Source organism: Chelonia mydas, chromosome 10, assembly GCF_015237465.2.
Source record: "Chelonia mydas isolate rCheMyd1 chromosome 10, rCheMyd1.pri.v2, whole genome shotgun sequence".
Lineage (NCBI taxonomy): Eukaryota > Metazoa > Chordata > Testudines > Cheloniidae > Chelonia > Chelonia mydas.
In genome coordinates this window covers 25,073,850-25,362,207 of record NC_051250.2, presented here as the reverse complement: position 1 = coordinate 25,362,207, position 288,358 = coordinate 25,073,850, and the positions used below count along the sequence as shown (strand labels likewise).

The 288,358-nt window shown below is 42.9% G+C and overlaps 2 protein-coding genes and 1 long non-coding RNA gene across 9 annotated transcripts; 2 read left to right on the top strand and 1 right to left on the bottom strand.

Moving 5' to 3' along the window:
- Positions 1-57,375: 57,375 nt before the first annotated feature.
- USP7 (ubiquitin specific peptidase 7) lies at positions 57,376-250,960 on the bottom strand. 3 transcript variants are annotated; one of them, XM_043524404.1, is made up of 34 exons: positions 250,819-250,960; positions 250,253-250,312; positions 189,300-189,497; positions 182,234-182,338; positions 117,806-117,910; positions 115,087-115,285; positions 112,975-113,113; positions 112,017-112,105; positions 110,701-110,809; positions 101,657-101,787; positions 98,316-98,370; positions 97,016-97,096; positions 96,840-96,930; positions 91,065-91,147; positions 89,662-89,771; positions 88,413-88,569; positions 86,560-86,704; positions 85,756-85,886; positions 79,291-79,425; positions 74,625-74,726; positions 73,700-73,805; positions 73,164-73,256; positions 71,852-71,919; positions 69,548-69,648; positions 68,037-68,190; positions 67,073-67,140; positions 66,543-66,651; positions 66,380-66,457; positions 65,866-65,966; positions 65,202-65,301; positions 63,905-64,024; positions 62,340-62,411; positions 61,896-61,986; positions 57,376-59,305 (listed from the first exon to the last, which is right to left on the bottom strand). In XM_043524404.1, the coding sequence occupies exons 4-34, from the start codon at positions 182,304-182,306 to the stop codon at positions 59,199-59,201; spliced, it is 3,303 nt and encodes a 1,100-aa protein (XP_043380339.1). In that variant the 5' UTR covers positions 182,307-182,338; positions 189,300-189,497; positions 250,253-250,312; positions 250,819-250,960; the 3' UTR covers positions 57,376-59,198. The 3 variants fall into 3 exon arrangements, with proteins under 3 accessions (XP_043380339.1, XP_043380340.1, XP_037766338.1); XM_043524405.1 differs by lacking the exon at positions 189,300-189,497; XM_037910410.2 differs by lacking the exons at positions 182,234-182,338; positions 189,300-189,497; positions 250,253-250,312; positions 250,819-250,960 and adding an exon at positions 157,241-157,368.
- On the top strand, positions 157,980-187,415 carry LOC114020730. Of its 3 annotated transcripts, none has more exons than XR_003565497.3 (4): positions 157,980-158,111; positions 181,889-182,007; positions 182,326-182,435; positions 183,869-187,415. It is a non-coding gene; the product is annotated as an uncharacterized LOC114020730 (long non-coding RNA). The 3 variants fall into 3 exon arrangements; XR_006284494.1 differs by having other exon boundaries at positions 182,314-182,435; XR_006284493.1 differs by having other exon boundaries at positions 182,260-182,435.
- A 195-nt stretch (positions 250,961-251,155) lies between the features above and the next one.
- C10H16orf72 (chromosome 10 C16orf72 homolog) lies at positions 251,156-277,245 on the top strand. 3 transcript variants are annotated; one of them, XM_037910412.2, is made up of 5 exons: positions 251,162-251,654; positions 252,657-252,737; positions 258,266-258,541; positions 274,002-274,063; positions 276,731-277,245. In XM_037910412.2, the coding sequence occupies exons 1-5, from the start codon at positions 251,429-251,431 to the stop codon at positions 276,764-276,766; spliced, it is 681 nt and encodes a 226-aa protein (XP_037766340.1). In that variant the 5' UTR covers positions 251,162-251,428; the 3' UTR covers positions 276,767-277,245. The 3 variants fall into 3 exon arrangements, 2 of the variants coding, with proteins under 2 accessions (XP_037766339.1, XP_037766340.1); XR_005227010.2 differs by having other exon boundaries at positions 251,163-251,654; positions 274,002-274,388; XM_037910411.2 differs by having other exon boundaries at positions 251,156-251,654; positions 274,002-277,245.
- The last annotated feature ends 11,113 nt before the right edge of the window (positions 277,246-288,358 follow it).

Sequence of the window (288,358 nt, the reverse complement as noted above, 5' to 3'; positions counted from 1 at the left end):
TATTTGTTGGGTGCTTTGAGTTATCTACACTGCAGTGTCTCCCCCTAGCACCCATGTTTGAATATGATTGTGAACAAGTCTAGTTCAACAAGTTCCAACAACAAATCATCCTACCAGCACCCAGCATCCAGCTCAGGTAACACATTGATTCTACCTCTTCGCAGCAGGGGTTAAATCAGTTACCTGACCCAGTACTGAACTGAGACTGTTGTGGTCTTAGTGACCGTTAAATTGTGGTCAGCATTGTGTCAGCTCACTCAGTTGTTTGCAACAGTGTTGAAATACCGTGAGGTTTTGTAGCATAGACAAGCCCTTGGAGCGGAGGCAACTAAACTCTGCCCTCACAGGAGGCTGTGTCAGGAGCCAAGGGAGCAGTGTGAGCTCTCAGATCAAAAGCCAAAAGGGTTGTGATGTACTCCCCACAGGAGGAATGTGGCAGAGGCCTGCGCCGCTCTCCTCCCCACAGAGGACTGGCAGAGTGGAACATTGCAACTGCCCCTTGAGAAAAGCCTTCACTGTGCACCCGTACCGAGGACTGACTTTCCCTCCGGGGTTACAGAAGGCCTTACCTCATGACAGCTCAGTGTGGTGGGGTGGGGGTGGGGAGGTGTTGTAGAACACCTCTGCATTAACCGCTGCACCTCCGTGCTCCCACCATCACCTCCTCTTCCTTACAGAGCTCAGTCTGTACCGGCTTCCTGACAGCACCTTTTGGAGAGTTTCCTCACCTTTGACCAAAGGCCTAGGCCATTACCTCTCTCTGTGACCCTCAGGAAGGCAGACAGACATCAGGTTCCATTCCTTGGGACTGATCAGCCATCTTGCATAGATCTTAAACAAAGCCACATTTATTTGGCGTGGGATTGAGATGAAAGAAGGAAAGCACCTAGTATGTACTGAGCCGAACAACACTCACAACTGAGGCAACACTATGGTAAGCAGAGCTAGCTAAGGCCTGACCTCACAGTTACAATCTATATTTCGTTTTCCCCCTAGCAGCAGTATGCCATGGGTGTCTTTGGCTGCAGTCCCAAATAAGACAAGGGTTCTTCCCTGGCTTGCATCTGTGTCTAACATCAGTAGCACCCTGTGTCACTGGAGGGCCACTCCTGTTTGTAGTTCTCTAAGGCAGTGGTCTCCAAAGTGAGGTGCGCATGAGGATCCCAAGGGGTGCGTGGCAGGAGGACCGCCGGATGGCACTCCGCTGTTTTTTTCCTTCAGCGGCAGCTCCACACACCTGCGGCAGGTCTTCCCTCCTTCTTTCCTCGGCGGCATGCCTGTGGTAAGTTTTCCCCTCTCCTTTCTTTGGCGGCACCGTGAGGGTGCGCGATACAAAAACTTTGGAGACCACTGCTCTAAGGTTGTATCAATCCAAAGTATTCAGTCTTCACTGGCATATTGGACATTACCCCTTTTTCAGTGCAAACGTCGATACATAATTACAGCTAAGTGACAAAGAACCTAATGTTTCCAACAGGTTTTTCAATGCACTATGCCAAGAGATACTTTGCATGTTCAAAGCACTGATGTTAACTAACAAACTCTCCCAATAGCACTAAAATAATAAAGTAGGTAAGTTATGCCGGTATTGTTAAAGTGTCACCTGCCCCTAAATGGATGCAGTTATATTGATATAAGAGTGCTCATACCACTACAGCTTATTCTGTAAGTGGAATAAGCTATAATGGTATAAGTCACTTCTATACCAGCATAACTGTGTTGACATGAGGGGCTTGGCTACACTTGTGAGTTACAGCGCACTAAAGGAGCCCTGGGCGCCCTAGCTCACTACCCATCCACACTGGCAAGGCACGTAGAGCGCTCTGACTCCACAGCTAGAGCGCTCCTGGTACTCCACCTCGGCCAGTGGAATAACATTTTGTGCGCCCCGGCTGGAGCGCCATGGCTCCAATGTGGATGCCCTGGTCTGTGAGTGCGCTCTGATCGGCCTCAAGAAGTGTCCCACAATGCCTGTTCTAGCCACTCTGGTCATCACTTTGATCTCTACTGCCCTGCCCTCAGGTGACCAACCAGCAGACCTGCCCTTTAAATTCTCTGGGAATTTGAAAATCCCCTTTCTGTTTGCTCAGCCAGGTGTGGAGGGTTCTCAGCAAATCTTTCCAGGTGACCATGCCTCCACGCGCCAGGCGATCCCCAGTATGGAGCAATGGCGAGGTGCTGGACCTCATCAGTGTTTGGGGGGAGGAAGCTCTCCAGTCCCAGCTGCGCTCCAGCCATACGAATTACGATACCTTCAGGCAGATATCAAGGGACGCACTGCAGTGTAGGGTTAAAGTGAAAGAGCTGAGGAATGCCTACCACAAAGCCAGCGACCTGCCATTTCTACAAAGAGCTGGATGCGATACTTGGGGGCGACCCCACCTCCACTCTGAGTACCGCCATGGACACTTCAGAGCCCAGTTCAACAAGGCAGGAGGAGGAGGAGCAGCAGCAAAGCAGGAGCGACGGTGCTCAGGTGGAGGAAGACACCCCGGACTCCCTAGATGCATGCAGCCAGGAGCTGTTCTCAAGCCAGGAGGAAGGTAGCCAGTCGCAGCAGCTGGTGCTTGGGGAAGGACAAACACTAGAGGAGGTTCCTGGTAAGCAGCTTTTATTTTGGGAAGGAAGTTATTCGGTGCAGGCTCTTGGGGCGAGGAGGGTTAGGGCTTCATGCATGCCTAGATGCGGAATAGGGCATTGATGTGCTCTCTCACATCACAGTAATTGGCCTCAGTGATCTCTTCAAAGGTCTCATCCAGAACTCGGGCAATGTGCTTGCACAGGTTTCTCGGGAGAGCCACTGTGGGGTTGTTCCAGTCAGGCTAACTTGTCTGTGCCACTGTGCCCTGGGGGGCGGGGGGACCATTGCTGCACAAAGGCAAGCTGCATATGGGCCAGGGCGGAAGCCGCATTGCAGTAGAAGACCCTCCCTTGCTTCCCAGGTCACCCTCAGCAGCGAGATACCTTCCAGGATGAACTCCTGTGGAAAATGTGGGGACAGTGTTCAGTATAGGGACCCCCTGCCGCTGTTGGCTCTTCCCAAGGCACAGAAACCCAGAGAACAGTACAGCCGTGAAACAATCAGTCACGCTTGACCCTGTGCTTACTCACCATTTTGGGGCTCCTGTGGGTTATGTGCGCTCGCTTTGGGACGGGCAAATTATGCTATTGTGTAGACTGTGCTGGCCCTTAAGTATGGGGGAATCATTGCTCTGTCTGGTGTGAACAATGCTGCCTCTGTTCAGTGTTGCATTTTGCCTTTACAGATACAACCTTGAGATCTCAGCCATCCATGTTATCACCGGCTGAAAGACTCCAAAGAATCAGGAAGAGGCCATGTAAAAGCAAGGAAGACATGTTGCATGAAGTAATGCAGCATTCAAGTAATGAAAATCGAAAAGTGCGGGAGTGGCGGGATAGGGAAAGGAGGATCCGCCAGCAGAATGAGGAGCGCCGGCACAAAAGCGCGGTGCTCCAGCAGCAAAGCACGGATCGGCTGATCAGCATAATGGAGCACCAAGCGGACTCTATCCAGGCACTCGTAGCCATGCAGGTGAAGCACTACCGTGCCCACCCCCTACCCCCCGTGCAACCCTTGCCCCAAAACTCTTTCCCTTGTGCCCCCATGTCACCTCCAACCCACTTTCCCCAACATCCGGGTTCTTACGGCCACCAGCTGCCTCCAACACCTGTAGCTTCACCACCCAGCCCTGAAAACTACGACCCTTACCCACTGCTCTCAACCCCCATCATCGTGCAGTTTCGCCATCCTGAAGTGTAGCACTCATTGCACAGCACTCCAGACAGGAAGGCTGAGTATGATAACAGGACATACGCGAATCTGTGATTGTACCGTTCCCCACTCCACCCCCTTGCCCTTTCTGTTTCCCAAGCAGTTGTGTCTCTTTTCAATAAATGGATTTTTTGGCTTTGAAAACATTCCTTATTATTGCATAAAGAAAAAGATACCTTAGCCCAGGAAAGAAACAGGCACTGCAAGTCAGCGTAGCAAACACAGATTCCTACTAACATTGGAACCACTGTACTTCACTCCCGTGCAGGGCACCAGACATTACTGGTGGCTTTCAGCCGCAAATTGCTCCCTCAGGGCATCCCTAATCCTTGCAGCCCCGCGCTGGGCCCCTCTAATAGCCCTGCTCTCTGGCTGTTCAAATTCAGGCTCCAGGTGTTGAACCTCCGAGCTCCATGCCTGAGTGAATCGTTCACTCTTCCCTTCACAAATGTTATGGAGGGTACAGCACGCAGATATAACCATGGGGATGCTGTCATCGGCCAGGTCCAGCTTCCCATACAGAGAGTGCTATCGGCCCTTTAAACGGCCAAAAGTACGCTCCACAGTCATTTTGCTCCGGCTCAGCCTGTTATTGAACTGTTCCTTGCTGCTGTCAAGGCTCCCTGGGTAGGGTTTCATGAGCCATGGCATTAAAGGGTAAGCGGGGTCTCCAAGGAGCACAATGGGCATTTTGACTTCCCCTACTGTGATCTTCTGGTCTGGGAAAAAAGTCCTGGCTTGCAGCTCCCTGAACAGGCCAGTGTTCCGAAAGATGCGTGCACCGTGCCCCTTTCCAGGCCAGCCTGCATTAATGTCAATGAAACGCCCACAGTGATCCACAAGCGCCTGGAGAACCATAGAGAAATACCCCTTCTGATTAACATACTCGGAAGCTAGGTGGGCTGGTGCCAGAATTGGAATATGCGTGCCATCTATCGCCCCTCCGCAGTTAGTGAAACCCATTTGTGCAAAGCCATCCACAATGTCATGCACGTTACCCAGAGTCATGGTTCTTCTGAGCAGGATGCGATTAATGGCCCTGCAAACTTGCATCAACACGATTCCAACTGTCGACTTTCCCACTCCAAACTGGTTAGCGACTGATCGGTAGCTGTCTGGAGTTGTCAGCTTCCAGACTGCAATAGCCACCCGCATCTCCACTGTCAGGGCAGCTCTCAATCTCGTGTCCTTGCACCACAGGGTGGGGGTGAGCTCCTCACACAGTCCCATGAAAGTGGCTTTTCTCATCTGAAAGTTCTGCAGCCACTGCTCGTCTCCCCAGACTTGCATGACGATGTGATCCCACCACTCAGTGCTTGTTTCCCGAGCCCAAAAGCAGCATTCCACGGTGGTGAGCATGTCAGTGAAAGCCACAAGCGAACTCATGTCATATGCGTTACTTGAGTCGATATCATTGTTGGAGCCCTTGCTGTCACTTTGGATCATAAGGAGTAACTCGACTGCCAAATGTGACGTGCTGGCAAGACTCGTCAGCATACTCCTCAGCAGTTCGGGCTCCATTCCCGCAGACCGAAAGGGAAAACAGCACGCGCAGTAGAAAAAACGTTGAAAGATGGCGCCAAATGTGGACGGAAACGCAGGGATTGCTGGGATGCGAACCGATGCATCACGGGGCGTTGAGACAGGACCCAGAATGCCCTGCCCCCCCTCCCACCTCCCACAAGCCACAGCGCCAGAATGGGAAGAGGTGCTCTGTGGGATAGCTGCCCATAATGCACCACTCCCAACGCCGCTGCAAGTGCCGCAAATGTGGCCACGCCAGTGCGATGTCAGCTGTCAGTGTGGACAGACTGCAGCGCTTTCCCACCTGCGCTCTCCGAAGGCGGGTTTAACGCACAGCGCTCTACATCTGCACGTGTAGCCATGCCCTAAGCCTTTTACTGGTATAACCACACTGGTTTGCAAAAACAATAATAAAAATAAATACATCACACTCCAAGCTGACATAATTATATCGTTTATTAATTTGTCAGGGACTGAAGACTGGCATGAAGACGATGGTCAACAGCTTTGCTCCTCTGGCACAATGGGGCTTTCTACTAAAAGGGAAAAGTTCATTTGTGCAGAAGACAGAACTTTCTCCAGGGCCAGCCCAAGAGGGGAAGGAACTCCCCCAGGAACCACGGACCATCACAAACCTCACCACCTTCTGCTCCAAGTGCAAGGGGCACTTCTTTGACCTACCTGCTCTCTCAAACTCCTAGAACTGTGTGTACATTTTATTTCTATACAATGAAAAAATCCCAAACAAGACACTCCACTCTGCAAAGTCTCCCCCTCAGGAGAGGCTGAGAGAACACGGCAGGCGTTATAAGTGATCTGGCTTTCCATCATCACTCAGCCGAACCTCCCATTTATTTAGGGTGACCAGATGTCCTGATTTTATAGGGACAGTCCCGGTATTTGGGGCTTTTTCTTATATAGGCTCCTATTAGCCCCCACCCCATCCCGATTTTTCACATTTGCTGTCTGGTCACCCTACATTTATTCCTGAACAAGGCTCTCAACCCCCCCATTTACTCCAGTGCTTATTTTGCCTGCATAATAAATACAGGATATCCCAGCCACACGGACGGATAGATTCAATTCAGTCCATGACCTCTACGTGGCACTATTATATGACTATTCCCACACAGCCTTATAACCCACAGATTCAACCTCAGGGAAGAAGGAGGCAGCTGCACACTTGGAGAACCCACGCTCTGGCTCTGCGTACTAATGACGTCACTGATGGTGACTGATGGAGGAAGGGAGGGGCAGATTCATCCTCCACAGGCTCAGGATTGGCTTGCACTGGTAAATAAGGCACCATGTTTAAAGGTAGGATCCGCCCCCTGGGAGAAAGCATCAGGCCAGGTTTCCACTCTCCTTAATATTGCTGAGTGCATTAAAAGCCAGGTCACAGCTTTGAACTGAAACTCAGGGCACCAGATCTTTGCACAGGAGCAGAAGTTATTTGGTTTGTTTAAACCAAACACAAGGCTTTGCCTCCCTGCCCCTCCCAATGTGGCCACTTTTATAATTATCAAGTAAAAGAACGGAAGCAGTTTCAGACGTTATATGCACATTTATTGCTCTGATTTTGGTTTGGAAAGACCTTGTAATTGGCCATATCATGTAGGTGTCTGGCCATGCACTTATTCTTTCTTCCATCAAAAATGGCTTCTGGGTGCAGTGCACTTCGGCTTTAATGATCAAGTACTTCTAGCACCTCATGCTGCACAATAGAAATGTTGCCATCCACCACAAGGGGAGCAGAATCAGGCCCACAGTAATCATTCTGCTCTTCGTATTTCAAGTTACTTTTCCAAGAGGCTGTTTGTACTGATGGCCTTTCCCTTTAGGACCCAATCCTGCTAGCATTGAAGTCAATGGGCATTTCACTATTAATTTCATTAGGAGAGGACCATGACCCTCATGCTGATCCATGAGACATTTTTGGCATATGGATGTAGTGGAAGAAATTCCTTTGTTTTTAAAGGTAGGAAGGCACAGTCCTGTAGCCTACATGACTTCAGGTCAAGAATGTCACAACTCGTGGAAGTGCCCATGATAGCCCATTGCCTGTGTAACTGACTGGGCCACCATGGCATTCCAATGTCTAGCTTTGTCCCTTCTAGCTGGAGATTTTTTTACTCATAGATATTAAGGTCAGAAGGGAGCATTGTGATCAGCTATTCTGATCATCTAGTCTAGACTCCCATACTCTCCTGTGATTTGGGAAGTCCATTGCTTTGTGGTTGTGGATATAGAAATCCTTTAGATATAATGATCAAAACATGAGATGTAAATTGATAGGACCTATCTGTCTTAGGGTTTATACTGTCTCCCATCAGCATAGTCTCTGGGTGCCTTCTGTATAAAAGTAGTAACAGTAGCAAAGTCCCTAGTGGACTGCATGAAGTCTCTGGAGGGTTTTCCATTTGCCAGTCAGAACTCTGATGAGGGTAGGATTTTTGTTGGTGCTGGTGGTGGTGGTTGGTAGGGAGCTGGGGGTGTCAGTGTTGTGAGTGTCAGGACCTCACTGTGTTTTCAGCATGACATTTTCCCCCTCAGGATTGTTAACAACAGAGCTGGTTGAAAAAGGAAAATCATGAAAAAAATGAGAAATTTAAAAATAATTTCTGTTTCACTCTTTGAAATCTTCTCAGCCAAATTTCTCCATTTACTGTTTTCGAAATCTGATTTTTTAAAATCAATTTCGTCTCATGGGGTAGGACTTTTCCCCCAAAAAATATTCAAAATCAAAAAAATGTTAACAGAAGTCAAGGTAAAAAAAGGGCATTTTTCAAAAAAATTGTTGTTAAAAAAATTTCTACTCGCTCTAACTTTTATTTTATTTTCTTATAGTTTTATTTTTTAAATGATAATGAATAAAATAAAAAAATCTCAATATCATAGACAAGCTGAACCCACAAAATATTCACAGGAAGAGAAGTTCCATGACAAATACACAACTAATGACTAACTTGATGTTCCAGAATTGACTGAACAAGATAATGGTACATACGGCACAAGAGCTAGTTGCTATTCACCTCTAACCATGACACCCAAATCTATCTACTTTAAGTTCTTCTGAAGGACCTATTAATGCGGTATTGAAGAAGCAAGCAACCCACTTATTTAGCTTCCAGCATCTCCTTTCTGTTTCTCCAGAATTCTGATATATTGTTATAGGACTGATCCAATCCTCAGTGAAGTCAGTGGAAAGACTGATTAACTTTATGTCAAGCCCTTAATCTTTTTAAGACACTGCATCTATGACTACATCAATGAATAAGCCTGTGTGGGTGTCACAGGCATGACTACAGTGACAAAACACATGGCTTTCAGGGTCTTTCCATTCAATAGAACAAAGAAATCATGATCTGTGTCACTTTGGTCAGCCTGCTGCTAAGCAAGATTCAATTACTTGCAGTTTTGCCTCCATAGAGGCCTAGTATAGCAGAGTGTGGGGTTTCAAACTATTACATGTTTTTTGTTGTAAAACAGAGTATTTGATTTCTCATAAATTCCTACATGTCTCAATGGCCATTTTTGCTCTCTACAGCTTATTCTGCTATGTACAGATTAATAAAATAGGCTTCTATATCATTTTACCTATTGCTGAATCTCTTTTGTTCATTTATTTTTGCACTGTATGTGAGCCATCTCCAACTAGGTGCATGCACTATTTAAATATTCACTTCTCACATCAAAACGATTGCATACCATATGCGAATTATCTCTAGATCTTCTCTGAAAATAAGTGTGTATCATATCTGAATTATTCCCATTACTTGTTTGGAAGCAGTTGCAGAATTTGTGTTTCAGCAAAATGTTGTGTTACAAGGTACATCTCCTGGATTCCCAGCAGATAGGTAAACAATGTACAGATGCTATTATTCATTGGGACATATGATCAGCAATAGTAACCCTGCATAGTTGTTGTATATGGAGATCTATGCATCTATGTTACGTTTATGAGAGACTGTACAGCAACACATTGGTATTAAAAATCTAGATTCAGTCACAGAATACTTTCAACTCCACTCACCATAGAGCTAAAGCAGCTGACCTGCTGGTGCAGACAGATGCCTTCCTCGGGAGTTCTATGTGCAGAGAGTATAAAGGAATGGGCACCAGGTCTTAAAGAAGTTTTAGGTCACTGGAATTACTGCTCAGAATTATTTTGTAACATATGGACAGCTGCTTTATGAAGCATGGGATTTTTAATTATTAGTATTCCAGTGGCACCCAGGGGCCATGTCACAGGGTGAGCTGTCCCTTAAAGGAGAATTGGGCTCGGCCTCACCTGTGTCATGCCTCCACTGATATCAAGGTCCCACTGGGCTAGCTGCTGTGTCTAAACAATAAGACAGGCAGTCCCTGCCCCAAAGAGCTTGCAGTCTAAGTAGATGAGAGAGAGAGAAAGGAAGTAGTGTTGTTACCACTCCCTAGGCTTCAGAGCCCAGCTTGCAGCCTGCGATCTTTTTAGCACGGTAACCCAAGCCCGAGTCCGTTGACCCAGGCCTGGAGGCTTGCTGCCACTGGCAATGTAGACATAACTTAAACAACTCATGTCCTCTGTGGTCCAGGCACAGAAGGGGAACCGTTGCACACTCAGCAATGAGTTACACTTGCATGCATGGGCTAGCGGGCAAGAAGGGCCAAAGGGAGCTGGGTGCAATGGGGCAGAACACAATGGCAGCCCTGGTGCCAGTCTCATGCTATGGGGTTAGGTTCTCCAAAGGGGATGGGGAGAAGATGGAAAGGGGCAGGGCACCATGGCAGAGTGGGGCAGGTGTTGCATTCTTCAGATGGGTGTTACAGTAGTTGCTCTTGTCCAGAAACATCCTCGAGGTGCACTGGTCCTGAGCCAGGCCCCAAAACACCCAGAGATTTCACTGTGGTTAGTGCCGCGCTATACTGCCCTTGCCATTGGCTTGTGCTTTAAAGACAAAGGATTGGTTGCCTTTCTAAAAGATACATGCTAGTGTAATATCAACAGACCCTGGTCGTCAATGGGCAGGATTGAACCTGAAACCTCTGAAACTTAGTGCATGAGTCTCTACTGCAGGGGTAGGCAAACTTTTTGGCTTGAGGGCTACTTTGGGGTTCCAAAACTGTAGGAGGGCCAGGTAGGGAAGCCTGTGCCTCCCCAAACAGCCTGGCTTCCACCCCCTATCCTCCCACTTCCCTCCCCCTGGCTGCCCCCTTCAGAATCCTCCCCCACTCCTTGTCCCCTGACTGCCCCCTCTCAGGACCCCCTGCCCCTAACTGCCCCCCTCGGGACTCCACCCCCTATCCAACCCCACCTGCTCCTTGTCCCCTGACTGCCCCGACACCTATTCACACTCCTTCCTCCTGACAGGCCCCCCGGGACTCCCACACCTATCCAACTCCCCCTGTTCCCTGTCCCCTGACCGCCCTGCCCCCCAGAACCTCCGCCCCATTCAACCACCCCCTGCTCCCTTTCCCCTGACTGCCCCCGGGACCTCCTGCCCCTTATCCAACCCCCTCGCTCCCCGCCCCCTTACCATGCCACTCAGAGCAGCAGGACTGGCAGCCACGCCACCCAGCCAGAGCCAGCCACACCTGGCAGACAGACAGAAGCGGCGGGCCAGAGCACTGGCTGCACGGCGAGCTGAGGCTGCGGGGGAGGGGGGACAGCAGGGGAGGGGCCGGGGGCTAGCATCCCCAGCCGGGAGCTCGAGGGCCGGGCAGGACAGTCCTGCAGGCCAGATGTGGCCCGCGGGCCTTAGTTTGCCCACCTCTGCTCTACGGCATGAGCTAAAAGCCAGGGTTCTTAGGTAGGCTGTAGCAGACTCATTAATCTCTAGATGGTCTAGGTGTAACTAGAGGGGAACAGAGCACCACAACAAGCAGGCCTGAGTTACACTAGCTCAACCAGAAGCTATGAGCTTGATGCAGGAATCAACGGATGGAATTCTATGGTCTGTGTCATCAGGAGGTCAGATGAGATCATAATGGTCCCTTCTGGCCTTAAAATCTGCAAAGACCTGCTCCCCCAAATCGGACAGAGACTCCTTGGTGGTTCACTACTCTATGTCAGCAACTCTTGCCAGGCCTGATATACTTACTACACCTCACACGCTGTGGTCATGATACGTGCCCAAAAGGTGGCACGTAATACATTACTGGAAAACTAATACCTCACTGATCATTAATATCTGTGCCTGATGTATGTACGAGGGGTGTACAAAGAGTTACACATATTTGCTAAAATTATGTTCTTAACATGTGTTGGGCAAGTAATGCATAAACCCAGTCTGCCCTAGATAAAGGAATGTTTATTTGCTGGTCGTCAGGCAGAGACAATGAAGGTATATTTACATAAAAGATAAACAAAGCTGTCAACCTGACATGGTGGGGGAGATATCATGCAAGGTTAAGACCCATGCAAGAGGGAAAGTAATTGAATCAATTGATTGTATACAGTATGAATGCACTATAAAAGTTTATGAAAACTAATGACACTGGTGATGAGTATCATTGTGAAATGTGTGCATTAGCACTATCTGAGGAATTATGGTTACTCAAGGATATTAAACTTTACAAGGGTGTTTGACCCAGGCAGGTCAGGGAGAACTGTTAAACAGATTTTCTCCCAGACAGACAGGAAGGCAGCTATCTACCTGTCTCCAGTGAAATTAAGTAAGGTGTGACCAAAGACAATGGAATCCCTATTTACATATGATCAGTAGAGGATAAGAAGTTCACAGGAAGGGAAGAACATCTGAGGTCATCCTGAGCTTGGGGACAAAACAGTGAGTTTTGGAAGATATAAGGAGAGAGAAGAAGCCATCTTGGCATCCATCACTCAGCAGACACAAGGGACCAGAGCTCTTGCTAGCTAAGAAAGATGGGTCCTTCAGCCAAGGGGGTTAACATCTCTGGGAACTGAATAGAAGTGGAAAACCTGCTTAGGGCAAAGATCTTTCACCTAGGAAGACAAGGGAAACCAGTACTTTGTACTTCTGTGGAAAGAAGAAACATTGGTAATTAATCTACCGTGAATCAAGGCTGTAGCTTGTTGAGTGAAGTCTACGCCACCAGAAAGTTTGTCTTACTTTAACTTGCTTGTAACCATTTCTACCTGTATCCCTTTTACTTGGTATCACTTAATACATGTTCTTCTGTTAATCAACATGTTTTGTCTCATTAAAGGAGCAGTGAACCTAACTTTTCTCTGTGAGGGTCCAATGAGAGGGACAGGAGGACAATTTTGGGGTGAATTTGGGGCTGCAAAGGTGCTAAGTTCAGCCTGCAAGGAGGATCCAAGTTGGGCAAAGCCAGGGTGAAGTTTGAGGGCTGCTGGCAGGCTGCTGGGGTCAGAGCTCTGGATCAAAGCTGCATAGCCACAGGACACCAAGGGTAGCAGGCAGACAGTGACTGAAATTTTATTGGCCTGGGGGAACCCCAAAACGTGACCAAGTGTGATCAGACGTCTGCAGAAAAACAAGACGTTGTAACTGACTGTTCTATTCCCCGGAACCTCTTGGCAGAATGCTGGAGTAGCCACACAGTGACTGTATATATCATCCTTTCTGGAGACGAGGAAAACAATGGATTCTCTGCTACTCTGACTCCCTTTATTATTATTATTTATTGTTTGTTTCCGGTAGTGCCCAGACTGCCATGCGCCCTGGATGTGGTACAATATCCTATCTCTCTTCCAAGTGCATTATACTGTTTGCCTGATAACACAAACTGCAATTAAGGTTGCAAAAGAATTTCATTGATAGCCCCCTGATTTCACATGCACATAATACAATTTAAATCAATCATTTTGGGGGCTCAAGCTGTGCTCAAAAAGTACCTGCATGGAGCAGTCTTTCTACTGGAGTTGTGGTTGACACCTACCGGGGGTACGGGGTGGGGGGGGGGGGAGAGGGGATGGGCATGGGAGCAGGAGACAAGAGTCTCTGCATACCAGTTCAATGGCCAGCTACAATCTAGCTCTCAAGATGGGTCTAGTGCATAAGAAGTGTGGGCGCTTCCCAGTGCATCTCAGTAAACAGCAGTTGGCCTTAAGAACTTAAACAGGTTTAAGTTCTTTCATAAGCATAAACCTGTCAGTGTGTTATTAAGTGCTTAAGCTGTCCTAAATATTTAGATACTTAAGTCGCTCTATGTCATTGTGGGACCTTACAGTGCCGAAAGCACTTCTGCTACTCTAATGGCTTTTTCTTCCTCCTTTCACATGCTTACCCCTCTCTCCCCCTTCTATAAAAAACTTTTAGGAAATCAAAAGCAGAAAAAAAAAATGTTATCACATCCTTCAGTGAAGCACAGTTAAGGACCCAAAAAGCAGAAAGTGAGAGTTAGGCTGCCAGCAACACTGAATGAGAAATGTAAAAAAACCAAAACCCAAAGCCTTTAAAAAATACATAAATTGGTGAATGTATTCTTGTTTATGCCATAGAACATACAGGATGGGAACTGCAGCTGAGGTCATTTTATTTAGACTTTTAGCACCCATTCAATGCTCTGGGTGCTTTTCAGACAAACAATATTTCATACAAGAAGTTTAAACCTACAATGTTCCTAATGGACAGCCCATATAAACAGTAAAATTGGTCAATAACAATAACTGCAACAACTTATCCCCAAATCTGCTATATACCTATCCCACCTGCCTCTTCCTCAAATGCCCATGGTGGGACCGGGGGGGGAATGGATTTTGCAGAGTGCCCAAGCTGTTAACAACTCAGGGTTCTGAGAGAAGTAGGAGGGAGCCAGGGAGGAATTCAAGGCAGAGGGCCACTTAGATAATACACCCTGCTAGTATCTCCATCTCTTAGACCAGGGGCAGGCAAACTTTTTGGCAGGTTTCCAGAATTGTATGGCGGGCCGGTTAGGGGAGGCTGTGCCTCCCCAAACAGCCAGGCGTAGCCCGGCCCCTGCCTCCTATCCAACCCTCCCGCTTCTCGCCTCCTGATGGCTCCCCCAGGTCTCCTGCCCCATCCAACCCCCCTGTTCCCTGTCCCCTAATGGTCCCCCTGGGACTCCTGCCCCATCCACCACCCCCTGCTCCCTGTCCCCTGACCACCCCAGGACCCTCCACCCCTGACTATCCCCTGCCACCACATCCAACCCCCCCATTACCCCTGCCCCATCGACCCCCTGTTCCCCACCCTCTGACTCCCCCGACACCTATCCGCACCCCCTGACCGCTGACCACACCCCCAAACTCCCCTGCCCTCTATCCAAAGCCCCTGCTCCCTGCCCCCTTACCACACTGCCTGGAGCACGGATGGCTGGTGGCGCTACAGCCGCGCCGTGCAGCACAGAGCACCGGGTCAGGCTGCGGCTCTGCAACTGCGCTGCCCGGCCGCCCAGAGCATTGCGCCAGTGGTGTGGCACGCTGAGGCTGCAGGGGAGGGGGAACAGCAGGGGAGGAGCCAGGACTAGCCTCCTGGGCCAGGAGCTCAGGGGCTGGGCAGGAGGGTCCCGCGGGCCGTAGTTTGCCCACCTCTGGACTAGACCATAGTTATTTCAATATCAACAGGAACAGCCCTCTCCCTCAGCACCATAGAAATTCCAGTTGCTTCCTTTTCTCAGACACTGGAAATAGCCTCAGTTTTAGCTGGCAGCCAGCAAATCCTTCCTATTTTTAGTCATATCCATTTGGCTCAATGCTTTTAGTTCTGGTTACACTGATGTATATCCAGCATAATTCCACTGACCCCAATGGATTATTCTGCATTCATGCCAGTGAAAGATCTACATGTTGAAAAAAATATAGATATTTACTAAATATATATTTTATTTTACATAGTTAAGATATAAGCCATATGTTAGAGAATGGTAGATCTGAGTTACCCAGTCAAAGGCTACAGTGTAATTTTTTTTTTTAAAAAAAAGAAGCTTCCAATTAGCTTCAGCTGGCTTTCATGTAACAAAACAAACATATGGACCTGTAAAAATTATCCAGGGAGCAACCCCAGAGCAAACTTGTAGCACTGCATTCTTTCAAAGGATACTTACAGAAGCATATGTGTTAGTAGTAGGTTGGAGCCCTGGGCTAATTTGGGTAATTAAATGTTAGCTGGCAACATTCCCTCCCTGAAACTTCACAGAGATGAGTTATTCTTCGCTTCCTAGGCTCCATGGTGGTTGTGTCACTAGTCAGTTGTGTGCTGCTTTCCTTCCCAGAGACAGCTGCATTTCGAAAAGGTGAATGAAGTGATCGCCTGTGAAGGAGTTTGCTGTCCCAATCTGCCAGCGTTACCTAAAGGTAAGAAGTTCTGTATGGAATGGGTGTGCTATTTAGGAAACCCAGAAAAGCAGCTGGGATGGGTAAACAGGACAGAAAGCCTGCAGGATGCAACAACTGCTGACTGTTTATGATTCAGTGATCTCCCTATTATGGCTCCTTCTCAGCCTGTGAGCTCTCTCTCATCATACTAACTACCTACTGCTAAGATCTGAAAATAAAGGGATATTTTAACTCCAGTGGATCAGGTAAGGGGAAATGTCAAAACTTTCTGATCTCATGACAATGGGGCAGCAAAGAGATGGGAAAAGGCCATAAGCCAATGCATATGCAAAGTGAATCATGCTCAGGCAAGTACAGTGTAGACTTTTGTTTCACTAGCAAGGGAATGGCTAGTCACAACCATCTGTGAAAATGTCACATATATGTATTAATGCTGTGTGAGACATTACCTACAGCTTTGTCACTTTCAAAGCACAAGACAAATTGAATTATGGGCTTTATTTATATAGCTGCATAAATGTATCTGCTTTTTCCTGTAACTAATCCCTGGAGTTGTTGTCTAGTAATAAAGCTTAAGTAGAACACTCACAAATAGAACTAGGGGGATTTGGGGGGGTGGGGGGGCGCAAATAGTTTATTTGCCAAAAATGCAGTTTTGGTCAACGCAAAACAATTCATAAATCTGCTCAATAGCTTCTGCCAAAAACATAGGGGGCTAGATTCACAAACCAGCCAGCAGCGATGGCGTCACCCACCATATCATTTATCCAGTGGTTAGGACTCTCCCTAGGGATGCGGGAGAGCTAGGTTTGAATTCCCAATCTGCACTGGGGATTGAACACTGAGATCACCCCTCTCTAGGTGAGTGCCCTAACCAATAGGGTAAGGATTAACCTGAGGCAGGGTTCTCCGTCACTCCCTCTAGCTGTTCCGCTGTGTATAACTAATTAAAGAGTCCTTTGGGGCTGGGGGGAGACAAAAGCAAGCAAACACCTGAATGACTCTATAGCCAGGTGATTCAGGCACTCATTCACCCACCTACGCACCTCAAGTTCAAGGCCCTGCTCCAGAGAGGGGCTTCAAACCTGGATCTCCCCCATTCCTGAAAAGCAGCCTGCCCAGTGGGCTAAAAATGATAAATTGGGCTCCTCCCCCTGTTTTGTGAATCTAGCCCTTGACAGAAAACAAAACATTTTGGGACCAACATGTTTCATTCAACCCCAAACAGACTTGTTTTGATTCTTCTGAATTTTGGGGGCATTTTCAGATTTGGTTTGACCTGACTGGATTTCCCCCCCCCGCTTCCTGTGTGACTGTCAGTGACCCCCACCCACCCCCCAATAAATAAAAAAGACATGCCCAGCCCTCCTCGCAGATGAAGGAGCACAAATATTAAGGTGGTGATGAAAGGACAGGAGCCACTGTGTAAGGCTGGCTGACTCATGCTGCTGTGGGGGTGTGGGGGGACACAGCTATCTGAGATGAGGAGGGAAGCTCAGCCTGTACTTGGCATTTCCTACCTTTCCTCGGTTTGTTAAAACCTTAAGATCAGGTCAAAAGCCTCAGGCTATGTCCTCGTTCATCCACTTGATCTTAGCCATGAGACCGAGGTAGGTTTGATGCATTGCACCAGGTTGCTGCTATGGCTCATTTGAACCATTCAGGGTTGTGGGACAGAGCCAGTCACATAAGCTTGGAAATGTGTTATCTGGAGTCAGCTGAACGTCTGTGTGACATGGCGGTGCCAGTGCAACACAGCAAAACTCCCCCCAGCCTTCAGTCAAATTCCACTCAGCTAAAGACATGCTTTCATAGACATAGAGGTGCTTTGGTACCAGGGTTAGTCTGATGGTTAAGGTTAACATATGGCCTAATCCTACTAGGAACAGAACCTACTGCAGCACCCCCTGCGAGGTGTCCAGCACCTCACAGGATCAGGCCCTATTTTGTGAGCTTCCCTGGGCAGAAGCTAGTCAAAAAAATTGTTTGCTTTTTTGTTTTGTTTTACAGTTTATTCAAAGGTTTTTTGATTGTTAAAATTGTATGTATGTGTGTGTATGTATTGATTGACTGGGTCTGGCATTGGTCTAAAACAGTGGTTCTCAACCAGGGGTATGTGTACCCCTGGGGGTACGCAGAAGTCTTCCAGAGGTTACATCAGCAGATCAGCTCATCTAGATATTTACCTAGTTTTACAACAGGCTACATAAAAAGCACTAGCAAAGTCAGTACAAATTAAAATTTCATGCAGACAATGACTTGTTTATGCTGCTCTATATATTATACACTGAAATGTAAGTACACTATTTATATTCCAACTGGTTTTATAATTATATAGTAAAAACAAGAAAGTAAGCAATTTTTCAATAATATTGTGCTGTGACACTTTTGTATTTTTATGGCTGATTTTGTAGGCAAGTAGCTTTTAAGTGAGGTGAAACTTGGGGGTACACAAGACAAATTAGACTCCTGAAAGGGGCACAGTAATCTGGAAAGGCTGAGAGCCACTTATCTAAAAAAAACCCTGAAATCTTCCCACCCTCAAAATTATAAACAAACAAACTAACTAATTCAAGTTTGCTATGAAAAATTCATCAGAAACTTGAAATTCAGGAAATTTTCACCAACTCTCTCTCTCACACACACACCCACCCACCCCTAAATATCCTGGAGGCTCTTCCATCCTACCAAGTTACTCTGGTTTCAACACTTACATTTTAAGATTTTTTCCAAATAAGCATCTAATGTGCATAACCAGCCCTCTGGATTTCTCAACAAAGAAAGTAGCCCGATTACTTCAGAATGCTTGTCCACTTGTATTAATGAAATCCCGTTGCAAAAACGGATAGGCATTAATTGCTAAAGTAAAGCTGGTTATAAAGTTACTTCTCCAGCACCTATCTGAACAGGATATTTGCCAGTTGAATTTTATTCAAATAAGTCCTTTTACATTGTAAGAAAGTTGGAGCCCAAAAAGCGAGTAAGAATGGTGTGGAGACTCTTTCAGAGAAGAAACTAAGGGAAAAGTACAGGAATTGCCAGAAAATGCTAGACATTAATTCATAGAATCACAGAACCACAGAGTTAGAGGGGACCACCAGGGTCATCTAGGTCCAACCTGCTGCCACGATACAGGATTTGTTGTGTCTAAACCAGCCAAGGCAGATAGCGATCCAGCCTCTTTTTGAAAACCTCTAGTGAAGGAGTTTGCATGACTTCCCTACACAGTTTGTTCCATTGTCCTTCTGTTCTTACAGTTCGGGAGTTTTTCCTGAGATTTAATCTAAATCTGCTATGCTGTAGTTTGAACCCATTGCCTCTTGTCCTGCCCTCTGTCACAAGAGAGAACAATTTTTCTCCATCTTTTTTATGTATTTGAAGACTGCTATCTTGTTCCCCCTTAATCTCCTCTTTTCCAAACTAAACATACCCAGTTCCTTCAGCCTTTGCTTATGGTTGGCATTTCATCCCTTTGATCATCTTTCTAACTCACCTCTGGATCCTTTCCAGTTTCTCTACATCTTTTCCTATACATTTTCCTATACAAAATTGGACACAGCTCTCCAGCTGAGGCCTAACCAGCACTAAGTAGAACAGGAGTATCTCCTCCTGTAATTTGCATGCTAGGCCTCTGTTAATGCAACCCAAAACTGCATTTGCTTTTTTTGCAACAGCATCACATTGGTGATTCATGTTGAGATTGTGGTCCACCACAACTCCCAGGTCCTTCTTAGCAGTGCTGCTGCCAGGCCAGTTACCGACCCATTCTGTATTTGTGCATTTGCTTTTTCTTCCCTAAGTGCAGCACCTTACATGTGCCTTAGCTGAATTTCATTTTGGTGTCTAAAGCCCAGTTCTCCAATTTATCAAGATCCCTCTGAATTTTAGCTCTATCCTTCAGAGTGTTGACAACCCACCCCCCAGCTTTGTGTCATCAGCAAATTTGATCAGTCTGCTCTATATTGCTATATCCAGGTCATTAATGAAAATGTTAAACAACACTGGACCCAGAACAGATCCCTGTGGAACCGCACTTGAGACCTCCTTCCAATCTGACATCATTCCATTAATAGTTACTTGTTGTTTTGCAGTTGTTTAGCCAATTATGTATCCAGTCCACTTAATGGCAGTTCTACTGAGCCCACATTTCTCCAACTTACTTATGAGAATACCATGTAAGACTATATCAAAAGACTTGCTAAAGTCCAGGTCTATGATGTCCACCACATTTCCCCCATCCACCAAGCGAGTTACCCTGTCAGAGAAGGAAATCAAAATGGCTTGGCATGACTTATTCTTAGTAAATCCATGCTGGCTGCTAGTGATTACCTCTTCATCCCCCAAGTATTTGCAAATGGAATGTTTTATACATTGCTGTAGTAGCTTCAGGTATCGAGGTCAGGCTGACTGGTCTGTACTTCCCCAGCTCCTCCTTTCCCCTCTTTTTAAAGATGGGCACTATATGTTAGCCCTTCTGGGACCTCTCCTGTCATCCATAATAAATTCTTTGATAAAAGAAAAGATCTGTTATTACAGAATCCTAGAAAATGAAGAGCCTTAATTTTCAGGAAGCAGGAAGATATCTGAGGGCAAGGGGGACCTCTTGGTCACTAGTCTGAATGGCAAGCAGTACCTACATGTGAAATGGTCTCATCTGGTAGTCTTATGTCAGAGGATAGGCATCCATAGCACAAACATGGATGGTCCCCAGTAGCTCATGGATTGGCAATTTCAGGATGAGAGAGGTGAATAGCTGTGTTTAGCACTGGTGTCTAATTAATGCAAGATCAGATGGTCAGTTCTTCAGATTGTTTCTTAATGTTTAAGAAAAGAATAAGTGGAACTTGCTTGGGTCTCTCTGCCTCTCCTCCTGAACCCAGATTCTTTCTGTCTTCAGGCCAGATTCACTGAAGCTGTAGTGCATAGAGGTATAAATTATGCCTCTTTATTCACTATACAGGCCCTCTACACCTCAGCAGGATGAGGCCCAGAGAGAACAGACAGTGGTACCCCCAAGTTGAGCTAGTCAAAGATTTTTCAGATGAAACTTAATTTCATCAGAAAATGCTGATTTGCTCAAGCAAAAATGTTTCACTGAATTGAGTACAGATGTAACAAAAGGTTGGTTGAAACTCAGGCAGGTTTCCATTCCCTGGTCCCCAGCTCTGTGGCATAGAGCCTGGCAGCCAAGGTAATTGAGGAGAGTCTATAACAAAGCTCTCATGAAGACAGCAGGTGAGAACTGGGTCATACGAATTGATAGGCTAGTGCTACTGTAATGAAATGACAGCACCTCCCTCGCTTCTCAGAAATGGCGATGGGGACTATCCCAAGAGTTGCTGTGTGGTTTTTAAACCACTGAGAAGGGATTTTAACCCTTAATTTCCCTTCGCTGACGTTGCAAACATGAAAAAACCCCCACCTGATTGAAAATGAAGGGGGGCTTTTGCTGCGTTAGCAAACGGTGGAGCCAAGGTATCCCAGCTGAGGCAGCAGCACAGAGACCTCAGGGCTGCACTGGCTGCTGGTATGTGTATGGGGATGGGAAGTTTGGCCTTCATTTTAAGGAATTGTTTTATACTGTGTAGCCCCGGTGCCAGGTGATGGCCTGGGAACAGAACAGCGAAGTGCTTTCCCCCCAGCTCAGTAGGTCCAGCATTGGCAAAGGAAATGCCTGCTTCTCTTGCACTGCCGCCCCCAAGGGTCTCAGTGCTGTCCTGCCATCACTACCACCCCGAGGACTTTTAGTCTCCACCAGAGCCTTGCGAATGGAATGCACAGAAGGGATAATTCAGCCTCTGTCCGCGTGGTCTCACGTCCATGGGAGCAGAAAGGCTGCTCAGGAGGAGACAGCAGTGACTGTAAGAGCCGTCACTTCCCATCGATCAGGGAGGGCTAGAGCGTGTCAGTGCAGCTCGGGCTGAGGGTGGTGCTGGCCACACAAAGGGCATGACCAGGCTACCTGGGGAGGAAATGCTGATTGAACTCATCCCTCAGGATGCTCCTACTGGAGGTTGCTAGGATTCTCCTGCTGTAGCCTAAAGCTGCTTCTCCTCCCCTGGAGGATCTTGGAGGTATCACTGCTCTCCCCATGGCTCCTCCCTGCTGGGGCATGGCCTGGCAGAGAGGCACGATTTACATCTTGCTGCACTCTCATGTCAGTGAAAGAGGCTGGACTGAGCAGAGGCAGAAAGAACCAATCTCACTCAGCTCTTCAGTATGAAGAAACAACCTGAAGACTAAGCGGCCTTGTCTTGGCATCTGCCAGAGCCAGGCACTCAGCACGGCACAGCCAGTCATGGATTTACCTTTTTAAAAGGCAGGTTTTAAAAGCCCACGTGGAATGAAGACTGCGACGGCCTGCACCACATTCACCAGGACACTTTCCTGTGCTGCTCCAGCGGCTCAAAGCAGCTGGAAACTTGGCTCAAGTGGCCACTTGAGGGCTCCCCCAGCACAAGGAAAACCTCAGATGGCACAGAGCTGTCGTAATAGTTCTTATTCCAACTCATCCTGGCCTCACAGTGTCGGAAGAGGCCAGGCTGGGTCATCCCTATGCCTGGCTAATCCTTAGATGCTGTAAAAGCCCCATTGGGACTGTGAGCAGCCAGTGCCAGACAAAAAATCTTCAACTTGCTTGTAATTAAAACTGGTATAGGCTCAGGATCAGGAGAACATTAATGTGGCTTTAAGCCACCTTCGCTCTGCCCTAGTGTTGCCAACTTTCTAATTGCACAAAACCGTACACCCTTGCCCCGCCTCCTGTCCCCCCCCTTCTCCGAGGCCCTGCTCCTATTCACTCCATCCCCCCACCCTCACTCACTTTCACCGGGCTAGAGCAGAGGGTCAGGTGCCGGGGGGAGGGGTATGGGCTCTGGGCTGGGGCCATAAATGAAGGGTTCAGGGTGCAGGAGAGGGCTCCAGAGTGTGCGTGGGGGGGCTCCAGGGATGAGGGGTTTGGGGTGAAGAAGGGGGTTCCAGGCTGAGGTATGAGGGGGTGCGGGCTCCGGCTGGGGGTGCGGTCTCTGGGGTGGGGCCGTGGGGTGCAGAAGGGGGCTCAGGGCTGGGGCAGGAGGTTGGGGTGTTGTGGGGGTGCAGGAGGAGACTGGGGCAGGGGGTTGGAGTGTGGGAGGGGGTTAGGGGTGCAGGGTCCCTGTGGTACTTACTATGGCTCCCAGGTCCTTGCAGCCCCTAAGCACATGGGCAGGCAGGGAGGCTGTGCACACTGCCCTCGGGGCCTCAAGTGCCACCCCCGCAGCTCCCATTGGTTGTGGTTCCCGGCCAATGGGAGCTGTGGAGCCAGCACTAGGGGCGGGGGCAATGTGCAGAGCCTCCCTGGGCACCCATGAGCCTAGGGGCCGCCAGGACCTGACAGCCACTTCATTCAGCCTTGCAGAGCTAGGGCAGGCAGGGAGGCTGCCTTAGCCCCAGGGCCCCGCTGCCCTACTGACCGGACATTTAACGGCCCGGCCAGCTGTGCCGACTGGAGCCGCCAGGGTCTCTGTTTGACCAGGCATTCCAGTCGAAAACTGGACACCTGGAAACCCTATCTGCCCCCTCCACCCAGTCTTGTGCTGACCGGAGACCCTAGTCTTCTCTTTTTAGAATGACAATTGGGGAGGGGGTCTGTCCCGCTTCATATCTAGGGCCCAGTTCTGCAAACCCTTAGAATAAGTCCTTGAATGGGACTCCTTGCATGGGTAAAGTTACTTCCATGAATGCATGTTTGCAGGATCAGGCTCCCTAGTTCACATATAGAAGTACGGCAGTTGCGTGCACAAGCCTGATAACCAGGCAATCAATCAGTCAGGTGGGCGCACAATCCTGGTAATTGCACATTTGAAAAAAAACTGTGGGTTTTTGCCAATATTTAAAATGTTATGGAGGCGGCAGAGATGACCTGTGCCTGCTGATAGTGGCAGGGCAGAGTGAGGGCAGCTGGCTTCAGCAGTGTTACTGAGCATGCTCAGTCCATGTGAGCATGCTTAGTACAAGCAAAGCAGCAAATCTGCCGGGGCACATGATCCTGCATGCACCTCCCATGAATCACCTCCGGGAGGAGGTAACCATCTCTCCAAAAGCAAAAAAGGATTTTGAGCTCACGTGAGACAAAATTCACCACCACTTGAATCTTCAGTGCATGTTCCCTCCCGTTACTCTGGTCAGGGTGTCGCACAAATTTTTAATGGTCCAGTCCAACCTCGCATTGAAGCCAATGGGACTCATTGTTGATGTGGATCATCCAATACAGGGTGAGGGAAAGCACCAATGGAACCCCCTGGTGGCATGGCAGGAGCTCAACAGCTCTTGGATAGACTGTCCAGATGAAGGCATGTTGGGCCCAGTCCTGCTCCCAGATCAATAGGAAAATTTCTCCATTGACTGCAATGGGAGAATAATGGATTCCTTTGTTGGCAAAGCAGCTGCTGGTCAGCACTGAGTGCTTGAACCAGTAACCTTATTATTGGCCAGTGTTGCAATGGTTTGTTGCTAAAATAATGTTAGATGCTAACATGGACAACTTTATTGAATTATCAGCCTGGTCCCATTTCCCTGCACCGTTCAGACAGGGAAGCTGCTGACCAGCCACTTGAGATGGGTTTGAATATCAGGGCTGCTTCAGGATTGGCCTTCATTTTGAAGTTAGGATTCAGGAGGTAGAAATGGAGTATTTCTGTGCGTTTTCCAGTAGGATCCTGTATGTGAAGCGTGACTGCCCTGAGCTCATCCACAGAGCCTCAAAAGGTAGTTAGACACCTAAATATCGTAGAGGGTCTGGGTCTAGGATTCTACCCACATCATGTTTAAGTTACTTTTAAAGTCCCACTGCTGCCCTGCTGCCTGCCGTGACCCTGGTTGACTTGTCTGGTTTTTTTAATTCCCTATTTGTTGCTCACTTTCCTCTTTGTCTGCCCTCAGTGCAGGGACCATCCCTTCCTCAATGTTTGGAAAGCCGCCAGCACATGGCAGATGCTACCATAAAACACACACAAACAGCCAGTTATCGACAGAGTTACTGACCTGGGGCTAGTAAACATGTTCCACCTCTCACTCAACAGCTAGGAGGTCTGTGCCGCTTCCGTACAAACCAACAGATGCACCCAACGTTCCTTGGGCCACAAAGGTTCCCGCATGGTGGCAGTATGGTGGGGCATTCTTTAAAGCCTGCAGAGTTACAAGGTATCTGATCAGTGAGCTGTAGCTCACGAGAGCTCATGCTCAAATAAATTGGTTAGTCTCTAAGGTGCCACAAGTCCTCCTTTTCTTTTTGCGAATACAGACTAACACGGCTGTTACTCTGAAAGGTATCTGATGTATGCAACCGGGAGTGATAAAAGCTAGAGGAGGGACAGTGAGTTTGCAGTGGCAGGAGAGCAAGGACCAACTACCAGGAGTTGGTAGTGTTCACCCCCCACCCAGCAGGGTGATGTTCTCGGGACAGAGCTGCAAGAAGGCTTCTTTGGATTTCTGCATGTGTGTGTGAGTGACACAGAGCCCAGGCTGTGATTTCGGTGTGAGAGCTGCTACACTCAAACACGCTCTGCGAGCTCAGCCTTCCAAGATACCAGGGTCGCTGCACTCGCTCTCCCTCAAACAGCTGCACCAGGTTTTCTCCACGTTCACCTATTAGCTCGTTTACAGCCTGATCCACTCTCACGGAAGTCAATGGGAAAGCTCACAGGGCTCAGTGAGAGTTGGATCAGGGCGTGAAAGCTTAATCCAGGGCTCCCCAAGGCTCCCTCTGTCGCTCTGTCTGGCCCACTCTGCTATAGCCTGATTCTCCCCCCCTTTACCAGGTGACATAACACAGCCCCAGGACTACAGACAAGCTGGGATACGGATGAAAGAGAACTACCCCTTGTCAGTAAGTTCGTTCACACACTCACTCTCACACACACATTCTCTTTTATAGGTGTTGATTTTTATTTTTCCCAGTAGGTGCTCCACCTTGGCTCCGCCCCAAGGCCCCGCCCCTTCCTCCAAAGCCCCACCCTTGCTCTGCCTCTTTCTGTCCCTGCTCTGCCCCCTCCCCCAAATCCCACCCACTGTTCCCACACTTCTCTCAGCCCCCTCTCCCAAGGGCCCCCCAACCCGCCACTGACTCCTCTCTGCCCTTCCCCAGCACCTCCCACTAGCTGCCAAACAGCTGATCGGCAGCCAGCCCTAGGGTCCCACCCAACAGCTGGGTGCTGAGCACCCCCTGCTTTTTTCCATGGGTGCTTGAACCCCAAAGCACCCACCAAGTCAGCGCCTATGCTCTCTCTCAAGCCCCTGCTGTAGTCTATACTTCCTCCTCCACATACATGCACAGAGTTGGGTTTTTGCTAACAGGAAGCAATTCCCACAAACACACATGATTACCATGATTCCTGGGAGCAGTCCCACTGAGCTCCACTGGAAATCCTCCCCAAAGCCTGTCATCTTACACCAAGAAGAAGCCCAAACAGTTAAAGATAAGAAAGTAGTCTGCACATTTTAACTCTCTCAGTCCCAAAGCAATGTTACCAGAAATACACATCAGCAGCTCCAGGTATGTTAATCTACTTCTTCGGAAAAGCAGCCACAAAACCAAAATAAAACTGAGCCAGAAGAAACATTATCCGGACATCAGTAAATACAGTTGGAATTTATTGCATCTCCCCCTCTTCTTTCCAAGTACCAGTTGACATGGGGAACACATTACCGAGAGCAGATGGCTCTTTAATCTAGCAGTTAAAACATAATGAGATTCCATGGCTGGAAGCTGAAGTTAGACAAATTCAGAGTGGATATAAGACCAAATTTCTAACAATGAGGGTAATGAGCCATCGGAACAATTCACCAGTAGTTGGAGTCGCTAAAGACTGAAAACGGGGATCATGGCGCTTACATGCCTGTGTGTGGGGAAACTGACACAGCTCCTACATAAAAAGAAAAGGAGGACTTGTGACACCTGAGAGACTAACAAATTTATTTGAGCATAAGCTTTCGTGAGCTACAGCTCAATAGCAGCTCCTCTTTGTGCTCCTGGACAACAGCTATTTAACACTCAGGCAGACCAGGGCAAAAAGCGGGCAGTGAGGGTTTGGCCGGGAGTTTGCTGACGCAGCAGCTCCTTGCACCAGATGGCTTGGAAACAGTTCCCCAGAAGATAAAAGCTGCTCCCTGGCACAATGGAGAAAGAATGAACCATTCCCCACAATCTGCTCTCCCTTCCAGGCGCTTGGGGGCTTGTAATTCACACCTCTCCTGTGCCAAGATTTCTGAATCAGCCTCTCGGGACTTGTGCCTCAGGGTCATTTTGTTTTTAGATCTTGTAGAAGGAAGTTTGAAGATCATTTTTCCAAGTGAAAATAGCAAATTGGGAAAACTTCCCAGTCCCTTAAGAATTGTGCTGCCAAGACAATCTGCTCCCAGGTAGAAGAGATGAGCGTTTGCTCTGGGGGCTCCGGGAGGACAGATTCTGTGAAGGGAATAGCTTGCAGAACCCAAGGCCAGCTCTAGGTTTTTTGCCGCCCCAAGCAAAAAAAAATTTGTGCCCCCCACCCCCTTTTTTTTTGGCTTTTACACGTTTGCACTTCGCAATGTTTTTTGTTTTGTTTTGTTTTTTTGACTGTTTAAAATAAAAAAAAATGAAAACAGAGAATTTGTAGTTAGTAAAATAAAACAAATTTCCTACTGGTGTACTCATTTAATTTTAACAAAATCACAATTACAAACAATTTGGTTTCAACTATACACTGTCATGAAAAATGTTAGTGTCTTCCAGTGCGCCCAGTTTCTGATGAATTAAAAGAATTTATATGAACTGAATTTTTCTGGGTTTTGTACTTGCGTAGTCTTTTAATAATTCAGTGAAATCTAAATTTTTTGCAATGGTCCTTTCAATTGCAATGAATGCGAGTCCTGACAAACGATTTTGAGACATGGTGCACCTCAAATGATTTTTTAGTAATTTTAGTTTTGAGAAACTGTGCTCACCAGAAGCCACTGATACTGGTCATGTTAAAAGACTGCGTAATGCTATAGCAGTGTTTGGAGTGAGGTGCTCGGGGCTGTACATCCCGCCTGTGGGCCCCCAGCCCAATCTCAGACCCGGCCCCAACCCTGCAGAGGGGACAGTAACCAACAGAGCAGCTGGGGTGCGGAGGGAGCGGACCAGGGGCGCCCTCCCAGCGCCGAACTGCCTGGGGCAGCTGGTTCCTTACAGGCCGCGGGTCCAGCCCTGATCCTGGGCTCCGCTCAGCTCGGTTCCGGCTCCTCCGCTGCTTGTGAAACGTGCAGCAGGGGTGGGCGGGGGGGGGGAGGAGCCGCATCACCCCGCTCCCCCGGCAGCGGGGGGCCAGGGCAGGGACCATCCCCGGGCCAGGACCCCCGCGCTGAGCCGACCACCCCGCCCCACACAGGGGCTCATTGGTTGACTGAACGGGGCCGGGGGGAAAAAAAGGATGGCCGGAATGCCGCCCCTGGAAATGTGCCGCCCCACGCACGCCCTTGGTTTGCTGGTGCCTAGAGCCGGTCCTGGCAGAACCCCAGAGGAGCCACATCTGGGCACTGCCAACAAACCGAGGTCCGAATCCTGACAGTTGTCCCATATGGGGGGCTCCCCGCCCCTGCACACAGTTCTGTGGACTCCAAATGGATTCTCGGCAGGGGGTTGCCAGAATTGGACCCAAATTGGCAGAGATTTTGCTAGAGCAGCTACACCCATGAGATTTCCATCCTCTCTCCCAAGCCTCATCAACACCCCAGGCCCAGAGCCCCCACAGACCACAATGGTTTTTTGGGAGGGAGCCCACAGGATTCCTCTCCACTCCTGCTCTCTTTAGGGGGCTGCCATATGGCACTTCCACTTTTACTTTCTCCTGAGGAGGGCACCAGCTCAGTCTGCTGCTCATCCTAATCCAGTGCTGACCCCACACCTTCCTCCCCACTGATTAGCAGGAAGTTGGACAGTTCCCCTGGGGCAGGTGGAGCTGGTGAAAAGGCCACATTTTGACCTCCTATAAGTGATGCTTAGCCTTGTCTGTGGTTTGGATTCTGACAGAGCACGCAGGACTGAGCCTAGCCGTGCGAAGGCATTACAGCTGGTGAGCCCTATAGGTATGGCACCATATTACATAGGGACAGAAATAAGTGGGGTTGTTTAACTAGACAGAGCCTGGAGGCTGCCTGTCTGCACAAGACTCCTGCTAACACTTTTTAACTCCCAAAGCAATGCCACAAAGCTGACCAGGGAATATCTCCCTCCCCCCCCGCACAGTTATCCCACCCCAGTTGGGCCCAATCACATCCCTTATAAATAGAGCTGGTCAGGAATTTTTCAACAAAGTGCTTTTTTGTTGAAAAATCAAGATCTCTCAAAACCAAAATTTTTTGTGAGGAAGAGTCAGCTCTGACAAATTCCTCAACTGGAAAAATTTTGAAAAAGGGTTTGAAGTGATCAAAATGTCTTGTTGTGACATTTTTCAAGAAAAAAAAAGTTGGTTTCCTGTAACTGTTTCTCCCCCCTCCTCCCCCCCAATTTTAGCTAATTATAGCAGTGATCTCAACTAAGGGTATGCAGGTCTTCCGGGGGCACATCTAGTTTTACAGCAGGCTGCATACAAAGCATTAGTGAAGTTAGTGCAAACTAAAATTTCAGAAAGACAATGACTTGTTTATACACCTCTATATACTACACAGTGAAAAATAAGTACAATATTTATATTCCAGTTGATTTATTTTATAATTATATGGTACAAATGAGAAAGTGAGCAATTTTTCAGTAACAGTGAGCATGACACTTTTGTATTTTTATGTCTGATTTTGTAAGCAAGTAATTTTTAAGTGAGGTGAAACTTGGGGTACACAAGACAAATCAGACTTGTGAAAGGGATAAAGTAGTCTGGAAAGGTTGAGAGCCACTGAATTATAGCACAACTATTAAATAATGATCAAAATCAACATAAAACATTTTAACTGACCTGAACCAAAAATTGGTTCAGATGAGGAATATTTTCAAAATTTTGACTTTTCAGCCCATTCAGGATGGGGAAAAAATTCCAAAATCTAAAAAAATTGTTTATGGAATGGGAAAGCCATTTTCCACCTATCTCTGCTTATAAGCCAGGGCCCAGCTGTCCTTCCAGTTCTCCTGGCTCATTTCTTCTTAGATGGCTCCTCACAACATGGCCAGACTGTTGCACCAACTATTGTTAACCGCTATCCAACAGCATAACAGCAATGACACACTGCAAGCGGCATCAATTCAGGGCCACTATCGCACTTGGGCAGCTGAAATTGTCTAGCCTTCAGCTTTTGTACCTAATGACTCTAGTGGATTGAGTATCGGATTGGAATCCAAGGGAACCTGAGTTCTTGGCTTGGCTCTTCCACTGACTCACAGGATAAGTCACTTACCTGCTCTCTGCCTCAGTTTCCACATGCACATAATTGGGACAATTATACCTGCCTACCTGACAGGGTGGGGTGAGGATTAGTCAGTATTTGTTTGCATAGAAACCTGAACACACAGTGCTCTCGCTATATACTAAGCATTGTGATTAGTTATTACTACGCCCTCTGTGTGATCATCGCCCATAAAATTGGGCTGAGCACAATAGGAGTGTCACACCTTGAGATTATGCACCAATGGGCATTCATTGCAGCCATACAGGAAAAGAGGTGACTGTAACTCTTAGGAAAACCTTTCTAGAACACAAAGTAGCAATAGGTAGTCTCTAGCCATAACCATCCTGTCTGGAATGCACCTCAACAATCATGGGTGAAGCGTGTTGGCTAATGATGTCCACACATGCTACAGGCAGAGATACTAACATCTAATTTCCTAAGTGCAGGTAAATTCCAGGCTGACTTTTGTCCCCTCCTAACACCCCACCCCTGATTGTGCCACTTTCCTTCAGCGTAAGCTCTTGGGGGCAGCTCCTGCTTCCATTTAAATCAATGGCAAGACTCCCAGACTAGATACTGCCACACTTGCTGTAGTTAAAGTCTCCGTTTTATTGCAGATGGCATACACTTAGGCTCCTGAGCTCCATACACATCAAAGGTGTCTTGGGTAGGCCAAGGCATTGGGGCAACCTATTACTAGATCCATTGCACACCCAGGAGGGTTCTTGCTATTGCTGACCTAGCTTTGTTGTTTTGGCAAGAAAGGATAGTCTAGTCTAGTTATTAAAGCATTGAGCTGGGGCCCTGGAGAACTAGGGTCAGTTCATCTCTGCCACAGACTCCCTGTGTGACCCTTGGCAAGTCACTTAATCACAGTATCATCAGCTTCCGATTTGTGTACGGGGATAGTAGTATTTCCCTACCTGACAGGGATGTTAAAGTAAAATAGTTATCTGAGAGCTGCTCAGACTATGACAATAGGGGCCAGATCCATAAATAGATTTTTGTGTGTGCTGAAGAAAACTACTTTTTTCCAACAGCAAATTTCAAAAGCCTGCAAGAAGTGCTCATCACTTGGTCCAATGGAAAACATTACATTGATTAATGTAATAATGCAGCATGTTGGGTGTAACTGCTCACTGCAAAAAAGAACTGAAAACGTGCACAGAGATAGGGGACTGTTCTAAAGCCAGAAGAGTCTATTATGATCACCTCTGAGTCCGACCTCCTGCACAGAACTGGCCAGGGATTTCACCCAGTGATTGCTGCCGTCAACCCAACAATGTGTGGTTTGACTACAGCATCCTTCAAACAAAACAAGACAGACATCCAACCATGAGTTAAAGAATCCAAGTGATGGAGAATTAACCACATCCCTTGGTAATTTGTTCCAGTGAATAATTACACTCACAGTTAAAAATGTGCACCTTAAATTAACCCTCTTGAAAGGGCTGATAGTTCAACACAACATTTGCTGAGAAGGGAAACTTTTTGTTCCGGTGACACATTAGATTTTCTTCTAGGTTTTGACAAGCAACAGCTCAGTGGATTTTTGAAAGTAACACACTATGGGGAGGTTTTATTTTAGTTATCACAAAAAATATCAGTTATTTCTCTCTCACTTTCATCCTGTCATCAAAATGACATTAGAAGTGATTTCAGAGAGAATTCTCTCGCTTATCAAATGAGCAGCTCTAATGACACAGCTTTGCTCCATGAAGTTTCCTATAAGGACTCTGTAACTAACACTTGCTGTAATCCATTTGGATTCTAAAGAAATCCAATATTGAACAGGAACACAGTGTATTTCTTTCTTAGAATTTAGAAGTTGGAATGTACATACTTGGTCATGACTCGTTTGATGAATCAGGCTCAGTTTCATTACAGAGTTAATGAAAACAAACAGTTCTTTATTATAAATTATAATAATGATGAGATTTGCCCCTCCTAGAATGCTTTACAAACATTCACTGATTAGTTCTGACAACATCCCTCTGAGGTATTGTTCTTATTTTACAGATGGGGAAACAGAGGCAGAGAGATTAGGTGGCTGGGCCCATGCTACAGGGTTATTAGTGTCAGTATGGGAATTAGGACTCAGACATTCCTAGCACCCAGTCCTGTGCTCTGAATGTACAACCTCGCCTGTTTTGTCACTACATAAGCTCCAAAATTCCCTTAAAATTAAGAGTGTATTGTCTCCATCATCATCAAATATAATGGGAGTTTAGCAGAGTTTCTCATACAAAGAAGCTATCATCTTAAGGACACTAGTTTTTATCTTAATGCAGGTTCAAAGAGCCAGGACTGTGAATTCTGGGAGCAGGCTTACCATGGAAAGTCCTTAACTGAGCACTGTGGGCTGACTGTTACTTGTGGTTGAATTTTCCTTTGTGCTACCATTTCTAGGCAAACTGGAGAGATGCCTTGCGAGAAGAGAGAGATAATGATTCCTATGACCGTGCTTGAAATGAACCCAGTGCCCTGTGCACCAAAAGGTAGGTGGGCTTGGTTGTGCAAGTTTCAGAAAGTGTTCTTGATGGCTAATGCTGTAAGTGCTAATGGACGGCTCCCAATGTAGAATGAACCTAGCTCACAAAAGGCCTAATTCTGGGATGTCCTGGGTGTTAGGAGGTGCCCATGCCCATTATATCAAATCCAGTGTCTTCTCTGGATGTAACATGATGTGCCACTCGACTGAGCTTTTCTCGACATCTCCTGCTGCCCAGAGTTCCCTGTCTTAGATTAGCAGTTTTGCTGCTGGATTTTATACCTGGGAATAATACACCCTCAGTGCTGCCTCAGAGAGAAAGCATTCACCCTTGAAGTGCTGGCTTTTCAACGCAATGGTTGTCAGGAGAGGTCAGTAGCAAAGGGAATGAGGATTAACTGGAGACCCCCCCAGGGGCTTCAGTACTGTGTCCTGGTGTGGCATCTTCCCAACAAACTGGGCACCTATTATAAGAACATAGACGTATGGGATGTTCTGTATCCCACAGGCCTTTGCACACTGGAGCATAATACATAGGGTCCTGAGTTGGGGCAGGAGCAGAGAAGGCTGGAAGGCCACAAAATAACTGGCCAGACAGGGACGTTAATAACAGACATTACTGTGCAGCAAGCTAGTGCACTGTAGATTCACACCCTGTCTTCCTGCACAGTAAGGTCCTGTGCAGGCAAGCCCTAAGTCTCCTGCTCAGCTGTCGGTGTACATAGAGGGAGTGGTGAGGGAGATGGATAGATCAGGTTTGGTTTTATTCAGAAGACAGTTTACTGAAGCTCCCTTCTACTTTTCTGTCCCCTCCGTAGCTGGAGTGTGCTTCATGCTTTCCTCCAGCACATTGTGCTTACCAATGAACCCAAAAACCCTTTAGATCACATCCTTATTTTCCTGGTCTAGTCACTGTTATGGCGCGATCGGCATAGGCACAGCTCACTACAGAACTGATAGCCCCTGTAAGTTCTTCCCCACAGCTCAATGCCATTCTGCCAATCAGCGACTTGAACTCCCCTCCCACATGAGGATATGGAGGATTCTGGCAGTAGGTTCAGAGACATTTCCTAGCATCATTCCTATCATCAAAGCGTGGGCTGTCGAGTGGCTGATTCAGCGCCGGGTGGCCACAGGATGGGTGCAGGACACTTACAGGAAAATTGAATCACTACCTTAGACTGGTCAGGCTTTGCCCCAAATTCTATGCTGCAGCTGCTTTATGCCACCCCATAAACAGAGAGTGGCCCTAGAGCTGGCATATCTGGCTTCAGTAGGATAATCTCAGTGTGGAGGAATCTTCCGGTGGCATAGAACAAACACGGTGGCTCCTGTCCCGACCACTGGGGAGCAGCCAAGCACACAGCTGGCCCGGGACCAGGGAAATGTGAAGGTAAGCTTTGAACACCTTTGCATTCCCCATCCTGAACTGTGCTGTCTGCTTCTCAGCCGCAGCCCAGGCGTGGCCATGTGTCCTTGTGCTAGATGGTGTTTGCAAACACTGTGCTCTTTCTACCCCTCCTTCCCTCCCTCTCCCCAGTACTGCTGTTTGGTATTGTGGCAGGCTAGTTCCTGGAAGGCTAATGCTTGTTGTCCAGAGTAGGATCTTGCTCCTTGAGCAGGACCAGTGCAGTCAATGGGCCGGCTAGGAATCAGAGAGCCACAAGGTATAGACAGACTATGCCTGTGGACCTACATACCTTACCTGTGGGAAGTGTTGGAAACAAGAAGTAACACCGGGACAGTAGCCGTCCCTTGTTGTACTAGTCGTAGGAAGGCTAGCCAGTATCTGGTCCAAAAAATCATCAGTTAAACTGGGCCAGCAAACCTACAGACGGAGAGTCCAATTGCTTTGTGCTCTCGTATGGTTTTGAATGCTAGGTCTGCTGAGGCCGAGTTCTCCTCAAACAGGCCATGATCTGATCATAACCTATAAGTACTTACCTGCAGGAGAGATTTCTAATCGTAGGCGGCTCTTTAATGCAGCAGCAAAAGGCACAACAAGGTCCAATGGTTGAAAGCTGAAGCGAGCCAAATTCCGACTAGGAATGAGACACACACTTTTGAAGCAGGACAGGTGATTAACCCCTGGAACAACTTAGCTCGGGGTATGGTGGGTTTTTCATCACTTGAAGTCTTTAAATCACGACTGGATGCCTTTCTAAAAGCTAGGCTATAGCTCAAACAGAAGCGATAGTGAAATCACTGGGGGAGGTTCTCTGGCTTATGCTTTGCTGCCAGAGGTCAGATTAGATACAATGGTCCCTTCTGGCCTTACAATCTATTCATCAAACCGGCCCCGGGTGGCTTCACTCAGGGTGTAACTGGTTCCATATCTTGCATTACATTCTAGCCATGATAGGACTCTTGTGAGCCACAGAAGGGCCACACCTCTCCAAGCAGCTACTGTTCAAGATTCCTCTTAAACACCCATTTGTATGGTTTTATTCAATTTTTCTTATTACAGAGGATGGTTGTTGCCCTTCTGCCCCGCCGTGTTCATGCCACGAATCAGCAAACCCTGCTGGTAAGTACCGGGAATGCTTGTTCCTGAAGGTGCCTAGAGCTCCGATATACAAACCCAAGCCTTCAGAACAAGTACTGTAGATTTTACAATGGGAGAGGGGGACTTTGATCCAGATGGGTCTAGGAGGATACGAACTTGTCTCCTAAAAGTTACGGGGAAACCCTACATGACTCTGTCCCTGTCACTTCTTTTCCACACGAGCCACTCTCCTGAGCAAACCCCACTCTCCTCAGGTAGACAGTTATGGTCATGCCCCTACTAGAAAGGAATCTGAGACGCTGCCAGTGCACTGACTTCCAAACCTTCTCACATGGGGTTGCCATTGGCCTCTCATTAGGGAAATCAGGTGAATCAATTAACAACTCTAATAAGACTGTAGTAATATTCAGTGTCCCTGTAGGTCATTCTAGGACATTGCCTTAATTAAAGAGAACATGAACAGTAATATTAGGAAAGATATTTTAAAATCCAGGATGTAAACCCTCATGCTTCAAAGCACAAGGCAATCACCCATTGTTACGTGAAAGGAAGAAACACTTTCTTTGGGGAATTTATTTCATGAACATCCGCAGTAGGTCACCTTGCACCCTTCCCAGTTTGACACTTAGCACTGCCCAGTACGAGATCGCTTACTGGACTAGATTGATCACCCATCTGATTTCAAAGAGTATGGCTTAAAGCAGCCAATATTTGTAAAGTCTAAACCACTCATGTTAGAAACATACCATGTGACCCACTCCCATACCAACTGAGTGTAACTTCTAGATGTAGATTTCTAGTGCAAATACTTCTGATTACCAATCCAGCGTGCTTTTCATTAATATTCTGCAGCAATTTCAGACAATCCCCTTTGCAGACATAGTTGCCAGCAAATTTCTTCACTAGAATATTTACAGAAAAACACAAACAGGGACAGACACAGGCCAAAGGAATTCATCTGGAAATTTGAATTCATATTTGCAAACATTTTTTCCACTATTCTGCCAGCCCAACTAGAAAGACACTTATCAAGTCAAGCCTAAGTTTGCAATGCTGCTTCAATACACAAGAAAGCATAGGGGGCAGCGGCATAGCTATTCAGAACTTGGTGGTTTCACTGCAAAGTGCAATGATTATTTTGTTTCCATTATGACAGGTTTCAGAGTAACAGCCGTGTTAGTCTGTATTCGCAAAAAGAAAAGGAGTACTTGTGGCACCTTAGAGACTAACCAATTTATTTGAGCATAAGCTTTCGTGAGCTACAGGTACCAGTACTCCTTTTCTTTTTGTTTCCATTCACATGGATCCACCCCTCTCCATGTGTCACTCTGAGCAAGAAGATGCCAAGCAAACTTCCGTTGGTTTGGAGTCAACCAAGGTTAAACTTTTGAGTTTAACAGATTTTGAATAAAACAGGCAGATGAGGTTGGTCTTATTCATATGCAACTATAGAAATGAATGGGGGGAAGTGGCAAGGGAAGACATCAGTGAAGCATAATGGTGTGGTTCTGATTCTCATTTTACTTCTCATTTCTTCCTCGAAACAGCCTGTGTAGCGTCTCAGCCTCCAATCATTGTAGCAGGAATCTTTACAAGCAAGCCAGCAGGAACAATATGTCCATGCTGTCACCAACCCATTACCACAAAGGTTGTCTACAGAATGGGTAGACTGGCTTTCCTCCTAAGCGCTGTCATGTGCTGTATTGGGTGAGCATTGAGTTTATTTTGGAGATTCTTTACAGCACAATTGTTTAATAGGTTATTTCCACCCCCAATATATAGTTATAGCAGGAGCTAAGCCGCTAATGGCTGCATAGCTAAGTCCCTCTCTTCCTAGATTGGTACGGACTCCCCGGTGACCAAACAGTGTCAGTGCAGTCCCATATACACTGTATGATCTTAAGGATGTACTCAGTGTGGTTGTGTGGCATGCAAGTCATAGCTGAATTTAAATTATGTCATTACCTCCTCCTTAGTCAGTCAAACAAACAGAATTCATACAGCCCTGTCCACCTTCCTGCCAACATTTCTGAACCACATAATATCTCAGCATGTTCTCATGCAGCTCCCAGAATAGTGGGCAATCTCTCCAAGCTTGCTTGAGGTCACATGATAACTCCTGTAGGCATTTAAGCAAGGGCCATGTAACTTCTACTGCAACAGTAAACACTGCACCCACTTGAAGCCTCTTTCATGTTGAGCTGTTCCCATTATCACAGGCCAGGCCAGCCTGCATCATGCCAACTAGATTATTTCCTGGTGGAATGCTTCTAAACCACATTCTCCCGGGTGTGTTCCTCAAACTGCAGAGAGAATATTCTCTCTGCAAAGTGTTTTACATCCATACCTCTGGGACAAAAATGCTTTTTGAACTGATTGAAGAGCCAGAATAGAAGTGCACGATGAAGTTATCAAAACTGAAACGCTCATGCTGAAAGTAGAGAGTGACCTGAAGTCATCAGCAAGATGAGAAATAAGCCCTAACATGTTGGTTAACACCTTTATGTACATTTCTTATATTCCATTCTGCTCTAGGTGCAATATAGGATGCTGCTTCATCCCTTTCTTCATAAAAAGGTTCAAGGACGTAGACCATTATTGCCCACGCTGCCACTTTCATATCTACAGATACAATAGGCTATAGAAAGCCAAACCAAGCCACAGAGACTTTCAAGGTCAATTCACTTTGTTTTGCTATTGATGTAAGAACTCATAGATGAAGCTTTTTCTGTGAAATATGCAAAGGTAGGCCCCAATCCTGCAACGAAGTCCTCAGATATCTCAGCATCAGGACATTAAATTGTTGCACTGAGTTTTGAAAACACCTTTAGAAATAGTTTCATGTCAATGTGCCGCACAAGCGTTATTTCTTCTTTTGGATATTGTTGCCTTAAGCTTTGATCTGACCGGTGCATAATTATTTTGGTGCTATTGTACCTATTTTTAAATCCCCAGATGGAACATGAGTGGGATGTAACTTCTCCCATCCTCTCTCGTGCTTCTAAACCCTCAACTTATTAGAAAGTTTAGAAATACACGTTTTAGATCAGAGTTTAATCTCTGACCCATCAAGACCTATTGGCCTCTGCTTTGTTAGGCTTAAAGCTTGGGTCAACCTAGCGACATCACTCACGGCTGTGAAAAACTTCCCGTGCTGCATGACGTAGTTAAGTTTACCCACTGTATATGCAGCTAGGTCCAAAGAAGAGGTGGATTAACTAATCAACAGAAAACCGCCTTCCACTGCTGCAGGAAACATCTACACTACAGCAGCTCAGCTGCAGCACCGTAGCCACTGTTGTGCAGACAGTCTTGTTCTCAGCTCTTTGGGGCAAGAAATGTCTTGTTTGTACAACACCCAGCACTAGGATGCCCCAGTCTGGGCTGGGGATTCTGGGTTGTACTGTACTGTAACTGTGTATTATTCACTTGGGCAATTATGAATTATGAAACTGAGGTTTCAGACCATATTATTTATGGGGCAGAAATAAACCTTCTATTTGTTTAACAATTCCCTTTTCTTTCTTGGTTCTGTGATCTACATTGTGTCCTGGGCAGACCGACACTCCATCTGCCACCTCGTTTACACTACAGCATCACCCCAAAACCAGTAACACCAAACCACTGGGGGGGGGGGGGGGAATCACATGTATAGGTAACAAACAGACAAAAAGTATTAACCGTCCCTTTAGACACTTCCTCTCAACACCTTACGCTTCCCATTCCAAGCCACCTCCCAACGAAGATTGACCCCCCCCTCACCCCCGCCCCTGGTAACTATTTATTACGCCTCCTTTGCTCACTAGAGGTTTGTAACATAAAGAAAGGGCCAGTTTACCATCCCACCATGCTCCCAATTCAATGTGGTGAAGAAATGTTAAAGGCAGCAGATTTAAAGCCAATACAAAGGAAATATACCACATACTCAGAACTGAGCTTGAGCCTGTGTCCCCTTTCCACACAACAGCTCCTTCAAGGCCCCTGAATTTAACCTTAGTGTATTGATGACACTGATGATTGTCAGTGATTGCTGAAAGCTATCCGCGGTGTCGTAGCTATCACATTGCCTGGTTTTTCCTTGTGTGTAATTAACCTTGTATCAGATTTGTTTCAGACTCTAGTTATATTAACATTTACCCTGCAGCCCCCATCAATGCTTTGTAAATTCAAACACTGAGGATGCTTATGGTACAACTACTTGCACTAACTGCATAAAGGGACCACACAGCCTCTGCTATCCAGCAGAAGCAGCAAATCTTTATTCTTATCCAAAGAGGTAAACTTTGAGGAGATTTTATTTTTCAGACCTTTAACATTAAACTGTTTCTATGCTACTGTAACAGGGTCAGCTGCCTCTGAAGTGCCCCCTTGTGGCCTGGCGTGGCTCTGTGGCCCCCTGCCTCATCTTTCTCTTCACTCAGGCCCATCAGTAACTCCACAAAGGCTTGCATCTAATAGCAATGCCCCCGATAACGTCTGGTTTATTAACATAAAATAACTCAAAATACAGTCTCCTCTGCCCCAGTCTCACAGTGGGCACAGCCCCTCCTCCCTCTCTCTTCAAGTTCCCAAGGTGAGCACAGCTTTTCAGTGCTTCCCAGGCTCTGTGCAGTCTCTGCCCTCAGCACACCCTGGGCTCCTTTAAACACTCCCGTCTCTCTTCTGAGCAGCCACTCTCAGGCCTGCGTACCTGGAGTCATACCCTGCACTTTCTCTCTGCAGAAACTCCTAGGTATTTCTACCTGCAGTTTTTCCACATACTCACAGGCCCCAGCCCCTCCCTTTGGCCAAGGATCTCCTGCAGGAACCTCCTGCACTCTGCAGCCTTTGCCACAGCTTCCTCTGTCTGTTTGCCCTCTTTTCATAGTGACCAGCTGTCCTCTATCAGGCCCCACTGGGAGGGTGTTAATGAGGCACAGGTGGGCTGGACCAGTTTCCTCCTAAAAATGCCAGTCCATCCTGTGACAGCTACAGAATCATTACAATTGGTAGACATGTGGAGAATGGGTACCTCCAATGGCCCTTTGCTTGTCGTCTCCACAACAGAGGGGGTCAAGCCCTGTCAGTTACAGTCTCTTAGAGTCTCCTTCTTGCATGCAGTTTGGGCTGGCTGCTCTAAAAGAATCCCTTCAGCTACTCAGCATGTGTTTCAGAACTTTCAGTACATCCTACTTAGCTAGTTCAGTCGGTTTGACTGAGTAGCTAAAACAATGTACCTTTTGTTAAGCGCCTAAGCAGTATATTACATCCGATTGCATAAACAAGGCTAATATGATTTCATAAATGTTTTGGTTGTTCTTAAATCCTCAAGATCTATAAACTTCCCAGATTTGCTTTAGCAGAAATGTACAAACTCTATCTAATAATTATTAGAATTACAGTGGTGGCCAGAAGCTTCAACAGCGATGAGGGCTGCATTGTGCAAGGTGCTGTATAAACACACACTAGAACCGTCCTCCCCTCAAAAACCATCTTTGCTAAACAGACAAGAGAGGCAAAGGAAGGATTATCCCCATTGCACTGAGGAGGAACTGAGGCAGAGAAAGACTAAGTGACTTCTCCAAGGTCACACAGGGAGCCAGTCCTAAAGCCAGGAATAGAATCCACATGTCAAGTTCCAGTCTAGTAAACTGCATAAAATGTCACTAGATTAAAGTAAACAGAACACCAGCCAAGGGGCCACCTTAACAGTTTGCCTGCCAGAGCCAAAAAATAGAGCTGTGACTGACATTGAGCAGGCAGCTCTGAGTGATGTTTGCAGGTTTAATGTAGCACAGCCCTCTTGCTGCATTCGATTCCTCCCAGGCTGGCAGAGCTGCCCATTCAGTTGCCTGCAGGCAGATAGTGGGTGCCAAGTGAAGTCATAACGAGCACTTAGCATTTGTTCAGCACTTTGAACGTGTAAGTAAATGTCAACATCCTTTGGAAGTAGGCAGGCAGATTTAGCCACATTACTAATGGGGAAACTAGCACTGGTGAGTTAATCTATCCATGCGTGGGCAGGTATTAGGAATGGAGATGGGCCAAGAAGCTCATTTCAGAACAAGAACTTCAGGGTTTTGATCTGGGGTTTTGGTTCTGGCTCAGTTCTAGCCGATACCCCGATTTGGGAAGTGCTAGAAGGCCTCTCAACCATTTAAAGTTCCTTTTGGATTAAGTACCTGCCTACAATTCACTTCTGGTATAGAATGAGACTCCAGGCTGAGAGCTACGTGCTAGAGAGTCTGTGTGGGTAGAGCACTGGACTAGGACTCAGAAGAGCTGGTGTCTAGTCTTGGCTCTGCCACTGATCTGCTGTGTGAGCCCAGGCAAGAAACTTCCCCTCTCTGTGCCTCAGTTTACCCATCTGTAAAATGGGGATAATGACACTGACCTCCTTTGTAAAGGACTTTGAGATCTACTGATGCAAAAGTGCTATGTAAGAGCTGGGTATTATTACAGCCTGGGGGCAGAGAGAGGAAAGGAACTAGCTTCCTGAAGGACCTGGCACATAGAGTAACTTTCCTCCCTGTACTCTTCTGCACATCTCTCTGCCTCAGAAATACTTGAGGAACACAAGATCGGCCATAGTTGGTCAGACCAAAAGTCCATCTAGCCCAGTATCCTGTCTTCCGACAGTGGCCAATACCAGGTGGCCCAGATGGAATGTACAGAACAGGTAATCATCAAGTGATCCATCCCCTGTTGCCCATTCCCAGCTTCTGGCAAACAGAGGCTAGGGACACCATCCCTGCCCATCCTGGCTAATAACCATTGATGGATCTATCCTCCATGAACATATCTAGTTCTTTTTTGAACCCTGTTATAGACTTGGCCTTAACAACATCCTCTGGCAAAGAGTTCCACAGGTTGACTGTGCATTGTTTGAAGAAATACTTTCTTTTGTTTGTTTTAAACCTACTGCCTATTAATTTCCTTTGATGACCCCTAGTTCTTGTGTTACGACCCCTAAACACAAAGAACTAGGGGTCACTAAATGAAATTAATAGTGTTTTTCTAACCTGAATTTCATTCCCTGTCGAAGCTTTCACTACCATACATAAACACTCGAGAACCACCAGCTGCTCTCCCCCTCAGCTAGCTGGATTTCATGAACGCTCTCTGAGAATTATAGGAAGATGTAATTCTGAGTGTAATTTTTAAATTGCTTCTAAATGTGTTTTTAACTGTAAACTCCAACTCCTTACTCAAGCATCTTTCCCCACACCTGACTTCTAATGATTTTACATTGGAGTGTGCTAAAAACATTTGCCCAACAGGCTTGCAGGCAAGGCAATGAAAATGTCCCCTAGAACTTGTGCTCTTTCCACCCCATAAGCTAAAATGGAAGTTTGAAAAGATTTCAAGCCATGTTTGAGGTCAGGGGCTCTTTATCCCGGTAGGAGACAACATAGCAAGGGGATGTGGCAGTAAGGGGTCTATATGGGAAGGGGCAAAGATCAATTGATGCCCTGTGTCAGTGCTCCCCACACTGGAGAGGGCAGGTTTTGTGACCAGCCAGTTCAGGAAGTGGGCTAATAAAGCCCCAGACCCTTGAGAAACAAAGAAAGAGCCTCCCAAAGAAATGTGTAGCAAGCCTCAGTCAAACCCACACTATCAGGGTTACTCATTCCAGCAACATTTCCTATGGTTAATCCTTTCAAAGACACACATGGCTTATTTGCACCACTTCCTGGCTCCCTATCATACGGAAATACATGGCTCACCTCTGCCAACTCCAAGAAATAAAACAAAGTAACAGCAATTGCTCCTACCAGCTGTCCTGTTTTCAGGCCCGGAGTCCTGTAGTGTTTGCCTTCTCTTCGCACTGCTCCTTTTCTTTCCTCTTTCCCCACATCTGCTTGATCAGCCAGAGTATAGAGAAGGGAGCCAGACCTTTGATCCCCTACAGCTGTTTCTACTCTCTCCTGAATTTGTCTACAGTGAACACAGACAGCTGTGGCTCTTCTAAGGGAAAGGGAGTTAACTATTTCCCTGCCAGTCCGGCAATGGGGTCTGTACACCTCATCATAGAGGTGTTTACAGTTTCTCATTACATATACGGTTTCTTGCTTGCTCTGTCATAAAAGTATGGTAAGGCATTAGATGGGCATGTGGGAAAGACAAGGTCAGTTCCAGGTTCTTGGTCCCCAGTTCAGCATCAAAACCATCTGAGGTGTCCTCATCCTGTCCTTCAGCAGACAGGAGGCTGGGGCTCAGGAGACGTGGAGTCAATTCCCCGCTTTGCCACAGACTTCCTGTGTGACCTTGGGATAGTCACCTAGTATTGCTGGCTCAGAACCTCAAAGGTAATTAGGCACCTACTTCCATTCATTTCAATGGGAGTTAGGCACATAAATACCTTTGAGGCCTTAGTTCCCCATCTGTAAAATGGGCACAATAAGGGTGTTGTAAAAATAACTACATTGAAGACTGACGTGTTCACAGGTACCGTGAGTAGGACAAGGGGTATAACATTAATGACATGATGACCCTGGCCCTTGAACCCTAAGGCCCCACCCACCTGTCATCATAAGACCCCACCCCCTGGGGTATTTGTTCCAGGGCCAAGATGGACACACAACTGGAAGCCCGGGGTGGTATGTGACTTCTTTGAGAACTCCTCCCACCACCCTCTATCAGTTAGAGCCAGTTTCAGCCCGATAGGACTGCCCCAAGAGGGGATTTAACTCAACAGGGCAAGTGCCAGGGCAGAGTGACCTGGCCATGAGAGGGTTGTGTGACCCCTCGAAGAATTCCCCTCACAGCCCTTTACCAATCGGCAAAGGTTTCACCCCCTTAGGCCATCCCAGAAGGGAAATGTGTACCAATCAGAATAGGTATAGCAGAAGGGTCTAGACCAGAACCCCACGATCTCTGGAGCTCAACAGCTGGCCAGCCAGCAGCACTGCCCTGGAAGTCCCAACGCTGCATGGAAGAGTCCATCTCATTTCAAGAACACACTTTTCAGAAATAATGAAAACACAGAGGAAACATGGACTCCTTCACCACCACCACGAGAACTTCAGGGGAGGTCAACCTGGCACGAGCCCTGTTTGGTCAAATCCTCTCCTGGGGCAGTCCTACGGGGCTGAAACCTTCGCCGATTGGTAGAGGGTGGTGGGAGGAGTTCTCAGATGGGTCACCCTGCCTCAGAACTTCCTGTTTAGCTGAATCCGCCCTTGGGATCATGTCACATGCCATCCCTTGCAGCCAATCACGTGTCCATCTTGGCCCTAGAAGTAATACTCCAGGGAGGCGGGTCCTTAAGGGTCAAGGGACAGCATCATCATGTGATTGACGTTGTACCCCTTATATTACTACGTGGTGATAGGGACCATGTGAGCATCTACAATCAAAGGATGGCAGTCTCTTTTTGTGTCCCTCCAACAACTCTGCAACCCCAGAAATACTCTGTTATTTGATATTCTTTTCCCAAGTTCTAGCACAGCCTTTCTGTTGGGTCCCAGGGTGCTACTGCTAAATTTCACATCCAAGTTTAAGGAAGGGTTCCGCAGGGAGTAAATACACCTGATGAATAATTGGCAAATGCAGAAGGGACCTGGATCTGTTATTGTCATGAAATGCTAAATGAGTTCTTCCAGACATGTCCACTGGGCAGAAACCATGACAACCGCTTCCTACTGGAAAGATGCCAACCAGGTAAGGAGAGACTGCCAACATCATGGCAATATTTCCTTGCTATCTGTGTGTTTTAAAGGTCACTGTTAAGATGTTGATCAAATCTACTGCAATATTTTCCTGACTTAAATAGGAGGTTGAGAATGCAACAAGTGGCTAATCTCAGCATTTTACTGACATCTAGTGACAAGTATCCACACCTCCTTTCTGCAGAGGAGATTTAAAAAAAAAAAAAAAAAAAAAAAGCGCTTTCTCATACTTAACAGTCAACATTACCTGCTCTCACAATGCACATCCCTTTGGATAAAGAGCCTGACTAAACACCCTCAAATGTTAACAATGTGTGACATAAGGAGTCTCCTCCAGCTGGAAGCTGGAGAGTGAATAAGGATACTGGGGAGAGGAAAGGAACAAAGATACACCTTTAGGATGTGGTGGGGTTCCCCGAGGAATGTAATAAGGGTGCGACACATAGGACTTCTGACAATAGACATCTTTTATTCCCTGGCTGCAGTCACAGATCATGAGTCAAAGTTAGAATAATTCATTTCTAGTAGGATTAGGAAGGACTTTCAAAGAGAGAGAGAGAGAGAGAGAGACTTTCCCATAGCCCACAGTGGCTTTCCATGTGAGTGGGCCCCTACATAACCCACTGCAGCCCGCGGACACCATTCTCTCAACTTATCTGCAACACAGTTCTGCAGGTACAACCCATCCTTCTGCGGCTGCTCAATTCCTAGGCCAAGAACTAGGAGAAGGATTAGGAGGCAGAAGTATCTGCTCTCGGGACTGCAGTGGACCCAGCACACGTATCTTGTAGTGCTGTGCAAAGATCTCTTCTGCTCCAGCCTAGATCATTTCAAATCTATGATTTTCCAGTGGGCCAAAAGGATCTTTTCATTTCCAGACCAACCCTGTGAGGTACTAAAGTTGTGATATCTGTGGGCCCTCAGAAATACCTAGGTAGCTCTATACTAATGGCTTGTACTTTCAAAGCTACTATTGACCAGAAGATGTCAAGTTGCTCTGTAAAGCTGCATTACGCAAGCCTCACAACAACTCTCTGATGTAAAGGAGGACTCATGTCTCTATTTTGCCAGAGGATAAAGTGAAAATGATGATACACAATATTTGGCCCTTATGGCATCTTGCAGCCAAGGATCTTGGTTACAAACATTGTTAGCTTTGCTCCATATCTGTTGCATGAGGACGAAACAGGCAGAGAACTGGTCATAACACAAACCAGTAGCAAAACTGGGGCTGTGTGTACACTAAATTGATGCAAGTTACGCTGGCATAATGCCATCACAGGTATTATATCACTGGTACATGTGAACACTTGGTTGCTGGCATCAGCAATTTGCATATGCACCAGGAGTACTTGTGTTGATGCAAAGTGTGGCACACCATCGGTAGGTATCCCAGCATGTCATGCACCACTCTCTGGGGCAATACCTTTTGGAGGATTTTTGCAATGTGTATGGAGTAGAATTGAGTCATGCCAGGAGCTCTGGGAGGTAGGGGTCAATTTCCCATCATTTTCTTCACCCGATAATGTCATCCGTAGCCCATAATTTTTTCCCTTTGAACCACCTCCCCCCGGCACTTGTCAGTGTCAGCCATCTCTGACCGAGGAATGGAACCCACACAGCTCTGCGCTACTGTCATGAAAGCTGCAGAGGATGAGCACTCCTCTGGTATTTGCAAAGCCTCAGGAAGTACCGCAACACTGGGCACATGATTTCTTTCAGGACAGACTGCGAAGGGACACTGTGAAAACCAATTCAAGGCTGTTGGGGGCATTCATGGAGCAGCTCCAGGCGGTGGAGTGCCACCTCTGGGCCTGAGAAGCAAGCCCTGACTGGTGGGATTGCATCACAAAGCAGGTTTGGGACGATGATCAGTGGCTGCACAACTTCCAGATGCAAAAAGCAACATTCCTGGATCTGTGCGCTCAGCCCAGCCCTTCAGCACATGGACACCAGAATGAGAGCTGCTTTGAGAGCTGAGAAGCGAGTGGCAATTGCACTGTGGAAGCTTGCAATGCTGAGCTGCTATTGGTCAGTGGGGAATCATTTTGGAGTTGGAAAATCCAGTGGAGGCTGTAGTCATGCAAGTGAGTAGGGCCATTAATCGTACCCAGCTACACAGAAGTGTGACTCTTAGCAACATGCAGGACATAGTGGATGGATTTTCAGCTATGGGGTTCCCAAACTGCAGTGGGGTGACAGACAGCATGCACATCCTTATTTTGGCCCCAGCCCACCTTGCCACAGATGACACCCACAGAAAGGGCTATGTTTTGATGCTTATGCAAGCACTGATGGGTCACTGCTGACGGTGGGCTGGTCAGAGGTGCATGATGCTCAGACACAGGCGTGTTCAGGAAGTTTCAAGCCAGGACATTCCCCCCCAACTGGCAGATTGCCATTGGTGATGTTGAAATGCCAATAGTGATGCTTGGAGAACCAGCTTACCTCTTGCTGCCCTGGCTCACGAAGCCACACACTGGCCAGCTCTACAGCTCCAAGATAAAATTCAGCTACCAGCTCCGAAGGTACAGAATGACAATTAAATGTGCTTTTGGTACATTGAAGGGATGGTGGTGGCATTTACCCACTAGATCAGATCTCGGTGAGAAAAATCTCAGTGGTAATAGCTCCTTGTTGGGTCCTGCACCATATTTCTGAGACAAAGTGGGAAAAGCTGCTGCTGGGGTGGTCGCGCGGAGCGGGAGCGGCTGTCTGCTGACTTTGAACAGCCAGACACAACAGCCATTAGAATTGCTCATTGTGAAGCTATGCAGCAGAGGGAGGCCTCGAAAGAGCTCTTTTAACAGACAGTCATGGTAATGCGCTGTGCTGGACAGCATGGTACCTGGCCCTGAAGTTTTGTGCCGCGCTTGGTGTACATTTGTGACTATCACAGAATCTTTCAATGAACCTGTGAATTATGCAGTGCTTACTGTACATTTATAAATATTACATGTTTTGCACTCAACCTACGAGTTCTGTGGTCCTGTTCAATTACAACTCCTGTGCGCTTTAGATAGTGCTCGGCATTCATTCATGTATGTCATGAAGTAATAAAGATGAATTTATCACAAAAAAATTATTGCGTAACAAAAAAGTGCAAAGAATGTGCAGGAAAAATAAAACAGTGAAAAACAAAACAGAATATAAAATTAGAATGCTAGAAAAACGTGTCCACTTCAGCCAAACATACACCACGCGTGGCTATCACAGCTCAGCATATGTGAAGCTGTGGTGGTCCTCACGGTCCCCCACAGTGAAGTGGTAGGATAGGAATGCAACCCGTGATGCCACCTGGAATGTGGGAGGGAGGGATGCAGGGGACTGCTGAAATGTGATTCTCCATTGACTGCAAAGGGAGGCACGCATGTGACTGCTGGACCGGTAGGTCAACGAGAGCCTGGAGCATTTATGTTTGCAGCCTGACAAGCCCCATTATGCCACTCTACCAATCTTTTACCTGCTGGAAAACCTGGATCTCTCTCCTATCCACTCTTCCCTTCTCCAGGCTGTCTGCTATATTCACCCTCCAGGCTCTCCATTCAAGGTCCGATGAAGCACTGGTTTGCAGGATCTCATTGAACAGGTCCTCCCTAATCCACTTCTTTCTCCTCCACTGCCTCAAGGTCAGGTGTTCCCTGGATGTGGTGCAGGCACCCCTCAAGGCCACAACGGTGGCAGCTATAGATAAAACAGACAGATGCGTCATTGAATTTATAGTGGAAAGCAAAAGATAAATTTCAGTACTCCGATCCCTTATTCCCATAAGAGTTTTAAGTAAGACAAGCTTATTGACACTTCAGCTTCTTCAGCCTCTGCACACCACCATTGTCCAGCTACAGCCATGATGAGTACAGCCTGCTGGGGTGGGGGGGAGGGGGGAGGGAATTGTTTGGGTGAAAAACAAAAAAAAGTTGGCCCCTATTTCCTTGGGCATGAGTACAGGGCCAGGGCACCAAGTAATGGCACTACTTTCCAAAGGCCCTGGTGATTTTAGTGGATCTCTCACTTCTGAGGGTAACAAAGGCACAGAGAGCACAGCTGCTGCTGGCACCCCGAAGCGGCCGAGGCCCAGAAGCTACTATCCCATTTACTGCAGTGGTGTCTGCCAAAGTCACAGGGGAGTGGGATGGGAAAGCGTCCTGCCGCAGACACAGGAATTAAGGCAGCAAGCTGTAGAAACCTTAGGGAGAGGATTGCAGAGTATTTCCATGAAAGTTTCATTGAGATCTCTCAAGAGGATACAAGGGATATCCCTGAGTACATAAGCAAACTGCTTCACATGGCTCTCCACTAACCCTATGGGGAAAGAAAAGCAGACACCTATCCCTAAGTTAGTTGTACCTCTACCTCTTCTTGTTTGATTGAGTAAAACAATGAAAAGCAGATACCTATGTCCTGCCAACTTGGGGTTGGGCTGGGAGCCATCTTCACATTTATCGGAGGATGCATGCACACACTTATCCGAAGTTCCTTCCCCTGGATCAGGCTTTTCTGTACTCAGCTGGCGGGACTGGCTAGACTGTGGTTCACAGCTCAGTGGGACCCCTCCACTGCATGGCCTTCCTCCTGCTCCTCCTCGTTGTTCACAGCAAGGGTCTCTATCTTAGGGTCCATCAAGGCATCCATGGCAGTCTGTGGGATGCTGGTGACTCCACCACATATAGCATTCAGCTCTGTGTAAAAGCAGCAGGTCTGCAGCTTGGCACCAGATCGACTATTGAACTCCCTGGCCTTGCGGTATGTCTGCCACATTTCCTTCACTTTCATAGGGTACTGCTCCTGATCCCTGTCGCACCCCTTCACCTGTATCCTCTGTGAAGTCTCTGTAATTGTCCACACTTCTATGACTAATCTGTAGCGGTACCTGCACAGTTTTTTCTCCCCAGAGGCTTGGGAGGTCCAATACTCCATGTAATCCAGGAAGGACCTCATCTGGCCAGCATGGCTGGTGGGGCAGTTGCACACTACAATGCTTGCCAAGCTGAGCAATTAGCAAAAGGCGTCTCAAAAATATTCCCTTAAATTCTTCCATTTCACCTAGCTGAAATTCATTACTCAGACAGCACTGACAGTATTGGAGCCCCTCATTTCTGAAGTCTGACCATTATTACCAATACTTTTATATAAGACCATCAATTGACACAAAAGGGAAATACCCCCGTTTAAATGGAATGGAGATTACACTTGCAGGATAAGCTTCAGTATTTATCTAATCATTCAATATTATTTTGAGGAAAAAAAAAGGGGGGAAGATTCAAACAATGGTGCTATGATTTCTTCTCTCTTCTAAACTACTCCAGACCCAGAAATTTTACATTCCAGGTGGGTAACAAAGTAAATTCTGACTCTGAAGAGACTTAAAAAAAAAAAAAAGCAGCTTCCGAAGGACTCCCTATTTTGTCTGGCAGTTGCACCACCTTCCCGTGGTGTAGTTTACAGCTAGGAGGATATTTATCTCTAACCAGAAACCCTGCAAACTCAACCTGAAAATTGAACAGATTTCTGTTCTTCTCATGCCTAGTCACTAGCAAATGACCTCGGTCCATTTATTTATTTATATTTTTACAAACAATGATAAAGCATGTCCATCCAGTGCAATGGCCGCTATGAGAAATACACTAATTATGTCCTCCATACCCTCGATGGCACTACCACTGTCCCCGAGCTGTGCCTTCAGTTGTACCTGTGGAAGCTAACCAAAGACTAATAGGTTAGCACAGATTTTATTGAGGACATGTTTCCCTATAGGATACATTTAATCTCATTAATAAATATCCGTTCACACTCAAACCTGAATGGTGTTCTTGGTCTTTCAGCTGGATAGACTTTTATAATTCAGGGTGCAATCTTGAGAAAATGACCGTGCATGGAGGTTTAATTGTACTGCTTTCGGGAACATGCTACAAGTAGGATAGGGAAGTTCCATCAGTGAAGTTCCTGACAGCTTGTAATTTTTTTGATGACTTAGAGCTGATCTATTTTACATCAGATTAACTAATGGTGTGTTTTAAAACTGTTTCAGTAAAATGGGTGTAGGTTTGCGCATACACGTAAGAACAGCTATAAGATCAAAAGGTCCATCTAGCCGACAGTGGTAAATACCAGATGCCCCTGAGGGAATGAACAGAACAGGTAATCATCAAGTGATCCATTCCCTGTCACTCATTCCCAGCTTCTGCCAAACAGAGGCTAGGGACCCCATCCTGGCTATTAACCATTGATGGACCTATCCTCCATGAATTTATCTAGTTCTTTTTTGAACCATTATAGGTTTGATTTGTTTAGCTTACTACTTAAAAAATCCCCAATACTCTATTCTTCCACCAAAAGAAGATTGTCTATATACAAACTTACACCAGTTTAACTAAAATCTTAAAAAATGTACCTTCAGTTAAACCTGTGCCAGTCTGTAGGTATAAAAGGCTTATTTATATTATAGCAGTCCTAGGGACCCAAACTGAGATCAGGTGCTGTACAAACTGAGTAAAACAATTCGGTATCCCCAAGATGCTACAATGTTTAAGGTCTTAAAGCCAATCCCCTCCTGAATAAAATTAAATAAAAATAAAAATAAAATAAATAAAATAAAATAAAATGAGCAGACAGGTGACAGAATTCTATTCTTTTGCCGCAAGGTAGAGGAAAAATCTAAGTTTCTATCATTTTTAGCACAGTAGAAATGACTTCAGAGGAAGCGCCATGAGATTCTAGTTCATCTGTCATTGTGCAGGCCTTTGAGTTTTGAGATCCTAGGTCTAAAGGTGAAAGGGGATCTTCAAGACCAGATTAGCTAAGTTAAAAGCATGAGACACTCTACTAAAGTTCCTGAATCATGATTTATGGGACCACTCTGGCAATACGAGCAGGCAGGGTAGCCTCATTCCCACTGGACCTTCCTCAGGACTTCAAGGAATGAGAGGAAATGTGACAAAAAGGCCTGGTTAGTTAGCCCCTTGTGCTATAAAACTTAACTGCTTGAACAGAGGAATCTTTTTTAGCATGATCAACATCAAAGGTAGTGGTAGTATTAAAGCACCTGGAAACAAAATACCCACTCTACCTGGCTGAACTATCTTCATATCCTATATTTCTCTCTGCTCATGCAGATAAACTATAATCAAATACTGAAAAAAGTCTGTTCTTATTAGAACTAAATTATTATTGTGATTTGAGAACTAAAGGAGCCCTGAGCAGTTCAGGCTAGTTATGCACCTCTCTTACCCTCATCCTAGATCATCTGTCATGATCCAAGTGAATATTCTAGCATGTCAGGGAAGTGTCTCATGATAAAACTTCTCTCTCCTCCCCCTTTCTTTTGTAGACTTAACGGGAGATAATTTTGACTGATTCTGGTATTTTAAGTTCTTCAGAGCAAGACTGTTTGCTTCAAACTTCTTGAGCTGCTGAGCATGACATCAGGGAATGCAAGTGAACACAAGCTCATTTAACTAGGTGGTTCTATGTAAATAGAACTTAAGGACTCTTACCACATCTAACTTGTGCCAAAGCACAGGATTTAGGAGATGGGCAAAAACTCGGTAGGGCAATTTCCAAGCGATAGATGACTTGAATACCAGGCACTGAATCCTCATGGAAGATCTGAAATGGTTCCTCTTAACAGGTGAGAGTAGCTCTTTCTCCCAACTTATATGTGGAAATAATCATGCTGAGAATGGCAACAGCAGCCAGGGATGGACAGGACCTGAGGGGGACCATGAGGTAGAGCTTTGATTTGAGGAGAGCTATATCCAAATATGTTTGATAGGTGGAGGGTCCCCCCCACCCCAATTCCACTTTCCTGCAAACTGCTGAGTTTAAAAACTTTTCTATGAAGGGTGCTAGCTGACAACCCAAAATTCAGCTGTGCTTGAAGAGCTCTGAGATCTAAGGGATTGGGGATGTTGTGGGTGAAAAGTTTCTGTCCACAGCAGTAAGTTGCCTATATGTTACTAGAGGCTGGAAGAGACTAGATTGCTACAGGGCATTAAGGGTATGCCTACACTGCAGCTGGGAGAAGCCTCCCAGCCTGGGCAGACAGACATGTTATCTCAGCTTGTGCTAACGTGCTAAAATTCCTGTGGGGATGTTGCGAAACTGGCAGAGGCTAAGGCTAGTCACCAAAGCTCAAGTCCACCTGACACACTGGGTCCAAGCTCTCTCCATCAGTTGTGCAACATTCACACAGTTGTTTTTAGCATGCTAGCTTGAGCCTCTCTAGCACAACTCTCTACCCAGGCTGGGAGGCTTGCTTCCAGATGCAGTGTAGACATACCTTAAGGGCTTAATTACTAATTAATTAGATAGCCCCATAGCCACTAGAGCCTGTGGCTCAGACTCTATCCAGGCTGCTAGAGAAAGATCTAGACTGGATTGGAGAAGGGATTCAGAAGGGCAATTTGTGGTATGGGAAGAAGAGTGGAGTACCAACTTTTCTGAGAGTCCCGGGAAGAGATGGAATGGGTGTGTGTGCATGGAATATATTTTTCAGGGTCCCTGCTCATCCTCTGGAAAAGAAGCTCTACAGAGAGAAAAACGTGGGTTGAAGTGAAAAGTCCCAAGAGCACCTTGTAAGCACAAGCAATCCTTCTTGCTACAGAACTGCAAGGCAGATTTTTGTGAATAGATATGCATCAGCTTGTATATAAGACAAAAAAGCGAGCTGCAGGAGAAATACAATTAACTGCTTTTTTCTTCCTCCTTGAATTTCTGGGCCAAAGTCACCTTTTCAGTCATAATTGCTTTGGAAGCATAAGATGAGTTTCTAGAATCAGGAGGAGTTCTCATAACACCTGAGACTTGTACCCATCTTCCTGTGACTACGCTGTTTCGATCACAAAATGTTTCAGGGGAAAGGAAATTGCTGAGGCCAGGAACTGCTGAGGCCAGTTTTAGGTAAAGATACCCAGTCTAAAAAGCTTGATTTAAGCCAACTACATCTTATGACCATCTTTAGGTGCATCTCTGCTAGAATGTGCTCATTTTCCAGCAGTTGCACTTGTGCCAGCAATGGAACAACTGTTAATGCAGACAGGGCTCAGTGGCTTTTACCACCATGTCATGCAAGGATGCTCAGAGCAGCTGCTAAAAATGCTTAAGCCCTGTCTACACTAGTGTTTATGCCATTGATAGAATGTAGGTACAGCATTTTCTATTGCAGACAAAGCCTTTAAAAATGCAGTGTATTTAAGTTTGGGATGCTCAGATGCTAGGTCATGGTCAGAATACTCTTATGGGCTGGGGACTGTTTTTCTTATCTCCCCGTCCATTGGAAGAATGATCTAGGTGGAACAGGGTGGTACCCAGACCTTCAAATTTTGCCCATAGGAAATAAAATACCAACAAGAGTCTATTTTTAGAAATGGATGCATCTGATTGAAACAGGTGCACTTACCCCTCTGCAGAGATGAGTGAGAGGGAGGTGTATAGCTATCCAGCCTCAGAAGATCCAGTGTACAGAGAATTTGGCCCCAAGGGAAATAGTCACCACAGTGTTGATTATATCACCATGGAACTGCAGGATGGATGATTGTTCTTCCCTTTCTCTTGTTTCTACGGTATCATTTTGCCTGAAAATCACCTTAAATCCTGAATTGAAAAATTTGCTTTGCAGAAGAAAAACACAGACCCTCCCTTTGCTTAAGAGGTAAGCTAGAATGTAAGAGGTAAGCTTCTAAACAGCCCAATTTGTTTACTTGTGACACAGCAAGTGGCAGAGCAGTCCAGCTGCCTGAATTGAAGTCATGGGTTGTACAGAAATACTTTTATGACTAGGTAACATTAAAAGGCACTTATTGAATATGATCTTATGAGCTCAACAGGAATTGAAGTGTACTGAAAAACTTGCAGCTGTGAGCTCATTTTCTGCAGATGGACTATCCTAAAATTTTACTTCTGGGCTGAGAACAAAGCATGAGAAATTTCAGATCCAAAGGCGGTGGTGATGCTTTCCATCTTTTGGGGGGGCAAAAGTGTAGGCACTGGAAAATAGCAGGCAAGTGTTCACAACCTCAATTTAGATAAAACATTGAAAATGGCATTTAAAACATTTTTACTCCTATTCATTGAGCTGGCACTGCTTAATCTTTGTCTCTGTTGCATGGGTTCTTCAGTATTACACAGATCACACTGTAGCCAGAGCAGTTTCTTATGGAACCAGCAGTCAAATGAATGGGAAGTTAAGACATGCCAGCTGTTTTCAGCAGCACTGCACAAGCTTTGTGCAATATATTCTATGTAAGTCACCTGGTAGGTCATACACATTTAGAGTGCGGCACTCATTCTGTTTTCATTTTGAGACCATCTTTGAAGTCTCACTCATGAAAAGGATTTTACAGTATCTTTCACTAAGACATTTAAAATAGGATTCTTAATTGGTCTCCTTTACAAAATCCTGTTGTGAAATAGGAAACAGTTTTTGCTTTCAAAAGGTTATAGTTCAGTTTCGAAGTTACTCTCTTTCCTAGCAGGAAGCTCTGTAAAATGGGAAGAAAAACAAGAAGTTTCTCACATCTGATTTTAGACTCATAACAGCCATTTTCCAGAGCTGGTTGGAACATTGCACCAAAGTGAAACTTGGCTGAAATACGATGATGCAAAGCAGACGCATTTCATGGAGATTTATCTATTTAGACAAACTTTTTATTGGGAAGTTTTTTTGAGAAAGAGATTCACGCTATAGCCTGATGGTTAGGGCACTGGGATGTGGGAGATGCAAGTTCAAGTCCCTTGCATCAGGCAAAGAAAGGATCTGGGACTCCAATGCCAGGCCAGTGCTCTGACCTCCAGAACAGACATACACACCCCTCCTTCCAAATCACAGAGCTAGTTTCGACCCAAAATATGAATGTTGACAAGTCCATGTTTGAGAACGTTTGAAAGGCTTTGGTTTTGTTCCCATGTGGAATAAAAATATATTTCAAAACCTCAAAAGTTGCTGTGAAAAGGAATTGTCTGTCCTCTGGCCAGCACTACCTTTTTTATCATGAAGACCATTTTTGATAGAAAAACACTTCAAGAAATGCTTAGACTTTCCAAGGGATTGTGGTGCATTCTGAAAAATTCAAGTCTACAATCAAGACCAAGTTGTCATGACTTCTGAGCAGTTCAGCAGCTTTTGATTCAAGGTCATTAAATTTCTAATAGAAAAGCAAATGAGTGGACACAGACACAGGTTCAGTGTTATCCTAGTTATTTTATTTACAATATGTACAGTTCCTACAGAATATGGTTTCTATCAGGATACTAGATAGCAAAAACACAGCACAGCTTAGATCTACATACTGACAACCACAGCCAGCACGAAACCCAGAGGACACACTGACTAGTCCAAGCCTCAGGTCTGAGATACTTAAAGACTCTCTGGAACTACAGGTTCACAGCCCAGTAGCATCAACTCAGAAGGGTGAAGGGCTGAGGTAGATATAGCATACTGAGTTCCATGTAGTTTACTATGCATGTGTGTCAACACAAACCCTGCCTGATTTGTACCAGTAGGGGTTTGGCTGGTGGGGCCGGCCAAACCCCTCCTCACCACTGTTAAGTGTGCTCACTGCTTGCCACACCAAACTCCAGATGTGATGCTATCAGTGGTGCTGTATGTATAGAACTGGTAAAGCACTTTGGGATCCTTTGGAATGAAAAGCACTATATAAATATCAGTAATATTTTTTTCTATTTTTATAGAAGGAATTTAGGTTGCCCATTGTAATAAATATGTGATCCTGCGTAACAGTGCTTGACTTATCTTCTTGTTTTACCACTGTAATTTAATGCAGTCTGTGTCTACTACTCATCTATGATCCAAAATACAAACTCAAAATTGAAATCATCCTTATTTTGAAGATTAAAGAATTGTAAATTCTTAAAAAGAATTAAACAAGGAGAATGCATCTGAGATAATACCCTACCATACTCTGCTCTTCATAGTGTTAGGTACTTCAAACATTCACACCTTCAACAAAGTCTCTAAACCTTTCCCTCCTCAAATAGCAAGTTACTGTGCTCCAAATCTTCTCAGAAAACCTCAATGACAGAAAAAGTTGGAAGGAACAAAATGCTTTACATATGTGGGGCCCTTTCAAAACTGGTGCACTAGTGCTATCAATAAGTACATGATAGTGAAGCAAGTAAAACTACAGATCTGACATTAAAAGGCACCCAAGAACTTACTACTACAAAAGTGAAATGGATGTTCTCTTCTGAAGTATAAAAAGCAGTTATGATTACTTGAGATATCTTCTAAAACAGGCCACAGTCCGTGTTACTACTTTGTGTGACTTTGAAGGCTCAATGATTTTCAAGAGCAAGGTGGATTCTATACTAGGCTATCCTAACATTTACATCCAAGAAATGTAGAGCGTGTCCATTACTTCTGGATGGCACAACTAAAGAACATCTAAAGTACAATCTGAGCTTTCTGTAAGCACCAGTTGCCCTGGATTACAGCACAACCCTCACCAGTTAACACAAACATGAAGCAAAGGAAATCTTTACTTACTCAAGGCATGCTATTTAAACCACTTTTATCCACCTGAAATGGATAAAATGGAGGACAAAACTAATATAAACTTGGATTTACCTTGATTGGAAATAAACATAATTAAAAGCAACACAACATACAATTACAAAAACAAACAAAAAAATCTCCCACTACACGGATAGTTAAAACCAGAAGCAGTAAATTAAATTCATTTTAAAACTGAAATGGGGGGGGGGGGGCACTATAGATTTAGTTAAAAAACAAACACTCCTGCTGTTTTTGACAACAACCATATTCAATTTCAGAAAAAATTATAAAGGCCATCACGTATATAACCCCTATTAAATGTTTATTGACAGGTCTAATGAAAGTAAGCTTCTAAGAATGTTTTTGATTATGAATACAAGGAACACATTACAGCAATAATCTATAAATCTATTGAGAGCTTACCTTTAGAGACTCCAGATTTTACTTTACACCGTTTATAATATTAGATTTGAGATTCTGGACAACAAAAAGTTTTGTACAAGGCAGGCAGAGTCAAGTCTACTACAAAGACTCTACTACAGCTTTACAAACAAACTAGTAAAATAATTTTTCATTCATCTTATTTGTACATGGTTCCCTCCTGGAAAACCTTTTATTTCCTAAGCTCGAATGTGACTAGTTAGAGGCAAAACACCAACAAAAGAAACAGAATCAAAAAAATTCACAAAACAAAACAATCCCTCCCAGACCGCTCCCAAACCCAAAAACCAACCAAATCCAGGGATATACATTGGCAATACTAGAAAAAAAAATACATCTCAGTAAAACCTTATTATAAATGAAAACTGTACTTCCAGGGAGAGTAGAAATCTTCTTCAACCTCCACGTCATCACTCATCGAAGTAAAATTTTATAGAAAATTTTATTCAACATACAACATTTTCCAGCAAAAAAGGCAATATACAGGAAGAGTTGTTGTACACTGCGGCTACAGAAACAAAATAAAGTACTGGAAAAGAATGTAAAATTAAAAGTGTGAATTACTGATTCTATTTGTACTGCACTCAAAACTAGACACTCAGCTGGCATTAGCTCCAAAATAAAAGGAAGCAGTCTGGGGACTGAAATAAAACTACACACAATGAATATCAACATCAGTGAAATTCACTTGCAGACTCACCCAACAAAATTAACCTCCAAGTGTTAAATTGTACATGTTCATTAAATATACAATTTCTTTTTGTTTTTTGTTTTTTTTGTTTTGTTTTTTGTTTTTATTTATTTTTTTACAAAGTCAACAGCTTACTAAAACACTAGTGAGCATGCCCTCTGTGCTGAAAGGCTATTTCTTGTGTTTTTTTCCCATCTCTTCCCATGTTAACTAAATTAATTATATTTATAATCCTGCTTTTGCCAACTTTGAGTGTCATTCTATTTGTCAAAAGGCAGCATAGTAATCCGCAATGGTATTTGTCAATGTTTTTCAATTGAATAAAAACGCCCTAATATCTTTTAGGACCCAGAGCATCCACTTGGCAAAATGGGATGCAAGTAGCGACTGAACAACATAGGAACTAGTTTATTAAAAAAGGATCCTATGAAGCTGGAGGAGACAAAAATCCCAAATAAGTGCCAACAATGTACACAATGAAGTAGAGATTGCTATTTATTGATGATGTGAGGTTTTCTGCATTTACAAATGCACAAAAATGTCATTTAAAGTATAACTGAAGGAAATAAATCTGATGTGAGTCTAAACATAAGACTTACTAGCTGCAGTGATGGGGAATACCACACCAGGAAGGGCAGCCAGACAGCTTATGCCATCTATAAACGTACTACAGACAAATATTTTGCCAATGTCAACTGTTCTACTAACTCTTCCCTCATTATGCTGACAATTGCCTTGCATTACGTTTACCATAAAATAACTCTCATTGGCATCCAAGCTTTATAAAAACACCTTCATTTTGCTCAAAAAGGGCAGTCAATAGATACAGAGAAGCCAAACTGAACAGCCTCAACAAAATAAAATTAACATCAGCAGCAAATCCTCTTGCTGAAGACTTCAGATATAGTGCACGTGTACCAAAGTTCTACTGTTGTTAAAAAGGTGCACACACACACTGACATTTGTCCCTTGCCTTGAACAAACTGGTTGGGTAAGTCAGTTATGGATTTTAATAGCTTTTTCAAGGTAAGTGTAGCGACTTCTCTTTGGGGCTTTATTGAAATGGTCAAGCCCTAGCCATGGCCTTGGATGAGACATGTTGCCTAGAAGAGGAAAAAAAAACCAAATAAGCTTTTAAGACACAGTAGCAACCTTACATTTGCACAAAATATTTGCATGCCTTACACGGAACAGCCTGACTCTTACAGTACTGAAGCACTCCAGAAGTCTGTAGAATGTTTTCATAGCAACCACTGCATTTCCACTAATACCCTAAACTGTGTCCTTGGATCTACTGGATACATACACACTACCTAGCTGTTGCTACCACAATTTTACAGACAATATGCTAAAAGTGAATAATTGCTGTACTACTTTATGCCCAAAGACATGAGTCTGAATGCATCAGCTTTCATAGTTCTCTGAATAAAAGAAAAGTTGGGCCTGTTCTGAAGAGGAAAATACCATTTAGAAATACCAAGTATCGGAGGCTGTACTTTATTACTACCATATTTTAGGTTACTCTTGCCATGTGATTTACTTGGGGCTTGTCTACATGACTGCTAACTTATGTTGCTCAGGGATATGAAAAAGCCACCTGCCAAGTAACGCAAGTTACATCGACTTAGAGCGGTGTTCGTACCGTGCTATATAAGCAAGGAAACGCTCTCCCGTCGATGTAGCGCATCTTTACCAGACACGCTGCAGTGGTGCTGATGTAGCACAGTAGTGAAGACAAGCCCTTAGACTTAACAGCATTAAAGTACACTCATGTTAATTAACTCTAGTTGGAGTTTTTGAAGAAATCATGCAATTGAGCCCCTGATTTTAGTCATCCAAAAAAGTTTACAAACATTTTGAAAGCATTAAAAATACAGGAATTTTGTCAGCTGTCCAATTCAATACTTTGTGTTGCCAATAGTTAGTTTTCATTATGCACTGTAATATCTTTAGAATGCTGTCTGTCTATTTCTTACAAATGGAAGAGAGCTCCCTTTAAGGCGTCCAAAATGCATCAAATGTTCTTTGGAGTGAAATGAAGAAGACAGTAGCTTAAAAACCCTATAGCAACAAGGATCTGACACTGGATTCAGATCAGTCAACTGTGATGACTGAAGTGTGAAATACTTGACCTTTTTCCTCTAGAAGGTTTGTGTGCGCGCACTTCGGATACATTTTCCCCATTGAAAAAGTAAATTCTTTTTCATCTTGGCATAATGGACAGTGCATTATAAAAACATATGTAAACAATGCCTTTTAAAGAGATACCATCGCACACCATAACACTGCTCACCACTGATTAATGACAGGAAACTAGTATTCTTTTTTAGGTCTTGTCTAGAGTAGGATTTAAAGGCGTGGTATAAGAATGCTAGCTAACATGTTTTAAAAGCCTACTTAATTGCTGTGCTTGTCTACACATGTGCAAAACTGGTCCAATTAAAGTCTAGGACACAGGTTTAACATGACCTGTTTAGCATGTGTAAAAGTCTACACACTGGCTACATCTTAGGCCAGATCTACACTATAAACTTACACTGGTTTAACTACATCGATCAGGGGTATTAAAAATTCACATCCTTCAGTAATGCAAGTACACTGATCTAACCCTGGTGTAGACAGCGCTATGTCAATGGGAGGGCTTCTCCCGTCATCATAGCTGCCACCTCTTGTGGCAGTGGATTAACTATGCCAACAGGAGAAGCTCTCTCGTTGTGCAGTAGCATCTTCACTGAGAGAGAAGAGAGGGTCCATAAAAATGGGTAGCAAGGCCAGGGAACACATTCATTGATTCACCACAACTTACACTGGAGCTTCAATTGTAAATTCAAAGCTACCCTTTCCTAGTAGGACCCCTAAGAGAAGGCTGTGGTACAAACACTGCTTGCTTTCCCCTGGGTAAAAAGCCCACAGAGTGTATTGGCTCTGCTTCTCTCTGCAAACATGGTGAATGGAGCTCTAAGCATTAGTCAAGTAAAGAACATGGCGAACAGGGTACACAGACAAATACAGATTAGGTTACATTTCAGCACAGTACTCATCTCTTAAAGTATATCTATACAACATCCCTAGTTAACGTTCTGTTCCTGTTTGATTCCACCTTCACTGAACCTTATTATGGTCTCTCTTTACAACAAGTGGGTGAGAAGAATCTGAGTTCAACCACCTTTGGGGGAGTCTTAAAATTAAGAAGCTGATAAGAATGGAGCTTTGTACTATATAGCAATACTACATATGTATGTTATTCCAATAAAAATGAGGAAATCAAATATTTATATGAACTAGAGTAAGAGGAGCAATATAGCAAAGCTTTTAGCTTACATTGCAGCTTTCTTCTCTTGTACAATATGTTGTGCGTGTGCGTGTGTGTGTTCAACAGTACTCAGCCACTTAGGCGCACATGCTTTATTTGACTCATGGGGGAACAACAAGTGGTTCTGTAAGTGTGAGAGTATACATATTTGCATTCTTAATGTATATTCTCCCATGCTAACTAATCTGCACACAACACAGTGTACATATACATTTTATATTTATATACAGATACATGAGTGAACTACATAAAAGCATATTCAGTGTGTGGACACTAATGTACCTTTTTATTTCCTGAGTCAGGGATGACTGCATAACTAACAAATGGCAGAGGAACTGCTGCAATTTAAAACAATAGTGTCAAATTAACCAGCTACTCACCAGGTTGGGGCTCAAAATCTTTCAAGTTCACTTCATACTCATCTTCATTTAGGTATTGGTGTCGACCCATCATTACAATGGCAAACTTAAACTTCAAAAGGAACAAACTGTTAAGAGTCTGGATGGAAATAAAACGCTACAGTCTTTTCAGCTACCTATATTTGGTATAGTAATGCAGAAAGAGTATTAATCTGAAGTGGCACATATTGCAAACAAAGGAAGGGGAAACCCTATAAAATATTATTTCCAACATTCTCACATGGCACCTTCTTCCCATCCCATATCCCATAATCTGATGAAAACGCAATAGTATTTGATCTAAACTGAGTCTCTTATGGTAAAACAGCTGCTCTATAATCCTTAAGTACACTATATTAGAGCTTTTTTTATTTTGAACTCAGGATCAATAAATTGAAATATGAACTCTCCCCAACATGATGTTACCTTTTCAAATTCTTTTTCTTGGATGTCCAGCATTGTTTGAATCCGCTTCATCACCTCTCTGAAGTGTTCACCCTAATAATTTTTTAACAGTAGATATCAAAAAATATAATTTAAATCATCATTATAAAGAGAAATTGGTTTAGTGACTGTTGTGATTTTCCTGCCAAATCCTGCACTGCAGTACAATTACATAAATTATCCAGTTATTTTCAGAAACTATTACAGAAATTTCAGTACCACCTACTATGACATGGTAGTAAGTGAAATCTACATTTTCAATTCACACTGGGTCATCATTGCCTTGTATGCAAATTGTTCCTAATTTGATTGATGTGTTTGCACAACTAAGGCCAAGATACAAAGTAAGAAGTATTGCAACCAGAAGAAAAACAGTGTTATAAAAAAATAGAAATATCTTCTCTAGCACCTTGTCATTTTAAATTCCTATAATCTGTGAATTTTTTCCCTCAGCTAGCATTATCTTTGAAATTAAGTAACTCTGCCTTGTATTATTTTATAAACCCACAAAAGATGACGTACTGGAAAACACAAAAAAGAAAAGGATCAATCAAAAGTCAGCCATCAAGAACAGGAAAAAACAAAACAAACAGCCTCCCTTATAAATAGTACTAAAGGTTTATTTGGCACTGATCACAAATATGAATACACACAACTAGTCTCTCTGAATTCTGTGACAATACACACATTTCTGGGTCCAAAAATCTTACAGAATTAGATAATATTTATATGAACTGGCAGATGAGAAGAACAATAGAAAAAGATGCTAACTTTCAAAATTCTAACCCAATTGTTTTCAATCTTGCAGGGTTCATTGTCCTTGAAGATAAAGTGTATGCTAAGTGTTAAAAACAAGCCCTTTGACGTAAGAGCTATGAAGGTATGTTGGAACGAGGCTTGTAGCAAGTTAAAAGTATTCATTTTTCACAGCCATCACTAAAAAAAGAGAGCCAATTTTCTTCATATTAGCCACAAAATTAACCTTTTGGCAAACACTAATCGTGAGAAATTTCAAGCCACAAGGAATATTTTAATTACAATTGTGCCTCGAAGTCCCAACTGATATCAGGGTCTCATTATGTTTGGCACTGTACACACACACAGGAATACAGTCACCACCTCAGAGATACTGCAATCTAAACAGCGGTGTGGCAATGTTATAAATATTGTATATTAAATTTAAATATACGATATTAAAATAACCACAGGCAAGAGAGGAAGTTTCTCAATTTTTACAAATGGGGAACTGAGGCACATAGATATTAAATGACCTGACCAGGGTTACACAGGGAGTCTGTGGAAAACGCAGGAACTGCTGAATCCCAGTTCGTTGACTTAGTCACAAGATCACCATTCTGCTTGAATTTTCTTCCGTAAGTCAGAACGGATGGAAAACAAATGTCAGAATAGAATAGTTCTGAGAAGCATTTCTATAGAGGTGATGCTCTAATACCTATATTGACACCTATCACACATTTGTTTGTATAGGAAGTTAAAGAAATGTTATCTAAATACCACCACAGGGGAACAACAGAAATATGCTGTACCTGGTGTATCCTCAGCAAGAATGGAATTCCAAATGTCCCAAAAACCTCTTTGTGGAAATGTGCTACTGTGATTAGCATCTCATTTTCCTTATCTATATCTACCTGGTCCAGAGGGATTTCCTATATTAAGACATAAAAATGGTGATCATTTTTAGTTAAAGTTAAAACTGCCACAATAAACATTAACTTGAAATATCAGAAAGCAAAACTGACTAATGGTCTTTACATAAGTAACAATTTGACCAACAACATACTTAAAAAGCTAAATGGAGTTTCCCATTTGACAAAACATCATTTAGAAAAGTCTTCTCTGTCGGGGTGTGGAGGGTGAGGGGAGAACTTCCCCCCCAGAGAGGCTTTCCATACCCCATACAATTCCTTCTATGGCTTGTCTGGCAGGGACCTAGAATCGTAGGGCCTCTGTAGCAAGATACTTCACATTTAGCTTGAAGTTCTGTAAGAGGTCAAATGTTGTCTCTTCTTTTTACCATTCCTTCTGAAAATAGCTTTTGTTTGACATGATATGGAAGTGGCCCTATTTCTAATGGACTTCTGTTATTTGCCATTTTTCTTTAACTGACAGCAGAAGCCGGGAGTCCTCAGGAGCATTGATTTGCTCATGAACTGCTCATGATTTGCTGCCAGAGTAATAACACAATACTCTCTTTCCTGCTTCCTTGCAATACAAATTTGCATTGACAGCTTAATTTCATTTTCTACTTAGGAGTTCTGATGTAAGTGAAGTTCTGAATGCTTAAATTATTTAAAGTAACAAAAAAAAAAAAAAGGATTAGCGGCATTTAATGCAAATCTTGAGAAAAATCACACCCAACCTATCTAATTTGACTTAAAAATCTAACCTTAATTAAGAAGGAAAGGAATAAAGTATGCAGGCACAAACAGGCTTATAACTTGGGAAATAGGGCCTAAGCATAAAAATATACAGTATGAGTCCCCATGTCAATCTTAGAATTACTGATGACGAGACAATTTTCTCACGGATAGCTCCTTGCAAAGCTTTCATTTCCTGTTAACATTTTATGCTCAAATGTTATTGTAAGAATGGAATTGTTACAAGATCAAGAACTTCAAGGTATTCTGAAGTGAAGGAGAAACTAGGTTCTACCATTTTTTGAGGGGTTCTCTTGAAGAAAAAAAAAATCATGTCAATTAGCTAGTTCATTCAAATGGCCACAATACCTGAATATCAGAATCTAAGGATGGATAATGTAGCCCTCTCAAAAACAAGTGCCTCGTATTTCTTTAATGAACAAAAAACAAACGATAAAACATTTACCTCTATTCGAAACGTTCGACTTGTTGCTGGTGATAAACACTCTAACAGCTCATCTTCCTGATGGACACCAATTATTTTGTAGCTTACAATTTCTAGAAGCCTTAAAACCAAAATGAATAGGAAAAGAATTAAAAAACAATGCAACATGTATCTACTAAATCTTTAGCATATTACTATATCCAGAATTAAATGTTAATACAGGTTATTTTAAAAATGTATTCCTACTTTGGAATAATTAAGCAGTAAACTCAGTCCTGAAGAGTGAGTGTATCTGCAGCACAAGCCAACAGATGTTTATTTAAATTATCTTCTGAAGTCTCTCCAGTTATATGACTGTCTTTATTTTGGAAAATTAATAGCATGAAAATGCAGTAAATCGTTGTAATTTGTTTGAATTTGCAGTTGAAATCTATGAATGCTAAGTGTCGCTAGGATTTAATTCTAGGAAGTGGCATAATAATTTTTTTAAATGAATTTAGCTCATATTAAGAGCTCTAAAGCCCTTTACAGTTTTTAAGCCCACAGTGACAGACTATGTTAACTTGCATTTGATTTTTCACTGTATTTTGAAGCACAACATTGTTCATTTAGGTGAAATCCACAGTGTCATATCCATTGATCTATATTTTAAAATAACTGTTTTTTAGCTACCTTTTTTACTTACCTTAGTTTTCCTGAACCTTTCTCACAGAGTTCTACTGCTTTTTTACATTCTTCTAACAGGTCCCGTACACACCCATGTTTATCTGGATATAGTGTTATTTCCTTTACAACACAATAATTAAAATGAGACAATCAATGACTAGAGAAACTGAAATCAAAGCACAGAAAACACTGAAATCTGACTTATTGCTAGACCTTGCTCAACAGATAATGATCACTAATGTGTACACAAAACCCACGTTTTTTTAAATTCTTTTTCCTAGAAACAGTATTATGGAAGCCACATAACATTTTCAGGGCACTACTCAGAAAGCAATGGATGGATGCAACTCTTCTTCTTAATGAAAATTTCAAAGAGGAACAATTACTAAATACATAACAAATCTTATGTTTTTGGTGTAGTCCTTAAAAGTCAATATTATATAAGATGCCACATGGTTATCACAAAACTATCCAAAGGCTTATGAGAAAAGAAATTACAATGACTCCAGGGTGGTAGCTAAAATTGTACTAACCTCTTCCCTAAACTGGCTATTTAGCCATATGCACTTAAAACTTCTCCTGTTTTCAAAGTCAGTAATTTTCATTTTAAGCTAGAAAAAAATGAGATACACTTCAGACATACTTGTAAAGGCAACAAAAGCACAAAAGCACAGTGGTATAAATAAGGACTCATACCTGCTGATAATAAAGTTTTTTAGGTTGTCTAGGTTTGAAGAACTGCAGGAGATCTCTTAAAGTACCTTCATAATTATGTCTAAGAGGATTACCTGGGCCATCCCTATAACTATACAAGAAAACAACATATAAATATCACTTCATAATCCATTGCCATGAAGTAAAATCTGTTGAGAATGCAAAATAAATTTAACTTCCAGTACGCAAATTTACAAAATTTCACTTTGGTATGAAACTCGCATGCCCAACCTATGCAGCACTATAGTCATAGTGATTTAAGGGGAGATTTTCAAACACACATAAGAGATTGAGAAAGTTCTTGGAAAGAAATATTTGGTGATGTTAGCTGAAATAAAATTTAACTAGGCAAAGAATTAATTTTGTGGCAATGTGGAAAAAGTTATTAAATGATTAAATGACAACCTAATTCTAATTTGTTAGTTTTAAATTATTTAAAATTAGTTTAAAGATATTTTGCAAATGATGACAAAGCTAAACTAGAAAGTTATGTTTATAGGAACTCATCTTACCCTTGGGACTTGAAAAACTGTAGTAGCATTGGGTCTGTATTAAGTCTTTGTGCAACAGTCTTCGCAACCTGTGGAAATAAAAGTTTTTTAAAACTTCTAAATGACAAACCATTTATGACACTGCTTTGTCTAGGGTTATGCATAATACTACCTTCATATTAGGTTCCAATAATCCAGTCACAGACATATAATACACACTACCTACATGAATGGTGACAGAGTCCAAGAGCAGATGTATTTGGTATATTAAGTGGGTGGCCACCACCAGTTCTTGAAGATTCTAGGCCCATTAACACCTTGTAGGAAAATTAGGTTGCATAGGTATACATGAGGGCATAATTTGGCTGAATCTCTATTTCTGGTGATGATACAAAAGAATCAGAACACACAGCAGACTTTCAGATCCCAAGGTTGATGGGCAAAACAGTCTAAAAACAAAACATCTTTTTACTTGTAAGTGAGCAAATTTTATTTGCAAGTCATTCTCAGAATGTAAGCAATCCTACTATGTCATTTTTAGAAAGTCACTTTTCAAAGCAGAATAGCATTTTAAAGAAGAAAGTTCTTGGTTTTATACAACCAGCCGCTATTAGTAATAAAAAAGAAAACACTCTGGAAGGGAAACAACTGAAATCGTGTTAACATAGGCAGAATTTATCTAAACATATTTAAGATTTTCTGTGAGCAGTAAGTGGCTCTTTAAGGAAAACTTTAAAAAGGCAAGGTAGAAAGTATGAAAAGGGGACTGGAATTATTTATTTCTAATAGAACACACAATGTGCTAGGTGAAAAAACAGAAGTGAAAGCACAGCCCAGGCCCTGAAGAACTTCATCTAAGAATATTTCTTCCAAAGAGTGGTGTCTTGACCTACTAATTAATCTGAACCTGATTATGTAACACCCCCCACATGGCTGTGAATGGGAAAACAGAAGGAGAGGAAACAAAGTAGAGTGGAATACATACCTGAAAGTAATTCATTCTATTGGATAAAGTAACAACAAATCCGGGATCATTGGGGATAGTCTTATCACAGAAAATGACATCAACACGGTGGTAAAGGTCTCTGAAGTATTCTTTTGCTGTTGGCAATTCACTGTTATCATTTTCTGGGTCGTCCCTACAAAAGCAGACAAATTGTACCATCTACATTATACAAGTAGTTAGGGAGTGTTAAATATGTTCTACAGTGAATCAGAAATATTACTGAGAAATACAGAAATGAAGTTAGGAAACCGTTAAAGAGCCACCCTTTGTATACACCAGGACTGTAATTGTCAGCCGTGATTCATACCTTTTGAATATATACGTGCTGTGCAAGAACTTCTAACACATTTGCACGCCATGCGTACTTATTCGGCAGCATGCTGACTCCATTTGTTTCAGAGACATATTCTAATGGCACTCGTTCCCCCTTCCCTCCCCTGGTATGCTACCACATACCTTTACTACATTGCTGAAAACATCTTACATTCTCATGAAAGGCTTTTCTTAGTCACTTTGCACAATGGCTGGATGTACAGTAGCATCCCTTGAACCACAGGTGTGAAATGTGTATAGACATTAGTATGGGTCACTACTGACTGGTACCCCTATCTTCAATAGCACCAGTGTACAAGCTGTGCACTTACCCAGAAGTCAGCAGCCAGCCAAAGGTGCATAACACCAACTGGGTCAACAGGGAATGCGAGTTCCAAGGCATGACATGAGAAATACATTCATCTCACATAATCTGGGGTAAGAGTGCTGAAGATAGACTAGCTGGCTTCCACCCACTGTCAGCCCATGGAGAGAAACAGAGCAACACAGTTGGGTGTGACCATCAGGAGTAAGAGCACAGAAATGCTGATTTATAGTCCTGACAAACTTAAGTAAGATCCCTTTAATGGATATAAGCTGCAGGAGTTCTCCCTTTGCCTTGGAGAAACCTCCAATAAGCACCATCATCCCTATTATTTGAACATGTGCTCAGTTAAGTCAGAAGCATGTCATCACTGTAGGCCAATGTGTGACTAGTGAGGAAGCACGAGTAAGAGGAAGGCAGCTTAGTTCTCGGCGGAAGTTATAGTAGTTATAACACAGAGACTTAGATTAGAATTACAGCTAGGCTCTGTTGTATAGTATTTCAGTTACGGTGGCTCCAAGGGCAAAGCTGCAGAATTCAGACTGCCTGCTGAACACAGATCTTAACATTATCTGTGAAGAACTATGTCAGTATTTATTGGTCTTCTAATTCAAGGTGAGGAGTTTTTTTTTTAAATCTTACAAGTGACAGTTTAATATTCTGAATAATTTAATTCCCCCGCCCCTCCAAACCAGTAAGTTGATACTGCTGACTATGTCTGTCAGTAAGCAACTATGCTTTTGAATATTTGAAAATCATTGTTAAAACTGCTAAATAGAAAATCTTTCTCCACTTAAATTTAAGGAACCAGGTGATGTAACCATAACTATAATCATCCCTTCAAAACACATACTTCTGAAACACTATGATGTCACCATCCATGAGTTCATCAAGAGCCTTATCAAGAGATACATCATGGTCTTGAATTCTCTCTGTTAAATTCGGTTTAACTTCCTGCAGTAAAAACAAAAGGGAAAACAATCAGAAGAAATAAATGACAAAATAGGAAACTCTCACCGCTGAAAAAATATCGCAATGGAAGATGACTCATTTTCTTTTTCAATCAAAATTTAAATGAATGGGGGGGGGGGGGGTGAATTTTGATGATTTTTTAATTCACATTATATTTCATTTACAAACTTCACTGCTCACAGTAGAGTTCGCTATTTCTACTTTACCCATGAAATTTGCACTAGATTCTCTTTTAGTTAAATTGAATCCATTTTAAAATGTTTTACACCGTCCATCACATCTTCTCAATAGCCAGCCCCAATTCAAAATTCTCCAGTGCTCGAAGACTTATTTTTCAAATCACGCAACTTTCAGAATAGTAGTAGAACCCATTAATACTAGTTTGTTTTTGGCAAGGTGCAACGGATTCACTATAACAGGCTGTCTCTCCTTTTTTAAAAGGAGTGGAAAGCCCCTAGAGTATTAAATACACACTATTTTAATAACTATAATACACATATATTGTGAGTTGTTTACTGGAACATAAATATCTTTGTTTAAAGGAACAGGTGGCAGAAACTTTTGTGGTCCTCATCCATACTATTTGAAAGAAGGCGCTTTTATAAGTTTAATGTAAATTTGGAAGTGACTGTATATATGGAAGTTCCCTGGTAGCAGTTCTGCCTGTTAGTACAGAACTCTGTAATGCCCCAGGAAAGACCAGTGAGAGCAGTTGGCTGCTGGCAAAGCAGGCACCTAGTGGCATTAAGAGCTCCTAGTCCTACTGTAGCAAGGGCCTCACTGCAGATTCAAATCCCACTAGAGCAATTTAAAGTGGTTATAAACATGTATTACTCCTACACTTTGGTGAAAGGGTGTGGGAGCTCTCACTTGTTGCCTGCTGCCTCACACAGTGTGGTGGAGGCAGGAGAGGATGCAGCATTCCCTCCCCACAGCTGGAAACAGGTCACTGCAGATTCACGTGCAGAGGGTCAGGCACTGAGAGCACGCAGGCCAGCCCTGCTAGCAGCAGCAGCTGTGCTATCATGGTGACTCGGGGAACATGCATGGATTTAGTGCTAACAGCACATAGTGTGGCTCACACAGGACTTCCATGCAGATAAATGTATCTTTTAGAGTTTAAAAGTTTCCCTTACCTCAGACTGTGCAAGCAGAAGTTTTAAAGGGTAAGACTTTTTAGTCACAAATTACTAGTGGTGTTTTTGATTGCTGATTTCAAAGTTAGGATTCCAACGATATTCTCTTGTGCCCAAGTATTCAAAAACTTCAGAGCCATAGCTTTTGGGGTACAGCAGATTAACCAAACATTGCTGTGCACAACATCTTTAACAGTGAAAGCTCTGTTTGTTAACTGTAGGATGCACAAGCTGTAAAGTTTGTTACTTTAAAATATGTGCTAGAATATGTAGCCAAATCATAACTAACAGCCAGTTCTGGAGGAAAAGGAATGCTAACAACCTTGAGAGAGTTTAACAGAGTTTTGTGGCTAAATTATTAGTCACGCTGATGCAAAAAACAACAAAATCTTATAAAGGATTCTGGCTTTTAATGTTTCAGAGCAAGTGTTCAGAATTTAAGTTTCTGTGAATTCAGCCCCAGATTAAAGGAAACGGTAATAATTTTTTGAATAGCACAGAGAGCTACATAAGTATTTATTAAAATAAATATGCATAATCAGATGCATTTTATAAATTAATTTTCAATAGTTCAGGAACACTGATCACTCTGAGTATTTCCATTCAGTGAATGGCACCATTTTATCTCAGTGAAACTTGTCTCTTGGTGACACAGCATTGTACCTAATCAACAAGAGGAGGCTAACATCATGTGGCTGAGTAGACTTCACTGTTAAACCATCACTGTTTGTTATCAAAGCTAGCTATTAATTTTTTTTTTTAGTTATAAAATTAACCTTACAAGCACTTTGAAACTGACTGATTTTCAGAGTTTCCAATGGGACCGAAGCCTCAGTTGGCTTTATGTGTGGTTATGGTTTCTTATGTTTCTAAATGTAATATCTAAAACTATTTTATTTCTCACTTAAAATGTTATTTTAGTGACATGTTCTTTGTATTTATATGTAGTAGTTAAAATCTTTATAAACATTACAGTTTTTCCTTAGAGGAAAACTTGCTAATGGACACACAAATCTAGATTTATTGTAGGAATAATAATCAATCCAAACCTCATAGAGGATAAGGTTAGTTTCTTGGGGAAATCCTGCTCTCTCACACATAACTGGAAGCAAGTCACCTATTGGAAAAGAAAAGAAGCGTGAAGTATGTTATAGCTTTCACTAGTAGCGAAAGCTATGATTAAAGTTGCAAAATGGTTCCATTATAACCCCCCAAATTTTCAGATGTCCAACTTTATGACAAATTTCTCCTTTAAATTGAAACTTCCCATCCTTAGGTTTAGCCCAAAAGGGGATTTGTTATTTTAATTTGAGGAAATTTTGCACAGCCATCTGAATTCTGCTAGCATAAAATAATGCCATAGTTTTAACCACACACACAAAATAAACAGAGCTAGAGCAAAACCAAAAAGTTTTATGCATAACATTTTGAATGTAAGTTACTGTTAAGGTAGAGCAACATTTGCTTTGCCTATGGGCAGAGACGTTATTAACAATAAGAAATCCGAGTATCACTTCTGAACAGGTTCAGTGCACATCCGCTAAGGTTTTTCAGTGGAGCTTAATGAAGCTCCACCCTCTTTATGATGTCACATAGGAGTGAGGCACATTAGAACTTTACACACACAGTCTAACCAGACATGCATAGGGGCTGCAGCTGCTGGTGGGACAATTTTCCTGAAGTCATTTTACAAAATGTTGCAGCAGAACACTTGTCAAGAACACTATAAAACTGCAACATTCAGGAATAAGAACATTTGCTGTAGTCACCAACACACTGTAAAACCTAAATTTTTAAATAAAATTAGAAAGATACAGCCAGCTCAATACAAAAATCCATAGACTGCTGCCCCATTAACCCAGTGTTGCAGATAACTGTCTGCAGCTAAATCTCAGCAGCAAAGATGGAACTCACAATTCCCCCACCCCATTCATTTCAATGACATGTGAACTTCAAAGCCTTGCTGGGGACATTTAAATTCTACAGTTATTGAGTAAAAACAATTTTCTCTCTTAAAAAAAAAAGGGGGGGGGCACTATTAAGCTATATTAATGAACCATTAAGACTTCCCAGTTAAATTTAAGTTAGGAAATAGAAATGTTAAGGTTCCTGCAGACATGTTGCAAACCTTGCATATTTCATGCCATACTTCTAACAATATACCAAATTATATGTTTATCACATAAACACAGGAATAGAAAATATTAGGCACGTCTAACAGACGGGTTAATGCTGCTGTAGAAGCCTTCATTTTTGTATTTCCTGAATTTTGCTTTCAACAGTATAACATTAAATGAAAAATGTTATATTTATATAATTGATCATATTATATTACAACTCAACAAGAGTTTAAAGACTTACGTATTTTACAGGATATAGGTGTATAGATATGTCCACAGTAATTCAAACTCCGAGTCTTTGGATCATACATCTTCAGAAACAACATTACATCATCTACAAGTTAAGAAATAAAAAATAATCTGAAATAAAGCCATAATTTGAGCACATCTGAAGATCACCTAACCGTAAATTCCATTTTCATGCTCAAGGCCACAGTAGTCACAAAACAATGTCTTTAATTAATGAGCAAACATGTAACCTGGTAACAAGATAATTTCCTTAAAATACTTTTTAAGTACTGAACCCAAATAACACACACACAGCTGATTAAATTAATTTCATTCATTCTAGAACATCTGAAACCCCAGTCTCTCTCCACCTTGGAAGAGGACAACACAAAACGAGGTCAGGTGATCAAAGTGCATTGAGAGCCACAGTCTGACAGACATCTTGTACATCAGGCAGACTGAGCGCCAAAGAAGGAGCACTCAGTCATTTTCAGGCACATATAGAATGAGAGATTTTGTATTTTCTGAAATTTTAGCATATATACTTACGATCTTTATCAAACTTGGGTAATGTTGCTCCAGTAGCTGCCATCTCTGGATCTACTGTTTCCAAGAATATTGTCCATGGATTTTCATTGTCACTGAGCTCAATCATCTGTTTGTTTAGGGAGCAGAACACACAACATGAGCAAAAAATGACTTTAGATGAGTTTCATATAGGCAGAAAACTTAGTGGAGTGGTCAAACTGCATAATTTAAATTAAAACAAAACAAGAAATTAAAAGGAATCTTACACTGTTGGGAAAAGTCCCTCATTTTTAGCTATGTGGGTGAGAGTTAAAGATTATATGCAATCCTTCACCATCTTGCTAAAGTAAGCAAAACAATATCAAATATTGCTTTGGTGTGTGTTTTTTAAAAAGTTACACAAGTTTTAAACTGCACAGAATTTTACTTAAAGTGGGCTCTCTTGTATGTTTAAAAATATTTTATTTCCATCCATGTCAATTATAGTAGCAAGAACAAAAATTAAGGATAAACTTAACACAGGGGTTAGTACAACTTTTTGTATCCCTAATTGTATTAATATTTATATGCAACACTTGCTATTTTATGAAGTTTCTAAAGCATTCATGGAACTCATATTTGCCCTTACATTTGATATTACGAGTAGTAAAATTTAAACAAGTTAGTGTCAGTGACAGATGACTAATGATTGTGTCTCCTTTCATTACAGTAAAAAGATCTAGATCTGCCAAATCTCAAAATCAATCCACCAAATCTCAAACCTACTCTAAATCAAGAGCTACCGTACACTGGTTCTAGATTTCACAAGTTTTCCTATGTCCCCTGTAACACCATAGGTTAGTTTGTAGCACTTAAGATTTTGATGTCCTGAGGCCACAACTTTACTGTTGGAACTGTAAATGAGACAGACTTAGAATTAACTTTTCCCCTATTAGTAAATATTTACAGTTTTATTGCCATCTGCTTCATTATCTAACATCGCTGGTCGTTTAGTTCCATTACTTCTTGCTTGCATCGGCCACAACCGTATTTGATCCTGTGGAAATCCCTAAGTTAAAAGAAAGTTAAAATTATAAGAAAATACAAATAGATTAAAATACTTTAATAAAACCAGTCAAAACTAGTCAGTGTACAAACACTCAAACTACGACAGAAAGAAGTTACTCACCTTGTGCAGTAACTGTGTGTGTCACTATGGGTGCTGCACTGCTGATCGGAGAACTTCAGTAACGGTGTCCATTAGACCCGCACATGTGCTCTCTCTCCTCATGCTGCACCACAAGGCTAGTCAGTGACGCGGGCTAACCCCCCTCAGTTCCTTCTCTACCGCAGGGTCATTCACAAGAACTCCGAAGTAGAGGGGAGGAGGGTGGGTTGTTGGACACGCACAGGGACACATCTCAAAAAACCATTGTTACTGTACAAGGTGAGTACTACTACTTCGTGTCGTGTCCCTATGGGTGCTCCACTGCAGGTGATTCCTGAGCAGCATCCCTTCTGGGGGGCTGAGACTTCTTTAACTGACCCAACTCCAATGACAGCACAGTGGAGCCGAAGATGGCATCAGTGGCGGAGTCCCCAGTGATCCCATAACGTTCCACAAAAGTGTGGACTGACACCCATCTTGCCACTCTACAGATCTCTGATAGGGACATTCTTGAATAAGGTAATGGATGAGGAGATCGACCATGTAGAGTGTGTACAAATAGTATGTGGAAGGGTTATCCTGAGAACCTGGTAACACTGTCTGATGCAGTTCAAGAGACACTTGGAGAGCCTCCGATACTCCTGAACCCTTGGATCTTTCCGCAATAGAGAGGAAAAGCCTGGGGGACTTTCTGAAAGTCTTTGTCCTGTGCAGGCAAAAGGCAGATTATCTCCTGATACAGATTATCTCCTGACATCTAGAATGTGCAATATAGCTTCTCTCTCGCCTCTGTGAGGCTTGGGACAGAAGGCTGGAAGATTAATCAATTAGTTCATGTGAAACAGGGACGGTTACCTTGGGAATGAATTTTGGATGTGGCCTAAGCATAACTTTGCCCTGAAAGAATACTGGTGGGGAGGGGAGGGAGGGAAGGTGCCATGAGAGCTACTATTTCTTCTGTTCTCCTGGCTGAAGTAATCGCTATCAGGAAAGCTGTTTTCATTGAGAAACAGGTGGCTATGGGTTTGAAGGGAGGCTTAGTCAGTTCTTTCAGCACCAGGTTTAAGTCCCACGTGGGAGGAGGAAGTTGAGGTTGTGGGAAGAGGCTTACTATACTCCTGAGGAGCCTTTTGGTGACTGAGTGTGACTGCACTGAGTACACCTCTACTGGAGGTGGAAGGCTGTTATAGCCGATAGGTGGACTCAGAGAGCTTACAGACAGATCCAATCTTTTTAGGGCCAGAGCAAAGTCTAAGATGTTGAAGAGTCACGGATGTCAAGGAGATCTGTTGGGAAATGCACCAAATCCGAAACCTGGACCATTTTTGCACGTAAGTATGCTGCGTTGAGGACTTTCTACTGTATAATAATGCCTCTTGCATGTCTTTTGAACAGGAGCTTTCTAGTTGTTTGAACCAAGAAGGAGCCATTCTCTGAGGCAGAGAACCCCCAGGTTGGGATGCAGATTGTCCTGGGACAGCAGGTAGGGAGTGACTGGGAGAGGGATTGGCGGGCATATTGCAAGCTGTGACAGATAAAGGAACCAGGTCTATCTCGGTCAAATAGGAGCGATCAGAATGATGTGCGCTCAGTCTATTTTTAAATTTTCAGCAGGACCTTCAGTAGTAGGGGAAAAGGAGAAAAGGCGTAAAGAAGGTCCCCATCCCACGGGAGGATGGCATCACCTAGGGAGCACTGTCTTATCCGTGCTCTGGAGCAGTAGCGGGGACATTTCTTGTTCAAGTAAGTAGCAAAAAAATCTGTGGTTGGTGTCCCCTATTGCCTGAATAGATCGTAAAGTACTACTGGGTCCAGCTCTTGCTTGTGGTCATGTGGGAATTAGTGACTGAGACTATCCGCTATCAAGTTGTGTGCCTCAGGGAGGTAGTCTGCTGACAGTGTGACATTGTGGGAGACACACGAGTTCCATAATCTCATTACCTCTATGCAGATGGAAGGTGATTGGGCTCTCCCTTGTTGATTTATGTAGTACACGCAGGCTATGCTGTCTGTTAGGACTCTTGTGTGTGATCCTTTGATCAGCGGGAGGAAGTGGGTGCAGGCATTCCTGACTGCCCTTAGGTTGAGGAGGTTGATGTGAAGGGATATCTTTGTGGGTGACCATTTGCCTTGGGTATTATGGCCATTTAGATGTGCACCCCACCCTATGAGCGATGTGTCAGTGATTAGAAGCAATGGTTGGGGGGATCTGCAAGAAGGGGATCCCTTTGAAAATGCTGGTTGGGTCTTTCCACCAATCTAAGGAGATTTTGACCTTGGTGGGTAGCGAAAGGGGTTTATCTTGTCTGTCCCTGTTTGGGCTGTAAACAACATCTGGAGGCACCACATGTGAAGCTTTGGCATGTAGTATTACCGTTGTGCCCGCTGCTATGTGCCCCAAGTTGTAGGCAGTGTCTGGCTGATATTTGTAGGCTGTTTTGAATGGTCTATATGAGTGTGGCTAAACAGAAGAATCTGTTTGAGCAAGGGGAGTTCTGGTCTGTAGAGTCGAAGCCAGCGCCTATGAATTCCAGGTGCTGCACTGGAGTGAGGGTTGATTTCTAGGCGTTGATCTGCAGACCCACTTCTGTAAACAAGTGTATTGCAGCTTTGGTGACTCAGTGAGCCTCTTGTAGAGATTGGGCTCTGAGGAGGCAATCGTCCAGATACAGGTAAATCATGATCCCTTAGGCGTGTAAGTGGGCGGCCACTACAGAGAGAACCTTGGAAAATACTCTTGGGCCAATGAGCACCCTGTACTGGTAGTGGTCTTTATCCTAGAGAGGATCTGAGAAATTGTCTGTGAGTCGGTAAGACTGAGATATGAAAGTAGGCGAGGGCTGAAAACCAGTCTCCCTGTTCCAGCGCTGGAATGACTATTGCTAAAGTGACCATCTTGACTTTTAAGCCTTGACAAACTTGTTCAGAGCTTTGAGGTCTAGTATGGTCTCCAACCTCCCTTCCTTTTGGGTATTAAGAAATAACAGGAGTAGAACCCTTTGCCTTGTAAATGTTGAGGTACTGGTTCTATGGCTCCTAACTGGAGGAGATGATCGACCTCTTGTCCCAGTATGGCCACTGGGGTGGTGGCATAGAGATTGTTGTTGGTGCCCATGCCAAGATGGTGGTGGTGGGACCATCTGAGGATATCCTTGAGGCTCTGCTGATACTGGGCACCGTAAGGAGCCTTTGAGGAGTACTGAGATGCCACCTCCTCAGGTTCACTGTCCGAGCCCTCACTGGAGAGCAGGGGAGCATGGTAGAGCAGTGGGGAAGACTCCCGTGCCAAGTGAAGACTTGGTGCAGAGGTCCCAGCACTGAGAAGAGGAGACCCCGATGCATGGAGTGCAGGAATTCCAGTGGTGCTGTCCGACTCAGTGCTGTTGGCAGTACTGTGGGGGATGGGGATCTCGCCCATACCGCTTGCTCTGGTGCCAAATGAGGTGTCGAGGATGGTACTGATAAGGAATCACGTACTAATGTTTTCTTAGGAGGAGTGCTTACTTTGTCCCTAGGTACTGTTGACTCAGTGCCTGTGCCCATTGGCTGTAGGTCTGTCAACAGTATCTGCCACTGAGGACTTCCATGAGCCACACCGGATTGAGAAGGTCTCTGTGCTGGTGGTACCGAGGATATCGAGTGTGCCAGAGAACGTTTACGGCTATGTTGGGGCTCAATGTGGGGACTTCTGCTCTTTTATTGATGATTTGTGAGAGGGGTCAGCACCTTGTTTCTTTAACTCACAACTTTTGGATGTTATGGACTATGGGGAAGACTCACGTCTGAAAGGTGACTCATGGCATAGGTCTGGAGATGGTCGAAGAGCTGCCTCCATGAAGATAATCTTCTGCCTGAGTTCTCTACCTCTAGGAGACCGGGGCCTGAGCTGTTTGCAAAGACCACACTTTTGTTGAATGTGGCCTTCCCTGAGGCAGCAAATACACTGAGAGTGCTTGTCTACAATAGGGATCGCCTCTTTGCAAGAGAGGCACTTCTTGAAGCAAGGGAGCTGGGCATACCCCATTGGGGGAAGGTCCCCAACGAGGAGAGAAGTGGGAAAAGAAAGTACTTTTTTTTTTAAAGGGGAAAAATAAGGAGAAAGAAAAAAATGACAACTAGAACTACTACTAAGAACTAGGAGGCTAACTAACTATAGAAAAGCAAATAGCTCCGTTTCTAGCTGGGGTGGCCGAGAAGGAACTGAGGGGGGTTAGCCTGAGTGCGCCGACTAGCCTCATGGAGCAGCACGAGGAGAGAGGGTGCACGTGCAGGCCTAACAGATACTGCTACCAAAGTTCTAAAATCAGCAGCACAGGGATGCACGCACACCTACAGTGGAAAACCCACAGGGACACTACACAAAGAAGCAGTCACATATACCAAGAGAATGCTAAGATTATAAAGTGAACAAAATATAATAACAAAAACATGTATAGTTAGATACTGTGCTACAGAAAAAGCTTACCATTGTTTGAGAGAGGTTTTGAACAAATTCTGCAAGTGTGGAGTTTTTTAATACTTTGAACACAGTATATTTCACTTTTTCTTCATCATACATATCATTGCCTTGGTGGCCACAAAACTGGTCCTCTGTCACTATCTGAAATATTTTATAAACATTACTTATACATAGTTTACAGCTGAAGAATCAAAAACACTGTTGATGTAAGCTTTGCCTCTGAATTTAACTGTTTATTGGTGTCAGTGTTCACATTTAAATCATTTTGTGTTAATAAGTTTTCAAACATATAAGCTATCACTGAAACAAGACAAACTATGCTACTCAAAACCATGTTTAAAAATTCACAAATATTCTGACAAAACACAGCACAAAGCCATTAACATTTAGGCCCAAATCTTGCAAACACTTACGCACAATAATAATTTTAGCATTAGAGAAGTGCCCCTGCATTCAAAAGGAATATTCACCAACGTGTTTCCCGGAATGGGGCCTAAAACATTATGGACCAGTTTCTGATCAGTATACCAATTCTACTGGGTGTGTTGTTCCTGTACTCCCCTGCAGATATTGCCACTGTGGAAAAGCCCTGGTTTAAGAGGAATTTCATTCTGGTGTAGGGCCAGCACTGCCTCTATTAGCAGTACATAATGGGGTAGACGGAGGGAGGGAGTAGGTGCTCTGCCTATTTGGTGCTGCTGGGTGGCTCCATAGGAAGCCATAGCAGTACAGTGTATCGAACAGCAGCCCCAGGGCTTGGGGACTTCTCTGGACCCTGGCCATCTAAAAATGTGAGAGATGCAAAGGTAACAGTTCTCCTCCACTCCTACATGGTGAACTCGGCACAGCTGCAGTCCAGAATTGGGCGCTATAGCTAGCTATATTCCAATTTCAGAAAGTTATTTATGGGAGATATCCTGAGTTACCCTAACACTGCACTGTAAGAGTTCAGTCCTTTTCCTCTAATACAATAATTTAACACTCTCTAAAAAGCCATGAAAAGTTATATTCTTGTATAAGTACAACAACCAGTGGACCAACAGAAATGCCCATGAATATACTGTTATTTCCCCCTGAGTACTATTAATTTCATCAGGATTCAAGGTGACATTTGCAGGTATAAGAAATGATAACTTTCTGTAACTGCGGTTCTTTGAGATGACACAAAGACGTGTATTCCACTTAGATGTGTGTGCACCCAACTCACTGGAGCTGGAGAATTTTCCCTATCAGTACCTGTAGAGAGATGGCACTCACACCTGCTGGCCATACCGCCTCCCAGGACTACATGAGGCAACACCGCCACGACCCTTCTCATTTTCTTTGCACCGAACGCCCAGACGCTAGACTCTGATGCAGAGGGGACAGAAGCTGGGTCATGGAATACACTTCTGCATCATATCTTGAAAACCACAATCACAGTAAGTCACCGTTTCTTCTTTGTCAAGTAGATGCAGCTGAGTATTCCACTTAGGTGACTCTCAAGCAGTACCCATCCCAGGACACAGGGCTTGGAGTCCACCTAAACAAGGATTTCAGGGCCACCTTACAAAAACTTGCATCCACCCTTGAAGATGCAATAATGGTGTAATGGTTCGTAAACATATATATATGGACAACCACAGAGCAGCGCTGCGAATAGGCAATATTGAGACATCACTGATGAATGCCTTTAACTATGGCTGTGCTCTCGCAGAATGAGCTCTCACCTGCTAAGGAGGCGTAGCTGAACCTATTTCATATGCAGTCTGTGTTTTACATTTAGAGGTAGTTTGTGAAGAGACTGCTTGATCTTTCATGCAATCAGCATATGAGACAGGTGAGGTGAAGCACAGAATGGTTTAGCCCTATCCAGATAGAAGGATAGAAATCATCTGACATCTAATGCATGGAGAAGCTGCTCCTCAGGAGATGAATGCAGCTTAGGAAAGAACACAGGTAAATATATCACCTGGTTCAAATGAAACAGAGACCACTTTAGACAACAATTTTGGGTGTGGTCTAAGTCACTTGGTTCTTATCAGAATTGTGTATAAGGAGGTTCTGCCATCAGAACCTGCAGCTCTCAGACTCTTCTTGTGGACGTTATTGCTACCAGGAATGCAGTTTTCTGACACAAAAGCGGAAAAGAACAAGATGCCAGAGGCTCAAATGGGGGTCCCATTAAAACTGCTAAGACAGTATTAAGGTCCCACAGAGAAGCCAGCTCTCAGGCCAGATGAAGAAGCCCTTTTAAGAATCTTGCTACCATAGTATTGGAGAAAACTGATCTTCCCTGAAAGGGGGGATGAAATGCTGATATTGCTGCCAGATGCACTTCCAATGAGCTACACTCAAGTCCTGACAACTGAAGGTACAGCAGGCACTCCAAGATGCCCTGGATAGAAACCAGCATCAGCTGAATTCCAAGAGCCAGGGATCACAACGAAAACTGCTTCCACTTAGCTGACTAGGCCATTCTGAGGGAAGGCTTTCTACAGTTGAGTAGAACCTGTTGAACAGCTGCTGAAAACTGTTCTTTCTCCTCATTTAGCCACAAAACATCCATGCTGTGAGATGCTGGGAGCTGAGCATGGGATGCTATGTGTGACTGATTCTCTGTAAGTAGGTCAGAATTGAGAGGAAGGAGTATGGGAAACTGAACTGACAGCATGAGGTCAGAGACCCAGCACTGCCTCGGCCATGCTGGGACAATGAGAATGAGTTTGGCATGATCCAATTTCAGCTTAAGGATGATATGTGGGATGATCAGGATCTGGGGAAATATGTACAGGAGAGCTGATCGCTAGCTGACATGGAAAGTGTTGGAAAGGGAGCCTGGACTGAGGCCCCCTTGAGAGAAGAAAGCTGACATTTCCCGTTGTCCCTTGTAGTAAGCAGGTCAATCGTCACAATGCTCCAAGCTGTGAAGATGACCTGGACAACACTTGTCTTCAGAGTCCACTCATGACTCAGTGAAAAATTCCTGCTGAGATGGTCCGCAAGATGAAACTGGACCCCAGGCAAGTTGTCGACTCTCCTTGATGAAGAACTGCCATAAACTGATTGCCTCTTGGCAAAGTGTCATGGAATGTGGTCCCCCTTGTTTGTTCAAATAATACATCATGGTAGCGTTTTCAGTAAGTATGTGAATCACTGAGCCCCTGACAGTCCAGAAAAGCATGACCTGCATTGCACATGGCCGATAGCTCCAGCAAGTTGATATGCTGTGAGGACTCCTGCTCCGACCACATATCTTGAACTTTCAGTGACCCAGGTGTGCTCTCAAACTCATCAAAGAGATGTCAGTGACAATAGCCCTGGCTGGCAAGGGCTGGACAAAGGAAACACCTTAGCATATGTTCTCTGGACACATCTACTACTGCAAGGAGTCCAAGACCTGTTGAGGAAGACCAAACAATCTATAGGAGTTAAGAGTTGGATAGTAAACCACCCTGAGCCAAATGCAGAGGTAGCGAAGGTGCAACTTTGAGAAGTGGGCCACCTGCGTGCAAGTGGGTGGATATGTAGCCCAAGAGCCTCAGGCACATCTGAACTGTCATGGAAGTCTGAGACAGCAGACTGAGGCAAAAGGTAGTAAATCACCTTAAAACGGTTGGTCGGCAGAAAAGCTCTCAAACTTTTAGAGTCTACTAGGGCCCCACTTAACTTTTTTTTCAAAGTGGGAACCAAAGCTGACTTCCCAGTGTTTAGGATGAGACCCAGATGATCGAGTAAGCACAGCATAATGTCAACGTGAGCAAGTATTTTCTTTCTGAATCTGCCCCTCAATAACCAGCCATCCAGATACTGGAAGATGTGGATTCCTTTCTTCCTGAGATATGTCGTCACGACAACCACACATTTAGTAAAAACACAAGGGGCAGAATAGAAGCCGAATGGAAGCACCATATACTGAACATGGTGCTCTGCTATGACAAATCAAAGGAATTTCCTGTGACCAGGCAAAATCACCACATAAAAGTAGGCATCAAGAAGGTCCAGATCAGCAAACCAGTCTTTCTGAGACAATGTGGGGAGGATAGCTGACAGAGTGACCTTTTGGAACCTCATGTATCTGATATATTTGTTGACGCCACAAAGGTAGAAAATGGATCTTATCCCTCTCTTGGATTTGGGCACCAGAAAGTACCAGGAACAGAAGTCGAGACCTCAGTGTTCCGGAATAATAATCTCCTCTGCTGCTCCCCTACCCAGTAGAGAGCAAACCTGCTCGCGGAGCAGCATCTTGTGGTCCCTGAAGAAGAGAGGTCCCTGAAGAAGGATGGGGATGGAGAGGAAATGTATGAAATAGCCTGATCTGAGAGTGTCCCAGATGTCAGTGGTGATCAAGCCCCAAGCATCATGAAAGCAGGCCACCCGGCCCTCAAACGGTGGGGATAAGGACAAAAGGAGCAAAAACTAGAACACTGCTCTGCACCAAGGAGTCAAAATGGGTGCTTGGAGGGTGACACGGAAGGGCATCTGAACTGACCAAACTCCGGACCCAAATGCCTCCTCCTCATGTATGGGGATCACTCCCCTACATGACAGACAATGTTTAAGCCCTGGTGAGGGTATCACCCAGGAAATACTTAAACTCAGTGGGGTCAGGGGCCACCTTATATAATCGGGGAGGGGCTATGGCCACAAGCGCCACCTCTCTACGGGTTACTGGTACAGTATCTCCTCACTTAAAGTTGTCCCGGTTAGCGTTACATTGCTGATCAACTAGGGAACATGCTCGTTTAGTCGCACAAAGCTCCCTTATAACATCCTTTGGCAACCGCCTGCTTTGTCCAGTGCTTGCAGGAAGAGCAGCCCGTTGCAGCTAGCTGATGGGAGCTTGGCATCAGGGCAGACCGGCAGCCCTCCATCAGCTCCCCTAAGTTCCCCATGCGGCAGCCTCCCAGCAGGCTATTAACTGCCAGCAGTTCAGCTGTCCCTCCCACTATTGCCATGTGTGCTCCTGCCCTCTGCCTTGGAGCTGCTCCCGGGAGCCTCCTGCTTGCTGTGTGCGGGGGGGAGAGAGAAAAGAGGGGCGCTAATGTCAGGGTGTCCCCCTCCCCCCGCTCCTGCCCCCCACTTACCCCTTCTCCATATAGAGCAGGGTGGGGACACAACAGGGCTCAGGACGGAGGGAGCTTGCTGGCCGCAGCTGCTGTCTCAACTTCCCGATCTACTTAAAAAGGCAATGTACTTAGAGTGGTGTCAGCGTACTTAAAGCCGCAATGTGCATCTCTCTCTCTCTAACACAGGGTGTGTCTGTCTGTCTGCCATGCTGTCTCCCCTCCCTCCATTCGTGCTGCCTTGAAGAGCGTGAGGCTACATTAATAACGTGTTAACTCTTGAGGGCTCAGCCGAATGCTAGTTCATCATTTAGCAGTAAGGCATTCCCTGGGAAATATCCCACCCTCTAACTCAGGGGCGGGCAAACTTTTTGGCCTGAGGGCCGCATTGGGTTTCGGAAATTGTATGGAGGGCTGGTTAGGGGAGGCTGTACCTCCCCAAACAGCCAGGCGTGGCCCGGCCCCCAACCCCATCCCTCCCCTGAGACTCCTGCCCCATCCAACCCCCACTGTTCCCTGATGGCCCCCCCGGGAACCCAGCCCCATCCACCTCCACCCCGCTCCCTGTCTGCCCCCGGAACCCTCACCCCTGACTGCCCCATCCAACCCCTCATCTCATTCCTGACTGCCCCTGCCGCCCCATCCAACCCCCCGTTTCCTGACTGCCGCCCCCATTCCTCGCCCTCTGACCACCCTGACCCCTATCCACACCCCCGCCCCCTGACCACCACCCCCTGAACTCCCCTGCCCTCTACCCAACCCCCCACTCCCTGCCCCCTTACCGCGCTGCCTGGAGCACCGGTGGCTGGTGGCGCTACATCCGCGCTGCTTGGCTAGAGCCAGCCATGCCACTGCGCAGCACAGAGCACCGGGTCAGGCCAGGCTCTGCAGCTGCGCTGCCCCAGGAGCTTGCAGCCCTGCCGCCCAGAGCATTGCGCCGGCGGTGCAGTGAGCTGAGGCTGCGGGGGAGGGGCCGGGGGCTATACATATAAAAAATAGTTTTTTGTCTGGTGAAAAAAAATTTCCTGGAATCTTACCCCCCATTTACATTAATTCTTATGGGGACATTGAATTTGCTTAACATCGTTTTGCTTAAAGTCGCATTTTTCAGGAACATAACTACAACAAAATTCTCTGGCTCCAGTGTGCTGGGCATGCACATGCGTAAGTGGAATACATAGCCGCATCTACTCGAAGAACTGTTTGTTGGATGAAGCCCTAAGCTGGTGGTTCACACCAAACAATAAGTAACAAACAACTAGAGAACCCAGATTTTGATTTGGGTGGTTTAACATTAGAAATATTGAATTAAAGAAGATGGACATGTCTGTTTTCTAGAATTCTGACTACTATTAAGCCAATATTACTATCTTCAAATTTCAAAGCAGAAGTTCGTTTTAAGTGACTCTGTTTGAAAGCTGACCTGCACTTGCATGTAGAGGTGAGCTTCCTGCCTCTCCTTCCTCTTCTGAGCCTCTATTCTCTTTTCTTCTTGTAGCCGTTCTACTAATTGTTGAGGAATATCATGGTCTGTGACAGGCTGCAAAACTTCACCTAAAAAGAAAGTGTGTTTGTGATGTTATATTACAATAATTTATATCTAACAGGGCTTTCATACACACTCATGACTATTCCTGGGGCAATGGGGACACAACTATTTCTGATAATAAGCTAAGGAAAGCTTTTACACACCTTTAAAACCACTGTTTATCTGATATAGCATCGTTACATTTTGGAACAGGATGAACTTTCTACTCTAGGCCAGACTATGCCATTTTCATGATTTATATCTTATCCTTACGAAGAATTCAATTAAATGTCAGATTTTTAGGATTATAAATCTTTACTGACACTCAAATGTACATATATCAAGCCAGATCTAGTTCTCGTCACTAAGGTTCAGTTACATTAAAATAATGGTACTCCATTTCTGCTGTTCAAAATACAAACAAGGCTGTTACACAATTACTGTGAAGAGAAAGTGAAGTACTGTAGTGTACACTTATGACACCACTATGTCAGCTAAAGACATTTTTGATTTTGAAGCTGCAATAAAGACTGGTCAAATACTAACATTTTCCAAGGTTAACTGCAGCTTTCTGAAGCTTCACCATATGGTGAAAGATGACAATAACTTAGGATTCAAAGATAACCACAAACCTCTGCATTTAAATATCTGGGTTTAATCAACATTCACTCACAAAAAGACACACAAATATATACATACTTAATTTTGATTCCCTGATGTAAACCAACATGTAAGCATTAGTACAGTGCCGAACGGATAAGTCATCATCATGACCTCCATAATTGTGTTCAATTGCTTCTTCCTTTGTACATCTCGATACAACATCATCATCAAATTTACACCACTGGGGAAAAAAGTGAATTATTTAAAGATACAAAAAAATTATTCTTGACTCAAATTAACTCACACCTTAACTGACTGAAATTACATGCAAGAAATGGGAAGTCGGGTTTTTTTGCTCTTTGAAGTGACTGAAATATAAAATGCTTTTCCTCCAAGCAACAGAATAATTTTTTAACAATATCCCACTGACTCAACATAAGTTGTGCAACCTTCTGTTCTTACAAAAAGTAAAGAGGGTCTTACATTTCTGATGTTTTATTAATTAAATATTTGAGCCTGCTTTATGTAAAACAGCAATCTTTAGCCAAACTATTCAAATTATTATTTACCTTAACAGAATCTGATCTGTTATCCAAATCTATTTCATTACTACCATGAAGTTCAGATAGCTGATGCTGATTTATTGTAGAATGAAATATAAAGCAAGTGGTGCACAAAAGTATCCAACTACTACTTGTAAATTTTAAACATACTGTGGCAAATATGAAATAAAACATCCCAAAACTTCATCCTTATCTGTAAAATATCTGTTGTGAAAATTAAAGGGGAAATATGAAAAACAGTAAATTTACATTGAATCTTTCTCCTCTTAAATATAAACAATTTAATTGCCCAAAAACATTTTATGGGGCACATAATGCAAATATCTCAAAGAAAGATGTACCTGACCTATAAACTTCCAGTTATATCAAGTCATCAGAGTGTTGAATCAGAAATGTTAGAAACATTTCCCTAACTTTTTCCTGGATTTAAATATACGTATTACAGACAGTAAAGACAGAAGACAGGCTGGGCAGTCTCCTGCTGCACACACTGATGTGTGTGACTGGAAGGATTCCCCTAGCTCAGGGGTGGCCAACCTGTGCTTGAGAAGGAGCCAGAATTTACCAATGTACATTGCCAAAGAGCCATAGTAATACGTCAGCAGCCCGCATTAGCTCTGCACTTCACCTGCTGGCAGACCCACTGATCAGCACCTCCCCCTCCCTCCCCGTGCTTCCCACAGTGTGCAGGAGGTTGTGAGGGGGAGTGGGAGGAGCAAGGGTGTGGCAGGCTCAGGGGAGGGAAGGGACAGGGCCTTGGAGGAAGGGGTGAAGCGGGGGCAGGACCTGTGGCAGAGCCAGGGGTTGAGCAGTGAGCACCCACCCCTGGCACACTGGAAAGTTGGTGCCTGTAGCTCCAGCCCCGGAGTCGGTGCCTATACAAGGAGTTGCATATTAACTTCTGAAGAGTCACATGCAGCTCCGGATGCACAGGTTGGCCATCCCTGCCCTTGCTAAATTTTTTGGCCACAAGTCAACCAACAGCAGGCAAGCATGAGGCTGCTCCTCCCTAAGTGGGCGAAAGGCCCCGAATGCCTCAAACTGTCAGTACCTTCACTAAAACAGAAAAAGATAAAGATTTTTTGTACAAATTAAGTTTCCTTAAGTCTGTGGGACTAGAAGCTGAGTGAGATAGAAACAGTTTAATAAACTCTTCCAAGAACAAGCATTGTATGGGAGAAAATGAACTTAGTTTCAAAGACAAGTATTCTAGTAGTCCCCACTCCTGGAAACCAAAAGGTTCCTAGGGTGACACTAAACAGCAATGGGAATCTTAATTGCAGGTTTCTGAGTTACTCCACGACAGAAGCTTCAACTGCCTCAAAAGACAGAATAAGACACCTCTACAAACAAACAAAATAGTTTGGTTGCTTTTTCAATACTTACTTTGCCATCCCCTTTAGGATTTAAGTAAACAACATAATGTCCGCCATGGTTATCTCCACTATGTACTAGTACTGCATGAAGGATGTAATTTGCAGCATCTTTGGGGTCTGTTTTTTGTAAAAATTCATCAAGTGGCAACTGCTCAGGAAATTCAAACCTAATTTTAAAAAAGTGAGGTATTTTTACTTGTAGTTAAAAGAATAACACTCTTATGCTGAAATGTATTTACACTTATAAACTTCACTAAAGAAAGTTACAGTACATAATTGAACAAGTCAAATTACAACATCATTTTTATCTGAGATTAACTGCAATGACTGGGTAAAGCAGCATATTTTACATTGTTAATATGGGATATAAATAACCTTTGTTTCCACAAGGGATTAGATTCTGCTCTCAGTTACAAAGCAGTGTAAGTTCAGAATAACTCAGCTGAAGTCAAGAAGTTACTCTGGATTTACCACAAATGTAAATGAGAACAGAATCTAGCTCAACAACCCATTCCTTGCAGGTGCTGCAAGAGTGCAACTGCTAAATTAGGTACCTTTTGACTGGAACGTTATTGTTATTTTGCACCAGACCATACTACATAACATTCTCCAATTATTGGTACGTATGGATTTCCTCAATTTCTTTTTTTGCTGGAAAATAGTAAATTAATTTGCAAACAATTTTGCAAGTGTCCAGAACTCATTTCATAGAGGTGTATCGGGCTGGTACAAAATCCACATAATAGAAATTACAGGTTTTTTCAAACAGTACATCTACTTGTGTTAAGAACATCTCTAACTAGAGCGCGTGTGGTGGAGGCAAAAGAAAAAGGTGACATGAGTGGGGAAGCCCCAGTAATTCTGTTTATCCTTGCAGCAGGAATTTGGTATGTATTAAAAACAGTGGCATACTACACTATTGCAACTTCTCTTACTTTTTTGATACCCATATGTAAACAAGGTTCTATATAAAACTGCATCATTTAAAAAAAAACTAAACAACTTGTTACTTATTTCACATCCCAGTAAATGGTTAACAATATTTAATAAACAGCTGAATCTGTCAATCAGAACACTAAACATTCGTAAGTCAACAATGCACGTAATCAGAACTATTTCTTGGGAGCTTTCTTCAGCATATGTCTTCATGTACCTCTCCCTGCTGGTGTCAACTGAAAACCCAAAAGCCAGACTTTGGGCAAAATAGTTTCCATTTCGTATTTCAACAAGTTCAAACTTTATCATGGCAAAAGAGTTACCTATCATTTATCTTGATGTTTTGGTCAGTTTGAGGGTCATACATAAATCTCATGAGCTGAAGATGTAACACCGGTGGCAATGTTAGGAACTTCACACCTTTCTCTGCCTCCTGTATGTTTGAAAAAGAATGCAAGGTTCAGACTCTAAGTTTGTCTTCTTAAGCTACTCAAGCAAAATAATTTTTACCCATAAAATTGCATTTCTCAGATTAGTTTGTACGATATGGGCTTTCATCTACACCACACAATAGACAGATGGGGCAACAAGGATATTTCATAACTTTTTGGTACTTTCGTACCCTCTTGAGCTTCCCAGGTGCTACTGCAGTAGCACTTAGAACAAAATAATTAATTATGTAAAAGAAGAGCAACAAGTAAGGCAAATGCATTGTAACATCGCAATGAACTACTAAGAATCAATTAACAAAAGTTGTCTATGAATAAAAAAATGTATATAGATGCAATATAGCACCAGTGAAACTTCTAAGTTCAAGAAGGTTGATCCAGCTAGTGCTGGAAGATTGCTGAGTGAAAGGTCCTCCCATTATAGCTAGCTTTTCTTTTTACTTCTTGCTACTGCAGTCTTGGGAGAACTCAGGTAAAACTTGTGACTTCAGAGAGGCCTTACTACACAGGGAAGACAGAAGAGTCAAGATGTAGATCATACAGTGGATTGCCAAAGACACTGTTTTCGGACATAACGTAACAAGCATAAGAAGAGGGCAGTGAACAAGTCAGACATTGTTAGGCTGCAACATCTTACCACAAGAAGAGCATTTACATATTTTTTGTTTTTCCAATTTATTTTTAACTATTATTGACAAGAGTTATGCTTGTTGTTAAAAAAAAAAAAAAAAAAAAATCAGCTTAACCAAACCAGTTTTAGACAAGGACTTCTGCTTTTCATCCTGTGGTAGGCAAAGTGAAACTGAAAAGCCAGAGAGAGATGGACTGGTGTAAAGAGATGAATGGCAAAAAATATTCTGCAACTTCAGTTGGTGCTCCTTCCTGTTTGTTGGTAGCATATAGATACGCATGCAAATGCGGACTAACTTTACTGAAGTAGTTGAATGGATTGTCACCTCGAAATCAAATATCAGTTGAAAAACAGAATCTAAATTTAAATGCAAGTTATAATTTCTTCTTTGGGAAAAAAAAATTTATAACAAAATCATAGGGAAAAGCAAATTGCATTGCTGAAGCCTTCATTTCAAAGTAACTTAACAAGAATTAACAAAATATACACAAGCTTGCTTCGAAGGAAGCCACCACAATCAGTTAATGCAAGGTTGCATGAATTTCATAACACTTTTGATCAATGTAGTTCAATAGCTAGCTCTCGTTGGAAATCCTTTATCAAGGATCTGGAAAGAAAACTCGGTAATTCCTCTTGAATTTTATACCTGTAAGCCATGTTCTCCTGCATCGTATTTGTTATCACCATCCAGCTGTTCTACTGCAACATAATCAATGAAGGACTCAAATACTAAGTGAGAAACAGAAGGAAAAAACAGAAGTTTACTAAAACAATGTGCAGACTCAGTGCAAAAACCAGGGCTTTGGAGCTGTGCTCCGGGGCTCTACTCCAGCCCCAGGCAAAAACCTGCAGCTCCGCTGCTCCGCGCTCCAGTTCTGAGCTCTGCTTCAAAGCCCTGGCAAAAACATTTAAAAAAGAGCAAAATAATTTGCAAAATTTGCTCAAGTCTAATTGAAAATTTCTGTCTTTGTACAGTGAAAAAATATGTTATATTGCTTAAGAATTTCAAACAATAGATTGAGACTTATTTGGAATTAGAGGGAACAAATATAAATTTTAAAATGTATTTTAAAATGACAGATTTAAAAATCAGATCGTTAAATGATCCACTAGCTTTCTACATTCACTTCACTTTGTGAGTGACAGACAGTTACTTACCCGTGCTGTAACTGTTCTTCGAGATGGGGTGCAGATGTGTATTCCACTCAGGTGTGCAAATACCTAGTGCACTGAAACCGGAGAATTTTGCTCAGCAGTACCCATGAGGGTGATGCTCGCATCCTCTGGCCCTTGTAGCCCATCTTATCGCTATATAAAGGCAGCACCACCTCAACCCCCCATTCAGTCCTGGAATCTAGGACTGGAGACTCATAAGCACAAGGGATGGAGGGGTAGGTCGTGGAATACATGCCTACACCCACATCTCAACAGTTACTGCACAGATAAGTAACGGTCTTTTCTTTGAGTGGTTGCTGACATGTATTCCGCTAAGGTAACTCACAAACAGTACCGGTAGGAGTTGGGGCTTGGAGTTTATTTAAAGAAAGACTACATAACTGCCTTCCCAAAGTTTGCATTTGATCTAGATACCAAGGTAACAGCATGTTTGGTAAAAATACGTATAAAGACTGGGTAGTAGCCCTACAAATGTCAAATATTGAAAAATTACTGCAAAATGCAATCAATGTTGCTCACTTGGGCTCTCACTGAATGAGTCCTAATTTCTTTGGGGGTGTGGTCTGAGCTACTCCAAAAGCTGTGGAAATGCAGGAAGTTATCCACCTGGAAACAGTCTGCACAAAGACTGGCTGACCTTTGTTCTCACCCTCATAAAATACAAAAAGTCGAGATAATGAACAAAATGTTTTGGCCCTTTCCAGATAGAATGCAAGGCACCACCTGACACTTAACATATGAAGACACTATTCATCTGCATTTGAGTGCAGCTTAGGAAAGAATACAGATAAGAAAATAACCTAGTTAAAGTCAAACTGTAAAACGACTTTGGACAAAAACCTTTGGATGTGATCTCAAGGAAACTGTCTTTGAGGAACTGTGTATATGGAAGCCCTACCATTAGGGCCTGCATTTTGCTGACTCTTCTTGTAGATTTTATAGTAACAAGAAAGTCTTTCTTCCGGAAAGGAGAGAGAACGGACAAGTTGCTAGCAGCTCAAATGGAGGACACACGAGGACAGGCAGTACTGTACTAAAGTCCAACAATGGGACCATTTCCTTTCCAGGTGGAAACAGGTGGACTATACCTTTCAGAAATTTCACTACCATGGAGTTTGACTTCCCTGGGATTGGAAGATGGAATGCCAAGATCGCCACAAAATGAACCCTCAACAAGTTAAGAGCCAAACCTGAAGGTTCAAATGTAACAAGTAATCCTAAATGTCCTGAACACCGGCTAACATTGGTTGAATTCCGTCACCAAAAACCTCTTCCACTTGGCCAAACATGTAGTCCTAGTAGATAGTTTTCTACTATTAAGTAAGACACACCAAACTGCTTTTGAATATTGCCCTTCCTCCTCATCTTACATGTACCATCCATGCCGTGAAGTACAGATCGCTCAGCACCAGATATGCAACCTGGCTGTGGTGTCCGGTCAGTAGTTCGGGAAGGAGAAGAAGATATCTGTGAGGTTGAACAAACAGACTCAGAAGGTTGGAGAACCACTGTCTTGGCCAAGTCAGTGGAATAAGAATCAGTTTAGCACGGTCCAACTTCAGTTTGAGGACAAACTAAAAGATTACAGGAATGTGGGAAAGGCATGTGTCAGGGCCACTCCTCAATTCAACTGGAAGGCATCAGTTAAAGACCTTGGGCTGAGTCCTGCTTGAGAACAAAACTGATGGCATTTTTTTTGTTATCCTTTGTTGTACAGATTGACCGATGGGATGTCCCATTCCCTGAAGATGGACCTCACCACATTGCTCTTCAGAGACCACTTGTGGTTCTCAGAGAAAGTTCAGCTGAGATGATCAGACAATTGGTTTCAAGAACCCGATAAATGTGTGGCGGTGGGCATGTCATCCTGGATGCAAAAGTGCCAAAACTTTATTGCTTCTTGACAAAGCTGGTTGAAGCAGACTCCTCCTTTTATCCATACTACATTACAGTGGTATCATTGATAAGTATGTGACTGCTTGCCAGCCGCAGGACGAGCTGGCTGGTTAAAGTTGGAACCAGAGGGCATTCTTCTGAGAGACTTGTGTCTTCTCTTAGAGAAGTCCAATTGCTTTGCAGAATAAGAAGGTTGTCTGAAATACTGTTGGGAGTACCAATGGAACTGCTGTTGTTGTTGCTGATCCCCATAATGACAACTTTTAATTGCCGGGGTATAAATCCCTAAGACCTATAACATAGTTCTGGCACCCTTAAAAGAACGTAATGCCTCATCTGTCTTTTCAGATAACAAAAACCATCCATCAAACAGTAAGTCTTCTATGATTTGCTGCATGTCTGGAGCAATGCCTGAGTTCTGCATCCAAGGAACCCTTCACAGCTGAGGACATAATCTTAAATGAGGTGTCCGCCACATTGAATGCTGACTGTAGCAACATCTTAGCCACTATGAGGCCCTCTGCCAGGGAAAAACTGTGATAAGGGACTGATGGGGGTCAGAGCAGTCTCACCCTTACATAAGCCATGGGAAGGGTTATAAGGTCCTGAGGGCTCAAACACCTCCCCAAAGGGTACTGTTAAGCAAAGTTCTCTGGCTTTGGGGTGCACGTGCACACGAGTGGAATACATGTCTCGAACCCAGTGAACCATCTGCTTGGTTTACTGAAGTCTTAGGTGGCTCTATATTTCTTGCCTTGCATGCCAATGACTTGCTTGTGTAATTAACAATTAGCAACTGCTACAGTGCTTGACTCAGTTAGCTGTTCTCTTGATTTTTATTAACATGACTGTCTTTAAGTAAAAATGGTCTGTGTTACTTAAAAGTTCATCTGCTCCTGTTGATCATGCCTATAATACTCCTGGGGGAATTCTGTGCCACTGCATGTGTGCAGAATTCATGGCTCCTGCAGATTTCTTTGCTTCCCCGGGACAAATGACTTTCTCACAGGGATACAAAGGGAAGCTGCAAGAGCAGTCATGCACTACTCCCCAGCTGTGCAGGTACATCGTTTCAGGCACCCGGAGCAGCTGTTGAAGAGGTGAATCACCGGAGGGCTAGGGAAACCTCAGCCAGTTGTTCCTACACGGAACCAGGATCAGCTGCTAGTCCCGGCTGGGCTGGAGAGGACTACTTCTTCCCCTGCAAGGAGTAACTGGGGCTGTGTCAGACCCACCCCCAGAAACCTCCCCCAGCTGCAGGAAGCTCAGCATCCTCCCCTGCTTCCTACCCCCATCGCCCCTCAGCTGCAGGGGGAGGCGTCACTGTATGGGAGCTGCTTCCCCATCTGCCCAACCCCCATGCATCTGGACCTCCCATACCCAGAACCCCCGCCAAGCCTCACCCCATACACCCAGAACCCCCCTAACCCTCCAGACCTGAGCCCCACCCCACTGAAACTCAACCCCTGCCTCTGGAGCCCCCTTGCCTCCAGACTGCCACCCCTGCACCAGACCATGCCTCACTGAGCTCCCTGCACTCAAATCCCCATTCTGATGAGCCCCACCCCCCACCTGCACCAACTTGAGCCCCCACATCCAGACCCCCATGCCACTGACCCCCAACTAGCTGCACTCAGACCCCCACCGCCCCACACCCCACTGTACCATCACTCAGACCCCCCGTCTGAGCCCACCACACCCAGACCCCTCCGCTGAGCCCCAACCACTTTCCCCTAGAAGCCCCTGCAGAGCCCCATTGCCCCTGCACCTGGAACCCTCCCTCCTCCTACCCCCTCCCCAGGTCTCTGTGCATCTAGATCCCCCGCACACCTAGACCCCCCATTGCGCTGCCTGCACCCAGACTGTCCCACACAGAACCCTCTCACCCCACACCTGGATCCCCCCACACTGAGCCCCTCCACACTTGGATCCTGCCTGGCTGAGCCTGCCTACCCCACACCCAGTGTGCCTGGCGCAGAGGGGGAGAGCCCCATTGTGTTTCTGGGGCAGGCCCAGGCCTTGTGCTATGTCAGGGTCAGGTACAGCCTCACCACTGAGTCTGTGTCCCAGGGGCAGGGAGGCTGCAGGGTAATCTTCCACCTTCATGCAGACAGTGGCCTGTGCTCCCCCTGCCATGCTGGAGCCTCTGCATTTATTTATTGACAAATAAAACTTGCAGAATTTTAAAATATTGTGTGTAGAATTTTTTTTACTTTTTGGCACAGAATTTTTAATTTTTTGGTGCAGAATGCCCTCAGGAGTACTATACTTGAATCATAATCCACTGTGGCATTATTTCTACTGCAGAAGCAACGAATTGAGGGTATTACAAAATATTATGACATCAGAAGAGGAGTACTGTATATACTCGTTCATAAGCGGAACATTTTTGGTAAAAAAGTGACGCATTAAAGAATGGGGGTCGGCTTATAAACCGGTCTACACCAAAATCTGATGATTTTAAACTCTAAGAAATCATTGAATTGAATATCTAATACATTGTTGTTTTGTTTACCTGAAGCGTCTGCAGGCATGGAGCCCGCCCCTCAGTTCCCTGTGGCCGCAGTTCGCCGTTCCCAGCCAATAGGAGCTGCGGGAAGTGGCCATTGGCTGGGAACGGCGAACCGCAGCCACAGGGAGCTGAGGGGCTCCGTGCCCGTGAACTCTCCAAGTAAACAAAACCTTCCGACCCGCCAGCAGCTTACCCTGATGGGCCGGGAGCCAAAGTTTGCCAACCCCTGAAATATAGGGTCGGCTTATGAAAGGGTCATACAGTTTTTACTATTTTTACCTATCCATCTTGGGGGGTCGGCTTATAAACAAATGGGCTAATGAACAAGTACATACGGTAAGTAGGAAAAAATAGATGAACTCTTAAAATACAAGACGATCCTAACAAGAAATGAGGGGAAAGGAAAAAAGAAAAAATGGCCAATGCAAGCAGGAGATCTCTAAATCTGGGGTTCTCAAACTGGGGGTCATGACCCCTCAGGGGGTCGCGAGGTTATTTACATGGGGGCGTCACGAGCTGTCAGCCTCCACCCCAAACCCTTCTTCACCTCCAGCATTTATAATAGTGTTAAATATACAAAAAAGTTTTTAATTTGGGGGGGGGGGGCACACACAGAGGCTTGCTGTGTGAAAGAGAGTCACCAGTACAAAAGCTTGAGAACCACTGTTCTAAATAAAAAAATCGGTGAGGTATCTTCATGCTAAGACACCTACTTATGAGATCAAGGTGATGAGCCCTTGTAAATCTATTTGAAGTCAGTAAGGTAGGTGGGTGCGAAGCATTTCTGAAAATCAGCCCCAAAATTTAATTTGTGCATACAGAATACATATCACTTACTATTTTTCTTTCCCTTTATACTTAGCTGGATGTCATAATAATCCTCTATTCGTTCAGACCGATAGTCTACGTGTTTGCACTGAATGTAAGACTGCAAACAAAAACAAAGATAGGATTTCAATATGTATAAATAACAGAATTATTTGTAAAAAATTGTTAACTGACTAAATACATACCACCATCTTTCCTCTGAATAATTTAGGGATAGTGCCCTCTACACACGTGCCTTTCATTTTATTTTCCACATTATCAAGCAACTGAAAGAAATTAGATTTGCACTGTTATACAGACTGAACTACCTTTTTCTGAATTTGTTTACTTAAAGTATATAATTTTAATTTAATGATGAAACTTTGGGGACTTCACTTTTTCTTGTGCTACTCATGTGACCATGAAATATTAATCACTTGACATTGGCTTCTCCTTTCTATTAATCCTTTAAGTCCTCCTTTCCCCCCAAATCCTTTCAGGGCTAGCCCCATGCCATTTCCCCACAGATTTGAAGAGCTTTGCAAAAGTCTGTGGTGGTCTAGAACAGCAGGATAAACTCCACAAGCAGAGTAGCTTCGAACTCTTCCTGGAAGGTGGAAAATGACTATCACTGGCAATGCATGTAATCTCCAACTGCTTATGGAACAGAAATGGATCTTCCTTCTCAGTAAACAAAAAAGTAACAAAACAAAAAAGAGCAGTCATAATGAGGCTACTGTAAAGGTGACCTGCAAAAGATTTTTTTTTAAATTGGGCTTGTGCCTTTTAGAAATATTAGGAATGTAAAGTCTGGACTTCCCTGGTTTTGTTAGAGGACGACTGTGAACACTTTTCATTTAATTGAAGGAGCAAAGATGCTGAATCTTAACAGATTTCTATCCACAATGTTAGTCATTGAAGTTGTATAGCTTTCCCCAAATGCAAACATAAAACAGAGTTTTAAATAGGCTACAAATACCTTTCCCCTCATAAGTAAACTAATTTGTTTAGCTCTTGTGTTGTCACCATTTAACGAACTCTGCAGTCAGAGTCTTTCAACCCAGAAAGAACCTGAATTTCTAATTTAAAACAAGGGGAGAGAGAAACTATTCAAAAAAGCACCAAATTCACTCCCACCATCTTTATTCATCAAAGAAACAAGGGCGTAACTCCAGTTGTTACGTTCCTTTCCAAGCCACCTTTAAATGGCATTTCTCCAATGCGACCTTACAAGGAGAGTCAGCACATTTGAAAAGTTTTCTATATTTTGTTTCTAAACTTTGCTTTCCCCTACAAATTGTGTCCCCCTATCCCCCGGTCCATAAATATAAAGGGCCACATAAAGCTCATGCTATATTTAGAAAGGAAGATACCATGTAAAATGGAACTCTCTAAGCCTTGGTTTACTCCAATATAAAGAATTAATTTCAGTATTAATAGGAATACATGCCAGCAGGCAACACCATGTATATATGCAGATATCAACAAGAGATGCTGGAAACTTACCACTCGACATAATTCCTGAACATCATGTTGCATGAAACTGTCTAAAGTTTCCCACCTTTATAAGACAAACAAGTAATAACATCACTATATTATAAAAGTGCAGAAATCCAGCATTTAAAAAAAATATTCTGATAAATCAATTTTAGAATAAGAGTTTAAATAAACAATCAGATAAAGGAAGATCTGAAACTGGGATCCTGAATAACTCCACTTTCAAAATCAGATAGACCGGAAAAATGCTCCCTTTTTGTTACAAAAATACTCCATCGGGTATTTCACTCAAGTGTCTTCTACAAAGGTAAACATCTGCTGTTCCTATCTTAAAATTACCAGCGCTCTTAGCACTTAATATCTACATCTTATTCTACTTTCTCTTGTTTTAAGATTGATGAGGGTCTGGACATAAGAGGTTATTTGCAAAAAATTTATTGACAATGAATTACTTTTTCTCTGAAAAGAAGTCACTTTTAGATATTCTTTTGCAGACCGCACATCTAGACATATATCAAAGGACAGACATTAAGACTGGAATTTTGAAAGTACTCTGTGTTGGCCTAACTCTGCTCCCATTGACACCAAACATAAAACAGATGGAAGCAGAGTTAAGTCAAAACTGTGCACTTTTGAAAATCCACCTTAAAATATCACAACTTCTTTACTAGTTTTACTTTAAAATAGAGGAAACATGGAACAACTTGTAGTTTTAACAATTTCAGAATAATATACCGCTGTATACTTCTATACCCCTCTACCCAAATATCTCAAAGAACTTTACAAAGATTAAATTAAAGATGAAGTTAACTGAGATACAAAGAGGTTAAGTGACTTGCCCAAGGCCATATGAGAAATATGTTGCATACCTAAGCCCTGAAAACAGATTTCTTGCCTTCCTGTTCTGGGCTTTAGCCACTAGTCAAATTAAAGGCAAGTGAAATAGAAAAGGATTAATTACATCTCTATAGATATCTGATTACTGTGTAACATTAAAATGAATAATGCAACACAAATAGATGTTCCAAATTAAGAACTAATGGGCAGTAGTGGCTTCTCAGGTCAAAGACAACACTTTCTGCAGAATCTAGGTTTGACTTTCCGCTGTAGCATTACCACACCGCACCTTAAAGTGGATGGAAGAGAGGGAAAAGTGCTTTATGGACAGGAGTGGGAGTGAGGCTCAGAAGCTGCTGCAAAAAGGGGGAATGGGGTCAGCAAGGCCGACTCATTCCCAGGGACTCCCCCAAGAAGGTGAATAGGGAAAAGTGAGTGGCTCTAATACATGCTTTGCCTGTCCCCAAATACTTCAGAGTCCCCTCTGCTCCACGTGCCCACATTGGAGCAGAGCTTCTAGACTTCAGAAGTGGAGGGTTAGGTAGCAAGTACTCTCCAGTCAGAATTCCCTCTGAACTTGGTGGAAATCCACTACGAAGTCACAGATGGCATAAAAAGCAAAAATTCCCTCTATTACATTGCCTTAAAGAGGAATGTTATAAACACCATACTAAACTTCATTGACCTCATAAGAAAGAAGCAAACCAAAGCTGATAGCTAGTGTCAGAAACAAAATGAGCCATATCAAAGTGCTTATGTTGCAGCCAACATCACAGTATTTGAGCGACCAAGTCTGTTACCAGAAGCAGTGACCCTCAAGATGGTAATTTTTCATACTTAACCCCTGCGCCCCAGTAGCAGTGGCAGATTAATGCATAGCCCTACAGAGCCCATGCCAATTTGGGGGCCTCCCACAGAGCGCTGGAACCTGTGTAGAATTTTTCGGGGGGAGCCCACCAACATTGTGGCCCCACCACCTGCTCCTGGTCTTCCCCCCAAAGCCCTGCCCCCTCTGCTCCTCTCCCCCATCCCCACCCCTGGGCAGGACAGAAGCTGGAGCTGGGCTGTGGTAAGAGCCACCCAGGGAGCCTGGGGCTGCTGTGGGGAGCCCTGGACGCTTCACCTGCCCTGGGTAGAGGGCCAAGGTGCCAGAGAACAGCCCCCCAGCCCATGACCCTATCCCCGGCATTTTGATTTATGTCACAAGAAACAGTGTGGTCAGGGACCTCAGTTTCCTTCAGTAATGTTGTTAAGTGATGAAAATGTGCTGTGGACTACCATCAGAGATACAGCTACCTGAAAAGATACTTGAATACCTGAACCTATTTTAAAAGCCACAGATGCTTCTATTTGAATGGGCAATCTAGAAAGCAATAAAGCAAGAAACTAGTTGGCTAATACAATGTAAAACAAGGAAAATTAATCTCAATTTCTTTATACCATAACTACAAATATGGTCCCAACACACTGAAAGAAGCCATAATTGTGATGTAAATGCACAAGCACAAAGCAGCAGACTAAAAGGTTTCTGCTGAATTTTGACCTCTAACTTCCATGTGTAGACAAATCTCTAATCTGGAATAAGGTAGGGTATGAATTTAAAGAAGATTATCTACTTCTGATCAACTCCATTTGTGGATGCTCTTATTCTGGAATAAGTGTGCACCTAATTGTGAATTATTTTAATTCACTACCAAAGTGGATTTAGGGTAGATATATTTAGGATAATCTTAGATTTAAAATTATAATTTGTCAGAACATATTACAACATGGTACTAGACTGAAAAGGCATTAGAAACTGTTTACTGAGGGGGACAAAAATCAAAGAGAAGGAACTAGAAAGGGGTGGATACAAATAAGGTAATTTGTATGATGTTGCACATCTACTCTGTGCCAAAGAGATACATATTTCATGTTTTAAATCACAAAACAGGATATAGTGATACGCGACAGAAATGGGATGTTGGTACTGCATGTGTGCTCTGTACATGTTAAAAACCTTATCTTGGTCACAAGTAAGTTCTACAATGGTCATCAATGCAGAGCCACTAAAGGTTTAGAAAGACATTATTATTATTTTTCATTATATTATATAGATTTGATAAAAAGGGTACCTGTCCAAGGCCCAATATGCCATTTACAATTTTAAGTACACAACTCCACTCTGTATTGTGTTTAGCCAAATACATCATCCACTAGATAAATTATAAAACCAGATCTTTATTGCTGTAGATGCTGATGGTTACGTACAAGAAAACATTTGATTTTCAGTTCAGCTGACCTCAGTGCTGTCAGTTAGAAAAATGTGATTTTTTGGTAAACTAAGAAATATTAATAAAAGTCATATTAGGAAAGAATAACCATGGAACGCTATCAGATTATTTTCTATAACTCTCTAAGCTATCCTTAATTTATTTTTACACAAAGCAAAGTACTTTTTAGCAGAAATGTGGAAAATTTTTATTAAGAACTTTGCTACATCCTAAAAAATATTTTAAATTTCTGACACTTACCCAAAGGATTTTGTTAGCTTTTTAGTTCCTACTGGTTTGTCACTGTGCTGAAGTTCATAGAATACTCTCTGCAATGCTAAAGGAACACTTTTGGATGAGTCATCTCCTTCTGTGGGCATCATGTACACAGCCTACAAAATATTTAGTTCAATTAGTACTTAAGAAAATGTGTTTCCTGCTCATATTGTTCAAGTCATCACTTGTTCCTGCTCAGATTTGTTTCGTAGACCTAATCAATTAACACAGCAGAATAATTTGACACAAATTTCCTACTGTGGTTTATTGTGAAGACTATTACTTACCTGTATTTGTGGTTCTCCAAAGCACAGTAGAAAAAGAAAATCAATTGATTATGCTCACTATAAACTCTTCTAATCATTTATAATTATTTTAAAAAGGAAATATGCTAAAGAGTTCAATAATTCCTTCAAACAACGACCATGCACTGTATGGGTATGCAATCATCACAGTAGGATTTGACATATACTGTACAATACTACAGCCTATTTGAAAAATGACTTTTTTTTCCAATTTGATTGTATATGTTTGAAAACTATGTGAAGGTAGAAAGGACAAAAATAAAAGCGTGTGTACAGTGGAGGCTTTGGGGATCAGTGCGAGATCCATTCTTATTTAACATCTTCATTAATCATCTGGAAGAGGGTCTGAACAGCATGCTAACTAATTTCACTGATTACTCAAAACTTGGAAGGGTCAAGAACAACAGAGAAATTATAAAAAGGAACCAAAAAGGATTAGGAAATATGGGCAGGCAATGCGATTCAGTTTAGAAAAATGTAAAGTACTCAGGGAAAGATAACTCCCAAATGCAGATATTTAACGGGGGAAACAAATTTAAGAAGCATTAATGTTAACAGAGAATAGGGGCAATAGCAGAGAGCAAATTAAACAAGAGCTTGTAATAGGTTAGGGCCACAAAAAAAGCAATTTTGGGCAGAAAAATGAAGAAACATCACCTCAAGAAGCAGGTAGATGATAGACTGCATTCACTTCTGGGCAGTACAATAAAAAGGTGTAGGGTCTTGTGATTAAGGCACTGAACCAGGACTGAGAAAATCTGGTTCAATTCCTCGTTCTGCCACAGACTTCCCGAGAGACCTCGGGCAAGCCACTTAATCTATCCTGTGTCTCAGCTCTGCATATGTAAAATGGGGCTAATAATATTTCCATATATAACTAAAGAGCTGGCAAGGCAAATTCATGAATGTTTGTGATGCGCTCAGATACAGTGGTGAGGGGAGCCAGACTAAACAAATTTAATAGATTTGATTGATACAGACAAAATAAGGAAGTCTAGAAAAGAGCATCAAAAATTGTTTAAGAGTTGAGGGACCAATTAAAAAGATTAGAAGATCTGAGGAGGTAACAGTTACGGGGAGGAGCCCAACAACAGTCTTCAAATATACATAAAATGTAAATATTTAGCAGGACCAGGAATTTAACATGGTACAATGAGGAGAGTAACAGTAGAATAACTAAAGTAATGGGATAAAAATAATACAGGAAAATATTCCTGAATTCTGGAAAACTTCTGGACAGTGAATCTATTAGACTGTGGAATAGTCTCCACAAGAAAGTGAAAGTCCTACCATACTGGATACAAGAAATGATATTACGGATAAAAACTACGGACAAGTAGGCAACAGTATAAATATGCATCATGATTCCACACTATCATGTCCCCCCTTCCAGTTCTGATTTACACGATCTGAGTGTATGGAAGGTGACAACTCACTAATTAAACTCCATATCGTAAGGCAACTAGATGTAAAACAGCATTCTGATGGTAAAGAGGGACTATTGGCACCTTTGTACGGTAAACACAAAATTACTTAGCTACTTCAAACAAGATGACTAGTTATTCTGCTTTCCTTATTCTTAACTGATTTCTCAAATTTGAATTAACTTTCCCAAATGAAGAAAATATTCTTTCCAAACCTGCTGCTGAAGACAAAAATCAAGAATAGTAGTTCAAAACATTTTGCATCCAGTTACTTCCACCAATTCAGTAATTCAATCTTCTTTATAAAACTCTGAGAATGAAACATGTATTTTGGGAATAGCTGTGCTCCAAACTTGATAGTAATTAGCACTAGTATATGCCCAGCTCATAGCACCTAGAATTTTCTGGAAGAGTATCTATCTAGGTATTTATACTACACTTTTCATGTTGGTACCGGAGTGCCTCACAAAGTAATCCCAGAGAGAGAAGGTTCTGGGCAGTGTTTCTCTATGCTCCTCACTCAACCAAAAAGCCATATTTTCTAGAAGCATTAACCCTGCTGTTCTGTCCAAATTCCAATTCAGGTATCAGTAGCCAGAATTCTCCCTCCATTTTCAACTGCAGAAGATGTTTTTCAGTTTAATGTTGGGAGCAGAGAGAGCTCAGCACCTTGCAGGTTCAGTCCATATAATTTATGTCACCTTGTTATAAGTCAATCTACCCTGGGCAAAGGTAGTAAAAGAAACAGATCCAGGATCTTGAGTCTTACATATTACAGGCACATAATATTAGCAGTGATTCATGACACTTTTTTAATGTCTACGAAAACCTCCTTCTCACAACGAACACATAGAAAACTGGTGGATTGACACCACTCACACTGTTTAACCAAAATAAAATATCTATATAAAACACAATTTTATCAAATGCAGTGCAGACAAATATAAGATAAATCACCAGAACTAGGTTATCAAAACATGTTTTGGGGAAAAAATATCAATATAAACACACACAATATTTAGACGGGCAGATAGTGTGTGTGTATATTTTACCCCAAAAAAGTGCATACTAGGGATTCCATAACCTATCCCAGTACTTAAATATCCTTAGAGTTAAGAAAATCTTTCTAATATCTAACCTAAATCTCTCTTGCTGCAGATTAAGCCAATTACTTCTTGCCCTACCTTCAGTGGTCAAGGAGAACAATTTATCACCATCCGCTTTGTAACAATCCTGAACATATCTGAAGACTGCTATCAGGTCCAGTCTTTTCTCAAGACTAAATATGCCCAGGTTTTTTAAACCTTTCCTCACAGGTCAGGTTTTCTAAGACTTATCATTTTTGTTGCTCTCCTCTAGGCTCAGTTTGTTCACATCTTTCTTGAAGTGTGGCGCTCAAAATTGGACATAATACTCCAGAGTAGGCCTCATCAGTGCCAAATAAACTGGGACAGCTACTTCCTGTGTCATACATACAACATTCCTGTTTACACCCCACAATGATACTTGCCCTTCTTACAACTGCATCATATTGTTTAATTGTATTCAAGTTGCCATCCACTATAACCCTAGCTAGTTTTCTGCAGTACTACTGCCTAGCTAGTTATTTGCTATTTTGTATTTGTGCTCTTGATTTTTTTCCTTCTTGGGTGTAATATTTTGCATTTGTCTTTATTAAATTTCATTGTGTTGATTTCAAACCAATTCTCAAATGTGTCACGGTCCTTTTGAATTTTAATTCTGTCCTTCGAAGTCCTAGCAACCCCTTCCAGCTTAGTATCATCCACAAAATTTATAAGGACATATTCCACTCCATTATCCAAGTCATTAAGGAAATTATTGACTAGTAAGGACCCAGGACAGACCATTGCAGGACACTACTAGATAAAGCCTGTGAGCCTGACAGTGAATAATTGATAACTACAATTTAAGAATGGTTTTTGGTTTTTTTCCAATCAATTGTGGAGGCATCTTCCAGAAATTTCATCTAGACCACATTTCCCTAGTTTGCTTATGAAAACGTCATGTGGGACTGTGCCAGACAACTTACTAAAATTAAGATACATCATGTCTACTATTTCCCCCTATCCACCAGGCCAATAACCCTCTCAAAGAAGAAAACTAAGTTGGTTGGGCACGATTTGTTCTTGATAAACCCATGTTGACTAATACATACCCCCCTATTATCCTCTAGATGCTTACAAATGTATTGTTTAATAATTTGTTCCAGTATCTTTTCAATAACTTAAGTTAGACTGGTCTAATTCTCTGTGTCCTCTTTGTTTCTCTTTTTAAAAGATAGGTACTATGTTTACCCTTCTCCAGTCCTCAAGGACCACACCTGTCTTCCATGTTTTTGAAGATAATTGCTAACAGTTCTGAGACTGCTTCAGCTAGTTCCGTAAGTACCCTAAGGTGAATCTTAGGCCCTGCTGACTTGAATATATCTAACTTACCTAAATATTCTTTAATCTGTTCTTTCCCTATTCTGGTTTGTTTTCCTTCTTCCTTGTTGTTAATATTAATTGTATTAAGTATGTAGTCACAATTCACCTTTTTAGTGAAGACTGAAGCTATTATTTCTATCCTTCATTCACATCAGGATAGTTTCCTGTTGCGCCTTTAATATTGCCTCTGAGAAACTGCCAGCCCTCCTATACTACTTTTTCCTTGGGACCTTACCAATCAGTTTTCTGAGTTTGTTAAAATTTGCTTTTCTGAAGTCCATCATCCTCATTCTGCTGCTCACTCCTTCCATTCCTTAGAATCATGAAATCTATTACTTCATTATCACTTTTGCCCAACTTGTCCTCTACCTTCAGATTCGCAACCAATTCCTTTCTGTTAGTCAAAATCAAGTCATATATATATATGTACACACACACACATACACACACACACATATACATACACATACACACACACACTTTTACTATATTTAAATAGAAACACAGGTATGAAAATATCAGACTTACGCATGAAAATTTCCATCTCCCTGATAAGTCAAAATTATCAACAATAGGCTTCAAAGCAAAAGACGATTGTCCTGATTTTCAATAGTGCTGAGTACCCCAAAATCAATAGGAACTGTGTGCTCAGCCCTTCTGAAAAATCAAGCTCTGTATATTTATTTCACATTCCATTTTCAGAGGCATCTATGCAAAGCAATTAGTTCCTTTTTATATATCCAATCATTATACTGATTGATAAATTTGAAATAAACTCGAACGGCCATTGACTAAATACATTAGTATATACATCGTTAAATGCTAAATGTTTCTATTAGACACACAAAGTGGGTGAGATAATATCTTATTTGATCAACTTCTGTTCGTGAAAAAGACAAGCCGCCCACAGAGCTATTCTTTAGCTACACAAATCTGACTTGAAGAGCAGCTCTGTGTAGCTTGAAAGGTTGTCTCTTTCACCAAACGAAGCTGGACCTCATCCCCCTTGTCTCTTTAATGTTCTGAGACTAACACAGCCACACCACCACTGCAAACAACAAATGTTTCTATTGTACGTTATCACAAAGTGATATTTAATTTATATGCTTCCCTTGCTTTTCCCCTCTGCTTGTGTAATTTAGGGTAAATCAGCCAATTACTCAAAGTTCAGTCTGAATTTCCAACCAAGATAAACAATTTATATAATATCTTCCCTTGTAAACCATCTCACTGAAATGTCCAGTCCACCCAAAACTGAAAAACTTGCCTCAAGATCAAGACATAAGGCATTTAAATACATTTGGCAAAACAACAATCTCAAATTAACACCTGAGATGTTCCCCCTCTGGGGATGAATGCAAGAGAATAGTAAAGACATGTGGGGACAAAGTCTGAAAAGAAGAGGCACATAATCAGGCACTATGCAGAACACATACAAAGAGGAACAAGATAAACTTGTACAAGCAAGACAAAGTTAAAGGAAAGTTTAAATCCATTGCTTAACAGAGGAAAAGCAAACACCATGACAAGAAGGGGGAGGAAATACTTCATCCTTTTTTGTGAAATCTCAGGCAAAGTAACTACTGAGTAACAGAATACATTGGATGATGACAAGGAAAGGGAGAGGTCAAAGTAGAGCCAGATCAGGAAGGAACAAACCTAAATAACTTCGGCTGAAATTACAAACATCTGTCTAAGGCCCTAAGGCGTGATCAAGAGAATTAGCACAAAGCTTGAAAAAATTACCATATACGCTCTAGCTGGAGGACTAAACCTACTAGCTAGAAGCAGAGATGGAACACTGGGGTGGAGAGGCTCCAACAGTAAGATCCAAGGGCAAAGCCCCTGTGAGAAGCTCTGTCCCTGGGCCTTGTTTAGATTTAATCAGACACCTCCCAGCCACAGGCCAATACGAAAGCTGAAAGTTCTTCCCCTTCTAACTGCTATAGGAGAGGAAGTGCCTTGGTTCCTTCCCACACCTTCTTAACCTCATGGCTGCTGTATGGGGGGGAAAGGGTCTCTGCCATTTTAGACTGCTGTTGGGAGGAGAGAAGAAAAGGGAAGAAAAGGTCTTTTCTCCATTAGCCCTCCCCCAGACTCCATTTTAGTGTTTGATTCCCCATAAATAACTCAAGTGCTTGGCTTTCCTAATGCTCACTGCTTTTCCAGTTGGATTATTGAGACAATTTCATTTTGTTCACAGGATTCTGAACAGCATCAGTAAAAACAAACGAAGTTCTGTTAATTTTGCCTTGCTCAGAACACTACATTGGTTTTTACTCAGTGTACATAAAAAGCTCAAAACAAATTTGCTTAGAAAATAAAAACTTGAATTCTGTAGAAATTGATTGGCTAGGTCTCCAGACTAAGAATTTGTTCTGTTCAACAATGGTAGGAAGAAGACTAGAAGAAATACAAATCTGTACCATTCACAATTATTTCAGGTTGGTTAAGCGATTTTACTCTACAGTGGGTTGAAGTCAGGACCTAAAGGAAAAAGGAGTGTCCAAGAGATTCCAAGGCCATTGTGGATAGTGTCCAATAAGTAGCAGGCCAAGAGCCCCTATACTTCTCTTCCTGCTACAGGTGATCTCTGAGTCCTGACAAGGAACGTCAACATGCTACGACATTGATGATAGCTGAGAAGCTGATACTGTCTCCAGTGCAGACATAGGCCTCCTGGCTTGCTCCATCAGGTTCTGCCTGCATCTTAAATCCCTTGCCACCTGTGTCATGTTCTTAGAGATGGAACCCCTGTCCTTAATATACCGCTCTCCAAGGCACAAGAAACATTGCATGTGGGGATCACTATTCAGTATAGCCCCTCCACATGACAGGCAATGTTTAAATCGTGGTGAAGGCATTCCACCAGAAAACTACAGCTAAATAACCGAACTAACCAACCTAAGGTACCACTAATAAACACCTTAGTAAACTATTTGCAAGAAGGTCTCAATGACAGAGGGAAAAGGGGCAGTGTGAAGAAACACTACCTAGAGTGATCCGACTCTAGCCACGGGCTGTGAGAAGTAACTGATGGGGGTTGGGGCAGAGCTGCCCTTCTGGAGCTAGGGCAGGGGCTATAAAGCAAGGGGTGTGAGTGCCATCTCTGCAGGTACTGCTAGGCAAATTTCTCTGGCTTTGATGTGCTGGGTGCACACACACACCTTAGTGGAACACATATCTGCAGCCACTCAAAGATGATAAATTAACTGGTGTATCATGCAAAAACAATCCAGGTATTTAGAGGCATGTGTTCTATTTTTGGTACTATGTTTCAGAACAAGCAGCACAGTGCAGAAATAAAGGAGAGAGAAACAAAACCACAGAAAGCATAATGGGGTCCTGGTCCATCACTAGGGCTCCTGGGCACTATGGTAATACTAATATTAATAGTAATTAAAAGATTGGAAAATAGGCCATACCATAAAGGAAAAACTGAGCTGCCAAGAGAGAATATGGAATCTCCCATCATTGGAGATATTCGAAGTTAGAGCAGACACTTTTTTGTGGATTGTTGGAGAATAATAATTTTAAAAGTAAAATAAAATAAAAAAAAATCATGCCCTCAAGTGGTAGGATATACTAAAATCAATGGAGACCTTCCCTAGATCAAATGATTTTGAAAGTCAAGATTTCTTAATGCAAATGCCCTCTTCTGACTAGCAGGGGTTTAACACGAATTTATTTAGCAAGTAAAAAAAAAAAGTAAGGTGTTGTTATCCCAGGCACTATTTCACTATACTAGGATTACATGCTACATAGCATTTCCATGTTGCTTTCTTGAGATATTTATAAGAACAAATATTTTGCTAGCAAGAGCTAGTTTTCTTTTGATAAGACATTTTAGAATATACAAGGAGACATGCAAAAAGAAAATAAAGCATGTAAGCAAAAATAATGCACTGAAGTCAAAATTAAATTATGTTTAAACCACCCAAAATACAAGTCAATACTGCTTTAGTACCACCATTATGTAAGGGAAGATACTGGCTGTAACTACCAATAATTTTACTGCACTATATATAAAAAAAAACAGGAAGCATAAATGAACACACAAGCAACACTGGAAAATAAATATGTGTAACTTGTGAAGCAAAACAGAAAAGATGACTATAAACTGTTTTAAATGGCCAAGTCACTGACAGATATATAGACTTTACAAAGGTGGCTATCTATCGATAGATAGATATGCACAACAGATTGAAAATTAAGAGTTGAAAATTATTCCTTTACCTTGCCTGCTGCAAAGGGCTAAGTTACAGTATCCTTTTCCTGAAACAATTTTTGGCATCACTAACAAACCAAGCAGTGCAGCAATGGACCCTTAACTCAGGCTTTGGCATGTACAAAGATATTTAGCTTATTTTTCAAAAAACAAAAAAACAATAAACCCATGTATAACACACCTAAGTATTAAGACAAGTTCTCAGATCTGATCTGATACAAGGTGTACATCATGGCATAAGCCATGTAGTCCACTAAAACTGGATTTCTATTACCAGAAGTTAATTAAACTGCAATTTATCAGGTTTTGAGTACACTAACTACACTGATGTTGTAACCACCTTTTCTAGCTACTTGACAGAGCCATTTGTTTACTGAGTTAAAGAAAAAGGAGCTAACAGAGAGATTGAGAACCACTTTGAAAAAGCAGAATAATGACCAAATCGAGCTATTGTGCTCTGAAGTTTTACAGAATGACGGGGAATTTTTTGAAAAGGAGGAAACAAAGAATGGTAGTGTGTGTGTGTGAAAATAGAATGGAAAGCTATTTAAAACAAAAGCTATTTTGCAATATATCATTTTTGCTATTTAAATATTTGAAATGAAATTACAATGCTATGTCTTACCTTTCGTAGTTGATTTGTGAAAAATAAAGTCTGTAACAAACTGTTCATGTAACAGGTTGCTCCCTGGTTCTTTAACCCAACATATCCCGTGTGCTTCTTTGAATCCCACCTGGAAAGCAGTTAATGGTTAAAACTACATTTGATTATACATATAAAACTTAACTATAATACAGATATATTTCTATAGAACATTTGTTTTAGGCCAGTGGTTCTCAGACTGTGGGTCGCAACCCCAAAGTGGGTCGCGATCCCTTTTTAATAGGGTCGCCACGGTTGGCTTAGATTTGCTGAGGCACAGGGTCAAAGCCCGAGTCTCACCGCCTGGGCAGCGGGGCTCAGATTACAGGCCCCCTGCCCCAGGCTGAAGCCCTTGGGCTTCAGCTTTGACCCGCCCATGCAAAGCGGTGGGGCTCAGGCTTTGGCCTCCCCATCTAGGGCGGCGGGACTAGGGTGGGCTCAGGCCCTGGGGTCGTGTAATAATTTTTGTTGTCAGTAGGGAGTCGCAGTGCAATTAAGTTTGAGAACTCCTGTTCTAGGCTAACCAGTTCTATTAACAGAAGCTTTGTGCTCCTTAGTATTACATTCTGTCTAAATAAAACAGATTACACATCACAACTGCCTGTCACCACATACTCTTAGGATTCCAATACTTCTATAAACAAAGGGCTGTTCTTTTGTTAAACTTCCTTTTTACGATTTTCTGAAGGCTCCCAGAGTGACAAGCACTTCATTAGTTATCTGTATTTAAAATTCAATTTTTAAATTAAAATTTGCAGTTCATAGCAGCCATCTTGCTGAAAAGTGGCACCCAGTAGTATAAGAACTCAGCATCAGGTAAGGCAGTTTTAAAACTTAAACAGTAAAGCAGGATTAAAACTAGGTGTTCAAACCACTGATGATGGCAACCACTCTGCATGACCGTGACATTAACACCAAGAGTGTCAAGACCACAATGGCAAAGACTGTAGGTCATTTTAAACTGAAAAATAAAATTAGTTTATACATATTGAAAAGCATTTTGCACTAAATGAAGTTACAGACGGTTGCATTGAGCAACATAGGTGGAGAAGCTACTGGCACAAAAATCTCTGCAGCTTTCAAAACATGGGTATATTCCCCTTGAGATGCTTCATCAATTCATTCTGAAAAAGTGCTTTGAGATCTTCTCCTGAACAGTACCATACATTACTAATAAAATTACATACTTCAAATGAAACTCAAATGAATGTTCTAAAGGTTGACTTTTCTGTACATTTGTTTGCTATATATTTCTGCTCAAGAGAGGTTTTTTTTTGTTTGTTTTAAGAGATACTTACGCCACTCCATGTGGAGCATCCGCTTGAACATAGACTTCAAAAGTAACCTTGTCATCCTCTATAAATCCTTTTTCAGGATCAGTAACTTCCTATAAAACAGAAATAAGAATATGCAATTTGCTGCAAAACTATCTTCTGAATTCTACAATGGGGAATGTAGTGAAAAATCCAGGCTGGATATTGCTCAGAATCTGCACATTTAAGTAAGCAACCATCTATGCAGTTCTTTTACTCAATAAAGCTAAAAAATTATTGAAGGATACCAATTAATCTCTAGGACACTGAGCTCAATGTATAGATAATTTTAAAAATGTCTCAATGTAAAATCTTGTTTCTGGCTTTTATAGTTTTTGCAACAATATTTCAACTCCCTGTGGATAACAGAATCAGTAATCAAAAGCTTTGTTTTGACTTAAAGCAGTTCATTTAGGAAACTATTCCAAGCAAAAGAGAAGAATTAAGGACCCAGACGTCCATAATGCTTAAAAAGCTGTCTCAATTTAAGATGAACATTAAAAGTAGTATTAATTTAAAATGTCTGTACACATGCAGAGAACATGGGAAATGAGCAAGAAAACCTAGGCTGCTCTTAAATGACAGTGATTGTGACCGACAAGATTTAAAAGAAACTTGGTGGAACAATTTTTATTAAGTGAAGTATCAGTAAAGATGGGTCAATGGAGGAATGATGGAACATTTATGTGGGTTATTAAGTCCAGGTAAAATAGCTAAAAGGAATCTGCACTATGATGCGCAATACATTAGCACTTAAAGGTATCTTCAGTATGAAACCTACTGATACCACACGCATCATTCAGACACTAAAACAACAGCTGTAGGAAGAAATTTATAAATAAAGGTATCTAAGGCAGAATTAGAAGATCAAGTGCATATAACTGGACTGACCTCCCAACCCAGTAATAGCCCATTATTATAAAACTAATATATTGTTACTTACACTCCATGCCATAAAGTTGGAAAAGCCCCAGTCATTCTCCTTATGAAAGAACAAGTGACTAATACGACGACTGAATGATTTTTCATCGTCCTTGTAATTTATTATCTTGAGAACTGCCTGTGCATGGCAAGACCATGACCTATAAAATTAAAAGATAACACTTGAAACAAATTTCAATTTTGTTTTCTTCAGTAATAGAAAACACTTTTACAAATTTTACTTGATACCCCAAGTCCGTATTTGTACACAGATGTCTAGTTCACCTTTGTTCCTCACTAGATTCTAAGGCTTGTTTAACTGCTGTGAGGAGCATTGGTAAGAACTAAATCTCCGGTTTTTGGGAGCCGCACTGTACAAAGTAATGGTTGTTAAAGAGGCCATACTTTTTTCAGGAATGTGGTTTCAGATTATATCCCTCTCTGAGAGCAACTGCTACACACAGTCTTAACTGATTCCTCCTAGGATTTTTTTGTTTTTTAAGGATGACAGTGATTTCTCGTAAGCAAGGTCAGAAGTCTTTTCAGAAAGTGTTCATTAATATTGCTAAGAAATAATAGCCAAGAGAAAAATCGCTGTCTCCTGAAGTTTCTTGTCAGAAATCACTGTGGCTAACTATTCACATCAAGCACGCTATACCGTACTTATGTAGGATATGAGAGATGAAATACACTACTACTTTAAGAGAAAACGAAAACCAAGAAAACAATGTGGAAGAGTAACTGCCATCACTCAGATTGAACCAGAAGTGGTGTGTGATATCATGCAAGAATGAACCCATTGCACTTGACAGGAAACTTGCTCCTCCACAAAGCAGCATGTATCAATGCAGTCTCAGGAGACCACCCAGCAAAGAGGCAATGCTTTCACTGATTCCCTCCCCCCACCCCCACACACACACCCTTGCTGCCCCTCACCCTCACCCCACACGCTCTCCCTATGTCAGAAACTCAAACTCTATAAGCGGAGGTGTGACTCTCTACAAAAAGTTTCCCCAATAAACTGGTGGGCCTGCTACTTACAAAATCAAATATTTTGTCCAGCAACTGCCAAAAGCTGGGGAATGTTGTCTCTCTCAACACAGAGAGTATCGTGTCTTTACAAATGCAGACTTCCTTTATTAGAGTTGCAGGTGAGTCGGTTTAATGTGCTTTGCCACAAATTATCTATGGGATCCTTCCCTTGGGGTGTGAGCCACTGCTTGCTGTGCCTGACAGTGGGTGATCAAACTGCTAAGGCTGGTGTGGATAAAACCACATATTTATGATGCCTACTCTGGAAATGACTGGGTTTCATCTTCAGGAAGCCATTACTATTCTTGCTGGACAGGTTCACTTTTCTTGCATGGTTCTTCCCTCCTTCTGTTCAGACTTGGGGCGGCACTGAAGGTCTGAATTCTCAGGTACAGCTATATTCTGACAGGCAAAATTTATGAATATAAAAAATGCCATAGTCAATCAGACCAGTGATCCTTCTATTCTGGTATCCTGCCACTGACCGTGAGAAGCACCAGATGTTTCAGAGAAAGATGAAGGAAACGCGTGTAATGTACAATTATGAAATAACCTGCCACATGGAAAGTTTCTTTCTAATCCCATGGGACTGTGGAAGGGCAGAAAGCCATTGTTTTAAAATATACTAGCAACAAATGCTCTTCCTGCCTAGTTTACCTAGCAACTGCTGTATCACAGGGATGGATTTATAGCTCAGATTGGTTATGGGGATGTTTAGTAGCATTTTAGCATAAAATTGAGACAAATCTTCCTTTCCCAGGCCAGCAGGGTGGCAACGTTGTTGAGGAAGTGTGCTCCATCCTGACTGAGGGCTCCTCTCATTGCTCTGAGCAGTCCAAGAGAAGAATGGATGAGTTCCATCAGGGATTTTTGGCCAAGTAGGCCTAAACGAAGGATCAGTGTTGGGATATGGGGATTTGAAGGTGGGAAGCAAAAAGAGTATATGAGAAGCAGAAAGATCTTCAGAGACCAAAAAGCTTGTAAACCTCCTCTCCCTCTGTAGAAAAAACTAGATTAAATCATTTTACCAGATCTTGGTCTTGCAATACAATTAAATAATGCCATATATGAGTTTGTATATTAATTATTTAAAGGGTCTTACGTGGAATCAGATTCAGCATTGCACTGAAGAAAGAATCCTACACTTTTTTGGTGTGGTCTGTCTGGGTACAGTCGTGGCATCACCATAATCTTCCATGGCAAATTCCGTACAAAGCAAGGAGGACTGAGCACTGACTCACTGAGCCTGTTGAAACGCTCAACTGTAAACTGAAACGTTGCTTCTGATCGCCAACTTGTGTCTGTAAAACAAAAATATAAGACAACTAAAATAGAATTTAATAATGTGAAGATATTCTTCACCCCACAATACACATTTCAAAAATACAGAACAAGGCATGCATAAAGAAAAGTTTATCAATAAAAATGTGTAACATTTTAAATATTCACAAAGACTGTATTGTTACATAACCTGGTCCCCGGCAGCACCTGCATATAAACTCTATCGTTCCCAAGTGTGTCAGTGATCTCAAAGTACCTGTTCTTATATTACATTTCTTCCAATAATTCCTACATCTTGATGACTTTTCCCCTGGACAGAAAGGCTTTTCCTTTCACTAGAATGGCATGTAACAGTTGAATCAAACTGTTGCTAACCCATCGATCCTCAGAGAAACTACAGTAGAACCTCAGAGTTACGAACTGACCAGTCAACCACACAACTCTTTTGGAACCAGAAGTACGCAATCAGGCAGTAGCAGAAAATCAAAACAGCAAATACAGTACAGTACTGTGTTAAATGTAAACTACTAAAAATTATGGGAAAGTTTTAAATTTTTTTTTTTTTAACAAAGTAAGGCAACAGTTTCTGTGCTTGTTTCATTTAAATTAAGATGGTTAAAAGCAGCATTTTTCTTCTGCATAGTAAAGTTACAAACCTGTTGTAAGTCAATGTTCACTTGTAAACTTTTCAAAGAACCACCATAACATTTGGTTCAGAGTTATGAACACTGAGTTACAAACAGAATAACCTCTATTCCCAAAGTGTTTGTAACTCTGAAGTTCTACTGTAAGACATTACTAATGACCTCTTTGGCTAACTGATATTAACAGATCATCTAGTATATGAAAGTAACACACATTCCTGGGATTTTCAATCTCACCAGCGTCTTTGAGAATGCTGCAGAAAGTTTAAACAACAGAGTCCTGAAATAAAACTCTTCTTGGTAGACGAGTCACGTATTTTCTGTGTAGCTCTTATTCTAGAATGTGTAAAAGAATGCCTCTCAGCTTGGTCAATATCATGTAATGCCCCTGATTTATGAGAGCAGGATAGAGCCTTTGTATCATGAAGCTAGTTTTCCCTCACACATTTATTCTGTCCTTTCAAGTCCAGGACAACACTTACTTCACACACTTTTTATTAGTAGAAAATAAGAGTAAAATCTTCTTGAAGAAGTCTACATCTCTACACCTGAGGTGTTTGAGAAGAATCAGCTGCATTGCCCATGTTTTATTATACCCTGTAATTAATGCAGGTGAGGGAGACTGATAACAAAAAAGAGAGATTTTATTAGGAAATATCCTTAATGCACAAACTGCTGGCATTTATTTTATTTGTTGCATTTGTCCATGCTTATAGTTAAAAGATCATTCTTCCCTGCCTTTAGAACTGTTTCCTATAGCATTCACGCAAATTTAAAGCTATTCTAACTGAAGAGGAAGTAGTTTATCTAAGTATCGGCCTTCCTTATCAGCCATGGTCACAATTAGCCTCTTTTAAACCTGACTCTCATAAGTACATAGCAGAATAAATCAAGCAAAAGAAAGGTATAATTTTATATAAACTCTTTGAATCCCTTTTGTGCTATTTGGCTAAAGATTAAGAATATTTATTCCCCTCTGTCTGCAGCCTGTGCTACCATCTTCTCTAAGGCAATACTAAATAACCCTTTACTACCACTGGTAACAGTCATTTGACATAACTACCAGCCAGTTATGGTTTCAGCCAAAATGCTCTCTCTTCTTGCCACCACACAGAGCACAACTCTTTAATGTGGTCAGTATCCAAACCATTAAAGGTTTTATAAGTCAAAACAAAATCTTGAATTGCACTCAGATGAATCAGAAATCAATGCAGAGTATGCATGTAATATGCACCCAAAAGGAAATACCTCTAAATAAGCCGACAGTTGCATTTTGCACTAGCTGAAGTTCCCAACTAGTTCCCGCAAACAGAACATTTGATGTTCTAAAGGTTTGGATCACCAGAATGAGGTCCACTTCCAAGAAGTGTCACCACTGTGTAAAACTTATAAAAGTTGTCTACAGCTGCTACTTGACTACTTAGCAAAACACCTGGGGATCCCAATGTACACTCTACTGGAAATGCCTGCTGGGACAGCTGCAAGTACAGTGTAAAGTAATTTAATGCACTGTATTTCTCATAATAAGTGGTGCATGATACATTTTAAAGATCATGCATAATATCACTCTCTGGCAAGATTTAAAATGAACAGGCATTTACAACATACCTATTTTTTCTGCTGATAGCTTTTGGGATCCCCACTCTTGAAGAATGACTACTCTAAAAGGGAATTCCCATACAGAAATTTAGATATTGTTTTATTTTCTCCATGGAGAAGCAATAACCCTTTACCTGAAATAACATCATTATTAGAATTTTTTTTACATAAGTTTTACTAGAGCAGCACCCAGACGCCCTAATCATGATCATGGTACCACTGTGCTGGGCACTCTACAAATTTAAAATAAACAACAAGTTCTGCTCCCAATGATACTTTCATGTCATATTTACTTACCATCTTCCATGTCTTCTTCTGTGTTGTTGTGTCCATCGGCCATAGCTACATTCCCATTGATGACAGGATTTTGAGTAATTCTTGGTGGATCATCTGTATCTCCAGCTAATAAGAAAAAAAAATTATCAGTGACTTAATGCTTGTTTACATGGGAACATTTCAAAATGACAAACATTTTCTGGTATAAAGAATACCCAGAAAAAGGCACTCTTATTCCGTATTCTTACTCCTGAATAAGTGTGTCCACACACAGAGTTATAGCTATAATTATACCACTATAATTCTGCTGGTAAATTTCCCTGTGTAGGCAAACCCTTACTGGTTAAGTGTCATACTAATGCAGAACAGACTTAAAATTATAATTTTATTCCTAACAGATATATGTACTTTCCTATATGGCATTAGTAGTCCAGACTGAGAGTTTTATTAAATACAGTACATATATATTTAACAATTTCTAAATGACTATTCTTAGGCCCTTTCAAACTGCATACAGTTAGAACTGAAGTAATACTGATTAATCGATTAACAGACAAATTAATTTAGTCTAAGACTGGCTGAATAAGCAGTCTTATTGATTGCCTTTTAAAGGAAAAGCAAGCACTATAGCATATGTAAGAGCAAAAACTTAGGACATTTCATTAACAAATATTTAAAACTATCCCTTTGCCAACTCTCTCATTACCATTGCTAACTTGTGCTAATATAGCTGTTTGAACATATACAGAGAATTTATGCACCTAAAAAATAAGGTTCATGACATATAAGAAGTTTGACTTGAAAAATGCATGCCTTCTGATATATACCAACACACGATCACAACACTGTTTTCACTCCTTTCCCTCCATAACATCTCCCCAACTCCCATATGGATCACTCACACATGCTAAGAGTTCACACAGAAAACATTAACCCTCTCTCTCTCCAGACATAAACGACGAAAATCAGATCCAAGCGAGCAGATCCTTTTGGCTATAGGGAGGCCCACTAACTTCAGTAAGACACTAGGCAGGCATAAGTCTCTCTTTTGGGCAGATCTATTGCAGGATCAAGCCTACAGAGTGGCTCTAAAAGACAATGCCACACACGTGCTACAGAACAGAAATGGGGATATCAGACTTCGTATCTGAAGCTGATGATTAAGATATACATTCATATAAGTTTATTAAGTTTAGGATTATACATTTAGCTCAGTTGAGTACTAGTCCAATTAATATTTCTCTTATTATGCTGAAACATAGTTCTCAGGTCACATTTTAAAAGTTGTACAATCTATCATTATCAGAACATGGACGTTAATTAGTAGGATGCATTGGAGACAGGGACTACCTATTTACAATGAAGGGTATTATTTTTATTTAAGCTAATTTACAATTTTAAAACTGCATTTTAAAAAAATCCTTGTACAGGGATACAAGGGAATAGAGGTGCATCTGGCAGGGGGTAGCCCATCGTGAGGAAACCCACAGGAGTTGAACTGAATATTACAGAATAAGACGCCATGAACCAACGGCATCCAGGAGAAGGAAAACTGATTTCAAATCCAAACAGTCTGAGCTCATTAGCCTTGGAAGGCAAATAAACCAAAGGTGGATCCACCGATACCTGTTCCTAGCTGGCCAGCAGGTGATGACATGGCATTCCCAAGAGCTGGATAGGCTGTATTGGTCTAACAAGCCATAAGTACATCTAAAACTCACTTGTTACAGAAACAGTACAGTAAACCAAACAGATTTAAAAAAACTAGGCCAAGCATTTATCATCAGTATATCAACAAATATTTGTGTTGCAGCTCTCACACCCATCATTATTCAGCCATTTTCCTTTGTACATGCCAGACACTGCCAATTAACATACTTAGCAAGCAGCACTATGAAATCAACAAGTCATCCTCCCTAATAAATACTGCAGAGCCCTAGCTTTAAAGAATTCAAAGAAATGCAAATGATTCAATATACATAAATGACAGGAGTTAAATATTCTAGTACTGTTTCTCTCTTGCTCAGATAGCTGTTTGTTAACTTAGCTGCTAGAAATGGAGCAGGAAATGAAAGTCACCACATTGTTTCTTGAATAACCACCAACATGGATTTCAAAATACCCAACCCAATTAACACAGTATAGTGCACACTTGGCAAGCTGGTCAATTGACTGCCTGTTACTTGACCGTTGTCAAATATTCCAGGAAGAATGCCCTGATATAGGCAGCAGCCCACCTTTTTCATTGTTTCATGGTGCTATCTATAAGCAAGCCTAATTAAGTGTCTTGATTACCCACTTCTCTACATTCTAATGCCACCTGTTGGTGAAAAAAGTGAGCTAGTTAAAGCTGAACATCTTGATTGGCTTGAATCTTCTAGAACCGTGGTTTTCAAAATTTTGTACTGATGACCCCTTTCACATAGCAAGCCTCTGAGTGCGACCCCTTTATAAATTAAAAACACATTTTTATATATTTAACACCATTATAAATGCTGGATGCAAAGCGACCCACCATGTAATAACCTCCTGACCCCCAGTTTGAGAACCCGTTCTAGAACAAACATTGCAGGTAGGTATGTCTTTGTTTGTATAGCAGGCCATCAATGTATGTGGGGTTTACAAAGCACATTAAGCAAATTAAAGCACACAGTCCCTGCCCCAAAGAGCTTACTATCCAAGCTTACTGATTTACCATAAAAAGTCTTAGGCCAGGTCTACACTACACAGTTAGGTCAATGTAAGGCAGCTTATGTCAACTTAATTATGTCAACGTACACAATACAGCCATGTCCTGCTGATGTTAATGCCATCCTACACCAACATCGTAACTCCAATTCCACAAGAGGCGTAGCACTTATATCAGTGTAGTTAGGGCAATGTAGTGTCCCTGTGGTTTGTTAACTATCTTGTCAATTTCAAGGAAATTGATAAGAAAGCCGGGCAGCTAGAGTCCGGCTGCCCCCAGCTCCCCACTCCCAGCCAGGCTGCTGCCTGGAGGCTCCCTGCTCAGAGAACAGAGAAGTCCAGATGGCTGCTGCCCGTTCCCAGCCAGAAGCTGAGAGCCCAGGGGGGCAGCCGGGCTCCCAACAGGGAGCTGCACGAAGCTGAGAGCCCTGGCTCTCAGCCCCCCATGCTGCCCCTCTTCAGTCGGTGGAAGAGCTCCTGGTGAGGACATGCACCACCGACAGAAGGAGGGTAGCGTGGACAACTAACGAAGGTTGACTTTTGGCTGTAGTGTAGACATACCATTACTCTTTTTCTATACTGTTGTTACTGCTATAATAAATCAGTGCTTTAAAATATTAGACCATTTTTAACCAATATCTGACCAATTATTTTTTGACCAGTCAAATGCACAACTCTAGTATAGCAGCCATATTGCTGAACTACATCTTCATTTTTGTCCATTCAAAAGCATTTTGAGCCTGGTTGCAAGCCAGTATCATAAGACGCAGTCAGCCATTGAATAAGTACTGAAATCATCTATACTGTTGGAAAAAATCAACCTTTTTTACTGAAAAAATTAAGTAGCACACAAGTCTTACTGTCCAACAAGTAATCAATACATTTTATTTATCAAAAATGAAAATGATCTACACAGATTGATCATCAATTTATGTTTTCTAGAATTAATAGTGTCAGACTGACACCTGGCTTGCAACATTTATCTAAGGACAAACAAAATACTGAAGATCAATACTAAATCTGTTCTTTTTATGTATTTGTTTATAAGTTTCACCTTCATGCACACATTTAATGAGAGAACTCTTGGGACTTTAAAAGCTTATCTCAAAAGGATACAGCTACCTGCATTTGTCTTTACTTTTTATATCTGTTTTGATTTTTATTATACTTTTAACAGTGGATATATTATAATGGCTAAACACACAGTTTCCATATGAAAACAATTAACACATTCAAGACATGGACCATTTGGTGGCTATGGATATCAGGTATACAGTCTTAAGTAAGAGGAACCTTTCCCTAATAACACACTTCTGTTTATACTAAAGCTAATCTTCCACAGTTCACAAGCATGTCTATTACCTTCAAAGGCTATTCAGCACCCTGGACAGAGTCAAAAATGTTTTTCAAAAGAAGCAGAATCCAAAATTACCAGGGGTCTAGACCCAGGTGCACAATGACTTCCTCCCCTGAAAGGATGAACACTTCTATATGGATAGAATTCCTCTTATAAAAAGAAATTACAGCAATATCTGAGGCCTTTCACTTGATAAGATGACTTTTTCAGAGATGTTAAATGAAGCAATGTGCAACATTCATGGTATGTACTTCATCATACAGAGGCTAGAGCAGTGGTTCTCAACCTATTTACCATTGTGGGCCACTGTGTTATGTGGGCCGCATCCAATACTATCTGTATGGCTCTGAGGATGTCACATGGGCCATAGTTCTGTGCTGACTGGGCTGCCAGCAGCCCACAGGCCGCAGGTTGAGAACCACTGGGCTAGAGTCTCAGATGCTCACTGGACACAACTCATTCATTACCCCTATCAAATATTAACTTAAATCCTCTGTTCAGTTATGTTCCCTAGTCAAGCAGGAAGTTCTCCAAAACCAAACAAAACCACCTTAAATTAATTAGAATGGGGCTGAGATTTTAAGTTCATACAAGTCAGGAAATGAAAATAATACACCATGATGTTGCATTATCATTAATCTGCATTTAAATATTCTTGCTTTTTATAAAAAATGGGAAACTAGATCGTGCTAAATACACATTTGGAATGTATGACTGAAAGATTATGCACCAGATCTTGACCTCCACAACAGCGGTGCAAACAGGCCAAGAAGCTACCCCATCAGGTTTCCCTTGATATGGGGGGATCCTTGGCTAGTGTATAGCTGATATAGTCAACTTAATGCCAGCCCATTTCTTCCTCTTCCACCCCTCAAAGTGTAGGGAGCATGAATATGGACTGAGACAATTTATGGGATGGGGCTAGAAGACAGCCTGCACTGCTACTACTGTACTTGCTCTGTGGGCGAATAGAGGATTTCAGTATGCAGGGCTCTCAGTACAGCACCTTTCACAAACAATAAATTCACTAAACTTTTAGAAAATAATTTAAGAAGAGAAGACAAGCATTTAGAGCTTCTGTTACACAGGCAGTACGGCCTAGTGGATAAGGCAGTGGCATTGAACTCCAGAGACTTAGGTTCTATTCCTGGCTCTGCCAGAGGCCTACTAGGTGACCTTGGGCAAGTCACTTCAGCTCTGTGCCTCAGTTTTACCATCTGTAAAATAGAAGCAATCATACCATACTTTTATAAATGACTGAGATCTACAGATGTTATGACAACTAGATATTTTATTATTGTTATTTATGAAGCCAATGGAATAATCAAATCAGAATCACCCTAATGGAGGATCTGAGCCTCCTTGAAAGGTATACTGGATTACCATAAACCTATTTTGGATTCCATTAAATTGGTGTGCATGCAACTGTCTCAGGCGGAACCATTATCTCATCATACACATTCATAAGTGCATTCCACGAAGTAACTTTTATTCATGCAGTGCTTATGTTAATGTGTATGCCTTTGTGAATTTCTCATTAAAGAGACAATGTAAGAACAAATTTGGTCCATAATTCAGGCTTTACCATAAAAAATTTTGCAAAGTGGAAGGAAAGTAGAAATACTCCCGTGTTCATCTGTTTATTAAATTCCAGTACAAACTGTTTTCAAACAAACATTCCATGGCAGTGTTTGGAACCCAAATGTTCCAGAGAGTACGAGAATCAAAAGTTAAAGGTGAGAAACCGACTAAACAGCTAAAATGAAACTGACCAATCAACTAATTTTCAATTTTGATTGCTGAAAGAAATGGCAAAAATAGACAAATAGAATAGCAAAAAGTAAATTATATCACTACAACTCTTTCTAAAATTCTTTCCGTTTTCACATATTAAGACAGAGGTTCTCAAACTTTTTCAAAGTGTGGCCCACATCTTAGTAGGGAGATTGTCCTTGCAGTCACTTCTCCTATTTGCCACCACAGAGCATCTCTATAACAATCAGAACAACTGCTTATTTGTTCTGAATGCTATTTTAACCTGATAGCATCTCTTATTCTTATAGAAAAGCATTAAATAAGTTAGGGGGAGGTTTTTAAATAAACTGAGCTCACTACAAGATATTGCTGCCCATTCTGAGAAACCCTATGATTAAACTGAGGAGGGATAAATGGAATATAGATTAAGAAAAGTGTTGGCAGCTTCTAAATCAGTGGTTCTCAAACTTTTCTACTGGTGACCCCTTTTACACAGCAAGCCTCTGAGTGTGACCCCCTTTATAAATTAAAAACACTATTTTTATATTTAACATTATTATAAATGCTGGAGGCAAAGCGCGGTTTGGGGGTGGAGTCTGACCGCTCAGGACTGCCCATGCAATAACCTTGCGACCCCCTGAGGGGTCATGACCCCCAGTTCGAGATCCCCAGTTTTAAATGATCATATTTGGCGACAGAGGTAAAAAAGCCTGAAATATGACTAAAGGAACAAGTAACAATGACATACATCTGCATATGGAGTATATGAAGGTTTGATCTTTGGAAATATACCATCTCAAAACATTAGACTAGTACACAGAGTTTTCTGGACCTGTCTTTGGATATTATGTTACAAGAAAGTCTTATGGAATAGCTAGCTTTCAGAATAGTGATCCAGGAAGCAAGACTTAGGCTTGGTCCACACTACAGATTTACGTCAGTATAACTATGTTGCACGCTCCTGAGCAATGCAGTTATACTGACTTAACCCCCAATGTAGACAGCGGTATGTCAACAGGAGGGCTTCTCTTGTTGACATAGCTACTGCCTCTCGGGGAAGTCAAGTACGTACAAAGCTCTCCTGTTGGTGTAAACAGCATCTTCACTAAACACTACAGCGGCACAGCCGCATCAGTGCAGCTACGCCAGTGCAGCTCTGTATGTGTAGACAACCCCTTACTCTGTTCAGCAGTAAAGTAATGCAGATAAGTGTATCTGGATTGAAGCCATGGAGCCTGACACGAGTATATTCACAGCAGTTTAAGAATTATGACAGAGGAGAAAATTCCTACTGGTTCAAGAGTAGTGGTAATGAGTTGCACCTGCCAGGAATATGGGTAATTTGCAGGTTGCTTGTTTGTTACATATATCACATCTAAGATCACCAGGCATAAGAAGCTAAAAATCAGAGTTCGAACCAGTTACTTTACAGAGAGGAGGAAACCTCAAAAGTAAAAAGAATGTGGCAGGAACACATAAACTGAGGTTGTTAACTGGACCAGAACTACAGAGCCTTATGAAATCAAGACATGTCAGAAGGAGTTGCTTCTCAAGATGGAAGTTAACAGTGAAAGACTTTATGGTGTTGCTGTAAAGATTACGAGTGAATATAGATCACTTGCTGTTGGTTTCAGTAGACATCCCATGTCCACAGATGAGAATGTGGAAAATGATTGGCTGTTGTAGTAACTGTACTGGGCCCCATCACATACAGCAGTGGTTCTCAAAGCTGTGGCCCGTGGGTGTCTTGTGGCCCATTCAGCCCAGAGCTGCGGCCCATGTGACATCCTCAGGGCCACAAAGGTAGTATTAGATGCGGCCCACAATGGTAAATAGGTTGAGAACCACTGTTATACAGCATGCAGATAGGGAAGAAGAAAGGTGAAGAATGTACCGAAAGCATGCAGGAATGTAAATACTTAATGTGCCCATTTCCACTCAGCCATATCTCTGTCTTTGGGTGCAGGGAGACTTGAAGACAAAGCAAGATTTGCTACCTCAGATGCTGGACGGAATAGCTTGTCTAGAGGAGCATGAGAGATTTTCTAGTGTCTGCAGCTCCATAAAGCTTTGATTTTATTTTTTATTTTTTTTTAAATTGGAGAGCAAAGACTGATGGGAAACAGAGGGGCTCAATTCTTGTTCACTGTCCTAGATAGACAGTTGAAACCTGAAGGTTCCATAGCAGTTAGGCAGGATCCTAGGAGCTGCATTTTTTTTTAACCTAGAAAAATGTTTTTTACAGCTGAATAAAACTTTCAGTAAACACTGTCTACTAAAGAAAGTAAGTTAAGTAACCCAGTAACAACCCAAGACAGCAAAGACCTGAAGTAGCGGGGCAGGAGAGAACACAGAAAGGCTGAGGAAATATTACTAGAGACTGAAATAAGTTTTTTAAAGGCTAGCCTTCTACAGTATCAGTGTGTACCAGCAGGTTACCTGCAAAATATGTAATCCAGGTCTAGCTTTCTACCTGAGAGTCTAGATTTTGCTGGACCATTTGAAAAGAAACACTCGTATTGCTCTTATGTCCTTCTTAAGCAGCCTGAAGGAACCAACAGGTAATGCTGCTTAAGGTATTTAATACATTCTTTTTTTTTTTTTAGTTTGGAAGATAAATTTAATTTCACAGACATTATATTTGTTGAAATTTTACAAAGCTACCATGTTTAGAGAACAACACTTGTACATGCTTGTTTTTACTTCTTAAAGCTATCATTTGCTAACCCAGATTGACATTTATAACAGACTTGAGCCAAAATCCCAAATGCTTGTGGAGATATGAACACTAAAATCAGTATCTGGTAATTTCAAGAATTGTTCTACTTTCCATCTTTCCTCCTCCCACCAAAAAACCTCCCATTAGGGTAGCTGGTTATGAGTATGACCAAAATATGGAATTTAAGAAAGATTTTACAGTTTAATATACTCTTTGCAAAGTAACTACTAAAGCCCTTACAAAAACCTCTAAAATGAGGCTCTGACTTCCTGATCAAACAAAAGCAAATGGGAAACCCAGAACTGGGAGCCCCAGACTTGAATCAATTCCTGTACCCCTAAACAGAGCGAAAGCTGCAGAGAGAGACCCATTACTCCCTCAGAAGGTAAGAAATAATTCGCTCAATTCCTAAAGGGAAAAAAAACCAACTACGCCCTAAATTCAGTCAGTTTACAACAGAGTATGTAAGAGATTTTTAAGCAACTAAAAACAGATCAAAACAAAGCTTAGAAGGATGTCCACCTGCTGAAGACAGGAATTGGACTGGTAGAATTTCCCTAACATCACACAGTGGTTGATTTCTTGTTCCTATTTGCTGTTAGAATAGAAGCTCTATTCATAATTAAGCAATAAGTTGGCTGAGTTCAGGATCCTGACACAGGGAAGAGAGGTAAGCAGCAGGATACGGACCCTGGACTTCAGGAAAGCAGACTTCCACTCCCTCAGGGAACGGATGGGTAGGATCCCCTGGGGGACTAACATGAAGGGGAAAGGAGTCCAGGAGAGCTGGCTGTATTTCAAGGAATCCCTGTTGAGGTTACAGGGACAAACCATCCCGATGTGTCGAAAGAATAGTAAATATGGCAGGCGACCAGCTTGGCTTAACGGTGAAATCCTAGCGGATCTTAAACATAAAAAAGAAGCTTACAAGAAGTGGAAGGTTGGACATATGACCAGGGAAGAGTACAAAAGTATTGCTCGGGCATGTAGGAATGAAATCAGGAGGGCCAAATCGCACCTGGAGCTGCAGCTAGCAAGAGATGTCAAGAGTAACAAGAAGGGTTTCTTCAGGTATGTTGGCAACAAGAAGAAAGCCAAGGAAAGTGTGGGCCCCTTACTGAATGAGGGAGGCAACCTAGTGACAGAGGATGTGGAAAAAGCTAATGTACTCAATGCTTTTTTTGCCTCTGTCTTCATGAACAAGGTCAGCTCCCAGACTGCTGCACTGGGCATCACAGCATGGGGAGTAGATGGCCAGCCCTCTGTGGAGAAAGAGGTGGTTAGGGACTATTTAGAAAAGCTGGATGTGCACAAGTCCATGGGGCCGGACGCGTTGCAGCCGAGAGTGCTAAAGGAATTGGCGGCTGTGATTGCAGAGCCATTGGCCATTATCTTTGAAAACTCGTGGCGAACGGGGGAAGTCCCGGATGACTTGAAAAAGGCTAACGTAGTGCCAATCTTTAAAAGAGGGAAGGAGGATGATCCTGGGAACTACAGGCCAGTCAGCCTCACCTCAGTCCCCGGAAAAATCATGAAGCAGGTCCTCAAGGAATCAATCCTGAAGCACTTACATGAGAGGAAAGTGATCAGGAACAGTCAGCATGGATTCACCAAGGGAAGGTCATGCCTGACTAATCTAATTGCCTTCTATGATGAGATTACTGATTCTGTGGATGAAGGGAAAGCAGTGGATGTATTGTTTCTTGACTTTAGCAAAGCTTTTGACATGGTCTCCCACAGTATTCTTGTCAGCAAGTTAAAGAAGTATGGGCTGGATGAATGCACTATAAGGTGGGTAGAAAGTTGGCTAGATTGTCGGGCTCAATGGGTAGTGATCAATGGCTCCATGTCTAGTTGGCAACCGGTGTCAAGTGGAGTACCCCAGGGGTCGGTCCTGGGGCCGGTTTTGTTCAATATCTTCATAAATGATCTGGAGGATGGTGTGGACTGCACTCTCAGCAAATTTGCGGATGATACTAAACTAGGAGGAGTGGTAGATACGCTGGAGGGCAGGGATAGGATACAGAGGGACCTAGACAAATTGGAGGATTGGGCCAAAAGAAATCTGATGAGGTTCAATAAGGGTAAGTGTAGGGTCCTGCACTTAGGACGGAAGATCCCAATGCACCGCTACAGACTAGGGACCGAATGGCTAGGCAGCAGTTCTGCGGAAAAGGACCTAGGGGTGACAGTGGACGAGAAGCTGGATATGAGTCAGCAGTGTGCCCTTGTTGCCAAGAAGGCCAATGGCATTTTGGGATGTATAAGTAGGGGCATAGCGAGCAGATCGAGGGACGTGATCGTCCCCCTCTATTAGACATTGGTGAGGCCTCATCTGGAGTTCTGTGTCCAGTTTTGGGCCCCACACTACAAGAAGGATGTGGATAAATGGGAGAGAGTCCAGCGAAGGGCAACAAAAATGATTAGGGGTCTGGAACACATGACTTATGAGGAGAGGCTGAGGGAACTGGGATTGTTTAGTCTGGGGAAGAGAAGAATGAGGGGGGATTTGATAGTTGCTTTCAACTACCTGAGAGGTGGTTCCAGAGAGGATGGTTCTAGACTATTCTCAGTGGTAGAAGAGGACAGGACAAGGAGTAATGGTCTCAAGTTGCAGTGAGGGAGGTTTAGGTTGGATATTAGGAAAAAAATTTTCACTAGGAGGGTGGTGAAACAGTGGAATGCGTTACCTAGGGAGGTGGTAGAATCTCCTTCCTTAGAAGTTTTTAAGGTCAGGCTTGACAAAGCCCTGGCTGGGATGATTTAATTGGGGAATGGTCCTGCTTTGAGCAGGGGGTTGGACTAGATGACCTCCTGAGGTCCCTTCCAACCCTGATATTCTATGATTCTATGAATGGGACACAAGAAAAAGGGATTTAAAAATCTACACCACTATTTGAGTGAAAATTATGTTCTATTATTTTATTCTCCAAGAGAATGGTAGCAAAACAAAATGAAAAAAATGAAAAAGGAATACTGGAACAATTTTTGTAATCTTCAGAGGTCACCACAGAAACAATGTAATACTCCTAACATATTTATTAAGGAAAATAGAAGTACAAAATAAAAGAAGGAAACAAAGATGGGGTGGGTGAGAAAAGGAGTATGTGAACATGCAGGTGCCAAGATAGCTGTAAATCTGTGTCTGGATGTAGACTTATGGGTAAAATTATTGGGCTAGATTACATCCATGATTTATAAAATCTATGTAGTCTGCACACACAGTAAAAAGTGCTTTTTCTTGTATTACCAATGTATAGGCCAATTTGCTTTTGTTTCATTTACATATATTTTATTCCTTTGTGACTCCACAGCTCTTTCTGATTCCATGACAAGCAGCAGAATTTGAAGGCTAATCTATTCCTCTAAACAGGAAAGCTACAAGAGAGGATGACTAAGATTCCAGGTGAGTATGCTCAGAGAAAAATTACGAGGCAAGAGGCAGCTCTCAGATGAAGGAAAAGAGGTATCAAGAATGTGGTAAAAGGGAATCATTTTCTGGTTACGGAGATACACAGCCAGGTAATTCTTCCATCAGATACACATGATGGTCAATGATGTAGTGTATGATCATCAGGGAAACTAAAAACTCTGTGAGTAATTATTTTTCCAAGAGAATTTTCATAGTGAAGCAAACTTGTGGGATGGGGTGTGTGGGGGGAGCATTTATAAAGGAAAAATGCAGCTGGCCAATATATTAGTTTGTACAATGTTATCAAAAAAAATCCTTTGTATATAGATTTTATACAGTCAGAGATATGTAGGCTGGAAGGGGCCTCAAGAGGTCATTTGGTCCATACTCTCCTCACTGAGGCAGGATTAAGTATACCTACACCATCCCTGACAGATGTTTGTCTAATCTGTTGTAAAGAAACCCTGCAGTGACAGGGATTCCACAATGTTCCTAGGTATCCAATACTTAGTTGGAAAGTTTTTCTTAATGTTTAACCTAAATATCCACAGCATCAAACTAAGCAGATTTCTTCTTGTCCTATCTGCAGTGGACATGGAGAACAACTGACAACCTTTTACGTATTTGAAGTCTTATATATCCCACCTAAGTCTTCTCTTCCTTGGACTAAAAATGTACTCAATTCTTTCAACCTTTCCTCATAGGTCATGTTTTCCAAACCTCCTATTTTTGTTGCTTTCCTCTGGACTCTCTCCAATTTGTCTACATCTTTCATAAAGTGAGGTACTCAAAACTGGACATTACTCCAGCTGAGGCCTCAGTATTGTTGAGTAGAGCAGAACAATAACCTCTCATTTCTTATATCCTACACTCCTGTTAATGCATCCCAGAATGACATTTGTCTTTTTTGATGAAGCATATTGTTGACTCATTCAATCTGAAACCCACTCTAACTCCCAGATCCTCTTCTGCAGCACCACTGCTTAGCAAGCTATTCCTCATTTTGTATTTAATTTTTCCTTCCTGAGTGTAGTATTTTTTACTTGTCTTTATTAAATTTCTAAGTATTGACTTCAGACCAATCCTCCAATTTAACAAGGTACTTTTGAATTCTCATTCCGTCCTCCAAAGTACTTGAAAACCCTCCCAGCCAGGTGTCATCCATGAGTTTTATAAGCATGCTCTCCACTCCATTATCCTGAAGTCATTAAAAAAATACTGAATAGTACCGCACCTAGGACAGACCCCTACAGAACCCCACTTGATACATCCTCCCAGTCTGACAGCAAACTATTGATAACTACTCTTTGAACATATGGTTTTTCAATCAGTTGTGCACACACCTTAAAGTAATTTCAGGTAGACCATATTTCCCTAGTTTGCTTATGAGAGTGTCATTTAAGATTGTATTAAATGTCTGACTAAAGTTGAGGTATCTACTACTTCCCTGCATTCCCTACAGGTTACCTAGTCAAAGAAGGAAATTAGATGGATCTGTCAAGAACCAATCATGCCAAACCAACGCCAGCTATTACTTATCACCTAATTATCCTCTCTGTGCTTACAAACTGATTAATAATGTGTTCCAGTGTTCTTCCAGGTATTAAAGTTTGGTTGACTGATGTATAAATACCCTGGTTCCTGCTTTTTTCCCTTCTTAAAGGCTGGTAGTGTGTTTGCCCGTCTCCATTTCTATGGGACCGCACTCAATCTCCAAGTTTCAGAGTGGTAGCCATGTTTATGCCCAAATAAACCTGTCAGTCTCTAAGGTGCCACAAGTACTCCTCGTTCTTTCAACCTCCAAAAGATCTTGAAGACAATCGCTAATGGTTCAGAGATTGTTTCAGCAAGTTCCTTATGTACCCTAGGATGAATTTCATCAGGCCTTGATGAATTGACTACATTTAACTCATCTAAATATTAGTTAATTGTTCTTTCCCTATCCTGGCCTCTCTCTCTTTTTTTTTATTTAATAAAAAAATTATTATTGCTTCACTGATTGTAGCTTATAAGCACTTCAGGACAAGGACTAACAGTGTAAAAGACTAAATGGAAAATGAAATCATCATTAACACATGACAAATAACTCTCTGCAGGATCAGACTTGCTATCTATAACTTCTGCCATACCTGCAAAATGACCAGACAGGCAATATGCCATAGTCATCACTGCTTATTACACTAATCACAATCATCCCACTGTTACCTTGTTCTTCCTGCCTCTGTTGTATCCACTTGTTGTCTCTCACATTTAGACTGTAAGCTCTTTGGGGCAGGGACCATATTTTCACATTGTGTGTGTACACTGCCTAGTACAATAGGATCTGTAGGCACTAGTGCAATATAAATAAAGAATGAAGTCACACATCCAGCATTGTGACTACATTACCATATGTAACAGACTCAGGAGTAAGCCCTTATTTAACTCAAGTCTCTGATATTTAAACAATATAGAAGAAAAAAGTTTACCTTTCACATACTTAAGTTTTAGTCCATGTATTTGAGAGCTTCTCCCACTCAGAGTTATCTTTATTTGAAATTAAAAAGGAAGCAAACCAGATACTAAGAACTTCTGGTTAACAGCAACATTTTGCTGGGAATCAATCCCATCCCATTGAAGTTAACGTTAATGGAATTCGGATATTGGCAATGGCATGGTATGTTAACTTTTTTTGGAAAAAAGGACCCAGGCAAGTTTGTGAGGCTGCAGGCAGGAAAGGAAGCACCGGGACATGCCTTCCATGGCTGCAGTCCTGCAAAGCTCATCCTAGCACTTTGTTCTGTGGCTGCAGCCCAGCAAACCTGCCTGCATCAAGGACCAAACAGGAAGTAAGGGGCTGTGGAGCGGAAGGGAAGATTGCAGGCTGAACTACTGCGGGGAGGGCTCCTCTCCCTTTGCTCTCCGGGCTGCACCCTGCTGGGACACTGCACCCAAGAAAGGAAGCACTAGGACATGCTGAGTCCTGACCCATGGAGAGGGCAGGGAGAGATATTGTGCACACAGGGCCTCAGCACCTTCACTCTCCATAGACTGCAACCCACCCTCCTAGCTACTGCCCTCCCTGCAGCGCAGCAGTCAGGGAAAGCACATCCCAGCATTCCTCCCCAGGTACAGCCCTGCATCCTTGCCTTCCAGTTACTAGAAGCTGCCAGATAACAGCAACTTCTTGCTGGCTATCAAGGATCTGCTAATAAGCAAAATCTACTGTCCTTTTATTGAACTCTATGGGTGAAAAGCTCTATACAAAAGCTAGATACTACTTATGTCATTTTTTGTATTTAAAATGTGCCTCATACTTGTTGTAGAAGCACATAAAAACATTTAATTCAAAATTCACACAATTTCTCAGTGGACCAATGGCCACCATTAAAGTCCCTACCCTCCAAATATGTTAATTAAACTTTGGCCAAACTATTACCAACTTTCTACAGATTTAACTCATTGTATGATCGATAATTAGGCTTTATATAAATGAAATGTTTATCTGAAACACTTTGGTATGAACACCGAACATGGACATTTTTTAATTTGTCATTTGCAGTTTTATAGTTTTGCTGAGGCAGTCTCTGGATATACTGACAACTTCATTTTAACCAAGTTTTATACAATCTTAATATGATATGTAAGCTGTAGATGAAACTAAAAGTCTTATGTCTTATTTACAAGACAACAGAATTTGTGTGCATTTTTCTTTAACATAAGGTTTTATTAGATGCACCAACTCATCTAGGTGGCTCAACTACACATCAGAACTTTTCCTCAGTGGATATAAACATCTTTTACTTTAATTTGCAGAAATAAAGTTTGTCTTAGTCACGCTTTCAGAAATGGTAATGAAAGAATGTTTTCTCCACTCTACACCAGCACCTAAGCCGTTTTCAATACTAGTCAGAGAAGCCCACTGCTGAGGATCATTCACTAGTTTATGGTCTACTGCAGACTTGGCTCATGTGGCTAATTACACGAAATTGACAGCCCTTGGAACAACCCAAAGTGAAAAATAAAATTGTTGACCAATTATTTTCTTACATAGTGATGATAGAGAAGTTGTCCCCAACTTTTCCTGTCATGTTCCCCCCATACCAGTAATGGAATCTGTCTGTGCCCCATCACCATTACTGCACAGCCAAGGCTTCCTCGGCTGAGGAACTTGGGCTGAAGGTGAAACTGGGGGCAGAACTAGGATGGGGAAGGAGCTGGGGCTAAAGGCGGAGCTGGCTGCAGGGAGAGAGAGGGAATGAGGGCAGAGCTGGGCTGGGGGCGGAGCTGGGCTGGGTGTGGAGCAAGGGGTGGAGTGGAGGTGCAGCTGGGGCTGGAGCTGATCTCGGGGCAGAGTGGGGCTAGGTGGAGCTCCCACCCCACCTTCTGTGGTGGCTGGACCGGGCCCCGCAATGCATCTCCCCCCAAATGTTCCTCAGTGCCCCCCCTAAGGGTTGCATGCCACAATTCAGGGACCACTGTGATAGAAGCTGAAATACCATTCTTGGACTAACCATCTAAAAACACACAAAAAAGCCTTGTGACCTACATGGCAACTATTAGGTTTGCACTAATGTCTCTTCTCAGATACAGCTATAAAAGCAGCAAGGCTGTTGGAGAGGTTTAACTACTCGTAAGTCTTGCCTGTGAACATTCCAAAGATAATAATGATATTATACCTTAGTTGAAGGCAAGGCACTTAGTCCCAGCCTACAGACAACACCCTAAGTGATGTGTTTTACAGTACCACATCCCTCCTTATGTTCTCTCTGCTTTACTAGATAATTGACCTACCTCTGCAACAGCAAAACCCAGGCTCTGCCCAACAACCATTGCTAGGTAGAGCAAACTACCATTATCCAGTTTGGCAAAGTTCTAGAGCAAGTGCAGGTTACTTAAGAGGAAGAGTGAACCCTTCTGATACAGGGAGAAACAGACTGATACCACCCAGGAGCAAGGCTACTATAATTGTGACAAGATATGCAGTGACTCTCTCTCCCTTCCAAGTCAACCCTACTGTTATATTTTATTTGATTACATAGCCAGTTAAGAACCAAAGAGAGTCAGTGAAAGCTATTAAAAAGTACTACTGACTTGCTGCTGATAAGATATTACTGAAAACCACTAAACCCCATCAAGCTGCACCATTTCCCCCACTGTTTTAAAATTTAAAAAGGACAGCATACATCTTGATTATCTGAACCAGCAGAATTCCTCGTAATCAGAGATTCAGCTATTTGAGCGTTCAGTCATCTGTTTCCTTCTTATGTCATGTCAAATGGACTATCAAGTTGACACAGATAACCCCAAAACATTAATAAGCATAATACCTGGATATTTGCTATGAGTATAAGCAGGGGAGGGTTTACATTTAAATAGTAATAGCAACACTTATATTAAATAATTTCAGTTCATAGAATATCAGGGTTGCAAGGGACCTCAGGAGGTCATCTTAGTCCAACCCCCCCCTCAAAGCAGGACCAATCCCCAATTTTTCCCCCATCCCTAAATGGCCCCCTCAAGGACTGAACTCACAACCCTGGGTTTAGTAGGCCAATGCTCAAACCATTGAGCTACCCCTCCCCCTAAATGTCATTATATTAATGAGGTAAGAAATTCACATTTAAGATTTGTACATACTAGTTTTAAAACTAAATGAGTTCTGGATGTGGTTTCAAAACTCAGTGAAACAGGTTTCAAAAGATATTTAGCACATCCACATAACACTGCTTTGAGAACTACTTAATTTATGGAACAGTAATTTGTCAGAGTGTAGTCAAAACGGTATTTGAGGTTACTTATCCCAGAGATTTTGTAATTGTAGCATGGTTTCATACTTGGAGAACTATACGTACAAACTGTATTACTCACTTTTAAACCCACCTTACAGTATAAACTGTTAAGCCTTGTTCACACTAGGAAAGTGTACCATAAGAGTGGCATAGTGGACATTTAAGATCCTTTTTTACTCAAGTCCCAATCACAAATTTTGCAACTTTGCTGGAAAACGGTCTTGTACGCACTAGCAGTTAAACACCAAATACTGCCCACAGACCGTTAGCAACAGATCAGTTTCCTAACACACAAAACTCAAGAACAACAATGTATGTTTCAAAGGCCAATATCTGAAGTTAGAAAACTCTAAAACTAGTTTTGTGACGTATGACAACCTAGAGATAATAGAAAGATTTTCAGGAAAACCCTAAATCTCTGAAGTCTGTTTTTAACACTCATTGTACAGATGATGTTCAGGCATTTATTTCAATCCTGAGTCTGCATCACTTTAAAAAAAACAAAAAACAAAAAAAAACACCACAGAGTTGCTGCAGAATTTCTGTTTCTGGAACAGACAACTGTAATAAGAGATGTAAAAAGGTATTTGATATCAAAAAGCCCCAATTTATTTATTTTTGGAAGGGGGAATTTTACACTAACAGCTGGATTTTATCAAAGTCAAGTCCAAATTTACCCTCAGTTACATGACCACAATTCCCACTGTTGACTTTACTGGATGTTTAATCTACGTATCTGAGGGCAGACTTGGGCTCTAAATGTACATAAGGGTCTTTTTTTCTTTTCCCAGATGAGATCTATTTCTTTCAAAGACAATACATTTGTCCAAAACAAGAGTAAATGTTTAGTCAAATCAGTGATCATCTTCTGCATGAGTATAAGTTGTGGCCACGTTGTTAAATAGTGTTTCTCAAATTTCTGGAAACTTACACCTGCTTCAGCAGGGGTTCTCAAACTGTGAGTCGGGACCCCTCAGGGGGTTACGAGGTTATTACGTGAGGGCGGTCGCGAGCTGTCACCTCCACCCCAAACCCCGGTTCACCTTCAGCATTTATAATTAGTGTTAAATATAAAAAAAGTGTTCTTAATTTATAAGGGGGTCGTACTCAGAGACTTGCTGTGTGAAAGGGGTCACCACTACAAAAGTTTGAGAGCCACTGTGCTTCAGGAATATAAAACCAATCACACACACACACAACCCTCCCATCATCTCACCTTGATGTTCAGGAAGGATTGTCCAATGGTTAGGTCACTAATCTGGAACTTGGGACACCCAGGCTCAACTCCCTGCTCCGCTACTGATTTTCTGTGTTATATGGGACAAATCACTTTAGCCTCCATGCCTCAAGTTCACCACATGTCCAACAGGGATAATAGTACTTTCCCCACCTCGCGGGGTCTTGTGAAGTGAAATACATTAAAGATTGCGTGGCACTCAGACACTGTGGTAATGGTGATAGAATATATATCTATATATATCTCCAAGATCTTAATCTACAGCCACGCCACTAAAAGGTGTGCAGTATAGCAGCTCTTTGTCAGCAGGAGAGAGCTCTCCCGCTGACAAAAATAAATCCACCGCCAACGAGAGGTGGTAGCTTTGACAGTAGGAGAGCTCGCCTGCCCACAAAGCACTGTCCACACCAGCGCTTTTCATTTTTGGTGAGGGGTTTGGGGGAGGCGGTAACACCACTCAACAACAAAAGTTTTACCAATAAAAGTGCAGTGTAGACAAAGCCTAACCTTTTGCCCTTTGAAAACTGCTAGTGTGGAGCTCCATAATATTGTATTCCCCTCTTTTTTATGCCATGGTTTGATGAACAGTGAAATAGTTCACATTTAAAGGGTCATCACTGGCACTGAAGTGAACAGGGTTGTTCACAACTCAGGACTACAGCTCTCTCCAAACTCAGGCAGATTTCTCTGGATCAGTTACATTTGCTTCACACTTTGAAAGTCTTCTTTGCAACTGTAACAGCTAAAGGCTTTTTTTTGTTTTAGTAAATGAAAGCTGAGAGTCTGGAATATAACAGAGGTCTATCCATCCATCCAGTTAGCCTGAAGCATACATCCCACATTTTGAAAGACACTGGGTTAAAGACATTTACTTCTCTTAGGACACTTTATAAACATGTTTAAAACAAATTTTCTTGGCCCAATAACAATAGATGCAAAGACTCCGGGGTAGTGTAACTATACCAATTGTTGACAACCAATTTTAGAGCACAGCTGACATGATTATGAAGAAAGGAATGGTGAGTTGAGCCATCTTATAAACTAGTTTTGTAATCCTGAACTGAATGCTGCAGCTTCATAGATGTAGCATAGACACTCACTACAGCGACAGAAGGGGTTTTTCCCCTCATGATAGTAAATCCACCCCTGATTGGCAGTAGCTAGGTTGCCAGAAGAATTCTTCTATTGACCTAGCTGTATCTACAATGAGGATTTGGTAAACCTACATATGGCTCAGGGCATGAAATTTTTCACAGCCCCGAATGAATGAGTTAGGTTGACCAACGTTTGAGGTGTAAACCAGGCCTTACTCTTACATACATTGTATGCGAAGGCCTTTCAACAACCTATTAATATAGGTATCCAGGGGAACTGATCTTTTTGAAGCAAGTTACTGCTTTCTTGTAACTCCTAGTTAATGACCAAGTCCTAATTAATACAATATACTGAATACCTGAAAAACATTATTATGGAAGGCAGAATCAGATTGATTAATCATTTTTATATGGAAATATTATAGACTACACTCTGCAATCTGACCTGGCATCCTGACACAACTAACTAATAAATACAGATACATATGTACCAGTGTCTGCACAGGAGTCTTTTGGTAAACAGACTAAAAACTTAATGGACATGCAGGAAAGAGGCAAAAAAGCAGGATTCCTGGTTTTAAACAGTATTGGTCTTCCTATAAATCCTATAATATAAAGGACGCCAACAATGAAATAAAATTCCTCTTACACTTATGTTTAACACTTTATACTCAAACTGATAGAGAATCAGAATCTATGTAGCTACATTAATTTCCCTCCCACATCAAGAAAAAAGTCCTACTGAGAAGCATCTATGATGTATGGAATGTATTTGCAGCCAGTCTCATCAGCCTCAGGCTCCCACACCTAGTGCTACTCCCAACCAGAAGATTTGTGTGTTTCACCCTTCCATCTTCTGCCCTTCTGACAATTTTCTTCCAGTTGAGAACCCAACTAAAATCAAAAGCGCTTTGTCACAGATTAGGCCAGTAACAGTGAAATAGCAGGCAATGCTAAAACTACAAACAGATATATCTGTTAACTAATCCTGATATAGGATCTGAGCCAATTTTTACAAACTTTGCTTCCAAGGTTAGTAATCTTGAAGTTATCTTTGTCCTTGGATTGCAAGGAAAAGATCATTTGCACTCTGAGTTTTGTAACGATACAGGTAAACTTGGAATGTAAAGTCCACTTTAAAGTCATTTTCAAAGAACAAGCTACATGTGTGCAAAGTAAAATCCAGTAACTTGATGTCTAAAGGAACTGTGTGTTCCTGAAGCATTTTCCTCTGTAAGGATCCCTGTACCTAGGGATTGTTCGAGTTAAGCATCACGTATTAAGTGACACACCAATTGCTAAATAATAGCAATGCCTACACTGTATTAACTATGTTAAAGTTATGTACTGCTTTAGAAGGAATCCTTCTGCAATGCCCCCCTGAACAACCACAATCAACATTTATAAAATACAATGCATGTACATGCTCAAAAGTAATGTACAAAAACTTAATACATTTTAAGATTAAATAGACCAATGAATCTTGCAAGAGGATTTTGTTGGACATCTATTAGGTTTTTTTGGTATAGTAAAGATAACATAGCAATAGGCATACTGCACAAAATTAAAGAGCACAAAAACCCAGAACAAAAAAGGGTTTGTCTTTTTCTAACCTCCAGGTGAGGAGCAGGAATTTAAAGGAAAAACACACTTAAAAAAAAAAAAGAGCATTCATTCTAAGTGAAATGCTTTAATTGGGGGAAAGAAAAAAAAAGTTCTACACCTTGATCTGAACACTAAACAAGCTTGGCTCAAACAGATCTCTACTGACAAATCCCACTGCCAACAATATTGTTTCCCAGTTTTCATTAGTCAGAATGTCAGCCTATACAGCTTCATCATCTCTGTGGAGCACTGTCATCTTAGGAAGGAGGCAGGCAAGCACAGGGAATCACAGACAGTAAAGCCTTCTCTGAGGTATCTAGGTCCTAGTTCATTTAAGTACCCTGTAGATTAAGATATGGATTTCAAGCTCTGCTCCAAAATAAATGGGGAATCAGAGCAGTTCATGAAATACAGGTGTGATGTGTTGTATATATCAGACTTTGTTGTTAACGGAGCATGTGCCATAAGGGTTTAAGCCTTTTTGCAGTGGTTACATTCAATTCAAGGCAGTATGAGTTACAACTAACCAATCTGAGGAGGACAAAACTGAGAATTCCAAGACATGGCAATCCACCTCTGAGAGGAATAGGTAAAGCATCGTGGGCAAGCAAAAGGAGGCATTTTTCACCAGTGTGTCAAAATGCATGTTAATGATACTGTGATGGTTAAGAGAAGATTAAAAAAACATGGCACTGAGTGATTAAATAATCTGTTTATCCAAAAAAAGATTAAAATGTACATAAATACCATATAAACATAATATCCACTGAGAATAACTTTTGTTAATAGCCATCATTTGGCAAATAACTTTTAATCAAGTGATTGTTTTTAATGGGAACCAAATGTTTTCAAACTTCTGATTATAACATTGAATTAAAAATTGTAACCTACGCCACGGAGACAAGTTACTGGATTTACATGCCCCCTCAAAAATATAATTTATGAACAGGATATAAAAAAAAAAAAATCAACAGCTTTCTTATGCATCCCCCAAAAAACAGCTTAAAAATATTTAAGTGGCAGCTAATTTTCCATGACAAATGCATCTCGATGGTATAAATTAATTCAACAACTAGATCTGTTCTTTAAACTTTTCTTATATAAAGATTAATTATAACTGACACATCAAAGAACACAAACGTGTATCTACTTTCAACAGTAATAGCTTCATACAGTTAGGGATATTTCCGCTGTGGACCAGTCCTTTGCTTTGCTGGTTAATGTAGCTGACACATATTAATATCCATTCCTAGGTTTGCTAAAAGGAGGAATCATAATTAATAGCTATAAGGTCAAATAATCTCTGGCTAATATTTACATCAAGCCACAATAACTGAATGATCTGCTTACTTGCTATTTGCACCTTATGAAAGTACTGAGCCAATTTTCAATTCCACCATCTGGTCTCAGAACATGATACTAACAGTTTAAGAAAAAAAAAAAAAAAGCACCATAAAGTCCACTTTTAAAATACATGTTGAGATTTCTCACACACATATAAATCTTCCAGTGTGCCAGGGCTGAATGTAATTTAAAGTTAACCTGTTTCATCAATAGCTTCAGACACTGTGTGTGGTCTAAGATATTTCATAAACCAGTGGATCTTTTTTTAAACTAGAATCTATTAAGCTAGCCAGATGGCCTAGCCGACAGAATAAAGTTCTAGCATGCAACAGAATCAAGTTTGAAAGTGACCTTGGGATTTTACTCACTATGCCTGTGAAGACTGAGAATATAAAAAAAGAAGCTAGCTTGGATACCCAGATGGAAAAGAAGGGAATATCTAGATTAGAATTAGGGATAATGACTCCAGATTAAAATATTTACATAAAAACAAACCGAAGTACCTATGCTTAATATGTGTGAGTGAGTCTTCACGATAGAAAAAGTGAATAAAGAAAAGGCTATATTTGGATACTGCAAAGTCCTGCTGCAAAAAGGAACTGAAATGGGAAATAAAGATTTCAAGAGGCTGATCTGTTCCAGGATTTGTTTTACAGAACTGGTGTGCATTCAAACAGCATTAAATTATATATTTTTTTAACGTTAGGACAGGTTCACTGATTCAACATGTAGCTGAAATTGTGTTAGATAGCCGTTTCCTAATGTGTTTCTTGGAACTAGGTCAACAGGGCCATAAGTACACTTTTTTGCTGGACATACTTCCTAAAATTCAAAGTTCTACTCCTTTCCTAAGATGCCATAGTGTCTCTCTGTTTTATTTATTCTTTCAGTTTGTAACACATATTTAGCAAAAATGCCATGGGTTCATATATTAATTACAGGAAAAAGATTCATAATACGAACAAAACAGGGCCACTTACACAAGACTGTCTACCCCTGCCAGGGACCGCATTCACGTTAATACCTCATGGTTCATGGTACCAAAGGCCAGGCTGACACTATAAACTTACATTGGCATAACTACGTCGCTCATGGGTGTGAAAAATCCACACCCCTGAATGACGCAGTATATTGACCTAAGCCACAGTGTAGACCAGTGGTCTCCAAACTGGGGTGCGCGAGATGATCCCACGGGGTGCGCGGCAGTAGGAGCGCCGCCAGACGGCACTCCACCATTTTTTTTCTTTGGCGACAGCTCCGCATGTCCACGGCTGGTGTTCCCCTCCGGCGGCCCGCTTGCGGCAGGTCTTCCAGTCTTCTTCCGACGGCAGCGCGTCTGCGGCAGGTCTTCCAGTCTTCACCCTGGAGTTCGCGAGCCAAAAAGTTTGGAGACCACTGGTGTAGACAGTGTTACGTTGAGAGGTATGGTATACTGTAGACAGTGCTATGTTGAGAAGTGGGCTTCTTCACAGCTACTTCCTCTCATGGAGGTGGATTAACTATGTGATGGGGAAAAAATCTCCCATTGGCATAGCAGTGTCTTCACTGAAGTGCTACAGCGGCACCACTTCAGCGTTTTACGTTTAGACCTACCCAAAGGCTGCTTGAGTTTCTTGAGGAAATGGTTTCTTCAGCATGAGTCTAATACCTGTTCATTAGTGGAACGCCAAAACTTTGTCCTCTCTTAAGGGAGGCACTGATAGTCTCTACCAATGAGAGAAGGGGGGTGAAGTAATATCTTCTATTGGACCAACTTTTATCAGTGAGAGAGACAATCTTTCAAGCTTACACAGAGCTCTTCTTCAGGTGCATACACTTTGTCTACACCATGCAGCTTTTAGCGACATGGCTGTGCTGCTACAGCCGTGCTGCTAAAAGGCGTGCAACGTAGCTGCTGTTTGTCAGCAGGAGAGAGCTCTCCCGCTGACAAAAAACTTCCACCCCACACGAGCGGCAGCAGCTTTGTTGGGAGGAGAGACCTCCTGCCAACAAAGCGCCGTTCACACTGGCGCTTTTTGTCGGTAAAACTTTTGTCGTTCGGAGGTGGGGGGTGTTTTTGTTTTTGTTTTTTTTAACATCCCTGAATGACAAAAAAGTTTTGCTAATAAAGTTCCAGTGTAGACAAAGCAATAGTCAGAAAGTCATAGCTAAATACAAAGTGGAAAGGTTGTTTAGCATAAGTAGTTAAAGCATATTTCAAGGAACCATTCAAAGCGAAATGACCAGTTAACAATTCACCCTAAATGGTGTTTTGAAATATGTGTTAACTACATGTGCTAAACAAATCTGTTCTACCTTGTATTTAGCTGTGGCACTCTGACTACATTTCCCAGACCCAGAGGAAGAACTCTGCGTAAACTCGAAAGCTTCTCTCTCACTGACAGAAGTTAGTGCAATAAAAGATATCATCTCATCCACCCTGACCCTCTAAAATCCTGAGATCAACACAGCTAGAACACCACTGCATAGTCTCTGTCAAGAACAAATCCCATGTCTCTCCACTAAGCTTCAACAATAAGGAGGTCATGACCAACTCACGGATTGCAAACCAAAGCCCAATAATCTCCAAAGTCTGGGCGAGTAAAATGGGTTGAAACATTAACAGAATAGACAATTTGTTTAAAAAGACACCAGGTAAATGCATAACATTCAAATCTGATGGCAATCTTTCAAAAGTAAACAAGGCAACATTTGTGGTGGTGAGGGGAATATCGTCACATTTATGACTTACTGAGGCTGTAAATTTGAAAATGTACAAATTTTACCAAATATTCTATATTGACTTGGTTTTATTTTTAGAACATGCGTCTACATCAGACAGTTCCAGTTTTTGGCTTTGTACAGATTAGTTCATCTGTCCTTTCCCATTTTTAATTCCCAATTACCATGCTTTTAAAAAATATCTCCTTATAATTACTACCTGCCTGGGAATATATGTTCTTGCTATTTGTCCTTCATTTACTCAGCCAGGCATTGTTCTAGTTTGTTTTTGGGACCAAGGATGGAAATCCAAGAAGTTGAAAGCCAGAATGAAGCATGAATGTGAGGAACAATAACCAAGCTGCGAAGAGGAGAAGCCTGAACAAGGAGAAACAGAAGACTAAACAGTGAAATATCATTATTCCAATTTTCAGAGTAACAGCCGTGTTAGTCTGTATTCGCAAAAAGAAAAGGAGTACTTGTGGCACCTTAGAGACTAACCAATTTATTTGAGCATAAGCTTTCGTGAGCTACAGCTCACTTCATCGGATGCTACACTTTCCACAGTATGCATCCGATGAAGTGAGCTGTAGCTCACGAAAGCTTATGCTCAAATAAATTGGTTAGTCTCTAAGGTGCCACAAGTACTCCTTTTCATTATTCCAATTGTTCCCAACAGATATAAATAAAAAGTGAGGAAAATGCACAATTAGCTGCTAACACACACACACACACCCAAAATAATGTGAACAGCCAAATATTTTTGCTCTAATGCATTCTTTGAATAAAACAAGAAAAGGAGTACTTGTGGCACCTTAGAGACTAACAAATTTATTTGAGCACAAGCTTTTGTGAGCTACAGCTCACTTCATCAGATGCATGCAGTGGAAAATACAGTTGGGAGATTTTATATACACAGAGAACATGAAATGATGTTACCATACACACTGTAACAAGAGGGATCAGGTAAGGTGAGCTATTACCAGCAGGAGAGCCAGGGTGGGGGTGGGGGGGGAACGATTTTTGTAGTGATAATCAAGGTGGGCCATTTCCAGCAGTTGACAGAACGTCTGAGGAACAGTGGGGGGGAGGAAATAAACATGGGGAAATAGTTTTACTTTGTGTAATGACACATCCACTCCCAGTCTTTATTCAAGCCTAAGTTAATTGTATCCAGTTTGCAAATTAATTCCAAGTCAGCAGTCTCTCATTGGAGTCTGTTTTTGAAGTTTTTTGTTGAAGAATTGCCACTTTTAGGTCTGTAATCGAGTGACCAAAGAGACTGAAGTGTTCTTCGACTGGTTTTTGAATGTTATAATTCTTGACGTCTGATTTGTGTCCATTTATTCTTTTACGTAGAGACTGTCCAGTTTGGCCAATGTACATGGCAGAGGGGCATTGCTGGCACATGATGGCATAGATCATATTGGTGGATGTGCAGGTGATCGAGCCTCTGATAGTGTGGCTGATGTGATTAGGCCCTATGATGGTGTCCCCTGAATAGATATGTGGACACAGTTGGCAACGGGCTTTGTTGCAAGGATAGGTTCCTGGGTTAGTGGTTCTGTTGTGTGGTGTGTGGTTGCTGGTGAGTATTTGCTTCAGGTTGGGGGGCTGTCTGTAAGCAAGGACTGGCCTGTCTCCCAAGATCTGTGAGAGTGATTGTCCGTCCTTCAGGATAGGTTGTAGATCCTTGATGATGTGCTGGAGAGGTTTTAGTTGGGGGCTGAAGGTGATGGCTAGTGCATTCTGTTATTTTCTTTGTTGGGCCTGTCCTGTAGTAGGTGACTTCTGGGTACTCTTCCGGCTCTGTCAATCTGTTTCTTCACTTCAGCAGGTGGGTATTGTAGTTGTAAGAACGCTTGATAGAGATGTTGTAGGTGTTTGTCTCTGTCTGAGGGGTTGGAGCAAATGTGGTTGTATCGTAGAGCTTGGCTGTAGACAATGGATCATCTGGTGTGGTCTGGATGAAAGCTGGAGGCATGTAGGTTTGTTAGTCTCTAAGGTGCCATAAGTACTCCTTTTCTTTTTGCAGATACAGACGAACACGGCTGCTACTCTGAAACCTTGACTAAAACACCAGTTCATGTGGCATCTGATGCTTCACAGAAATATGAAGATATCTCATAATGTCACTAATCAATTATACAATATTGTGCACAATAAATGGAACAAGAGGTGAAAAATCCATCCCAATCTCTGAAGGGAATTAGCTTACACCTTGAAGCACAATATCTGACTACTCTTATCTCAGTTTGCAGATGAAAAAACAGCATCTCATGCAGCAGCTAAATTGCCATACAATTGCTTCTTCTGGTGCGCAATTATGCTTCAAAATCTAAGATTTCATGAAAAAAAACCTCTAGATCTTATGATTGCTTTCAAAATGTGAAACAAATGTAAATCTGTGATGTTTCCCTGAGAGCTTGGCTACACTTGCGAGTTAGAGCGCATTAAAGGAGCCCCGGACGCATTAGCTCACTACCCATCCACACTGGCAAGGCACGTGGAGCGCTCTGACTCCGTGGCTAGAGCACTCCTGGTACTCCACCTCGGTGAGTGGAATAACGTTTGCTGCGCCCCCACTGGAGACGCACTGGTCTGTTAGTGCACTCTGATCGGCCTCCAGAAGTGTCCCACAATGCCTGTTCTAGCCACTCTGGTCATCACTTTAAACTCTACTGCCCTGCCCTCAGGTGACCAACCATCAGACCCACTCTTTGAATTCTCCGGGTGGGTCTCATAAAAATCCCCTTCCTGTTTGCTCAGCCAGGCGTGGAGTGCTCTCAGCGAATCTTTCCAGGTGACCATGCCTCCACGCACCAGGCGATCCCCAGGATGGAGCAATGGCAAGATGCTGGATCTCATCAGCGTTTGAGGGGAGGAAGCTGTCTAGTCCCAGCTGTGCTCCAGCCATAGGAATTACAATACCTGTGGGCAGATATCAAGGGACATGATGAAAAGGGGCCACGACCGGGATGCACTGCAGTGCAGGATCAAAGTGAAGGAGCTGCAGAATGCCTACCGCAAAACCTGCAAGGCAAACAGCTGCTCCAGTCCTGCCCCTGTGACCTGCCGTTTTTACGAAGAGCTGGATGCGATACCTGGGGGGGCGACCCCACCTCCATTCCGAAGACCACCATGGACACTTCAGAGCTCAGTGCGACAAGGCAGGAGGAGCAGCAGCAAAGTGGGAGCGAGGGTGATGAGGCGGAGGAGGACACCCTAGATGCATGCAGCCAGGAGGAAGGTAGCCAGTCGCAGCAGCCAGTACTTGGAGAAGGACAAACACCAGAGGAGGTTCCGGTAAGTGGCTTTTATTTTGGGAAGGAAGTTATTCGGTGCAGGTTAGGGCTTCATGCAAGCCTAGATGTGGAATAGGGCATTGATTTGCTCTTGCACATCGCTGTAATCAGCCTCAGTGATCTCTTCAAAGGTCTCATCCAGAACTTGGGTAATGTGCTTGCGCAGGTTTCTCGGGAGAGCCACTGTGGTCCTTGTCCCAGTCAGGCTAACTTGTCTGTGCCACTGTGCCGTGAGGGGCGGGGGGACCATTGCTGCACATAGGCAAGCTGCATATGGGCCAGGGCGGAAGCCGCATTGCAGTAGAAGACCCTCCCTTGCTTCCCAGGTCACCCTCAGCAGCGAGATACCTTCCAGGATGAACTCCTGTGGAAAATGTGGGGACAGCGTTCAGTATAGGGACCCCCTGCCGCTGTTGGCTCTTCCCAAGGCACAGAAACCCAGAGAACAGTACAGCCATGAAACAATCAGTCACGCTTGACCCTGTGCTTACTCACCGTTTTGGGGCTCCCGTGGGTTATGTGCGCTCGCTTTGGGACGGGCAAATTATGCTATTGTGTAGACTGTGCTGGCCCTTAAGTATGGGGGAATCATTGCTCTGTCTGGTGTGAACAATGCTGCCTCTGTTCAGTGTTGCATTTTGCCTTTACAGATACAACTTTGAGATCTCAGCCGTCCGTGTTAGCACCGGCCGAAAGACTCCAAAGAATCAGGAAGAGGCCATGTAAAAGCAAGGAAGACATGTTGCATGAAGTAATGCAGCATTCAAGTAATGAAAATCGAAAAGTGCAGGAGTGGCGGGATAGGGAAAGGAGGATCCGCCAGCAGAATGAGGAGCGCCGGCACAAAAGCGCGGTGCTCCAGCAGCAAAGCACGGATCGGCTGATCAGCATAATGGAGCGCCAAGCGGACTCTATCCAGGCACTCGTAGCCATGCAGGTGAAGCACTACCGCGCCCACCCCCTACCCCCCGCGCAGCCCTTGTCCCAAAACTCTTTCCCTTGTGCCCCCATGTCACCTTCAACCCACTTTCCCCAACATCTGGGTTCTTACGGCCACCAGCTGCCTCCAACACCTGTAGCTTCACCACCCAGCCCTGAAAACTACGACCCTTACCCACTGCTCTCAACCCCCATCATCGTGCAGTTTCGCCATCCTAAAGTGCAGCACTCTTTGCACAGCACTCCAGACAGGAAGGCTGAGTATGATAACAGGACATACGCGAATCTGTGATTGTACCGTTCCCAACTCCACTCCCTTGCCCTTTCTGTTTCCCAAGCAGTTGTGCTTCTTTTCAATAAATGGATTTTTTGGCTTTGAAAACATTCCTTATTATTGCATAAAGTAAAAGATACCTTAGCCCAGGAAAGAAACAGATGCAACCTGAAGAAGTGTTTTTTTACCCACCAAAGCTTATTTTTTTATTTTTTACCCACAAAAGATTTTAAAGTTACCTCTATTCCCAACAAAAACGGGAAAGAGCACAACATCCTTTCCCCAGTAACAAAATCCTCAAATGCCTCTTGGCTGCTATAAACAGAATGCCTTTCTATGTTAACAAAATAACTGTTCTCCATCTGAATCTCAAAACCTTCCCCTCTTTTGTAACAATTATGCACTGTGGTACAAAAATCTGCAACAGATTAAAGATGAAATATTTGGGGTTAATGTAAAATAGAATTAAATATAAAAAACGAAGGGATATTTTCCTAATTGTACTGGAGCAAAGAGCAGCCAAGGAAGACAGTTTGCAGGGGTCAGTGTCCCATAATCTAGGTGTACAGTGTGGCATAAGATACAGGACCAGACTATGAATACTACTGTGTGTCATAAAAATTATCGAGTCCTTCTAAAATTCAGCCATAGTCTTTTTTTAGGAGTGAGTTTTACAAACAACTTCTGCACTAATTTCATAGAATAACCCATTGATCTTTTATTATAGAACAGTTTTAAAAAAAAGGGAAGAATCAGTTTTCCCTTTATCTTTCATAATTCTGTAAACATCTGTCAATACTTCTTAACTCACTTCCTTGCTAGACTGACTAAACTATTAATATACTTAGCACTCGCGTTTTGGGGCACTCCACTATGAAGCCCTCTTTAATCCAAGGAGCAATCACAATATGATTTTGTTTCCTAACACTTGGGCGAGATCCAAAACCTATTTAAATTAAGTGTACAATTCCCATTGATTTTAATGAACTTTGGATCAGATAAATTCAGAAGTTTTCCCCCCAAAACCCACTGTTATTTTCCTTTTTCCATTTTTCATAAGGGGACCTTATCAAAATCTTTACCAAAATCTAAGTTATGTCCACAGATCACTACTGTCAAACATTGTTTAAAAAAAAAAAAAAAAAAGACTCCAAAAAGGTTAGAAATATTTTATATCCTTACCGTGAATCTGTGCTGATTTGACTACTCCCTCCCATACCCTTCCCAAAGATATTTACCTAAGTGGTGTAGTGTATCATTAGATTCAGTTTTCCCGAGATCAGTATGACTCATTTTATCTAATTCCCAGGATAACCCATGGCACTTCACACAAAAATACAGAAATGAGATTAAGGATGTCCCAGTCTTTAAGAATACACCCTTTTAAAGAATTCAGCCTTGTGTTACATCTTGCAGAATCACTATTATGAGATCAAACTTAATTGTACAGCAATCAGAGTTATCAATGAAGTATATACAGTGACCTTCTACATTAGCCCTTGTCTATTTTCCTTTTCTTCTTAATGCTTCCTATGGTGTACTGGTGCAGAAAGAACTCTATATTAGTTTATTTGATCCCCTAATTTAAGAAAAATCCAGTTTTGTCATGGAGAACCCTGCTCTTTTACAAGCTTTATCTTCCCCTCCTACAACCTATTTCTCCCTCCTACAACTAACTCACCACAGAAAATAAAGTGCAGAGAAACAAACTAGTTATCATTATAACAAGTAATAAATGATTGCTTCTTATAGGATGTTAATATCTTTTGTAGTATTTCTGAAGACCATGTAAAACTTTGGCTAATGCAAAATGTGTCAGCTCACTCGCAAGGGTGTATTGCACAAAGAGCACATTACTGTGATGTGCACGGCCTACAGTTTATTTCTGGGCACAACTCAATGTGTTGGTTTTAATGTACAAACTCCTAAGTGATTTGGGACGTAGCTTCTTGAAAGACTGCCTCTTTCTCTCTTTATGCCAGTAGCAGGAATCAGCTGAAGTGCTTGAACTCAGTCCCCTGGTTTAAACAGGAGGCTGCTGGCAACACTCTGAGGGGCCCTCCACTATGGAACTCATTTTGCCCCTTAGTCTGACAGAGTCCAAGACTTCAGACTTTCAAAGACACTGAAAGTCCTGTTTTCTTAGATGTCAGAGAACAGTTAGAGTATTAAGTGTGATTCTGTTTGTTTTCGTTTAATCCTCCATGATTAAACTTGTGAGGAATAATCTCTTAATAATCTTTGCATTTCTAATTTACATATGCCTAGAGTAACCATTAGGTGAATCTTTCAAAAGTCAATTAAATACACAAATTAAGATATGCTACACTGCGTACATACAGATCCAATATAAAAATTTAAGAATATTTACTTATATATTCTAATTAGCCTTGAATTGGTTTGGTTTTGAAGTAGTTTTTGTGCAGGTGGTCCCAAACATTTACATTTTGTTTTATACAATCTGCAGTCATAGCATACATATGCTTATGTTTATCTACAGAACCTATAAAACAGCCTTTAAAAGAAATCTGATATTAAGACCATTTTTAAAAGTGCTTTTATATTCTGAAAAACAACCAACACCTTTGCAGACACTGTATGATCAAAGTAATTGGAGAAACTGCCTTCCCCAGGCCTCAATATTCTCTTGCAATGTCTTTACAGAGTCCTAAAGTTTGTTATTGTTTTGAAGCTGAACTTTTTCCAGTTCACCAAAGCAGCTTTCTAAATAGGTATGGCAATTTCAAATAGAAAAATGGCACAGATTCTCTTCAAGCTCAACTTTCTTCCTTAAGCTTGCAACTCATTCAGAACAGTCAATTTCCTCAAAGCTTCTGAAGTTGCATTGCTTGTTTTCTATATGAATTAGTTGATATAAAGGAATTTAGATGCAATACATAAGGGTTAAAGCTAAGCCTATTACAACAATGTACCAACAGCTGTATATTCTGTTGCAATAACTCCAATTTGCAAAACTACTTTATACATTTACTTATTAATACACTGGCTACTAGTAACACATTCAAACTACTGAAACAATTTCACCATTATATAAAGCCACATAAGTAACCAGCAAAAAAGTTTTAAAAGCAAGCATATCTATTTAATAGCTTGACTTACTGTTCAACATGCCCTGCCCCCTGCTCTCCTCCAAACCAACTTCCGGGGAAACAAACCCACCTCACTATAGAAGTTTATCAGTAACAGGATAATCTAGGTATAGTGCAGATTGAAACTTTGGAAAAAAAAATATTTTTGAAAGAAAAAAGTTTTCTAAGGGTTATTAATTTTGCATCCTGCAAATCATCAAGTACATTTTTCAGCAGTACACAAATATGTCAGTAATAATTCTCAACTAAACAATTAAGTAACAGTAATTCTAACCCAAAGGAGTTTTAAAGTTATCAGCATTTTCTTCATCCATATATAGAAAACAATACTTAAAAGTAAAGAAGGATTAAAAAATGGGCAACACACATAAGGAAATATGACAAGTCACAAGCTCTAAACCCTGTATTTCCCTCATACACACCCCGAATCACTTACAAATATCCTATGATGTCATGCAACATGTACTGGCTTCTGGCTAAACTGGTTTACCTGCTGCAGTTTGGATGCACTACATAGATTTACTTTGTGATAAGTTTTCTGTAGCTATGAAACTGATTTAGTGAAGCCAGACTCAAAGACTATCTCAGTTTCAAATATATACAAGGTTACAGTGCTTTTACACAGATGATTTCAGTTATGTTAGGATAGTTCCCTAGTAATGATAGGGAGTAGATTTTATTCCTATTCTGGATACGGTGGATCCACACACACTTAACTGGGAAGAGGGGATGAAAAAGGTAAATCTGAGTTTTTGAAAATGTCCTCCTTCACCCTTTAAAATTAAGCTGTTCACTTCTCTTAGTCTTTCATCTGCCTCCCCAGATTTTGCACATTTTATTTCGCATCCCACAATGTCTTAGTTTTTTCCCTTTTTCCTTCCCTGGAGGATTCCTGAATCCAACTCTATCCCATTTTACTGCCCAGATGTTGAGGTCGTATATCCATCCTCTGGGAAAAGACCTTGGATATACTTCCCTCAGCTAGCACGAAGTGGTCATCTGAGAGTGATACAACACACATACTCCTTTCCCGGAGTCAAGTAGGTTGCCTCAAGAAGGGCCCTAAACGTTGTTGTTGAGGGGGAACAATAGACTAAGCTGTGTTCTTTACCGGATACACTGCCATTAAGCCTCCAGACTAATTTCACTTTATAGTCTGCTCCCTTCCATCATGTATATCCCATCTTATTCAACCATCACCCATCTCAGAGAAAATGTGAAAAGGGAGGGGCGGGAGGAGGAGAACACCACTTGGATATGTAAGATACCCATGTTCACAAGCTAAATTTAATGTCCATAAACTCAGAGACGTAGATCAAGCTTATAACCTGAGTTTATCACTACCAAGCTGGGAGTAGTACAAGAGATGGGGGGGGGGACACAAAAAGAGGGGAGTCTTGAACGGGCTCTTTTAAATTAAAGGGCAGAGCTGACGAGCCTCAGAAACAGTTCCATTCAGTTCTCTTCATCCATAAAAATAAGGTTATTATGTAGGATTCCAAAAGAAATTATTCTTTGGCTTCAACAGAGACAAGGACCACCACACAGACAAAAAAAGAATTCCATGACATTTTCACTATCATCTGTATTTCACAAAGTATATTTTCTGATGCGGAATGAACACCATATTAAGTATCTATGTAGATATTATATTGTGAGGAGTTGAGAACACTCATGAGGTCAAAAAAGTTAAAGGGAGGTAAATATTAGAAAAATAGGTAAAAAATAAAATGTGATATAACTTTGAAAAAAGCAAGCTAAACCATGAGAAAAAACATAAGAAACACAGTTTATAAAACAAACCTAAGAAATACTGCAGAAATCAAGGTATGATAGTTACCAGAAAGTTAGACATGAACTTGCAATGGGATAATACTGCAAAAAGTGCAATTTTAGGTTTCACATGCAGATGCAACTTTTCACAGTAAATTTTTCCCTCCCTGCTCTTTCTTAATGACTCTCATGTGAACTCACATGGAATACTAGATTCAGTTTTGGGCACTTCAAAACAGACAGATATGAAAAAGTTCTGAGAAAAGCAACAAAAAATGACCAGAAAGTTAGAGAAATTGACATATTAGGAAAAATTAAAAGTGGAATTGACTAAACAGAATTAAGGAGGGTACCATAATTGAGATAAATGTACTTTCTATGACATGCAGGAGTATAACTAAGGGTAATGGGCAGAAATTAATAAAAGGAAATGTAAACTACATCAGGAACACCTTCTAGATCAATTAGGCTGTGAAATAGTCTCTTAAGGGAAGTGGTAAAAGCACTGTATGGATTATATATAAGCATCAAGTGCTTTGAATATGCCTAGATCCTAATACAATTTACCTTGGAAGCAAGTTATATAGGAGTCACATCAGGACCCCAGATTTTCCTTTGTTATATGATTGTACAAAACTTTCCTAGAATTTAGTACAGCAAGTCTCCTTTGGAGTGCAACTGAAAAGCACCGTTTTTTTTAAATGACAAGCCAAGCTCCATATACTACACAAACACTATTTGCTGACTTTACAATAAGTACACAGAAAAGGTCAGCATTTACTGAACAGCATTATTTTTACCTTTCCATATAAATCCTATATTTAAAATGTAAACTCAGCAAGGAACTATATTCTATCACAATAAATAGGGTTAAAAATGTCAACCACCATATGTGTCAAGAACGCGTATAATGAAGCCAACTCATAATACTACATTATTCTGTTCAATATAACACAGCAAATAGGGTAGATTGCATAGCGTACGGCCCCATAAATACCTACTCCTTTTCAAAGCCTGTTGCTGCCACTTCCATACCTGCTGACTAAATTACACCTCTTTCCTATCTAAAATGTAAAGAAGTCTTTTCTTAGTATTTCTTTTTACAATCTGATCTTCCTGGATGTCTACCGTTTCTGATATTTACACTTTATGGGCTACACGACGTTCAAGGAAGAGAACAGAGTCAACTGGATCACAAAAGCAAAAGAAACAGGGACAGGTATCCACAAAGTGTCACATTCAAACTGGCAGAACTTAATTCCACTGATTCAATAGTTTTGTTTGTAATTCTGCTCATTTGAAACTGTCCAGTGTAGCTGCACAGCAAATAAGTGAGTAGGCTTCACAAAATTCAAAAGTCAAGATGTGCATTCAGTTTTCCATCATGCATTCTTCACATACCTCCTAAATCTAATCTGATCTCTCAATGGAGAATGGCATTTAACATGCATAAAACAGTGTCAGATTTGAGAGCTATGTTTTATTAAATAATTTATCAGTTTCCAAAGACAATTTATCTCTTCTCAGGAAAGTATCTACATCCATACATTAGAAAGTTGAACACAGTTCTCTACAGTAAAATAAGGGAACACATATAAGCAAATACATGTCTTTCAGCAGAAAGGGAACAAGAGTCTAGATTAAATGATCTAGTGCACCTAAACTAATTTCTCATGAAAATCAAACACTCCAAAAAGGTATAGAATCTAAACTCTGTTAAGCTTTCCATTAGTGCAAACAAATTCTCAAACAGATTAATATGTCCATATGATCATTTTGAACCATTAGTGTGAATTTTATCAGCCTATGAGGGCTTGAATAGATTTCTGGAATGGAGCATTGAGATTTCAAAATTGGGATACATCCATACAATTTTTAAGTGGGAATGCTTAATGTAAAATTGTTGGGATCACCAAGAGGCTTAGGCTTACCTGTAAAGAGTTGTATTCTCTCTGCTTATAGAACTCAACTCTGCAACACCATTAACATTCACTGACTTTAATGGGATTTGAAAGTGCTCAGCACCCCACAGAGTGCCCAGTGCATTACAGGATCAAGCCCATAAAAATCTGAGAACCATTAAACACTGTCAATACTCTAAAAGACTAGAAATAAATATTGAAAGCAAGGCAGATAGCTGGAGGCCATGGCACATTCTGCTGGAAAACTCATTATACACAAGACATTATGTTTATGCATACATATAAATAGGTGTGAACAGATATTTTTTTAAACCAATTCACCTCATACATGTGTCTCTTGAGGTTACAATGAAAAAATCTAATCCATATATGGCAATTTGGGGACAGGTTTTGGGGTTCTTTTTAAACAATGCCAGTCACTGAAATAGCACACATGTGCTTCATCTATCATATTGTGCACTAAAGTCTTAGGTTTTAAAAAAGAGGGGTTTCACGGAATGCCCTTCTCATCATTAAATATAGTGAGTAGTGACTACGACCAACTTTCAGTAAAATGGCTTTATTAATCATAGTACAAACCCATGATTGGTTGTAGAAGATTCTAAATTTGCTACAATTGTTGCATATTTCATAACTAAATTGGCCTTTGATGGTGATTGTTCTTGTTGATTTGAATACCTGCATTCATAATGATTGACACCTTTTAATACTGAGGTGAATTCATATTTTTGATCAGCAAGACAAAAATCCATTAATATAAACAATACAAATAGTGGAGGGTAGTTACAGCTGGAATTCATTATTTGTTTCCGATAAAGTATTTACACACTTTCTACAGTAGAAACAAGTCAAATTAAAAGCTTCATACCTTAGATAAAAAAAAAAAAACCACGATTAATAAAAAGTACAACTGACTTTATCCCAAACAAGACCATTGGAGGGTACTGGTCTGGGGTTAAGAACAAGACTGGAAACGTAGTAACCTCCCCCTCCAAAACACTCTCCTGGGCAATAGCATGACGGTGCAGGATCAGGGTCCCAGGAATACGTAAGAGCTACACAATGCCACAGAACCCCGTGCTAGGCCCCGTCCGATGCATTTTCTGTAAATAAACCTCAGATCAGTGCCCCAATTAAAAATGGCGAGCATCTCGCGTGGCAGGCTGTGTGCAGATACAATGGAAGGGCTGCAAGGCAAAACCCTGCCGCGCGGCTCTCAGAGTCAACAACACAGAAGAGGGGGCGGGCCAGGCGGCTGCAGAAATACAGGGGCCGGATCCACTCGGGGGAAAACAGAGCTGGGAGAGGCATTACTAAGGTCTACCCTGAGAAAGCAACCCGTAAAACCATCCATCGCTAGGCCCCCTGACCCACCGTTCATCGCTCACCTACTGGGAAAATAATCAACCGAGAGAAAAACAAACCTTCCCACCACCCGCCCCTATGCCTGCTCCAGCAGCACATTCAGGAGTCACAGCTGCAACGCTACTAGGAACCCCTCCCTCGCCTACCCATACCCTTGAATCAGCATCACCCCCCCCTTAAAAATAATCCTTCTCCTAATCCTAGGAGGAAAGCTTCCACTTTAGGGTCACGCACCTTGGGAGCACAGCCCCCTTTCCAGCCGAATCCCCAGCCCCTCCTTTACCTACAGCGAACCCCACTGTCTACACTGGATGAGTCCTAACTCAGCCGAGGTTTTACTGGCGAGCCCACCTCCCCTACTGACTGGGCCCTTGGACCGCCACACGCTCCCATCCACACAGGGTGAGAGTGCTAAACATCCCTCCTCACCAAAAAGACATCCTCCCACCATTAAACCCCATTTCCAGAGCACAGACCAGCCCGAGTGTCACGGCAGCCCACCAAAGCAAACCCTGCACTACAGCCAGGAAAACCCTGCCCTCCGAAGAATGCACCCCCTTTTCGAGAGGCCCCGGGCCCCACCCTCAGCCATACGTCAGCTATGAACCCCAATCTCTCCTCCCTGAATTAAGATATTCGTTTAAGGGTCGCACCCTAAAATCTGACCCCTCTGGTGTATCTCAGCCCCAGGCACACAGACGCTGGAGGCTCTTCAGCCATACTTTCCAAACCCTAAACTTTCCCCCATTCTCCCTTTCACTCGAGAAGTGCAGGTAACACCCCCACCCCGCCCCGGGGGGCATTTCCAGGTCTCTCCCCGGCCCGAGGCCAGGCCATCAGCACTGCTCCATTCCCCGCGGCGGCTCCGGGAAGAGGGGTGGGTTGTGGGGAAGAAGAGGGGACCGAAGACGGGTAAGGGGGCGTGTTAGGTAGGGAAGAAGCCTGGAGCAGATTCCTGGGAACCAGAGAGTTTGGAGCTGGGGCGCGGGGGGCAGTGAGTAAAGGGAATGGGGGGCGAGCCAGGGTCTCCGGGCGCCTTCAGGGGAGCAGGGGCCGCCTGCGTCGCCTGCTCCAGCCGCTCTTTACCTTCCATCTCCATGTCCTCGGGCTCGCTCAGCTGCTGCTCCCCGGGCTTCTGGTGCTGCTGCTGGTGGTGGTTCATGTCGGGCTGGGGCTGTGGCTCCGCGGCGGCGGCCTGGGCCTTTCCTGCAGGGGGCTGCAGGCCTGTGTTGGGAGGGCAGGGGGCGGAGGGGCGGCAGGGCCTGGGCAGCGGCGGGGCCTGGGCACCAGCCTCGGGGGGCTGCGGCTGGGCTCCGGCGGGCAGGGAGCGGGCGGCCGGAGGAGGCAGCGAGACGCGCACGTATTTGCTCGCTATTCGCCCAATCTCGGCGGCGGCACCCGGTCGGGGGAAGGGGGTGGGGAGGAGGGAACCGGCCGGGGGCGGCGGCTTCCTCGGGGGCCGGGAGATCCGGAGTTAGGGCCCGGCGCTTCCCCCTCCCCGGCCGGGTATCCCTGCTGCGGTGAGAGTCGGGGAGGCGCCGCGGGCCCCCGGCTCCCCAGGAGGCCGCTCGCTCGAGGCTGGGGCCCTGCTCCCGGCCTGCAGGCCTCCCTGCTGCCTGCGCCCGGCTCGCTGCTGCTGCTCAGCCGCTGCTGCCGCCGCCGCCTCTATGGGGAGCGTAGCAGGCGCCAGGGCTTCTCTCTGCCTCTCTCTGTCTCTCTCAAAATGGCGGCCGCGGTAGCGCCGTGAAATGTCACATCCGCATGGGGGGGCAGCGGCGCTCAGCCAGCCGGGGAGGGGGAACAGCGCCGGGCCGCCGCCGCCGCCACAGGAGGCTGGAGCGGAGAGGAGGGGAGGAGTTACAAGGGCTCCATCCGGATGGACGCGCTGCACCGCCCGCTTCCTTTGCCCGGGAGAGGCTGCTCTCAGCGGAGCCCTTTGCTAGGGACCTGTCTGCCGGTGAGAGGCCCCTCTCCTCCCAACAGCTACTGCCCTGCAGAGCCTGCCGCCCGCAGGAGCGGCCCCTGCGCCTCCATCAGCCTGCTGGCCTCTGCCCGGGACCCTTCTCCCAGCCCGGGCCTGCCTTGGGAGAGACCCCGCTTCCGCCCAGAGCCTCTGCGAAGGCGTCCCCCTTGCCTTGTAGGAGACCAGTAGCTTGTGCCAGGGGTCCCGCCACACGAAGGAAGGCCGCTCCTTGACAGGACCTCATCTGGGATTGCCCTGGGGATACGCGGCTCCGTCCAGCGCCTCTGCAAGGAGCCCCTCTGCTCCACGGGCCTTGTCAGAGAGACCACCTCCCTGGCAGACAGGGCCCTCACTCTGGCATGGGGGGGGGGACAGGGCCCAACCCAAAAAAGCTGCTCTATTAGATAGGAACAAATCTGGCTCTCCTCCCCCCTTTTGACTTTACCTTCTAGAGAGAGAGAGATTGCTGAGCAATTGTCCACCTCTCCTGCCAAGCCCAAGCCAGCCCAGCTCTGGGGTACGGTGAAATAAGGCGGTAGTTCATTGTCTACATAACTCTGGAAATGTCCGTGTGTTTTCCAAGTGTTCAAAAACATCCATAAGAGGCTGGTAAAAGGGGGTATGACTAGGAGTAACTGGTGGTATTAAAGAGGCAAAGCTTCGGGATGGTGAGATGGGAGTTCTACAGTCTACCCTAAGGAAAGCACTTAAGCCACCTAAAGCTAGGTTTCCCAAAGAGCTAGAAAATCTACTGTAGGGAACAATCTAGTACTGGCAGGGTGTGGTCTGTTCCACTTCTAATATCTGTTGTTTATTGTTCCAATTTATAAAATTATAAGTGAATCTAAACTATCTTTTGGGGGCAAATCCAACTCCTTTATCTGTGCTGTGGAGGGCCCCTTCTCAGAAGAACTGGAGTTTGCTGGCTGTGAGTCGTGATTTGGATTTAGGAGACTGTGAGTTGTTGTCCACCCATGGAGCCCTGTCCTGTGCAGCAGCACTGCAGGGATAGGAAAAGGAAGGACGTGTGTGGGCTGGGTGTGAGAGGACCAGGAATGGGGCCAGAAGAACTGCTTTTATTCATATCCTTCCTTTCAGAGCAGAGAGGAGGTGCCTGAGGGCCCACAGAAACTACTCTAGCCATTGAGCTGTACTAGCCTCTGTGGAGCAGCTCAACAACCATAAAATAGCTTGGAATAAGCGAAGGGGTCCTCCCCACCCCCACCAAGCCCAGTACATCTACTTTTTTAAGTACATGAGAAACAGGAGGCCTGCCAAATAATCAGTGGGGCCACTGGATGATCAAGGTGCTAAAAGAGCTCTCAAGGAAGACAAGGCAGTTGCAGAGAAGCTAAATGAATTTTTTGTATTAGTCTGCACTGCAGAGGATGTGAGGGAGATTCCCCACCTGAGCCATTCTTTTTAGGTGACATATCTCAGTTACTGTCCCAGATTGAGGTCTCCATAGAGGTGGTTTGGGGAAAAAATGATAAAGTAAACAGTAATACGTTACCAGGACCAGATGGTATTCATCCAAGAGCTCTGAAGGAACTCCGATATGAAATTGCAAAACTACTAAATGTGGCATGTAACTTATCTCTTAAATCAGCATCTGTATCTGATGACTGGAGGGTAGCTAATGTATTGATGATTTTTAAAAGACTCCAGAGGTGGTCAGAGCAATTACAGGCCAATAAGCCTACCTTCAGTATCAGGAAAATTGGTTGAAAACATAGGAAAGAACAGAATTATCAGACATATAGATGAATATGATATGTTGGGAAGAGTCAACTCAACATTTGTAAAGGGAAATCATGCCTCACTAATTTATTACAATTCTTTGAGAGTCAGCAAGCATGTAGACAAGGGTGATCTAGTTGATTTAGTATACGTGGACTTACAGAAAGCCTTTGTCATGGTCCTACACCAAGGGCTCTTAAGCAAAGTAAGTCATGGGATAAGAGGGAAGATCCTCTCATGGATCAGTAACTGGTTAAAAGATAGGAGACAAAGGGTAGGAATAAATGGTTAGTTGTCACCATGGAGAAAATGGTGTTCCCATAAGGGGGAGTTCCCATAAGGATCTGTACTAGGACCAGTGCTGTTCAACATATTCATAAATGATCTGGAAAAGGAGGTGAACAGTGAGGTGGCAAAATTTGAAGATGATGGAAAATTACTCAAAATAGTTAAGTCCAAAGCTGATTGCGAAAAGTTATAAAGAGATGTCGCTGATTGGGCAACAAAATGACAGATGAAATACAATGTTGATAAATGCAAAGGAATGCACATTGGAAAACTTAATCCCAACTATGCACACAAAATGATGGGGTCTAACTTTTCTGTTATCGCTCAAGAAACAGATTTTGGAGCTGTGGATAATTCTCTGAAAACATTCACTCAGTGTGCAGCAATAGTTTAAAAAAAAAAAAAAAAGCTAACCAAATGTTGGGAATCATTAGAAAAGGGATAGATAGTGAGACCGAAAATATCATAATGCCACTATATAAATCCATGGTATGCCCACCATTTGAACAGTGAAAGCCGTTCTGGTCACCCCATCTCAAAAAAGATGTATTCTGTATTAGAATTGGAAAAGATACAGAGATGGGAAACGCAAATGATTAGCGGTATGGAACAGCCTCCATATGAGGAGAGATTAAAAAGACTGGGACTGTTCATTTTAGAAAATAGATGACTAACGGGGGATATGATAGCAGTCTATAAAATCTTCAATGCTGTGGAAAAAGTGAACAGGGAAGTGTTATTTACCCCTTCGTATCACGCAAGAACCAGGAGTCACCCAATGAAATAGACAGCGAGTTTAAAACAAACAAAAGGAAGTACTTCTTCACACAATGCACAATCAACCTGCGGATGCCTGGGGACGTTGTGAAGGCCAAAAGTATAACTGAATTAAAAAAATAAGTAGATAGGTTCATGGAGGATAGGTCCATTTATGGCTATTGGCTATGACGATCAGGGATGCAACCCATGCTCTGGGTGTCCCTAACCTCTGACTGCCAGAAGCTGGGACTGGATGACGGCATGGATCACTTGATAATTGCCCTATTCTGTTCATTCTTGTTGAAAGACAGGATACTGGGCTAGACTTACCATTGGTCTGATCCAGTATGGCCGTTCTTACTCAACACCCAGCTTTGCTCCTCTAGCTGGACTTGAGTTCAAGATTTGCGGTTTAGTGCTTCATACAGTTTTAAAAACAATAGTTAAACTATTTGCCAGTTGGCTTTATCCAGAAATAGATTCCAGCTCTCCTTGTCACCCCTCCCACTCACCCCCAAACATCAATTTAGAGAAAAAATATTCTCAGATTTATCCCAATATCTACTCAGGCGAAAGCATACCCTGAAGGTCTACAAATTTGCACTCGAGCTCACAGGAAGGAGTTCTAGGTGGGAGCCCCTTTATCGATCCTTAGTGTTTTAATCTGTCCCCAACTTTAATAGCTTACAGAAAGTCCTTCCTTACTGCCACCCTTTCCCATCCCCACCTCTGCTCCGCAGAAACCAAAGATAACCCTTCTCAATGACTTCCAGTCCCACCTACCAAATCTTTCACTAGCACAGGTTTTTGACACCTTCATTCCTCCATCAGTGATTCCCAATACAAGACACACAATTTTCTTACACTCCTGTGGTTGGATGCCTATCTGTTACTATCTAATTCCTCAGTCACTGAGATCAGGGTAGTAGGCAAGGTCCAAACGAAAGGAAAAACAACTCCATCATAATAAAAAGACAATCAACTTCTCATAATGTCAACCCTCAATCCCATACTAAGAAGAACACAGGTATTAAAAAATATCCCATCACATATGTTAGCTTTTCTGGATTTGAGCTGTTTTAAGGTAACCACTGTTCTCAGAAGCTAAGCACTGGAACCAAAATTCCTTTGCTCCTCCTCCTGCAGAGAAGACTGGAGTGGATACCCACTTAATTTCTGAAAGTCTTAGATGAAAAGGGGAGAGCTCAGAAAGGTGACATTTTACTATGACACTTTACATTTTCATTAGATGTTACCATCTCCCATTGTTCTACAAAAGCAGAAGAAATGCAAAATAGACCTATAGAAAACCTTGTGGGAGATATGGGGCAACAGTCAGGAATTTTCCTGTTAAATGGGAAGTGGCTACCCTATATCACTAGTTTAATAAGATGGAATATCACAGTTAAGTGCCATCCACCCATGGAGACTCATCTTAATTTAAAATGAGTTGGTTCTTTAGAGAATTATGGTTTACAGATTCAAAATGCAATGTAGACTAAAACATACTACACTCTTTTGAAAAATCTAAGTGAAAACACGCCCTTTATATTTTATAAATATATCTATGGACAGCCAATCTATATGAAAGAAATTTTAATACTGATGTCTAGAAGGAGGTAAATTCAAAGGAATTGTATTTAATCATCTCAAATGCTTTTATGAAATAATTACACAGCAAGGATTTTTTTGGTACCATTTCATAATAACCAGTGATTACAGTGTTTGACTTTTTTCTACACAAGGAGTACAAATCATAATAAATTGACCAAGCTAACCTGAAGTCCACAGTTTAACATATACAAATCCATCTTGTCCACCTCAGATCCATTCAAAACAATACTGCCCACAGTTCAACATATACAAATCCATCTTGTCCACCTCAGATCCATTCAAAACAATACTGCCAAGATAAGTCTTCCTAACTCATTGTTCTGACCCATGCCAACCCCGTAAGAGTCCCTCCACTGATTTCCCCTTCTTCAACACATCAAATAAAAGCTCTCATCTTTACTTTTAACAACATTCACAACACAGCCCATTCTTATTTGGCTATCCTTACATTTTATTGTCTATCTCGCCTGACATTCTGCTCCACATTTTTCTCACCAGTGATGCTAGCCTGGATTGCCTGTTTCTCCATTTCTCCTGCAAGCACCTTTGCGCTTTCTTCCACACTGCCACAACTTCATGGAATACCCTCCCCAAACTAACTCATAAGGCCACTACCTTGTACTCCTGCAAATCCCTCCTCAAGACTCTCTTCTACTGTGATACCTGTGGTAAATTGCTTACTGAACGTGGTTAGGCAAGCAGCCACCAGATATTTCTGATATTACAAAAAAAATACAAAAAAAAAAAAGGTAAAAATCTGTAATGGGGAAATTGTGCACCTAGTTAGTCTATGTAACCATATGTTCCTATTGCTGCTATCCTTGTCTTTCCTCCTTCACTCCTTCCTTTTGTTTTTTATACTCACTTACTGCAACTTGTTTTGACTTAGGACCCTATCTTGCAAGTTGATCAACTCTTGCAGGCCCTTATGCCCATACAAATCATCACTGAAATCAGTGGGGTTCATCCTCCTGGATCAGTTGGCAGGACCAGGAGCTCAGATTGTTAGTGCTTTAGAGCCAGGAATGTCTTTTACTGTGTGTTTGTGTAGGATAATAGGGCTCTTGTCCCAACTGAGGCCTCTCAGCACTACCATAATACAAAATAATACCTGATCTTAAAGGAACACTGTCAACTTGAAATTAGTCAATTTCAAAGGAAGTAACTTCATTCTGGTGAGGTGACTTGCCCCTGAGACTCTGAAATTATATTTAAAATTGTTTTTCTCACTCACTGTATAAATGATCCTCACAAACAGAAGAGTATGACTGTGCATAGGAAGGGAGACAGCTAAAAGTAAAAGCCAGTCCAAGCTGTACAGTCAGCCTGACCCTGGCTTCTAGAGAAGAGCCTGGCACAGATCTCCACTTCCTTTTGTATTCCTAGCCCAATATCTTGTTCCTGCAGACAGAGCAGGGGATGAAGATGCCAACTACACTCCTAGCCCCTGCTTCTCCATCTAGCTTCCACAGAGTAATCTAGATCAGGAACAAGGATACCCTATTCTCACTGAGGGGTAGAGTTTACCACTGACCTTCTGGCCCCCATTCCTGTCTGGTGCCTGTAGTAGGATCCCCATTGCCTTCCAGGCCTGGCTCGTGTTGGCTCCCACAGTGGAAGCTGAAATAGAAGCAGGAGATGCTGCTGCTTGCCTGGCCCAACTCCTGCAAAGGATGCAAATTGCTTCCCAGCCTGCTCCACTCGCTGTCCTAGCTCCAGCAGGGGATCCCTTCCAGCCACCTGCTGCCTTGTGTAAGGCTTCTGCTCTCTCCTTATCCTGCAAGAGAGAGCTGAGTCCTGTATGTGGCCATGTCTATACTGAGGGAATTTACGTTGGTGTAATTACATCAAGGTAGTTATGCCAGCACAAACCGCTAATGGACATGCTCTGCACTGGGAAAAGCAGGACCTATCCTGTTGCAGTTTACTTCTTTGTGTTGCTGGATTAAGGTGCACTAGTGTAAGCCCCTTTAAGAGGTTTGCACTGGTGTAACTATATCAATGTAATTACATCAGTACATATTTCCTTAATATAGGCAGAGCCTGAGTGGGTGGGAAGTGGCCTTCCTGTCTCAGGCCAGCTGCTCCTGGCCTTTTGCAGCTCTGTTTTTTCCTCCCTAACTAGCTCTTGTCTCTTGGCTTCTCCCTGGACACTGCAGGGTGCCAGTCACCCAGCCAGGTGCTTTTTCTTTCACTTGCTCCTGGGTGCTTCCGCGGGGCATAGATTTGCAACACCTCTTCCTGCTGCTGGCAGGTACTCCCCCGTCTCATTTTGGGGTTCATGGTATGATAAAGATGTTTCCCCGCATGCTCTACTAGATCTCTGCTGCTCCCTGTCTTGCAGTTGGGTCTGGGGAATGAAGGAGAATTCTCTTAGCCCCCTGCCAAGCATCTGGTACTCCTGTGACCCATACAGGTGGTTGGGGAGCAAAGAAGGAGGCTATTGCACTAGGCTTCTTATTGTACCCTGGGTTTGTGCAGACACCAGGGGAAGAGGAGACATCTTTTCTGCCCTGAAAAGTGAAATAACACAAGCTTTGCTCTTACTGGTGAAAAACCTCTTGTAGGGCCCTGGGAAGCATGTGCACATGCTTCACGAGAATGATGTCATGCCATCACAAGAAAGAGAAAATGCAATTAGCCATACTGTGCCATGAAACATACAAACATAGGAACAGCCATATTGGGTCAGACCAATTGTGCATGTAGCCCAGTATCCTGTCTTCTAGCAGTGGCCACTGCCAGATGCTTCAGAGGGAATGAACAGAACAGGACAATTATCAAGTGATCCATCCCCTGTCATCCAGTTCCAGCATCTGGCAGTCAGAGGCTAGGGACACCCTGAGCATGGGATTGCATCCCTGACCATCTTGGCTAATAGCTACTGATGGTACAAATAAAAGTAAAAAATTAGAGAAATATTTGTCTGCTAACTTCCTTCAGTTGTAGTAATGTTAGGCGTTAATTGTAAAAAAACCAAAACCCTGTAAGTTCAACATTTTCAGGGAACGGTTATTTCAAATTGATGGTGTCCCTTTATGGCAACATTTTTTTAAAGAGCTATATGAAGCACTATCCATAAATATTGCTACATGGTGGATCAATTATATCTAAACGTCGCTAACAATTTAAAGATTTGGTTTATATGATTTCAAGTATATTTTCTCCAAAGCCACAATTAATAACACATCTTTCACATGACTTTCAAAGAAAGTCAAGATAAGACACTTATCTCCTTGGCTGGGATTTGTTTTTCCTTGCACAGAATCGATCCACTTTAATTTTCCAGTAAAAACAAGTCTCTTTTGCTAAAAATTGTATGTTTGCATTTAAACTGCTTAGTGATGATCCAGTTTGTTGTTTGCCATCTTTGAAAAGTAAAATGATTTTTTCCTCATCAAGTTTTGCTGCAAACAGTAAATTGTGAAGTCAAAGAGTTACAATGATATATACCCAAAGTAAAAAAGGAATGGAAGGAATGGTTCATCTAGTCTATACAACTCTGATTAATCAGCTATGTTTAGTTGTGATAGGAGTAGCTTTCGCCAAGTGTAAAAGAGAAGGTAAAGTTGAAAAGTATCTAACAAATTAGATATATTAGGAATTGTCCTGTTTAAAGTGAATTTATTGTTAGTGAAAGATGCCAAACTGCCAGCACTGGAAATGGATCCCTCCTATCAACATGACACACATGGCCCTGCCAAAATGCTTCAACCTGCCAGTCTAATAATAACTAGATAAGCACTATGTATTAATAACTTCATTCAGAGACTCTCAAAGTGTTTGTATATTAGTTGATAATCTTCATAACTGCTCTGTAAGGGTAGTATTAAAATCTCCATTTTACCAGAGAGGTTAAGTGACTTGTCCAAGGTCACATACTGATCCATTGTCTGAACCAGGATTGCAAACTAAGATCTGTTCTTTAATCAGTAGAAGCAACTGTCTTTATCTGTGTTAGTATATTTCAGTGGCGAGATTTATTGTGTGGCCTTGGGGAAGTCAACAGGGGGCTGATTGAATTGACTTCAGTGGGCTTTGGATTGGACCTTGATCTCTCTGTTCCTCAGTTCTCTATCTGTAAAAGGATGATATTACTTTCACTGTCCTATCTATTTAGTGGCAAGGGATGAAGCCATGGAACAGGGGCTATCTGTCTCTTACCTTTTGTATGTACACTGCCTAGCCCAGTGGGGTCCTGATCTCGATTGGGGTCTTTAGGCACTACTGTAATATAAATAATAAGCACAAGCAACCAAGCTTAAGTGAAAATAAATCTGTGACACAATGTGACAAAAGCAGAGGGACTAAACATGCACGTTATTCATCCATCCTGAACACATCCACTTTTTGCCTATGCAACACCTCCCCAAATTGATGTTTAGTTTAATTTTTTCTGTGTACAAAACAAATGACTACCCAAGCATAAATGTAAAACCTACAAGTGTAGTCTCTCCCAGTCCTATTTCCTCCACCTCTTACTCCATCCCCACCCTCAGGAATAATCATAAGAACAACTTCTTCTCTACCAATCCCTTCATTCACTTATTCTCTCTCCATTTATTCCATGCTACTCATTCATTGTTACCTTTTCTCCACAAATGACACACACTCTCTCTGTTTTTCACTTACCCTCCAGATTAACCTCAAATTGCAAAAACAGGGTTGAGGGAGCATAATCATAGGTTGTATTATGGGCTTCACCAAACTATCTGTTGTATTAGTTTAATCTCTCAGACATTAATTAGTAGATTTTATTTATTTTAAACTAGGTATTTAGAATCTGTCAGTGTTCAGTACAATGTTAGGACCTGATCCCACAATCTGATCTGCACAGGGGAGCCTAGTGAAGTCAAAGAGCAGGAGGGGAGGTGTCTGCCTGGATGGAGCAGATAGCAGAATCAGGGCCTTATTTTTGTAGACCAACACCATGTAGTTTTAGCCCCAAAGCCTTAATAGGGCTTGATAATATTAGTTAGTTGGAGACTATTATAGCCTTCACTGGCAGTTAATGCTGAAGTTAATGGTGTTTCTGCTGGACGTGGCAGAGAAGAGCTACTGGATGATGAATAAGTTAAAACAAGTCAGGACAATTGCAGAAGGAGAGAAAATTGAAAGATTAATTTGGAGAAAATATGTTTGTGATCTTTTTATTTAATTTTGTGATGAATAGGAAAAAAAGGTCCGGAAGGCATGGGTTATTTTTCTCTTTCAAATATAGGCCCCGATCCTGGAGGGAGATCTGTGCAGGCAGGCCCTTGCACCCACATGGAGTCCAAACTGAAGTCAATGAGGCTCTGTATGGGCACTGAGGTCTGACTGCATGAAGGCCACTGAAGGCTTAGGACCAGCCTTTCTCCTCCTGTTTGTATTTTAGGAATATCAGAATTATGACCACTTGTTGCCCCTGTTTTTGCTGGAGGAGAGGACCAGACAACTGGAATGGGAATTTTCTTAGCCATCAGCTGACAAAGTGCACGTGTGGAGGATGTTGAATCTTTCACAAATAGAGTTTTTATACTAAGTGTTTGTTAGGAGCTTGAGTTAAATAGGTGTTGGGAGAAACAACCTGACTAAAAATCTCTGCCTTCAGTTGTTCAGGTTTCAGTCTCTTGTAGCATCATACTCCCACTAGTTCTCTTGTTTCCATATGTCTTCCAGCAAAATTAGAGAGGTCAAAATGGTTCTTTTGGAAAGGGAGAAAAAAAATCTAAACCTATATTTTAAAATGTCTTCAGCCCTTCTTTATAAACTGTAACAAAACAAGGCACAACCTTTTTCTTCTCTGGAGAATACCTTTTAGAGGTATATAAAAGTGAGGAAAGATTTCTCCAGATATCTGAAAATAGATGAAGAATGAATGCAAGATACAGGAATGCTGCTCCAGGATGCAGGAACTGCAGAGCAGAAGGTTCTCATACCACCAGTGCTAAGACTGTGCTATGGGCAGAGAGGAGGCAGTTACCAGATGAGCAGAAAGAGCTGGGAAGAGAGTAGAGAGATTAACATCTGGGTGGCAGCCTTAGGCAAGTTTACTGAGGGGTTTAAAAATAATGGGAGTGATTTTTAACTGGGATTCTGAAATGAAACTGGAGCCAGTTGAGGTGTCTCAGGATGGGAGTGCTTTGTACATAGGAGAAGCATTCTACACATGGTGGAGTCTGGAAAGCTGGGACTGGGGGAACCGCTGAGAAAAGAGTTGCAATAGACAGGATGAGAGGAGATGAAAGCATGAATGAAATCTCAGCAGAGGGGAAGTCAAAAGTACACATTGCAACTTCACTGCGCTTATTTATTTTCAGCATTTAATCATGAATATTATATTGAATGCAATTTATTGAGCATACAATTCATTTTTTTATTATTTGAGTAAGAATATTAAAAATCCAGTTATTGCTAATGGCACAGCTTAAAGCAAACTGCCAGAACCTTTATTTCAGAAAGTCTGCTTTCTAAGGGACCCAATCCTGCTTGAAATGAGTATCAAAGCTCCCACTGACTTTAGTGTAATATCGGTCTCCTTCAATCTTAAGAGGCTGGACTTTGGGCTGTATTTCCTTGTTTGTGCAGAGACTGAGCCACTAAGTTATTTTGGAAAATATGAACAAAAATCTGTATGCCCATATTTGAGATACTGTATCAAACAAACAAAAAGCAGGGTGTGTGAAAGTGGGGGTGTTGCCAGCTCAGTTTTTCAGATGCCCCATATTTAGATCACTCAAAAATTGCTTATTCTCTAATGGCTCAGATTCTCAAAAATATTTAAGTATCTAAGTCCCACTGAAATCAATGGGAATTAGGTACCTAAATAGCTTTGAGAAGTCGGGCCTAAAGATACCATCTGTTCTGAATTCTCATTTCTAGATCTTAGTTTCTTATTGTAAGACAGGTGAAGCTCCATTAACTTTTAAGTTTTTGACCCTTGAGGGACGCAGTAGCAGAGGTGAATATGAGGCAGGATTCCTCCTGGTCATTACTCATTGCCCCTGCCAAGTATAAATGCCCTCTTCCTGATATCACAGTCAGTTCCTTCTTGTCTGCAATTGGCAAAGGAGCTTCCTGCAGGATGAGTACAGCTGTGCTAATATTTGAGGCTGTTGCCTTGAGCAATTCCTTGAATGTTGGAACCTGCTTTGATACTTGATTTTCCTAGTCTCTGTGGAGACCTCTTTAGAGCTTTGTCACAGATGAGCTGTTAGTGCTCACCACCCTTTTGTGCCTCAATGTTTTCAGCGCCTTGGTACTTACAAGGTGCTTTGCTTTGGTGTTTTGGTGCTCCAGCACCTGCAGGATGTTAGCCCTGCAGGATGGCCTCCCCCACCCAAATGCCACACCGTGACCATCCAATCTGAGGGCTGTGCCAAAATGTTGGCTCTTTGACTCATTTGAATCCTCCTTTCAAGGGAGGGAAGTGAGGCTCTACTTCATGATAATGCTTTCATGTTGAGTGGCTTCAAAGGCTCTCAGTCCCCTTCTACAGAGGGCCTCAGCACCAGAAGCCAAAGGGGCATAAGCTGTCTTTCAACAAAAGACAAGAGGTTGTTGAAATAGTCCAATGCACTTCACCAGCCTGGCAGGACCGCTATATGAAAGGCAGAACCTTTTGCCCCACTGCGTCCTGGTCACTTGGACACAAGACTGCTGAGCATCATTTGGCTGGGCTTCAAGTTTAAAAGGCCTTACAAGACCAAGTGGAAAGGGACTATGGTATGATGCAAGCAGCTCCAAGTAGGCGTCTTTACCTGAGCTGCACAAAACCTCCTTGACTATCTGTTTCACCTGTCTGAGACTAAAATATAGAGAGTAACTCCATCCAAGTACATTTGACAACCATTTTGACTTATCATGGATTAGTGTAAGATAGACCAGGGTCTCTGTACCACCATGTCAAGTTCATGTGGGGCTGGATGCTTTTGAAGTTTCCTACCGTGACACTCTGAACCCCATGTTCATCTTTATAAAATAATTGTGTGGTATCCAATGCAAAGTTTGTCATGTTGGGTGTCTTTGGAAGGCTCATAATGCACTGAGCATAGTTGTTATAGTGATGTTACAGTAATTGTTACAGTAATGTTATAGTAAGGTTATAGGTTATTATTTCATGTATGTAGTTATGAGGCTGAAAATCATAGAATCATAGACATATCAGGGTTGGAAGGGACCTCAGGAGGTCATCTAGTCCAACCCCCTGCTCAAAGCAGGACCAATCCCCAGCTAAATCATCCCTGCCAGGGCTTTGTCAAGCCTGATCTTAAAAACCTGTAAGGAAGGAGATTCCACCATCTCTCTAGGTAACCCATTCCAGTGCTTCACCACTCTCCTAGTGAAAAAGTTTTTCCTAATATCCAACCTAAACCTCCCCAACTGCAACTTGAGACCATTACTCCTTGTTCTGTCATCTGGTACCACTGAGAACAGTCTAGTTCCATCCTCTTTGGAACCCCCTTTCAGGTAGTTGAAAGCAGCTATCAAATCCCCCCTCATTCTTCTCTTCTGCAGACTAAATAACAGCCTCTCCTCATAAGTCATGTGTTCCAGCCCCCTAATCATTTTTGTTGCCCTCCGCTGGACTCTTTCCAATTTTTCCACATCCTTCTTGTAGTGTGGGGTCCCAAACTGGACACAATACTCCAGATGAGGCCTCACCAATGCCGAATAGAGGGGAATGATCACGTCCCTCAATCTGCTGGCAGTGCTCCTACTTATACAGCCCAAAATGCCGTTAGCCTTCTTGGCAACAAGGGCACACCGTTGACTCATATCCAGCTTCTTGTCCACTGTAATCCCTAGGTCCTTTTCTGCAGAACTGCTGCCTAGCCACTTGGTCCCTAGTCTGTAGCAGTGCATGGGATTCTCCTGTCCTAAGTGCAGGAGTCTGCACTTGTCCTTGTTGAACCTCATCAGATTTCTTTTGGCCCAATCCTCTTAATTTGTTTAGGTCCCTCTGTATCCTATCCCTGCCCTCCAGCGTATCTACCACTCCTCCCAGTTTAGTGACATCTGGGAACTTGCTGAGGATGCAATCCACACCATCCTCCAGATCATTAATGAAGATATTGAACAAAACTGGCCCCAGGACCAGCCCTTGGGGCACTCCGTTTGATACCGGCTGCCAACTAGATATGGAGCCATTGTTCACTACCTGTTGAACCCGATGATCTAGCCAGCTTTCTATCCACCTTATAGTCCATTCATCCAGCCCATACTTCTTTAACTTGCTGGCAAGAATACTGTGAATATGTATTCTCATGGCTTAAAACAAGATCATGCAAAATCTCTCCAAGAACAGAGAGGCATTCCCACCTCATCAGGGCATGGATGGGACAAACCCAGCCCAGCCTCACAGGAACAATGGATACTGGCTTAGGCAGCAACAAAATAATCTGTTAGACGCTGGAAGGAGTCACCCCCTTCCTTTGGGCAGTTTAGGACTGCGATGAGGTAATGCTTACCTGACTCTGAAGGGGCGGAAGGGGGCAAAGCCAGGAGGAAAGAAAGGACATGATAAAAGGGAGAGACATTTTGCCATGCTCTCTCTCTCTTCCACCTACATCTAAAGACACCACCACCACCACCTCCACCAAGCAACTGAATGGCTGGTCAAAGGGGAGAGCCTGGCTGAAGAGCCAGCCTGTGGTGAGAAGCATCTGAGTTTGAAAGGACACTGAAAGTGTTAAGATCAGCTTAGAATGCATTTTGCTTTTATTTCCTTTGACCAAATCTGACTTGTTATGCTTTGACTTATCATCACTTAAATCTAGCTTTATAGTTAATAAATCTGTTTGTTTATTCTACATGAAGTAGTGCATTTAGTTTGCTGTGTGTCAGAGACTCCCTTGGGAGAACAAGCCTGGTACGTATACATTTATTTGTTAAGTTGATGAACTTATATAAGTTTGTAGCATCCAGCGGGCATTACTGGACACTGCAAGACGGAGGTTCCCAGGGGTGTGTCTGGGACTGGAGATATTGGCTAGTGTCATTCACTTGCAAGTAGCTGGGAGCAGCTTACATGCTAGAGGCTGCGCATGAACAACCCAGGAGTGGGGGTTCTCACAGCAGAGCAAGGTAAGGCTGGCTCCCAGAGTCAAGGATTGGAGTGGCCTAGCAGATCACTGGTCCAGACAACACCAGAGGGGAACGTCACACCTACTAAAAAGCTCTGTGTCAAGAGATATTCCTGTGGCCTGAAGTTGATAAAAGCTCCTGTTGAACCATTCATTTCCTGTAAGCTTAAATTTCTTACTTGGTCGTTTTCGTGATGGTAGTGACTTCAGCTCACAGAGTGAGTTTCAGGCCTACTGACTGATCTACCTTCTACCATCTTTACAATGACACAGTCATGCTATGGATTCATCCTACATTCCATCCCAAGATGGATTTGGAGTTACTCTTTAATGAGCCTAATATCCTACCATTTTTTCCTGCATACCCTTCCTAATGAGGCCTTTCTCAATGTGGTTGATGTTTAAAGGTCCCTAGGTTTTACTTGGAGCAGACTAAAGCACTTGGGAAGTGCCTTCTACGTTTTATTTCATATCTATTCACTGGACAACTTTCTTAACATGTACCTTATTGCATTTCATATTGCTGTTACCTAGCTGGCCTGAAGCTAGAAAGCCACGCCAAACTGCACTCGATCTGAGGCAAAGCAGCCTCAAAAAACCATTTGCGAGGCAGCCACCTGGGCCTTACACCAGGCATTTACAAAGAATTATGGTTTAGATTTGGCCTGTAGCCAGGAGATCCTGTTTCAGTCTATGTTGTAGAACTGTTTCTAAGGTATGGGAGACCAAACTCACTAATCCCCTCACTAGAGATTATTTTGGGATGACCCTTACTTAAGTTGGCCCAATTTTATTTGAAGGGTTTTTTTCCTTTAGTCTTTGCAATGAATCCTTCAGGGTACCAATGTTATAACTGGTTTCAGAGTAGCAGCCATGTTAGTCTGTATTCGCAAAAAGAAAAGGAGTACTTGTGGCACCTTAGAGACTAACAAATTTATTTGAGCATAAGCTTTCAAGAGCTACAGCTCACTTCATCGGATGCATTCAGTGGAAAATACAGTGGGGAGATTTATATACATAAAGAACATGGAACAATGGGTGTTACCATACACACTGTAACGAGAGTGATCACTTAAGGTGAGCTATTACCAGCAGGAGAGCGAGGGAGGAGGGGCGGGAAACAATGAAACCCTACACCCCGTTTCCTGGGGAAGGCTTGATAAAAATCCTCACCAGTTTGCATAGATGAACACAGACCCAAACCCTTGGATCTTAAGAACAATAAAAAAGCAATCAGGTTCTTAAAAGAAGAATTTTAATTGAAGAAAAAGTAAAAGAATCACGTCTGTAAAACCCCACCATCAACCTCAGCTAGACCAGTCCACACAAGAGATCCTCTTCCTAGACACTATGGTGCTAATAAGCGATGGTCACATAAACACCACTCTATACCGGAAACCTACTGACCGCTATTCCTACCTACATGCCTCCAGCTTTCATCCAGACCACACCACACGATCCATTGTCTACAACCAAGCTCTACGATACAACCGCATTTGCTCCAACCCCTCAGACAGAGACAAACACTACAAGATCTCTATCAAGCATTCTTACAACTACAGTACCTACCTGCTGAAGTGAAGAAACAGATTGACAGAACCAGAAGAGTACCCAGAGGTTACCTACTACAGGACAGGCCCAAGAAAGAAAATAACAGAACACCACTAGCCATCACCTTCAGCCCCCAACTAAAACCTCTCCAGCACATCATCAAGGATCTACAACCTATTCTGAAAGACGACCCATTACTCTCACAGATCTTGGGAGACAGGCCAGTCCTTGCTTACAGACAGCCCCCCAACCTGAAGCAAATACTCACCAGCAACCACACACCACACAACAGAACCACTAACCCAGGAACCTATCCTTGCAACAAAGCCCGTTGCCAACTGTGTCCACATATTTATTCAGGGGACACCATCATAGGGCCTAATCACATCAGCCACACTATCAGAGGCTCGGTCACCTGCACATCTACCAATGTGATCTATGCGATCATGTGCCAGCAATGCCCCTCTGCCATGTACATTGGTCAAACTGGACAGTCTCTACGTAAAAGAATAAATGGACACAAATCAGAAGTCAAGAATTATAACATTTAAAATCAGTCGGAGAACACTTCAATCTCTTTGGTCACTCGATTACAGACCTAAAAGTTGCAACTCTTCAACAAAAAAACTTCAAAAACAGACTCCAACGAGAGACTGCTGACTTGGAATTAATTTGCAAACTGGATACCATTAACTTAGGCTTGAATAGAGACTGGGAGTGGATGGGTCATTACACAAAGTAAACCTATTTCCCCTTGTTTGTTCCCCACCCCCGCTGTTCCTCACACGTTCTTGTCAACTGCTGGAAATGGTCCACCTTGATTATCACTGCAAAAGGTTTTCCCTCCCCCACCCCCCCGCTCTCCTGCTGGTAATAGCTCACCTTACCTGATCACTTTCATTACAGGGTATGTCTACACTACAAAATTCGGTTTTGTAGAAAGCGTTTTTATACAGTCGATTGTGTATGTCCCCACACAAATGCTCTAAGTGCATGTAGTCAGCGGAGTGTGTCCACAGTACCGAGGCAACCGTCTATTTCCGGAGCGTTGCACTGTGGGTAGCTATCCCACAGTTCCCGCAGTCTCCGCTGCCCATTTGAACTCTGGGTAGAAATCCCAGTGCCTGATGGGGCTAAAACATTGTCACGGGTGGTTCTGGGTACATATCGTCAGGCCCCCCTTCCCTCCCTCGTTCCGTGAAAGCAAGGGCAATCGTTTTGTGCCTTTTTTCTTGAGTTACCTGTGTAGACGCCATACCACGGCAAGCATGGAGCCCGCTCAGCTAACCGTCACCGTATGTTTCCTGGGTGCTGGCAGACGCGGTACTGCATTGCTACACAGCAGCAGTTTATTGCCTTTTGGCAGCAGACAGTGCAGTATGACTGGTAGCCGTTGTCGACATAATCCTGGGTGCTCTTTTAACCGACCTCGATGAGGTCAGGGGCACCTGGGCAAACATGGGAGTGACTCAGCCAGGTCATTTCCCTTTTAAGTTTCGTCTCATGGCGATTGAGTCCTACCGGCAGTGCACTGTCTTTTAATCAGCAGCCAGCAGAAGACGATGGCCAGTAGTCATACTGCACCGTCTTCTGCCGAGCACCCAGGAGATGACGATGGCTAGCGGTCGTACTGCACAGTCTGCTGCCAGCAAGATGTATAAAGATAGATGAAGTGGCTCAAAACAAGAAATAGACCAGGTTTGTTTTGTATTCATTTTCTCCTCCCTCCCTCCATGAAATCAACAGCCTGCTAAACCCAGTTTTGAGTTGTATCCTTGAGGTTTTGAGTTCTATCCTTGAGGAGGCTATTCAGTTTCTAGCAAAGCCACCCCCTTTTTTGATTTTAATTCCTTGTAAGCCAACACTGTAAGCCATGTCGTCAGTCGCCCCCCCCTCCGTCAGGGCAACGGCAGACAATCGTTCTGCGCCTTTTTTCTGTGCAGACGCCGTACCACAGCAAGCATGGAGCCCGCTCAGATCACTTTGGCAATTAGGAGCACATTAAACACCACACGCATTATCCAGCAGTATATGCAGCACCAGAACCTGCCAAAGCGAAACCGAGCGAGTAGGGGACGTCAGCGCGGTGACGAGAGTGATGAGGACATGGACACAGACTTCTCTCAAAGCTCGGGCCCTGGTAATGTGGGCATCATGGTGCTAATGGGGCAGGTTCATGCGGTGGAACGCCGATTCTGGGCCCGGGAAACAAGCACAGACTGGTGGGACCACATAGTGTTGCAGGTCTGGGACAATTCCCAGTGTCTGCAAAACTTTCGCATGTGTAAGGGCACTTTCATGGAACTTTGTGACTTGCTTTCCCCTGCCCTGAGGCGCATGAATACCAAGATGAGAGCAGCCCTCACAGTTGAGAAGCGAGTGGCAATAGCCCTGTGGAAGCTTGCAACGCCAGACAGCTACCGGTCAGTCGGGAATCAATTTGGAGTGGGCAAATCTACTGTAGGGGCTGCTGTGATGCAAGTAGCCAACGCACTCAAAGATCTGCTGATATCAAGGGTAGTGACCCTGGGAAATGTGCAGGTCATAGTGGATGGCTTTGCTGCAATGGGATTCCCTATCTGTGGTGGGGCCATAGACGGAACCCATATCCCTATCTTGGCACCGGAGCACCAAGCCGGCGAGTACATAAACCGCAAAGGGTACTTTTCAATAGTGCTGCAAGCACTGGTGGATCACAAGGGACATTTCACCAACATCAACGTGGGATGGCCGGGAAAGGTTCATGATGCTCGCATCTTCAGGAACTCTGGTCTGTTTCAAAAGCTGCAGGAAGGGACTTTATTCCCAGACCAGAAAATAACCGTTGGGGATGTTGAAATGCCTATAGTTATCCTTGGGGACCCAGCCTACCCCTTAATGCCATGGCTCATGAAGCCGTACACAGGCAGCCTGGACAGTAGTCAGGAGCTGTTCAACTACAGGCTGAGCAAGTGCAGAATGGTGGTAGAATGCGCATTTGGATGTTTAAAAGCACGCTGGTGCAGTTTACTGACTTGGTTAGACCTCAGCGAAACTGATATTCCCACTGTTATTACTGCTTGCTGTGTGCTCCACAATATCTGTGAGAGTAAAGGGGAGACGCTTATGGCGAGGTGGGAGGTTGAGGCAAATCGCCTGGCTGCTGGTTATGCACAGCCAGACACCAGTGCAGTTAGAAGAGCACAGGAGGGCGTGGTGCACATCAGAGAAGCTTTGAGAACCAGTTTCATGACTGGCCAGGTTACGGTGTGAAAGTTCTGTTTGTTTCTCCTTGATGAAACCCCCCGCCCCTTTTGGTTCACTCTACTTCCCTGTAAGCTAAGCACCCTCCCCTCCTCCCTTCGATCACCACTTGCAGAGGCAATAAAATCATTGTTGCTTCACATTCATGCATTCTTTATTAATTCATCACACAAATAGGGGGATAACTGCCAAGGTAGCCCGGGAGGGGTGGTGGAGGAGGGAAGGACAAGGCCACACAGCACTTTAAAAGTTTAAAACTTATTGAATGCCAGCCTTTTGTTGCTTGGACAATCCTCTCGGGTGGAGTGGCTGGGTGGCCGGAGGCCCTCCCACCGCGTTCTTGGGCGTCTGGGTGAGGAGGCTATGGAACTTGGGGAGGAGGGCGGTTGGTTACACAGGGGCTGTAGCGGCGGTCTGTGCTCCTGCTGCCTTTCCTGCAGCTCAACCATGCGCTGGAGCATATTAGTTTGATCCTCCAGCAGCCTCAGCATTGAATCCTGCCTCCTCTCATCACGCTGCCGCCACCTTTCAGCTTCAGCCCTCTCTTCAGCCCGCCACTTACTCTCTTCAGCCCGCCACCTCTCCTCCCAGTCATTTTGTGCTTTCTTGCACTCTGACATTGTCTGCCTCCATGCATTCCTCTGTGCTCTGTCAGTGTGGGAGGACAGCATGAGCTCAGTGAACATTTAATCGCGAGTGCGTTTTTTTCGCCTTCTAATCTTTGCTAGCCTCTGAGAAGGAGAAGCTCGTGTGATCCTTGAAACACATGCAGCTGGTGGAGGGAAAAAAAAGGGACAGTGGTATTTAAAAAGACACATTTTATAGAACAGTGGGTACACTCTTCCACGGTAAACCTTGCTGTTAAAATTACATACATAGCACATGTGCTTTTGTTCCAAGGTCGCATTTTGCCCCCCGCCCCAGCGCGTGGCTAGCCCCTCCACCCTTCCCGAGGCTAACAGCGGGGAACATTTCTGTTCAGCCACAGGCAAACAGCCCAGCAGGAACAGGCACCTCTGAATGTCCCCTTAAGAAAAGCACCCTATTTCAACTAGGTGATCATGAATGAGATCACTCTCCTGAGGATAACACAGAGAGATAAAGAACGGATGTTGTTTCAACGCCAACAAACATACACTGCAATGCTTTGTTCTACAATGATTCCCCAGTACGTGCTACTGGCCTGGAGTGGTAAAGTGTCCTACCATGGTGAATGGAATAAGGCTGCCCTCCCCAGAAACCTTTTGCAAAGGCTTTGGGAGTACATCCAGGAGAGCTGCGAATGCCAGGGCAAATTAATCATTAAACAATCTTGCTTTTAAACCATGTATAGTATTTTAAAAGGTACACTCACCAGAGGTCCCTTCTCCGCCTGCTGGCGGGTCCGGGAGGCAGCCTTGGGTGGGTTCGGGGGGTACTGGCTCCAGGTCCAGGGTGAGAAACAGTTCCTGGGTGTCGGGAAAACAGGTTTCTCAGCTTGCTTGCTGTGAGCTATCTACAACCTCATCATTATCATCTTCCTCGTCTCCAAAACCTGCTTCCGTGTTGCCTCCATCTCCATCGAAGGACACGGCTGGGGTAGTGGTGGCTGAACCCCCTAAAATGGCATGCAGCTCATCATAGAAGCGGCATGTGTTGGGCTCTGACCTGGAGCGGCCGTTCGCCTTTCTGGTTTTCTGGTAGGCTTTCCTCAGCTCCTTAAGTTTCATGCGGCACTGCTTCAGGTCCCTGTTATGGCCTCTGTCCTTCATGCCCTGGGAGATTTTGACAAATGTTTTGGCATTTCGAAAACTGGAACGTAGTTCTGATAGCACAGATTCCTCTCCCCATACAGCGATCAGATCCCGTACCTCCCGTTCGGTCCATGCTGGAGCTCTTTTGTGATTCTGGGACTCCATCATGGTCACCTCTGCTGATGAACTCTGCATGGTCACCTGCAGCTTGCCATGCTGGCCAAACAGGAAACTGAAATTCAAAAGTTCGCGGGCCTTTTCCTATCTACCTGGCCAGTGCATCTGAGTTGAGAGTGCTGTCCAGAGCGGTCACAATGGAGCACTCTGGGATAGCTCACGGAGGCCAAAACCGTCTAAATGTGTCCACAGTACCCCAAATTCGACCTGGCAAGGCTGATTTCAGCGATAATCCCCTTGTCGGGGGTGGAGTAAGGAAATCGATTTTAAGAGCCCTTTAAGTCGAAAAAAAGGGCTTTGTCGTGTGGACGGGTGCAGGGTTAAATCAATTTAACGCTGCTAAATTCGACCTCAACTCCTAGTGTAGACCAGGGCTTAGTGTGTATGGTAACACCCATTGTTTCATGTTCTCTATGTATATAAATCTCCTCACTGTATTTTCCACTGAATGCATCTGATGAAGTGAGCTGTAGCTCACGAAAGCTTATGCTCATATAAATTTGTTAGTCTCTAAGGTGCCACAAGTACTCCTTTTCTTAATGTTATAACTGAAATTGTTAGAGTTGTCTTACCTTCAATTATTTAAAAAAAAAGAAAAAGAAAATCACTCACAACCCTCCACTTTGCAATGCAGTGACTCCCTAGGACTGACATCTAGATGTCCCCAATGTCACTCAGTCCTAGGAGTCACTACATTGCAAAGTGCAATATTTCAACCTTTCACTTTTCTTGTGTAAGTTTAAAAAAAGATTAGTCTGCATTATGGTCTCTATACTTGGTAAATTTAATTCTTAAAAATGAAAGCCGTTTTTGAAACATAGCTCAAAAAGGTGTCTTAAAACTGGTACACTATTTTTACAGACTCACTCTTCCACAAGGCTTAAGGACAGCACATTTGCCCATTATATCCATATTTTCATATGCATCCGTGCTAGCAGTGGTCATTTCCAAAGAGGGAATGCCAGAGTAGAACAACTAATGGAATGGAAAATGGTCTATTTTTTAAACGCCTGCAAGTGTTTCCACAAGTGCTTAAAAAACCCATAGAATTGGCACTTATGATACAAATAGTGATTTTTACTAGTCCGGCAGCATGGAATAAGAGAGAGCCAGCCTCAGCAGTAGCATGGCTGAGAATCAAGGTGAACTGCAGTACTCTTGAAACCATTTTCTTCCACATACATAGTGGGATTAGATTTCAGAGTAACAGCCGTGTTAGTCTGTATTCGCAAAAAGAAAAGGAGTACTTAGATGTTTGTTTTTATACACACAAATCATGAAAAAATGGGTGTTTATCACTACAAAAGGTTTTCTCTCCCCCCACCCCACTCTCCTGCTGATCACTTTACATAAGCTATTACCAGCAGGAGAGTGGGGTGGGGGGAGAGAAAACCTTTTGTAGTGATAAACACCCATTTTTTCATGATTTGCGTGTATAAAAACAAACATCTTCTGTATTTTCCACAGTATGCATCCGATGAAGTGAGCTGAAGCTCACGAAAGCTTATGCTCAAATAAATTGGTTAATCTCTAAGGTGCCACAAGTACTCCTTTTCTTATGATGGGATTAGTCATTTTAAAAAACTATATGAAGGAAATCTTATTTTTTATTTGTTTCCATAGCCTCATGGCATGTGACCCTTCCTACTTTATTTATAGGGAGATTTTGCCACAAAATTAGATCATGCACCAGCCAGTTACACAGATATTGTAGTAATGGGAGCTTGTATACAGAGAAATTACTATAAAAATGATATAAAATAAACTAATCTCAGTTAAACAGAGTAAATCAGAATAATATCAGCTAGGAAGTCTGCAGACCAAGGACGCCATATAGCTCTCTCTTCTCATTTTGAATTAGCAGTTGTAATCCATGCTGTTTTATTCAGAAAAGTATTTGGTGACATTTAAAAAATCTGTAATTTACTAGATGCTCCTGTATAGTAGCATTTCATAGATTAAACAGGGAAAAGAACTGATTATTTGTGGTTTATATTTGGTGCTACATGATCCTATTGTAGGAGAGGCAAGTGTGTGAAAGATCCGTAGACACAAGCCTCAGAAATTGAACTTATTTGCATTGTAGCTCACAATTAGCGCTTTGATGCCATTATGTCCCATTGCTCCTGCTGCTTTGGACACCTTAAGCCTTGCACCAGAAAAATGGTGAACTACTGTAGATCCCCTGGTCTTGTAGATCACCTGGAATTGCTCCTAAGAAATGAGCGACTTCAAATGTCAAAGGTTTGTTGTGTAGGGAAATTTCCATCTTTCCTTGCAGGCCTGGATAGCCTTAATGGCTGAATCCAGGAAGCAGAAAAATAGGTTAAATAGATGCAGGCAGTACCAAAGGATAAAAATAACAGGGAAAGCTTAGCTTGAACCAGAGGTTGAATCAAGAGCAATATTGTTATAGAGAAGTTGATAGAATATGTTGAAAACAAGTTGGAACTCAGAGTTTACAAAATCAGACTCCCTGACGGTAGGAACACATCAGTTCCAACTGAATTTGCTGCACAGTTTATTGCTATCTTAGACCCAGGGGATCATCAAAGATGATTTGTTTTATACTTTTAAAAAAGTGACATAACTCCTACAGGAAGGGAGCTGGCAGTGAGGTAAAGGAGAACAGAGGTTCTGTGACTGTAACTCGTTGTAGAGAAGATTGGGACCACACTAAAATCTCTGGATCCAAAAAATACCTAGGATATGAAGAAGGTAAGATTTTTTTTCTATCCACTTAAGTCCCTTGCCTTATTGTGTACATATTATGGAAATACAACAGTTATGACTACACAAAGACAGCCTGTGTTATTTTCAACATCTTTCAAAATAAAGTGTCAGAGGTGATGGGGAGGGAGGTGTTTGCCAAATGAAGGTGCACAAAACAACAACAAATGTTTCAGGAGGGTGTTGTAAAATGAAAGAAAATAGAAAGAATTACTTGAAAGTATGCTCTTATTATCCCAGTCGTCTACGGACAGTGCAGTGTGGAGTAACTTCCCAAACATGAGCATGCATCAGTTTGTCTTCCAGGAACAAACTAGTCCTGCAAAGAGAAAATAAAACAACCACTGGATGAGTGAGTACTGCAGACCGCTGTCATTCATCACATCAACAGATTCTCTCGTCTTTTGGAACCACAGGTCAGTCCTTCACACACATAACTACCAGCAGCAAACACAGCATAATTTGGACATCATAAGATTTATGGGCTAAATCCCTAACTGGTATAAATTTGTGTTGCTCCAGTAAAATCAAGGTAGCTATGCCAATTTACACCACCTGAAGATTTGGCTATGTTTATGCAGAATGGAATACACCGTTTGCAAATCTCAGGTGTCATGACATGCCTACAGGAGAACAATGAAAAGTAAACAATGTGCCATAAAACACACTTGTATTAGGCTATCCAGAATCCGGGAAGCTTCCATCTAGGCTTTATGACAGCAATAAAACAGACCTGGCTTTCCAGATGGTGCTAAGTTCTCAAGTGAAATATACAGTTTTTATTGCACAGCAATCTTTGGTCACCCTTAGTATTTTAATTATAATTTGCATGGAGGGATCATAGACTAACTGGCCTGTTTATTAAGGACTTTAGGCAGGGAAGTTCCACTAAAATTAATGAAGAGTCACCCTTGTTTGAAATATTTTAGTGACTTCAGGGCAGGTACGCTTAGACAATGAAAATGTTCTCCATCTGTGCACTGCTCATTATAAACCTAATGGAATGCTGAGAATGAAGGCCTGCTTTCTACAGGTTACTGTACTGGGGCTGAACGGCTAGGAAAAGACCAGTGCTGTAAACAGAACCCTCTATCCATGGCAACAGGCAGTTCCACTTGTAAATGCATAAAAGAAAGAACTGGTTTGATGTTTCTTTGCATTTTTAATATTTTCACAGTTTTATAACAGCAAGAATGACCTGTGGGTCAGGCATTTCCTGACCATTAATGATTGTCTGTGTTAAGGGGCCAAGGACTGAGTATCCCAGCCTGTTATTAGCAGCCAGGAAATGCCCTCTGTGTTGGTCATTGTTGCTTAAATAAATTAAGATCAGACTGCTTTATATGGGAAGTAGCCACATAAGGGAGCAGAAACTACCATTCTCCTTATGGATTTCCCTGCCATCATTCTCTAGTGAGAGTGTGGACTTGTGTCCCTCCTTCATGATAAAAAGGGGACTGGCCTCAAAACTAGTGAATCTAGAGAGGCCGGGGCATGCCCCCACATTCGGTCTCTGCTCCTAAATTTGCATGCTTGACTAAGGTGTGAAAATCCCTCACATAAACTGGGGTTCCACAAATACACACACATTTATTACATATATACAGAAATAACGCGACTTGCACATGTGCATAAGGGAGTTTGCACACTAAATGGGCCATGTAGGTGTGCATGTGTTGAACATGGGAGACAAAATGGCTAAACAATCTCTTTCCTTATCTGTTTCCAGCCTTCACTGTATCCGTATCTAAATACTACACCAGAAACACCAACTATTTCATAAACATGTTCCTTATGCCTAATCTGTTAGATTGTAACAATATTCCTGTTCATTTTCCCTCATTTCTAGGTGGATTGACATGCTGTGGACAAGCTAGGCAAAAGGCTTCTTCCACTCCTCCCACCCCACACCAGGGATCCATCAGGGGTCTCTCTCCACTCCACCCTGAAGCCTTAGATGGTCAGCATTGTGAAGGGGAAAAGCAAAAAGCTGTCTCAGCCTTAACGGTATAGGTCTTTCTGCCTCCACTGTAAAGCCTGATTAGCTGAGCTGGCAGTCCCTAAAGTTGAAGCCAGTCAACCATTCCCGATTTTGGGTTCAGGTCTAGAACGTTAATAACCCTGTCATTTCAGAGTGGCAAGTTTTGTTGTCTAATTCCTGTACTGGAGCAGCAAAAGCTGGCACTTCTTACAAACTTCTTGAAGTTCGCTCTCCTTTTAAGCAACTTCCTGTGGCCCTTATGCCTTTCTAAAGTTGCCATCACCATATCCCTATGCTGCTCCCTGAGTCTACTCTACTCTCACTCCTGTTTAGCTCCGTATGTATCTGTAGGGTACAAGTCATGTAGACTCCAAGGTGCGTAATGTTCCAGCTAAGTATTATACAATAAAGTTGATAGTTTTTTGGCAGAACAACATGAAAATATTTTTGCTTAAAGGGACTATCATGTTTAAATAGGACTTTTGGCAGCTGTAATCTAGTCTTAAAAATAAAATATTAACATGGGAAAGGAAGGATGACATCTAGGTAGGTATTGGGGGCTCCAAGTATTTAAAGCATAGTTCTGCTATGAAACCATTTCTGTAAAAGTGGCACCTTTTTTACATGCAGGGAACAGATATGTTAAGTTTTAAGAGTCATAGCTACTTATGTGAGCCACAGAAATGAGTTTTTACTCCTACAGAGTCAACACAGCTCTGAACAAGTGAGCTGGATTACATTCTGGCTCATGCATTGTGAGCAGAAACGTTGCATAAATTCCAACTGTTGGACCAAATTCTGCCCCCTCTAACATCTGTACAATCCTGGCACAGCAGGCCTCTTGTGTGCTTTCTACACTCATGTGAATTTTGGCCCATGTGAGGAATGTTAGATTTCTGAAAAGTTACCTGCCTGGGTTTGTGTGCATTATTTTTCTGTTATGCAGGTTGGTGTTTTTAAAAGACACTCTGCATGAATAAATAAAAAATAGAAAAATAAACTTCTGCAGCACGTGGCTGTGGCATCTCAGTGATACTTTCAACAGCTCAGATCAGTCAAGCAATCAAAGGGCAAGACAGAGTAGGCATGCCTTTGCTTTGCCTGTTGTAAAAAAATCAAACTCAGACTTTGCACCAAGCAGAGTTCTAAGTTATAAAAAAGTTCTGTTGATATCATTGTATTATAGAGAGCACTTTATCTAAGCTGCCTCTTGAAACCCATGATCGGGCCATTAGCTGTATCATATAAGAGTGTGTATAGTCTATTAATCCCGCACTGTTTGAGTAGAACTTTCAATAAAAGCAGACCAGTTAATGCTAGTGCTAAACATTTCATTAATAAATTTCTGTGCAGTCTCTAAAATGCTTGTGGGAGAAGCACAGTAAAGTGAATAAGGACTGTATAGTCTCAGTCTTTGCAGATGCTGGATCCTTCTTAATGCAGATGCTGTATATCCAGTACTAGGAAGTTCAGCTCAGTGAACTGCAGTGGTGCCGAAAAATGAACTGTAATGCTGAATTAGCAAGTGAGGAGCAACAACAGACTGTTTTTTCTATAGCGTAGTGGAAGAACTGTTTACAGTAACTGAAATCTAAGTAGTTTACAGGAAATCTTTTCAGAAGCCATTATCAGGGTTACTTTAAAAATACACCTGCGCTCTTTATAGCTAAAGTCTGTATATTCTTAAATATAAAGTGACCTAAAGAGCACTACTCTTCCAAAGAGTCACATGATCAGCGTTTGCCCACCTGCTCATTCCATACATAAGCCCTCCTGATGCTGCCAACTCCTCCTGTTCTTTTGTTTTGGGGGAGGCGCTCCCTCTTTATTTGTTATGTAAAGAGCCATGCTTATCTATGGCTCTATAATTATCAAATGATACTAGTTCAAATGGCAGTGCACGTGACTGAAGTTACACACGATGACTGAAAATAGCAATAGATACTGGCTGCTTAGTGATGCCAAAAGTGACTAAGGAACAATTGTCCTCAAAATCAATTGCAAAATGTGCCACGCAACACCTGCATTATGAGAAAAGAATCAGAACTGTCCTAACCTTTATCAGTCAGGAGTTCCTGGTGTAGTGGATTCCCATGGTATTGAAAGCAGAGTCATCTGTAACAATGGGGGCTTTGTCCTGCACAATTACTACCAAAGTAGCCCGAGACTTCCGTCAGACTGCTAGAAATATGTCTGGAGTGGGATGAATCTGGCAAAGCACTACTAAACCGCTGTATTGCCAGGCCCAGGACTCTTGGACAGCTGCACAGACTGACAATTTCAGTGCAGTGCTGAAAAAGGAAACTTTAAGGCTTCTAGAGGACTGAAATAGCTCTGCATAAATTCACCATACTACTGCGTAAAGACTCATGATTGTTCTACCCTCTAGAGGCAGCAAAGAGGATATAAGTGCTATTAATGATAGCTAATTGAGATTTTAAATCAGGACTGCTATTTCTTTGGGCCCAACTCTGCATCCCTCACCTGCTCAAAACTCCCATTGAAATCAATGGGAATTTAGGTGAGCAAGGAATGCAAGATTAAGTTCTATATTACACTTCACTTTCTAATTTTCTGGAACAGCAGCTTAAGGTATAAGAACATTCACCATTACACCTAAGTGTGCATCATCTTATACAGTCTTTGTCATGACTATGACACCCTCTGACACCCCATTATGAAACTCCTCCAGTTCTTTTGCTGCACTGAGGAACATCAGCTGACAACATGTATTTATGTGTAGGCTTAAGGGTGGCAATTTAAGACCTTCCTTTCTTGGAGATTGCCTGAACCTTCAAACATACTGGAGAGCTGGAACCTCAGCTACAGAAGCTGACATGAGGCTTGTGACTTTGGTGGCAGAGAAATCTATGGCCTTTTCAGTGTCCCAAGTACTGAAGAGTGCCCTAAAATTGGTCATAGAGGGCTCCTAAATGTGGACTGAGGCCCCTTCAGCACACGGAACCATCCCCACAGATATGGATGATAGTAGGTATAAATCTGCTCTCCAGGATACAGCAAGGCTGCTAAAAAAGAATGATTTGTTGAGCTGACAAGATTGGCTCTGAAGGATGTCTACCTATCATTTCCCAAAACTGCTAAAGTACCCAGAGTTCTTATAAGACTAGTGTCCCTTTCAGTTTATCATTGATTTCATTCTACTTCACAAAGCTCCTAAGTTTACATAGCTTTGAGGATTAGGGGCATCGGAGAGATACTGGACCTAGATGGCATACTGATTACCTCCCTGAAGATAGAGCCAGTGCAGCAGGAGAAGGATTTAAGCAATCCACATCCTAGAAGGGTTTGGCATCCTTATGATAATGTAAAAATATTACACAGCCTTACAAGAAATAAGAACTCATGGTCTCCCAGAAAAGGAAATGTTCAAACTTCCCCTGTAAACAGAGGACTAAGGTGTCCTCTAAGGAAAACCTCCTCTCCCCTCAGGAATGTAGGCCTGTGTAAGTGCAGGCAGTCTTCCAGGGACCCATCTACTAGTGGAGCCTCCAGAGTCTGAGGGCCTAAAACAAGGACCAGATTACAGAGGTGAGACCAGATCAGCATATCTCTTGCTGGATCCAATACATAGAAGTCTGGAGCAAAGAAGCAGTGTTTGGCTTATTCTTGGACATGATCATAATATCAAATGCAAATCTATTTTACTGGTTAACAGGATGAGAGGAGATAGCCACTGGGGGCAAATGCTCACAAGAAGACAACAAATTCCATTTCAACTGCCTGCAACTCTTAAGTTGGCTTTTGATGAAAAGCCTGGCAAAGGAGAGATCACAAATACCAATGGAGATTGCTTTGGTTAGACAAGAATAATTGATCACATGTGGTACTAAAACAAACTGGTAGGTCAATGCTCTAAGATGCTGGTGTGGGTGGCCAAGAATTTGGGGGAGTACTGCCTAATATATCATCTGTCAACGTGAGCAGAATATACTCCAGACCTGTCAGATGCCAGAACAGATTGGAATTCCAGGGTACCTGAGAAACTTAAGGAATCTGGTGTCTAAAATGACAAGCGTTTACATGCCCTGTCTATATATATTTCTCATATGTCTGTAGCTGTAGTATGTACATGCCCCTTACCCGAGACAGGAAACTTCAGTTCTGCCACAAATAGGCCAGAGTGGTAAAAGCGGCCAGAATCTAGTTGGGACACTGAGGCAAGCAGAGATTAAGTGACTTTTCCAAGATCATTTTTCCAAAGTAACAAGGCTAGTTACAGAACTTTTAGTTTCCAGTCCTTTGCTTTAGCCAAAAGACCATATTACTCTCTTAACTGCATAAATAAAAGACAGGAATAATCTCTGTCCTGAAGAACTTGCGGTCAGTCAAATTCAGACAGATGCAACACATAACTCAAACAGAATATAGTCATTGGGCAGTGATGGCACAGAGATCAGTGTGGGAAGGCTTTACTAAAGAAGCAGATTTTAAAAAGAGTACTTGATGGAAGACAAGAAGTCTAAAGTTATTTCAGTCCCAGGGAGCAACACGAACGAATTTGTAAAGCCATGATTGCAAATGTCATTTTTAAATACACACAATGATGTAAAACTGGCCTTTAATGTGAAATAGCATGATAAAATAAGGTAACTGTTGTTCAGCAAAGTAATGTTCAGGGTCTGACTGACACCCTAAAGAAAATAATCCAAAATTCAGAGTTAAGGTACCAGGCAACAGTAATTTTACTTCTTTGTGCATACTTATTATGATAGGTTGTATTCAGTAAAGCCTTCCATTATATGGTGTCATAACACTATTGGGCAAATGTTTATTTTTTTATGGCATGGGTTATCCAAGTGGAAGGTACTTATTAAATATTTAAATTGTAAGAAATTTCTTTATCAGATTACACAGGCACTTTACTGCCCATCTACACCAATGTTCATCTAGCACCTTGAGACGGGAATTGGTTTGACCATTTTTTGAGCAGGCACAATGATTTCCAAACAAATATGTGTAAGTCAGAATTGAAGATACCAGAGGGCAAATTTATTCCTGCTTAATGGAGCTACTCTAGGGATTAATCTGGTCTAGTAAGTTCAAGCGTGTTTGAAGGCAGTGTTGCCAGCAAAGAATTGTCCTAAATACACTTACTTCTAGGTAGTTAATTTGCTATCTAGATTTCAGTTAATTTTCAGGAAATATGGCAAATGGGTACATTATATCCTCATGAGAATGTTCCAAGTAAGTTTTTCATTCACAATTTATCTTAACTAGTATAAAATAAATATTATAAAGCTATAATTAAACATTAAAACTGTTCACTATACATACATACCTAGGCTTGCTCAAAATGGCAATGTAAAGAAATATTCCTTAACTGCAGTCCTAGAAACTTGTTGATGCAACTTGGAAAAGATGTCCAGGAAAGTGATCCACAGTGTTCTAAAATGTGACTCCATATAGATGTAGTAGAATTTTCAGAATGAAGCCCTGCTTTCCTATTGGTTGTTGCACAGCAAAGAAAAGAGGAGTGCTGTAAATAGAACAGTATCCATGGTAACTTGCACTTCAAACTTTGCAACATTTATGAAAATATTATCTCAGTTAATAACAATAATTATAAGTTTGTTAAGTTTGCTCAGCTTTGACTCAGACATTGAGATCCTCCAGCTAGTTCTGTTGCCTCAGTCCTGCACCAACTGAAGAAAGTGGCAACACTCCCATTGACTTCAGTGTTTCAGGATTGGGTCCATAGAACCAAATCCTGTCATTACCAGAGTCAATGGGAATTTTGCCACTGACTTTAATGGAACTGGGATTGGACACTAAATGCTAAGTTATGGCCTCTATGGTGGTTGCTGTTCAACTGTTTCTAAAAAGGAAAATAGCAAATGCCACAAGACTCTTAACCTCATCAATATCCTGTATCCATCTTTAACTGAATAGCTTCACTTTGGCTATTTCTTCCCCATCTCACTGTATGTAATCAGCACAAACATCAGTATGCTTGACTCTAGATGATGGTAGGCAAAATGCATTCATTGGCAACTAAGCTTAAAACAGCTTAAATGAAATTCAGACAGTGATGGGGCAAAGACATTTCATGCATGCTGCAAATTTGTATAACAAGTGGTCCAGCCTGATGGAATTACACACTTAACTTCTACAAAATATGGTTATAATGAGAATGTTGACAGTGACAGCAATGCTACAAGCAGATAACTTTAAGCAGTAAGGAAATTAATCAGTGCTTTCAAATGTCCCCCTTTCACTATAAGTTTCATTACAGGGCATACAAAACTTTTTTTTACCTTGTCTAAAGAACAATTTGGATAGTCCAGTTCCAAATTCAAGTTCCCAAGATTCCTAGCAGCCAGTAAATATAACAAACAAATATTCTTATCAGCAAATACAATTTGGATGGCACAGTGGGTTCAACTTTGTACTCAGGATTCCTGATGTCAATTTTGCCACAGATCACAAGTGGAAATGAATTTGGTGATTTCATCTGGGTCATGAATGGATATTAGCATCCAAAAAGGTCACAGCACCATCAGCAGTAACTTCTCAAGAGAAGTCCGGAATAGGAGCAACAGAAGGATTGCCACCGATCAGTTTTGAAATGCTTTGGCAGAGCCAGCTGCTCGGCTGTGGCTGAGGAGCATGTGAGGTAAAAAAGAGGGTGGGGTTGCAAAGGTGGCTCTAAGTCAGGGGTTCTCACAATAAAATTTTTTGGGGGGCACAGGGTGTGACCACCAACTCTTGCAGCCAGCTGCTCTGACAATTTTTTCTAAAATACTTAATTGACTTTAAGAAAAACAAATATATATGCACATATACATGTCCAAATCATCATAATTTATTTATATAGGGCTTTTTTGCACACTCAGTAATAAAAATAGTGTACAGTTGTCTCTATTCTTTACTGGACCTAAACAGAATAGAAACACAAATTAGGTGCTGTGCATGTTCTTGTCATTTTTATTTTGTTGTTTCTTTTGCTTTTTGGGGGGTGAGTTTAAAACTTGCTAGCTATCACTTTTCACAGCAGAAGACTTGCTAGCTAGTTGGGAGGCAGTGAAAAGTGATATTAACAAACGTACAAATATCACTTTTCACAGCAGACTTACTCAGCCCCAGCAAACTGGGCAACAAATTAAACCCTGGATGGGGCGGTGGGTAGGGAGGCAGAGGGGGCCAGGGGCAATGGCGGGGATGTAGGGAGGTCCGGGAGAGGTGCCAGAGGTGATGGGGGCAGGCTGGTGAGCCTGGGGCCAGGGCCAGAGACCAGAGCCGGCCACCACACAGCAGAAGCCTGGGCCCACAGGACACAGCAGGGGCCATGAGCAATGGGGGGGATCCCGAGGTACCGTGGCCAGGGCCCACGGACGGAGCTCACCGCCATGTGGCTGAATCCCAGGGACAGAGCAGGCAAGCAGGGTTCAGGGGTGATGGGAGGGATGGTGAGCCTGGGTCTGGAGCCCAAAGCCCCGCAACAGGGGGACAGAGCCTTCTGCTGTGCAGCTGAAGACTAAAGCCCCACAGCCAGAGCCTCTTGCCCACCACCCGAGGGCTGAAGTCAGAAGCACAAGCCCCACTGCCCCCAGGAAGGTGAGGAACTCACCCTGGCTGCTTCTTCCACCAGCGTTTGTGGCTCCAGAGTGGGGCAGGGCCCAACCCCTGCTGGTAGCCCCTGAGGAGGGGCTACTGCTTGCTCCCCACTCCCATCACCTCCCAAGAGGCTGTGGCCACAAGAAAAGCCCCTGGTGGCCACATGCAGCCAGGACTGCTACATTTGAGAAGTGCTGCTCTAAACCACCTTTTTGCCCTCTCGCTGAACCTAGTGCTGCTATGTGCTGGCCCAGTCCTGCAGTGCAAGTCAAAGCCATTCGATAAACCCTCCACTCCTATTACATTAACTTGCTTTTGTATCAGCAAGCTCAGTTTCAACCCTCAGAGCCATATAAAGCATAATGGAAGACATAATCCTGCCTCCCTCTCCCAAGAAGCTTTCAATCCAAGGGTCCAATCATATGTCTAGTAGAAACCAGTGGGATTTTGCCACTCACTTCGCTGGTAGTTGGATGTATGGAGGCCCAAGTTAAGTAGACCACAGAGTTGGAATACATAAGATACCTTATGACTAGGAAAGGCAAAGTCTCTGGACAGTGGAGATGTCCCATTTTGGGTAGTGTCATATACTTGGGCCCAGATCCTCAGCTGGTATAAGCAGGATTTACACCAGTGTAAGGAGCTGGCCCTTAATTTTTCATGTCCACCTTGATAGGGCTAATGGAAGAAGAGAATTTTGAGGAATTAGTATATTTTAAAAGGCTAATATTAGTGGTACTGAAATAACAGATTTTGTCACGCGAATTCACTCAATTGAACTGCTTATCCAAAGGGGACCTATTCCAATGAAATGTCATTGGCTTCAGACACTGGAAATATTTATAATAGGGATGCACAATGTGGGCTTACAGAAACCAAGTACTCCCCATGGACTCGTAAAATGTGAACCTGAGATGCCCTTGCCGCTGAATTGCAAGGTGAGGGCAAATCTGAACAAAGGCAGGTTTTTATTGCTGATTAACAGAAAATGCAATTAATTCCCACATGTCTCCCAAGAAAGATACAAACATGAGTAAAGATGAGGGATAATTGTGTAGTTACAAATTATCCACAAGCACACACACATTTGGTGAGGCCCTGGGATTCCTGGGAAGCTGCCACGGCCTACTCCAGTGCTGTGAAGGCGACATAACCGCAGTTTTGAGGGCTGAGAGTTTCAGAACAGTACAGACTGTTAGCCACACTTACCTTTAATGGATGATGTGTAGCTAAACCCTCTGCACTGCTCTGAAGGTCTCTGCTGGAGATTGCAGCAAGTGCAGACTTACACCTTATACCCAAAGCCTTTTGTAGTCAATGGAAATATGTCAGTTGGGCTTTGGATCAGCCCCCAGACATGATTTTGCTGGTGGCCCTAGAACGGATATGCCTTTTAAAGACCCAGCAATAGGAAGACTTTTAGGCCAACACTGACATGATGAGAAGGGTGCTGCCTCTCCCCAGCTGCTCGTGGTTCAGTACCAGGAGACCAGTGACAAGGGAGCGAGCCAAAAGCATTTGGCAATAGCAGCTTCATGAGATCCATTCTGGAAGGTGTTTGGAGAGTGAATGGTAGACCAGAAGGAAAGAGGAGTGAAAATAATTAGTATCTTTATGAATTACTTATAAACTAGGACACTAGGAGTGCTTAATCTCTGAAAAGCCTGACTGACTTCTATTCCACATCTTACTATTTGGGTGTAGGGGTGGGAAACAGTCAATAACTGTGTGCTGAATTTTACCCTCAGATACCACAGTGAAAATCCTGTGTAGTTCTTTGTGTCTGTTTTAGATTCACCATGAAATAATTCTTAACATGAACAAATGGCAGCAGGGTCCAGTAGCAAGGGGTGGGATGAGGAGTCAAGACATCCAGGTTCTGCCAATGATCTGCTGTTTGACACTGGAGAAGTCACTTCACCTCTCTGTGCCTCTGTTTCGCCATTTGCAAAATGGAGATAGTGAGACAGGGTGACATCCACTCCTATGCAGAGGGTCTGCAAAAGAACTAAGCACCACTCAAGTCCTACATAAGCTGGAGTATGAAGACTTTCCCAAAATGCTCTGAAACAAAATTTGCAGAGCAGCAAAAAGGCTGGGGAGATATGGATCTATGAAAAAAGATTAAATAGGTTGACTAAGCACTGATTAAGGGAGGCATCATAATCCACAAATATTTGAAGGCTATAAACCCCAAGTACATAGAGGATTCATTTGGGGTAATAAATGGGGTATAGTTAGGCATGACCAGTGGAATGAAGTTAAAAAGAGGAAAAGTTTCCTGACTGTGAGATGGATTATGAAACAGTATTATCGTCCCATGGGGAGTGGTGGAAGCCTGTAACCTTGGACATCTAAAACTTGACCACACAAAGCACAAGGATGTGCAGAGTAGGCAATAATCCATCATGGGCAGAGGGCTAAACTGGAGGATTCTTAGGTTTTAAGGCCAGAAGGGAGCATTAGATCATTTAGTCTGATCTCCTGTATAACACAAGCCATAGAACTTCATCCAGTTACCCCTGTACTGAGCCCAATATCTTGTGTTTGGCTAACGAACACCTTCCAGAAAGGCATTCAGGCTTGTTCTGAAGACATCAAGGGATGGAGAATCCACTACTTCCCTTGGTAGTTTGTTCCAATGGTTAATCCACCTCACTCTTAAAATGTGTGCCTTCTTTCTCATTTGAATTTGCCTGGCTTTAACTTCCAGCCACAGGGTTGAGACTGAGATTGTGATGCCTGATCCAAAGTCCTTTGAAACTAATGGAAAGACACACATTGACTTGAATGCACTTTCAGACCTTTGCTGAACTATTTTCTGTTCACTCAAGTTGCTCTGTTAGTAAAGGTCCTATGGACAAGAAGATGTAAAACAACTGCCCTCAATAGATTCAGCTACCTGTGAACATAAAGGACTGCTTTGTTCCTGACCACCCATGGAGAGGGTGAAATGCACACTCCCTACCTCATCCTGCCTAGTCATTAACCCTCCCCAGGTGATGAGGCGATGCAGCTGAACAAGCACCTAGAGAGCATAAGTCTATTATTGTTATAATGTAAAAATGTAGGAGAACTGTGAACAATAATCAAAATAATAGAACAAAGAACACTACATCACTCTGACATCCAGCAGCTTTACAGCCTTCCTAGCACTCACACCGGTCCTTTTTCATCATTGCTTTCATGACCTACTTGGGGGAGAAGATTCTCAAAGAATTGTTTAAGGATTCCAAGGCGTAACAGCCATGACGTACTGGAGCCTGCAGTTTCAATATTCCTAGAAAAGGAATTAATTTTCCATCTCATGACCCTTCACTTTGAATTTCTTTCTTAACTTACAAGCAGCAGAAGATCTGAAGTGATGAGCTGGAGCAGGGAAGAGGTGGGGAATAGCACACACAGACACACACTTACACATACACACCAACCATGATCAGGCACCACCATCAAGGGTGGGCAGCCGGGAACTCTTCTATCGTTGTGAAATAAAAGATACAACTTACCCTGTCTGCCTTTGGTTTTGTTCTTTCTAGTTTCCTTTCTTCCACTGTTACAGGCAAGGAGGCATCAGCAGCTAGTTTGGGGACAGGGCTGGGTAAATAGGACAGTTCCAGGGCCCGGTTCAGCAGTGAGTCCAGACAGAACCTTTCCTTCCCCACTCCTTGTGTTGACCAGTCCCAGAATAGTTTGTCTTTTACCTAGATGCAGAAGAGATGGGACTGCCACTTCTGCTCAACAGCTGATGGATGGGAGAGTGATGGCCCAGCTACTGAGAAAAGTTGGGGTGAGGTTCTATGGAATGCTCCGTGTTGTGACCCTGAATGTGGGAGATGGGGAGCAAAGCAAGAGAGAAAGAGGAGACAAGAGGGAAGTGAAGAACGAGCCAAAGAGGAGGAGATAATGCTACAAAAGGAGAGGGGACATAAAGTAGAAGAGGGAGGGCCAAGGGTCACAATAGAGGACAAGGCACCAGGGGGTGAAGGAAGGTCAGAGGGGATGCTAGAGCTGAGTAGGCAGTGGGAGGGGACTAGTCAGTCAGCATTCTCTTGAAGACTCCAGGAGGAGAGTGGACACCTTTGTGACCTCTTCACAAAGATAATAGTGGGTGGGGCTCCAGTGAGGCAGCCTCTGAGAGGCTGGGACCTTACAGCTGCTTCTGGGCCTGAAGAAGAAATTAGATTTATGGATCTGGTTGGATTGAAGCCTACAAGTTGGATTTGGATCCAAAGACCCACAAGCTGTGGAAGTTTGGATCCAGAACTCCAGTTGAGGACCATTCTTAATTTTTAAAGTATTTTAAGATTCTCAGGTGGAAGGCACTTTAAATGTGCAAGTAGTATGATAATGAATAATAATAATCGCTTGTTAGCACTGTAGTGTCCAGGAAGTGGATCTCTTGTGTGGACTGGTCCAGGCTGAGGTTGACGGTGGGATGGAAATTGTTGAAATCATGGTGGAATTCCTCAAGGGCTTCTTTTCCATGGGTCCAGATGATGAAGATGTCATCAGTGTAGCACAAGTAGAGTAGGGGCATTAGGGGACGAGAGCTGAGGAAGCATTGTTCTAAGTCAGCCATAAAAATGTTGGCATACTGTGGGGCCATGCAGGTACCCATACCTTGATCTCTATCTTAAAACTTCTTAAAACTACAATACCCAACTACTGAAGGCGAGGGATAGCTCAGTGGTTTGAGCACTGGCCTGCTAAACCCAGGGTTGTGAGTTCAATCCTTGAGGGGGCCATTTGGGATCTGGGGCAAAAATTGGGGATTGGTCCTGCTTTGAGCAGGGGGTTGGACTAGATGACCTCCTGAGGTCCCTTCCAACCCTGATATTCTATGATTCTATGAAGTGAAGAAACAGACTGACACAGCCAGAAGAGTACCCAGAAGTCACGTACTACAGGACAGGCTGAACAAAGAAAGTAACAGAATGTCACTAGCTGTCACCTTCAGCCCCCAACTAAAACCTCTCCAGCGCATCATCAAGGATCTACAACCTATCCTGAAGGACGATCGTCACTCTCACAGATCTTGGGAGACAGGCCAGTCCTCGCTTACAGGCAGCCCCCCAACCTGAAGCAAATACTCACCAGCAACCACACACTACACAACAAAAACACTAACCCAGGAACCTATCCTTGCAACAAAGCCTGGTGCCAACTCTGTCCACATATCTATTCAAGTGACACCATCATAGGACTTAATCACATCAGCCACATCATCAAGGGCTTGTTCACCTGCACATCTAGCAATGTGATCTATGCCATCATGTGCCAGCAATGCCCCTCTGCCATGTATATTGGCCAAACTGGACAGTCTCTACGCAAAAGAATAAATGGACACAAATCAGACGTCAAGAATTATAACATTCAAAAACCAGTCGGAGAACACTTCAGCCTCCCTGGACACTCAATTACAGACCTAAAAGTTGCAATTCTTCAACAAAAAAGACTTCAAAAACAGACTCCAATGAGAAACTGCAGAACTGGAATTAATTTGCAAACTGGACACCATTAAATTAGGCTTGAATAAAGACTGGGAGTGGATGAGTCATTACACAAACCCATGCCGATAATAGCTCACCTTAATTGATTAGTGTCATTAGAGTTGGTATGGCAACACCCATTTTTTCATGTTCTCTCTCTCTCTATATATATCTTCCTACTGTATTTTCCACTGCATACATCTGATGAAGTGAGTTTTAGCCCATGAAAGTTTATGCCCAAATAAATTTGTTAGTCTCTAAGGTGCCACAAGTAATCCTCGTTCTTTAGTTTTTTAATAGTGTGTTAGAAAAATCAAGAGTGGGAGACCCTTGTTTCTGACTTGAAAAAGCAAAATGGGTCCAATTTTAATTAAGTTCTCTTTCTGCATTGACATTGGTGCAAATCCAGACAATCACTTTGTTTTGAACATTACAGTTTTCAGATAAAATTTGTGATTAATCTGTGAACCGTTCTATGTATCTGTTGTATCCATGGGACTATAAAAGCACCCTCTAGTGGCACGCTACGCTTAAAAGTGGTTTGGTTTTTTTAATTCAAAGATTCAATGCAACAGAGAATTGAAATGCTGAATGGTGTTGTGGATCTAAATCCTAAGGGACTGTGTTTTTGTTATTAGTTCCTATGTTACTCCTGAAGTCAGATTTGGAGATCTACGTTCTCAACACTCAATTCACTATTTTTCAAAATAGTGCCAAGCTAACAAAACCCCAGGACTCCATAGTGACAAACCAGAAGATCACTGCTATTCTTACTAGCTGCACCGTTGTACTTTGTGGGGAATCTAGGGTATTGCCATGGCAATGCCAAATCCTGAAGCTTCACTGCATTTTTGTTTTTAAAAAGATTATGTTCACTGGCAGGCAAATACTGGAAAAATATACCACCAAAAATAGAGGCAAATTCTTCTCTTTTACTTTGTTCAAGTAGAAAAACATTAATACGAATTCATGTAGCCAACCAATTTTTAACCACAATTCCCTTTTATCTAACTCCCAGTTGTGTCCCTCATATAAGTCACTTTTCTGATTATCTGGAGTTTGATTATTTTTTATGTCTCCCAAACATGTTGGATAAATAAGATAATACTGTGTAGAACACAGTAATCCTGTTTTTTCTGAAATAATAGGTGCTAGCTTGATACGGACTAGGAAGATACATGCCACTCAAACTCTGTATCTCTTCTGTACATTTTATACTCTACTCAAACATTCTAACACAATCACGGAATCTCAATTCATTTCTTCATACAAGTCACAAATGGTAACGTAAGAAGTGTCCAAACACCTGCTGCTCCCCCTGAAGTCAATGCTGGATCCAAGTGCTCAGAACCTCTCAAGATTCAGTGCAATACAATCTTAATATAGGAATTACCAAGGCAACACTGTAGATTTCTGGTACAACGCAATCCCACAGGAAAAATCATAATGTAATTTGGCTAGAGTTATTAAAGCAATACTCAATTTCAGTGACTTTAGCTGTCTGTTAATATGGGCATGACTAGCAAAGTTTTATTGCAATTACTAGAGATTTCTCAGAAAATCCTTCCAATTTTTATGGTGATGAATTTTTATGTGGGATGTCAGAGCTTACTATACAAATGCAAAGAACTTCCGGTTCTGTTCAATATCTTCATCAATGATTTAGATAATGGCATAGAGAGTACACTTACAAAGTTTGCGGACGATACCAAGCTGGGAGGGGCTGCAAGTGCTTTGGAGGCTAGGATTAAAATTCAGAATGACATTGACAACCTGGAGAAATGGTCTGAAGTAAATAGCATGAAATACAATAAGGACAACTGCAAAGTACTCCACTTAGGAAGGAATAATCAGTTGCACACATACAAAATGGGAAATGACTGCCTAGGAAGGAGTACTGCAGAAAGGGATCTGGGGGTTAGAGTGGATCACAAGCTTAATATGAGTCAACAGTGTAAATGTTGCAAAAAAAGCAAACATCATTCTGGGATGAATTAGCAGGAGTGTTTTAAGCAAGACACAAGAAGTAATTCTTCCGCTCTACTCCACACTGATTAGGCCTCAACTGTAGTACTATGTCCAGTTCTGGACACCATATTTCAGGAAAGATGTAGATAAATTGGAGAAAGTCCAGAGAAGCACAACAAAAATGATCAAAGGTCTAGAAAACATGACCTATGAAGGAAGATTGAAAAAATTGGGTTTGCCAAGAGTGCAGGGGACTGGATGACCTCTCAAGGTCCATTCCAGTCCTATGATTCTATTACTATACATGAGGCAGTGTAGTCTAGTGGCTAGAGCAGGACAACTGGGAATCAGGATTCCCCAATCCCATAATCTGAGTTTTGTGGTTTACTCATGTCAATGTGTCTAAGAGTAGATAAAGAGACCAGTCCTCAGCTGGTGTCATTCAGTGTGGCTTTGCTGATTCTAGTAGAGCAATCCTGATTTACATCAAGGGAGGACCTGGCTTACACTGTGTTTAGAATGCTTTTACATAGTGCCTATCAGTGGCAACTAAGGATCCTAAAGCAAATTATTGAGACACTTTGGCAGATAGATCCTCTATTTAGGAGTTTTCCAAGGCTTTTATCTAAGCGCTGACACCTTTTACAAATAGCATGGAGTGAGTCCTAGCTGGCAGTATACTCACAGCCTCCCTTGATCCTGGTGGGCATGGTTGGGTGGTTTCATTTTCCTTCTTTCTTTTCTCTGTCTCTATTGATAATCCCAGCTGATTAGGGCAGGATACCTTCTCCACTTTTGGGAGTAAAGGGGGGCCAAAGCTGTTGGGTCTTTGCTGGTGGGAAAGGCAGCAGGCATTCTCCCTCCCTTCTCTGAGCATTGTTTTACTATGGAGTTTCCTCTATTTGAAATGCTAATGATCACCCTTTGAATGGTAATCAGGATTGTAACAAGACCTAGTGGGAGGTAAGTAGCATTTTTTTTTGTTATATATACATTTGGGATCAACACCCCAGGGTTAAGGCTAGTGATAATACAGGCTGGGGCTGCTCAGACTTCCCTACACTCCTCCATTGTGACTTCAACACCTTTGCTATTTCTGTTTTGGACCACTTATGAGGAGACACTACCATTTGTGCTGGCTTTGTGATAAGGACAACTGTCCACTAAGGACCACCAAACTTATTTATTTTCTCTTTTGTTCTTGTTGTAAAGCAATTTCTATTGCAGAAACAAAGTGGGATTTTGCCATATGAGATGCACCCAGTATGGGTTTTTACTTTCCAGTCAATTATCAGTACAATGCCCTGATTAGGTCTGTGAACTGTAGCTCCCATGAGTTACTTTTACTTAGTCTATTACTCAATTTTGTTTGTGACCTAAGTGCAATTTGAAGCCAGGTGTCCAGAGATAAAAGGCTAATGCATTGACCCAATGCACCAGTGCTACAGACAATACTATCCTGCATAACTGGAATTTTTATCACCGGAACTCAGTGAAATTGTTGAATACAGTGAGGATCCATAGTCATTAGATGAGTTATAAGACCTCAATACTCTCCTTTAGTAGCTATATTTTTCTAAAATCGCCGAACAATGAGCCTACATTAAGGACTTAGTACATACACATTTCAGGCCCAAATATCTTTTGGGGCTACTAGATATTTCAGTTTAAAAGTCATTTTTACAGAAATTAACATATTCAAGGAGATTTTTAGAGGATAGATTTAGAATCCACATGCAGGGCACAGGCATCTCTAGCTAACTCCAGTAGTGCTTGTGGATTCTGTGTAGGATATTCAGTCAAGACTTTAAGAAGATCAGGCTACATCATTTATTATAGATTCATCTCAGCAACTCAGAGGCTGGTGTTCCTTGTTAGCTGGCTGTTTGAGAACTGCTCACAGCCCTGTCTAATAGCTATTCAGCTAAGCTGGGTACAGCCCTTAAAGAGACATATCCTCACACACCAGGTAAGGCGAGGGAGGCAAGAGCAGCAGCACTGTGAGGACAATGTATTGCTATGCTGTGCATGGATTTGAGAGCAGAGACTGTCTTGGCTTGTTCAGAGTCCTTGCTAGGCCTTTTGCATACTGGGGTAGTGATTTATAAGGTCTCAGCTTTACACTGTATACTGGGGTAATCTCAAACTTATTTCTTTCCTAGTACCTTTGCTGTGTTTTACATTGTTCCTAATGCTCATTTCATAGACCCTGTGGTATGGCAGGAAAACAGACTATACTGAAAAGGAAGCATGGTTGAGTCATTCCTACACAGGACATCGAATTTTAGCCCTAACTCTGTCATTACTCCTTCTGTGGTCTGGAACAAGTCACTTAAATGCTTATTGCCTCAGTTTTCCCATCTATAAAATGGGAAGAATAATAATCATAATACTGTGTGAAGTGGGTTTAATGTATTGATATGTGGATGAAAGTAAACTGGATATCTTCAGAAACAAGACATTGAAGAAGTGCAAAATATTAATACATGGCAAACTTCTGTAACTTCATTAAAGCCAATAATCCTGACAATTAACAGGTTAAATTCTATTGTCCATGAAAAAGAAAAACAGTCTTTTTTTTAAAAAAGTGTGAAAATCAGTAAGAAAATCCCATTAAAGCTGTTTAGCTTTTTTTAAAAGCTAACCATGACAAACAGCTTTATCAGGAATATCTGCTTTATAAACCCTACCTCAGTGTCATTCATTGTTTGGTTTTATTATTTGTAGTAGGAAAACAAATTAAAAACATACAAGCCACTTGAAAACCTGACAACAAAAAAACATTTAAACCTGATTTTTAAAAAATAAGCAGGCGTATTTGGAACTTTGGTATTATTATAACGTTTCATGAGCCAAGGCATTAAATAGCTGTATCTAGAAACAATTAACTATTGCTTATACATGTTACTTCTTTAAAAACAGAGGATAGTGTTTTGTAGTAGCAACACAGTGGAGTCCTCATCGACTATCTGGGGTCCTGTTGTATCTCCAGATTCAGTTCCCCCATCAGTGAGGGGCTGTGGAAAGCTATGGTTCCAGGACAGTGGAACCATAGCTAACGAGAGGCACATGGAGAAGCTGACTCTGTGCCAGCTCTTCATAGTCTATCAGAGAAGGGAGTTTAGAGACAGGCTGGAGGAAAGTCATTGGGCACAATTCTGCATTGCTCTATGACCTCTGTATACTACCAGAGCAGCATGAAGTGAAACATCTAGCCACCTTGTCAGATTCCTGGTGTAGGGCAACTTTCCTGAGTGGCATGATCAGCAAAAAAGGGGTATAGCCAGAGCATTGCTGCACTCTAGCTGCCCTTAAGGCTGCTCTAGCTTGTGCCAGGAGCCAGCCCCAGAATAAAGTGAGGTGCAAAGGTGACATAACGCCTCCACGTTTCAGCTCCTGCTCCAAGCAGACTTGTCTAGAACTGAGAGACAGCTGGGCTTACTGTGCTCATGGCCACATGTATCCAGCAGCCCCAACTCCTGAGGAAGGCAGTTTGTTGGGGTCATGACAGCCACACTGAGCTGCCTTGTGCCCTTCTCACAGCTTGCCAGGGATAGTCCATATCTTTCACTAAGCTCCCTGCCCAAGTCTGTTTGGAGCGTGTGCATGCTGGTGACTTTCCACCCAAAGTGAAAAGCTGTCATGTAAGTTATTACAGGCTTTTGCAAAGGTGAAGTGAGTGGTACAGTAAACCAGATCCCATCAAAGCTGCTGACTTGATATCAGTGGGCAGTTCTGATGCTGATCACAATCAAGCCTGTTATAAGGACCATCTCTGTGAAAACTTTTAAAGAGGAAAAAGCCTCATTGTTTTGGCCACAGCCAATGGCACAAATAAAAATATTTAATGTGGTCACTGACAAATAGTCTATATCTTCACACATAATACTCCAAGAGTTACCAGCGAGGAGAATTTAAGCACCACTCAGTGCTCAGCAGGGACTGGGAAGGACAGAAAGGTTGTGTTGAAAAATCCCTTGGCAGCTGAAACAAACACTGACAGTCCCCCTGTAACAGGACTTGCTGACAATTAAAGAAGGATTACAAGGTTTTTCAGCCCAGTGTGCAAGCAGTCTCGTAACAGGTGCTGTATGCAAGTCCCTTTATGCTACGTTAAGATTCTATCCAAAAAATGCCGCTTTAAGCACAACCAGTAAACTCAACTGGTCAGAACAAAAAGAGGCAGGATAATGAACTGTCTGACACATTGGAGTCATATCAATCTCTCAAGTTACAAAGCAAATCAAAGCCTGGTTTGATGCATCCGATGAAGTGAGCTGTAGCTTACGAAAGCTTATGCTCAAATAAATTTGTTAGTCTCTAAGGTGCTACAAGTCCTCCGTTTCTTTTTATGAGTATGCAAGAATCTCAGCTTGCATTTCAAATAATTCCATTTCTAGCCCTCATGGATGCAGAGTAAAGCTTGAAAATGTGAACTCTTAAAAAAGGACACCCAAAATGACTTTATTCTTAAAGGACTCAAGCTTTTTAAAAGATTTGTTGGGGCCTTGAATCCTGAGTTTTAAATGCTTGGGTTTGGAAATGCCACTCCCCTGCCTGCATAAGGAATAGCCAGAAATGCAACCCCTGCACTCAGGGCTAGGGAGCTGCTACCAAGTTGCTCCCCACCTCACCCAGGAGAAAGTTGCCAGAAAAGTGCATGGGGAACAGTGGGGAGGGGTGAAGAGTACAGCCATGGCCAGGAACAAGCCAGAAGGGGATTTGTGGTGGGGAGGAGAGGGAAAGTATGCTGCACCTCTTAGAGAGGTGTACAGACAACCAACAAGTTAACACCATGCTAGCTGGTGCTTCCCCTGGAGTAGGGCAGCTCTGCACAGTCACTTCTCATTGGCTCTGAATTAAGAGCGTGGGCTACTCAGGGGTTCTCAAACTTCATTGCACCACGACCCCCTTCTCAAAACAAAAATTACTACACAACCCCAAGAGGGGGGACCGAAGACTAAGCCAGCCCTGGTGACCCCATTAAAATGGGGTCACGACCCACTTTGGGGTCCTGATCCACAGTTTGAGAACCGCTGGGCTAGATCATGCTATGGTGCTGGTGGGTATGTGCTGACATGGTACATGAAGGATAAAATTGGCTTGTGAAGGTGTTTACATACATTGCAGGTTTATTGTTTTAAAGATACAGCAATGGTCTGGCATTATAAAGTTTAGCAGTAGGTTTAAGGTTTATCAGTAGGTTTATATTTCTGAGGGTTACATTCTTTTTATTCCTTTCCAATGAAGCATCTCTCAATACAGACATGCTTGTGACACCAGCTGGAGTCAGTATTAGTTTACTGTACATCACCCAGCAGTTTTCAGCCAGCTCTGTGCACATTGATTTCATAGCTACAAGGAGATATTGAAGGCTGGACTCTAAACACTCAGTGTTAAATCTTTCTGCAGCCAAATGTTAGATGAGATGCTGAAATGCTGTGTGCTACATAGAGGAGATACCTCCTGCATTGCAGGAAGGAATTGTATGCGTTTCATGGATAGCTAGAACTCATGCAGCAGATTGTATATTTTGGAACTGTCCCTGGTATTCTGATGACCAGCCACTGAAAGCCCATTGTATTTCCAAGATAGCTTAATGTGAGCACTGCCTGTGACTGACCTTATTGCAATATTACAGCATCTCATTACAAGATACTGAGACTAGAAAGAAAAGGAGTACTTGTGGCACCTTAGAGACTAACCAGTTTATTTGAGCATGAGCTTTTGTGAGCTACAGCTCACTTCATCGGATGCATAGCATATCGTGGAAACTGCAGAAGACATTATATACACACAGAGACCATGAAACAAGGTCTCTGTGTGTATATAATGTCTTCTGCAGTTTCCATGATATGCTATGCATCCAATGAAGTGAGCTGTAGCTCACGAAAGCTCATGCTCAAATAAACTGGTTAGTCTCTAAGGTGCCACAAGTACTCCTTTTCTTTTTACGAATACAGACTAACACGGCTGTTACTCTGAAACCTGAGACTAGAAAGAGGAGCAGACTCCTCAGTTCACTTTGTACTTTTGGAAACAAACAATATTTCCCCACTTTGGTTTGACAGAGTGTTTCATACAAACTGCATCCCCAGGACACCTTACAGTTAAAGGATACAAAAGAGTTAAATACATACGAACACAAGGATTAAGAGATGGAGGAAGAAAAGGTTTTCAGCTGCAATTTGAAATAAAATGGAGATGCAATGAGGCTAGAAGCGGTCAGAAGAATTGTTCACAGTGACAAATGGTCATCTGTACATATTTCCCAGAAAAGACATTAACTCCTCTCTTCAGTAGTCAATATGGTATTGTTTGGTTCACTTCAATAAAATGATGACCATCACTAATATGATCTATTACCACCACACCTGAATAGAGGAATACTCACTAAGCTAATCAAAATATAAAGCCTTAGATGAAAACAAAATAAGATTCACAATCAAACATTGGGACACCAGAAACCTTTAGGCATGGCCCCCCGAAACACAACCTGAGAGCATCAAACCAGAATACAGTCCAAACCACCCTGTCACCAACGTGGTAATACCTCTAGACAGACAAACAACCTACCTAGTTTGCCTAGTATTTTAGAAACAAAAGCTAATAATTATATATTCAGATATGTATTCTGGACATGTTTAAACCCTGCACTATGAGCCACAATAGCATTTAACATTTTAGAGAAAGTGGACCTTTAGTATTGGTAGCTGGAATGTACAAAGTTTACCCTCTTTCTTCAGAGAGAAGTGCTACATCATTCATGTTAAATTAGAATGCCTCTAACTCTTAAATCTTATGAGATGAGACATGATTAGGTAAAGGTGCCCCTGCCTACTTCCTCACATGGAACTTCAAGGGCATGCTCTGAAGTCACAAAACTAGGGGACATTCTGAGGCATCTAAGAATGGCTGAATATGAACGTTCAAGATACAACACTACCATTAAAAATAAAGGCCAAACAATCCCAAGCTTCTCTCCTGACACTGCCATGTCTATTATTCTTGATAACTTACCAAGTTCCCAGAAGTGTATTAGACACAAAGACATAGAATATGATGTACTGGCCACTTATACATTCTCCATACCGTGTCCTTGATTATTTCCCAGACTTCTAATCTGAATTGAGCAACTTTCAAACAGGAAGGATATTTATCCATGGAAGAATACATTCTTGCAGAGGCAGAGACCATATGCAGAGACCATAAGCATATATTTGGAAATAACCTTCCTCTATATCCAAGGAGTGTTAGGGTAGAGTGTGGAAACACAAATGGAAATAAACTGTTAAGTACGCATAAAAATCTTGTGTGACAAGGTGCAGGGGCATTACGTGGACACGAGTAAATGGCAGTTAATTCTGTTTTCCCTTTCTTTGCCCAGATGTTCAGGTTCACCAAAAGGGCAGTAGGAAACAAAGAGCAAATGCTTGAGAGATAGAAAGTTGGGGTGTAATACATTAAATTGCAGTATATTATTCAACCATTAGATGTTTGAGTGTTGCATAGATTTGCAGGCAATGTGGTGCCAAGTAAACCCAAGGGAGACAAAGCTGGAACTCAACCTGTGTGGAAGCTTGTTTGTGCCTACACTTTGTAGTTTCTTTAATCAATATGTCTGGTTTATGACATATGGAATCACAGTCCATCATAACTAGGGGATGCTTTGGAGTGAGGAGAACGCCACACTACATGGCTGAGATGATGATTCAACCTACTTTTATTTCCTGGCAACATACCAGCCATTTGGTTTGTTTTGTTTATTGAATTATTGCTCTGCATTCCTTGAGTAGTAAGAGTGCCTTAAGGATTCCAACTTGAAAAGAAAGAGAACTTAAGAAAAAAGGTTTAATACAGACTGCCATAAACGAAGGAAAAGTAATCAGGAAATTCTCCAGCCTAGGGCACTCAGAGTTCCTTGAGTAGAGATGGATGGGAAACAGTTTTCCTATCCAGTGAGAATTTTCAAGAATTTGAAACTTTCCCATCCTGAATCGGGACAAAATCTCAAATTTCAATTAATCAAAAATTGAAAAATATCAGATTGTATCAGATGTTTCATTTCAATTTTTTATTTTTTACGATAAAGTAAGTTAAATTTCTAAACAAAAAGTCATTTTGATGTGAAAAACTTAACTTTTTAATTTTGAAAATGTCAAATTGGGATATTTTGACATTTTAATTTTTTAAAAAAAAACTTTCAAAATGAGGAATTCATCAAAAAATCAACCCTTTGCCACAAATAGTTTTGGCTTTCATGAATTGGCATTTTTCCATTGAAAGAACATTTCAGCAAAAAAATCCTGACTAGCTCTATACTTGAAGCTAACCTATGCAATGCATACCATAGCACTATGCTGCTCTTATAGGAACACACAATGGAACTGCAGACCTGTGTGCCAATGAAAGTCAACATGAAATAATTGACACAAACTGAAGCTGCACTAGAAATCAATGCCTTCATGCATATCTTGAAAGAATTTAAACCCAAAGAAAACAACTAGACCCTGCAATCCAGAATAATAACATCTGGACAGAACACTTTCAAGACTTCTACAAATGAACCTTTTACTTCTCCCATAAACCTCATTTATCAAAGGGAAACACCCTCCCACCCACAAAATTACACTTGAAAACATCTCTCTTATGTGGCCCTCATTTTGAGTGATATCGCTCATTTTAGTTCAAAGTTATCTATACATCCCACAGAAATGTGGTGTCCCCTCCCTTTCATTGTTGAAAGTTGTTTACATCAAAAATAAAGGATTATGAAACTGAAGTCAGAGAAAGATTATTTTTACGGAAGGAAGGAATCTCACAGCATTTTAAGTTTCCTGCATGAATAATGTTTCTCATTTTGAGACTCTGTCAAATATTTGGGGCTTGGAAAGTTGAAAGAGGTTCTTCTAGTATCTATCTATTTTAGGTACTACTGTAATATGGTCCCCATTACTGTGATATCTGAGTGCCCATATGCGTTTATCCCCACAGCACCCGTCTGAAACAGGGAAGTACTATGATCACATTTTACAGATGGGGTGAGGGGGGGGAAGGGAGGAGAGAAGCTAACTGTCACATAGGAAGTCTGTGGTGAAACAGCGGATAAACCCAGGTCTCTCAAGTCCCAGACTAGTGACCTAACCACTAGACAATCCCTCCACTTTAATTTCCTGAAAATGTCATTAGAAGCTACCACTCCCTCCCACCCCCCATGATAGCACAGAAACCTATGGAAAATCTTCAGAAACCCACATTTAGAAAAATCATGTGGCCTAGATAATGTATCAAATATACGACAGAAACACAGGAGTGCGTATAGCTGGGATTTGACCCAAAGGTTGTGAAAAACAGAGGAGAATAGAAGTAGCTAGTGAATCAAATTACAGCACACTGAAAAGATCAAAATAGTGCAGTTAAGTACCCTCATCCGCATCTATGAAAGGCATTACAATTTTCACACTTTGGAGAAAGAGATTGCAAATGGGAATGTAAAATAGTCAACATGAATCCATCCTTGTGACAATGAGGAGAGGAAATGGTCCTGCTTCACTCATGTTACAATTTCATGTTATAGTCTTGTCCATCTTGGATGTCAGACCAGACTACTAACTAGACAAAAAGCATTCTTCTCTAAGCATTCTTCCCTGTTGCAGCATCTCACTTTTTAAGTGAGCTTTATTCATAACTTCAGACATCATCTGAATATGCTCTTTGTTTTCAGTTATACTATGCATAATCTTTCTGGTTTAAATTCTTCCAAGCTTCTGAAACAAAAGTGACATAAAAGATGATGGTCACTGAGGAATAGTAACTGTACCTTCCCTCTGTGTGTATACATTCATCTTACTGGAATGCATTATTCTGCTTTTAATTAGCAGAATTCATATACGTTATTTTAAAATATGGTGTTTTTCTTCAAAGACCACATAGCTGTTTATTCAGGTTGTTTATTTAATGCAGGTTTTATTTTCCCTGACTGCCAAAACACACTCTGCTTTTCTATAACAACTTTCATCCAATAATCTCAAATCACTTTACAAACACTAATAAAGCATCGCAACCCCTTTCCTGAGTCCCTGTTTTAACCACCAGAGCTCATTATCACATTCGTTGACACCCAACTATGTTTATTAAACTGCAAGGAGTGGGAGTAGACCAAGTACATATGTTGACAGTTGATTAAAATTAATTTTACCCATCTCTCCACAAAACCAGGTCCCATTCTTTTCACTTAAAGGGCTTTCCCCACATCACCATCCTTTTCAACTTGAAATGAGGAAAACAGAGGTTTTCTATGCAGAATTCTCACTGACATTACAGGGACTTTTCAGTGAAGAGCCAGAGTAGAACATGGTCTGTTTAAATGACTAGTTTTGGTTATTTATTTGTGTGTGTACATGTGCACTTTTAATTTTCTCAGACGTGGCAAGAAGGAGTCTAGAAATAAGGTTGATTATTTAACATACGCTTCCTGTGATGGCTAGCTTAGCAGCAAAAGAGCTCAACACTTTGTGAGTTTTACATAAACAGTGGTGATTTTCCTCATTTGTAAAAATAGAGCAATGCATTTTTAAAAAAATAAATACTTATCATCAGAGATGGGTCTGACCCAAATCCTGGATCAGAGCAATTTTGGGAAAGGGCTTTGAATCTGAACTATATTTCAAGAGTGACCCCAATAGGATTTCTTTAACTAACTTTCAAAAAACCAGCCAACCAACAGCCAACATTGTTCTTAAGTCTAAAGAAGTTAAGTGCATGAAAAAAAGACACATGGGTCAGAGTTAAGGTTATTTTTAGCTCCTAAATGTCTTACTGGGGAACTGATATTTCACAATTTAAACAGTAAACAGCATTTTTAGTAAATAATTGTTACTAGAGAAATATGTTCTCTATGGAATTTAACAGGAAGTTGTATAGTGTTGTCAATTTGTGGTAAAATCATATTTATGGATTTGCAGTTGAAGCTGATCAATGTGTATATGTATTATGTTGCTATTTCAGAATGTTTCTGTGACAGAAGAGTAATATTTATTTAGGGTCACAGTTAAGGTTATGATGGCCTCATTTCTTTGTACTGTGCTTGATAAGAATCAAGTATATTGAGTGGTCAATGTAAGATTAATTACTTGTTGAACTATTAAGTTTCATACTTTTAAGTGCTTGGGGTTTTAAACAATGTGATAAGTCGCATTGCAACTTAGGAAGCATAACTGGTTTTGAAACAAAGTATTTTGTCTTCGAAATTTCCAAAGATGATTTGCTTTACATTCTCTCTCTCTTTAAATGTAGATAAATGGGTTGGGGGCAGGCGGGAAGTGTGAGGGTTTTAATTTAAAGGAGGGAGAATTACTAGCCTAGCTAAGAATGACTAGAAATCACTTCAAAACTATTGTAGGAGTATGGATATTAAGTCATAGAAATAATCATAGGGAAAATGCACTGTCTACAACAGGGGTGGGCAAACTTTTTGGCCCGAGGGCCACATTGGGGTGCGAAACTGTATGGAGGGCTGGGTAGGGAAGGCTGTGCACATGTCCCCAAAGAGCCTGGCGCCTGCCCCCTATCTGACCCCTCCCACTACCCGTCCCCTGACTGCCCCCCTCAGAACCTCCCCCATCCAACCCCCCCCCGCTCCTTGTTCCCTGACCGCCCCCTCCCGCAACCTCAGCCCCTCACCACCCCCCGGGACCCCACCCCCTATCTAACCCCCCCTTCTCCCTGTCCCCTGCCCCCCCCCGAACCTCTGCCCCATCCAACCGCCCCCTGCTCCCTGTCCCCTGACTGCCCCCAGGGACCCCCTGCCCCTTATCCAATCCCCCGGCCCCCTTACCATGCTGCTCAGAGCAGCATGTCTGGCAGCCGCACTGCCCTGCCAGAGCTAGACACGCTGCTGCTCTGCCCTGCAGGAGTGCGCAGCCCCGCCGCCCAGAGTGCCGGCGGCATGGTGGTGGCGTAGCTTCAGGGGAGGGGGGACAGCAGGGCGGGGGGGCCAGGGGTAGCCTCCCCAGCGGGGAGCTCAGGGTCCAGGCAGGACGGTCGCGCAGGCCAGATGTGGCCCGCGGGCCATAGTTTGCCCACCTCTAGTCTACAAGCATTGGTTATATAGGTCTAGGGAAGTCCTCATGGTGTACTTCACCTCAGCATTTTTATTTGGATGCTGTAAAGATTTGTGGATCACAAGCTGTTGTAGAATTCTCCACTGGATTTTTCTTTCCTCCATCCACTCAGTGATCGAGATATGTGCTAATTTTCCTACAGTGGCAATTTTATACACATTAATATCCTTGCCCTGAAAAATTCTTAGTGCATAAGCAGGTGTCCAACTCTTAGGCTTAATGCTCTTATCACCAAAGTATTTCTCCCTGCTGGTTTTATTTTTTTTAGCATTTACATGCCTCATGGCAAATACTGCACTTTCTTCTGCATTTGCACAGTGCCTCGCTCATTGTCGACACTACTGTAAACAAATACTCCATTTATTCTATTATTTCAGAAGTAGTTTTAGTTGTAAACAGGATTTAATCCAACAAATCTGAAATTGGAAAGCATGAGAATTTCTTTTCAAGTTCAAAGCAACCAGAGTCAGCCTTCTAATGGGACCCTGGTTAAACGTTAACTTTGGAAAGGCTACCATTACACCATAAGCCACACACACTTACAGATCTGGAAGGAGAACCCTCAGTCCTTCAGCTCCAAAAGAAAACAAAAAGCCATCCCTGTTCCTTCCCCCATTGCCACGTGAGTTAAAGGTATCTAATAGTGGTTACCTATGGAAAGACCATTGTGTACGCCATAAGCTGCAACCAGTCAACAGAGGGCAGCATACTCAAACACAGGCCTAAATTTTCAGGAGTAGCCATTAATTTTAGAGTGCCTCACTTGGCACATTAATTATATGTTGAGTTAAACCAGTATAATTTTATATATATAGTCTGCATTCAGGTCCTTTTTCTCATCTCATAAAGAGAATCATAGAACACTTGTAATTACAAAATAAGGATATAGACATATAGAGACATATAGATATGCAGGGAGAATACATAGGATAGATTCAAAATGAATACATCAAATCACACGATTAAATACTGTTTGCACAATCTACAGATAAGGAATTATTCAACACATAATTTCAACATCTTGTGGACCATTCACAAAACAGAAAAAGAGTCTAAATTCATTAAAGAGATTATTTTCTGCAAGCTTTTGTCTCAGCTGTTAGATATGTGTGTGTCAGGAAGAGTGAAAGGAATGACAGTGATTTGTCAGCAGAAATACCACACTATCAAGCCATATATTCCACTGCCAATCTGTCTGTTCTTAGACTCTGTAATAAATGACCATTTCATTTTACTTTGGGAAGCAGCACATCTACAGTGCTTGGATAAAGTTGCAGCTAATTGAAAGCAGTGTTTCAGAAGTCACCACCGTCCACAATGATGTTCTTAAAGCCCTGCTTCATCATATAATTTTGAAAGCAGGTTAAGTTCTCACCCTGTTGGAAACAGAGTATACACCCAGTACTATATCATCCTCCATACTTACTCCCTTCTTGGGGTTTGGCTTTACTAGTAACTGAAATAACAGTATGTAGACCTAAGCTTTCTTCTGAAGCTTGGCGGTTCCCAGAGCTGGGCCTTCTGCTTCAGAGGCTCATTCCAACTCCTCTTAACATCCTATATGGAGATAACAGGATCCACTTGCCAGCATGAGCCGCAGTAATACACTAGATCTTTGTGGAGAGTTCTAGCACATGAGTGTAGGCTGGCTCAGAGGAACCCTGCATTCACATGTGGGGCCCTAGAACTTGCCAGCTTGTTACATGTGGCTACAGTATGAGATGTCCTGAGATCTCATCAAAATTCCTGACAGGATTTTGAAACAACTGAAGAGAGAACAATAATCTAATCTAGATTTCCCACTGGGTCCAAGGCAAGCAGAAATAGATAAAAATTTAGCTGGAACTGTTTACATATATACATGCAGTGAAGACATGATCATCAACATTGGTATTAGTTCAGTATCCAGTATGAAGGCTGTCTACACAGGGACTTAGGTTGGCTTAACTATGTTGCTCAGGGGTGTGGATTTTTCACACCCCTGAGAGATGTAGCTGGGTCAGCTTTGAAGCGTAGACCAGGATCAGGTCTCATAGTCATTAAAAATTTCATGGCAATTTTTGTGGGAATTTGAGTACTAATTTGAGTAATTGTGATGTCCTGATCACATCCCAGCTGGGCAGTTACATTCCCTTGGAAGTGTTACTCAGATAAGTGTTTTTTCACTTTGTTCTGACCTGTTTTGCAGTATTGCTATATGCTGCTACTGCTTTTCACCTCACATATGGCTGTTTTGATGCTGGGTGATGTGATCCCTCTACTTGCAGAGACATTTGCACTAAGGACTACCTCCAATAGGCCATCCCCTCTCATAGTGAGCACTCTGGAACTGTGTGTGAGCTTGTGGAGTTCCCACCCAACACCAGAAAAGAAGCTACACACTTAGAGTCAAAACATTTCCTTTAACAAAGAAAATTCCAAGACAACACAACACGAACCCCAGGCTATGCTGCTCCCAGGATTCCTTCCCAAAGGACCATCTATTCCAGACCTTACAGTTCTTCTACCTGAGGGACAACTCCCACCTCCCTTACGCTAAGAGAGGTGTCTAATTCATCGATTCATAGATACTAAGGTCAGAAGGGACCATTATGATCATCTAGTCTGACCTCCTGCACAACGCAAGCCACAGAATTTCACCCACCCACTCCTGTGAAAAACCTCTCACCTCTGTCTGAGCTATTGAAGTCCACAAATCGTGGTTTAAAGACTTCAAGGAGGAGAGAATCCTCCAGCAAGTGACCCGTGCCCCATGCTACAGAGGAAGGTGAAAAACCTCCAGGGCCTCTTCCAATCTGCCCTGGAGGAAAATTCCTTCCCGACCCCAGATATGGCGATCAGCTAATCCCTGAGCATATGGGCAAGATTCACCAGCCAGATACTACAGAAAATTCTTTCCTGGGTAACTCAAATCCCACCCCATCTAACATCCCATCACAGGCCATTAGGCCTATTTACCATGAATATTTAATTACCAAAACCATGTTATCCCATCATGCCATCTCCTCCATAAACTTATCGAGTTTAATCTTAAAGCCAGATAGATCTTTTGCCCCCACTGCTTCCCTTGGAAGGCTATTCCAAAACTTCACTCCTCTGATGGTTAGAAACCTTCATCTAATTTCAAGTCTAAACTTCCTGATGGCCAGTTTATATCCATTTGTTCTTGTGTCCACATTGGTACTGAGCTTAAATAATTCCTCTCCCTCTGATATATTTATAGAGAGCAATCATATCTCCCCTCAACCTTCTTTTAGTTAGGCTAAATAAGCCAAGCTCCTTGAGTCTCCTTTCATAAGACAAGTTTTCCATTCCTCGGATCATCCTAGTAGCCCTTCTCTGTACCTGTTCAAGTTTGAATTCATCCTTCTTAAACATGGGAGACCAGAAGTGAACACAGTATTCCAGGTGAGGTCTCACCAGTGCCTTGTATAACGGTACTAAAACCTCCTTATCCCTACTGGAAATACCTCTCCTGATGCATCCCAAGACCGCATTAGCTTTTTTCACAGCCATATCACATTGGCGGCTCATAGTCATCCTGTGATCAACCAATACTCCAAGGTCCTTCTCCTCCTCTGTTACTTCTAATTGATGCATCCCCAGCTTATAACTCAAATTCTTGTTATTAATCCCTAAATGCATGACCTTACACTTCTCACTATTAAATTTCATCCTATTACTATTACTCCAGTTTACAAGGTCATCCAGATCCTCCTATAGGATATCCCTGTCCTTCTCTAAATTGGCAATACCTCCCAGCTTTGTATCATCCGCAAACTTTATTAGCACACTCCCACTTTTTGTGCCAAGGTCAGTAATAAAAAGATTAAATAAAATTGGTCCCAAAACCAGTCCTTGAGGAACTCCACTGGTAACCTCCCTCCAGCCTGACAGTTCACCTTTCAGTAGGACCCGTTGTAGTCTCCCCTTTAACCAATTCCTTATCCACCTTTCAATTTTCATATTGAGCCCCATGTTTTCCAATTTAACTAATAATTCACCATGTGGCACAATATCAAACGCCTTACTGAAATCTAGGTAAATTAGATCCACTGAGTTTCCTTTGTCTAAAAAATCTGTTACTTTCTCAAAGAAGGAGATCAGGCTGGTTTGGCACGATCTACCTTTTGTAAAACCATGTTGTATTTTGTCCCATTTACCATTGACTTCAATGTCCTTAACTACCTTCTCTTTCAAAATTTTTTCCAAGACCTTGCATACTACAGATGTCAAACTAACAGGCCTATAGCTACCCGGATCACTTTTTTTCCCTTTCTTAAAAATAGGAACGATGTTAGCAATTCTCCAATCATACGGTACAACCCCTGAGTTTACAGATTCATTAAAAATTCTTGCTAATGGGCTTGCAATTTCGGGTGTCAATTACTTTAATATTCTTGGATGAAGATTATCTGGTCCCCCCGATTTAGTACCATTAAACTGTTTGAGTTTCGCTTCTACCTCAGATATGGTAATATCTACCTCCATATCCTCATTCCCATTTGTCATGCTACCATTATCCCTAAGATCCTCTTTAGCCTTATTAAAGACTGAGGCAAAGTATTTGTTTAAATATTGGGCCATGCCTAGATTATCCTTGACCTCCACTCCATTGTCAGTGTTTAGCTGTCCCACTTCTTCTTTCTTTGTTTTCTTCTTATTTATATGGCTATAGAACCTTTTATTATTGGTTTTAATTCCCTTTGCAAGGTCCAACTCTACTTGACTTTTAGCCTGTCTCACTTTATCCCTACATGTTCTGACCTCAATAAGGTAGCTTTCCTTGCTGATCCCTCCCATCTTCCACTCCCTGTATGCTTTCTGCTTTTTCTTAATCACCTCTCTGAGATGCTTGCGCATCCAGCTTGGTCTACAACTCCTGCCTATGAATTTTTTCCCCTTTCTTGGGATGCAGGCTTCCGATAGCTTCTGCAGCTTTGATTTAAAATAATCCCAGGCCTCCTCTACCTTTAGATCCATAAGTTCTTCAGTCCAATCCACTTCCCTAACTAATTTCCTTAATGAGCCACATGAACCCCAAATGACTCAGCAGTCATTAACCTGCAACTCCCCGTGGGATTCTAGTACCTGCTAAAGGATGGGTGGGTAACAGGGAAAGCTTGCTACCCTGATATTGTATACCCAGGATTTCCAGCACCATTTTAATTCAACCACTTTGGCAGTCTCTCTAGGAGCCACTTTGCTTGAGACCATTTCACTGTAGGTTGTAAATCAGTGAGTACAACTCTTTGGGATCTTTGTATGAAAGGTCTATATAAATGTCACTCATTATAATTTATTCCTGCCAATCTTGAAAAGAGTGAGTGAATGTCCTGTATTGCGTTCCATTACAGAATATGTAATGTAAATAGCTGTGGGCTGGTATCTAGCAGTTTTGGCCAAGTACATCTTGTATTTCATACCTAGGTGGGCAAATTGCAGTATTTACAATCATACTGAGAAATGGTACAAATCATAACTGACTGAACACTCTACACAGGACTCAACAGGCAAATAGGCAGCCCCCACTGGCACATGCAGCAGTAATCAGGAACTAGCTGGGGCACTGTCATAAATATAAAGGGAAGGGTAAACACCTTTAAATCCCTCCTGGCCAGAGGAAAAACCCTTTCACCTGTAAAGGGTTAAGAAGCTAAGACAACCTCGCTGGCACCTGACCAAAATGACCAATGAGGAGACAAGATACTTTCAAAGCTGGAAGGGGGGGAGGGAAACAAAGGGTTCTCTCTGTCTGTGTTGCCTTTGCCGGGACTAGAGCAGGAATGCAGGTCAGAACTCCTGTAAAGGGTTAATAAGCAATCTAGTTAGATATGCGTTAGATTCTGTTTTGTTTAAATGGCTGATAAAATAAGTTGTGCTGAATGGAATGTATATTCCTGTTTTTGTGTCTTTTTGTAACTTAAGGTTTTGCCTAGAGGGATTCTCTGTGTTTTGAATCTGATTACCCTGTAAGGTATTTACCATCCTGATTTTACAGAGGTGATTCTTTTACTTTTTCTTCAATTAAAATTCTTCTTTTAAGAACCTGATTGCTTTTTCATTGTTCTTAAGCTCCAAGGGTTTGGGTCTGTGTTCACCTATGCAAATTGGTGAGGATTTTTTTATCAAGCCTTCCCCAGGAAAGGGGGTGTAGGGCTTGGGGGGATTTTGGGGGGGAAGACATTTCCAAGTGGGCTCCTTCCCAATTATATTTTGTTAGACGCTTGGTGGTGGCAGCAATAAAGTCCAGGGACAAAAGGTAAAATAGTTTGTACCTTGGGGAAGTTTTAACCTAAGCTGGTAAAAATAAGCTTAGGGGGTTTTTCATGCAGGTCCCCATGTCCGTACCCTAGAGTTCAGAGTGGGGAAGGAACCTTGACAGGCACTCTAAGAAGTAGAATTACTTCAGCGTCTAAATATGCTGATGTGATAGAAGTTGATGCCTCCCCATCCTCCCCATCCTTGATGCCATTGCACTTTCTTGCATTATAGGGGATGGGGGTTCACATGAGATATTTTTCATGGCCTATCACATTCTCTCAGGTCTTGGACTCAAATTCACAACTTGGGCAAATATGCAACCAAGTAATTTTCTCCCTTTCCCTGGGCACAAGTCAGGAAGAGGCAACCAAAGATTTAATGCAACAATTAGAATTTGCATTCTATTTTCTTCCCCAACTTCCCCTAGTAAATAAACTTTCCTTAAAATATACTTAAAACTACAAAAAGTTCATCTCACACTGCTTTCCATCAAGAATGCTTTTCCAGTGGATGCTGACTGAAAGTCCTGTAAGATGACAAGTATATATGTTAATTACATGAGTGTACCTTTGTTGATTTTATTCCACTATCTCAACATTTATCCCTAACATTTTCTTTTGCAGGAATATTGGACCAAATGATACTGTTAGTCTCACTGGTTCAGAGTAACTCCAGTATTAAATCAAGTTACATTTGCTCAGGTAGTGTCAGTAAGTCACACTGTACACCTTGTATATTTTATGATTAACATTAATAAAGAAGAGTTCTGCATTAAGGTTTCCATTGGGTCAAATATACTCTGGATATACAGCAACACATCTTAGAGAACAATTTGACCTCTTGGCTGAAATTTTCAACCGTGGCTAGTGATTTTGGGTGATCAACATGAGACTTCTTAAAAGGGCATGATTTTTAGAAAGTGCTGAGTACTACCTTGTGTGCCAGGGACTCCTCAGGAACACAGCTGGGAGGGACCATTCCATCTGTGAAACTGAATATGGGACCAGTCCTGCTCTCATTGTAGTCAATGGCAGAAGTCTCAATTACTTTGATGGGGCACAAGCAGATCCCATGAGCCAGATTTTCTGCTGGTGTAACATCAGAGGAGAATTTGACCGTATGTCCACCAGAATGCTTCTGTAGTTGTCTTCAGGGCTCTAAGATAGATCTAATTATGTAGGTCAACTAATCTTTGACAACAATTTTTCAATCACCCATCCTGTCTGAGTTATTTTCTCCCCCGTCCACCCCATGGTAGAGTGATTGCTTCTCTCTAAAACCCAGCTTTACTTTTGTGTCATGCCCACATTGTGGAATGCATCTAAGCCATTAAATATTTGAAAAGAGGCTTTTCCCAGAGGTCTCTGATTATTAAAACCTGTGACGTATTCAAGAGTTGAATATTCATAGTTTATTTGTTGTCACTCTTTCTTGGACTCATTACAGACAGACATTTTGTACATCATTCCTAAAATCAGAACCCTATTCAAAGAGAATGGAGGCATTGACTCAAAATGTAAAATACTCCTGTAGTGGGGCGGCCATCCTGCTCCGGCCCGGAAGGGATTAAAACAGCCCTGGGAAAGAGCTGCCCCGGGGAACCAATAGGGTAGGCTGATTGGGGAAGCAGCCACTGGTGGGGCCACGCCCCAGTTAGGCCACAGCTGGCCCTATAAAAGGGATGTGAGCCAGGCGCTAAGGGAGTCTCTCTCTAGCAGTAGAGAGAGAAGGACCAGGCTGCCTGGGAGAAAATGGTACCTGGAGCGGAGCTGGGGAGCTCCAGCCTGGCAAATCCCCAGGCTGCAGGCCTGGTCAAAGGCCAAAACAGGTACTAGGGTTTCAAAGGGGCAGCCTGGGGTTAGGTAAAGGCAGCATGTGCAAACCCTCCCTTGCTAATGATGAGTGGCCATGACAGACTGCAGTCTGCCCCAGTGAGTGGGGGCTAGAGGATGACTGGCAGCAGCCACTGAGGCAAGGTGAGGATAGAGGGTTGGGGGTTCCCCTGAGGGGAGACCCAGAGTGTGGGGGCACTGCCAGGGGGCAGCACCCCAAGGTAAAGGGGCACCAGGGTCTGGGAGGGACATGGGGGACAGCGGCAGGTGAGACACCAGCCTGCAGAGGGCTTTCTGGGCTGGAAGAGTTAATTCCCGAGACAACCAGCAGGAGGTGTTGCACTGGTGAGTCTCGCCTTGCTACAACTCCCTTTTATTGTTTCCTTTTGTACTGAATTCAAGTGTCACCCTCCTCGTTCCAACCCCAATATGTCTAGTGAGAGACTATTTTAGCCTATTTTATTCTGAAGGTAAATTTCTCCCTTAGAGCACATCATGCTGAAGTATTCACGACACACAATGAGATGCTCAGTGTATCCATTTGCAAGCCTCACTGAGAGATGTCTCAGATCAGTGGCTAGTGATTGACCTTTTAGAACAAATCTAAAATGTTTGGAGTAGAAGTATGCTGGGGCACCAGCCTATTCTGGATTTTAACTTTGGTGAAGTTCAGTATGTGTTCAAATCAGATCTAGGTTTTTGACTGAGTTTTGTTGTTTAGAGCTAGCAGTCAGCCACAGCATTCAGATCCAGAACATTCAGAGCTGCAGTTTAGATACAGAATAATCTCTAGTTTGGACACTTTTGTGTGTGCACCAAGTTCTCCTTGAAGGCTTAATTGTATAAGGTGCAAACAATTTCAGTGGGAGTTACAGCATTTAAAACTTTGCAGGATCAGACCTTGAGCAAGAAGGGAACATTTTAAGCCAATGAAGATGCCCATTCAATCACAGAAGCAAGTCATCCAAGACTGTTACCTTCATTATGTCAACTGTCTGCTTACCACAACTCAAAATATCAAGCCACATTCTCAGCTGATATAGAACTATGCCAATTCACACCAGCTAAAAATCTGTCTCATTCTTTTTAAAAACTGCTTCATGAATTATCCCCTGAATATGATAGAGGAACTCAACAATATTTTGATTTTGTACTGCTTAAAAAGATGTGGAGGTTACAGTAGATCACAAATTGAATACAAATCAACACTGATGCCATCGTGAAAAAGGCTAATGTCATCCTGGCGTATTATTGACAGGAGTGTTGTATGTAAGACACAGGGGTAATTGTCACACTCTACTCGGCACTGGTGAGGCTTCAGCTGGAGTACTGTGTCCAATTCTGGCCAACACACTTTAGGAAAGATGTTGACAAATTGGAGAGTCCAGAGGAGAGAAACCAAAATGATCAACAATTTAGAAAATCTGACCTATGAAGAAAAACTGGTCACATTTAGTCTTGAGAAAGAGGACTGAGAGGGGCCTGATAACAGTCTTCAAAAATGTTAAAGGCTGTTACAAAGAGGAAGGTGATCAATTGTTCCGCATGTCCACTGAAGGTAAAACAAGAAGTAATGGGCTTAATCTGCAGCAAGGGAGATTCAGGTTAGATATTAGGAAAACCCCTTCTAAGTATACACTTCCAAAGGAGGTTGTGGAATCCCCATCATTTCAGGTTTTTAAGAACAGGTTGGACAAACACCTATTAGGGATGGTCTAACTTGGTCCTTCCTCAGTGGCAGGGGCTGGACTTCATGACATCTCGAGGTCCCTTCCAGCCCTACATTTCTGTGATTCTGTAACAATGTCCCTTACAGCAGTGGTTTTCAAAGTGCAGGTCGCGACTGAGTACTGGGTTGCGGCGGCTCTGGTCAGCACTGCCGACCAGGTTGTTAAAAGTCCCGTCGGTGGTGTTGCCTGGCTAAGACAGGCTAGTCCCTACTTATTCTGACACCATGCTGCGCCTCGGAAGCGGCCAGCAGCAGGTCTGGCTCCTAAGCAGGGGGGCCCCGGGGCTCCACACTCCCATTGGCCGCACTGCCCCTGCCTTAGCACTCCTTCTGTGCTGCTGACCAGGAGCCGCCCAAGATAAGCCTGCACCCCAATCCCCAGCCCTGAGACCCCCAACCCAGAGCCCCTTCCTGCACCTCAAACCCCTTATCCCCAGCCCCACCCCAGAGCCTGCACCCCCCAGCCCAGAGCCCTGACCCCATCCCGCACCTCTGCCCCAGCCCTGAGTCTCCCCAAACCCAGAGCCACCCTGCACCCCAAACCCCTCATCCCTGGTCCCACCCCAGAGCCTGCACCCCCAGACCAGAGCCTCCTCCCACACTCTGAACTCCTCATTCCTGACCCCACCCCGCAGCCCTCATCCCTGCACCCTAACCCTCTGCCCCAGGCCCAAACCCCTCTCAAACTCTTCATTCCCAGCTCCATTGGGTCACAGGCATCAATGTTCTTCAACTGGGTCACCAGAAAAAAAGTTTGAAAACCACTGCCTTACAGAAACAGACAGGTTACAAATACAAAGTGGCTTGGGCAATGACTTAACTTTACCACCAGATTACCAAATCAAAATTAATCAGAGAGAATGGGAGAAAATAAAAAACCAACCAAACAACACTGAGCAGGATCTTACTACTCAAATAAAATGAGAACATTAGCTCAAGGCTTGGCTGTCAAATTTGAAGAGTTCTTCTTTAAAAAAAAAAAAAAAAACTGAAATGATGCCAATAGAATGAATCCTGGATAACCCATTTAACACAACAAATTGGCAAGCGTGGTTTATGTGGCTACAATCCTGTTTTAAGCATGAGATTTCTGCCTAACTGCCTGCTAGAGGACAGAGCTGCGATTCAAAACAGAGCAAGATGTTCTTTGCCTTCTCCATCATGAGACATTAGACGCAATTCTCATCTTATACCAGTGGACATTAGGAATAATTTCATCAAAGTGAATTGAGCTACACTGTAAAACTAGTACCACAGAGATCAGAATCAGGTCTTTTATATTTGTTTTTATTTATATGGAACCAGATTCTGATTACGACGCAACCTTACTTCATATGTAGCCCCATTTAAATCAGAGTACTTTGGGAATAAGATGGTAATCAGCATAAGTAATAGTATTGATTCTAGCTTTTATTGTTTCCCCCGATCTAATACACTTTCCATCCAGATGAGTTTATGCTTTGCTCATGAGAAAAAGTGAAATTTAGACAAAATTCCCACAATAAATTCTAAACTTTTGTCTCTCCCCAACATTAGGGCTTAAATGGATTTAAGTGAGTTAGTCAAAAATTGGGACTGATTTTTCCTCTGACCTCTCTGGGTGTAAATGAGGGTTTATTCTATTCATTTCAACTGAGCCATTAACTTTCATATTTAGTATAATGTGCATTGACACAATGTACAATATATGCCCATTCAAATTGACTGGTTCGATACTTCAGATGTGGAAAAAACCCTTTTTTTAAAAAGTGATTTTTAAAATCTGTTCAGAGGAAGTTTTATCTAGTGATTAAACCTGTGAAACTGGAGTCAGTACTCCCTGTTTGTACTCATCCACTTGTGTATGGGAGGGAAGAATCAGTACCAATATTTATAAAAATGGACACAAGACCCAAATGTCAATTTCATCAGAGTCCAAGGATTTTAGAAGTCTGCCTTCTCCGCACTCACACCCAAGTCCCAAATCTTCCTATTTATTTATTTATTCAGACCTGCTACTATGGCATGCATGCATTTATACATGTAGGTATATTGTGTTTCGATTGTATACATTAATTCAATTCTACTTATATGATATTCAATACCTCACTTAATCCAGAATGCTTCATAACAGCTAAATGGTTTGGGTTTGTAGGGGTTTTTGTTTGTTTGTTTTTGTTTTGTTTTTTGCATGCACCGAGCTGTGTTTTCCTTTCAAAAGGAATCATATAAAGGCTCCATTGTGGATTTTCAAGTCACTAAATGGACAAAGATATGCAGTGAATCTGCATCACATGCCAAACATCACTAACACAAAAACTATGACAAGTTTCAGAGTAGCAGCCGTGTTAGTCTGTATTTGCAAAAGGAAAAGGAGGACTTGTGGCACCTTAGAGACTAACAAATTTATTTGAGCATAAGCTTTCGTGAGCTACATTCGAATGCATGAATGCATCCGATGAAGTGAGCGTAGCTCATGAAAGCTTATGCTCAAATAAATTTGTTAGTTTCTAAGGTGCCACAAGTACCCCTTTTCTTTTTACAGAAACTATGGAATTGCTAATTGCATTCCTGGACTCTGCTGAATATACAGAGGGAGAGACAAGCTCTTCCTTCCAGGCATAAGAGCAAGAATTAATAGATCACAAAGGATTAATAAAGCATATTAAGAGGAGAGGCTGTTTTGTTATGCTGCAGTCAAAGCAACAACTAGTCTTCGTGGCTCTGACAGAACATTTCCTAACCCATTCTCTACCAACCTATCCATTTCTGTGCCCCATTTATTGAGTCCATCTGATGCACTTTATCAAGGTTTCCGAACATGGGAAACATTTGGGCAGGAGCACATTCTCAAAGTGAAAGAGACCTAGCTATCAGCTGCAGTGACAGCTGCAGTTAATTCCTCTCCGTACAAATGCTGACCCTTTGTCTCCAATTTGTTACCTCTATTGAAAACATCAAAATCCAACTGTTTTATTTACATGGACAGAAGGGCAGGGACCATGGCCAGAGCTCTCTCAAGTGCTCTTAGGGATAACAATAATCAAAGAAGAGGTCACAGTGGGAAAACATGAGTGATACGGTATGCAGGCCATTGATTGACATTGGGGAAACAATTGCTTCAATGCTGTGCTGGTTCACTCATGTAAACTAAGTGCCGAACACTACGCAGTAGATAACAAGAGACATACAAAGTTGACCTTTCAGCTGAATCACTAAAAACTGCGGTAGATTAATTTCATCCATGCATCAAGGGCTATATTTTCTCCACAGAGTAGAGAACCACAAGCTTGTATCTGGATCCAGATCCAAATATATTTGGAGTTTGGTATTCAGATCTGGGGTTTTTGGTTCATCCTGTTATGGAGACAGAGGCCACTGAGATCAGCATCTGAAATGCTGCAGAGTTGGGGGGTGTTTGGGTCTAGAGTTCTGGTTTAGTTCCATCTCTGCTTCATTCATACTCTAAAGCCAGAGGGACCTTTATGATCTCCTGCATAACACAGGCCATCAAATTTCATCCATATACTTTCATACTATGAAGCGTAAACTGACCTGAATAGGCAGAATACCCACACATATATTTCAGTACTATAGTGTTTTCCTTACAATATTAAAATCACTCACTGTTGGGCTACATACCATGGAAGATCTACAGTTCTAAATGCATACAGGAGTGGAGTCCAAGCAGCAGGAAGGAAGCACCTGAGCTGTTACATGCTTTCTTGAAGCCTATATAATGCAATAATACCTTGCAATTACATAGCACCTTTAATCCAAGTAATCAAGTCACTTTACAATCAAGTCACTTTACAAACATTAATTTATTACATCTCACAACATCCCTGCTAGGAAAGTATTTATACTACCCTTTTTACAGATGTCTAAACTGAGATACAGAGAGGTTAGGTGACTTGCCCACACAATGAGTTGGGGATATAGGACCCAGGAGTTCTGACTCACTGTCGAGCTCTGCTTACTAGACAGAACTTCCTCTACTTTGATTTTTAAAAACCCATTTTGACTAATACACTCTTTCCATTCCACCTGGAAAGTATCAGTGCATCAAGTTTTTCTCTGAATACATGATTTATACAATGTATGCAGTATAAAAAGATTACACTAGTAATAGCACCCAGTTTTATAGACCTTTACCTAGACATAGGTGTTGGAAGTAAGAGTGCTGGGGGTGCAGCAGCACCCCTGGCTTGAAGTGGTTTCCATCCTATACAGGGTTTACAGTTTGGTTCAATGGCTCTCAGCACCACCATTATACAAATTGTTCCAGCACCTCTGGCCCTTTAAATCCTGAGGTATCTCAAAAGGCTCTGACCAACCATATATAAAATGTTCACTTCAGCCACCTCTCAGGTAGAACAGAATATTTCTTAAATAGCACACAGCAACACTGCACAACAATTTGCTACAGGAAGGGAAGAATCACATCTAAGGGCAGGGCTACTTACAAAGGATTTGTCTACACACTAAGTGGAAGTGTGATTGTAGCTAGCACAGGTAGCCATACCCACATTAGCTTTAACCTACCTAGCACAAGTGCATAATACTGAAGATGTGGCAGCATGGCCATCAGCTAGCAACCTGAGTACCTCCCCAGAGAGCCTGTACTGCCCATGCTGCCATATCTTCACTTCTATGGTTACTCACACTAGCTCCATTAAAGCTAGCACAGTTATGCCTACCCATGCTTCAGTCACACCTTTACCTGCAGTGTAGACATACCCCAAAAGAGAAGACAGATGGAGAATTAAAAAAAACCCAAAAAACGAAGTGGAGTTTAATACACTTAAAAATAATCCTGTGCTACATCCTTTCCCTCCTGCCGCCTTTATTTGTAAGGGGCCAAATCCTCGACTAGTGCAAATCAGCATAGCTCCACTGACATTAACTGATGCAAGATAAAATAGATATAAGCAAGAGTTAAACCACCATTAGTGCTTCTACATGTGTGGTTTGAATCAAACAAGTTGAACTGATTCATTTCTCTAATACAGACAAAGGCATAGTCAAGGTGCAAATCAAATGAAGTTTTAGGGCTTGATTCTAAATCACATCAAGGCCCTTTTATATGCTTTGGAAGCTTAAAGGGGCCCTAAAGTGGGTTTAAATGTCAGGGTAGTGTGAAGGGGTCATACTGTAAATGAGAATTATGCCCACTAAGTCAATGAATTTACATCAAGCATTCATCACTAGAACAAAGATATGTAAAGTTAAGGATCAAAGGCCATCCTCAGGGGCGTCTTCATATACAGGAGACTGACATTGACATCAATGGGTGTTAAATATGCATATTGAGGAACAAACAGATCCCTGAAACTGCCTTTTGTGCTTAGGGTTGTAACTTACATGTTTCTTTAGAGCTTGCAGATCTAAGAGATCGCTACTATACAGATGCACAACAAGAGACACTGAGAATGGAATGTCAACAGCAGCTCTTGAGTTTTCTTGCTTTTGTAGCTTAAATGTTACTTTATCTTTTCGTTTCTTTTTTGCCCACTACAGCATCAACAAAGAAAAACTGCTACAATCCTACAGCCCATTTCATTGCCCTAGACCTGTGCATGCAAAGGGACCGGCCTGGCCACTTCCAACCTCACTATAGTCCTTGTAGAGGTTTCTTTTTGGTGTCTGGGGTTTGTACTGAGGAGGGAGGCGGAGACTAGAGGAGGGGTCAAGAAATGCTCATAGTCCCTTCTGTGCCCCTGAAAGGATATTGGGGCAGGTGTGGGTGGAAATCTCTGATTGGATCCTTGCGGATGTTTCCTCCTACATAGACCTGTCCTGCAAGTTTTACCCTGGCAGGAGGATGAGCTGGGCCTGAGGTATGAAGCACATTTCCCTGAGATTACATCAGCTTCAGTCTGGACACAGTAGACATCTATGGAAACGGATATACTTCGTGGCCCAGTGAAGCTATGAGTGCCAATAGGCATCTACAGCAAACTTCCAGTAAGATATATCACTGCTGTTACCGGTAGAGGAGCTATATCTGACCTGATAAAATGCCATAAATGCAATTGGTACAGAAGAAGAACAAGGAAGAAATGACTATACCAATCTCTGCTGTTTTTTGTTACTTTCTTTCTACATCCTCTCCTTGTTTATCCATACCATTCTTTCCCCTTCCAGCTTTTTGCAACAGTCAGAGTGACGCAACGTCAGTGTAGACACTGTGCTTGGCTATGTTGCCCTAATTGGCCTTCAGGAGGATCCCACAGTGCCCATCCTGACCACTCTGATCAGCACTTTGAACTATGCTGCCTTGAGGGTATGCAGCCCTCCCGCATTTAAAGGCCTGGGAATTTTTGAAATTCTTCTTCCTGTTCTTAGCGTGCACAGTTCAGGTCTTCCCAGCACTATGCTGGCTTTCTGCAGCAGACACTCTCCTGTGTGGAGCACACCAGAACAGTTGGATCTGCTGAGTCTATGGGGAGAGGAGGCTGTGCAGTTGCAGCTTCGCTCCAGCCGTAGGAACCGTGATATCTATGGGCTGATTGCTAGTGGCATGCAGGAGAAGGGGCTCGAGAGGGACACGCAGCAGTGCCGTGCCAAGATCAAGGAGCTGAGGCAGGCACACCAGAAGGCAAGGGAGGCCAACCGTTGCTCTGGTGCGGCGCTGAAGACATGCTGCTTTATAAGGAGCTGCACACCATCCTCAGCAGTGACCTCACCTTCACCACCAAGAGCCCTGTGGATACTTTGGGGGGACTGGATACTTTGGAGCCAGCGAACTCAACCCCCAGTGACGAAGTGGTGGATGAGGAAGTGGAGTTGGAGGATGATGTGAAGCAAAGGGCAGGATCGTCTGGTGGTGCAGCATGTGAGGACCCCTTTTCCACTCCGGAGGGGTCTAGCCAGTCCCAGCACGCTGGCTCTGGCATGCAGGAGAGGGGAGCTCCGGTAAGTGCTCATTTTGCTTTGATACTGAACAGTGAGGAGATTGAGCTCTCATGTACTTTGTTATATGGCAGAGGAGGGATAAGGGACAGACTTTAACAACAGAGGCTGTCCATCTACGCACTCCTCCACACCAGCGGAGCACCTCCATCAGATAAGGTGGCAAACCAGGAGGAGTAAGGAGGATATGTTTCCTGAGGTGCTGCAGTAAACAGATGCAGCACATTGTGAAACAAGAGCCTGGAGGGAGACAATTGATGAAAGACTAAGGCCTGATAGCTTGGAAAGGACTCCGGGGCAGGAGTGGATCATAAAGCTCTGGGAGGGCCAGACAGAGATGAAGTCCCTCCTAATCCCACAATCTAAGTACATCCATGCAGGACTCCCCCTGCAGAACTCTGGTCCATGCCCTCCCCAAACTCCCCCATCACAGTCCTCACATGTTCCCAGCCCCTTTCAGCAGGGCCGTCCTTACCCATACGCAAAGCATACAACTGTGTGGGGCACCAAATTTCCTGGTGCCCTGCGTGCTGCTCCAGCTCTTCCCCGGGGCTCCTGCCCCAGCCCTGTCCCCATGCCCCTGAAGATTGCAGCCAGGCCCGACCCTGTACTCATGGCATGGTAAGTGGAGTGACCCAGCCCCAGCCTGCTCTGCTCCCCTGGCTCCCAGCCACGCCGCCAACGAGTGCTGGGGGGCGGTTCCCCCCTCCCCTCAAGCCTGGGAGCCAGGGGAGCAGAGTGGCCTGGGGCCACAGGCCTCCACGGGCAGGGGGGAGCTGGGCCCAGGCCTCCATTGGGGATGGGGGCTGGCCACTGCCTGCGGGAAGTGGAGTGACCCGGCCCCAGCCTGCTCCACTCCCCCCTGCTCCCAGGCTTGGGAAGAGGGGGGAAACATCCCCCAGCACTCGCGGCTGGGAGCCGAGGGAGCGGAGCAGGCTGGGGCCGGATCACTCCACTTCCCGCAGGAAGTGGCCAGCCCCCATCCCCCACAGAGGCCTGGGGCCAGCCCCCGCTGCTCCCACCCGCGGAGGCCTGGGGCCAGCTGCATAGGGCACCAAAATAGCTAGGGACGGCCCTGCCTCACAGTGCACCAGGCACTCCACACCTAAGACTGGAGTTTCCCAAAGAAAGCTGGAGTTACACATCGCTGCGAGAACCCTAACCCTTGAGACGACGACTCATTGTCATGTCCCTTGTGTGACCAAAAATTTGTGTTTTGTCCTATTATTAAACTTGAATCTTAGAAATAAAATGAGTCTTTATCTGTGACATAAACGCATCAGTTAGTGCTAACACTGAAACACAGTGGCGCTAGGTAGGACTATTTGCTCACTACAATTAACGTTCAGGAAGCAAGCTCTACAGGGGTAATTCAAGGCAGCAAGTAATCCCTGCCTGACCAAATGCATCACATAAAGTCAAGTTAATGGGAATCATTGTCAAAATGCTCCTTCAAAGCCTCCCTGATTAGAATAGCCCCCACTGTGCCCCTCTAATTGCCCTTGTGTCTGGCTGCTCAAAATCCGAAGCCAGCCAATCAGCCTCAGCGGTCCATCCCTAGAGAAACTTTCCCCCGTCACTTAGCAAATATTATGTAGAGTACAGCAGGCTGCAATAACCATCAGAATATTTTCCTCTTTGAGGTCCAGCCGGCCAAAAAAACAGCACCAGCGACCTTTTACTTGGCCAAAGTATTCAATGGTCATTTGGCACCTGCTGAGCCTGTTGTTGAAGCACTCCTTCCTGCTGTCCAGTTTCCCAGTGTAAGGCTTCATGAGGCGTTGGGGCTAGAGGTAGGCAGGGTCTCCGTGATCACTATGGGAATTTGCACATCCCCTATTGGAATCTTCTGGTCTGGAAAGAAAGTCCCAGCCTGCAACCTTCTATAGAGTCCAATATTCCTAAAGATGCATGCATCATGCACCTTCCCTGACCACCCTGAATTGATGTTAGTGAAACGGCTCCGGTAATCCACCAGCACCTACAAGACCATGGAGAAATAGCCCTTTTAGTTGGTGTACTCTGTCGCAAGATGGCCAGGGGCCAAAATTGGGATATGTACCATCTATCGCCCCATTGCAGTTAGGGGATCCCATTGCCTCAAAGCCATCAATTATCTCTTGCACATTATTGAAAGTCACTGTCCTTTGTAGCAGGAGGTGATTAATGGCCCTGCACACTTACATCACTGCAACCCCCACAGTGGACTTTCCAACCGCAAACTGATTCACAACTGACCAGTAGCGGTCTGGAGTTGCCAGCTCCCACGCAGCGATCACCGCTCGCTTTTCCACAGTGAGGGCAGCTTTCATTCTGGTGTCCTTGAAGCACAGTGCTGAGGCGAGCTCCACACACAGTTCCATGAAGGTGGATTTGCGCATCCAAGAGTTCTGCAGCCCCTGCTTGTCATCCCGAAGATGCATTACGATGTGATCCCGCCCCTCAATGCTTGTTTCCCGAGCCTAATACTGACGGTCCACTGTGTGCAGCTGTTCCGTGAATGCCAGCAGCAATCTTGAATTATTTGTTTTCATGGCAGACATCACCAATTCACTCTCTGCTTCGCAGCTCATGAAATACTACAGGACCAGCCACGTTGTGTTCATAAACTCATCACCAGACTCGTCAGCAGCTCAGGGTCAGTGCTGGCAAGCAGAGGTGGCGGGTACACGGTTTACAAGGGCAGTTGAAAAATGGCACAAAATGAAGTAGGAGGTCCATGGAATGATGGGACGGGAAGAACTGCATCACAGGACAGCAAGCATGTCCCCATGATGCATTGCGATCCATTCCCAGAGCTCCCAGTGCAGAGGGTGGTGAGTTGCACAGTGGGATAGCTACCCACTCTCTGTCACTACTCTCTGTCACTACTCAGATAGCACCCACAGTGGGTTAGGTGCTTTGCAGAATAGGTAAGAAGATAATCTAGTCAGATAGTGCACTTAGCTGAGATGGGACATATCAAAAAGCAGTATGACTGAATAAGATATTTTTGCATGTTTTATTTGTTTAAGATTTTCCCATCACCTGATTAGTTAACCTCTCTGTGGGCAGCACTAGGGTCTAAAGACTTTGGGGGGAGGGGAGGAAGGGGGCTTAAAGTGTAAAGGGTGGATTCCTGACAGTGTGAGGGGAGTTTCTGATGAAGAGGCTATGTGGAATTAGGCTGGGAGGAATAAGAGAATAACTCAATAGGGCAGTTAATCTTAGAATCTCAGGGTTGGAAGGGACCTCAGGAGGTCATCTAGTCCAACCCCCTGCTCAAAGCAGGACCAATCCCCAACTAAATCATCCCAGCCAGGGCTTTCTCAAACCTGACCTTAAAAACTTCAAAGGAAGGAGATTCCACCACTAGTTAATCATGCAGCTTGGATAGAATGAAGGACTTGGAGAAGAGGTGAGTAAAACAGGATGGACAGAGGAGCCAAGATGCATAAGACCTTGAAGGCCAGGGGTAGGAGCTTAAATCTGATGCAGAAGGCAAGGAAAACATGGTACCTGGCTCAAAGTTCTGGGGCGCTTGTATTTGAGTTTCTAGTTCTGTCCTGTCACCAAGGGTAAAATACAGGAAGAGTTACAGTGCATTTGACTAGGGAGAGAATGACTTTTTTATCCTCTCAAATTAATGCTCTATCTTATTCATAAATCCAAATTAGAACAGAATGTAACCACTGTATTTATAGGGAGCTTATACAAGAAAACTCTAGGATCCTTCTCACCATGGCAACTGGAAAGAAACTACCCAATCCAAGAACATTTCCATTTTCTTCAACACTAGCTCTTCACTGTTCTTGCTTCTCAAAAGGAATGAATTCACCCAGTTCTTGGTATAGTACTTGAAGCCTGAGTCTTAGCTAGAGTACCACTTAAAGTCTTCTTGTACCATATTAACCCCAAAGCAAATGCAAACACTAACAACTTATCATTTGTGCTGCAGAAAGTTACTGAAGAATGGGATCAGTCCCTGTGAAATATCTGTAAGCCTGATTTTCCTTTGAACTCGTTTCACACCAATTTGATGCCATTACTTCTGGTTTATACCAATGTTTTCAGAATCAGGCCCAGTATTTTTTTTCATTCTGGAATGCATTGTAGATTTTTATTTTATTTTTCACTGTGGTTTATTTTAAACATTTCATTAACATTGCATGAGAAAAATCTGTTGAAAGTTTTCGGTTGAAACTAGACTTGCCAACTTTCTAATCACACAAAACCGAACACTCTTGCCCTGCCCTTTCGAGGCCCTGCCCTTGCCCCACCTCTTCTGATGCCCCATCCCCCCTCCCTCTGTCGCTCACTCTCCCCCACCCTCACTCACTTGCTCATTTTTACAGGGCTGGGGAAGGGGCTTTGGGTGCAGGAGTGGGTGAGGTCTCAGGCTGGGGGTGCAGGTTCTGGGATGGGGCCAGAAATGAGGGGTTCAGGGTATGGGAGGGGGCTTCAGGCTGGGGCAGCAGGCTCTGGGGTGGGGCCGGGGATGAGGGGTTTGGGTTGCAGGAGGGGGCTCCAGGTTGGGGAGTGGAGCCGAGGGGGTCAGGGTGCGGGAGGGAGCTCTGGGCTGGGGCAGAGGTGCAGGGGTGGGGGGCGGGCTCTGGGAGGCAGCTTGGGTGCAAGATGAGGCTCATGGCTGCGGCAGGGGTGTGGGAAGAGGGTCCAGGCTCCAGGAGAGAGTTTGGGTGTGGGAGAGGGCTCAGGGCTGGAGTGCAGAAGAGGGTGCGGGCTCCGGGAGGGAGCTCCAGGCTGGGGCAAGGGGTTGGGATACATGAGAGGGTGTGGGCTCCAGGTGGCACTTACTTTGGGGGGGGCTTCCCAGAAGCGGTGACATGTCACTTGGCTCCTAATGTTAGGCACAGCCAGGCAGCTCTGCGCAGTGCGCGCTGCCTCCACGTGCAGGCACTGCCCCTGCAGCTCCCATTGGCTGCGGTTCCTGGCCAATGGGAGCTGCGGAGCTAGCACATGGGGTGAGGGCAGTGCGCAGAGCTGCCCTGGCTGCCCCTGCGCCTCGGAGCCACGCAGAGCCAGGTAGGGAGTCTGCCGTGCCCACCAACCGGACTTTTAACAGCCCAGTCAGCGGTGCTGACCAGTGCCACCAGGGTCCCTTTTTGACCAGATGTTCTGGTCGAAAACCGGACACCTGGCAACCCTAGCTGAATGCTTGAAGGAAGTTTTCGTTAAGTGTCTGTGCAATCAGCTTGACACCACCTTTATTCTGATGGACAAACAAGAAGTCACTCCCGCAGAAGCACTACTCATAAGGCCCTTCTCTGTAGGCACTCTGCAAGCAAAATATACTGAAGTGACTGGGCCAGATCCTCAGCTGATGTACATGGCATGGCTCTATTGACTTCATTGTAGCTACACTGATTTACAACAGCTGAAGATCTGGCCCAGTAACGTGGCTTTGTTGGGACGATGGAGGTGGCCTCACCGGAACTGTAGCTGCCTTCAAGGAGACACTGGAGACCCTGTCATAGGGGTATATCTACACTGGAACTGGGAGGTGTAAATTCCATCTTGAGACACTCTCACGCTAGCTCTGTTCAATCTCGCATGCTAAAGAAAGAAGTGTGGCTGCCATGGCATGAGCAGCAGTAGGGGCTAGCCTCCCTCCATATGCACCTATTACCTTAGCCAGAATCATAGGTGGAGCAGCTAGCTTGCAGCAATACTTCTAGTTTTAGTGCACTAGCTCAATCAGAGCCAGCATATGTATCTCTCCTTGCGCTGGAATTTACACATTCCAGCACTAGCATGGGCATACCCTAAGAAGGGAACTTCATAGTACCTATCCTCTGAGCCCCATAATGATGCAGCTACTAATTAATGAAGCTTCTCAGTGACCCCACTGAAGTAGAGGTGTATTATCCCCATTTTGCAGACATGTAACTGAGGCCCTGAGAAGTGAAGGGCCTGATTTGTGGAGATGCTGAGCACCCTTGTCTCCCATTAACTTCAATTAAAGTTGTGGGGGCGCTGCACCTCTAAAGACCAGGCCCCAAATGACTTGCTAGAGTTCAAACAGCAACTGAACCTTTCCAATATCTGAATGGTAGAATTACAAATATTGTCTGTACCACTTAGTGTACTTCATCTTCAGCATGGTTACCAATCCTTACAAAACCTCAGGGCAATGGTTGGTTTGATTAGCTCCATTTGGCAGATGTGGGAGCTCAGGGAAAAAGTCAAATTACTTGGTCAAGGCCAAGGGCACAGAGGCGATATTGTCAGAGCTGAAATTAGAACGCTACCAATTCCTGGCACCCAGTCCCCTGCTCATACCACTACTTAATAATTTCAACCGACATGCTAAAGATGTGTATGGTACTTCTCACCACTCATTCTTTTAAAATGATATGAGACAAAGAAGGGGAAAATTCTGTGGTCCTTCCTCAAGCAGAATTATCCATTGACTTCACAAGTAATTGCACTTGACGAAGGACCACATTATTTTGTCCACATTGTTCATGATAGTAGGGGATTTATAACCCTGGCTAGAGCTAAGGGTCATATGAATAGACATGATCTTTCCCCACAAAGCTTTGCAAATACACCTCAGCCCAAACCTGCAATACCCCTTCTCTGGGACCAGGTCTACATTATAAACTCACAACGGTATAACTACATTGCTCAGGGGTGTGAAAAATCCACACTCCCCTGAGGAACGCAGTTACACCGACCTAACCCCTGTTGTAGACAGTGCTATGTTGATGGGAGGGCTTCTCCCATCCACACAGCTACTGCCTCTCCTGGAGGTAGATTATACTGATGGGAGCAGCTCTCCCATCAGCATAGTACCATCTTCACTGAAGCACGACAGCAGTACAGCTGCGCTGCCACTGCAGTGTTTTAAGTGTAGATCCACCCTGGTAATTCTTGGCTTCTCTTGAGGAGACTGTCAACTATGCTGAGATACGCAGAAGTGTAGGTTCAATTTGTGGCACATGGTACTGGGGACTAGGACTGTACAAGCAAATTCGTTCCCATTTGTGAGCAAAGGCAGAATCTGGATCAGTTCTAAAAGGCTACACGGGGCCCTATTCTTCAATCCCAACGCAAGCAAAACTCCGTTGACTTTAAAGTGTTTTTGAACTGTATGACTGGGTCCTAAAGTGTGTGTGGCAAACCAATTTCCCCATCTCTTAATTTAACAGACATCTGCCAGGAGGCATCAGCAGCCAGAGCCAGCTGAGTTAACACACTGAAAAAAGAAAACTATTATGGTGGGCCATGTTTCTACTATAAAATGTGTTTTCTTTTTCTATATGTGTCTGAGCTGGGCAGAAGGTTGACTCTGGAAAAATAAGTGCAGCCTAGGACATCAAGACATTCTGAAAAACCTGACACAGCATCTAACTCCCCCCACCGCCTGCCTTTTCTTATATATATCCCATGTTGTTTTAAGGAAAGGGGAACTAAATGCTGTAGTGATTCATAACTGCCTGTGGGATTGTGCAACTACCTACGATAGACATCTGGGGCCTGCCGCTCTCTCATGTGAGTCACAGTAAGCAAGATGTGTCTAGCAGCAGCACCAATTTACTCAGTGCCAAATATCTAATCACCTCTCCACCAACTTCATGAAGATCTGCTTTCATTCAGACACTAATAAAGATTTTTAAAAGCATTCACTTCCGGTCTTCTAAATCAGGGGTGGGCAAACTACGATCCGCAGGCCATGCCCGGCCTGTCAGACATTTTAATCCGGCCCTCAAGCTCCCGCTGCGGAGCGGGGTCTGGGGCTTGCCCCGCTCCAGCACTCCAGCCGGGGAGCAGGGTCGGGGGCTTGCCCCGCTCCGCATATGCCATGGTTCTGTGCGGCTCCTGGAATCAGCAGCATGTCCCCCCTCCAGATCCTATGAGTAGGGGCAGCCAGGGGACTCGGCACACTGCCCCCACCCCAAGCGTTGCCCCCGCAGCTCCCAATGGCTAGGAACCGCAGCCAATGGGAGCTGCAGGGGTGGTGCCTGCAGACAGGGCAGCACGCAGAGCTACCTGGCTGGCACCATGCCTCCACATAGGAGTCGGAGTGGGGACATGCCACTGCTTACAGGAGCACGGGGACGGGGCAGCGCGCAGAGCTGCCTGGCTGCGTCTCTGCGTAGGAACCGGAGGGGGACATACTGCTGCTTCTGGGAGCTTCTTGAGATAAGCGACACCCAGAGCCTGCACCCCTGACCTCCTCCCACGCCCCAACACCCTGCCCCAGACTTGATCCCCCGCTCCTGCCCTCCAAACCTCTCGGTCCCAGGCCGGAGCACCCTTCTTCACCCAAAACCCCTCATCCCTAGCTGCACCCCAGAGCCTGCACCCCCAGTCAGAGCCCTCACCCCCCCCGAACCCCAACCCCCTGCCCCAGCCCGAAGCCCACCCCGCACTAGGAACTCCTAATTTCTGGCCCCACCCCAGAGCCCACACCCCCAGCCAGAGCCCTCCCATACCCCAACCCCTAATTTTGTGAGCATTCATAGCCCACCATACAATTTCCATACCTAGATGTGGCCCTCGGTCCAAAAAGTTTGCCCACCCCTGTTCTAAATAGATTGGAGCAAATAATCTACTCTATAAATTTAACCTCTTTTGGTCACAGAATGAGCATGAGCAGATCAGTTTCTTCCAATTCACTTATTTGAATCCACTCCAAGCTTTTTTTCATTGCTGGTCACAAACAGCTCACTGCAAGTATCTAATACTCTACACTCAGACTTTGAGCTGTGTTTGTTAATTGTGGCTAGCACATAACTCACATGATATTGCTTCTGTTCACAGACTGGGTCAGTATAATTTGTAGGGCGTAATCCTGCAACCTGCTCCAGGAGGATAGATCCCTGCTCCCACTGGAGCCCCACTGAACAGGCTCAGAGACCCCCTTCAAACCCAATGGATTCAGTAAGAATCATAGAATCATAGAATATCAGGGTTGGAAGGGACCTCAGGAGGTCATCTAGTCCAACCCCCTGCTCAAAGCAGGACCAATCCCCAACTAAATCATCCCAGCCAGGATTTTGTCAAGCCTGACCTTAAAAACCTCTAAGGAAGGAGATTCCACCACCTCCCTAGGTAATCCATTCCAGTGCTTCACCACCCTCCTAGTGAAAAAGTTTTTCCTAATATCCAACCTAAACCTTCCCCACTGCAACTTGAGACCATTACTCCTTGTTCTGTCATCTGGTACCACTGAGAACAGTTTAGATCCATCCTCTTTGGAACCCCCTTTCAGGTAGTTGAAAGCATCTATCAAATCCCCCCTCGTTCTTCTCTTCTGCAGACTAAATAATTCCAGTTCCTTCAGCCTCTCCTCATAAGTCATGTGCTCCAGCCCCCTGATCATTTTTGTTGCCCTCCACTGGACTCTTTCCAATTTTTCCACATCCTTCTTGTAGTGTGGGGCTCCAAACTGGACACAGTACTCCAGATGAGGCCTCACCAATGCCGAATAGAGGGGAATGATCACATCCCTCAATCTGCTGGCAATTCTCCTATTTATACAGCCCAAAATGCCATTGGCATTCTTGGCAACAAGGGCACACAGTTCACTCATATCCAGCTTCTCGTCCACTGTAACCCCTAGGTCCTTTTCTGCAGAACTGCTGCCTAGCCACTTGGTCCCCAGTTTGTAGCGGTGCATGGGATTCTTCCGTTCTAAGTGCAGGAATCTTCACTTGTCCTTGTTGAACTGGAATTTTCCTTGTACTTAACAATAATACCTAGCTCTTACATAGTTAACAAAGCTGTGTGAACTCATCACCTTCATCATTTGCTTGTATGTTGTATCCGCAATCCCATCCTCTTCCTTTTGTGTTTCAACTAAGTCCTTCATGATGGGAATGGTCTCTTGTCATGGGCACTGTCCAGACACAACGGGGCCTTGTTTCGAAATGGGGCCCTTGGCTGCTATTATAATATAAATATTTACTACTAACCCCCCTGTGGCTTTGAATCTCTCAGGGAGAGCGAGCAGTTTAGGGAGATGCTGTAAAGAATCTAAATTAGGGAAGTTACAATGTGCCTAAGGTGTCAATCTCAGAAATATTAGGCTGCTGTAAAATACTGGCCCAGACTGTGCCACTCTCCCAACGAGTAGTACCTTACTTTTCAAGTAATCCCCTGGATTACAATGGCGCTGAGTGTGCAGTAAAGAACTACTCAACATGAGTAAGGGTCATGAATAATGGCTCTTTGGGGCTGAGTGCAGAGATTATGTTTAAATTGTCTTGGCATATTCACACAAAGGAACTGTCTAAATTTACAGTTCTAGTTGCAAAGGGTGTGGTCGGATCCTTGTCTGGCTTGTTAAATTGCTTCTCTGTCAGGGCTCTGGCAAAGGGTTTGGGGAATCCTGTTCCTTCACAGTCAAGCAGCATTCCATTCCATGTAGAATATAGCCTTTCAGGTGAGTACCCTATTGACCTCTATTTTAAGTACAGATATATCGATTCCACTGCAATTATAGGACCTTGCATAAGAGTTTAAAATTTGGTATCTGCAAGCACTTGATCATTTGAGCTTAGAAACTCTGGTGCTAAAACATTCACCTAACACACCAAAGGGGTACAAGCACCAGTGCAGTAAGTTTATTTTGACAGGTTTCAGAGTAACAGCCATGTTAGTCTGTATTCTCAAAAAGAAAAGGAGTACTTGTGGCACCTTAGAGACTAACCAATTTATTTGAGCATAAGCTTCCGTGAGCTACAGCTCTGAGCTGTAGCTCACAAAAGCTTATGTTCAAATAAATTGGTTAGTCTCTAAGGTTCCACAAGTATTCCTTTTCTTTTTAAGTTTATTTTAAAATTCAAGCAACTATGCAAATAAGCTTCTTTGCAACACTCAGATAGTTCAATGCCTGGGTCACCTTTGCTGAAGCCACACCTTTGGAAGGTGTGCCACCTATTACGTCATTAGGGAAGTTCAGAGAAGGGGGTAGGACTTCCTCCTCCCCTTCTCTTTCTGCTGCCCACCTTTCTACTATGCAGTGGAACGCTGCCCAGGTAGCTATAAACATCTCTCACACATCTAACATTGTGAACTCTTTACAAACAAAATACGTCGCTATTTCAGGCCCAATCACATAGTTCTACTGACATGGGGCCGTATCTTCTGCTCCTATGTGATCCATGGTAGGAATGGACCTAATGCAAAATATCAGCTGAAGTGGACCAGTTTGCATAAAAAGAGATGGATCCAAGAGGTGAATTTAGCCTATTGTTATTACCTTGGTTAGCCATGTTAATCTCCTTGCTTTTTCATTTAGGCTATCCATTTTATTTTGATTTACATTTTTATCCAAGGAATATGAAAGACAGTTCCAATCTACCAGTTCTCCCTCCCAGCTTCGTCTTTGATTGAGCCATCTCTCTGATAAAATACCAGAAGAGGTGGAGGAAAAATATTGTGCTGTATCAACATGAGATCCTCCTTTCCCTTTGGTGAAATTAGCATTTGCTCCCTCCAGTCCTGCTGAAATCTCTTGTCTAACAGAAGGTAAGCCTGAATTCTCTTGTGTGGGCATTTACAAATCTGGCCATGGCATTGAGAAACTATTGCCATGGTTAAATCTTCAGATACCTCCAATATTTGTCAGTTCTTCTAAGAAATCTTTGCTGTCACTATATCCCAGGAAATCCCATCTCCTTAATCTTGTTTTCTTTATTTATCATTAAGCCCAGCTCCCAATAACAATCTGCATATGGGAATAAAATAACTCTTTAGAATGATCTACAATTAACATCTCCTCTATGTATCCCTAAAGACTTCAGTTAGGGATACCATTCCTTTCATTATCACAGTAATCTCACGAGGGAAATTAAAAGGCAAAAATCACCAAAATTACTCAGCTCCCTCATTGACTGTGCACCAGTCAACCTGCACATCATACTTCTCGACCTTGTAGTCTGCCAGTGCGTGACACGAGCCATCAAAATGTGTGACCAAGATGTGGGACATCTGTGTTTTGCTGCATGTCTTGCCATAATTGGCAGATCAAAACGGTTTATTAAAAAAAAACAAACAAAAAATGTTGCGTTTTGAAGGATGCTTCGTCACTGTGTGAATTAAATGAGACAGTTTTCCAGACTGTTAAAACAGGGATCATTTGAGGAGGGGTTTCCCTGCTCACACTGGGGGCTGTGGATTTGGGGAGAAGGTTCTAACCTGGGCTTCTTCTGGGGCACCAAGGAGAGGGGTATTTGGTTAAGTGGATTGGTCTCTACCCAGGCGACCCCCAAATTCAGTTAATGTTGCCCTCATGCTACCTATACACGTATACTAAACCAATACAATACATGTAATGCTGCTGGTCCTACAAGCAGGACCAGGGCTGCAGGTTTGTATAATTTTTGGTGGTGCCCAAAACGGGTCCAAGTCCCGCCCCCACCTGCCTTGTAAGCCAATATATATATTTTTAAAATAATGTAAAAATGGACTGGAAACAGTAAGCATTTAACAGTTCCCCTATATTGAACAATTTTGGTGTGGGGGAGGGGGGGGATGAGGGCTCTGGCTGGGGGTGAGGGCTCTGGACTGGGGCTGGGGATGAGGGGTTTGGGGTGTGGGCGGGGGCTCAGGGCTAAGGCAGAGGATTGGGGTGTGGGGGGATGAGGGATCTGGCTGGGGTGAGGGGTTTGGGGGGTGAGAGGGGGCTCAGGGCTAGGGCAGAGGGTTCAGGTGCGGGAGGGGTGGGCTCTGGGGTGGGGCAGGGCTGGGGATGAGGAGTTGCGGTGCAGGCAGGCTGTCACGGGGCTGGGGCCAGAGAGGAGGACTCCACAGTCCCCCCAGCCATCTCCCCCCCAGCAGCACACTCACCTGGCACCGGCACTGCACATGCTACTAGAGGCCAGGCCCCTCTCAGGTCCAGGAAGCCCCCTGGCCTCCCTGTGGTTCGTGCCGGGTGTGGGGCGAGGGCTGCCATCATGTGTGTGCCGCCTCCTCTCCTCCCTCAGCCTGCTGCTGGCACAGCTCCCTTTTATAGCCAGCAGCAGCAGCGGCCATCGAGGGAGCACAGCGTGGAGCAGCAGGGCAGCCACCTGCTGCCCAGGGCACAAGCAGGGACGCTCCGGGGGAGGCGTGCGGGGCCGGGGGATGCTCCAGAGGAGTCACGCGGGACAGCAGGTGGGGCCGAGAGAGAGACCCAGCCCTGAACATTGGTGGAACCAGGCCCCCGTGACCTGAATTTGCTGGAGCATGGGCACCACGGGCCCATATAACTCACTGCCCCTGTGCAGGACTCCATTACTGCTACCCTATTGCCCTCCTGGGCCTAGAGGCCCTTAGCCTCTTTTCTGGCAGCTTTGGGCTCCACACTCCCCTTTGTCTCAGGTGGATAAAAAAGTTTACTTCCTAAGTTAAAGTTCTTTATCCATCTTTAATAAAATGACTTAATGTTTCACATATAATGTTTCAATACGTACATGCAATTAAAAAGATAGCAACCTTACCTTTGTTAGTCCACACATAAATTCAATAGCCCCAGTCCTCACCAGTACCAAAGTTGCTTTGCACCATGCTGGCAAGAAAATCATCAGTGGCTACTTATGGGGAGATCATTCCACTGTAGGCACAGTCAGTATAATGACTCCTACGCAACCTATTGCATTTGGAGTGGTGGGTGTTGGGTGTGGCTAATGGAAAGGGGACATGGCCATGTTTTCCTGGAATCCCAGCAATCTCCGTCTTCAATTATGTATTCTTGGGGCCTTTGGCAGTCATCTTAAACCATTAGAACAGTCTGAAGGCTACTCTAAATTATGCCAGGGGACTGATCTGGAGTATAGCTGGTCCAGAAACAAGGAGCACAAAAGTGTCTTACAGCTCCGCTTCTGAGCTGTATTGTCTGCTTCTCAGCCACAGCCAAAGACTGGGTTAATACATTTGGTAAGGCACAATTATTAACTCACAGAATACTTATTTAAAAGATGCTAAACTACATATTTAATTACTTTCATCCACATGCGTAATTCTCCACTCAGTGTAGTAATGTAACAAAATTTACATTGGTATTTCAGAGGTGCCGGCACTGTCTGACTCTTGAAGTTCTCAGAGGCTACATCTATACTGGTACCTGGACAGGGGTACAGGGCCGTGTGTATGCTTGCACATATACCCATGCCTCTGCTGAGTGTCCACATATACTGTGCTGGACACAGGTGCACACTCTGTAGGTACCTGGGTACATCCCCACCCACTCTGCCTTCTTTTGGTGCATGAGGTTAGCTCTACAGTTTCAGGATCCACACCCCAGGGTTCTGTGCATCGGAGGAGAGGATCTAGGAATCACCTTGCTGTGTGTGGGAGGTACTGTAGACAGCTTTGCACATTTGACGATGGCACCACCCGCTCACCCTTCTCTCCTGCCCAACTTGGTCGAAGACGTAGAACAAGTGACTGATGATGCAGTTCTGCTCCTGCGGAACAAGTGTGTGTGTGTGTTGGACACAACCCACAAGAATCTTGGGTGAATGGACCTGGACCCTTCTCAAAAGCTGAAAACGGATGACCAAGACAGTGACTGATCCACTGTTACTCCAAAACACAGAGACACCAGACACTGCTGGTTCTGTGACTGTATGTCCATGGATGTGGACCATCACTTCTGGACCAGGAGAACCAGCATAGTGTGGTGGGATCATATCATCTTGGAAAGCTGGCAGGATGACCAGTGGCTGCAGAACTTCAGCATGAGAAAGTAGACCTTCATACAGCTCTGTGAGTAACTGGCCTCAATCCTACCATAGCAGAGTACTAATTTCCAAAGACCCAAACCGGCACAGAAGCGGGTGGCTATTGCCCTCTGGGAGCTGGCAATACCAGACAGCTACTGGTCAGCTGCAAACCACTTCAGGGTGAGGAAGTCCACTGCCGGGACTGGTGCAAGATTCAACACTCATCTGTGCTTGGGTGGTCTCCATCACCAAAGCACCAAAAATTATCGCTGGGTTCCAGAGAATGAGGTTTCCAAACTGCGTGGGGGGCATCGACGGCACCTACATCCCTCTACTTTGCCCACCAAAAGGCATGAGTGAGTGCATCAAACAAAAAGATTACTCCTCACCCATTCTTCAAGGTGTAGTGGACCACAAAGTCAGATTTATGAACACTAACATTGGACACATGGGAAAGATTAATGATGCCAAGGTGATGCAGAGACTGGGACTGTCATGGGGGATGGGGTGGGTCCCCTGTTTCAGCATCATGGTGGACTGTAGATGCAGTAGGAGGAGAAGGAGCTGGAGAAGAAGGTGCCAGTTCCAGATACAGGAGCAGCTATTGTGCAGGCAGAACCCAATTTCATTCCTCTATCACTTGTACCAGGGATTGCAAAAGGGCATACTCCCAGTCCCTTTGGGCAAGCTCTGTGCATCCTGCCCCAGGAACCAGATAATGAATGCCTCTTGTCTTTGAAAAAAATGTTCCTTGTGCTGCATAGCCTGTTCCTCCTACTCAGTAACCTGTTTTTCCCTTTCCCTCATAAAGGGAAACTGTTCCTGGCTCCTTCTGTTGATCCCAATGACCAGGTCTTCCAGTGTCCTTTTCTGTCTGCCCCTACTATTCCTGGGCAGAATGGGTTCACTCTGCTCAGCCGAAGGTCCTGCCAATTCAATCACAAAAACAGCATTATATTTTTTCTTCTCTTGGAAAGTGGGCAAGAAATCCCCCAAGATAACATAACTTTTGCTGTGGAATGCCACAATATTGATACTTTTCAGCATTTCAGGAATGCGATTGTTTCAGGAATGCGATTGGTTCTCTGAGAACTTTTGCAGCTGCCTCGAAAGGAGCACCTGCTGAGAATGGTAGGTAGCATGAACTATTTTTTTTTAAATGTAATGTCACAAAGTCTGTGATGGGGTCAGCGCGTGCATTTGTTTCAGGGGCAACATTAACCGTTCTCATTTTTTTCTTTTCAGTCTGGCCATCATTTGGTGAACATAGCAGTTTTGAAAGTACTAGACTGGAAAAGGGACGTAGTTTTCCAGCCCTATGATGGGATCCAGCAGCCAGAGAGATGCTTGTGCTACTTGCCACCCCCTATAAATCACTGAATGCAGGGGTTTGGTGAGCTATGAAGGTGGACCAAGAAAATCTGTGCTACCCTTGAGTCTTCAGAACCAGCTGGAGTTCCTGCTGTACCAGAAGTTTGTTGACATATGCTTATGGGACTGGGAAGCAATCCAAATGGAAATAAACTACATTCTAAGCTTGCAGATGGAGACTGCATGGAGGGACATAAGCAAACCACTTCAAATGCCCACCCGTTCCCAAACCAGTCCCTGCAGCATCAGTAAATCCAGCTCCCTCATCCAGCGAAGACCAGAGAAAGGAACAGGGAAAGAAAGGATGATACTGCAGCTGTACTGTGTGCCATGGACTTTCCGATCAAGACTGCAAGCCACACACCTCCCCACTGCAAAGGGACACTGCATTGTGTTTGTGCCTCTGCCGCAGCAGATCCCTCACCTACTGCCCTTTCTCCTGGCTTGGGTGGCATGGCTGCAAGTGGAAAGATGCCAGCCACCGGAGCATGGAAATGCTTGAAAACTTTTTTACTGTAACAGAGGACCGCTATCACATTCTTTGGAGAAGCAAAGGTTCCCCTTCTCCTTTCCATGCGTAACTGGTCCTGATACTAAACCCCCTCCCACTCCCCCTTCTGAGTGGCTCCCGTTTGCAAGGGGTGTGTGTGTGTGTGGAGAGGGGGGTGTTACTGTAGTGAAAGTCTGTGACCTTGAAGGAGCAGAAAACAGCTGCAACGTTGGAGAACAATTAAACTTGCACAAATGTTCTGTCCACAAACCAGCCCTTTCCACTCCCTCCATCACTGTCAGCCTGTTGGCCAACAAACACGTAAACCCAGAAGCAATGTGATAGTTCGCTGATAATCTGTTCTACAGCTTCCACCAAAAGAAAAGCTTTACAGTGGTTTCAATAGACTGTTGAATTTACAGTTGTGCCTGGGTCGGGGGTCCTTTGTTGGAGGGGAGGGGCAGAAGGGATGGCCTTCCAGCCTGGACGCAGCTTTGGAGAAAGAAGGAGGTGATGTTGGCGGGGAGGGTGGGGTTTTACCTTACCAGCCTCAGGTTCCAATTCCTACTGAGTCTCAAGGTCCTCCTTGCTTGTCAGGAGGGGCTTGCTCAACCTGCTCCTCTGGGTAGAGATGCAGGAAAACAATACTCCTCTTTCTTCCTGGCCTCTTCCTCTGTGTTTCCCACTAACTCCACACCTTGGCCTTCATCAGCATCCTGTTGGACAATGAGGCCAGCAGGGTTGAAAAGGGGTCATGCGTCACCTCAGCCTCAGTACTGGGTGCACTGGAGAGCACCTGGTCCAGCTCCTTGAAGGGTAGGCATGTTGGAGGACCCCTCTTGGAGTGATTGCTGGAGTCTTTTGCCCTCCGGTACCAGGCCAGTGATTTATCCGTTCCCAGAACTGCGCTGGAGTATGAAGAATGCCCACTGAAAATTCCCAGTAGAGGTGTAAGTTCCTGGTGCTGCAGGAGAAGTCATGGAGGACAGCTAACTCTAAACACACATTTATCAGGATCCAGGTACTGCATAGGTGAGTAGAGTAAAGACACTCCCGAACCCTGCAGTATGTACCCTGCAGGGATCTGTACTCACCCAAACAGTGTTTGCTCTTCTACACTACTGCTTTTAGCAGTGTAGTGTCCTGCTACCTCAATGCTGCTGGATTCTTTCTCTGCTGCAGGGAAAGTTCCAGCAGAGGGGAAAGACTCGGGCAGCAGGAACGCAGTGGGGAAAGACTCCAGTAGCTTTCTGCTTCAGGACAATTTCCTTGTGGGGAGGAAAAGCTCCAGGAGCAACATATTGCAGAGAAAGGCTCTGGCAGCCTTTCCAATTTGCTTCCTACCTGCTAGAGCCTTTCACTAACACTTGTTAGTGTTACACTTGTTAGTGTAACACTAACACAATGTAGACACTGCCTGCTTTTCACTGTGGTGTGTATCTACACATTCTGTACATGTCATTCCTTGAGGTGTGAAGTGTAGATGAAGCCCAAGCCACAAGCACACATTTCTGATCTCAGATGTTGATACAGAATGTCTACAATGGCCTGCTCTAAATACCACTGATGTCAAAGGGAGTGTTTCTAATGATTTCAGACAGCTTTGGATCAGACCCTAAGAAGAGGAGTTGACTGGAGAACTGTATTAACTGGAGTACTTTTGAACAGTCCCATCACACATTACTGTTTGACTCATTTCAATGTTTATATAATTTTGTAAGAATTTAAGAAACTTTAGCATTTATAATTTGTGGACAATTTATAATGTAGCATATACAGTATTGATCAAACTATTGCTAAAGTGTCTGACTGAGATGTTTTCTTTCCCCATTCTTTGGCGTGTGTAAAACATCAATGATTACACATTTAAATATCCACATTCTACTATTGAAGTCTGTAAAGTACAACTGCTTGTTTACCAACCACTATATAATTTATAAACGAACGCCTGTAGCAATTTTTTTTAATTGAGTATGCATTTTTCTCAAGTCACCCTTTATATTTGTTTCCAAGTATATGTTCACTAAAATTCAACAACTTGTCCACGGACCTGATCCAGATCAGATGGAAGTCAACAGGAATCTTTCCACCAACTTCAGTGGCCATTGGACTGAACCACACACAAAGAACACATTTATTGGTATACAAACTTCTTACACATGGTCAGAGTTCAAGCTGCTGTTTCTAATGAGGTGCGAGTATATTTACTGAATTATGAATGAGAGAGGAAGTGACTTTTTAGAATTTAAGAACCTTAACTCAGGCTTTTCTGTTTTTCTTTTTTAAAGAATGGAGTTCATTAACTTTAATCCCATGCAAACACAGGCCTGGATTTTCCAGGCCATCAAGTCTACTTTGCTCACCCAGAGCACCACTATGCCTGGCACTTCACTGCTGCAAGCTCTCTGCGGGACCCAATGTCAGTTGGAGCAGATAACCCACAGCTCTAACTTTTACTAGGGCTAAGCAGCTCAGGATCAGGGTGCTGCAACCAGCTCCCTGACAATCCCCTCTCTTGGTGAGGTAGTGAATCTGCAGCAGTATTTTTTTGTATTTGAATTCCCATTTTTGCGGGAGGATTAAATGAAGAACCAGGATCAAAGTGATAACACATTTTCATTTCTTATTTATGCTTATTTGTGTGTATCGACTGAAGCATCATGCACAATAAAGGAAATGATTTCCAACATTTGTGAACATTTTACTACCCAGATGTTTACTATGGGAGTCTTAACTAGCAGCAAAGATACAGTGCCAGTATAATGGTATTGAAGAATTTATCCAAAGCCAGCTGTGCATGTACAGCACTGACATTTTGGTAACAAGAGAGCGGATGTGAAACCAGCTGCACATATATAGTTTTTGTATTATGTTAAGACAAGAGCTGATGTGAAACCCTGCTTGGCATGTGTACCCTGACCATTATAGTAAGGGAGTACTGGTGTAAAACTATTTGCTTGTGTATAGACCCATCAAAACCCAGCCTGGATCCATCTAATAAGCAGTGTGTTTGGGGAGGAAATATTTGATTTTCATACAAATTCAAGACAATGGGCCTATTCTTAGTTACACTAATGCCATTTTATGGCTCTCTGGTAGCATAAAGAGACTTTAAAATAGGCAGATATTATCCCTTGAGAATATCCCCTCTGCTGGGGGCTTTCCAGCTGGTAGACAGGCTCTACACTAGCCTTATACCCAGCATAGGGGATGGACTGGGATGTGGCTAGAGCACACTGCAAAATGGTTGTTGTTCTTTGCTTCCCAGGGCCCACGGGAACCAGAATACAGGTTAGAGAAGCCCCAAAGATGTTCTAATTTACATCAAAAGCTAGACAGGGCCCTGCATTGGCTCAGAATATGAGAAGCATGAAGTTGATATAGAGAGCTGTAATAGAATAACTAAGAATCCAGCCCAATAACTCCCTAGTTTGTTTTCAATGCAACCTTAATTATGGAGTCACGGCCAGCACCACAATAATAATTATATACATTACTGCAACTGTAAAGTGTGGGAATGTAACATACACAACAGCAACTCACCTGTTCTGGCATCAGGATGCAGCCATTGCCTCAGTTTCCCCTCTGGCTGAACAGTTTATTTGAGTTTGTTAGAAAATTGGTGCCCTCTGGCCAAAATAAGTGTTCTTCTTTTCTGGAGCAAACTAAGGGAGCGTAAAATAAGACCAGGACTCCCTCAGCCCTCCTTAAGCTCAACCAAAAATCACAGGATAGCTATGTGTCCCAACCCCAAGATTACACTGCTACCCTATTTCCTAGGATCACTTTCTTTCATGCCTGTCACTGGTCATATCTCAATCACCTCCACACGAGGAGATCCAACTACCAGCCTGGCCTCTTCCAATGAGCTCAAAACCCCTCCTACATCCTTTGCCTAGAGAGATCCCCACAGTTTACTGTCACCATGGCTCTTTACCTAGCCACACCAGGTTTTACCACAGCATTGGTATTTCTTTAGGTAACCACAGACTGGCTCTCAAACTCATCGATCTCACTGGTCTGAGAAAGGTTGCCTTTTATAACCTGTCCATTTCCTATCATGCATTACAGTCCAGCCTACAATTACCAGACATCTCTCTGGGAACTACAATGTGCAGAATTCCCTAGTTCTCCAGGCCAGAATTCAGAGCAGGGTGGCCTGGATCCAGACCTGCCCTTCAAAAGACAGACTGTCCTGTTACAAGTTACAACTATATACATATACACAAATATATTGAATAAATATATATGCAACTCCATATTTTATACTTGCAGTATGTGGTGAACTGATACTATACTGGTGTTTCCCAGCTGACTGCCCACTCATAATGATTTCTAAAGTACAAAGAGGAGATTCACAGAGTCACAGATTTTAAGATCAGAAGGGGTGATAACATTAATCTAGCCTGACCTTCTGCATAACCGAGACAACAGAGTTTCACCCAACGCTTTCTGTATCTAAATATAATAAACAAACAAATAAATAAATAATACCTAGCTCTTCTATAGCTCTTTTCATCAGTAGATCTCAAATCTCTTTAAGAGTGAGGTAAGTATTATTAGCCACATTGTACACAGGGGGAAACTGAGGTGTATCACACAGAGCAAAACCAACTACACATTCATATAGAATATTATTAACTATTATTATTACGCCATATGATGGCCCAACTAGCATGGTGGCTCAAGAGAGTAAGGGCCTTAATTAGGGGAAGTAATATGGTCAGAGTAGTGAGAGCGGAAGATGATTGTCACAGTAGTATTTTGGATGGATTGTAAGGGGATTGTGAAGAGAAGGATATAGTAGTCAAGGCGAGACGTGACTAAGGTGTGAGCAAGGTATTTAACCAATGAGGACAGACAGAAATTGTTGAAAATATATTCTAAGTGTGCTTAAAGTTATGAACATGCTCAAGTACTTTTCTGAAATGGGACCAGTGTCTTGCTATTTGTCTGGATAATGCCTAGCACCTTATGAGCACTAACATAATAAAAATAATTAAATAATATTAATAAATAACAGTGCACTAAAGACCTGATTTTTTGAGGTGACGGGCCCCTACAATTCCAGTTTAAATTAACAGGAGCTGAAAGCTCAGCACCTCTGAAAATCAGGCCTGAAGATAATTCGATGTGACTGCATGGAGAAACAGGCAGAACCTGCTTTTAATTAACATGACAAAAAATACTTATCTTTTTACTTTGGGTGGCAGCATGGTCTAGTGGACAGGGCACTGGACTAGGAGCCAGGACAACTGAGTTCTATTCCCAAATTGCCCATTGACCTGCTGAATGATCTAGACCAAATAACCTTCTCTATTTCTCTTCCCACTTTTGTCTTGTCTATTTTTAAGCTCTTCTGGGCAAAGCTTCTCTCTTATTACATGTATATAGCTACCACTATAAGGCCCCAGTCTCATTTGTGATCTCTAGCCACTATCAGAATTCAAATAATAAAAACAATGTATACATATAGATATATGTAATTATATATTGTGAGAAAAATCACATTTGATTTTAGAAATGTTTCTGTACATGTAAAATAAATTATGCTTTACTTATTTTAATATTATTTTTCAATACCAAGACTAATTTATGCAGACACGGTCATCTATCAGATGGTTATTATATAATATGTATACTGTGGTAGTGACCAGTGGTCCAATCAGGGATTGGGACCCCAGTGTTCTAGGTGATGTACAAACACTATGAAGATGAAGACATAACTGCTCCCTTGAAAAGTTTAGGATCTATCTGTTTTAAGGAACTGTCTTATTACAATTGTGTGCAGGGAATATTTCTCCATAGGACCATTTGTGAGCTTTTGGTTAACTGCGGAAAGACATTAAGAAAGAAAGACTTACTTTGTTTTGGTAAGTGTTGACTAGATGCGCAAAATTTGCACAGGTCTCAACATCTGCAATCTACATGCACAAAAAACACATTTACACATTAATATATGTGGGTGTCTCTATTGCTACGAAATCATGCATTTGTACTTTAATGGTATCTGTTGTATTTGTGCACAAATATGATCAGCTGGACTGTGGTCACATGCATGCGTGAAGAGCCCACCACCCAAGTACTCACTGGGGGTCTTTCACTCACGCATGCAGGCCTCATTCCTTGATCCCCAGTATCTGAGAGAACCTCACTTGAGCACCAATATTTGTGCGTGCACACTTGTGTGCCAACCCCATCACCAAAGCCCAGTCTTTGTGTGCGTGCCCAGTCCTGCACATACACTCATTGGCATGATGGTGGTTGCTGGGGGCCCTATGCAGGTGGGAGCAGAGGCAGTGGCTGTCTCTCCCTTTGCACTGTTTACCTAGTCACACAATGATGAAATATAAAATCACAGGGAAGCCCCAGAACTCCTCATTAAAATCATGCTTGGAAATGTCAGGGGATGGGGCTCCAGAGCACAGACCTCAGCAGCATGTGTCCCTCCCTCACCACCAGACAATGGGAGGAGTCACCACCAAGGCCCCAGTACATCACGACAGGGGAACGGAAGAGCAGGGGGAAGGCTAGTTCACTGCGTTCCTCAGGGCGGTGGAAGAGAACGAATGCGCCTGCGCACAGCACGCAGCCCTCTTGCGCTTGCGTAGAAGCTTTTGGTGTCGTAACCAATCTTGGCCCTCTTCCCGCCCCTTTGTGACACTGGCTTGATGATGGGCACGCAGTTATCCAATCGATGTGGGCTTTGCCGCTCAAACCGGCAAAGGTGGAGCCAAGCTTGCCAGTGAGAGAGCGAGGGGCGGGTCTTTTTTGACAGCAGGTTCGGCAGCTGCCTTTCCTGGGGTTTTACTGGGATTGGGGCGGCGTCTGCGGCTCAGTGTGGTTGGAGCCGGCGGAGAGGTTGGTGCTTGGGAGAGCGAAGGCCGAGAGTATGGGGGTTAGGTAGGAGCGGCCCGGCCCCAGCAGCAGCCCGGACGGCCGGCCGGCCTCCGCCGGCGGGGAGGGCAGGCGAGCGCTGCCGAGTGACGGGGGTCTGGGCGAGGCGGCGGCGGCGGAGGAGGAGGTGAGCCGGCCGGAGGATGGAGGACAAGAAGGAGGAGGGCGAGGCCGAGATCCAGGAGCACGGGCCCGAGCACTGGTTCAGCAAGTGGGAACGGCAGTGCCTGGCCGAGGCCGAGCAGGAGGAGGCGCTGGCCCCGGAGCTGCAGGAGGAGGCGGCGGCCGCCGCGCAGCCCGAGCACAAGCAGCAGAAGCTGTGGCACCTCTTCCAGAACTCGGCCACCGCCGTGGCGCAGCTCTACAAGGGTGAGCGGGGCAGGCCTGCGGGGCGCCCGGCGTGGCGTAGGCCGGGCCGGGGCAGCCATAGAGCATAGGGGAGGGGGGGCGGCGCGACGCAGCTCTACCGCGGAGGGGGAGGCTCCGCCGAGAAGCTGGCTGAGGAGTGAGCCAGGAATCCTGCGGGGAGGGGGTGGGCGCTCGGGGTAGGCCTCAGGGGAAGCCGGAGGGGGTGTGGTGGGGAAGCGGCTCCGCATAGGGGCGGTGGGGGGAGGGGGTTCCTCGGGCAGTGTGAGGCGCGGGGGCTCCGCACCTACCCATAGAGACGGATGGGAAAACAAAATGGCGTAAGGCGGAGTCGCCGCCTCCGCCGCTGCCCTGGAAATCACCCTTCCAGCCCCCCTGGAGCAGGGGACGCCCCCGGGGATACCCGCCGCCCTCGGTCCCCCTCCGCGGCTCCTGTCTCCAGCTGTGTCTGGAGCCCCGGCCCCTCCCCAGAGATCGCCCAAAATGGCGGGGGTTGGGGGGGGGGGGTGGAAGGGATCGGCCCCGGGATGGCGGTGAGGGGGCCCTTTGGCGTGAGGGGAGGAGCAGACTCCCGGCAGCGCTAAGCGACCGCCGGGGGGAGCGAGGGACTGGGTCCGTCCGCCTAGACCCATCCCGGAGGGGGGGAGGGCGAGAGGGGGTCTCTGGTGACCCGCAGAGCAGCCGAGGGGGGGAGAACTGGGGACCTAGCCTCCCGAAGGCGGCTCCTGCCGTCTAGCCCAGGGAGAGGCACCGACAAAATGGCGAGCGCGGGGCCGGCCCCATTGTGCACTGGGTTCTGAGGGGAGGGGGCAGGACAGGGCGCTGCGCCGGCGGTCCTGAGGCACCATCGCCTATCCCGGTTCCGGGAAGCGGGCGCGGTCGGCCCAGCCACACCCCGGTCCCGGGCTGTCTCCGGGAGGCTGAACAAAATGGCGAAACCTAACATGGCCGTTCGGAGTTAGTGCCTCCAAAATAAACAGCGTGTGTGTCCTTCCACTTCTGCAGACCGGGTGTGCCAGCAGCCAGGGCTCTCCCTCTGGGTCCCCTTCCAGAATGCCGCCACCGCAGTCACCAACCTCTACAAAGGTAAGGGCCGGCCCGGGTGCTATCCCCACCCTGCTCCCAAGTGCTGGCTTTACTCATGAAATCCAAGCTGCTGCCTGAATCTTGTAACCTTTCCTTGGCCACTGTAGTTTGGCAGCAACTAACTTTCTTCTTGGCTCATGTGAGTGACTCACTTAAGTTGTTCCACTCCTGGGCTCTTGCACAAGGACCTCTTAACATGTGCATGTCATTCTGATAAGCTCAGGAGAGGAGTACAACAGGCCATAGCATAGTATTTGACAGTGATACCTTTGTATAACTTGCAGGTTTAAAATAAGTTGGTTGAAAGGCAGACTTCATGCTCCAGATGAAGCTCTTCTGCTCAGAGGTTGTGTGTGGGGGTTTTTTTTTTAAGTAAGGTTTAATGTCTGCCAATGTTGAAATTTGGTTATAGGACAGTGATGCTCATTCTTTGTTAGATCTCTTACCTGTATCCGTTAAATTAATGCTTACCTCTTTTAGTGACTACTTAAGGTGTCCAAAGGGAATCGGGAAAGTTAACTTTCACTAATATTGTAATGTACAAACAATCTGCTGGACACCTATGATGCACAAAAATGTAAAGTCATGTTTAGCAGTTTGATTAGGAACTCTTTCAAAAATTCTGTTCCTCAACTGTAACTGACAGAGTATCATGACACTTAAATTTTCTACAAAGATACACTGAGTTTAACTATCAATCTCTAGCCTCTGATTGGAAAAGGTACTTATAGGTCACTGTTGCAGAATGATCCTGCTAGGAACAGAAACATTCAGTGACTTTCCCAAATCAGCCTTCTGAACAATGCTAACTATTGCAGCGTGGCTCTCATTACCGTCTGTTCGCTAATGGTGATGAGTCAAAAGGAGAACCCTAAAATAAACTACCCCTTTGCTTGAGTTTGTTTGTTCTTGCATGATTTTGTTTAGCTGCATATCTGTTTTTCTTCATGTCTAGAATTCTACATGGAACCATGTATATGCATGCTTTATCTTTGATTGTTAGCACTTGGCTGATTTTGTCAATCCATGGATTTGTTTTAAATGACTGTACTGAGCTTAGCAGTGTAGTATTTCTGAGAACAGATCAGGCTTCTCACCATGCAGTGATAAATGGGGAGGAAACAGTAGATGTGTAACCATTACATTGGAGACTTGCTTCTCCTTTGGAAAAATGCATATACAGTACATCTCTGTGTATCTATAGTAGACCATCCATGAAGAGTTAGTGAAATTGATGTTGTAATCTCTGCTGTTTATGTAGTTCTCCAAATGGAACGTGGGCCTGAAGGAATAGCCAGAAACACTAGTCCTAGGCTTTGTCTTGGCAGCTACTAAGTGTTAATCAGCCATATTTCCCTGATGACAGTCAAACTACAGCAGAGCTTCCACTTTATCATCTATCACTACTTGATAAATAGGAGCTGTTGTGTAAATCAGAGCTATAATCTGGCTCGAATATCTACTGCCTATATGTGAATTTTGATAAACTGGAATCTTATTATCGATTATTGTGGCTCTTCAGAGCACCTCCCCACTTTAGGAAGGACTTCTTGGATTTAGTTAAGAATTTGATTTAAAGTTTTGCAAGAAAAAATAAATTTATGGCATTGTTCTGCCATGATTATGTAACAGAATAACTTGAAAATATATTATCATGAAATTAAAATGATCTGGCTCTCACATGAATAAGATCATTTAAATTAAATGATTACATGATAAATTGATAGTCATTAAATTACAAACCTTTTTGAAAACGTTTACCTGTTTTTCTTCCAAGTAGCAATGGAAATTACTGAGTATTTTTAGTCTCTTGTGTATTTCACAGCCTTTGTCAAAGTCAGTTTCACTGTTTCCTCTATGAAGTCTTATTGGCTGCAGCCATGTTTACACTATGGGTTCTGTACTGCCCTAGCATAGATGGTTACTTTGATGGAAGGGGTGTTTCAATCAATGTCAGTAATCAGCTGCTTGGAGCAGCAGTAGCGAGATCAATGAAAGACGCAGCTAGGACGATGGAAGAATTCTATGTGGGGAATGAGGTTGGCTTAACTGCTGTGCTCAGGGGTGTGAATTTTTCAGAATTTAGAAAGTGTAGACCAGGACTACCTTGGGGGGCTGGGGGGGAGTCAAAGTAGGCTTGTAAAAAGACACACAGGCAATGTGTTTCAGGTATTTAAAACTGTCTCTTTAATGGACTACATTAAATTGCCTACATTTCAAGGGGACAGAATCCATCTGAATAAAGCTATGCACAAGGAGAGCTAGCAGGGTAGAATGGTAAACACTGATGTAATACTAAAAAGTTCTAAACGTTCTTGTTGCTCTTTAAGACTTGGTTTATTGTGGTTACTATCAAAGGTGTGGGAGGCAGTGTGCTTCATACGAAGTTGCAAAAAAAGTCATCTAAGGAATATTGTATGATGAATCAAGCATCTCAAACTGCCTACATCAGGAACATCTGTTAAATGTACTTAAACCCATTTTTTACTTGGTAACAAACTACTGGCATCTTTTTAAAAAAAAATTTTTCCTGAGATCTGGCCCTAATGAGATCTGAATAAACAATAAAACAATGTTTTTCAAATCTATTCAGTTCTCCTTCACACCTCAATTTATCTGCATATAGCTTTCACTTTTAAACTTGATTCAGCTCTTAGCATTTAATCACCGTTTGTACATATTGTCCAATCAGTTGCAGCACTGGGCACCAAGAGTATTTTAAGTTTTTTAGATCTACTGACAAAATGTCCATCTAAACAAAGAAAATGGGCTGTTGTTCACTAACTGTCCTCCAGAGCCTACTTGGTTTGCCCTGAAAATGGTTTGGTTGCTTGTTCAGAGGGGACACAACTTTTCAGTACCATTCCAGAAAGTGTGCTAGAGACCTGTTGGAATGTGATGTCTAGAAATCCTGTTGGCCATGACTTCACTAGGAAAAAGGGATATGTTCATTAGGATATTAGGTGTTAGGTTAGACAAATCAGCTTTAACACAAGTTTAGTTATTTGTAGTCTTAGTTGATGGAGCTGAACCTTAAGGGGAGTGTAGGATTGACCTAGATCAGCTATGTGTTAAAACTACAATTACCTCGTCTATACTATATTAAAACAGCTTTTTTCCTAATGAAGGCAAGGCTTGTCCCATCTACACTAGCAGCCAAATGCCTTCAGCACCATATGACTGGAGATCGTGGTCACCCATTGTTAGTGGATCTCCACAACAGACTACTTTTCTTAGTGTAGATGGCACTTAACCGTGATGGCTTTATGTGACTCTGTTCTGTCCCCTTACTTTTCTGTGTTTGAAGGTGATCCTGGCAAGCAATTGAAGGAACACTGTCAATTTGAAAACTAGTTTAGAGTTCTTAGTAGCTTCTATAAGTAGATCTGCATCAGAGTCCTTCCACCATCTTTTGTAATCTCATATTTTCCTAGTCTTCAAAAATGTTTCTTTAGTTGTGTGATAAAATCAACATAAATATTGTGGTTTTGACCAGGCAAAATACTGTCTAATGCACATGATAAACTGAGAGTTATTTGTTTCTCTAACTATAATCTTTTTGGTGTTCCTTTTAACAGTGTGAATTGAGCATCCTGTCTGAATAGTAACTATTAGACTTGGACATCAGAATATTAATATGGAGGAGGAATCTTTCATAGGCTTACCACTTCAAATATTTTTATCATAAAGGATGTGAAATTGTATATTTGTGTTTATATCTACACTTTATACACTAAACACATCCAAAACATATTCGGCAAATACCATGTCCCAAAGTTTTAACTAGAAGCAGTTTGAAGTGCTGCTAATTTTTAAACTCTGTTGATGGCTGAAGCATTCCTACTGGTTGTGGTCAGAATAAACACTTTATACACGAATCAGGTAACGGTGCCTTGTAAACAAATCTTAAATGATTGTTCTATTGACCTTGATTCTCAAATATAATCTGGCAGTTTGGAAGCTGGCTTGCAGGTAAATAGTGTATAATGCTGTTTCAGTGAGAAACCTTATTTGAATAAACAAGTATGAAGGCGCTATTGACATGGCTTAGGCATAGGACTCTTTGTTTACTAGTGTTTCCCCAATCGGGGGGAAAAACACCAAAGCTTCAGAAACACTCAATTAAGGAACATTGCCAAGTTCTTAATCTTTCAGAAAAAATACATTTAAGTAAAGGAAATTGGAGTGGACTTTCCAACATTTAGCTCCATGTCTTCATTATGGAGCAAGAGCAAACATGGTGTCTTATTTACTTGTTCATATGCTGAAATAACTGTTGGCAAAGCACTGAGAAGAAACTGCTGTGGCAGAAATAGTAGAATGAACATAATTAAGGAGTACAGAACATTATATGTCCTATATAATATGTGACTATGATCTCAGTAACATACTGATGTAGTTCTTGGTCTAATTAGCTAGAGTTGTTAGAAACTCCTCTAAAGTGGATCAAATGATCTGAAAGGATCTACTAGAAAATAACAAAGTGGAAAGCACAGCATGACAACTCACGTCAGTATCCAGAATGAAATTCAACTTCATAGGAGATCTAATATCTGAGTGAGATCCAGCCTAAGATTTTGTGCACTAAACTTGTACTGGGCTTTGCAAGTAGAAGGCATGAAAGGCTTTTACAAAATATACCTTCATGGATTATAAATTCATGAATATAATTAGGGAATAATACAAGATGTCCCACATGAGACAATTTACAAAAAATGAAGCTTGGAACATTGCTAAAGTACTAGTTATGCATGGCTGCCTTGAATTCAAGGGATGTTTTCTAAAGAAATCACACCTCTGAAAATTGTTTACCTAGAGCAGAAGGACAAGAGGTTTTGTGTGATAACACTTGGTGTTTGGCTTGTTTCCCTAGTTTGTGTGGATATTCTTGCACACAGTGGAAGAGAATAACTTTAAAAGGGAGCATAAAAAGCCAAAACTCGTTAGGGGGACTTGCTCAAGTGTAATACCAGAAATTGCTCTTCAGTTTGTTTAAATTGACTTTAGATTTGATGATCTCTTCAAAATTTCCACTATTAAGTAGTGACGTAGCTGAAATACCATAGTTAATGCTTTAGTTTTAAACTACTTCAGTTTAAACACAACTCTCTGACCCTTTACATCAAAACCTGAGTATAATCATCCTCACTTATTTATAGCAAATACTTCTGATAGCACCATAAACACCAAGTTGGGATTGGGAACTGCAGTGTTGGGTCCTATGCAAACATTGAAAAGAGACCACCCCTGCTTAGCGGTTTAATATGTATAGAATATAAACTGTCTTCTATGAAGGCAACTTTTAAGCTTGTGTATACCAATGTTTGTCTTGATTGTGTCTCTTGAAGATGTTGGAAAAGTGTTACTCTGAACTCCAACATGAGGGAACTGGGATGGGCTGTGGTCTCTTGCAGTCTCATTCTTGTCTAATCAGACACATGGTAACCCTTATGAATGAAAAAGCAACAGACTAATTATTCTGCTTCATATGCAACACTTAAGAACATTCTTTGTCTTCTTTTTTTCAGAAAGCGTGGATGCTCATCAACGAAGCTTTGATGTAGGAATTCAAATCGGCTATCAGCGTCGCAATAAGGATGTGTTAGCTTGGGTTAAAAAACGCAGAAGAACTATTCGTAGAGAAGATTTGATCAGCTTCCTATGTGGAAAAGTTCCTCCTCCACGAAACTCTAGAGCTCCCCCAAGACTAACTGTAGTATCCCCTAACCGAGCTACTTCAACAGAAACTAGCTCATCTGTAGAGACTGATTTGCAGCCCTTCCGTGAAGCCATAGCTCTGCATGGTAACATTAATCTTTTTCAATATTTCTTTTTTAAAGATGGGTGGGAATCCTAAATGAGGAGCATACCTTCCTGTTAAGCTTTGGGGTTTATTTTGGGGCTCCCTTTGCTACAGTGTAACCAGAGTGGTAACACTAGAGTAAAGGCACTTATTCACTTGCTCTGAAGGGGTTATGTGGTATTAACATCTTAGTTAATTGCTAAGATGTGGTACAATTGTTAAATTCTAAGTGCAGGCAAAAGTTTTTCTGCATTAAGGAGCAAATCATTTTTTGAAATTGGCATCTTGTGCAGCAGTGGTCTTGTAAAGTGAGTTTAGGATGCACTTGTAGCCACCCTCTTTCAGCAAAATGATTTCATGTTGAAGAAAGGATGCAAAAAATGTACAGGTCATTTACTGATCAGTGCCAGGTCTGATGATGGGGTGCAGTCTATATCTTCAGAACCAGTTTCTGGAACATGCTATTGAAAAGCCATACTTACCTGAGTTCTGGAAAGGAAACAGGCTTTTTATAAAAGCGTTGATCTTACCCATTGGTAGAAGAGTGGATGGCACCTTTCATGTTTAGTTTTTGATGTCTCTGCCTTCCAGTGACAGGTGAAATCCACGTTTCAGTTTTGTTTTCTCCTCTCTCTGCTTCTGGGGAGCCTGTTGTCTTACCTTTACTGTCCCTTTGCCTTTTTCCTAGGAAGAGGGAGTTCTTAATTGGCCAACACTCCCTCTTACCTGTTTTTTTTAGTAATGCACTGCTGCTTTGCTTAGTCAGTTTCCCAGTTTCACTGGTATGATTAGCATCCTGACTGGTCAGGAATGGGCCGAGTGATTTGCCTTTGTTCTTGAGTGGATCAGTCAAACTTTGGTCAGCTTTTCATTGCTCCCTGCCCTACTAGTGAAGGCATCTTTCAAGCCATGCTCATAGGAGAATATTCCTTACAGGAAAAGCTGTAGCACTTTGAGAGAAGCCATTACTAGTACTGCACAGCTGCCATTTTTATTTCTAGGAATTCTCATTAAGATAATGTGATTCAGGGGTGTATGTTAGAGGAATGGTTCTTACTGTCTAAAAGTGTGATGTTAGCTTTAGAGAAATTGATTCAGGTACACAATTTAGGCGTTTAAACTTTTATGTGGGCCATAATGTTCTTGGTGTGGCCCCCAAACCCTAGGAACTGGTTTCTTTTTTCCCCAGCCCTTACTAGGAATCAGTTTACAACTTTTCTCCTAGGTAGCTTTAATTTAACAAAGGTCCATATTCTAATACTCTCATACCTAAATGGATGGTTACTTGCTTTTTATTGCTGGCACTGTTAAGTGCTTTCACCTTTTACCTTAATTAAAAATTATTCACAATGGATAATTTATACACTCATCTCTCATGTCTTCATCCTTTCAGAGTGAAACAATCCCAGCACCTCCAGTGTTATGACTTCTCTACTCAAAGCATCCTAAACCTTTTCCATTCTTTGGGTCTTCTAAAATCTTGATGAGAACACAAATGAGCAGAGTCCTTAAACTATAAAATGATGGGATGGGCCAGCCCAGAAATAAATTACAAAATAAGTCCTGTGAGACTGAATAAATTAAAACTTGAGTTAGGGAGATGGAAGCAGGACCAGGTGGAGGAAATGGGTGTGCATGGAAATAAATAATGGGCTGCTGGCATCTTCAGTTGAGGAGATACTTAAAAAGAGTGCAGTGCTATGACACTACAGACTTGGTTATAAACTGAAAGAATTCCAATAGCAAAGCCACAGCCAAGATAATAAGATACAGAATGCTTGGTTTGGTCTCTCTGGTTCTGCATAACAACTCCCTTTCCTTTTGAGAGAGTCTCTTTTTGATCTCTGTGTGTGGGCCTCTTCCTGTAATGACATTGTCTCTTAACCTTCAAGTGTTTGTGGAGAAGTGGCTGAGCTGGAACCCTTCTTTTGGCCTTAGTTTTTTTTCCCCCCCTTACGGCCCCAATTAAACAAAACCAAAATTCATATAGTAAACACACCATTAATTGGGTTACTGTTCATATTCATAAGTTACAGGGCAACTGGAGATGAGGGTGGCAGTCTGATTCTGGTGGTGGCTACATCATGTAGGTGGCTGAATTATTTCGCATGCCTGCTAGGTGCCATTCTTTAGGATTTATGCGGGCAGACTTAATAACTACTAGGCAAAAAATAGTTACATTGCTTTAGGAGCAAGTAATAGTATCTTTTAATAATTAAAAGGGAATTCTGTGCAATTTTTTTTTTAAATTCTGCACACTATTTTAAAATTCTTTATATTTTATTTGTCAAAATAACAGTAACAACAATATAATCACACCATTTTCAGCTATTTTGGTAATTTCAAAATATTTGTCAGCAAATAGTTGAAAATCGTGTGATTATATTAATCTTATTTGGCAAAATAACAGTATGTAGAATTTTTAATTTTTAAATTTTTTTTGGTGCAGAAATCCCTTGAGTACCAGGGTTCTATGTTGTGCAATCTGAGTGCAGGCAGCTTGCTGGGGGTCTGGGTGCAGGGTGGATCTAAATGCACTGGGGCTTGTTGGGGAGTTCCAGGTGCAGGGGGAATGGGACTCTGCAGGGGAATCCAAGTAAAGGTGGTTAGGGCTCAGTGGGGGGCATCTAATGGTGTGAGGGTTGGTGGGGTGGGGGTAAGTGTGCAGCTGCTTGGGGGTCAATGGGGTGGGGGTACGGGTGTGGGGGCTCCCAATGCAGGGGAAGGCTTGGTTCTGGGTATGTTGGGGAATGAGGCTCAGTCGGGGGGCTTGGTATGGGGGGGTGGGTACAGATGCCCAGGGGTATGGGTGGACAGGGGGAGCTGCTCCCTGTACAGTGATCCCTCGCCCTGTTGCTGAGGAGTGATGGGGCCAGGAAGTGGGAGAAGGCAGTCACTGTATGGGGAGCTGCTTCCCCTGTGCACCCAGCCCCCATGTATCTGAACCTCCCCGCACCCAACCCACACCCCATCAAGCCTCACCACCTGCACCCAAAACCCCTGCCAAGTCGTTCTCTCCCACCTCCCAGGGTTCAGAGCTTCTGGCAGGCCAGCTAGGGGAAGCTTCTGAGGTTGATCTGACCCAACCCCAGGCTGCTCGGTGCAGGGAAGGGGGAATTCCATCTCTGTCTTCTCCTCTCCCCCACCCCACCCAACCCCCCCAAAGCCGGGACTAACATTCCTGGCTGGCCTGGATATCCCCAGTCGTCATCCCCCACCCCTTCCCAGACCACAGGGTGACTTACTCTCCCCTGGCTGCCCAAACAGACACTGCCACAGACGCTGCCGGGGAGGAGTGAGTGAGCACTGGTGAAGCTTCTCTTTGCTTCCCCACAGAAACAATTTTCTGCAGAAAAGCAAAGAGAATATTTCTGCACGCATGCAGCAGTGCAGAATTCCCCCAGGAGTAAATAATTTAGAAACTGTATGAAAAAGTTCATCAAGTTCCTGTCTGGCTGCCTCTACTCTTCAATTGTACTAAATATCTAGAAATGTCCTTCCACTTCTTCAGTTGACGTACAACTCTACAAGTAAATCACCCACTGGATTAGTTCCTTCTGATACACATTTTCTGTCTCTTCCTCAGACAGCCTATCTTACATTATTCATCTGGTGACCAGGTTTGTGTTTACCTAGTCTTTTTAAAATGACTGCTTTCCTCTAGTTCCTTCTGTCTGAATACGTTCGACAGAATTCAAGAATCTGTCACTTTCCATATCGTTCTCCTTACCAATCTTTAGACTCTTTTTCCAAAACTCAGATGTTTTTCAAGATTTGGAATATTATATGCAGTTTTGGCCACTGAGACTTGTGTATAATCAACTGTCTCTTGTTCTGCTAAAGCTTGCTGAAAAGCAGCACTTGTAGAACAACAAAGAGCACAGAAGTGCACATAAGAAACATTAAGTACATGTTTGTACTTAATACTTTATTAAAAAGTGACACTTCAAGAAACTGTCTTTTAATGTCTGTTTCACGGAAATGGGCATCAGTCCTACAGTTCTTCTGATTGGCTAATTTTTGGTTTATATGAGCAAATCATAGAATGTGCGAGATAACTAAGTATTCGAGTGTAGACAGTGATTCCTATGGAGTTATCTTTGATAACATCTGTGAAGTTATCTCTGTGTTTAGAATCCATTGAGAGGGAGAAGCTATGTGAACAAAGGAGTAGGAAGGTGTTTGAAGTGTCTGAGTAGTTGCTGTTTGAATCTGTTTAGGGATTTCTTTTCTCTGCTTCCAAAAAATATGCATCCTGTAGCCATGGGTTAGTCTGGGAAAGTGAGCAGTTCTACCCAAAATGTGTAGGGAAGAGAGACGGTTCAGGTTCCTGCACAGTGATCAACTTCGCAAGTGTTGTAAAGACTTGTGAAAATCCACTGATCTCCCTTCTCTCCCCAACTCTACTAACTTAATATGTGAGATATGATAGGGCTCTTAGATTTCTTAGCTGGCATTCTTGTGGACTTGACTTGGAGGTTAGGCCTTTGCAGTAAAAAACAAAGATTTTGAGTCAAAGCAGGAGAAGCAGTCTACCAAATCTCTGAAAGTGGAGCAGTTCTTACTTAGGGCTGGTCTTCACTACCGGGGTAAGTCAACCTAAGTTACGCTACTCAGGTACGTGAATAACATAGCTGGAGTCGACATAGCTTAGGTCGACTTACTACGCTATCTTCACTGTGCTGCATCAACAGGATATGCTCTCTGGTTGATTTACTTTACTCTTCTCTGGGACATGGAGTACAAGACTTGACTGGAGAGTGCTCTGACATCGATTTTAAATAGGTTTTCACTAGAACCGCTAAATCAACACCCGCTGCATCGATTGCAGCAGTTTCAATCTCCCTGGTAGTGAAGACAAGCCCCATATCTTTGAATTGTTTTATCGAAACTATTCCAGTGTCTTATCAGATGTAAAAGGAAATCAAGTTAGGTACTGTACAATGCTAAGATGAGGTAAATAAAGTACAGGCCATCATCTCGAAAACTTGTTTATGTATTATCATTGAATTGCATTAGTTACTGTAACTTTTCCTTCAAGACAACTTGTGTTTTGCATAGGCAAGATTCTCTGATTTAACATAAGATGAAAAAAATTCTGGAGTCAGAGAACATGCTATCATGAACCAATGAACCCCTTAATTTGTTCCCATATCCTTGCCTTGAGCATCAGTACACTTGAATTCATACAGTGTGCTAAAGGTAGACTTTTAAAAACTACATTAACCCAAAGGGAGTCAAACACTGCCACAAAACCAAATGTGATGTTGCAGGTTGCTACCTGCTTAAGCTCCCTCTCTATGGGAATGGCTTAGCTACTTGAACTGTTGGTATATTTTAACTATTTGACATAAACTGATGTCCAGATTGGCTTTTCCTGAAGCATGACAAGAGCTGTAAATTAATACAGAAACCAAAAACTTATGGCGTTTATGGGGATATGTGTGGTACATATGGAGAATAGGTCCATCAATGGCTATTAGCCAGGTTGGGCAGGGATGGTGTCCCTAGCCTCTGTTTGCCAAAAGCTGGGAATGGGCGACAGTGGATAGATTACTTGATGATTACCTGTTCTGTACATTCCATCTGAATCACCTGGCATTGGCCACTATTGGAAGACAGGATACTGGGCTAGATGGATCTTTGGTCTGACCCCGTATGGCCGTTCTTATGAGGCACTGTTTTATGGTGGAACTATTTTAAAGTATATTGGATCCTGTTGCAAGATTTCCTTTGCAACAAGTTTAAAGCTTCAAGAAGACTGTAGGGCCAAATTTTCAAAACTTATATGTGTGCTTTCTCTAATTACACATGCGTGCTTCCACAACTTTGCTTTCTGCATGTGTATTCCAGTTTTCAATTGAAACTGTCAAGCCACTGTTAGAACACCTGTTCTGTAAAGAAACTTAGTCACAAGATTGCGAGAAGTAGAAATTCACTTGGTCTTCCCCTTGTTTCCTGAACTACTAATCTCCTGTGAAAGACAAGGAACACTCAAATTTTCTCAGAGGACACCTACATTAATGTTAGTGGACCAGGTACCTTCCTGTTTGTGATCATGCAATCAATGTTCCTGTAATAACTAAGGCTATTGTGTATGGGGGAAAGTGTTAGAAAAGTGTATATTGTAGCGTAGCGTAGCGTAGCATATCATCTTTACACACTGAAGTCTCCCTTTGTTCTCCTTTCAACTACTTTTGCTCTCTTCCACATGGCTCCTTGGTCTCCTTGTGCGCCCCCTCATCCCCACCCACCCACCTACTTACTTCCCAGATGCTAACACCTCCACATTCCTCTCAATCTAGAACCAGTAGTATGGTGGTGGGAACTATACAGAACCCTAAAATAAATAGTGACTGATTCCTCTGTCTAGCAGCAGTTCCTAGTAGAGGCAGCTACTCTTTATTTAAAGACTGGCTCTTTATTTCTAGCTACTTCTACGAGCATCCGTGTGCTCCTTAATGAAGACCCTGAAAAACTAGAAGCAGCTGGAGGGGAGTACCCAGCATCCTGTGACTACCAGTGTATGCTCCCTAGACCAGTATTAGAACCATTTAATTAATCACAACTCCCTCAACATACTGTACTTAAGGAGTTTAATGCATTATCACTGTTTTTCCCCACAAAATGAGTAGGAATGGCATGCTTGCTATGCTATCTTACCCTATGCCACAGGATCTCTGTTGCAGCTTTGCTTTTCTCTGATTTATTAGAATAGTAAAGTAGCACCCTTGTCTATGAGGGATCTGCATGTGACATTGGAGTTTTCTGAGGAGTAACACTATAGCTGAAATAATTCATTTTCAAGCCACTTCAGTTGTAATGCTCTGATTGGTAAATGCATGGTCAGTGTATACTGTATTCCAGAGTTTTAGCAGTCTCTGCTACTCCATTCTGAATGTACTTCACCAAAAGGGAGTAACTCTGGGTCTGTCAGTGATTGGGATTCTTTTACCTCTATTCTTCTGGAACAAATGCAGTGAGCCTCAAAGTGATGGGAGTGAAGGATCTAGGGAAACATTGATAAAGTGGATTAAATTAATGGATATCACTCCTCTAAAAACCTTCTAACAATGTTTTAATTGCTCTAGCCCTAATACTACTACCATAGCAAAACTAACCTGGTTACTTGATGATTTAATCTAGGCACCACGTCATCCCCAACCACATTCTCTTCACCATTTGAAAAGGTCACTCTGGCTTCTTTCTCTAGTATATAAGAAAGATGTGTAACTTTGCCTGCTAGAGATGCCAGCCTTCCATCACCCTTTTACTTTTGTACTTTGAGGGGGAGTAGTTTACTACACAACATCAATAGCAAATAGTACTTGGTAAAGGTATATGCAGGTGAGTGGGTTGAAAGGGAAGGGCAGAGTTAATGTGTGCTGTAGTCATAAGATCAGCCATATGGGGTCAGGCCAAAGGTCCATCTAGCCCAGTATCCTGTCTTCCAACGGTGGCCACATGCCAGGTGCCCCAGAGGGAATGAACGGAATAGGTAATCAAGTGATCTATCCCCTGTCACCCATTCCCAACTTCTGGAAAACAGAGGCTAGGGACACCATTCCTGCTCATCCTGGCTAATAGCCATTTATGGACCTATCCTCCATGAACTTATCTAGTTCTTTTTTGATGAACCCTGTTATAGCCTTGGCCTTCACAACATTCCCCTGGCAAGGAGTTCCATAGGTTGACTGTGCGTTGTATGAAGAAATATTTCCTTTTTTTGTTTTTAAACCTGCCACCTATTAATTTCATTTGGTGACCCTTAGTTCTTGTATGATGAGTAAATATTTCCTTATTTACTTTCTCTACACCAGTCATGATTTTATAGACCTCTATCATATCCCCGTTTAATCGTCTCTTTTCCAAGCTGAAAAGTCCCAGTCTTATTCATCTCTTCTCATATGGCAGCCATTCCATAGTCCTAATAATTTGTTGCCCTTTTCTGAACCTTTTCCAAATTCAGTATCTTTTTTGAGATGGGGTGACCACATCTGCATGCAGTATTCAAGAGGTGGGTGTACCTTGGATTTATAGAGAGGCAATGTGATATTGATTGTCGTCTTATCTATCCCTTTCTTAATGATTCCCAACATTTTGTTCGCTCTTTTGGCTGCTGCTGTATACAAGTGGATGTCTTCAGAGAACTATCCACAATAATGCCAAGATCTTTCTTGAGTGGTAACAGTTAATTTAGACCCCATCATTTGATAAGTATGGTTGGGATTCTGTTTTCCAATGTGCATTGCTTTGCATTTATCAACATCAAATTTCATCAGTTGTTTTGTTTCCTAGTCACCCAGTTTTGTCTCACTTTCCAGATCCTTTTATAGTTCTTTGCAGTCTGCTTGGGACTTAATGGTCTTGAGTAGTTTTGCCGCCTCACTGTTTACCCCTTTTCCCAGATCACTTATGAATATGTTGAACAGGACTGGTCCGAGTACAGACCGCTAGGGAACACCACTATTTACCTCACTCCATTCTGAAAACTGATCATTTGTTCCTACCCTTTGTTTCCTACCTTTTAACCAGTTACCAGTCCATGAGAGGACCTTCCTCGTGTCCCATGACAAGTTACTTTGCTTAAGAGCCTTTGGTGAGGGACCTTGTCAAACAGGCTTTTGGAAAATCTAAGTACACTATATCCACTGGATCCCCCTTGTCCACATGCTTGACACCCTCTAAGAACTCAAATAGATGAGGCATGATTTCCTTTAACAAAAACCATGTTGAGTCTTCCCCAATAAATTATGTTCATCTGTGTCTGACAGTTTTGTTCTTTACTATAGTTTCAATCAGTTTCCCAGTACTGAATAAGATGTGTGGAGTAGAGAGTATTTACTATTGGTATGACACTTCTGCATTAACATAGATTGATACAGCCTTATATAAAGAATGAAATCTTACTTTTGCAGTTGGTGTCATGGATTGCATTGTAGGGAGGGGCAGTAAATAGGTGGCTATATGTAGCAATAGACAATGAATCCTGTCTTTCCATTGTACACTTCAGATAATGATTCCTCCTGTCTCCACTTAATTATTTTTTTAAATGGACATTTAATCTCAACAAACCAAAATTTCTCTGGAACTTGGATAAATTATCCAGAAGACTTCAGTAATTGCTACTTAAACGAAATCCTCTTCCTATTTTGCTGCTGATTATTATTTCCCTTCAACTACAGTGGTTCTCACACTGGTCCAGAGACTTTACTGGTTGTCATCTGCATTCGAGTTACAAGTTAATATTTCCCAGTGGACCACTTCTTCTTCCAAAATGAATCTTCTTTTGTGAACTTGATGAAAGATGGGAAACCATTATTCTACTGCATGGCACTTTGAGTTCCTTCATGAAACATATCCTCTCTAGTTAACCATTTCAGGCTCATGTTATAATTTGCTAATGTGTAAGGTTTCAATGTTTGTACCTGAAATTATTTGAAGCAGCCATCAAATTTTAATGTACTGCAGCTTCCGCTAATATTTTGAGATGGATTTTCATGCTTAATATATGCATCTTGAATATTAAACTCTAAAAAGGCTCTTGACTGTACTTGCACTTGAAATACTAGTATTGCTTTCCTGTCTTCACTGGAAGACTTTGGCAACAGTTAAAAAAAATCTGAATAATGATGTCAAGCGTTGTAACTTAACCCTGGAACTCTTCCTCTTCCTTCTTCCACCCCTAAATTGAGGGGAAGGGCATGCTGAATTTCAGTTTAAATTGGTACAGCTCCTGCTGCTCAATCTCAAGCCTTTCAATAAAGAGAAGGAAGTCTCAGCCTAATATTTCAAATGCAAAAGCAAGCAGAAGTTTTCAAAAATGCAGTCTTGATGCAGCACGAAGAGGAAAAAATCTTCTTGCTTTACGTTTTTCTTAGTTTCTCTATTGTGTGCACTACGGTTGTTTGTATAATCATGCTTCAATTCTCCAATACTTAAAATGCAGTTCTTGTGCTAAACGGTGATTGTCCAGCATTGATCATGCAATGAAAGGTCCCCTCTAATGTAACACACAGCATATATGAAGGTTGTTTGAATGTCCTACCTTGTGTGGCTGAAATATCGTAGTTACCTGCACAGACACTAAAAAAGTTGTTAGCTTATTCCTTACTCTAGAATTTATAATAGTGAAATGTCTGCAAAGCTTATATTCCTTACTAATGTTCTCTTCTTCTCACTACTGCTATCTAATATCTGTTCCTGTTAGTCTAATCACTTAAGCCATTTAGTTGCTTGGGTAGTGTTTTTAGTAGGAGCACGCTGAAAACTAGAGCCTGATACAGTAAGGAAGATAAACCTTTAGTTTATTGGAATGGTTTCATCACACAAGGATTGTCTTATCTGAAGTGTGGGTCATTGCCCTACAACAGTTTTAATTTGTGGGCTGGCCCCTAAACAATTTTTTAATGGACGTGTTGAAAACCACTGTTCTATGGTAACAATCTTTCACAGACCCCTTAGACATAGTCTGCAGACCCTCACGGGTCCATGGACCACAGTTTGAAAACCACTGCTCTACAATGTTTTGTTTCTTGTTGAATTTAAAGTATTATTCTGTTAATACTGACATCCTCCTTCAAACATCCAGCTGCCATGAAATGGCAATTTGCCATTTCAGTAACTTACCCTACAATGCATCTGTTAAACCTTCTATATTTGAATTTGGTAACATAGCTTTAAATTGTGATACAACAGTCACCAGAACAGCAATTTATAAGAGAACAATGAGCTGTGCTTACCCTGAGTAAAAGGATTAAATTGTGTGTAATGTTAACCTCTGTTAACTGAGACAAAATTAGTAATGAGTGCTCTATTAAAGCTTTCTTAAATCTCATTATTACAAAATACACTACAGTGTGCATATTTGATATGAAGTAGTGCAAGTTAAAGTACAGTTAATAAAGTACATCTTGTGATACATTATCATTGCTCTCCAGTGTTCTTTCTCTTCGTAGAAGTTGTTAATTCAAAATCGGTTCCCTGGTCCTTGTTAATTACAGGCCTGTTTGTAGTCTCATTTTAATACCTTTCTAAATGTGTCCTGGTTATTGCATGGGCATTTAAATGTACCATGATACAAATTTATCTAAATCTCTTGAAAAGTAAGGTGGATGTTCAGTGTACGCTTCAGGCACTACTGTAACCTTCACAACCTTGATCTTTAAAAAAAATAAATTAACTTTTTTTTCAGGCATAACAAATGCGCTTTTCAGTTCTGGGCTAGGTATCTGTTTTTTAAAAAAAAAAAATCACTTTTATCCAATTGTTTGTTTTGTCACTTGGACAGACCTCTTTCAAAAAGGTAGCACTTGATAATGGTGTGTGAAACTAAACCTCAATCTCGTCCTTACAGAAATACCAACTTAAAAGAAGCTTCAGTTCTGGCCCTTGAGCTCACTAACCTTTGGCTTTAAAATGTTCACTCTCCTCTATTACATGCACAAGTCAAACAGGCAAGACTGAATTCACAAGTGAATCTTGACTGGTCAAAGTGCTGTAGTCTGTTGGCTGCCATAGTTGTTGCATATAATAGTAAGTTAAGTTGGACAAGTGTCATAAGTTGATGACCATTTACGTGAACTAATGCTGAACGTGTATATTGGACAAGCCTTAGAAGAGGAGTGGAGCAAATAGCAAACTTTTTTGTTGTAAATTGAATTTGAAACATTTGATCTTTTTTTCAGGATCCTTTGGGTATTCTATACCAGAGACAACACTAAATTTTTCTATTCATCATTTTGTATTTTAGCTTGTAAATCTTACAATTCTTAACCAACATGGTGCAAATTAAGAACTTCACGAGAAACTTGCTCTGATACTTAGACTTATCAGTTGCATCAGTCATGCAATCGGTACTGTGACTATTTAACCAACATAACTAATAGTGCAGGCTCTGTATACTCCTGGCGAAGTTCTGCGCAGTGCAGAATTTTGCAGAAATTAACATTGTGCATGAAGAATTTCCTTTCTCCCATAGAAATGGGCTGCAGTGTAGTTGGCTGCCAGTAGGGGCTGCCCGACCCAACAGAGCCCAACTCTCACATAGAAGACACTGCAGAGGGGAGGGAGCTCGAGGGTTCCTGGGGGCTGCAGTTCCCAGTATGCCCTGATGGAAAGAGAGGGCGGCGCACAGGAAACTCCACACAATCCTGGGACCAAGCATCAGTCTGTTTCTCCCTCTGGATCCCTGGGCTCGGGGGGTGGGGGGGTGTAAATGAAGGAGGCAGGTGTCTGGGCGGTGGGGGGAAGGCATGTCTGGGAGGGGAGGGGATGGGTGTCTGGGCTCACAGAGGGACCCACGGCTGGGCTCTGGGAGGGGAGGGGGCGGGTGTCTGGGTTCTGTGGGGGAGGAGGTGTGGGCCCTGTGGCTGGGCTCTAGGAGGGGATGGGTGTCTGGGGGGTAGCGGGTGTGGATATCTGGGCAAGGGGGGCCATCCTGTGGCTGAGCTTTGGGGGGAAGGGGGGTGGGTATCTGGGCCCTGGAGGGGGAAGGGGGGTATTTGGGCTGGGGCTCTGGGGGGAGAGGATGTTCAGGAGTATTGGTGGGGGGTGGGAGGTGTGGCTGTACTCTGGGAGGAAGGGGTTGTGGGTATCTGGCCCTCCTGCTGGGCTCTGGTGTGGGGAAGGTGGCAGAGAAACAGGAACTGGGTTGTCATAGGGGTTTCTTTAACACTCTACTCCTGGTGGAATTTTTGTGTCTGTATGGTCAGACATACTTGCTGACAGGTATTTTGAAATAAATTACCAAAATAATTGAAACTGGTGTGATTATGTAGTGTTGTTTTGACAAATAAAATGTGCAGAGTTTTAAAATATTGTGCGCAGAATTTATTTGTTGGCGCAGAATGCCCCCAGAAGTAGCTCTCTAGTAATTTGCAAAAACCGCAAATTTATGACAGCATGTGAGTTGTAAATTCATAAGCAGGAAAAGCATCACCGTCACACTTGTTGCCCTGCACTCCTTGTTAGTAATACTATGTGCTTTTCAAAAAAGGTTTGTTATGTAATTTTGGTGGTAGTCATAAGAATAGTAAAACAAATCTTATTTTTGTGTTAAATATGTCTTCAAAATCTAAAGACCTTTCTTGCTTTTGCAAAGTGTCTGTTCCAGTGACTCTGTGAATTGAAGCATTATTTAATAGTGATATTTTGGTAGTGCCCAGAGGACCCCTATGGGGATGTCTTGGATTTTTATCTTGCTTTAGATATGTGTTTGGGAAAAGCACTTACTAGTGCTCTAAACAAACACAAGCTTCCACGAAGAACGTCAGAATTCTTAACCTATTCTTACAACCTGCTCTGTGAGGGAGCCCCATTGATTTTATTGCTGGTTTGTGGTCATAGGGCTCAGCTTGCAGCATTTAAGCCCTTGTTCAGTATTAACATACAAGAGGTTAGTTATCCTGTTAGTATGTTTCTCCTCTCACCACCACACTGCACCTTTTGTATACCATCTCCCTATCTCTGTCCTCTCACAAAGGGGTTTCTGGCAACTAGAAATGGACCTCAAAGTGCTGACTTGTTTTCCGTTTCTTGTCTGATGCATCACCTTATTTTAATGTTGCTTTTACTGATCATTCACTTTTGTGTTATGGGGAAAAGCAGGTACTGTGATGCTGGCACGTAATCTAGCAATTTAGTTTTTAACTCTAAATGCACTTCACTCTAGCTTTCAGTAGCATGAATATCCATGGAGTCTCTGTCCATGAGTCTCCGTGCACTTAGAATACTTTATTTGTTGTTTGTCCTGTATTTTCCTTTTTTAATGAGAACTTTTGTTAAGCTGGTGGTCTTGCAGCACAGGGCTGTGAAAACAACCCCTGTAGGAAGCTTAAATACAAACGAACTTTTAAAGCTTGTCTAAATTTAATTTTAAAAAATTAATGAACCTTACAAACTTGAAACTTAATTTATTCAAGAAAATTTAAGTTTATTTTAAATGCATTTGTCAGATTTCAGGGTAGTTTGTATGGGCTGCTTGCAGCAACACTAGCAGACTTTTTTTTTTAAAGTCAAATTCCCAAAGAAAGTAGGCAGATATAATACCCCAAATAGATTGTAAGTTGACCATACAGATCTAGGTTATATATTCAAGATCCTATACTGAACTCTTTGTAACAAGTGGATGAGACTCTCACCTCTAGCAAGAGGAGCTTCTTTACTCCTCCTCTTGCTAGAAGTGATGTGTGTTGACAATCTGGTTCTGCTGGCTGCTTTCCTTTCCTGCTGCGTTGTTTTGTGCTCTGCCAATATACCTGAGTAAGCTCTTCTACATGATATTGATTATATTTTGTTCTCTGTTCACAGCTTCCATTTGATTAGCAATCAGTGTAGCGAATTATACTCCCTTCTAAGTGCTCTTGAAATAACAAGGTGTCATGAATCTGAGCACTTGCTTATCTTAACTTGAAATTATCAGGACAATGAGTTTGTAGGGAAAGAATTGGTAGATTCATATTTTCTGTGGGAACACACAGGCATATTAGGGCTGATCATGTATTAGAACACTCTCTGCTTTTGCCAAATTCTTACACTGCAGTAATATGTTCTAGTGTGCTTATGTAACAGAGAACGTTGTTGAATATTGCTGTAATTATCTGGAACAGTCACAAATATTTCAACGGTAAAATAGTGTTAATTCAGATACTGAAAATGGAAAAGTTCTAATGATCACAACCTAGAAATGGTTCACAAATCTTGTATCCAAAATGCTGTCACAGGTACCTTGCCCATCTCTAAAACGTTTGCGTAGCTTTATTCAGACATCTCAGCCAAGTTAAGGCCTTGTTTAAACAACTTTAGTGGTATCTTTTGGCATTTCTAAGAATAAGCAACTTTAAAGTAAAAACTTTGCTTTACTACTTTTGGAATCTTGTTCAGTTTGGCTGCTGTATAAATGTCTTGTCATATCAACGCAATTCCTAACGAATGAAAATGTAGCTTTTTGTTTCCAACTTGTATGAGTAATTCTGGGAGTTAGGGCAAGTCAGATCAAAATCAAATGCCCTAGAAACTTATTACTAGGACAGTCTCGAACTGGATAGTTAAAGTACTTACATAGTAAGAATAGTTCATTTTTTAAATGGATTACTGCTTAAATTGAAAGCACACGTTTCAGGATAGGTTGTCTATACGCTCATATATCTAGATTTGGGTGAAGCAGGTTTTTTTCCTCACCAGTGGTTGATGCCTATCATGAGATTCTAAACAGCTAATTTCATATGCATTGCATAGGAAGCAACTTTAGCAGCTCTACATGCTCGAATACACTATGTGCTGAGAAGGGGCTGACTTTCAGTGCCTACACAGGCATACATATATACAAGTGGTAATGGAATGTGTCTGACCTATGAATTTTCTAGCATATTACAGAAACTTCAGTGAAATGCACAGGAAACTAGCTCATCTTCTGTCTTGCATTATTGCCTTTTTAACTTTCTTTCTTTCTTTTTTTCTAGGACTTAGTGGTGCAATGGCTAGTATAAGCGTTCGTTCAAGTACCCCAGGCTCTCCCACTCACGTAAGCAGTGGTTCCAATGCTAGTCGTAGGAGAAATGGACTCCATGATGTTGATTTGAACACTTTCATATCAGAAGAAATGGCACTCCACTTGGACAATGGTGGAACTAGAAAGCGTACCTCAGCCCAGTGTGGCGATGTCATTACAGACTCACCAACTCATAAACGCAACCGAATGATCTAAACTGCAAAAATTTCAAACCCACCATGCTGCTTGAAAGCCACTTGATCCTCAGAGTACTATTGAAAAGGAAACATGAGGCCATCTTCCCATATTCACTGTTTAAGACAAGTGAATTCAATAATTGCCATAAAGGAAGTTTTAGGTATTACAGTAGATGCCTCTTGTAACTACGGCTTTCTTAAACTATATTCTTAGCAGAGGACATCAGATATTGTGTAGTAGTTAGCAAGATCATCATAGGCGAACATGTATCCGTTCCAAGGCTAAAAGTGACCTTACTTGTATTCTTAAAGGGAAAGGAAATATCAGATGTTTTATTTGGTTATAGAATGCTTTGTCCTTATTTCTTGCTGTGTTGAGTATTTGCTTCAACAGTATTGCCAGTTTGACTGAAATTGTCTAAAATATGACTTGGCATCTTTGTCAAATCTGCAGGCTTCCATTTTCGCAGCACTGTATAAGGCACCTAGTTTCTATATAGTAACAGTGTGCAAGTTATAAATATTGGACTGTGCCCTTTTTAGTTTTAAAAGCAGTTGATAATTCTGGTGATTGTGTGATAATGTAAAGAGGTGCTATGATGGTCATGCAATTAATACTTAATATTGAATCAATACAAGGATCTTTATTGGATTCACTTTGTGTGTTTTAGTGCTCTGAAGTAGCAATATTAAACTTTTTCCCCAATTAACTTCATAGGGTTTTACATTTTCAGTTTAAGAACATATATGTACTTACTGGTATTATCCTTGTAAACATAAACAGTGCAGACTGCACCACTGCTGACCTAAATTTAGAGAAAGATGTCCTGTAATTGGAGAATAGGCTTTTTTGTTCAGTATTAGTGAAGGGTAGGTATTGTGTACAACCGTATCCCATTTTACATTGTGTGAAGTAATTGCCCATGTTGGGGAGGGGTGGGAGGTGAGGGAATGGGGAACAGTTGGAAAAGGGTTGTGTTCTGTCTGCTGATGAGCAAGATTTCTGGTCACTTATGGAAACTGCTTGGAGTGACTAGCTTGTGTGTGACATCTTTAGGATGAAGTGATGTGCAGGTTTTGCCAAGTGCTAAGACAATAACTTCTAGTTTTAATTCTGAAGAAAAGATCTTTCTTTTCAGTAAATGCAAGATAACATATTGGATGGCTTTCAAAGATAAAACCTGCTTTCTTACAATGTCTTTAACTGAATGCCCTGATGAATATGTAATGTTGAAAACTGGCTACACAGTTTAAACTTAAATCCAAAAAGCCAAGTGTGGATCAAAGATGCTCCCTCTGCAAATCAGTACTGTTAAGTGCAGACACTTCAAAAACTCATTACTTAAAGGAGAACAATTTCTAAGTTAAAACAGTTTTTTTACGTTTAGAAATATCTGATCTTGATTTCCTCTTTGTGGCGAAGAACTTTTATTCAAAAGCTTCTGCTTATGAGGAGGGCTAAAATAGGGAGAGGTGAGGAGATGAAGAGCTGCTGACTTGATGGGGAGGAGGGAATATTTGAACCGGAGGCCCTGTCCACACTGTAATAGAAAACAGACATTCTTTAAGCTTGCCTTACATTCACTTGCAGCTAAACAGAGATCTAACACATGGATGAGGCCAGGCTATGCTAGAACCACCATATTGAAAATTCTATTCTAGTTTTCTGCCTAACTTAGATCATGATTTTGAACTCTGTTCTAATATATCTTGGCCACAAGTGAGTGTATGCTTAAGCAATTTAAGGTAAGTTTACATTCTACTAGTTTACATTCTCCTGCTTGAGCAGCTGAGGCAGGGTTACAGCTGTTTCAATTTTTTATGATAAAAAGTCCTCTAGCATAGAAGTTCTCCATCAAAGGTAGGGCAAAGTCCAGGATACATCATGTTGTATTTTTCAAAAATTTTGGAGGCCATCTTTATATATTCTAAGAGGAATGATTTTGTTTTTAATTTGTATATAAATCAACAGGTTCAGGAGTTCTTCAGCAGTTCCATAGTACTGTGCTAAAAGTTTGCAGTTCATGGAACCATCTAAGAGTCTTTAAATAAAATTTAAAAAAAAAAAAAGGTTAATCTGTTTGCGGTCTAACGGCAAACCACGTAAAAAAGCTGCCAGTGTATGTACAATTAAGTTACTACTGTTGACCTAAAGCCATAGGGCTTTGTGTGATATTTATAATTCTTTTATAAAGTATAGAACTAATTTCAATTCTATGAGACTTCGCATTTTAAACCAAGATTGACTTGTAAAATGGGATTGTAAGACAGTAGAAAAGATGTTAAAGCAACTTTAATTCTGCAAAATGACCTACTTGTAGGATATAAGCAGAGGTATTTCTTACCCATGAAATAGAAACAGCAGGTGGGTGTCATGATCAGCCTTGAATAGACAAATGTGCCACTCAGTGATGAAAACATTCTGAAGCCCCCTTCCACTTATTAGTTGAACTTGTTCATAATTGTGCAATTAAACCAATTTAGGATATCTTTGTTTCCTTAGATCTTTGATGCCGAACATTGGGATTTCTTGATGTGAGACAGTTACTACATGTAGTAGTACTAATGTTGGAGCTCCACACTATGGAAAGTACTGGGTTAAATGTGACTTACGCTTAACTCTATCCAAATATGACTACACATGGAGCCTAATCTGTTTTAATTTTTTTTCAAGTGGAATAATAAATGCCTCTGTTTAAGTTAATGCTTTGAAGCTTTGCATTCAATTTAGTACCATTTAAACTAAATTCATCAAGCTTTTTTGATTTGTGCCATTTTTTTTGGTAAGAGAAAGCAGGCTTTAATATCTAACTGGTTGCATTAATATTTTTTGCTTGTAACTTAAATATTTGACGACTTATTTTTACCATCTTCCATTGGTATTTCATTTAGCCCCAAATGTTACTTGTTCTTTAAATGTTAACCCCTCCCAAAAAGACCTAAAATGCATGTATTCACCTGATAAACAGAAGGAGAGCAGATTGTTTCTTTAAAAAAAATAAACATTCAATTCCAGTACCCATGGTTTTGAAGACTTTATTTCTTGTGCCAGTGTAGGAAACTCAAATTGTGGAATATTGCTTTCAGGCACTCTATCTGAGCAAGAAGCAAGTTTCTCTCTTTTGTACAGAAAACATTCAGTTCAGACCTGATTTATTTGGGGGAAATGGATGCTTTATATTTTGTTTTCTCCTCTGACTCTACTTAACTCATACAATTGACCTGTCTTGTCACCATGTAAACAAAACTTAACATGAACGTGTGGCGCAAATTACATACAGGACATCCTGCACTGAGGCTACTGAGCTTGGCTTGCATTTTACTAAAATTAAAATTAAATGTTAAATTTAGAGCTATATTAAAATAAAATAATGCAAAAACTGTTTGGTATTTTTTTTGGCTGCAACTGAAGTCCTGCATTTATACTTTTACTCTGAAATGTGGTTTATCCATCTGGAGTAATAAATACTTTAAGTCATAATAAACCTAATAAATAAAAATAAATGCAACTAATTGGACTTTTTGTAGTTTGTTAGCTTCTTGAGTAGTCCATCAGTAAGCTCAGAATGTAACAAGGCAAATCTGAAGGCATTAAGTCTTGAATACTTTCTTTAAAAAGAATCTGCAGGTTCACATACCCTAAAGTGTAATTTAACGGTGGTATCTGTTCATCCTAGTATAGTTAGGGGCCTGTTTTCATTCTGTCTTTCTGGATATGAGTTTTATAAACAATCTATAGTTTTCTGTGGGCTATAATGTAGTGCTTACAACATGCCGGTTTGGGAGTTTTACATACTCAAAAGTGAGGGCAACGATGTTAGTTTGTGACAAAACTTATATACCAATAGTACTTACATTCTGTAGTAATAAGCACATTAGAGTTACAGCCTTTTTATAGTAGGGCAATTCTAAGTGACTTAAATGGTTAAATTTCTTAATTCATATGTTGCTTACAGAACAGTCTTCAAATTTAACCAAAGAGGATATTGATCAGTTTGTATTTAGTTACTGTGCAGAACATTTTATATTGATATTTCTAGATGTTTTTGAACTGACGTTTACATCAGCAGATCCTTGGACCTCGGTAACAGTTAATTGTTTAAACGAATATTCAACTTTAAATTTGGCACAACTTAACACAAATCAGGTTTTGGGTATAAAAAGCATTTTTACAGTTAAAATCCTCAAGTATTTTCATAATCCAATTGAAAGCCTCTTATTTAACCCTTGTACTACAACAGTGAAAGTTAAACTTGCTTTATTGCTCCAGCTTAGAAGTGCAAAATTTGGAATTCCCTTAAATTCATTTCTAATGTGTTTCCAAACTTGCCCTTTCATGATCCCAGTTCTAATTGTCTAAGTTCAACCTCTTCATAGGCAGCCATATAATTGGCCTAAATTGAATAACGTTTGCACAGGGACATAGAATATACACCTGCCTCACCCAGCTAAATTCACTGCACCAAGTGAGGATGATGCTCTGCTCCAGGATAGTTAAATTTCTTGTCTGTCTTTACTCCACCCAATTTCACTCTGATGTTTTCTTTTTCTTTTTGGTGTGGGAGGGGGCAGGGTTGCTACTACAACCTTGAAAAATTGATCACGCTGGATGATTCATCATTAACAGTAACCGCCAACACTCCCCCCCCCCCCCCCCCCCCCCCGGTTTAAAAAAAAAAAAAGTGGTGTGGTTCTAAATCAAGAAGAGCCTTGCTATGGGAGACAGCTTTAACTAGGAATTTATCAGAACCCTGGCAATATCTTAGGTTCACCATATGATTCTGTTTGACAAGTGTGTATATATAATATGTGCCTGTTTTCGAGAACACAAGATCTGTTTACTTAAGTGCTAGATTTGTTAATCAGTTTCTCTAATCTTAAAGGTAGGAAGTTGACACAATTACAGAACAACTGTTTCCCCAAGGTTGCAGTCCAGTGTGGGGGCACACCTTGAATTTGGGGGTAAGGGGAAGAAAGATCATTTTACAGTCTAAGGTAGCATCTAAGGCCACTTAATTCTAAGATCTGGACATTGATTTTCCCATACCACTTCGATGGTCTATACTTTTCAGGGGGGAAAAAAAAGTGTAATTAATGGATCACTCAGAAGTTTTCATCAAAACCTGTCTTAAAAACTGGTGGTTCTGGATACCACTTAAACAAAAACATCAGTTGTATACGTGTGTAATGGAAACAAGCCAGGCCTTCAAGGAATGAAGAATAGCATGTCTGTAGTCTATCATTCTTTACTTTTTCCATTTCTTGTTGGTACACAAATTGACACTGCTCCAGTTTCTAATGTGGTGTGTTCCATTATGCTAATTTTTCCTGTACCATATACCTCTGGTGTCTTGTTACTATAAAATAACAAGTGAAATGATACAAAACATGCATGTTTTAAGAGAGCCGGTGTTAAGAATCCTATGCTTCCATGTCTCCCACTGCACTTTTGGCAAGCTGAAGTGTAACTGCACTTCCAGCTCCTGTAATAATAACCAGGCATATCTGTGCTAGTCATGGAACACCATTGGTGTGGTTTTTTGGTCAGCCCATCTAAGATCAGAAGGTAAAAAGCACTTGTCACCACATAATATGTATCTTTTTCTTTGGATGTATGTTATAAGCATTTGAACCGAATAGTGGTGGCACACTTCTTAAAGCAAAGTCATTTGTGACCATCTAATGCAGTGTACAAGTGTGAGAGTAAAGGAATAGGGTTCCAGTAAACTATATAGTCACCTCTTCACAGGCAATTGATGGGATGCATATCTCTCTGACACACAAAAAGATGATGTAAACAAGTCACTGCCACTTGTACTAGTCTCTTCCTTTCAATGGGCTTCAGAATGGTCTTAGTTTTCATTGGTGAACATTCTTTTTGGAATACAAGAAATAAGACTATTTATAGCAGCTCTACAAGGAGAAACTTCAGACGCCACAAAAAAGCAAGATGGGTATTTCCCTGTACCTATTTCTGCATTTAATGAAATACTTGAATTCAAGATCAACTGTGAGCAGAACCATTGTCTAACCCATCCAAAACTCTTGTGCCCCCAGCCCTCTCCAAAACCTCAGATTTTTTTTTGTGCAGACTGTGAAGGCCAGCAGACTTTTATGACCAAGGTAGGGCAAGTTCTAGAGAGCATCGTAAATGCCTTACTAGTAGTCCATTCCTTTCTATAATTAGGGGGTTCCATCTTAAGAACCTCTGAAAAGCCTAATGCTATGGATTGCTGCAGGAAAAGAGAATTTCCTCCCTTCCTGTAAAGTGGCTTTCTGCCAGAGAAGCTGCAGTAAATTTTAGGCCTGACCCTTTGTTGCTCTCTACTGAGGCTGGATGTTAACCAGAAATTGGATGTTAACCTGTATGCCAGAAGCAGTAATATAATTTATATAGTGGGAGATGTCTCTGGCAGGCAGACAGAAAAGTAATCTCCTGTGGATCCACTAGCATGGATTACTAAAGCTGTTCTTATGAAAACCCATTTTCCAGGTGTTTAAAAATTCTCTTCTCTCTGCCTCTCCTCATCAACAAAATGGGGCTAATAATGCAGTTAGCTATGAGAAGATCAAGTTAGGTCTAAGCAATATTTGCTTTGTCACAGGGTCCTGTGTGTTCTAGCATCTCTCAATACAATTGTGCATTTTAGTTGGAGATTGGGCAGTGTTTCACAGCCAAAGATTGGTTATAGAGTGACATTCAGCTGCCAGCCTAGTTGAGTGTGATCATAAACAATGTGTTGCCAGCTAACCACTGAACTTGACTGTACAGGGCTGTCTGTCTTTGAACAGCACCTGGCACAAATGAGGTCTAGATCTAGACATTTGAATAATACTGTACTATAAGAAAGAATAAAGGTGTCATGGGATCATATAATGTCCACATATAGCATGCAAAACCATCGGTTTTTAACAGCTATTCTGAAAGCTCCCTGTGCAGTGAGCTCTGTGTAGCTATCTGAGAATGATAAAGGGCCACGTCAGTTTGCCAGCATAGGTCATAGGGCCTGTGGTCTCTAAGCAGAGAGACCTGCTGTAATTGAATTCCAAAGTGTTTTAATGAATTTTTATGATTTTGCTTAGATTGGAGGTCTCTTAAAATGCTGAATATTCCCCTCCCCCACAATTAAAAACGTCTGTCCTTTGTCATGGAGCTGTTCTTTCTATTTTCAGGTGATGCCCAGGCAAAGGGGCTCATTATAGTCGTTATATATAGCCAAATGCTGGATTTTTATAACATTGGAAAAGGATTTACTGTCAGCAGCGAAAGGAAAGCCAGATAGACTACTGGTTTAATTTTACATCAGCATGCTAAAAATTTCCCATCTAATTTCACACCCTCGAATAGAGTTTCATTCAACTCATTCCAGTTGTGGACCATATATTAATAGAGAGATTCTTCTGGTCCCAACTTCTCTTCAGTCAAAAGTGTGCGGCCCGTTACCCCTCACTGACATAATGTCTCTGCTGCTTACAGCCACTGCTTACATGGAAAAGTGCTATTAAAGCACAAGTGTATTTTTAGTTAGGATTAATGTGATAGGCATTGGGTCCTTTTTGAATGAAATTCATCAATGTCAGCTTTGTTCTTCATTTTGTCTATGTGTGTCATCTGGCCTGTTTCAGCTAGAAGCAAAAAGAATCAGTGTCCTGTCACCGGCCAGCTTGCTTTAGACTATCATTGAGTCTCTGATTCCAGCTTGGGTACTTATGAAACTACGTCTTCCATTTGTCAGATGCACTTTCCCTAAGAAATTTCAATGCTGTAATTGGTTCTACTACTTCTCCTCCATAACTTCCCAAGGAATTATAGCATTCCTACCTTTAGGAACAATTGTTACTTTCCATACCCTTAACACATCACTCCATTGTGTGTGTTAGTTTCCAGGCCTTCAGATGCAGACAACAGAGAGAACCCCACACATAAACTTCCACTATATTTTGGTGTCAACTTCTTTGTAGTAACTACTAGTTTAAATATTTAACCTGTGGAATTATTTTTGATTGTAAATGGAACCTGTGATATTTCTAAACCATTTAACATTGCCTCCCCACCCCCCCTCCCCATGCTGCCTTCTCTCTAATTCCTCAGCATATCCTCTTGAGCTGTCATTTGGTCAGGTAATTTGGCTATTGCGACATCTTGCTGTGTCTTTGTATTGTGTTATCCCATCCATACATGTGATTTATAGTAATTGTGTTCTCAGACTAAACTCTGAAACTGACACCTTGTGGTGAACAATTGAAATGTGCCATCTACTCAAAGCTTCAAAATTAAACTTTTGTACCATTCAGGTGCTCCATTGATGAGAACTGAAGATATAGAGAGATGTGGAGGGGAGATTGCATTTGAACAGCTTCAACGAGTTGAACTTCTGACTAGAAACAGTTTAAATATTTTTGCTGTGTCAAAAACATACAGATTTGTACTTTGATAAGACAATTTAGAATTAAAATTGTATAAGAGCTTGTCTACACTGAAGTGCTACACTGGCACAGCTGTAGCACTTCAGTGTAGATACTACCTATGCTTGGGAGGGGTTCTCCTATTGGTGTAGGTAATCCATCACCCCAAGGGGGGGGTAGCTCTTCTGTTGACCCAGCACTGTGTCTACACCGGGCCTTAGATCAGCTTAACTATGTTGCTCAGGGGGATGGATTTTTTCACACCCCTGGCTGATGTAACTATGCTGATCTAAGTTCCCAGTGTAGACCTGCCCACAGAGTTTCACTAACTTAAGTTAGATTTTTAATTACTATTTAGTTAGGAAGTATTCATAGATTCACACATTCTTGCCATGTAAATATTGGAAATACAATCATTACAGTAGTGAGCTTTTTGGAATATAGTCATCAGATACCTCTGTTTAACAGGGTGTTACCATGTTCTTCTTTGAGTGATGGTCCCTATTATATTCCACTCAAGGTTTACAAATGCACACCATGCATCTAGTTTTAAATTCTCCAGCTCCAGTGTCTGTTGGTCTGCGCACACGCCCTCCCTTGCTCTTCATCATCTCTGATGAAACCATGAGGCAAGGGAGGGCAGACTCACCGTGTCTCCAGTTCCTTCTCACTGCCACACAGGAGCGCCGGAAGCTCCCTAGAAGTAGAGGCCAACCAGCTCTCAAACCGAGGCCCTGCCCTCATGATGCCTCTCTCCCTGGTGCTTCCCCCCAAGGCCCCAACTCCTCTCCTCTCCTTCCTCTCCTTCCAATCACGCACCCTTAAGGCTGGTAAAAAGTGGGAGGGTACATATCAGAACTATCAGTGTCTGCTTGCATGTGACGTGCTTTCAAAAACCAAAGTTGTATATAGTCAGGGTTTGTTTGTTTTACTGATTCACTGTTTTTAGATTAGGAGTTTGTTTTTTTGTAAACTCCTAAACTCTGTGCCTCCTGCCCACGTTCCTTCTTGGTGAGCAACGAAGATCAACATTGCTGCATCAGCTACTTGGGAGAAGGCCAGTCCTTCCCTGGATGCATCTGAGAAGGTCAGGTTCTCGGCCTCCAGAAGCACCTCCTGGAAGTTGCCATGAGGCCTCGTTCAGAGCGAGGCCAGGAAATCCCCCAGTACATCGGCCTGAGACTTCCAAGCATGCTCCTCTGGCTACGGAGTCTGAGCCCAGCTCTGATGATATCTCTATGGATCCCATGCTAGGGCTTAGTCAGGAGGCAAGGAAGAATGGCCATAAGCATAGCAGTAAGTCTTTCTCCAAGACCAAGGAAGGGGATGCTCCTTCCACAAGCTCCAGTCGTGGAGAAGGAACAAGCTCCGAGTCTCATAAGCATAAGAAGAGGCTCACAAGATCATGAATCCACTGGTACTGGGTACAGAACTGCCAACACTGGCACCCCATAAGGCACAAGACTTGTCCACTTCAGGGAAGTCTGCCACTTTGGCATGGGTATGGAGAGGGTACCCTTAACTCCGGGGAAATTGGGGAGAGGGCCAGAACCCCAGGATGTGTTTGCATTGGGAGACCAACATCTCCACACCTTTCTGGACCCTCTACCTCAAGGGAGATTATTCTTCCCCCTCAGGACACGTCACAGTTGACACACCATTCCCCTTCTCTTCCGATGAGCTACACACTGCGGCTGGCTCCAACGGTACTGCCTATGGAAGCTGTGTCCAAGTTTTCATCTTCAGACAAATCGAATGATGGCCAGGGACCGTCCATCCCATACCACCAACACCAGTATTACAGGAAGCGGTCTACACCATGGCAGTATCCTCCGCTGCAGCTGCCACAGAGCCACTGGTTTCCCACACCGTGGGTATACGACAACACCCTCCAGATCTGGGATGTTGGCAATATTGGCCCCAGTACCCATCCTGGGAACCCGCCTGATCCGCAAGGGAAACTTCACCCATTTCCCCATCTTGTGCACCTTCTAGCGCATGCTTGGAACTGGTGATGGTGGAAGAGCGGCTCAGTCCGGTTCCAACAGTACCGGGGGAGCAGGAGAGATTCCAGTTTTCCTTTCCAGAAGAGGCAGTGGCTTTGGTATCTCCTTTACCCCGGATGACTTCCATCAGTTCCAGGACCTCCTGCACAGGGTGACGGGGGAGCTTCACACCCCGCTGGAGGAGGTACAGGATACTCAGCATCAGCTCCTAGACATCACTTGTCACCAGGTAAAGTTGTGTTGTCCATCAGTGATGCTGTCCTCAAGCCGGACAGGACCTTCTCGCATACACTGGCCATGTGTACACCTATACCCAAAGAGGCGAAGAAGCATTATTATGTATGGATCTGAGTTTCTGTTTTCTCAGCTCCCCCCCCCCCCCCCGCCTCCGCCCACTCTCTTGGGGTCCAGGCTGCGACAGAGTGTTCCAGGCAGCAACATCCATGGTCCACTCCATCTGATAAGGAGGGAAAGAGATTGTACCCTTCTTCCTCGATTGTGGTATTTGTGCTTTTTGGCTATCTATAAAGTGATCTTGAACAATTCCCACTTATCATTCACATTTTTTCTGATTAAATTTTTCCAACCAGCTGATTTGGCTCATAATTGCTTTCAGCTTTGTGAAATTGGCTCTTTCAAAGCACCAAGTATGTATATCACTGGTCTGGACTTCATTCTGTTTGTTTGCACATTTATAAATATGATCAAGTCATGATCACTTGTACCTAAGTTACCATTAATTTTTAGTTCTGTGATCAGTTTCTTTTTATCTGTCAAGATGAGGCCTAATATAGAATTCCCCCATGTTGTATGCAACACATTTTTGAGTTACGATATTGTCATCTTATATTTAGAAATTGCAAGGAAGTTTTACTACTGGGAGCATGAGATCTCCAGCATATATATCACTCAGAATGAAGTTCTCCAGGATAACACAGGTTTTTTTCCCCCTACACATTATAGATAGGTGCATAGGGAGCTCTTCATCCTGTTCCCTAGTGTGATTTGGTGGTCTGTAGCACCTTGTGCTTTATCTATTAGGACACTGATCCATAGTCATTCAAGATCATGTTCTTTTGAGTTGTCATGGGTGGTTCTGGGTACATGTCATCAGGCCCTCCTTCCCTCCCTCCCTCTGTGAAAGCAATGGCAGACAATCGTTTCATGCCTTTTTTCCTGAGTTACCTGTGCAGGTGCCATGCCACAGCAAGCATGGAGCCCGCTCAGCTCACTGTCACCGTATGTCTCCTGGGTGCTGGCAGACGCGGTACTGCATTGCTACACAGCAGCAGCAACCCATTGCCTTGTGGCAGCAGACGGTACAATAGGACTGGTAGCCGTCATCGTCATGTCCGAGGTGCTCCTGGCCAGACATGGGTGCAGGGACTACATTAGGAGTGACTCGACCAGGTCACTCTCTTTAGTCCTGCAGGCAGTCCTATTGTACCATCTTATGGTGAGCAGGCAGGAAATATGGATGGCTAGCAGTCCTATTGTACCATCTTTTGCCGGGCAGGCAGGAGATGAGGATGACTAGCAGTCCTATTGTACCATCTTCTGCTGAGCAGCCAAGAGGTGGGGCTTGCAGTCCTTCTGCACCATCTGCTGCCACCAAAGATGTAAAAGATAGATGGAGTGGATCAAAACAAGAAATAGATCAGATTTGTTTTGTATTCTTTTGCTCCCCAATCCCTGCCTCCGTGAAGTCCTGCCTGAAATACGAGAGGGAGGGATAGCTTAGTGGGTTGAGCATTGGCCTGCTAACCCAGGGTTTTGAGTTCAATCCTTGAGGGGGCCATTCTGTGTGACAGTTATTTTTGTTTCTCCTTGATGTAAAGCCACCCCCTTTGTTTTTAATTCCCTGTAAGCCAACCCTGTAAGCCATGTCGTTAGTTGCCCATCGCCCCTCCCTCTGTCAGAGCAACGGTAGACAATCGTTCCGTGCCTTTTTTCTGTGCAGACGCCATACCACGGCAAGCATGGAGCCCGCTCAGATCACTTTGGCAATTAGGAGCACATTAAACACCACACACATTATCCAGCAGTATATGCAGCACCAGAACCTGGCAAAACGAAACTGGGCGAGTAGGCGCCATCAGCGCGGTGACGAGAGTGATGAGGACATGGACACAGACTTCTCTCAAAGCATGGGCCCTGGCAATGCGGGCATCATGGTGCTAATGGGGCAGGTTCATGCGGTGGAACACCGATTCTGGGTCCGGGAAACAAGCACAGACTGGTGGGACCACATAGTGTTGCAGGTCTGGGACGATTCCCAGTGGCTGCGAAACTTTCGCATGTGTAAGGGCACTTTCATGGAACTTTGTGACTTGCTTTCCCCTGCCCTGAGGCGCATGAATACCAAGATGAGAGCAGCCCTCACAGTTGAGAAGCGAGTGGCGATAGCCCTGTGGAAGCTTGCAACGCCAGACAGCTACCGGTCAGTCAGGAATCAATTTGGAGTGGGCAAATCTACTGTGGGGGTTACTGTGATGCAAGTAGCCAACGCAATCAAAGATCTGTTGATATCAAGGGTAGTGACCCTGGGAAATGTGCAGGTCATAGTGGATGGCTTTGCTGCAATGGGATTCCCTAACTGTGGTGGGGCCATAGACGGAACCCATATCCCTATCTTGGCACCGGAGCACCAAGTCGGTGAGTACATAAACCGCAAGGGGTACTTTTCAATAGTGCTGCAAGCACTGGTGGATCACCAGGGACGTTTCACCAACATCAACGTGGGATGGCCGGGAAAGCTACATGATGCTTGCATCTTCAGGAATTCTGGTCTGTTTCAAAAGCCGCAGGAAGAGACTTTATTCCCAGACCAGAAAATAACCATTGGGGATGTTGAAATGTCTATAGTTATCCTTGGGGACGCAGCCTACCCTTTTACGGCTCATGAAGCTGTACACAGGCAGCCTGGACAGTAGTCAGGAGCTGTTCAACTACAGGCTGAGCAAGTGCAGAATGGTGGTAGAATGTGAATTTGGATGTTTAAAAGTGTGCTGGCGCAGTTTACTGACTTGGTTAGACCTCAGCGAAACCAATATTCCCAATTACTGCTTGCTGTGCGCTCCACAATATCTGTGAGAGTAAGGGGGAGACGTGTATGGCGGGGTGGGAGGTTGAGGCAAATCGCCTGGCCGCTGGTTATGCGCAGCCTGACACTAGTGCGGTTAGAAGAGCACAGGAAGGCGCGGTATGCATCAGAGAAGTTTCATGAATGGCCAGGCTACGGTGTGAAAGTTCTGTTTGTTTCTCCTTGATGGAAACACCCCGCCCCTTTTGGTTCACTCTACTTCCCTGTAAGCTAAGCACCCTCCCCTCCTCCCTTCGATCACCACTTGCAGAGGCAATAAAGTCATTGTTGCTTCACATTCATGCATTCTTTATTAATTCATCACTCAAATAGGGGGATAACTGCCAAGGTAGCCTGGGAGGGGTGGTGGAAGAGAGAAGCACCAGGAGAGGTGGTGGAGGAGGGAAGGACAAGGCCACACAGCACTTTAAAAGTTTAAAACTTATTGAATGCCAGCCTTTTGTTGCTTGGGCAATCCCCTGGGGTGGAGTTGCTGGGTGGCGGGAGGCCCCTCCCCCACCACGTTCTTGGGCATCTGTGTGAGGAGGCTATGGAACTTGGGGAGGAGGGTGGTTGGTTACACAGGGGCTGTAGTGGCGGTCTGTGCTCCTGCTGCCTTTCCTGCAGCTCAACCATA

What these genes read in the sequence shown, in the direction of transcription:
- USP7 (XM_037910410.2), bottom strand. Translation starts at nt 157,316, where the DNA reads ATGAACCACCACCAGCAGCAGCACCAGAAGCCCGGGGAGCAGCAGCTG. An exon ending in TATTCAGAGGAAAGATGGTG is followed by an intron (nt 96,931 to 97,015) that starts GTATGTATTTAG and finishes TTTTGTTTGCAG; the next exon opens with TCTTACATTCAGTGCAAACA. An exon ending in ATCCTAAAGGGGATGGCAAA is followed by an intron (nt 86,705 to 88,412) that starts GTAAGTATTGAA and finishes TTTTTTCCCCAG; the next exon opens with TGGTGTAAATTTGATGATGA.
- C10H16orf72 (XM_037910411.2), top strand. Translation starts at nt 251,429, where the DNA reads ATGGAGGACAAGAAGGAGGAGGGCGAGGCCGAGATCCAGGAGCACGGG. An exon ending in AGTCACCAACCTCTACAAAG is followed by an intron (nt 252,738 to 258,265) that starts GTAAGGGCCGGC and finishes TCTTTTTTTCAG; the next exon opens with AAAGCGTGGATGCTCATCAA. An exon ending in TGAAGCCATAGCTCTGCATG is followed by an intron (nt 258,542 to 274,001) that starts GTAACATTAATC and finishes CTTTTTTTCTAG; the next exon opens with GACTTAGTGGTGCAATGGCT.